At 36.9% G+C, this 283,392-nt stretch overlaps 2 protein-coding genes and 1 pseudogene across 2 annotated transcripts; all 3 read left to right on the top strand.

The window, feature by feature from the left end:
• Positions 1-27,324: 27,324 nt before the first annotated feature.
• LOC112621681 lies at positions 27,325-27,994 on the top strand (annotated as a pseudogene).
• Positions 27,995-57,096: 29,102 nt separating this feature from the next.
• On the top strand, positions 57,097-148,292 carry SLC13A1 (solute carrier family 13 member 1). The gene is made up of 15 exons (XM_025380218.1): positions 57,097-57,238; positions 75,577-75,705; positions 84,734-84,870; positions 87,362-87,549; positions 88,135-88,192; positions 88,274-88,322; positions 110,258-110,409; positions 128,260-128,379; positions 133,311-133,409; positions 133,883-133,984; positions 137,119-137,225; positions 139,559-139,668; positions 143,601-143,762; positions 145,245-145,382; positions 147,167-148,292. Exons 1-15 carry the CDS (start codon positions 57,140-57,142, stop codon positions 147,302-147,304), a joined length of 1,788 nt encoding a protein of 595 aa, XP_025236003.1. The 5' UTR covers positions 57,097-57,139; the 3' UTR covers positions 147,305-148,292.
• A 131,823-nt stretch (positions 148,293-280,115) lies between these two features.
• Positions 280,116-281,092, top strand: TAS2R16 (taste 2 receptor member 16). The gene has a single exon (XM_025380976.1). It carries the CDS (start codon positions 280,174-280,176, stop codon positions 281,041-281,043), a length of 870 nt encoding a protein of 289 aa, XP_025236761.1. The 5' UTR covers positions 280,116-280,173; the 3' UTR covers positions 281,044-281,092.
• The last annotated feature ends 2,300 nt before the right edge of the window (positions 281,093-283,392 follow it).

Here is a 283,392-nt window from a genome sequence, read left to right as displayed (position 1 = left end):
CGGCTCACTGCAAGCTCCGCCTCCCGGGTTCCCACCATTCTCCTGCCTCAGCCTCCCGAGTAGCTGGGACTACAGGCGCCCACCACCTCGCCCGGTTAGTTTTTTCTATTTTTTAGTAGAGACGGGGTTTCACCGTGTTAGCCAGGATGGTCTCTATCTCCTGACCTTGTGATCCGCCCGTCTCGGCCTCCCAAAGTGCTGGGATTACAGGCTTGAGCCACCGCACCCAGCCAAAAGAACTTATTTCTTACAGTTATGGAGACTGAGAAGTCTAACATCAAGGGGTCACATCTTGTGAGAGCCTTCTTGCTGGAGGGGACTCTACAGAGACCCAAAGCCTCACAGGACATTTCATGGTAAGGCAGATAAGTGTGCTAACATTCTAACTCAGGACTCTACCTTTTCTTATAAAGACTCCAGTCCCACTCCAGTCTTTTCTTATAAAGACTCCAGCATTACTCCATCAACCCATTAATTCATTAATTCATGAATGATTTAATCCACTCATAAGGGCAGAGTCCTCATGATCCAACCACCTCTTAAAGGCCCCACCTCTCAATACTGCCATATTGGGGATTAACTTTCAACATGAGTTTTGAGGAGGACATTTAAATCATAGCATCCTGCTCCTAGCCCCCCAAAACTCAAAATTTTCTCATATACAAATACATTCATTCTATTGCCATAGTCATAGAGTTTTAATTCATTCCAGCACCAACTCAAAAGTCCAAAATCCAGAGTCCCATCTATGAGCCCAAACATTACAAAAAAATTATCAACTTTCAAGATACAATGGTGGTATATAGGCAAGAGGTAAGACATACCCATTCAAAAGGAGAGACATAGGACAACAGAAAAGGTAACATACCCAAGCAAGTCCAAACCCCAGCAGGGCAGGCATTACATTTAAAGCTAAAGAATAATCAGTTTTTACTTTATGTGCCACCTCCTGGACACATTGGAGTTGGTGTTGTGCCCCCAGGGCCTCTGGCAGCAGAGCTATTATGGCTTTGCTAAGTGAAGCCCACATGACCGATCCCATGAGCTAGAGTTAAGTACCTGAAATTTTCCTAGGCAGGCATTGCACGCTGCCTATGAGTTCACAGATTTGGGGTCCCAGTGGCAGTACCACTCCTATAGCTGTACTAGGCATTGCCCTAGTGGGGACTCGGCAATGGCCTCATTTCCACAGCTCTGATAGGAACTGCCCAGGTTAGGACTATATGGCAGCTTCAACCCCACATTTCTGCTTGGCATTACTCTAGCAGGGGCTCTCTTCAGTGGCTCTGCTTCTGCAACAAGTCTGCCTGGGACCCCAGGCTTTCCATGATATTTTGAAATCTGGGTGGAGGCTGCCACACCTCCATAGCTCTTGCTTTCTGTTAGCCTGCAGACTTGGGACTACATGTACATTATCGAGGTTCATAATTTGTACTTTCTGGAGCTATACCTGGGGCCCCTTGAACCACAGCTGGGATGGCCACAGAGCGCTGTGCTGGGTTTCAGTGAGAAGGCTCTCAAGATGATCTTGGGCAGTGAGGTCATTGAGAGCACTCCAGGCCTGTTTCTTGAAATCATTCTGCTCCCCCTAGACCTCTGGGCTTAATGATAGGAGGGGCAGCCTCAAAGATTTCTGAAATGCCTTTGTGGTATTTCTTCTGTTGTCTTGAAGGCCATCACCTGGCTCCCTTCTTTCCATGCTAATCTCTTTAGCAAATAGTTACTGGACTACATACACCCTTAGTTTCCTCTCCTGAACATACTTTTTCACTCTTTATGTGGCAAGGCTTAGTTTGCCAAATCTTTCCGCTTTGCTTCCATTTTAAGTATAAGCTCTGCCTTTAAATTATTCCTTTGGACACAGTTCAACCAATTTATTTGCCAGTTTACAACAAGGATAGCCTTTGCTCCAGTTTTCAATATCTTGTTCTTCACTTGCATCTGAAACCTCCTTAGAATGGCTTTTACTGTCCATATTTCTATCAGCATTCTAGTCATGACCACTTAACAAATATCTAAGAAGTTTCAAACTTTCCCCAGTCTTGTCTAAGCCCTCACGATAATCTAGGCCTTTTCTAGCCTGCTTCTCCAAATTCTTTCAGCCTCTGCTCATTACCCAGTTCCAAAGCCACTTCTACATCTTCAGATATTTGTTATCAAAACCCCACTCCTGGTACCAATGTTCTATCTTAATCTGTTTTTCTGTTGCTTATAGCAGAATACATAAAACTGGGTAATTTATAAAGAAAAGGAACTTATTTCTTATAGGTATGGAGGCTGAGAAGTCCAAGATCAAGTGGCCACATCTCATGAGAGCCTTCTTGCTGGTGGGGACTCTACAGAGTCCCAAGGTGGCTCAAGGCATCACACACCAAGGTGGCTGACTGTGCTAGCATGCTAGCTCAGGTCTCTTTACCTTTTCATATAAAGTGTCCAGTTCTACTCCCATAATAATCCATTAATCAATTAATTCCTTAATCCATTAATCCATACATTGATTAATCTATTCATGAGGACAGAGCCCTCATGATCCAACTACTTTTAAAGGCTCCACCTCTCAATACTGCCACAGTGGGGATTAATTTTAAATGAAAAACCATAGTACAATGTCCAATGAGGAGGTAACAGGGGGAGAGAATGAAGATATCTGTAGGTATATAATTCCAGGCAGAGGGAGCAGCAAGTGCAATGTCACAAAGACCAGAACATATTTGGATTGTTTGGTGAACAGGATGAAAGCCCATGAAGAAGATAAAATCTGAATAGTGGAGGCTCTGAGGTGCCAGAACACTAATATAAAGACTTTGGCTTTTATTCTGAGTGACAGTGGGAAGCCAATGGTAGGTTTTTGAGTGGAGGAGTGACAGGTTCTGACAAATGTTTTAAAATTGTCTCTCCAGTCACACTGTAAAGAATAGGCTGAAGGGAGTTGGAGGTCCGGGCAAGAGTAGAAGCAGAGAGCCTCTAAGGAGGTAATTGCAAAACTTCAGTCACAGTTGAAGGTGGCTTGGACCAGCATGAGGACTACACAAGTGGTGAAAAGTGGTCAGATTCTGGATCTGAAGGTAGAGCTGACAGGTTTTACTGATGGATTAGCATATGACAGATTACAAAACATGGTTTTGTACATTAATGCACTGTTTCATTTAACTCTCCCAACAACGGTAAGTAGTGGTTGTAGCACTTACTTCATAAGAGGAAGAACTGGTGATCTAAGATCCTAGTGTGGGTATAGGGTCTAACTGCCTTAACAGGGTAGGCATGGGGCCTTACAGCTGGGTGTCCTTATTCCCAGCTGTCTCCTCCTATTAGGAGCCTCTCTCTCCAAGAGTTCTTTTAAATCCATTTTTATCCCATGCAACAGCTTTCTAAGGTCATGACAAACATCTTAGTTCAACTCACAGTGACTTCATATTATATACACATTCCATTATCATTTGAAGAATTTTCTAGACTTCTTACACAGTAGCTTCACAGTGTCCTGGGGAGACAATTCAAACTGCTTGAGATGGCTCACCAGCCTTTTCCTCATTTAGTGACAGACAATTTCTGCAGTTTCATTTCTGGCTAGACTTCCTAACTTTACCAGATACCTGTAACAAACACACACACTAATTTGTTGTACTCACAAATTTGCCTTAACCTTATTAGGTGTATGTTTCAAGTTAACACAAAAACTCAAGTATGTATCTTCTGATCTGGATAAATAAAAAGAACAAAATATGGCAATGGACCAAAACAGAAATTACCAATTTGTTCTCTCAGAAAATAGCTATTAAAAACTCAGATATTCCAAAAATGTCCTTTTTGATGTTGTCTATGTCTTCTCAATATAAAAGAAATTTTGCTTTGTATATTTAAAGCATCTCTAGAACAGGGGTGGTGGGGAAGAGACATGGAGTCAGATTTTTTTCCTTGAGCATAATTAAACAGTATGATGCTGATTTTTCCCCTCACTCTCATGGTTGAGGAATAATGAAAATTAACAGCATTTTTATTGAGATCAACATAAAATGATTCCAACTTAGTACCTTATAAAGTCAAGTTAATTTCCATCCCTGGGATAAACAGGCCCTCAAAGTCCCGTGAATGAAAACTCAGATATGATCTTTGGCAATTTTGTTCACTTTAGCCCCTACTTCCTCTTTCATAAAAGCAAGCACACTATGGGAGGGGTAATTGTTTTGTCTCCAGACAACCTTTCAGCTCTTTCTGTGATTCCGAAGCTCTAGTGCACCATGAAGGGAGCCCCAGAAAGCTACTCTCAGGCTTGGATTTTGGCATGCAGGAAACCATTCTCCCTGAACTCTCTTGGCACCAATATAAGGCAATTTGGGTGGATTGATTTCATCAGGAATTAGGCTATAATGTATTTTAGTATCTGTACCCCCAGGGAGAGTAGGAGAATGTGTCAGCTCCTGATGATTATTATCTATGTGGATGATTCTCCATTTTTTTCTTTTCCTCTCCTGTAAAATAATGAGTCTGAGTGGTTGGCTTGAAATTACATGGAAGGATTGCACACAGGCTTCTTGATCACTCAGGTGTTGATGTGGTTCCTAAGCAAAATTAAGTAGACTGTTGCTCCAGTACTCTGTTTTTGTTAGTCTATACATATATAAGTCACTTTTGAAAAATGAAGTCTACATTAGAATCAACCAGTGAAAAATGTTTCAATCTCAGTGGTTCTATAATAATGATTCTAAAAGGAAAATACAACTGTGACCTTCTGGGACAAATCCAATAGAGTACTAATTTTAAAATGTATAAAATTAATAGATTATGGAGACATGGTCAGTGAATTATTGAATAAAACAACTATTTCTTACTCTATAGTAATCATTTGCTGTAGACTCCATTTATTTGTTTCTCTGTTAACAGTCTCATGAAAATGTAAACATTCCTGAGTAAGGTAAACATATTAGGTTATTATCAACCACAGTAATTGTGGTAGGTTAAATTATGTTAAAAAATATTTACATACTGGGTTTGGCATGTGATTTGTTTAAGACTCATGGTCGGCAGGATATTATCCCTTGACTTTGGGCTCAGCTTTGTGCCCTTGATTTGGCCAGAGGAACGTTAAAAGATGTGAAATGTGATTGCATGATTGGCCTTGATCTCTTACATTGCCATACTTTCCCAAGGAAGCTGCTGTCCCTTCAGTCTTGAGTCCATAATGACATAAATGCAGAATACCAGAGCTCAAGCAGCATAATGTCTGGTCTAGGCCAGTCTATCTTCAGCTGACCGGTATACACATCAGCATCTGTTTTAAGTCAATATGTTTCTGACTAGTTTTTATATAATAGCTAATAAAATAGGCACTTATTGGTTAAAGGTGCTATATATTCATTTCTCATTTAATTCTTAACTCCCACCTTTGGGCTAGCTATTAATATGCACATTTTAAAGGAAGATATAGCTAATGTCAGAACCTACATGTGAATACTGCCTTTTATGACTCCCAAGCCAACACTCTTAAATCATTTCAAGAGCATGATTTTAGTATAAAAGTATTCATTAAAATTAATAGGAATTTTGAAACTGACTGGCTCCAGTATTCACGGCTGGCCTTTTACCATCCTTTGGATTTCAAGAAGGTTTATCTGACTTCCTTGAAACGCCCTTCTATTATTTTCACTCTTGCCTCCTTGTATGTTCCTTCAGAGCATTACCACAGTTTATAATTATTTTACTTATTTGCTTTCTGTGCATATCCCTTACCAAATGTAATTCCTCTAGAATAGGGGTATGTTTGCTTACTGTTTTATCCTGAACATCTGGCACAGTGTCTGGCACATACTAGGTTCTCAATAAAGATTTGTAGAATGAATACATGAACAAATGAGTGAGAAGGACAGGGATGTAAAGAATAGGCTGGTGAGTGGGGACAGCAAACCTCTGCTGGAATTGGTGAAAGAACTCGAGCAGCTAGAGTTAGAGTCAGGATTTGAGGAGCCCATAGCGTATGAGCGAGGGCTGCAGACATAATGGGAGGAAAGTCAGAGGTAAACTTTGCCCACTTTACAACTATAAATGGAGTTTGTCTAGGGTACTCAAAGGTTTTTATTTTCTTGAGAAACATAAAGCCAAAATATATTCAATAGAAAACACATACTAGTATAGGTATGGAGCCTTTTTGATTTGAAATCTATCTTTTGTGTTTTTTTTTTAGGATTAGAAAAAAATGTTAACAAAAGAAACAAAAAGGCAAAGAAATCTCACAGTAATTCATGCAAAGGGAGCAGAGGGTTACCCTAAACAAGACCTCCAGTGAACTGTTTTCTCTGTCTGCTGCATTCATACAGCATCCTCATGAATCTCAGGAAAGGAGGTCAGGCTGGAGGCTAGAACATTAATGAGCCTTGTTGGTAATTTTCCATGGTGAAGAAATAATAAATGTATCTTACAGGTGAGAAATCCAAAAAGGTCTTAACAAGATGAAGTTGTGACTAGGTTCTGGGAGAGCTGGTTTCATGCTGGAGTAGTGCAATAGCTTTAGGAATTTTTTTTTTTTTTTTTTTTTGGAGACAGAGTTTTGCTCTTGTTGCCCAGGCTGGAGTGCAATGGTGTGATCTTGGCTCATGGCCACCTCCACCTCCCGGATTCAAGTGATTCTCCTGCCTCAGCCTCCCGAGTAGCTGGGATTACAGGCATGTGCCACCATGTCCAGTTAATTTTTTTTGTGTGTGTGTATTTTTAGTAAAGATGGGGTTTCTCCACGTTGGTCAGGTTGGTCTCAAACTCCCAACCTCAGGTGATCTGCCTGCCTCAGCCTCCCAAAGTGCTAGGATTACAGGTGTGAGCCACCATGCCCAGCCTAGGATAGACTTTTAAATCTGACTGTTTAAGGATATAAAAACACGGATACTCAGATATTACGTTTTAAACTAAACCTTGCTTCTTGATATGGTTTGGCTGTGTCCTCACCCACATCTCATCTTGAATTATAGTTCCCATAATCCCCACATGTCATGGGAGGGACCTGGTGGAAGGTAACTGAATCATGGGGACGGTTACCCTCATGCTGTTCTCGTGATAGTGAATTCTCATGAGAGCTGATGGTTTTATAAGGAGCTTTTTCCCCTTTTGCTCAGCACTTCTCTTTCCTGTCATCATGTAAAAGACATATTTGCTTTCCCTTCTGCCATGATTGTATGTTTCCTGACACTTCCCCAGCCATGTGAGTCAACTAAACCTCTTTCCTTTATAATTTACACATAATTTTATAATTGCACATAAACATGCAGCAAACTGAGAAGAAAAAATTCACTGTGGGTCTGACAAGTAGAGGAAAGCTCCAAGTGTGGATTCTTCCACTGGCATGTGCCACCATGGGCAGTCCTTTATAACAGTGTGAGAATGGACTAATACACTTCTATTACCTAGACACATAAGTCATTAATTGTTAAGTCCAATACATTGCAGGTATGCTATGTAAGGATACTAGCTAAGAACAACTGTTTCTTCCTTTTTTCTCCTCCAGATACAAGTTGGTGTTTCTTGAATCAGCTAACTTATTGATTGGTCCAACAGATGTTATTGAGCTCCTACTATCTTAGGCACTAAAATATATGGTGGTGATTAAAGAGGTAAAGATTCCCAACCTTATGCCATGATATGCTGCAATATAAGTTTGGAGTATGATGATTTAAAAAGAAATAAAGAAAAACAAATAATATTTTAGAATGTGCTTGTGACTATTTTTAAGCATAGGTAATTCATGGTATGATATATTCATTTGCCAGTTCCTTATCTTGATTTTCCGATTTCATCATAGCAATGATGTTAGGAGGTTGGTTATTATCCCCATTTCATAGATGAAGAAATAAGACACAGGAGTTTAGGAAACTGCCATTGTCAATAAGCTAATAAATGGAAGCTTCAGGACTCCAACTGTTCCAGGACTGATCCCAGAGTTTATACTATACCAAGTCATGAATTAACTGAATCTGAAGGAACAATACTACTGATATCTGTGAGAGACCTTCCAGTGTTTCTTGAGTGCATCAGGAACCCCCATCCCTTGATCCCTTGTACATGTGAATCTCATGAAACAAGATGTCCTGCCCTCTTTGCCTGAAATGGTCCCTAAGATTCATCCCAAATGCACGCCTCTAGAAAGTCTCCTTGGTCTTCCCTGGTCTGGATTCATACCCTTCATCTATATTTTATTCACTCCTTGTGCTTCTATCATTTACCTTCAACGCAACGTTGTTACTACATATTTCATTGCATCTCTTCTCCAGAATACATACAGCTTGAAGACAGAAATTATGACTTTGTGGTAGTTACAAAGAAGATTCTTAATAAAAGCCAGTTGCGAGGATTACATGAGACATTACCAGATGCGTACCATAAATGATTAATATTTGGAAAGATTTCCTATTTTTGTCTCTCCAACTTGATTTTTCTAACATTCTGTGCACCATCTCCTAAGCTTTATTCAAACTAGTCTTTCCTTCTGGAAGCCCTCAAGGCACTGGTCCACCTGCAGGCCTTTCCACCTAGTAGTTTCCATGCCAGGAGTGCTCCCCAGCCCTGCTCTGTTCATAGGTGGCTTCTTTGCCTTGTTCAGTCTTCAGGTAGGCCTTGTCTGACTTTTATAAGCTCCATCTGGCTATTATATTTCAGTGCAACTATGTTTGTTTCTTGCACACTAAGTCAGGATAATTCATTGAGATATTAATTTGGGTTTTCTTTTTCCTTGCAGAGAAGAATCTAATTTAATGACAGTTAATGTCTTTCATTCTCTTTATTTTTCTCTCCCAGGCTTTTGGAAGGTTTAATTTTAAGGAGGAAATTATGCCAAGTACCCCAGAGGGGAAAGCAGAGAGAATCATACCTCTGAAGTGGGGAAGAGAAGATGGAAGAGAATATTTTCAAATATTGGGGAAGAATAAGAGTATGAGTCCACAGGCAGTGGGCCCTGTTTCAGTTTCCTGGGAGTAATTCAGGGAAGATTCAGAGCTCCAATGGTCAAGGCTCTATACTGTGTTCCTCGGAATGTCGGTCCCTTGGAACTGGACTCATTGCTTTAGCTAGAAGTCCCAAGTGTATGTGTGGGCAGTAGTCTAGAAGACTTGGCTGGGCCTTCATCCAAATCCTCTGGGTACACACCCACCTGAGGGCCAGGATAACATCTTGAAAGATTCCAAACAATCATCCTCCTTCTATAAGTATAATCAAAATGTTTTTTGAAATGACTCAAAATACCCTGATATTAAAATATCAGACATTCGATCACAAGATTCTAGATAGTTAAAAATGGAAGCTGAGTTTCTCTCTCCCTTTCTCCCTCTGCCATGTGACCTTCCATTGCTTGTGCCTTTAGTATATCCTCAATCCTATTAAATATCCCATCTCCCAAACATACATTATATACCAGGACACCTATACATCCAAGGGAGAGAATCTGAAAACCAAGTGAGTGATGGACAAGAAGGGCCATACCTGTACTTTGGAGGCTGTGCACTGAACGAGTCTCAGATAGTCTTGTGTAGTTTAAACTGTAACAGCTCTGGTTCCACAAGTAGTTACAAATGAGGGAGGTAGGCAGTGTTTTAAAGCAAATGGCAGGAGTGCCTAATCTGGTTGGGGGTATAGGAAAGATTTCCCAGAAAAGGAAACATTTTACCTCAAGTCGGAAAAAATGAGCTGGACGTGGTCAGGAATAGAATGAGAATGTAGGAGAAGCTGGATAAAGTTTTGTTTAGGGGCTGACCTAAGAGTATGAGTTCCCATTTCTTTTCATTATACATTTATCTAGACCTTACTATATACCATAATCTATATAAAGAATTGATTGTACACAGGTAAAGAATAAAGATTTTCATTCTTATCAAGAAGTTGTGCACAATAGGGAATTTATAATGCTCAAGACAGAAAGTTAGGGGATGGATGTAGGTAACTATTTGTTTTTTTGTATGTGTTTATTTCTTCTGAATTTGTCAGTTGGTCCCAGTATCACCTGCCTGGATGCTCTATTCTTTACAAATCATTACAGCATTGACATGTTCAAGAGCTGAGATGCTGCCATGAGTACAGTATGTTATGAGCTCTATCTCTAACAATGGGATGACTATGTGTGTAGTGGCCTTAAAACCAGCCATTATCCTTGAAAGCTTTGCAGTTGTCCACAAGGGAAACCCAAAGAAAGGCTGCTGATGGAGGACCATAATTTCAACTGTGCTATAGGTAAAAACAATTCCGGAACATGGCTTTCCATCAGTGGGATCAGTAGATTGATTTACACAGACAGGGAAAACGTTTTGTTACAAATAAAAAAATCTGAAAATCTACATTTTGCTTTTGATGACAATCTTTAACACTGGAGGAAGAAGCTAGATCTATTTCTGCAAGAAGCTAATAGGAAAACACAAGTCATCTATCTCTGATTTCCTTATAATGGGTCAGCAAATATTTTTTCGCTCCATAGAAAGCTTCAACTAGCCCCCAGGACAGGACAATTGTGGGGAGGAAAATTGTTTCCCCTGATGTTTTAGCAATGATGTCGAAGATAAGAATCTGGGAAAGAGACAAAAGCTGCTACTCATTTTCTCTCCTTTTTGTTGTGTTGATGGTGTTGGGATTGTAGTCAGGACAGAATCAAGGTATAGAGAGAGGGAAGGCATTTTTCAAAATTTATAAATTACTAGTTAAAATGAAATGGCCTTTTGGCATTTCACTGAAGTAGGCCATTGTAAAAAAAATCATTTGTTTTCCTTTCATTTCTGGCATTGTAAATGAATAACCCCTTTAGGAAAATTGTATATAGAGACTCAGAGAATTCATTGCTCCATTCATTCAATGTGACAGGAATGAAAATGATTCTACAGAAAACAAGGCGAGTATGAGTAGATTGTATTTTTTAATGCTCATAATAAAAAATATTCCAATGTCAGCTTGATATTATCTCTTGAGAAATATTTATTAAACCCTCGTTGTGTTTTGTGCTTAAAGCAACAGAATGGGAAGATAGGAGAAAGGAGACTGGAATAAAGACAAAACTAATAAGACCCCATTTGGTGTGATCCTATTCTGTTTCTACTCTAACTGGAGAGTTACACGTCAGTGCCTTTTTTTCAGGATCTGGTCTTCATCAGGGAGACATTTTATCTAAAAGAAGACCAGAAAGACAAAAAATATGCAGGAGGTATATAAAAGTAAGATAGACATACCTGGATGCTTCTAGATAATATCATGTAGGAATGCCAGAAATCTGGCAATGCTGACTGTGGAATTCACCACTTGATTTCCCAGATGCTTTGGACAAGGTTTTCACTTATAAACAAACCATGCATAAAAATCTTCCCATGACAATAACACCAACAAATAAGTAGCCGTTAACAATCACTCATTTCAGAGTTAAAAATTTGGTATTGTAGCTTATGCTAAATAATAAAATCATAGGCAATGTTAACTTCTGGCCACCTGTTAAGTGATTATATCTTTAAAACCAGTTTGGAATTAAAGAGCACAGGGCTATTAACTTGTACCATTGGAAAAAGACTCCCTAAACACATTTTTTTATGGTAGGGTGATCATACGTCCTGATTTTTAGTGGGCAAATACAGAATATTTCTGCTGCTGCAGCATAAATATTAAAGGACTCTGTTAAACTCTCAAAAGTATCCCAATTTGGATGAAAAATTGTATCTACTGATGCGTCATGATGACTATCATGAAGCAGTCTTGATTTGAGGAAGGTAGATCATTTTGCTCTCCAACTGAGTTGTATTTATTGAGCAACCCACTATCAACTCAGTAATAATAACAATAGCAGTAATTTCAGCAAATGGTATTTTGTGATTTTTCTGTGTTGGGTAATATACTGGGCACTTTACATGCATTAGATCATTTAATTTTCACAACAACCTTATGGGTAAATAATATTATTGCCATTATATAGTTTTTCTTTTTTTTATTATTATACTTTAAGTTCTAGGGTACATGTGCATAACGTGCAGGTTTGTTACATATGTATACTTGTGCCATGTTGGTGTGCTGCACCCATCAACTCGTCAGCACCCATCAACTCGTCATTTACATCAGTTATAACTCCCAATGCAATCCCTCCCCTCTTCCCCCTCCCCATGATAGGCCCCGGTGTGTGATGTTCCCCTTCCCGAGTCCAAGTGATCTCATTGTTCAGTTCCCACCTATGAGTGAGAACATGCGGTGTTTGGTTTTCTGTTCTACCATTATATAGTTTAAAAAAAAAAAAAGAAATGGAAGCATACAGCACTTAAGTGACTTTCTTATTGTCACACAGATACTATGTACTGAACTCAGTGTTCAAACATTATGGTTCCAGAGTCTAGTTTGTTCTGTGAACAAGAACCTTACATTGTATTAAGGAATGACATAAGCACAGGAAACAGAAAACATGGGATAACTAATAAGAAACCAAATGAATTGTATTGCCTATTTCCTAGTTGTTGTTGTTGTTGTTTTTTTCCATCTATGGAGCACAGTTATTACAAGGAGTTTAAAAATTATACAAAAAGGCATCGTCTATTGGTTGAATAAATAATATGCTTTATATCTCTTCTGTTATTCTTTTGTGATTAACAAATTATATCTTAAATCAAAGGAATATAGAATTCAAAATTGTTTCTTTTCTCAAACCAAAAATATTTTTGCTTGAAAACCCTATGTTTTCAAGTTTATGTGTGGCTAGAGGCAAGGAGGATACCAGCAAATCAATAAAAGCTGGATAAATAAATGACCATAGAGCACCAAGAGTTGAGGTGAGGTTGGCAAGAACTGAGCAAATGTATACATGATTTTTTTTTTTTTTGAGACGGAGTCTCTGTCACCCAGGCTGGAGTATAGTGGCACCATCTCGGCTACTGCAAGCTCTGCCTCGCGGGATCACGCGATTCTCCTGCCTCAGCCTCCTGAGTAGCTGGGACTACAGGCGCCCGCCACCATGCCTGGCTAATTTTTTTTTTTTTGTATTTTTAGTAGAGATGGGGTCTCACCGTATTAGCCAGGATGGTCTCGAGCTCCTGACCTTGTGATCCTCCCGCCTTGGCCTCCCAAAGTGTTGGGATTACAGGCGTGAGCCACTGCACCGGGATTCAGGCCTGCCCAGTTGATATATAATATTACAATAGCACTCAGGGCTGGAACGTAGGAGCAGACAAGGCTGGTGATGCATTATTAGAGATTGGAATGCCAGTATATCAAGAGTGGTGAGTGTGGGACAGTGGCAAGAAAAGGACTGAAGGAGCCAGTCATGGAGTAACATATCTAAATTGAGTAGCTGGAATCAAAAAAGATGAAATGAATGAAGGATGAGAGAGCTGAAAAGCAGACTCACAGAGTATGAATGGATGTTAAGAAAAACCTAGGTAAGGAGTTAATAGTGGTGGCCCCATTTGGGGAAGCCTCAAATTCAGGATTCTGGGGATAAAATTGTGCCTTTCATGGTAGGATCTGATATTTGGCTGGGGTGGCAAACAGCCGATATGAAATGAAGATGAACAACGTCGTGCTACAGAAAGGAAGTAAGAATAGATACTTCAGAGATGTATTAGAAGATTAAGTGAGCTATGTATATGAGTGTTTAACACAATGTCAGACATACAGTAAATGCTTAATAAGTGATTATTCAACAAATGCTACTGAATATGTCACATGTTGATATCAGAGTATCAAATTAGCATGTGTGGTGATTAATTTTATGTATCAACTTGACTGGACTAAGTGATGCCTAAATAGCTGGTAAAACATTATCTCTGGGTATGAAGTGTGTTTCATACCCAGTGAAGTGTCTATGAAGGTATTTCCAGGAGAGATTAGCGTTTGAATCCATAAACTGAGTACAGAATATTCATCCTCACCAATGTAGGCAGGCATTATCCAATCCATTGAAGGCCCACAGCGAATAAAAAGGCAGAAAAAGGGCAAATTATCTTCTCTTCTTGAGAAGCTGGTACATACCAGTCCATTTCTCCAGCCCAGACGTAGAGTTCCTGCTTTTTGAGTTTTTGGACTCCAATACTTATAACAGTGTTTCCCTATCCACCTCATCCACTGCCGCCACATTTGGTCTCCAGCTGACTTAAACCACCAGCTTTACTGATTCTTCAGCTTGCAGGTGGCATATCATGGGATTTCTGACACCTCATAATCATGTGAGACAATTTCCATAATAAATCTCCTCTTAAATATCTGTATGTATCTTGTTGATTCTGATTCACTGGAGGACCAAGACTAATAGAGATTTTGGTTCTGAGAGTGATTCTAGAGGAACAGAAGTTTAAGGATGAGTTTTGTGAACCAGTTTGGGGGCTCCTGGAATTGGCTGTGGTCTGATTAGATTTGAAGATGTTAATGATTCTATTTCCAGTAGTAAAGAGAACACCGATAGTCCATGTCAAGAATTCTTTACAGAGATACACAAAATATCTTCATTGCATACTTCCAATCAACCACTTACAAGAGAAAAGGAGTATTCCAGTATTGATTTTACATCAGTATTTTAGTTACAGTATATCAGGAAAAGAGTAAACATCACTCACAGATTTTACTCCCTTTTCTAGGGAATGAATTAGTGCATTTCAGTTGTATTCAGGATAGTAGCATTATGTTAAGCAGAATTATAACCTTCTTATGGCCTTTATTTGGAGATTAAATGTGATTTAAGGAGATGCATACATGTGCCAAGTTGACAAGGGGTAAACTTAATTAAGTTTGCCACCCCATAACAACCCCATACAAGAGGTGGTTAATTTTATATATCAACTTGACTACACTAGGAGATGCCAAGATAACTGGCAAAAAATTATTCCTGGTGTGTCTGAGGGTGTATATGGAAGAGATTTGCATTTGAATCAATAGACTGAGTAAAGAAGATCTGCCCTTCCCAGTGTAAGCAGTATCATCCAATCTGTTGAAGGCCTACATAGAACAAAATGGCAAAAGGAGGACGAATTCACTCTTCACAGCTAGGACATCCACCTTCTCTGGCCCTTGGATGTCAGAACTTCTGGTTCTTAGGTTTTCAAACTCCAGGATTTACATCAGTGCCCACCCTGACCTTACACCTCAGTGATTCTCAGGACTTTGACTTTGGACTGGGAGTTATGTCATTGGCTCCCTTGATTCTCAGGCCTTCAGACTCAAACTGAATTACACTACTGGATTTTCTGGTTCACCAGCTTGCAGATGGTAGATAGTGGGACTTTTCAGCCTCTATAATCACATGACCAATTCCCATAATAATTCTCTTATCTGTCTACTGCCTCCCTCCTCTGTCTCTCTTTCTCTCTGAAACATTATTATCCTATTGATTATATCTCTCTGGATAACTCTGACTAATACAACATGGAATTTAGAGATGTCAGGATAAGGTTGGAAAGATAAAGAGGAAAAATATAGGTGAGCTGTTGAAGACATGCAGGAAACAAACTGGGTCTAGCAAGAGAGGACAGCCGAGCAGGCAAGATATAGTAACCAGTCATGGTAGTAGTGGTCAGGAAAAAATTTAAACAAGTGGTTGCTTGAAAAGGGAAGTAAAAACCTTCAAAGTACTCGCAAAATTCAGAGGGAAGTTTCCTTCCTTCTTTTCTGCCATTGTTGTAATTTACTCTCCCAGACTGCTTTGAGTAACACATTCAACCTTTTAAAGCCAAATTTTATGTGTTTTGAATTATAGATACTAAAAGGTAAACAGTGAGAACATCTATAATTAGTTTTAAGAACAAATGAAGGAAGTAATTTTTGTTCATTTATATTCTTCATTGTTTTCTGGATGTTTGTGATCATCCTCTGCTCTCTTTGCCATGTTCTTAATTATTGTCGTCAGAATGATGAAAGAGCTTAATATCACAGGTGTTGACAGCAAACAAATCTGTGGCTTCAGAAAAGGAAGCTCCAGTCTGAAGACAAATTAATATTTACAAAAGTAGAATAGATATTGCCTTATAGAGAGAATAGCAGATGTGATGCTCCAGAGCCCAGGTTCAGCACATTTGATATAAGGAATGGCTTCCATTCTGATTCTAACAAGAACATTAATTGTTCTCTTCTTGCTTTGTGTCTGGTGTTATAGCACAAACCTTGCTCCCTTAATTAGATTTTGGAGGATTTAGAAAGGGCCCACTCCTGATCTAAATTCCTTCCCTTGGTGATTTTATTAGGTTTTATTTCAGCAGCCTGGAGGCAAAAAACCATCAACCAGTCAGCAAGTAATACAGCATCCCTACTATGTGACTGGCTTTGTATTAGGTGCTCTCTATAAGCCTACAATTGAACTGAGGAGGCAGAAACTATACATACGAAATAGTAGGAGAATAATAAAGGCCCAACAGTAGAGTTGACTCTCGGTGCCATAGAAATTCAGAGAAAGGAAAGATCAGTGTGGGCTAAATAGCCAAAGGTTTTTATATTATATTATTATCAGTAACTATCATTATAACAGCAACAGTTAGCATTTATAGAGCATTAAGTGCCTACCATATGGAAGGTACTATGCAAAGCACTTTGTGTGCCTTCTCTGATTTAATCCTCAGAACAACCCTTCTATGGTTTGTTTTTACAAAAAGAAAACAGCATTACCATTATTATTCCCATTTTATAAATGAGGATACTGAGTTTTAAAGTGGTTGTGTAATATAACCCTGGTCACAGAGCTAGCAATGCCAGAATACGCATTTGAATGCAAGTTTGGCTGGCCCCAAACTAGTACACATATTGCTAAAATATACATTGGCTTAGCTTTATAGCAGGATGCAGTACATAATGTCAGTCTTTAAAAAATATGTGTAGATTCCAATAGGCAGGGAAGAAGAGGGAGGGCATTTCAACAGAAGAAATGGCACATACACAATCCTACAGACAGGAAAGAGTGTGATATCTGGGAGGAGCTGTGGAAAAGGGCATGTCCGTGTAGGAAGTTTGTGTCCTGAAGAAGTGTAAAGCTTGGGTAGATCCACTTTGCATGGCTGTGCACTGTGAATCAGCACAAATCAAGATGTAGAGCAGAAAGCTGTCAGATATATGACAAGCAGTACTATTCAAGAAATTAGAATAATGTTAGATAGCAAGAACTTTACATCAAATTAGATAGCCAAGACACTCAGATACATAACAGTCAGAGAAATGGAATAAGACTAGTCAGGGTAGGTCGTTTGTTCATTCACACCCTCCCTTCATTCATTCACAATGTTGTTCCTGATTCAAAGCAGCACACTAGGCATTGTGTGAATTATAGAGATGAAAAAGATGGGATGTTTTCCCTCAAGAAGTTTGCAGCCTAGACAGGAGTGACTTGAGTTGGAATTGTTAGAATATAAGAGAGTTAGGAGAAGGTAAAAGAAGAGAAGATTTTTGAAGAAATACTTAAACATTCTGAGTGGCCTGAAGGCTCAAAGTAATAATTTATTCATTTATTGGTTTAATGACTATTTTTGAGCACATACTGTATGCTAGGTGTTAGGTGAAAATGGAGTTTTGTCATAAAACTTACATGTGGGTAAAGGATAGACATGAATAAGATGAGCTCACAGATGAATGTAAAATTACAAGGTCAGGGAAGTCCTCCTGAGGAAATAAATTGAGATTGAGGAATAAACAGGAATTAACCAGACATAGAAGGGAGGGAATATCATTATTGTCACAGGCAAAGGAAAGGGCAGGCGTACTGGAATGCTGTATTTGGGGTGGAAGCATGGTAACTATAAAGAACTAAATAAAGAGCAGAGCCACTGAAGCACAGGGACTGATAGCAAACATAATGTATGAGGAGACTGGGGTGTGAGCTGGGGGAAGATCAAGCAAAGATTTACAGACCATTGGGCAGTTGTGTCTTTACCTTAAGGGCAAAGGAAAGTTAGTGAAGAGGGTGAGAGGGCAGTGGTGGATCAGATTTGCACAATGTGGAGAAAGGATTGGAAGGCAGCAATAGTGAGTTCAGGAAGATCACCTGGGAGACAAAAGGTGATGGTGGTAGTTTAAAAGAGGGTTGTATTGACAGTGTTGATGGGGTGAAGATGGAAAGGTACAACTGGATGAATTATAATGCATTCTCTGAGGGGACTATGTTCTGGTAGAAACACTATGGGTTTAGTTGAGGTATCTTGGATAATCCATGGAAGAATCCCAAGCAGTCACCGAACATATGTTTCTTGATCTGAAGGAGGGTTCTGAGCTGGGCATATATATTTGTGACTCTATTGTGGAAGATCCACAGGATTCCAGCCTAATTCTAAAAGAAGAAAATTATCTTAATGAAGGCCCTTGTCTCAGTGGTCCAGCCACTATCTGCCTGAGGCCAAGATTCTGCCCAATATATATCCTCACTAATCAAGGATAACTGTCTGTGCTATTGATGTTTAGGGGTAGTAGGTAGGAAAGGCATATTAGAAACATTTCTACCATAATTTGATCTAAGAAACATTTAATTAATATCTGTTATGGATGAGGACTTTTACTAAACAACTCAGGAGTTGAAATTTGAGGTTTGGGATCTCTCCTGTTGTTAAATTATGTGAAATCAATGTGTTTGGTTCTCAATCAGTAATCAGTGATGACAAAAGCATGTAGGTATGTTTTTTATTATCTTTATAACCTATCTTCCTCCTAAGTAGAGGAGAGGAATATCAAGGCAATGAAAACTCAGGTCAAAAGGATAACCAATATGCCAAGACCCTGAGAAATCACTCTAAGCAAAGGCAAGGGAGTTAGGAAAAAAGAAAAGAGATGGATAGTTGCTTGTACAAGATTTGCCCAGCCACTATATAGAAGATTATATTTAGAAATGCAGTGCTCATATGCACAGAGATTTCATGACCACTCCGCCTTCTTTATTGGCATTTTTCATTAGAGTACCATTGATTTTAATACTCATGCCAATATACAGTATATTTCCATGTAAGGCAGAATTCCTGTAAGGAATTTGAAATGATAGAACAAGTGTCTTCAATGCCAGTAACAATAGCATATATAGTATTATTTGGAAGAAAACATGTATCTGATAAAAGAATTGTGGTGAGAATATATAAAGAACATTTACAACTCAATAATGAAAGTAACAGGTAAAGTAGAAAGACAAACATCCTAATTTTTAAAACTAGACCAAAGATTTAAACAGAGACTTCAAAGAATTTTTATAAATTACTAATAAGCACATGAAAATATAATTAACATCATTATTCTATAGGGAAATGCAAACTTAAACTGTATCAAAATACAACTACACACCCATGAGAATGATCAAAATTTTTTAAACTGACAGTACCAAGTGCTGACAATAATGTAAAAAGCTGGAGCTCATACTCTACTTGTAGAAATGCAGAATGATTCAACCACATTAGGAGACAGTGTGATTGTTTTTCATTAGGTACTTTCCAGATGACTCAGTAATCCCACTTTTAAGTATTTACTCAAAATAAATGAAAACACATCCACAAGAGAAGTGTATGGAAATGTTCATAATAGTTTTACTCAAAATAACCAAAAACTGGGAACAATCTAAATGTTCATTAGATGATGTCTGGATAAACAAGTTGCATCTGTAAATGTAATACTATTCAGTAATAAAAAGGAAAGAACTACTGTTACATGCAACAGTGTGAATGAATCTCAGAGCCATTATTGCTACATATAAGAAGCCCAGCACAAAAGGCTATTGTATGATTCCATTTGTTATGAAATTCTAGAAAAGGCAAAATTATGGAGACAAAAATCAGGTTAGTAGTTATCAGGAGTTGGAGGATACAGGGAGAGGACTGACTGCAAAAGGGCATAAGAAAACTTCAGGGTGATAGCTGTTCTGCCTTGATTTGGTGCTGGCTATATGTCTGTACATATTTCACAAAGTTTATCAAAACCTATAGTTAAAATGGGTGAATTTAATTGGATTCTAGTTATACTTCAATAAAACTAATTGTTTTTAAAAAATAAAAAAATAAAAGAAGAGTAGTCTTGGTATAAGAATAGACAAATTCATCAATGAAACAAAGTATACACCCAGGTGTATATGAAAATCAGTATATGAATGATTAAGGTAGTATTTCAAGTAATTGAAGATAAAATGGAGTATTTAACAAATGATGTTAGATTAATTACTAGTGAATGAAAACAATATCTAAAATAAAAGCCCTGCCTACTCTTGATATCAAAGTATATTTTTATTTGTATATATTTAAACATTTAAAAAGTAGAATGAAATAAAATTAAAATTTCCTTTCAGGGTATACACATGTGTAACAGAGCATCCCCATAATCCTCAATATTTAAAATAGCATATAGCCAATGACCAGGAATAAAAAATGATCACTCATGCTTGCTGGACTCACACTGGCCAGGTGTCAGAGACCAGTACAAACTCCTCAGCCTGGCCTCCTGGCCCTACACTACCTGTCCCCTTTTGGAAAAGTTATTATTTTCCAAACTTCTGGCTTACTTTATCCTGCAATGTACTACACAATTCCTGGGAAAAAGAAAATGTCTCTAAAGAATGCTTTGTGTTTCCTGACTCTCTTCCCGATTATGCCATTCTTTCCCCCGGAGTTCTGTCCATTTCTCCTTCCTAAATCCTACTCATTCTTCAGAGCTAGCTTTACCTATTGTTTTTGCTAAAATTCTTCCAAAGTAATCTAATCCTCAATCTTATCCTCTGAATTCTGAAAGCATCAACTATCTGTGAATTTTAGCACTGTATTTTTAGTATATATATATAGATATATATGTATATTTGATTTTAACATATGTATATTTGATTTTAACATATGTATACACATGCACATGTTGTAATATGATATAATACCCATATGTAATTATTATAATACTTTGTATAAGTTACTATATAAACAATTCTTGTAATTATTATTATTGCCATTGGTGTTTATATTCTTCCTACTCAACTGCAATTGCTTTGACAGACGTGACTGATACCTTAACCCGGCATGGTTTTTGTGTCCTTAGAAAGCCTCAGTGTGTGTTTGAGCGGAAGGAATGTCAGAATGTGTGGGCTTTGGCCTGAAGAAACCAAGCTTTAGCGGATAACTTGCAAAAATATGGAAATGCCTGAAATGCTTTGTTTATTGCAAACAGGACAAATAGCAGAAATAGCAAGTCAGGCAAACAAGAAGTTAGATTATGGTCCTCAAACCCGGAAGAAAAGAAATATCCAAAAGTTAGGTGCTGGGAAAATAGTATCTGTGTAAGGTGCTTTCCTATAACAAACAATGTCCTATTTAAAAACTATAAAGAAGTGTACTGAAACCCAAACCTCTTGTAGTCTGGTGTTGAGAGGGAAGGGAAGGAACAGAAGAAAGAAAAGGAGGGAACATAGGGAGAGGTGAGGGAGGAAGGAAGGAAATAATAGAGGTTGGCCCAGTCTTCAGAAAATTTGTACCTTACAGAGCAACTGGGAAAATGAGTAGCACTTATGACTAAGATGTCTGAGCCTGCGGGTTTGATCCCTGGAAATCAGTCTTAAGAGGAGAATTTCTGAAACTGGGGGGCAACAAATAATTGAAACATTGCTGAAAATAATGTAAAACTTTGTTATTACCCTTCTGTGCCCACTGACTGTAAAAAAAGGATCAATATGAAGAGTTATGGTTTTTAACTTTTAATGTCCTAAGTTTAAAAATGAAGTGGTAGAATCTACACATTGCAAGAAACTTTTGAGTATAAATATAATAGTTGTATTGTGAGGTTCTCTGAAATATTTCAAAGGTAAATTTTTCTCTTTGAGCATGTTTAATGAGAACAGAATTATGTCTAGCTTATACATCACTGTATTCCTGTACCCAGCCTAGTTCCTTATACTTACTACATATACTCAAGACATATTTGCTGACTGTGAATGAACAAGTCAAAATTGACTCAGGATTAGTATATGGGCCTAATTTACTTGAGCAGTCAACTTACAGAGCAAAGTCTCTGGTAGGCTACCTTCACAGGAGGTGATGGTCCTATTGGGATATGAAGAAAGTGAGAACTACTGATCCAGTGAGGTCCATGTCTGCTGATAGTTTCAACCTCAAAGGCTGTCCTTGTTTGGACTCAAGGATCTGTTAGATAAGTCCAGCTGTCCAGTATGAGAGCTTTATCCACTCAGCATAACCTCTAAGAAGACTTGCACTTCCCCTGGTCATTGTAGTCTCCCTGTTAATAAAAGTTGCTGTCTCCTTGAAAGCCTCTGATTTTCTTCAACAAGCTCTTTCACCTGACAAATTATAATAACCAACATTTATGGAGAACATATTACATGCCAGGGTTGTCTAAGGTGTACAACACTATGGGGTAGATTCTTTCCTAATTACATTTTATGCTAGAAGTGTAAAACCCTTGAATCTGGATTAAAGGATAGAGCAGATCTGGGACTTACAACAAATGCATTTTTGAACATGATTGACATATAGTAAGCAGTTATTTTATTAGTACAAAAATAATACAGTCATTTTTATAAGTCATATGACATTCAGCTTAATATAGACCAGGTGTTATTCTAAGCACTTTAACTTAATTGGTTCTCCCAATAAGCCTATAAGTTAAGAAATAATATTATCTTCATTTTTGACAATAAGAGTGAGTAACCTACCTGGGGCCACATAGGTCTTAAATGGAGAAACTAGAATGTAAACCCAAGAAGCTTGAAGTAAGGGCCTTCACTCACCACTACCATGTACCATAACAATTCTGTGTACCTGTGCTACCCTTCACCTTTGTACCATGAGTCATACAGCTGTGAATACCTGCTCCATGCAAGAGCCAAACTTGGAAACAATAACAATAGAAAACAGAGAAGGGATCCCACAGGGCAAAGCAAGCAGGCTCCAGGGTACAGGAAGTGAGCAGAAAGTGAGACAAAGTGGGCAGAAGGTGTGGATTCTCTTCCTTGTCATTTGCAGGTGAGAGGATAGGCAAAGGCAATTGGTGAGGACAAAGGTTAGATTGCCAGGAGGTGATAAATAAATAGGAACTGAGAAAGAAGAGAGCAAAAATACTTTTATGAAAACTAGAGATAAAAGAGATAATTAGAATGTTAATTTGAAAGTGTAGTGAATAGAAAGTGGGTTTGAAACTCGCAAGGTTCAGGGAATAACAGGGGTGAATTAAACATGTATGTAATCAAACAGATTGAAAATGCTAGAAAGAGGGAATAATGCATAGTATGAAGGCCAGTGGTCAATGTGGTTGTTTTAGAAAGAACATATGTGTCATCTGCCAACATTAAAGCAGGGAAGTGAAGAGGTGAGAATATCGAACCATTTTTGAAGTGAAGAGTAAGAAATCTTTATCTTCTCAATATAACCTTATTATTGAATACCTGGAGCTATGCTTTATGGATACAAGGTTTTACTATATATAGTTCTACTAAGAAAAATAAGCAACTCATCTTCAAAGACACTATACAATGAAATAAACACACCAAAAATAGACCGTTTTTTCCTCATGTTGAGAGATCGTAACATTAAATTTTCCTCTGGCTTCTAAAACATTACTCGCCCCTTGCATTCTTTCCTTCAGGATATACAGGACTTTTTATCCAAGTAAATGATAAACCGAATCTCTTGCTTCCTCCTCTTTCCTTCTTTTCAGAGCTAATCATGTCACCGAATCCATTGGCTCATTACTGACCCTTTGAGACACTGCAGTCTGACGTCCACCCCCATGTCCTCAGTGACCAAATGAGGTCACTCACAACTTCCATCCAAGGACACATCCAAGGAGTATTCCTGTTGTAACTCACCCTGTCCTTGATCTCATCCTCTCTTGATGGTTCTTCTCCCATTTCTCTGATGGACCTGTGTAATTCTCGTATGATTTTCTATTCCATCTGCTCACTAAAAGCCAGTGTTCCCTAGGGTCCTCTTATAGGTCATAATATGCAACTTTCTGTATATATTAGGAACATAACCCAAAAGAAAGAAGCTTGAAGAGGAAACTAAATAAGTTGTCTAGTTTCTGTAAGTAGAAATATATGCTAAACTAGAAGAAGAAGGGACAATGTTGGGATGATGAAAATTCTGGGAACTTTAAATTAAATAAGGTAAATTTAAAATGATTAGAAACCAAAGATAAAACTGTCACATAAAGACACAGAAAGTTAGGACAATTTTTGGCACTTTTGTGTGACTGAACTGGAGATTATGGACAAGGCTGAAGAGTCTAGGTCTGTTCAGTTTGGGTCAGAAGACCTGATCAGGCTTCCTGGTCCACACCAGGCTAATGTTGCCACAGAGGTCAGTAGAGACTCCAAACTCCCTCTAGTAATGACCCTTTCTGAAAACTAGACTTCTTAAAGATGCTGATAAAAGCTATATTCTATATTGCTAGGAAAAAGCATATATTCACATAGATATGAATTCACAAAGTGTACAGAATTTTACCCTAAACTATGGAAAGCTCCAACTTTTGCAGGCAGGCAGAATGCCCCACACGTTAACAAGCTTATTTGTACTTTGTCCAGAAGTCCCTACTGATTAAATCATTGCAGTTCTTGGAAATTGATTTTTGAAAAAACTACACTTTGTTCACTTGTGTTCCTCTAGTTACTATCCTATTCAGCTGCTCTACATTTAGGGCTAAAAAGGAGACAGTGATTGTCCTATTAACATATATCTGCCTGATCTGTGAAACTCTGACATGTGTTTGGCTTCAATTCACAATAGATCTCAATTCAATTACTCTCTCACAACCAAATACTTTTGGAAAGCTTTCTCTATGACTGAAATACTGTTGTATTATCCAAGAGGGAAAAAAGGATGTTTAATTTTGTCAATAATAGATCATTATATGTTTCTCTCACTCAATAGAGAATGCGTTGGTATAATACGTGGAAGTCATTGTCTTTATTAGGGCATTCCCTTCTCACTCATATCTGAGGAAAATATGGTCTGGTGATGACAAGTACTTACTTCAATAACAAATGTTCATCTAACCACTCATTCAAAAAGCCTTTTTTCTGTACTCACCAAAATGCCTGCTATGCTAGATCCACAGGCTACGAGAATGAATAAGAAAAGTTCTTTCTTTCAAAGGGCTGAACCTCCTAGCAGACATAGACATGCATATATTTAATACATGATAAAGACACAGTATAGTAATCAGTGGTTGTTAACCTTGGTTTCATATTAGAAACACCAGGGAGACCTTTTAAGAAATGATGCTGGGAACAGAGGTTCTGGTTTAATTCGTCTGGGGCAGTGTCTGGACATCAGCATTTGTTAATGACACCCAGGTACATCTAGTGTGTAGCTTCTGTCATAGAGGAAAATACAAGGCACTGTGAAAGCATTTAGCATTTACCAAGGACCTATAATAAATGTTTGGGGGATGCAATCCCTGAATTGATTCATTCAATGAAGGAATATCAAACTGGAGAGAAGGCTCTCCCAACCAGATGCATCAGCACATGCAATAACATGAAAATGTGAGGGCATATAGTGGGTTCTTCACTCTTTCACTCAAATACTTACTGACCACCTTCTATATCCAGGTACTATCCAAGGACCTAAGATCTAGGCCCCGTAACCATACAAAAATCACCCTGCTCTCATACAAATTATAGTCTGATGATAAATACTGACATTGTACCATTAATTACAATAATGTTTACATTACAATTTTGAGTATTTCTATAAAAAAGTTCAGGAAATAGGTTCTAGTTGCATCAGAACCCAGTCACTCTGGTGGGCCAGGAAGTTTTATATGAGGAACTGATATTTAGGCTGAAACTTGAAGGATGGGTAGGAGGTGGTCAGTAGAAGTGGAAATGGGACACAGAGAGTTGCTGGCAGAGAATAGTTTTGCAAAACCTTAATGAGGAATGCATGGCCAGTGGGTGCTCAAAGCACAATGAGTCAGGGGAAAGTGGTGGAGGGTGAAGAAGGAGAATGTTTCCTTGGGTGATCAGATTTTCCAGGAACTTGTAGGCTGTGCTGAGTCCTGAGTAGATCACATGCTGCACTAGTGACACATCTGTAAGTGGATCTCTTGGTAGTTAAAACAGTATTTTCACAAATACCTCAATGTCTGAAATATAGTCCTGTCTTTTAGATAATGTTCAAAGATGCTGGTTGACTTGCCCAGGTTTACACAGCTTAAAATCAATCTGCAGAACAAAGATTAGAGCCCACGCCTGGTGACTCCATGTCTGAGCCTCTTGTCATCATATTACAACTAACACTTTTGTTTATTACACTACTTATATGCAACTAAGGAAAGATTGTTTTGGTAAATCTAGACTCACTTGTCTAGGTTTTATGACAGTACAAAGATGTCTGGAGCACTTTGTTGTTTGTTTTTATAAGAATGACAGAATCAAAAGATGAAGGGCAGATTTTTCAGGCCATACAACAGTAGCTAGTCAGAACTGTCTAGATGAAAGGAATCTATGAAGACAGATCTTTGTTCAGAGCTGGAGGGACCTCATTTACTCAAACTGCTTGTGAGAGGATATGAACACTTATGCTCCTTAGGCCCCAATGTGAAGAAAAGAAAGCCTTCTTGTCTAAATTTTTCTGATGAAAAGGAGCTTTGTCAAAGGTCCTAAGGAAGCTATGGGAGCACTCAGGAAGCAGGCAACATATAGGCAGGCCTTTACACTGCTCCAGAGCCTCACCCTGCCTGTGTATCTTGGCCAAGGGCAGGGGTAGGGGCTGGCAAAGCTCAGGGGGTGGGAAGGGAGCTGCACCTGCCAATCAAAAGCTGCTTCCACTTTGCCCAGGATCATGTTCACTGGCTGCCAGATTTCTGATGGGGACAGATCAGAGCCACAAACTCCCCCAAGTGACCCTTCCAGGAAATTTACATAGTGTTTGCCCAAGTGGAAAAGATTCATGGTAGATGTGGGACAAATAGCAATTAATCTTTCTTGTCACTTTCGAACAGTTTGGACTGGATAGACTGTAGCAGCAATCACCTTAAAACAATGCAGAGATAAATGTTCTCTATAGACACTACATAGGGACACAAACCATGCATTTAAATAAGTAAACCACTGAAGAGCCAACCCCTAACTAGATAGAACTAAATACCAGGAAAAGTAACATCTGGTGACATGTTAAAAATGTCAAACTCTTAAATATTTCTATCTATATTCTAAATTTGCAAAATCTTAATGCATATCTATTCCAGAGAATAGAAGCCAAATATTTTACATGTGGGTGAGCATCTCAATTCCTGGAATACAGCCAACGGCTTCTGAAATACATGATGATGGCGCTTGAGCGAGTACCTGGGTGAGGCTGGCTGGACTTCCAGCTCACCGGCCCTTGGCCCACGCCTGCTCCACTTGCACAGTCCATGTAGTGGGTGGATGTGCGGCAATGCATGTCTGCTCTGCTGCCCACCATGGGGTCCGCTGCCCTGAAAGCCACAGCAGTGGTGATTTTTCTTCATGGATGGGGAAATATCAGGCACAGATGGGCAGAGACTTTGCAGGTATCAGAAGTTCATATCAAATGTATCTCCCCACATGTGCCAATTATGCCCATGACATTAAACATGAACATGGCTATGCCTTCTTGGTTTGATGTTATTGGGCTTTCACCAGATTCCTAGGAGGAGGAAACTGGAATTAAACAGGCAGCAGAAAATGTAAAACCTTTGGTAGATCAAGAGATGTAGAATGGCATTCTTTCTGACAGAATTATTTTGGGAGGATTTTCTCAGGGAGGAGTTTTATTTTTATGTACTACTCTTACCACACAGCAGAAACTGGCAGGTGTCACTGCAGGTGACTGCTGGCTTTCACTTTGGGCTTCCTTTCCAAAGGGTCCTATTGGTGGTACTAATAGAGATATTTATATTCTACAGTGCCATGGAGATTGTGACTCATTCGTACCCCAATGTTTGGTTTCCTTATTTTTTTCTTAATGTTTTATATTGGTAAATCTAGCCAATGTAAACTTTAAAACCTGTGAAAGCATAATGCACACTTCATGTCAAGCTTGAAGTGTTGGCACTTCAATGATTAGATGTCAAGCAATTCATTGATAAAATTCTACTTCCAATTGATTGACTTCACTAAGAGTCCTTGTATAGAAGTACACCAGCAGTATTGTAGTGGAGTATACACTTTTTCCAATGTCTGCTCTTCAAACTTCTAAAGTTTTCAGTGTTAAAGTGTTTTGCAAATACATACCAGTGACACCTTATAGGAAATGTATCCTATGTCTCATGAAAAATTAAGGATCTTTTAAGCTTATGTACTTGTATTCTTATAATATAGCTCAGAATATACTCATATTAAAATAGGCGAGGTAGCTAGTTTCTTTTTTTGTAAATATAATTCACCAAAGTAATGAAATACTACAGTCAGCTTTTTCATTACATCGCTTGAAAATTGCTGATATGCTTAATGTAAATTTGTTCAGGTATAAATGAGCAGTTAAGATATAAACAATTTACGCATTCTATGACTTTGTCTATGGATTTATTCCAAAATTGCTTAGTGTCTGTCTTTTTACATATGTATTCATATATATGTAATGATTATCATATATAATAAGAATAAGGTGGTATTACGCTAGTCCTAGTAATAGGGATAATGCTAAGTATCAATAAAGAATAATATTCCTCTCTTCAATTAATGGCCCTTTTATTTTGGGACAAGGCTTTTCTCTTCCCTGATATCATTTCTATTTAATATTGCTTTCTCCTCTCAAGAAAAAAACGTGTTCTTTCTTTATTGTCCTTCATAGCAGACCAAACGTTGCTTCCCTGCCATAGACATTTACTGTCAACCCATGCTATGACTTGACATTCTGAATCACAAACATAAGGTATTTAAAATCTATACTTACTTCATAAAGAAACCAGACATTACTTAAAACTCACACTAGTTATTTCAAATAACTATGCCTTAGTCCAAATTTAGGCCTATTTAGTTATTAGAATCTTTAACCCACGTAACAGGAATAATTCTTTCATTTTATTTTATGTAAGCAACTGAAAAAATAATTAAATCATATTCTAATATTTTCTGAAAAATTTAAGGCTGATCCTGAAAACTAATTTCTAAGATAATTTTATCTCCTCATAGCATAATTTGCTTACTTGTTTTGTACATATGTTTAAAGCCAACTGCTATAGAAAATGAGCAATCCAATCCATTTAAGATTTTGCTTTATATCTCTCCCCTTTTTTTTTTTTTTGAGACAGATTCTCACTCTGTTTCCCAGGCTGAAGTGCAGTGGCGCAATCTCAGCTCACTGTAGCCTTCACTTCCCAGGTTCAACCGATTCTCTTGCCTCAGCCTCCCAAGTAGCTGGGATTACAGGCACCCGCCCCCAAGCCTGGCTAATTTTTGTATTTTTTTTAAGGACAGATGGGGTTTCACCATGTTGGCCAGGCTGGTTTAGTACAGATGGGGTTTCACCATGTTGGCCAAACTCCTGACCTCAAGTGATCCACCCCTTCAGCCTCCCAAAGTGCTAGGATTATAGGTGTGAGCCACCATGCCCGGCCAAAATTTTGCTTTATTTATATCTGCCAATAGACTTACTTGAAATTTTCACCTTAGTAAAATGATTTTTTAATTAATTTTTTGTGCAAACATTAAAAATAGCAATAATTTGATTTTAGATAGTCAAAATATCCAGATTACTTGTAAAAATGATTTTTAAAAATTTATGGGTAATAAAGGTTAGTCAGAACCCGGTATATGTGGTACAATTACCATGCAGTTTTATATGTAGCAAAAATGTGTGCTTAATATTTCTGGCTTGTATTAGTTTTTCTACTGTATTCCAACTGACCAAAACAATGTTAAGAATGAATCTTTACACATGAGTGCTAATTGATAATGGGAATAATTTAGTAATGGACTGTATAGGATGTTAACAATGAATCCATATGTTTATATCTAGACTCAAAAATTTTAAACATTCACTTAGTCATTTTGTTTACTTTAAGGAACAAAAACTTGTTTCAGTTGTAGAAATCAACAAGATCTTATTTACAGCCAGAAATACTCTGTTGAAATGTTATGTTGTTATGTGGAAAAATGTAAATGTTTTTCATGATTTCTATGGATGTAAAACAAAATTTAATTCTGAAATAAATAAATAAAATCTCATTTGGTCAGCATTGTTGAAAAACAAAATATCCAAAAAGTGAATTTCTAGATCACTGAAAGTAAATCTTTTAAATGTCAAAATATATATTCCTCTGTTTCCACTTTTACCATCCTTTAACATAATTGCCCTTCATTTTTCCTAGTTCTAGTTAAGATTAGCATTCTTCCTGTCTCTCGAGTTAGGTTCCATTTGGCTGTATTATCTCTTAGATCCTTTATCCATTTTCTGTTCTATAGAGCTCACCTCCTAAAAGTTCATGTTTGGTTTTGATTTCTCTTTTCCATTCCCACTATCAGCAGAGTTCACATATCACCTGAACTATTGCAGAATGTTTTGAACTCTTCTCAAAGTTGCCTGTTTTCAATTTGTCATTAATACTATTGCCAGATGAGGTGGCTCTCTGCCACAGCAGCCCAATACCTTTGGGCCTTACTTGCAATGCTTGGAGAATCTCTAACACTATGGGTCCAACCTTCCTCAGGTAGAATCAGAAATCTACCTTCTCCAGATGCTCAGTAGTAATGGCAGAGGCATGAGACCTTGGCTCTATTAATTAGATTTATTTATGGCCCACTTGGATTCAGAAGTGAATAGATGGAGGAAGGACATTCCCTGTAGATTGTTTTGCTGGCTAGTGTTGTGGAAAGAGGTTTGGTTCTGGCAAAAGAGTCACGGTAGCATTCAGTGACAGCAGCATCTCAGATGGCCATTTTCTGCAGAGTCAATTCTGAGCATGATTTGGGGTGTCATTCCTCAAAGCAGTCTTGAGCTTAGTCTCAACTCTCCCACAGGTTCCATGAATCACCCAGTATCCATTCAGGAAAGTCAGCTGCATTTTCTTTCCTAGTAAATCCAGATTAACCTTTCTGAACGGTAAGCCTGATTATACCACTTTTCTTCCTAAACTCCTTCAGGACTCCCTAAAGCTTATATAAGAAAATCCAGAATTCTTAACCTGGCATTTATAGGTCCATTGTCATTTAGGTTTCATTGACTTTTGTAGTCTCTTGCCTGTCATTCTCCCATGCAGATCCTGTGATCCGGGCATACCAAACAACATGGAAGACCATGTATGTATCTTTTATCTTTGGTGCTATAACTTTTGCCCGGATTGCCCTTAACTCCACTCCTGTATTCTCAGAAAATGCCCCATTCCTCCTTCATGTCTTAGCTCACCCCGATCTTAATTCCCTAAATCCCCGTGGAAGAGTTGTGTAATTTTTCCCTTTGTGTTCCAACCATGTGTCTTGCAAATCTCTATGTTAATACCTACCACATTGCTGAAATTATTTGCTTAGATTTTGGCCTCATCTACCAGGATGTAAGCATCTCACAGGTAAGAATTATGTATTGTTCATCCTTGTAGGCCCACTCCTAGCACAGTTCCTGATACTCAATTTGAACTTTACACATTGTAAATGAATAGATGATTGAAGGAATTTACCCACTCCTTTTAGTTCATCATGCTTCACTTCTTTCAGAGTATCCCATTTACACCCCACCTAGTCTCTCCAAATCCTTTTTTTAAGATTCCACAAAATCTCAGGGGATCTGACGTTTCTACTTCTTGCCTGCAAAGTCCTTCCTCCAGATGCTCTCCTGGAAACAGCTCCCCAGTTACCAAGGTTGTTTCAATGATCTCTTTTGTCCTAAGCATCTCTGTCCTCCCTCCTCTTCACACAGTATATTTGACCACTACCTCTTCTGTGTCCAAAATCTCCCCTAAAGGGGTTTTGATTAGTCTCGAAAACAGTTTCTTAATCTTGTTCACACATTGTGGTTTCTTTTAACTATACAATAAACTTTTGAGAATAGTAATAATATCTTATTAATCTTCATATTCCCAGCACTAATTAAAACCTGGGAAATAAAAGAAGCTTAATAAAAGCGTGGTAAGTTATTTAAATGTTGCTACTACACATTTTCTGGTAAAAGTGCTATTGTGGAAGGTTTTCTTTTCTTGGTCTTCTATCTTTCTTTCCTTTTGCCCTTTACTCTAAGTACTCTTTTACTAAAAGGGAATAAATCTGAAGTAAGTGGGGTTTGAAATATAGTTTTTAAGGGGATGAATGAATGGAGAGACAAATGGAAAGAATAAAATAATACTAAAAAGATGCTACTTCAAAAATTAGAAAGGGGAATGTAAATTGGTATAGCCACATGGGAAATACCATGAAGGCTCCTTTAAAATTAAAAATAGAATTACTATATGATCCAACAATCTTACAGGCAGGAAATAAAATGAGCATCCTGAAGTGATATCAGCACTCCTGTGTTCATTTTAGCATTATTTACAACAGCCAGGATATGGCAACAACCTGAGTATCCATCAATAGATAGATGCATAAAGAAATTGTGACACATATATACAGTGGAATATTATTCGGCTATAAATAGAAGGAAATCCTGCCATGTGTGACAACATGGATAAAACTGGAGGACATTATGCTAAGTGAAATAAGCCAGACCCAGAAAGACAAATACTGTATGATTGCACTTATATGTGGAATCCTAAAAGGGTTGAGCTTAGAAACACAGAGTAGAACAGTATGCAGGGGCTAGAGGAAGGTGCAAATGGAGAGATGTTGATCAAAGGGGATAAACAATTAGTTATACGATAAAAAAGTTCTGGACCTCTAGTGTAGAGCATAGGTGGTGATGAATGTGTAAGCACTTTGACTGTCGTAATCATTATACAATGTATACATATATTAAATCATTATGCTGTACAGTTTGAATCTATTCAATCTTTATTTGACAACAAATATTTTAAGATAATAATTACAAGGGGCTGAAATTCAAAATCTGAACAGACCAAAAACCAGTAATGAGATTGAAACTGTAATAAAAATTCTTCCATCAAAGAAAAGCCCAGGGCCCGGTAGCTTCCTGCTGAATTTTACCAAACATTTAAAGAGGACGAATACCAATCCTACTTAAACTGATCTATAAAATAGAGGAGCGAATACTTCCAAATTCATTCTATGAGGCCAGAATTAACCTGATATCAAAACCAGACAAAGACACACCAAAAGAAGAAAGCTAATGAGGAACAATGATGCAAAAAATCATCAACAAAACATTAAAAATTCAAATTCAACAACATATTAAAAATAACACTCATCATGACCAAGTACAATTTACTCCAGGGATACAAAATGAATCACTTATGCAAATCATTCAAAGTGCTACATTATATCAACAGAATGAAGGACAAAACCCATACGATCATTTCAATTGATGCTTAAAAAGCATTTGATAAAATTCAACATCCCTTACCGATAAAAATACTAAAAAAAATGGGTGTTGAAGGAACATAGCTTAACAAAATAAAAACCATATATAACAGACCTACAGCTAGTGTCATACTGAATGGAGAAAAACAGAAAGCCTTTTTTTCCAAAACCTGGAAGAAGAGAAGGATTATCACTTTCACCACTCCACTGAACATAGTACTAGAAGTCTTAGCTAGAGTAGTCAAAAAGGAGAAACGAAAATAAAGAGTATCCATGTTGGAAAGGTAGAAGTCAAATTACCCTTGTTTGCAGATACTATGATCTTATATTTGGAAAAACCTAAAGATTCCACCATAAAACTATTAGAACTGATAAACTCAGTAATGTTTCAGAATGCAAAATCAACATAAAAAAATCAGTGACACTTCTATATGCCAACAGAACAATCTGAAAAAGAACTCAAGAAAGAAATCCCATTTACAATAGCTACAAATAAAGCAAAGTACTTAGGAATAAACTTAATCAAAGAAGTGAAAGGTCTCTACAATGAAAACTATAAAACATTGATGCAAGAAATTGAAAAAAAAAAACCAGAAAGATACTCTGTGTTTGTGGATCAGAAGAATCAATATTGGTAAAACATCCACACTACTCAAAGCAATCTATAGATTCAGTGCTATCCCTATCAAAATACCAATGACATTCTTCACAGAAATAGAAAAAAAATCCTAGAACCACAAAAGACCCAGAATAGCCAAAGCCATCTTCAAAAAAAAGGAGAACAAAATTGGAGGAATCACATTACCTGACTTCAAAGTATAGTACAGAGCTATAGTAACGAAAACAGCATGGTATTGGCATAAAAAGAGATACATAGACCAATGGAAAAGAATAGAGAACCTGGAAATAAATCTATACATCTACAGTGAACTCATTTTTGACCAAAGTGTCAATCACATACATTGGGGAAAGGGCAGTCTTTTCTGTAGATGGTATGGGGAAAATTGGATATCTATATACAGAATAAAATTAGACCAGTGTCTCTTGCCATATACAAAAATAAAATCAAAATAAATTACAGAGTTAAATCTAAGAACGTAAACTATAAAATTGCCATACAAAAACAATGGAGAAACTCTCCAGGACAATGGACTAGGCAAGGATTTCTTGAGTAACACTCCCACAAGTGCAGGCAACCAAAACAAAAATGAACAAATGGGATCACATCAAGTTAAAAACCTCTCCATAGAAAAGGAAACAATCAGCAAAGTGACAAACTACAGAATATGGGAAGATATTTGCAAGCTCTTCATCTGACAGGAGATTAATAACCAGAATATTTAAGAAGCTCAAGCAACTAAATAGGAAAACAAATCTAGTAATCTAATTAAAAAATGAGCAAATGATCTGAATAGGCATTTCTCCAAAGAAGATAAACAAATTGCAAACAGGTATGTGAAAAGGTGCTCAACATTATTGATTATCAGAGAAAGGCAAATCAATACTGCCATGAGATATCATCTCACCCTAGTTAGAATGACTTTTATCCAAAAGTCAGGCCATAACAAATGCTGACAAGGATGTAGATAAAAGAAAATCCTCATACACCGTTGGTGAGAATGTAATTTAGTGCAACGCCTATGAAGCATAGTTTGGAGAGTCCTCAAAAAACTACAAATAGAACTACTTTATGATCTAGCAATCCCACTGCCAGGTATATACCCAAAGATAGGAAATCAGTATATTGAAGAGATATCTGCACTCCCATGTTTATTGTAGTGCTATTCACAACAGCCAAGATTTGAAACCAACCTAAGTGTCCATCAACAGATAAATGGATAAAGAAAAGTTGGTATCTATACACAATGGAGTTCTATTTGGCCATAAAAAAGAATGAGATCCTGTTATTTGAAACAAGTGAAATAAGCCAGGCATGGAAAGGCAAAGTTCACATGTCCTCACTTATTTGTGGGAGCTAAAAAATTAAAATAATTGAACTCATGCAGATAGAGAGTAAAATGATGGTTACCAGAGCCTGGAAACGGTGGTTGGGAGAAATAAGAATGGTTATTGGGTACAAAAATATAGTTAGATAGAATGAATAAGATCTTGTTTTTTAGTCCAGGCACAGTGGCTCATGCCTATAATCCCAGGACTTTGGGAGGCTGAGGCAGGCAGATCACTTGAGGCCAGGAGTTCAAGACCAGCTTGGCCAACCTGGCAAAACTCTGTCTTTACAAAAAGTGCAAAAATTAGCTGGAAGTGATGGCGTATGCCTATAATCCCAGCTACTTGGGAGGCTGAGGCAGGAGAATCATCAGAACCCAGGAGGCGGAGGTTGCAGTGAGCCGAGATCATACTACTGCAGTCCAACCTCGGCAACAGAGTAAGACTCTGTCTCAAAATAATAATAATCATCATCATCATCCAGTATTTGATCGCACACAGAGTGACTATACTTAACACTTAACTGTGTAAAGCAGATCACCTTTCCCAATGTCATTGGGCATCATGTAATCCACTGAGGTCCTGAAGAGAACAAAAACGTGGAAGAGGGAAGAATTTTCTCTCTGCCTGACTGTGTGAGCTAGGACATTGGTGCCTTAGTTCAAACTGCTATAATAAAATACTGTAGACTAAATTGCTTAAATAACAGAAATTTATCACATTTCTAGAGGCTAGAAAGTATAAGATTAAGGTGCCAGCAGATCCAGTGTCTGGTGAGGGTTCCCTTCCTGGCTTTTAGATGGCTGTCTTCTCATTGTATCCTCATGTGGTGGAAAGGAAAGAGCACACACTCTAGGGTCTTTTAGTAAGGGCACCAATCCTATTTATGAGACCTCCACGTCATGACCTTATATTACCTCCCAAAGGCCTTACTTCTTAATACCATTACATTGGAGGTGAGGAGCTTAACAAATGAATATTAGCAGGACACAAATATTCAGTCCATAGGAACCAGACTCCTCTTGTCCTCAGACTGGAATTTTACCAGCAGGACTACTGGTTCTAAGGCCTTCAAACTTGGACTAGAATTTACATCAATTCTCCTGGTACTCTGACCTTCAAACTCAGACTGGAACTACATCACTTGCTTTCCTTGGTCTCCAGCCAGCTTGCAGATCATGGGACTTCCCACCCTCCATAATCGTGTGAGCCAATTAATTCCTTGCAATAAATCTCAATCTCTCTCTCTCTCCTCTCCTCCCCCATATCCTATTGTTTCTCTGAAGACCCTTTTCCTAATACAACCCCCTTTAAAGTCATTTTGGAATCCTTAAATACTTATTTGTTTCCATTACTTTTATGCTTAATTTTCCAAAGCCCCAATCTTAACATCACTTGTAGAGTCCAAGGGTAGCAAGGGTTAGCTAGGATGTGGAGAAAGGGCCATATTGTTGGTAGAAATGTAAATTGGTACAATCAGTATGGAAAAAAGTATGGAGTTTCCTCAAAAAATTAAAAATAGAACTACTATATGATTCAGCAATCCCATTTCTGGGTATATATCCAAGGGAGATGAAATCAATATCTTGAAGAGTTATCCGTACTCTTATCTTTATTTTAGCATTATTCACCAGAACCAAGATATAGAAATAACCAAAATGTCTGTTGATAGATAAATGGATAAAGAAATTGTGGTGCATATATATAATAGGATATCATTCATTCTTGAAATGTAGGAAATCCTGCCATTTTTGAGAAAATAGATAAACCTGGAGGACATCATGCTAAGTGAAATAAGCCAGACACACAAAGACAAATACTGCATCTTCTCACTTATATATGGAATCGAAAAATCAAATTCACTGAAGCATAGAGTAGAATGGTAGTGCTACAGGTTGAAGAGAAAAATGAGTAGATGTTTTGATCAAGGGACACAAGATTTATTATGCAAGATGAATAAGTTCTGCACATCTAAGATACAACAATGTGACTATAGTTAATAATATTGCATTGTATACTTGATATTTGCTAAAAGGCTAGATTTTAAGAGAGCTTACTACAAAAAAGCAAAGCAAAGAAAAATGATAACTGCTAGGTGATGAATATGTTAATTAGCTTGTGATTATTTCACAATGTATATTTATATTGAAACATCAACTTAAATACCTTAAATATATACAGCTTTTATTTATTAATTGTACCTCAATAAATCTGGAAGAAAAACTATACCCTATTCTCATAGTACTTTTTTTGGAGAATAAATTTGTGTTTTTAAAAATATGTTATTTATGATAACATGTAATGAAGTTACTACTTTTGGTTTTTAACAAATTGCTGAACTTGTTTTTTCAATTTTGTATTCAAATACAGTGATTATTAGACAATTTTCACGTGAGAGTGTAATGATTCCTAAGAGTAAATGTTTGCGAACTGCTGATAAGGCTTTTGATACTTTGCAAATAATTCCACATTTATTATGTGATTTTGAGTAGTTTTATCTTTTATTAAATCAAGACATGATTCACATACTATAATATTCACCCCTTTAATCCATACAATTCAATTATTTTTAGTATACTCACAAAGATTTACAATCATCACCACTATCAAATTCCAGAACTTTTCATAACCCAATAATAAACCTTGTACTCATCAGCAGTTACTCCCTCCCCCATCCCTCTTTCCCCAGCCCCTGGAAACTGCTCATACACTTTGTCACTGTGGATTGACCTATATTAAATATTTCATATTAAGAGAATCATAATATGTGGCCTTTGTGTCTGGCTTGTCTTAGCACAAGGTTTTTTTTTTTTTTTTGAGACGGAGTCTCGCTCTGTAGCCCAGGCTGGAGTGCAGTGGCCGGATCCCAGCTCACTGCAAGCTCCGCCTCCCGGGTTCCCGCCATTCTCCGGCCTCAGCCTCCCGAGTAGCTGGGACTACAGGCGCCCGCCATCTCGCCCGGCTATTTTTTGTATTTCTTAGTAGAGACGGGGTTTCACTGTGTTCGCCAGGATGGTCTCGATCTCCTGACCTCGTGATCCGCCCATCTCGGCCTCCCAAAGTGCTGGGATTACAGGCTTGAGCCACCGCGCCCGGCCAGCACAAGGTTTTTAAGGTTTATCCATGTTGTAGCATGTATCAGAATTTCATTCCCTTTTATGGCTGAATATTTTATTGTACAACAATACCACATTTGTTTATCCATTCATTAAAGGATATTTGGATTGTTTCCAGTTTTTGATGCTAGTATGAAAAATGCTGCTATGAACATTCATATACAAGTTGTTGTGTATACAGATATGTTTTTATTTCCGTTGGGTATATACCTAAGAGTGAAATCACTAGGTCATAGTATAACTTTATGTTTAACTTTTTGAGGAACTGTCAAACTGTTTTCCAAAGAGGTGAACAATTTTTTGTTCACAAGCAGTGTATGAGAATTCAGTTTCTCCATGTATTAGTCCATCTTCACGCTGCTGATAAAGACATATCTGAGACTGGGCAATTTACAAAAGAAAGAGGTTTATCGGACACAGTTCCATGTGGCTGGAGAGGCCTCATAATCATGGCAGAAGGCAGGGGAAGCAAGTCACATCTTACATAGATGGTAGCAGGCAAAGAGAAAGAGCTTGCACAGGGGCACTTCCATTTTTAAAGCCATCAGATCTCGTGAGACTTATTCACTATCTCAAGAACAGCACGGGAAAGACCCACCCCCATGATTCAACTACCTCCATCCGGATTCTTCCTACGACACATGGGAATTCTAGGAGTTACAATTCAAGATGAGATCTGGGTGGGAACACAGCCAAACCATATCACTCTATATACTTGCAAACACTTGTTATTGTCTGCTTTTTTTCATTTCAGGCATTTCAGTGGGCAAGAAGAAGTATCTCACTGTGGTTTTGATTTGCATCTCCTTTATGGCTAATGAGCTTGAGAATCTTTTCTGGACTTATTGGCCATTTGTGTATCTTCTTTATAGAAATGTCTACTAAGATCTTTTGCCTATTAAAAGTTGTTTTTTTATATTACTGAGCTGTAATTGTTTTTATATGTATTACAAATACCAGACCCTTATCAGATATAAGATTTGCAGATATTTTCTCTCATTCTTCAGGCTCATGTTTCACTTTCTTGATTGTCTTTGAAGCTCAAAAGCTTTTAATTTTAATGAGGTCCAATTTGTCTAGTTTTTCTTTGGTTACTTATGTTTTGGGGTCATATCTGAAAAAGGAATGCCAAATTTAAGGTCACAAAGATTTAAATCTATGTTTCTTCTATGAGTTTTATAGTTTTGTCTCTTACTTAGGCCTTTGTTCCATTGTGAGTTAATTTTTGTATATAGTGTAAGGCAGGAGTTCCACTTCATTGCTTTCATGTGAATATCCAGTTGTCCCAGTCCAATTTGTTGAAAAGACTATTCTTTCCCCCACTGAATTGTCCTGGCCCCCTTATCAGAGTAGTTTTACTTCTGCCTCAATTTTTCTTACTTCCAAGTTAGTCTTGATTAATTATGTCTTTTGCCCAAGTTCAAAGTGCACATTCTCAAACAAAGACGTAACTCCCAGGAAATTAGACAAAATATTTGGCAATGAACTCAATTCTAGGAAATGGTTTAACTCGATGTCTATTAAAACATCTTCCGGGATAATCTGTCATAGCAAGCTACTGGCTTTGTAAGAATATGAATAAGTCTGTGTAAAAATTAACTTAAAGTTTCCCTTATCTTATGTAGACTGGATTTCCTAAGGTCCTATTAGTGGGCTGTGCTAAAAACTGTCTGATGCAGCAAATTTTTCGACTACTTCCTCGGATTGACTTCGGGTAGCTTCTTTTGTATTTTTTTAAGTTTTTTATTTTTTTATTTTTATTTTTTTAAAGAAGTGTAGCCACAAAGATTAGAAATGCATTGCTACAAAGAAATATATGAAGCTGGGTAATTAATAAAGAAAAGAGGTTTATTTGGCTCATTGTCCTGCATTCTGTACAAAAAGCATGGTGTCAGCATTTACTTCTGATAGGGTTCTCAAGAAGCTTCTAATTATGGCAGAAGGCAAAGGGGAGCCAGCTTGTCACGTGGTAAGACAGGGAGCAAGATAGAGAGGAAGGAGGTGCCAGGCCCTCTCAAACAAACATATCTCATGGGAATTCATGGAGTGATAACTCACTCATTACCCTGAAACCAGTGCCAAGCCATTTATGAGGCATCTGCTCTCATAATCCAAACACCTCCTACTGGGTCCACTTCCAACATTGGGGGTCACATTTCAACATGAGATATAAAGGGGACAAAACATCCAAACTATATAATTAATAAACAGCTAAAGAGCATCTCCCAACATGAAAGAGTTTGCCTATTAGCTATTATAAGAATACATTTGCTGAGTTAACGATACTAGGCAGCAAGGAGCAAGCTTAAGATGAAAAGAGGCTTTCAGACTTTCATGAGGCTTTCAGGCTTTCCGACCAAGGGAGCATAACATCACAATGACAGATAAAAATTAAGCAATAGTTTTTTTTTTATTTTATTATATATTTTTTAAGGAACTTGTGGAATAGGGGAATAGCAGATAATTGCCATGAATGTTTTAGGTATGGAGAGAATACTGATGTCAGATTAAATTAAGCTAATAATAAAATAAAGTAACTCTCAAATATGTGCTATCATTTGGGGGAAGAGATATAAACAGGGATTATACTTTTCTTAAAAGGGGGAAATCAATCCAACTAACATTTCTTAACAATGGTTTGGATAGTAAGACTTTTGGTAGAACTGCAGTGTGTCAAGGCAAAGTCCCTCTATTCCCTGCCAACTTGTTTTATCAGAGTCACTTTCAAATGGATTGAGACAGAGTAATGCAGATTATGGAGATAGGGTAAGCACTATGACTGCTTAGCAGCTACACTGTCACATAAAAGAATAGAAAGAAAGATCTGAAAAGTGTTTTTACACACATTCGAGTTTGCTCTGTTTACTGCTGCAATGGTATAGTTAGATGAATTTGAGTTGCTCAATAGATTTCTTCAGAATTGGAATTTAATAAAAAATTATTTGCATATTCTGAAAAAGTTGATTCGGCCTTGGCTTCCAAAGTTGTTTTGAACTGTGTGTTTTTTAAATTTGTCTTTATATATGTCTCAGAGAAGGTAACTGCGAATCAGATTGGTAAGCAGGTGCTTTTTAAATTCCATTTTCTCTAACATTTTACAGTCCTTCTGTCTTAGTCCATTTTCATGCTGCTGATAAAAACTTACCTGAGCCTGGGCAATTTACAAAAAAAAAAAAAAAAAAAAAAAGGTTTAATGAACTTACAGTTCCATGTGTCTAGGGCGGCCTCACCATCATGGCGGAAAGTGAAAGGCACTTCTTACATGATGCTGGCAAGAGAGAAGACTTGTGGAGGGAAACTCCCATTTAAAAAAAAGAACATCAGATCTCATGAGACTTATTTACTATCATGAGAACAGCATGGGAAAGATCTGTTACCATGATTCAATTACCTGCTAGCAGGTCCCTCCCAGAACATGTGGGAATTCAACACGAGCTTTGGGTGGGGAAACAGCCAAACCATATCATTCCACTCCTGGTCCCTCCCAAACCTCATGTCCTCACATTTCAAAACCAATCATATCCTCCTAACAGTATGCCAAAGTCTTAACTCATCTCAACATTAACTCAAAAGTCCACAGTCCAAAGTCTCATCCAAGACAAGGCAAGTCCCTTCTGCCTACGACCCTGTGAAATCAAAAGCAAATTAGTTATTTCTTAGATACAATGGGGATACAGACATTGGGTAAATACAGCTGTTCCAAATAGGAGAAATTGGCCAAAACAAAGGGGCTACAGAGCCCATGCAAGTCTGAAATCCAGCAGGGCAGTCAAATCTTAAAGCTCCAAAATGATTTCCTTTGACTCCATGTCTTACATACATGTCACAATGATGCTAGAGGTAAGTAAGCTACCATGGCCTTGGGCAGCAAGGCTGCTGTGGCCATGCAGGGTGCAGCCCTGCTCCTGAGTTTCACAGGCTGATGTTGAATGTCTGCGGCTTTTCCAGGCATGCGGTGCAAGCTCTTGGTGGATCTACCATTCTGGGGTCTAGAAGATGGTGACTGTCTTCTCACAGCTCCACTAGGTGGTACCCCAGTAGAAACTGTGTGGGGTCCCCAACCCCACATTTCCTTTCCTCGCTTGCCTAGCAGAGGTTCTTCTTGAGGGCCCTGCCCCTGCAGCAAACTTCTGCCTGGGCATCCAGGCATTTTCATACATTCTCTGAAATCTAAGTAGGGGTTCCCAAACCCCAGTTCTTGACTTCTGTTCCCTCACAGGCTCATTACCACCATGTGAAAGCTGCCAAAGCTTGGGGCTTGTACCTTTTGAAACCACAGCCTAAGGTCTACATTGGCCTGGGATGCAGGACACCAAGTCCTTAGGCTGCACACAGCATGGGGACCCTGGCCCCAGTCTGTGAAACCATTGTTTTCCTTCTAGGCCTGTGAAGGGAAGGGCTTCTGTGAAGACCTCTGACATGCTCTGAAGATATTCTCCCCATTGTCTTGGGGATTAACATTCAGCTTCTCATTACTTAATCAAATTTCTGTAGCTGGCTTGAACTCAGAAAATGGGATTTTCTTTTCTATTGCACTGACAGGCTGTAAATTTTTCAAATTTTATGCTGTGCCCTTTTAAAACTGAATGTCTTTAACAGCTTCAAGTCATCTCTTGAATGCTTTGCTGCTTAGAAATTTCTTCTGCCAGATACCCTAATCATCTATCTCAAGTTCAAAGTTCCACAGATCTCTCAGGCAGGGGCAATATCCCACCAGTCTCTGCTAAAACATAACAAGAGTCACCTTTGCTCCACTTTCCAACAAGTTTCTCATCTCCATCTTAGACCACCTCAGCCTGGATTTCATTATCCATATCATTATCAGCGTTTTGGTTAAAATCATTCAACAAGTCTCTAGGGAGCTCCAAACATTCCCACATTTTCCTGTCTTCTTCTGAGCCCTCCAAGCCGTTCCAACCTCTTCCTGTTACCCAGTTCCAAAATCACTTCCATATTTTTGGGTATGTTTTCAGCAGTACCCCACTCCTTGTACCAATTTACTGTATTAGTGCATTTTCACGCTTCTGATAAAGACATACCCAAGACTGGGCAATTTATAAAAGAAAGAGGTTTAATTAACTTACAGTTCCACATGGCTAGGGAGGCCTCACAATCATGGTGGACGGTGAAAGGAGAGAAAACTTGTGTAAGGAAATTCCCCTTTTTAAAGCCATCAGATCTTGTGACTTATTTGCTATCATAAGAATAGCATGGGAAAGACCTGCCCCCATGATTCAATTACCTCCTACCAGGTCCCTTCCACAACATGTAGGGGAATTCAAGATGAGATTTGGATGGGAACACAGCCAAACCATACCACCTTCCATCATAGATATAAACAAAGAAAATGTCCTCTCTTCCTTTTCCCTATGTATGTCAAAGTTGTTAAAGTGAATGTCATACTGAGGGTAACAGTCAAGAAAGGAGGACCTCAGAGCAGGTGTGTCTAGCTGTTGGGAAGGTCACCTGAAAAAGGTTTAAAATCTGTGTCAGGTGTGGAAAAATAGAAGAAACACCAGTTTGGGAATCGGAAAGAAGAGATCTCAGAACACTCCAATAATTTTGGGAGAAGCTTTAAACCTACCCCAAATTCTAAAAGCTAGGCTTCATGGCTTGGAGAAACCACCCATTCCTATGGTTCAAAGAGTCAATGAAGTAATGTCTACAATACAAAATACCCAGTTGTATTCATCAGTTCTGGCACTGCTATAAAGAAATACCTGAGACTGTGTAACTTATTTACAAAAAAAAAAAAAAAAAAAGGCTCATGGTTCTGCAGGCTGTACAGGTAGCATGACTGAGGAGGGCTCAGGAAACTTTCAATCATGGTGGAAGGTGAAGGGGAAGCAGGTATGGCTTAAATGGCTGGAGCAGGAGGGAGAGAGAGAGGGGGATGCGCCACACACTTTTAAACAACCAGATCTTGCAAGAACTCACCCATTATCATGAGAATAGCACCAAAGGCAAAATCCACCCCCATGATCCAATCACCTCCAACCCACATTGAGGATTACAATTTGACGTGAGATTTGGGCAAGGATATGGACCCAAACCATATCACCAAGAATCTATGAAACACCAGTACACATGAGCTATTATCAAAAATGAGCTTTTCAGATTTCCTAATAAGGTCAATATCAATGACCACTTTTATTAGTCAGCGTTCTCTAGAGGGAAAGAACTAATGGAATATATATAATTCTATATATAATAAATAATATAATTCTATATATAATATATTATATAGAGAATATATAATATATATTTATATTATAATATATATAATTATATATTATTATTAACTCACATGATCACAAGATACAACAGGCCATGTGCAGGCTGAGGAGCAACGAGAGCCAGACCAAGTTCCAAAACTGAAGAACTTAGAGTCCGATGTTTGAGGGCAGGAAACATCAAGCATAGGAGAAAGATGTAGGCTAGGAGGCTAGGACAGTCTCTTTTCACATTTTTCTGCCTGCTTTTCATTCTAGCTGTGCTGGCAGCTGATTAGATTGTGCTCACCCAGATTAAGGGTGAGTCTGCCTTTCCCAACCCAATGACTCAAATGTTAATCTCTTTTGGTGACACCTTCACAGACACACCCAAGATCAATACTTTGTGTCCTTCAATCCAGTCAAGTTGACACTCAGTACTATCCATCACACCACTGTAGTAGTCTAGATATCTGATTGAACGCCTAAATAAAATCAATTACATTCTTACCTTATATTCCTAAAAATATCTAAGAGCATTCAAAGGGTACATACAATGGAGAATAAATAAAAATATGTTAGGAGAATAAAGGAAAGGGCAAAAAGGGTAGAAAGAAAGTCAGAAGTGAAATCAGCACTCAGATGCAGGCCACAGGACCCTTCAAATGAACAGAGATGGACAAAATCTTAGCTCTCGGCTTCAGGCAGCCAGTTTGAGAAGGGAATTCACCCATGTCGTGAGTCACAAGGTACCCAGCAAAACCCCCAGGAGCCATATAGGGAATCTTATCTCTGTGGATCTTCAGAGAGGGGACTTTGTAATAGAGTGAACAGAATCCTCAACAACATCCACATAGCAAACCCAGAGTCTTATTCCATATAGCTGTTTTGAAAGTCACCATTCTAAAAACTTTATGTGTATTTTCCCACTCAGATTCAAACAACCTTGTGAACTAGGTCAATTTTTATTTCCATTTGAAGGGAAGAAAACTTGGACACAGTTAATTAATTCATTTTCACACTGCTATAAAGGTACTACCCAAGATAGGATAATTTATAAACAAAAGAGGTTTAATTGACTCACAGTTCTGCATAGCTGGGAGGCCTCAGGAAACTTACAATCATCGCAGAAAGGGAAGCAGGTACCTTCTTCACAAAGTGGCAGGAGAGAAAAGAGTGAATGGCGAAGAGCCCCTTATAAAACCAGCAGCTCTTGCAAGAACTGACTATCACCAAAATAGCAAGGGAGAAAACCACTCCCATGATCCAATCACCTCCCACTGAGTTTCTCCTTCAACACGTGGGGATAATGAGGATTACAATTCAAGATGAGCTCTAGGTGGAGACACAGATGCAAACCATACCAGAGAAGTTAAATGACTTACACCAGCTACCACATTCAGTAAATGATGAAGGTGGAATTCAAACACAGGCATTCCAGTTTCAGAGCTGATCCTTCAAAATTAGTCAAATTATTCAGAAAAAACTATTTCATAAGAGAGTCATGCAAGACCATCTATGGAAGTAGCTCTGTAGTACTGTGGCTTAATTCTTGAATATAACAGAGATTCTCAAACTTCAGCATACACAGGAATCTCTTTCATAGTTAACAAAGCTGCACAGGGGATTTTAATTATGGTAGACCATTTAAAAACCTTAACTAGAGCAGTGATTTTTCTAACATTAGAATGAACTAGAGTCACCTGGAAGGCTTGTTAAACCAGCAATCCCGCCCTCCTGACCCCTCCTCCAAGTTTCTGGTTCAATACACCTCATGGGGCCTGAGAGTTACATTTCTGACAGATCCCCAGGTGATGTTCATGGTGTTGATGTTCATGTTGGTAGGACCACAGCCTTTGGGCAATCATCATTAGTGATATTCTAAACAGGATTATTTGTTGATAAACAGTGAATATAAAATTTTAAATTAAATTAAAATTTTATTTTCTGAGAAATATATGGTTCCGTCTTTTGTTATTGGGATAAATGCTAAAAAATAGACTCAGTCCTGGTGCATAGCACATGGCTTGTAGACACGTAGGCATTTTGCTTTTATAAGATTGGTGCAAAAGTAATTGCATTTTTGCCATTACTTTTAATGGCAAAGACCGCAATTATTTTTGCACCAACCTAATATAAGCTAAAAATAAAACCCTAAGCCCCTCAACCAACTGAATGGATACCTCTCTTGGCCAAGGGGACCCCAGAGAAACCTTAAATACTGAGTTTCTAGCCATGACTGGACAGGAGGTCAGACCTCATTATACCCACTCCCTTTTACAATTTAGACACAACAACTGACTAGCATTAACGTTAAAATAGAGATTATAAGACTGGCAGAATGATTCTTTGTGGCAGTAAGATACCAAATCATAAACATGACCTAAGGTCATGCCATGCAAGGGTTAGGTCATGAACCCCTGCACTTAAAGAATAAACTGTGTTCTAACTGCCACATGGTTTTTCTTTTGCTTTATCAGCTGAACAAGCACTGACCTTGAGATAAGCAATATTGAAAGAATTGTAGCTCACTGCCAGATGATGACTAACCGACCCCTTGTTCCACAGCTCATAACAACAGCTTTAATCGAACAAGGTACTGATTCCTGCAACTTTCCCATGATAAGAGACAGCAAACCAAGGACTGGTTCTGGCCAGTTTACACACTTGAGTGCCTTCAAGTCTCTACTTCGTCTTTTGATCTATAGGGCATACTTTTATACATTTAAATGTTAAGTCTTCTAATGGGTCCTATGTAACGTTTATTCAATATATATGCATTAGGACCACCTTCATGAATATTCATAACTCCTCCTGTAACCTGTTGAATATGTATACTTGGCCAAGATATTCAACATAAATCCCTGTTCCACCCTTCCCTCCCTTGAAGTGCCTGCTAATGGCTTTGACTGGAGGTTATGCTTCTTAGCCTGTAAGAATGGCCAACTTGCAGGCTGTAACCCTTTATAAGAAATAAAGTCTCCTTTCTGAATTTATAAATTGTGTGGTTTTTAAGTTAACACTTTCAAGATAAGGGATTATACTATCTGACATAAAGTCTTATTCAACTGTTACACAGCATGGCCTTTTGGAAGTCACTTCCCACTCCAAGCAGTTTATCAACATATTCTTTCCAGCCACAGAGAAGACTTCCCCTAAAGACATTTTCATTAGTATTTATTTCTAGAAATTGCAAAATATTCTGAATGATGAATAGGAATTTCATACATGGACAAAGCTTGGAAGAATGTCTCAGGCAGAAGACAGAGGCTTGGAGGTGTAAGAGCACATGTTTTATTTAGGATTGGTTTGGTTTTTCTTGGGTAGGGTGTGCTTTATAGACAAGCATGAAGTGTGATGCAGGCTGGTGTAGGGAAAGAGGCTGATGATATAGGCTGGCATTAGAGTCTGTAGGGTCTTTTAAATTATGTAGGAAGACTGGACTCTCTCCTTTCCCAAGTGGAGAGCTCTTGACATGTCTGAACATTCTGTTTCTTTTGGGAAGAGCCCTCTGGTGGATTGTGGAGCATTCAGCATTGTGGAAGTTGTCAGGAATGGATACAGAGACCAGTTAGGAGACCCTGGAAATAGTGAGAGATGATGAGAACCTGAACAAAAACAGTGGTCATGGGGATGAAGGAGATGACAGACATTCAAAGGCAAGTAAAATCGAGAGCCCTTAAGGATGGAAGGAGGGAGGGGTGTGAGCGAGAGGAAAGAACCAATGTAATGTCCACATCTCTGATTGATGGGGGCTGGGTACCTTCTTGGTGCTATGACCAATCATATATTCCAGTTTGCCTAGGACTTTCCTAATTTTAACACTGAAAGTCCGGTGTCCCAGAAAATTCACAGTCCTGGGTAAACTAGCACAGTTTGCCACCCTAGTGATGAAACTGATGTCCTGGTCCTTGAGATCACTACCCGGCCCTTCCATGGCCACTAAACTGCCCTCTACCCCCTTCTCTGCCAAGTTTTCTAAATTAATGCATTTGTACCCTAGACTCCGTTCCTGATCCAAGAACAGAATACCCACTGGTCAGGACAGCTGCTTGACTCTAGTACAATCATCTAGGGAGCAGTACCTCTACATAGCTTCCTTCTCTCAGTGTCTGCACCCTCTGTCTCACATTCTGACCAGAAATATACCACAAGACAAGCTTCTTGGAAGTCTCTCTAGCCCCTCTGACTTTAAATATCCTCACTTCTGGAGTCTTATGCTCTGTGTCCTCCTCATTAGTTGGCAACAAATTATGGTGCATATATGAAGCCAGAAATAGTAGAGTTAGAGAAAGAACACTAGCTTTGGAGTCAAATAGATCTGAATCTGGACTTTGAGTGAGTGAACTCAAGCAAGGTACTTAATCTCTTGAAGCCTCATCTATAAACATGAGAGTGTTGTTGGAAATCAATAATATGACAGATACAGAATGCTAGCCATTCATCATTTGATTTTTTCTTTCTTAGGTCTTTATAATTTTAGATGTTGCCTTTTTCTCAAAGAGTCTGAAATTAATTCATTGTCTCAGCCTTAGTCCTTCCAAATCCACACTCCTTCTTTTCTCAGCAGCCTCTACTGAGACCCCTGGAAGGCTGTTGGTGAGTCTGCCCAAAACATAACATTCCTATAGGAGGAAGAAGAGTGATTGGTAGGAAATATATTAGTAGTTTCCAATACTACTATGGTCACACTAACTCCATATGTGTTTTGTTGAGTGTCTGATTATGGAATCATACATGCATTCACCCATGTTTGGTTCTGATGTCATTTCCTTTCTGGAAAATATAGTTCTAATTTTTGAATAAATTATTGAAGGATAATTCTTCTTTCTTTGGAGAAATCAATAATACAGTAAGTATAATTGCTAATTCTTCTTACTCAGACAAATGCATATTTCAAAGTATAGAGGAGGAATTGGTTGGTGAAGCCAAAAGTAATTTATGCCTTAAAAAACTTTATATCCTTTTTAGTATTTATGCTAGTCAAGGAGTAGAAGGCTTTGTACAATCAGCTGAATAACCCAAACTTCTGGAAGGTTTATTTTATTGGAAATGTGGTTTTGTGCTCCAAGACAGGAGATGGGTAAATAGCATCTTGACAGTCAACAACATAAGCATTATTACTATTAACTCTATATCAGTGAGTTAGATGTCAATCTTGGGGCAGATTCTAGAATGGACTACTGAAAGGAGACAATTGTATAGACTCAAGTGTGAAAGGAAAATATCTTGGGCGCCTAAAATCACTAAGGAGAACTGAAGCTGGAAATTGCTTAGGGCAAACCTGCCTCCCATTCTATTCCAAGTTATCCCTCTGTTTGATGCCTCTACTGAGATAGATGCATATCTGATTGCCTCCTTTGGAAAGGGTAGTCAGAAACTCAAAAGAATGTGAGTTTGTGTCTCACCTATCTGTGACCTGGAAGCTCTGTCCCTGCTTAGTGTCTTCCTGCCTTTGCTTCAAGTTGTCTAGCCTTTCCAGATTGAACCAATGTCCTTCTTACATATATTGATTGATGTCCCATGTCTCCCTAAAATGCATACAACCAAGCTGTGCATTGACCACCTTGGGTACATGTCATCACGACTTCCTGAGGCTGTGTCACAGGCACATCTTCAACCTTGACAAAATAAACTTTCTAAATTAACTGAGACCTGTATCAGACTTTTCTGGGTTCACACAAGTTAATAGTAGTACTCAAAAGCTTTCTAGTAAAAGGATTTCAACTTGAAAGAATATACTTGAAGAAGGGAATCTGTTGAGTATAATATCAATGATTTTAGATTAAAATGTAGAGGACACTATTACTAAATATGTGCATAGCATACATGTGATAAATAAGTCATGGCAATTCAAAGCATATGTACAAACCTAACAAGATGAAAACAAGAAAAATGTGCCATATTTATCATTATGACAATGTAGAGATTACTTAGCTTTAATACATAAAAAAAATATTTTTGAATGTTTATTGGATAATAAGCTCAATATGTTTCTGCAATGTAAAAAAACTCATGCAATTTTGCCTGCATTGCTATGAGAATCATGTCCAGAACCAAGGAGGTGTCAGTGTACTCCTGCTTTTTGCTGCCAAACAGAATCTGAAATAGAACATTCAACTCAGGAACTCAGCCAGAGTCAGAGAGATGAGTGCTCAGGATAGTGAAGAGATTTAACATTTGAGATATGAGGAGTAGTTGAAGCAAATGGAAATGGGAGGACTTCAAGTATATAAAGACACATGGAAGAGAAGTTCAAGTTCTCCCTCTCATGGTCCCAAGAAGCAGAATTAAAACAGTAGATGAAGCCACAAGAAGACAAATTTTGTCTCAATGGCAGACAGAAAGTAAGTCTAACAGAGAGGAAAGGAGGTATTTAAATATGAAATGAGGAGAAATGAGTCGTCCATCAGTAAAGGTATTGAGAAAAAATGGGCTCTTTGACATGGATATTACATGGAGGCCTAGATCAATTTTTCAAACCAAAGTTACTGTGGTTTTCAGAAAGTCACACGAGGCCAAGACTCTTGCCATGAGAACTTGTAATTATTTTAGGGACTATGAAAATGGAGATTGTTATGCAAAATAACAGAGCATTCACAATTAATTGCCTCCAATTGCGTTTGCCTTATGCTCTACTAAGTCACTTGGAGTTATTTGCTGTGAATAGGCTGTCTTTCCCTTGTGGAGGCACAGTATTTTATTCATATCAATTCACTCACTAGAAAAATCTGTATTTGGGTCCATTTTATTAACCTCATTTCTTTTAAAACCTCCTGGAGATCAAATTATTCACTACTATCATTTGTTTATCTGGGACAAAAGTATAAATCAAGCTCTGTCCTCATGGCCTATCTGCCAATTAATGTGGTTTAATGTACAATGATAAAAGTTGAGAAGAAAATATTGTTCTGAAAAATGTATCTTTTAGAATCAACGATAAGGAAAATGGATAAAAATGTAAGTATAAAGGACTCGTCAGAATAAGTGTTGGTATGTTTCTTCGTGAGGTTGTAAGGCACACATTTTCTTTAAATACTGAATTTTCTTCATAAGCAACCAGTTTGAACCAAAAGCCACCAACCGCATATAATAAAAGAAGCCAAGTGGTGAAGAACAGTGAATGCTGTAGCTATGCCAACAGAAAATTACTGTGAGAGGGCAGCCTGGCTAACTTCCTATATTCATGTTAATAACATATTGTCAGCTAGTCTATGCTTAGGTAAAAAAAATTTCCAAAGATGGGTCAGCCTGACAGGAAGCTGGATTGTGTCAATGTCATTTATTACACTTAAAATAAGTTCACCATAAGAATTATGTTAACACTTTATCTCTTCATTGTTATCAGGGACGGGAGATGTTCCAAAGAGACAATATTTTTGGTGGTGAAAATGGCAGGGGAAATATTAGGGTTTTTTTTTTTTTTCTGAAAGAGAAAAATGAACACATTTGGCCATGAGCAACAGTGAATTTGTAGCAGAATGGAGATGACCAGGGGAAAACGTTTCCTTCATTAATTTCTTTAAACTTGTTTTTTTCTAGCTATAGTCAAAAGCAGTTTCTGACTGGCTAGTCTGAGTTCCATGGAAGCCTTCTGATTTGACAGGAGGAGTGGACACTTGGATCAGCTGGGATTATAGGGTATTTCTCCATGATCCATTTCTATGGATTTCCATTTCTAAGAGTCCTAGAATCACAGCAGTCATCACCCAAGTACTGATGTAATAAATGCCATATCCAGGGGTCCTGGATTCATCTCTGAATATGCTAAACATTTTCAAAAGGATTACAATACAGTTGCCTGTGTCAAGACATGACTGTGACACCAGGTGGCTGTGCAGGGGAGGGGGACACAAGCAGGAAGAGGAGTGGAGCAAACAGTGTTCTAGACATTTGAGAGTAGTTTTACTCAACTTCCCTTTTCTAATAGTATGTTAAGTGTCCTGGAATGTCCTTTCTCTTCCCTTCTCTACATTCCTAGCTCCTTGAATTTTCCTCTTTCACTTCCCAGAGAACCCAAGATTAAAATATGGTAAGGCTCGGCCAAGAGAAAATTATTCCTCCCCACCCTGATGGAGGGTGTGGCCAGTGGTGTCTTGGCTTCAGAGCTGACATATTCTGGCAGGTGCTGTTATTGCTAGAAGGAGGTCTTCCTGTTTAGGAATTTGCTTTCCTTTTCAGTTCATGAGCATTCAGGTCTTCACCTTGTAGGACACAGTTCAATCTTCATCTATTCAGTCAGTCATTTATTTCATTACACTGGAATAATAATTATTGAAATTTTGGTTAATAATAAATGATGTTAATTTAAGTTTTAGGGACTTGTGTATAAATATACAGTCTCTAGGGTAGATTATTCTACCCCAGCTAATTATTTTATCCTTTATCTTAGGAAATGAAAGTAAAAACTAATATAGTTAATTGACATCAGCCTGGAAATTTTACTATATACATAATCTACATGCTTTTCTTTCATCAAGAAGACTCAACATCTTAAGGAATAGAGACGTGAGCAGAAAAAGAAATGAAACTCTGAAAAGTGCTAATGTAAATGACTACAGGATGCTACTCAGGAAAAAAGATCATCTTAGTTTTAACAGTATTTAAAATGTTTGAGGATTCAGCTCATATACTCAAAGAGTATACCCTTCACAGCGCAGTGCTTGTAAGTTATGCAATTTATGAAGGTAACCAGAGTATATAATTAAGGGTACACTGTGAGTGGGTTTTTGCATTAAGGGCTAGTCAAAGCTTAAGAACAAATGAATGTTGGGAGAAAATCTGGCTTACATTTTTTGGCCAATAATCTCAACAATAGCAATTGAATAAACCTGGTATGCACTTTGAACTCTAAAAACCCTAAGAGTGAAAATAGAAACACATAATTGAAGCAAACGCACTGTCTTTTTATATACAAATGCACCTGGCTGTTTTCACCAGCATAGTAAAAGTGTATACTGAGTATGTACACCTTTTCATCTAAGTGTTTATATGTATGGGTATATTTGCAATGGGGCAAATATTTTCCATTGAAAAGCCATATCTCAATGCAAATCTATATACTCTACTGACAAACTGCTTGAGTAAACCATACTATATAAACAAGGAAGCTAATTGGTTTCCATTTATCTATACTCATAGGTAAGTTTGGAGAAAGTATTCTTTGAGTATTTACTTGTACCCAACACTTTACTAGGGATATAAGTGATGCAAAGGAAGTAGTCTGTACTTCCTTGTACTCAAATAATTAACAATCTTACAGAAGATGTAAGATTTACATGCATTATTAAAATAGTAAATAACATCAGTCTACTCATAGGCCACAATGTGTCTTACAGATATTATCTATGATTTTCAAACTTTACTGTGCGTTAAAAATTACACAGCGTGACAACAAAACATGGTTTCAAAGTCACATTTAGATCCAAAAGGGCAGAGAATCTGCATTTTTGTCAAGCACCTGATACTATTTGAATACAGTTGACTCAAGGACCACCCTGGGTGTGTGCATGGAAACTCAAGGATCGGGGATTTGGGCAAGCACTGGGATTGTTAGGATGGTTTTGAGATGAATCTACAAGGTCAAACTTCAACAATGGGTAGCATTTAAAACAGAGATGAAACCATATTCTTGGAAGAAGGAAAGGCTTGAAGAACACAAATTTGGGAGTTAACATTATAAACATAAGCCTAAGAAAGAGATAACCAGAAAGTAGGCCTGAGATACGCATGTGAGACAACTGGATAAAAACTAGTTTCCACTCCCCTCAGTTGGTTAGACCACTCAAGCATCTTGGACAATCTAACTTCTTTACTACCAATAAGAAACCCTTCATTTCCTCTGTGCTTGAACCTGAGTTTCACGTAATTTACAACCATCCAGAGGGCTCAGTGGCAAACCTCAGAACTATAGTCCCTAAACTAACCAAACCAGGTATCTCCATACAAATTCTAGACTTGAAGATTTAGTGCTTAGTGCCAAATGATTGTTCATGATGGTAGACCTCAAACGTAGTACAAGAAGCATTGCCTTAGGTGCCAGAAAGAACTGGATTCAGATGAATGGTTTTACCATTTAGTACCTGGGATATTTTACTTTACCTCTTTGAATGTTAGTTTTCAAATCTATAAAATATAAATAATAATAACACTACATATATATAACTTGTATCAAGTTTTGGAGATTAAATGAGGTACTAAATGTAAACTCTCTGGGACATAGGAGGTAACTATAACAATGAATGAATGAACAATATTTGTGATTTTTTTGGTAAACATGTTTTTTAATAAAGGGCTAGTCGAAGCTTAAGAACAAATGAATGTTGGGAGAAAAACATGTTTTTGTGAAAATCATGTTTTAAATGAACTGATTCATGATTCTGTAATGGTGTGATTCAGTTTAGATAAAACGTAACACAATTATGATGTAAGATTTATGATTTTCTGTACAAAGAGGTGAAATTTCACAACTGTGACTAATTTGTTCTAGGCATGGAACTAGTTAAAGCGTGATGTGATTTGAAGGGTACCTTAAGATATGTATCCAAGGGACCCCGAAGTCTCCCTTAGAGTTTCATTCCCCAGTGACTCTTGCAGAGACATTCAGCTCACATAAGTCATTCATGTTTAGTGCAAATTATTTTATTAGATTTTTTCTCTCGGTGACAGTGAAGAGAAAACCACTGAGGAATAAGAGGTTGGCTGAAGGTAAGGAGAAGGTGAGGGCATTTTTTAATAATGAATACCCATAGCAGATTCAGCTGGCTAGAGCCGAGACCATAAGAACAGGGTTCTGGAGCCTTCCTCTGGTGAGAAATGAGGACCTGAAGAAAGAAAATAGGGTACAGAAAGGAGGGACTGACAAATGTCAAGTGCTTTTCCCTTAGCCTCTGTCTGGTTCCAGTTCCCTACACATAGGTTCTCATTTCCTTTAAATGTCACACAAATGCCTTTTCATTTTTCGGTGTCATCTCACAAAGTAAAATCCTCTAAAATGAAAAAGTGAGACTCAAATCATCTCACCAGGTAGCTGAAGGAAATCTGAGAGCAAAAATGGTTTCTTCAAAAAGTAGTAGTTTAAAAAAAAAGCATGCAATGAACTATAGAACTGTACAGGGTGTTAATGGAAAAAAAATAAGTACTACAACTGGTTTGAGTAAATCAGTTCATAAATTAATTTTAACACTATATACTATTGTTACCTATTGTCACTCACCATTTATTACTAACATCATTTGTAATTATCCTTTCATCTAAGAAATTCAAGATATAATAAGACTTTCTGGTTTGGAAACATTTTTTTCTGTTTACTGTTCTGATTTTCCTGAATAATTATCCATAATAGATGTTTAGAAATTTAAATTTTTTACAGGAAAAAATGCTTTCTCATTTACAGTAATATGGTGAGTACTGGTGAGAGAATTGTTTTTCTTGATGGAAAGAGAATGCAGAGTTATATTAGTATGAAATTAGAAATAAGACCTAAAAGCTAACTATAGATTACATAAGAGTAAGGCTATCTATGTCAAGAGAAATTGACTATAAATTCTAGTAGGGCTGGGAATGTGTTTCGTTTATATCTAAAGCTAAGTAGTAGTTGCTAACTTGAGGTTTTCTGGACCATCGATTTACAACGCAATGTGAAACAAACCAGGGTCCTTATCCCTGAGGATTTTCAAAATACATCCTCCATATTACTGTTGGAAGAGTCTCCATCTTCCCACATGCTCATGTGGAGACACCATACACACACACACACATATACACACACACCACTTGAATGTCCCTAATGACTCATCTCTATGCAGATTCTCTGATAATTATGAAGTCTGTATCAGCACAACAGTATCAAGTCAAGCCTTCAAAGGTCTTAAAATAGAGGGTTTATATAAAACACTTTATGGTTATTTTTGTTTCCTGTTGAAAGAGACAATAGGATCCAAGAAATACACAGAACTTTGCTTTTAAACAAAAAGGACATTTGCTATAAATTTTGTAGAAGGCTTTGCAATACATTGTCCAAGAAATCCCTTAAAAATCCATCTCTAAAAAAAGTTTCCCTTTCACTGCCATATACTGAAATTCCAAATTAGTTGTTATTTCAATTTACACACTAAAAACATACTTCCTTAGAAAGGGCCATGGAGGCTGCCTGTGGAGACTCACTCATGGTACCACAACAATGTGGTAACTACTCCAGTTAGGGACTCTGGAAGTCAGAGGACATCAAAAGGGGTGGAGGCGCCTTATTGTGAACAAATGACCAGCTTCATGGTTTTGCCTTCTCCTAGGCTTGTCCAGTCCATATTTCAGTGAATGTGATCAAAGAAAGCAGGGTTTCCTTGAAAAACCAGAGGAGCAAATGGTCTTTGATTTCTCATGAAAACTCTTGGGTTTATCTCTTCGTGTTAATTGTGATAGTAAAACAGTAAAAAATGAGATTTAATTTTAACTTGTGTTGGTCGATATAGGGCAGTGAGTGAAGGTGACGGGCTGGAAAAACATTAATCCAAGTTGGTTATTTAACATCTGCTTTATTTGGAGGAGGACACTATTGAAGCCACCTGCTCAGAACAATGAAATTCTTCAGTTACATTATGGTTTATCGCCGATTTCTCCTCGTGGTTCTCACTGTGTTGGTTTTACTGCCTCTGCCCATCGTCCTCCACACCAAGGTGAGTGAAATTGGAGAACAGACTAGTGGATTTCCTGACTTATTTAATTGTCCTTTATTAAAACTGTTTGCTGTTTAACTGCCTGGCTCAGAGCTGAATGAGTGTTGACGCTTCATGCCTAAAGTCAGGATGTTTGTACATGATGCTTTGTCCATTTTCTCCCTTTTTAATAATTAACATTGGTTGATTCTTAGTATGATTAAACATAATTAAACATAAATAGAGTATTCAACCAGAATTGTTCTCTGCCTACCAGCTAGATGAGAGGAAGAACAAAAGAAGCACAACCTTTGAGATTTTGCAGTTCAAGTTGTCATTCTCCAGGGAGCATGCAGGGCTAGTGCAATCGCTTCCCCTGAGAATAGGCAGCAAAGCAATTGCTGGGGACAGAGGTGGAAGAACAAGGGAAATCCTAGGTCCAGCACAGACTAATTTACTTGTCAGCTCTGTGGCTTGGTCACAGAACTTCCTGGAAATTTAGTTTCCTTGTGGGAAAAGAAGACATTGAAAGCATAGAGTAATTTCCCTTGGTCAATCAGAAAATCTAATAAAGCGTTGTACCATGTTCTGATAATTTCAGGTTTTATTTCATTGTGGTGTACTTGTAAGCATTTTTCTGTTTGATTTTTAAGAGTAGTCAGGGTATTAAGTCCAGAACAATAAGCTCAAGCATGTTTAATTTCTTGGGAAAATGATTTGAATCAGCAAACATTTAACGAGCACCTTCTCGGTGTCAGGCACAAATGTCACTTGGTAGTAAGAGGACAGGCTTTGGAGCCAAATTCTCTGCTTCAGGTCCCAGATTTACCACTTACAAACTGTGTCACCTGGGCATGCTACTTAATGTCTCTGTGCTTCTGTTTTCTCACATGAAAGATGGGGACAGTAGCAGGCTTGTTGTGAGAATGAAATGAAGAAACGCTCATCCAACACTTGGAGCAGTGCCTGACACACAGTAAGAGTGCAGTGCCAGTCTCCCTGGGTGTGTTGACTCCACAGGTGGGGCAATTCCCAGCACTCCATTATACACAGTCCCTCCTCTTAGTGGGAAAGAACACTGCTGATGCTCTCCTCTAACAGGTACTCATCAAGGTTACACCAGTCTGGGTTATAATAGAATCATATTAACTATAATATGGTGGTCCCTCCAGCCTCGGTCAGAAATCTTTGCCAGTGATCTTGCGACCTCTGAAGGGAATTCATGTGAGCTAATAAAGTCCTTTTGGACACTGTCAAGGCCTCCTCTACCTGCAAAGCTGTAGAAGGGACTGGCCCCTGCTGTGGCATCCATGGGTTGTCTCCCACCAGGTGCAATCTTCCAGCTGCAGCATTCTTGGCTGGGTCTCTCCTTGTGCTGAGGTCTCACAGAGCTACATGGAAGGAAGGGAAAAATTCCCCACCCCTTTTGGTCCAAAGTTCTTCTAAGCCCTCAAATTCTTACAGAATTTATAAATAATAATAATAACTAAAAGACCTAGTCAGCTGTTTTTGGCTTTGTTGGTTTTGTTTTTCAAATTCTGTGTGACTAACCCTTTCCTTCCCACCCCTGGCTACTTGTGAGGTCTCCTATATGAATCTCTGGCAGTCCCATCAGATGACAAATTCCAGCACAGAAATAGGGCTCTATTCTGAATTCTCACCCCACTTCCCTGCCAACATTATGATCTTCACTTTGCAACTCTCCTGGTCCCATGAGTCCTCTAGATTTGGCTGAATCCTGTCATGACCATATCCTGGTTCATACCTGGAGCTCTGCTATATTTTAATATTTTTGAGTTAGTCTCAGCATAGGTTCTTACTTATGGCAGAGAAAGTAGGAAATTAAACTAGTCAAGACAAATTTAGGTCATGACTACATACCATCTGTGCTGATCTTTTGACGTATAAATGCATGACAATTTGATTATCCTCCATAATTTTCAGAGAAATGAATATAAACTCTTTGAAAAACAAAATGAGTAAATAAATCAAAAGCAATCATTTCAGTACATGATTCATTAACTGGGAAGTGTATTATTTTTAAGAAATGCGGCCACTGGTTATTTTTTCCAAGGTGCTATGACGAAAGAACATTAGGCTCATGCAGCAACCAGGTGTCTGGCACCAAGTTGCATCTGGTGAGCTGGGTTCCTCTTTCCTTTCCTCCTAATCGACTCATTTGTTAAAACTCAATTAATGTTAATGGAGGATTTATTCCTAGTACAATAACATGATCTTATTTGTTGGCCACTTTAAACATATATTTAGTCATTCAATAAACTGCTAATTAAACTGAAAGAGTATTATTTTAACTGTTGCTTACAATGAAAGGAAATTTTTTTGTTAAAGAATGTAGGCCTTTGGAGGGTATAAAATTTAAGGAGACATTTACTTTAACATAAATGCAAGTCAATTTACTGTTAACTTTTAGGTTACCAAACTGGAGGAGCCTATGCTTCTAAAGATACAATATTAGAGTAACTAAAACATTCAACGGAAACAAAAATCCAAGCTTCTCTTTCAAAACCACAATAAATCTACAGGATATAGAGCCAATAAACAATGAATTATTGACTAATTTCTTTCCTTCATTTTCCTACTGGTTATTGAGTTGTTCAATAGACTGGCCTTAACTTCTGTCTTAATTCCATCTAAAGTCAAAAAAGTGTCATGAATGAAGAAAGACCCTAACTGGTTTTTCAATGTATTATTAACAGGGAAGGAGAATAGACTGATTTGCAGAGTCTGTTTCAGGCATTCTGCCAACTACTTTCCCCAAATTATCTAATTTAACCTCTATCATAAACCAATAAACAAGTACAAATGTGCTTCTCGTTTTACATTTGAGGGAATTGATGCTCAGAGACATGTAACTCACCAAAGGCCACCTACATGCTCCAGAAAGTAAATTTGAGCTTGGGTCCTGTCAGAACTCAGAATTCATGCTTTAAAAGTGATTTTGTTTTAGTCTTTTGTATATTTTTGAAGATTTACTCTCTCATGGCTTGTTAATCATGTATCAACAACACAGGCATTGCTGTTCATGAAAATGCTTTAGACAGGCCAAATGGATGAGTTATGTTTTAACCATTTCTTCAATTGACCTCATGGTACACAACCTCATTAAGGTGGAAAGTTGCAGTGATTCTAACCACTGAAGATAGGCTTATGAGAACTGAAGCTATAAAGGATATCACTTGCTGGGTGTCCCAGAGCCCCAGTTATTTAAGCCAGTCAATCAGTTTGTCAGGATACGGTGCCCCTTTTCTCCATACTTGGGTACAAATTAGAAATAGAGACAAAAACAGGCAAGCAGCTTGCAAAAATCTAGTTACGTAGATTTTTCCAACCAACTTTTGTCTGACTCTAGAGCCAATTATGTTAATCACAACTTAGTATCTGTGTCTTTATAGCTTCCATGGTCATAATAAATATATTCCTAGTACATTGGTGTGAATCTCACTTTGCTAATGAAATTCCATTTTCTTATTGATTTACACTGAGCATCAGAAATTCTTTTTGTCTCCTAAACATAATGGTAATCTCAGTCCTTACCCAATTAGTAGTTACTGATCAGTAAAAAAGTCTGGAGTGTAATTGCTTTTTATTTGAATGAAATAATCACACTGAGTTTTTCTCATTTTGGAGAGAAATTTCTTTAAATATTTGCAGTTAAAATCTTGGTAAAACTGGTCTTGTATACCTGGCATAATTTCAGTAATATTCTCTGTGGAACTTTGTTCTTTTTTGACTATTTTGTTAATTTTTACTCTTTTCAGCAGTCAATACTATTTCCTTACTTATTTTTCCAGTTATTGGATTATCTTTGTATTTTTATTCATGAAACAAAAAGAAGGCCAGATTTGTTAGAAGAGAGGAAAATCAAACAACAATATATTATATTTGTAGAGTGCAATTCTTCCAGGTACACCTACTCCATCTAGCTTACTCATTAATCAGGACCCCTTTTTAAGATCAGGAGACAAGGAAACAACCACACATGTACTGAGCAGCATTTCTTAGTTGATGGGTTGTAAAACCAGTACCAAATTTTAATTCTTTCTTCAGAAAATATTTTTGATTTCTCTAGAAAATATTTTATATTCTAACTTTGAAAGTCATGATATATTCACTTGAAGCATCATGACTTTCAAAGTGAGAATAGAAATAATAATAAATAAACAAAATGATACATAATGAGAGACTTATGTTGCTAGACATAAAAATAAAATAAACAGATGGGAGAAATATTATTGTAAGGAAATATAAACTTTAAAAAGTGAAGCATCCCCTAGAAGGAGGAAGTGGTAGGTTGAGAAGTTTGTCAAAGAAAATGAAAATGAGTGGGAGATAATTTAAAAAGACTATAAGTGAAAGAAGAGGGAGGAGAGAATTCTAAGAAAACAAATAAGTTTTAAAGGGCCAAATAAAATAATTAAATATATTAACGGAAATAAGTGATGCTGTTTTAAATGTTGGCATAAAAATATTGTAGGGATTTAAGATAAAGAAGAAAATTCTATAAAGTGCAAGTAAGTGAATATTTTGGACACCAAAGAGTGAAGAAATGATGAAGAACAAGAAAAAAATAGAAATCATGCTAATAGCAATGTGGTAGCTCAATAAAATCAGAAAATCCAATTTTGATAATATATTTTTATTTCACAAATATTTTACAAGAACTTTCCCAGCCCAAAGTGTTGTGCCAGATTAACTGTGTGATATAAGCAGAAGTTTAAAATGTTTCTGTCTTTAAGTAGCTTGCAGAATTACTGGGAAGTCATTGTATAGTATGACAAACATTAATGGCAAAAGAAGGTTGTATGTAAACGCATGCCAAGTAATTTAAAGAAATCATTTGGGTTATGAAGGTGTAATTAAAAAGTGGATAAACCACTAAGGATTCATCATCCTCCAGCCTCTCTGTTCCCATAACCACATGCAGTCCCACTTGCCCACAACCTGCTGCTCCTTCTGTTTTCTTTATGTCAGAGAACGCCACTACCCTTCACTCCATTCACAGGCTTGAAAGCTGTGTGTCATCTCAGATGCTTCAAATATCCACAAGCCCCCATCGCTAATATGGTGTTTCATCTCCTTAATCTAAATCCTCCTAAATCTGCCCTCTCAATCTCATCTTCTCCTCTCTTTCCTTTCCTGTTGGCACTGCTTTCCTTGAAGCTGTCTTTATCTCTTTATTCCATAGACCATTTGTTTTTTACACACTTTCTCCTACAGTCTCTGGCCAGAGTACGACTTTTTAAATGCCAACTCAGTCCTATTGTGAAAAATCAAAATTCTTCAATGGTTCCCTTTTGCCTATAATGGAAAAATATCTAAACAAAAGATTGGTATGCTGATGGATACTTATGACTTTTCATTTATTTGTCCTAAAAGCCTCCACCACACAGTCCCCAATATCTATCTCCCACATTTGCATTTTCCTCTTTAACAATACTTCACTATTTGCAGTTTCTAGAATACCTGTGATTATTCTTGTCTCTCCGCCTTCACATATGCTGTATCCTCCTCCTAGAATGCCCTCTCCTCTTGCCTTGTGCTTCCTAGGAAGGAAGGCTCAGGCTGTGATATAAATGGAAGATCATCCTCAATGCTCTCATTGCATCATGGATACATTGGCCCCCATTACAGTGTGTCTTCCATTTTGCTTTATCTTTGTCTCTCTCTCCAGACTGTAAATATCTCAGGAACATGGAGTATAGTGTTTAAATTTCTGTCTCCTCCAGCACCAAACCCAGTGCCTGTCACATAGTAGATAGTTAATAACTGTGTTGGGTGAATGGATGATCTTGCATGGCAGAAGGATGTAAGGCTTTGGACCTGGTAGGAAGGAGAAAATGCAGGAGAAAGAGGTTGATGAAAGGAAGGAACTTCAATAGAGTGAAAATAATGATGAAAGGACAGAACAAGAAGAATGTAGGTGTAACCAGAGGCTGTCCCTTCCACAAAGCTCTTTCTTCCTCCCATAGTATGTTTTATACCTTGTTTGGTAACAATAATAAATGTGGATGCCCACTGTGAGCCTCATGGTGACAATTAGAAATAGTCATCCCCATTTTACAGAAGAACAGAAACTTGGAGAGGTCAAGAAATGTGCTCAAAGTCACACAGTCCACAAAGGGAGCAAGAGGATTTAAATACAAATCTGTCTGACTTCCAAGCCCATGATGTCATTGCTTATTTAATGATATTTATATCAGATCTTTAAAAGCTGTGCTCAGATTGCCTTACATCATTGTTCATGCATTTGCAATCACGAAAGCACATGTTGACGTGATGCCTCTCTCAGCCTGGATCACGAAGTAACCTCTACCCATGATGGACAAATAGTATGAGTAAGAAATAATTGGTTGTTTTAGACTGCTGAGATTTTGGAACTTTTGCCACAGCATAGCTTATCCTGTCCTGATTAACATAGCATATTCTGAAACATTCCCCAAGTGACTCAGACATGCTACCCTTGGCTCACTTTTTTTTATTTATAAAATGAGCAAGGCTCTTTTTAAAAAGTTCCAAATGTTCCCCAGATTCACCTGAGATACTTGTGTAAAGTCACAAACTCTTAATGTGAAGTGTAGGATGCTGCACGTTGAACAAACTCCCCAGGTGATTCTGGAGCAGGTAGTTCATGGATTGCATTTTGATCATATCCAAATGTATAGTCAGGTTGGAGAGCTGATTATTTCTGTATCTTTTTCCAGTTCCACTGTGTAAAGAGTACGAAAACAATGTGTCTCAGGTGCCGGTTAGGTGTGGAGGTTGAGTGGAAAGGAGGAACTAAAAATTTCCCAGTAACTGGTATAGTGGGCCATCAATTGGTTTTCTCTGCTATCCATTTTGGCTAAAAAGAAACAAACAAAAAGAAAATTTAAAAAGCTAGTTATTTCTCCTTGACTTTGTAGTTGAGCTTATTTTTACTCTCCATCTTCCAAAATGAAGATATTTTAAAGCACTTTAAACTTTGCAATTAATATAAATTGAGTCTTTTTATCACTGCTGCAGTAGGGGTAGGAATACCAAGAACCATACAAAGCCCTTCACAGGCTCTGTCAAATACTAATGGTGTTTTTCTTGTAGCACAGAGATTTAGAATGCATGATTTTTCTCCTTTTTTAATTGCTTTGTGTTCTCTTTAGAAAATCGATTGCGGTGATTGAGGTCTGTGATTGGCTCTGCTTTTCTCACGCTGTGCTGAGAAGAGATCATACCCACATACGTACTAATTCATCAGCCAAATTACTCCCTAATATCAGTCAGTATGTCATTTAAAGAAGCAGAAGAGATGAAAAAACCATATTTTAAAGCCAACTTATATTCTAATTCCATGTGGGGCTATAATTTAAAAGAGAACCACGGTGATTTTTAAATATAATCAGTCACATTTTCTAAGATAACTTGACAGTCAGAACTTTGTGAGGAGGAAAAAGTCATTATCCAAATTGCCTAGTCATAGCTTTCTTTGCCTTTTTCACCCCTTCAGCAAGTGCCCTAGCTGTGCACTTGAGGTGGTTAAGATGAGATATGACTTTGATATTGTTAATTGGGGCTGGGTAAGTGGGAATGTCTGTGATGGAGGATTTCACCTATGCGGGTAGACATTTTAGTTCCAATGCTGTTTGTTGGCAAGAGAGATGAGGGCTGCAGGAAAACTGTAAACATATTCACCCACTGGGGCAGGAGGCAAAATATCCAGTTCCAGGAAAGGAGGGGAGAACAGAGAAAAGGGAACAAGACAAAGAGAAAGAAGTTTCTATGCTAAGGAACTTTATGCCTAAGATATAGATTTAGTGTTTTATAAGATATATAAATACAAACAATATTAGAAAGAAGAGAAAGAAGAACCTTACTCACTCAGAAATATTACTGACCATATACTGTATGCCAAGTACTGCTTTAAATGTTGGGAACAGGGTAGTAAATTTTAAAAATATATACTATAATAGAGTTTATACGTGGACAAATCTCAACTCTACCACACGCTAGCAATGTGATCGTTGAACCTTAGTTCAGCATGGAATTACACTATGTACCCCAAAGAATCTTGGCGGGGGTTAAATAAAATGTCACATGGAGTGCCAAGTGTTGTATCTGATAATGCTTACATGATAAGCATTCGTAAGTATTACTTGCCCATACTATAGTCATAAGTCAGAGAACAGATTTATCTGTCTACTTACCAAATATTTTCACATCTTAAATAAGTTTTTCTATATATAAAGTCTATGATTAACAGTCTAGAAGAGGTTTTAGACAATTAGGATCCTCCCTTCCCAAGCTCCTTCTCCATTGCAAACACAAAGCAAATAAAGATCTCTGTAGATCAGGATGAGAAGGAAGAGCAAACAAGTGGCATGAAGGTGGAAAACTGTGGTTGAAAACACTCCCATGACATTCAGAGGCCAGAGTCAGGTTAAATGCCAGAAACTAAGGGCTGGAAAATGGTTTTCTCAAACCTGTGAAAGACAGAAAGAGCTGGATTGACCGCTGGCTGTGGTGGCTCACAGGAAGCAAACACTGCCCAGCTTCCCAGCCAAGACATCACCCATACTACCCAACTCAGCTAGATGACTGGATCCATGCTATGCTGGCAAGAAAAGAACTCTAGGGTGTCAAGATAAGACACATATGAACCAGGAACTAGGAACTGACTGGAAGAAACTGTAAAAGTGCTAGATGAGAAAAAAGGAGTGCAGAAAAAGAAAACACAAGAATAAAGCTACCACTCAGAATAAATTTGAAAATAAAATTTCAAAATACAATAAGACACTAGAGAAAGACTGACAAAATCTGCTCAGAAGAAATGAAAATAATAGGGAAATCAACCAGTTAGAAAAGGAAAGACCCAAAAAAAAAGAGAAACAAATTATTTTTCAAAATATAAAGCAAAAACAAGAGAGTATAAAATAAGTCTAGTTAGATATCCTGGAATTTTGACACTGAGATTTAAAAAACAAACAAAACCCTCAATAGATGTGTCATGTTTGAGGCACCTGGGTGGTCCTAGTTAACCAGCTTCCCGAGGGGCAACTTCTCCTTTTTCATTTGATTCATGTCAAAGATGAGTCTTACACACTCTAATGCTCAACAGCTCATTCTCAACAGCTTCTCCTTTTTCGTTTGGTTAATGTCAAATATGAGTCTTAGACAGCTTATTCTAATGCTCAACAACTTATTCTGACTTTCCCAAGAAGAAGATGAAGAGCAGGCCAGTGGCATGGGCCAGATGCAGTCAGATGACTGACGGACCAGGAGGGCCTCCGTCCAGTGACCAGTCTCAGAATTTAAAGGACACTTCCCCTTTACTTAGCTTGTATTCAGCCCAGGTGAGTCACCAGGCATTTCTTTCATAAAGGGAGTTTAAACAATTCTTGAAAGAGTAAGCCTTTTTTGTTTATGAAAGTTGCATCCGAGGTAGCCTTGTCTCCTGGAAATTCCCAGGCCAAGGTTGGAAATCCCCAAGCCAGGTTGCATCACATTGCTAAGTGACACTTAGTGTCAACCCTACTATGTGACATACTGCTAAGTGACATGTAGTTATCAGCAAGATGCCTGAATAAGCCTTATGGCTATCATTAATCTTATAACCAAGGTATGTCTCTTATAGTATACTACAAGATGAAATAAACTTTAAACTGAGTATCCTTGAAGATATATTCAGTGAACTGAGAAAGAATACTAGGAATTTGCCAAAAATATCAGATAGAATATAAAAGGATATTTTAAAGTGAGAGAATCATTTGGAGAATGATTTCAGAGCCCCAACATATGTATAAAAGACATTACTGAAAATGAAACACTAGAAAATAAGTCATATTCAAAGTAAAAATTACTGAATTCTCCAGAATTTTTTTAAAAAGATGAGCTCTCAAATACATTTGTAAGTACAAACAACTTAATTAGATATTAGTCCATATTTAGGCACATCATGAATGAGATTTTAGATTAAAAATAATGTGATTTTTTTTAAAGCTTCCAAATAGAGAAGAAAAAAAGTCTCCAAAAGGATAATAATTAGATAAATTTTCATTTCAACAATAATGAAAACATCTAATAAATATATAACAGACTTTTCTGGAGAAATCTACAAAATATTATAGAAGAAGTTTAATAGACACCTGAAAGAATAGAGAAGTTCATAGATAAAAATACTTAAAGCTGTGTCTTACTCCATAGATTCTGTGTAATTTGAATGAAAATTTGAACAAAATTTTTACAACTTGAGATAGTAATTTTAAAATTCAAAAGAAAGAATGAAAATCTAACACTTTTAAGGCAATTTGAAAAACATATAAGATGAACGAGTTGTTATAAAGATTGTAAACCTTATTGAAAAGTTAGAAATGTTAAAAGAGCATAATTCTGCAAGAACTGATTTTTAGAAGGCAGCAGTGGGAGAGGGAGAGGACAAAATAAAGAGACCAGAAGCTTGTGTGTCTGCATTTGAGAACTTCAGCATAGAAAATATGTAGCAACATGAATTACTAGGCAAAATATGAGCTCATTCAATTTAAAAAGCATGGCACTTTGGCTATTCATTTTGAGGAAAAAAATGTGTTAGATTCCTATACAAAAAATTAAAGCTCTACACTTGAAAAGAACTTAATCTTAGAAAAAATATGGAAATATATAATACAGAAAGATTTTCTTATAAAATATGGTAAAAACATGAAACAACAGAAAAGAGTTTAAAAATCACTGTATTAAAATTAAAATCCTCCTGTCAATTAAAAATACAATAAAGCAAATTTCATAGACAAGCCAGAGACTAAGAAAAAGTGTTTACAAATACATAGTTTATAGAGAAATAATATTAAGAATCTAAAAATAACGCCACAAATTCATGAGATAAAAGAAATAAATAACCCAACAGAAAAGTGAAAAAGAACTATAAATATAGAATTTGCAGAAGAGAAACAATTATGTTCAATAACTGTGAAAATACTTCACTGGTATTCAAGAACATGCAAATTAAATAAGAAGAACTTTTCATACCATCAGATTGTCAAATGAATAAATTAATCCAATATACCAAGGATGGTGAAATGGAACTTCTGAACATTGTTGGTGTTAATAGAAACTAGTATGATCATCTCAGATAGCTTCTTAGTTCATTTTTATACTGCTATAAAGAACTGGGTAATTTATAAAGAAATGAGGTTTAATTAACTCAGCATGGCTAGGAGGCCTCAGGAAACTTACAATAATGGTGGAAGGGGAAGTGAGGCATCTTCTTCACAAGGCAACAGGAAGGAGAAGTGCCAAATTAAAGGGGAAGGGCCCCTTATAAAACCATCAGATCTCATGAGAACTCACTCACTATTATGAGGACAGCATGGGGGAAACTATGCCCATGATTCAATTACCTCCACCTGGTTTCTCCCTTGACACGTGGGTATTATGGAGATTACAATTCAAGATGAGATTCATGTGGGGACACAAAGCCTAACCATGTTAGATAGCAAATGGGCAATATCTAGTAAAGTTCAAATGGAGTCCTTCCCATTTGAAGTTCTGATGCTAGTTTTCTCCACTAGCTAAGACAATCTATTTTCCATAGACATGCATGTGGAGATAGGTACAAAGATGTCCATAGCCTTATAACAGTAAAAAATTGGGGAAAAATCCAAACAAACATCAATAGAAAAACAGATAAATAAATGGTAAAATGTTCATAAAAAGGAATACTATATCTGTTTAAAATGAAGTAACAATAGATCTACATGTATCAACATGAATGTATTTGAAGTACATAAAATATTGAGTGAAAAAAGCAAGTTGCAAAGTGACATATAGGGTAAACCTTAATTTTAAAACCACGTGTTATTAATGTATTGATGTCTGCATGTAGTATAATCACAAAAACATAAATGGAAAGGATACAAACCACATTCTAGACAGTGGTTAACTTTGGGAATGGTGGAGGAGAAGGAAACGAGGGAGTGGTCTTCAACTTTAACATCAGTCTTTAACTGAATATGGAATGCTTTATTTGTTTAAAAATAATTTAAGCAAATGTGGCAAAGTGTCAACATTTGTTAAATATGATAAGCTGTACAAATATGTTTGTTGCATATTTTTACTATGTTCTAAATATTTTATAATTTTGAAAATGCTTTTAAAGAATACATGCCAAAAAACTTCTAATACATATATTTTTTAATGCAAGGGACCAGGAACTGTCCATACTATAATAACTTCATGTCTCTAGTAGTGTGAGGAAATCTTATACTAGGAAAGAAGGAGCTGCTATGAATGAGCCAAAGAGGTGCAGTGTATACACACAGAGCAGGTATCCAGGGTTAAGCAACATGACATTTCATATGATCTAATGGAATTCCACCTGGTTTCTACACAACTGCCTCTGTCTGGCTAGGTGTGGCTTGTTTGCTGAACTTCTTGATGTTAACTGTTGGAAGTGATAAGAAGTACAGAGATTTTTAAGCAGAAAAGTAGTATTTTTGAGGAAGTCCTCTGGACTTTTTTTTCTCTCTTTTCTCTTTATTTTGAGAAGGAATCATGATTTTTTTTAAAAAAAATTGTAAGGTCAATGGTAGTCATAACTATAAATCATTACAGTCACATCCTTCATGATAAATAAGATAAAAGTACACATTATTTTTGTTGCTATTATTCAGTTTAAGAACTCATAATACTAAAATACTTCAGAACAAAATGTGATTAAAACATTTACTTGTTATGGTTTCAGAGTAAGTTTTAATAAAGATATCAGATGTGTCAGCAACTTCCAGCAGAGTTGGGGGGTAGGTTGTGGGGGAGGAAGGATTAACTCATACTCTTAATTGACAACTTGTCTTCTTTTATTGCTGTTTGACTGTTGTTCTCTTGAGGAGGTAGTAGTGGTAGTGATTGTGTGTGATGGTGGTAAACAATTTGTGGTGGTTTTGTTTCTTAGGAGTAGGAGGTCTGTTAAGAAGGTGAAGAAAAAGAGGAAAGAGACAAAATTTGGAAGAAATTTACAAGAGACAAAGATAATATAGCTTGAAATAATGGGTCACTCTATGAATTTCTAGTGATGAAATGAAGCTACTTTATTTTCTGCCTCAAAGCCGGTCCTAAAATCAAATATCTAGGATCTCTTTTTAGTTGCAACACAGTTCCACAATTTCTGAGTAGTTTTCTTCTTCATCAGAAGAAGAAATTACTCACCCTCATATTCTTTGTGTGCGTGTGTGAATAGATGTGAGTAACAGAAAAGAAGAAAATGGTTGTTTTCTTTTCTATCTCTTGTACTTTTCTTCTTCTTAGCAAGACTATTCACAGATCTTTGATTTTAAAGTGAACAAATAACCCTATATACTTTAATAGGATAGTTTTTAAAGAAAATACTTGGTATTGTGTTTGAATTGACCTTCTGCTATTTAATGCCTAAGGACTTTGAAGGGAAAGAATGCTTTCCTGCATTCTTTCACAACACCAAGCATGACCAAGAAAAAAATCACACAATAGAGAAAAGGAATTGTAGGAAGGAAGCATTCCTGGGATGAACCCAATAGGATGCTTGTTTAATTTATCAGCCAAAGAGGGACAATTTTGAAAATAAAAGGAAATACTAATGAGAAAGGAAACTTTACAACAACACTGTCCTGAGAAAATTGGAGCAGATGGCTATCCTGCCCATTAAAAAGCACTCAAACAATCCTAAAATTTGTATTGAAACAAAAGACCCCAAATAGTTAAAGCAATCTTGAACAAAAAGAACAAAGCTGAGGGGCATCACACTACCTGATTTCAAAATATAATGCAAAGCTATAGGAACCAAAGCAGCATGACAGTGGCATAAAAACAGACATGTGGACCAATTAAACCACAGAGAAACCAGAAATAAATCTGTACATTTACAGCCAACTGATTTTCAGCAAAGGTGCCAAGAACACACAATGGGAAAATGAGAGTCTCTTCAATAAATGGTGTTAGTAAAACTAAATATCCACATGCGGAAGAATGAAATCAGACCCATATTTCTCACTATATGCAAAAATCAACTCAAAATGAATTAAATAACTAAATATAAGACCAAAAGCTATGAAACTACTGGAATACAAAACAGGGGAATGGCTCCATGACATTGGCCTAGACAATGATTTTTTGGATATGACCTCAAAAGCACAGGCAACAAAAGCAAAAATAGACAAATGGGATTACATTATACTAATAAAACTTCTTCACTACAGACAAAATCAAGAGTGAAAAGACAACCTAGAGATTAGGATAAAATATTTGCAAACTATTATTCTGATAAGAGATTAATATCAAAAATATATAAGGAATTCAAACAACTCAATAGCAAGAAAGCAAATAACCCAATTGAAAAATGAGCAAAAAAATTTGAATGGACTTTTCAAAAGAAGACATACAAATGGCCAACAGGTACATGAAAAATTGCTCAACCTCACTCTTCTGAGAAATACAAACAAAAACCACAGTGAGATATTATCTCACCCTTGTTAGAATGGCTATTATAACAAGTGTTGGCCAGGATGTGAACACTGTTTGCAGAAATGTAACTTAGTACAGCCATTATGAAAAACAATATGGCATTCCTTCAAAAAATTAAAAATAGAACTACTGTATGATCCAGCAATGTCATTACTGGATACATATCCAAATGTTTATCGAGGAGCTATCTGCACTCCCATGTTTATTGCTGCACCAGTCACAATAGCCAAGATATGGAATCAACCTAAGTGTTTATCAACAGATGAATGGATAAAGAAAATATGATATGTATATATATATACACACACAAAAAAAAAAACAAACACACACACACACACACACACACACACACACAGAGAGAGGATGGAATACTATTCAACCATAAAATGAAAAAAATCCTGTCATTTGTTATAACATGGATGAACCTGAAGCATATGTTAAGTGAAATAAGCCAGGAACAGAAAGACATATAGCACGTGATCTCACTCATGTGGAATCTAAAAAAGTTGATCTCATAGAAGTGGAGAGTGAACTTGTGGTTTCCAGGGTCTGGGAAGATCAGGTGTCGGGGCTGAGGAGATACTGGTCAAAAGATAGCAGGAATAAGCTTGAGAGATTTATTATACAACATGGTGACTGTAGTTAATAACATTTTGTATTCTTGAAAAATGCTAAAAAGAGTGGATATAAAGTGTTCTCAGCACAAAGATAATAATGATGTGAGTGAATGCACATATTAATTAGCTAGACTTCGTCATTCCACTATGCATAGATACTTCAAAGCATCACGTTGTACATGATAAATACAGTACATACAATTTTACACGTCAATAAAAAAATAAGGTTTTAAAAAAAGAGCACTCAGAAGGGAGTAACTCTGTCTTCCTCCTTTTCCAGACCTTTAGTTTTCTTCAGATGTGAAAAAAGGGGACAATTTCCACGAATTATGGGAAGGCAGCTATCAAAGACAATGCAGATATGGTGCTTTAGCTAGCTGCAATTATAATCCACTGGGACTCCTATGAAAAAATACAAAATGTACATATGTGTGCAGGGTAAACTCCATGATGAGACATAAATTTGAACTGCAAATCAAAAGGTGGACAAGTTTTCCAAATGGGTTATACATTCAGGAATTCAGCTTAGGCAAAAGGAAACTACTTGGAAGCAAGTTTCTGGAACCAGATTTAAAGATGAAAGGGAAGGTCTGGAAAAGGGTATAGCCCAGTACTTCTCAAACTTTAGCCTAGATAAGAATAACCTTATGAACTTGAAAATGCTGATTGATTCAGTGTGTCTGGGGAAGGCCTTGATGTCCTACCTTCCTCACAAGTGCCCAGATTATGCTGACACTGCTGGTTCATCAATCTCACAGAGCGGCAGAGGGGAGAAGTCCAAATGCGCGATCTAAGTGTTGATTCTTGAATGACAAAGCAATATTTGAAAGGCAGAGCAAATAGGCAACCTTTTTCCTACCAGATATTTTACTAAAATGCTGACAAAAGCTGAGGATGTAAGAGAATAAGTGAATTAATATAGTAGTACTGTATAGAACTGAAAAAATACAAGTCAATCTCTAAAGGTGACCCTGGAGAGCTGTTGCCATGGAAGAATATGATCCCAATGTTACCAAATATCTCAATTTGTTAATAGAAGGAATTCAGACTTTACTTTTAACACTAAACCTGCTGATTTGTAAATCCTGACTCAAATTAAGCACAAAGACTTATAACATTGTGAATCAAATACAAAGAATTGCCTTGCTAGACTTGTCCATCAGCTTGCGACTGCTTCATCCAAATGATCAAACACGGTCAAAGGATCTAGAATGTGAGCACAGGCAGGCAGAAACTAGCACGTAAAGGATCTGGGGGCTTGCTGGTATACCAACTGACTGAACACTATGAATTAGAGTTCAGAGAAAGGGATGCATTATGAGGAACAAAGATCAGAACTCAAATATCAAGAAAGTGTGTAAAGAAGATTCTTTGGATATAGAAAACTGATGTCGGGAGGTATTGCGATAAGACATTATAGTCAGAGTGAAAGTTGATTTGAATGCAAAATGAGGATTCTTCAATTGTTTTCAATAAACAACTAAAAGTCACTGACTTTTGGTTGATTTAAGTCAGGACTGAGCTACTTAAAATACAGAAGGAGTCTGGGCCAGGTAATAATGTGATTCTTGAAATTTTGCTTTTTATTCTGTCACCAAAGTTGTACCATCTGAGTGGACCGTGACTCTCCACCCAAAGACCCATGTTGACATGGATGTTCAACACTTATGGCAGGGGGTGTATATGGTGAACAGAACCAGCTAGCACCTTGTATTCTATTTTCTTTTTGATGTTTTAGCAGACCCTTATAGATTGGTGCTCCAGATAGTTGTCAGGGTGGCTAGACCTCTACTCTGGCTTTATGCAAGGGAGTGCCAAATGCAAAATGGATTCTTGGAAAGTGACCTGATATTGGAATAGTTTTGCCTACAGTGGAGGAAGTGGGTAGAGGGGCAGATTTGAGAGATATAATGATTGGGGAATAAATAGGATCAAGATAGTGGCTAGTTGTAACTAGAGAGCAAAATAAAAAGTGCTCCATTTTATCTCTGCAACCTAGGTTCTTACAAGTATGATGGAAAACATAAAGTCATAAGAATGAACTTTCAGGCTATCCATGCATTCTCATTAAGAGAAAATGCACAACCTTTCTTCCATACTGGCATTGTTAATTAAGCTAGTATTCACAATTCTTTCTAGAGCTGTTTAGGAAGATCCAGTCAAGGCTCAGCTTTGTTTCGTTGTTTTATTGTTTATCAAGATGGTAGAAGCAGACTCTGTATGAAACTGTCAACATCAAAACACTTTTATTCTTTCTCCTTTAAATAGATAACACAATAAAGGTATTGCCTAATCCTGGCTTATTAAGGGTATGTTAGAAATGCACTGGAAGTGTAGGGATGCTGGTCAAGTAAACCCCAAGACCCAAGGACTCACCTTGAGCCAGGTGAATCAGAAAGCAGCAGTGCTAGACATAAATAAAAGCCTAAATAAATAGCTTAATTCAACCTAAACAGCAGTTCTTGTAAATTTTTCTAATGCAACTCAGAATTTGCAGAGAGTAAGCAGTGTGAGAGCAAAATAGCGCCATTTGATAGCTGCTAACCTTTACTAAATACTTAGAACATTCCAGGTGATTTCATACCAAAGTTATCTATATAAGTTAAATATAATGATAAAAGTTTGACCATCTCTTAACAATGCCCTAAAACAGGAAAATATAGTTTTATACTAAGCAAAGCAACAGATCCTATTAAGAGTAGCATTCAGGCTCATCCATGCCACACAACTTGTCATGTCTTTTCTCTGAGACGCAGTACTGCAAAGGTTACTCCTAGGTTGGTTTTCTCCTTTTAGTTAGGAGAGGAAGGCAGGAGTGCTTGGGTCCCACTCAACCAGACACTAAGGAATGCAGTTAGAAGGTAGGTTCCTGCCCCCAGGGGAAAGGCTGTAACTTGGCTATTTCTGTATTCCAGAAGTATGGGGGAGTGCATTTTACAGGCCAAATGAAGGTGAGTACAAACATCTATATACACTAATCTGAGCAAGAAGATGGACTAGATGACGTTGTCTATTTTGAGGGAAATGTGAAATAAATGTAATGAATGGGGAATTTTTTCTGTCTTTAGTTTTTTATGTTTATTAAATTTTGCTTCTTAGAACTTCTAAGAAATGAATATTTGGGGGCAACTCAAAGATGCAGAGGTCTTCGGATCTTCTTACTTTCTCTGTGACATGGCTCTATTAAGCAAACATGTTTGTGTTTGAATGTTGACTTCTCCAGTCTCATGATATCACCTTTTGCTTTGCATTTGTTCTCACCAGGAAACAGAATGTGCCTACATACTCTTCGTGGTCGCCATATTTTGGCTTACAGAAGCATTGCCTCTGTCGGTAACAGCTTTGCTACCTAGTTTAATGTTTCCCATGTTGGGGATCATGCCTTCTAAGAAGGTAAGTCCTCTTGCCAAAGTCATAAGTTGATTCCCTGTTTTGTACTGAGATTTCCATTGAGAAAAGTTATTTTTAAAGGGAGAAACCATCCCGTTGGTAAGGTTCCATGTAAGTCCCCCAAACTTCCAACTATTTCTCCTCTCTGGCATTCTGCATGTGTGCCCACCTTCAAAGAACAAACACAAGCTGCAACTTCTTGATTCATACATGTCAGTAGGAGAAATGTATGTCCCCTCTTCTCTCACTGACATCTGTGCCTGGTGCCTCCCTCTCAAAAACAGGAAAATTTGTTGACATCCTCCATAAGCTTTTTATATTCAGCAGAATTCAGCCTCACGGTGTTGGAAAAACAATTTTGTTTTTAATGAAGAAAAAGTTTCCCTGTTTTCATTTCCAGAAACCCGCCATTTACAAAGATAAAGCCAAACTAATTTTCATGTATAGCTCCAGGAGTTTATTCATGCTAAGAGGTGTTTATTGGTTCTATACAATCTAAGAGTACCCATCTGAAGAAAGTGGATTTGGTTTCCCAAATGCATTGAAAACAGTCTCCAGCCACCCAGAAAACAACTATCTAAACCACAGCTGAAACAGTCCCAAGAGAGATGTTAAGTTAGAGATGCCAGTCAGTGCAGTTTATTACCTTTGGACTTCCATCTTCTGCCTGGGTCTAACATTGCTCTCTTGCGGCTCACCCGTCTTTCATTTTCTTTTTAACTAACCCTTGATTACATTTCTTTCTGTGAAAGGAATGGTTCCCTTCTTTATTTTCATGTCCTTCTTCCTGATTTTGGAGCCCCAGTCGATCTTTTTGCACTTTTTATCCTCTCCGCTCCTCTTTTCTACCTGGGTTTTCCCCTCCCACATAACTTTGAGTCTTTTCTATCTAATGACCATTGATTTGGAAGAGTGGCCAGGGCTGCACTTCAGTTCCTCTTGCCTCCAGGCTGACATTCTGCTGCCCCAAGGAATTTCAGAGCTATAATCTATTAAGCATCTTAAATGCCTCAACATGCTCTATGGCTTTCAATATCGGGAATTAAAAAAAGAAGGGGTTGATGAGTTGTTAAAAATAGGGTGTCAAATTTTTAACCCCTGTCCTACGGGCTTGGATGGTTCTGTGTCCAGAGATAGGTATGTTTAAGACTTATACATTTGTCTCTTATGGTTTATTAACAATAAAACTGACTAAATTGACTGTTAAAAAGAGGCTGAAGTAGAAGTGAGATTTACTGGACTCATGGGGCATTTCTGTAACAAGCTGTTACAGGAAGAGACATACAAACATTAGAGGGAAGCAGGAGGAAAGAGTACCTGGGAAGGGCTAGCTTTGTAGGAGCTGCCGAGGATATATATGTCTGCCTCTTTCTGGTGTGTAAGGGCCTGACTAAAGGCAGCAAAATTGTAGGTGCCAATGGCAGTTTTGCATCACTCTGACTGCAGACACCAGCCCAGCAGTCCTTTATCCCCAGACTAATTTAACAGTCATAGAATCTTAGATTTGAAAGGGAATTCTTCTTGGTCACTTCTCCCCCAGAACAGGGATCCCATCCAATATCTCTTACAGATGAGATCATTCAGAAAGTGTTTAAAGGCTTTCTGGATTATGGGCCTCTAATATCCCTTAAGGAGAGACACATTATTTTTGAATAATTTTAACTCATAAATAACTCAGCTTTATTGAGCCCACATCTGAAACTCAGTAACAGACTCATTAAACTTATTTCTAACATGTAGAATTTCATAAACAAACCTCACTTTTTTGCATGACAGTGTTGCTTGAATTTGAAAACTAATATCATTTTCTCCTTATTTCTTCCCACCTTGAGTCTTAGTGGTTTCCAGACCTCAACTCCCATCCTCAAATCTGCCATTTCCAACTCCATCAACACCACCATCTTCTTTTTTCTTCCTGAAACTAACTCTAGTTTGTCAATGAGACTTAATAATTAAATGAGTTAATAAATGTAAATTTCATTACATAGTAAGTACTCCATATATGTTAGCCAATGGTATTATTTATATATTCACAAAAGTGAATAGATGATTCTAGAAATATTTGGAGTGTTGCAAAGGTAAATTAGCCTATCGTCTTACCTATGGCATTTCAGCCTAAGTTTGTTTTAAACTTTATGTGATTCTCTTCACCTTGTAAGTTTAACTGGAACTTGCAGCAAATCATAGTCCTCAGAACTTTTAGTGGAGAAAACTGTTCTTCAGAATTGCAATCCTTTTTCTCAACAGAGTAACTTACCTTTTCCTAATAAGTTAGCTGACCAAAGCTACAGTCTATTATGAATCAGCTAGAGATTTAGTCATAAGGCCTGAGCTTAGAATTTGACATTTGTTGCCGATTACTTGGAGGACCCTGATCATGTCCTTTAATAACTCTTTTTTTTAATCATCTGTAAGTAGAATATGATAATGCTACATAACCCATTGTTGTCAAGATCAAATTAAATAATGTATGTTAAACAATGATACAAACTAAGTATCAAGCATTCTTATGAGGTTTAATATTCACAGTTAAAGTTTGTTTTGAGAGTTTTAAACTATAATTCCAGGCCGCTGCAGCATCTTTGAATCTCAGATCTGTCACTGAGTAGGAAACCATGTCATTAATGCCCTCATCTAAGTTTAGAGCCCTAAACACCTCTCTCTTTGGCCATAATAGTTATCACTTTACCTATTTTTTAAGCCAATCCTAAATACTGGCATCTTGCTGAGCCCATTACTATATTTGAAGAATATCAACAAATGTTAAACTTTTCTCATATTTGTGGAACTGAACCTGAAATGCTAAAGTATGTAGAGTATGTTCAATTTGATATTTCAAAACAAGCATTAATATTATTGTCATCAAAAATATTTATATATAAATTTTACATATATGAATGTGAAAATACACATGTACAGATATAGATATATATATATATAATGTCATGTATTTTTCAGTGATTCAATAGATATTCACCTGGTAGTACCCTTCCAGGGATTTGGGAACATACCAATGAATAAAAACAGGCAAAATATTTCCTATCTTTCTAGAGGAAAGGAGGCAATGAATAATATATCTGATAAATAGAAATATTATACAGTATAGTGAGCTAGAAAGGTAATTTTGTGCTATGGAAAAAATGCAACAGGATAATGGGGATCAGAGAGAGTGGTAATTTTAAATAAGGTGGTCACGTTAGACCTCCTTGAGATAGTGATACCTGAACAAAGACAGGAAATGAAGGAGTTAGCCATTTGAATATTTGGAGAATGACTATTGCAGAAGAGGTAACATCCAGTGCAAAGACCTTATTGCAGGTACATCTGCAGTGTAATTGGAAGAGAGTAACTAAAGAGGAGAATGATAGATTAGGTCAGGTAAGTAATGTAATGAGGCAATGGACCAGGCAGGGTCAAACTAGGCCATTGCAAGATTTTAACATTGAATAAAATGGGATCCTCTGAAGAGTTTTGAGCACAAAAGTTACATGATCAATTTAACTTTGATTTTAAAAAGGATAATTTGGGCTACTGTGTTGAGAAACGAGACAGAAAGAAAGAGACAGTAGGTTATTGCAGTAGGTGAGAGACCATGGTAATTCAGACCAAGGGCAGTAATAGAGATATCGAATGTATTGTTGATAAAATGTGAAGATAAAATCAGCAAACTTTCCAGATTGATTAGATATGGCATATGGTTGGAAGAAAAGTGTCAAAGATGCCTCACAGCTTATCTGACAATTGGGAAAATGGAATTGCTATCAACTGAAATGGGAAGATGATGGGAAGTGCAGTCTTACTCTAGGAGAGGGGCTGATACCTAGAGTTCAGTGCTGGACAGATAAGTTTGAAATACTCAAGTGAAGATGTTGAGTAGGCAGTTGAATACAAAAGAGTCCAGAGTTCATGGGAGAGAGCTAATCTGCAGATATAAATCTGAGATTCATCAAAATATAGATGGTATTTAAAGCCCTAAGACTTGATAAGATCACTCGGGGAGTGAATGAAGATAGAAAAGCAAAGAGGAAAAAGAACTGACCTCTGCATAGCTACAAGACTAAGAGGTAAATGAGAAGAGAAAGCACTAGCCAAAGAAACTAAGAAGAAAAGGTTATTGAGGTAGGAGGAGAACCAGGAGAATGTGTGAGCCTGTAATCCAAGTGAAGCAAGTGTTTTGAAGATGAGGCAATGACTCTGTGTGTCAAATCTGCTGATAAGTCAGTTAATGTGAAAACTAGTTATTGACTATTGGATTTAGCAAAACAACCTAATAATTAACAAAGCACCTTTTAAAAAATATTATATCATTTAATTCACAAAGTTGGTGTGAGGTAATATTTAACTTTTAGAACTATTTATTGATTTGTAGAAAGGTTGCTGAACCGGTAAATTACATAACTAAGAGAGAACTCAGGTACTCTGATTGCAAAAGTCCGTGTTTTTTGATGAAATCCTATTCTGAAACAGAAATATAACTATGTTTATCTTGCAAATAGATATCAAATATTATTAGAAATTTTATTTGACATATCAATTTTGCCTTGAGAATAGTTATATTTATCAGTGTAATTTACAAACCAACAGCACCTTCTTCTATTACCTCCTGGACAAGTAGGCCATAACAAACACATCTGCCTGTAGCTAATGTTTCTTCTCAAATATTCTGACTCTGATGAAAACCATAGAATAGGTACTACAATGAAAACAGAGAATGTGAAATTTTTTTCTGAAGTTTAACTAATTTTATTTGGACTGCAGGCTATAGTTTGTTTGCATGGTCTATTGAGAAAACTGGCAAACTGTGGGCCTGAAGGCCAAATCAGCCTGCTGCCTAATTTTTAAAATAAACTTTTTATTAGAACAAATCCATAGTCATTCATTGACATACTGCCTTTGGCTATTTTGTGCCATGACAGAGTTGAATAATTACAGTGAAGACCATATGGCCAACAAAGTCTAGAATATTTACTGCTTGGCCCTCTACAATATGCTTACTCCTCATATAACCCAAATCAGTAACAACAAGAATGTCTCATAGTCCTGGACTTCTTTCTGTGTCTAATCATTTACTAATAATGGCTTGCTTCTATGTGTTTATTTGTATTTTTAAGTCATTCTGCATTTATTCTTTCATTTCATTCTCAGAGTATTGGTGAATAGGGTATCTTAGCCCGTTCAGATTGCTATAACAAAATACATTAAGCTGGGTAAATGAACAACAGATATTTATTGCTCACAGTTCTGGAGGCTGGGAAGTCCAATATCATGGCACTGGCAGATTGGGTGTATGGTAAGGGCTTGCTCTCTGCTGCATCCTCTCTGCTGCTCTCTGCTTGCTCTCTGCTGCATCTTGCTGCTGCATCCTCACATGATGGAAGGGGCAAGAGAGCTCTCTCAGGCCCCTTTTATAAAAGCACCAATTCCATTCATGAGGTTGGAGCGAACATGTTTGGTTCCTTTTAGGTGCCAACATATGAATTTGGGTGGTAGACACCAACATTTAGACCACAGCAGTCAATAGGGCTTATTTCCATGAGCCAAACTGCAAAAGAGATAAGGGAAAATGAAAACTTAAATATTTATTCATTTTTTAATAATAAACTCGAGAATCAGGTCCTGTAAGAAGATTTTCCAAATCCCTCTAGGAAAAAAATTATCACCCCACTTACTTTTAAAATCTGAATTATATTTTGGAGAGGTTTCATTCAAGCATCTATAATACTTTATTGCACTTTTTGTTCACTTGTTTTTTCTCATCTAATAGCTTGTAAGCTCCTTGAGTGTAGGGACTTATTAAATTTAACATCTATTGAGTGTCAATTTGTGCCAGGCATTTGCTAAGTCCATAAAAACAATTATTAATAAGATACATCTGGCCTTCAAAATACATCTAGTGTAATAAAGGGGATAAATAAATGGAAAAATTATCAATATATAAATTAAGAAGTACTATAAAAAGGGAGATATTATCTAATCCAGTTTAGGTTCCTAGGGAAGATATCTTAGAAGAATTGACATCTTCCATGAAGGAAGATTAGAAGTATCCAAGACAAGGGGAGAGGGTCATTCCAGGTTAAATTACAAGCAAGTGTTAAAGCACTTCTGTGTTTGGGGAACTAAATACATAGGAAGAAGTAGGGCGGAGTGGCAAAAAACTAAATTGGAGAGGTGAAATGGGACCAGATAATGAAGGGTCTTTTATGACATGTTGAAAATATTGGATTTGGTCTTTAAAACTATGTGAAGGTCTTAAAAACTATACTGAAGAAGTATAAGAAGGACAATTATGTGACCAGATTTACACTTTAGAAAAGGGGCTATGACAATGGTATGGAGTGGATCAAAAGAGATCAATCATACAGCAGCCAAGTGAGAAATAGCGAGGAGCTTAATCAAGGTTGTCACGTATAAACAGAGAAAAAGGGACACATTTTAAAGATATGAAGGACCTAGGAATAATAAGACTTATATTGGAAGGGAAAAAGGAATCATGGCTGACCTTTAGGTCCCTGTCTTGGGCAACATTTACATTAACCACAAAGGGAGAATGTGTTTGAAGGATGGGGAGTGAGAAGACGTATGTTGAATTGTAGGTGTTTGTGGGAAATTCAAATGGACATGAACAGTTGGACATATCAGTCTGAAACTCAGAACACTTATCTCTGTGGAAATAAAGACCTCGGTGTAGTCAACATTCATTTAACAAATATTCATTGAGTGCCCCCATGTATGTGCCAGGCATTATTTTAGTCCTATAAAGTTGAATCCTTCAAATTCAGTCATTGGATGGATAAAGCAAGAAGACTATAAAGACTATAGACAGAACCCTGTGGAATACCAGCATTTTGGAGGACCGAGATAACTGGATTTTCAAGTCAGAAAAAAAAAAAAAAAATTCAGAGGCAGGTATAGAACCAGCGAGAAAAAACAAAACAAAACAAACAAAGAAAAAAAAAATTCCTGACTCTGGAGGCACTGGTAAATTAATATACTGAAATACTTATACCTAGAGTAAGAGTTGAAAGAGTTAGGAGCCTAGGAGATAGAGGACAGAGTATAGAAAATTGGGATTTTAGAGCTCACAGACCATAGCTTATTCATTGTCCCTCCCTCCCTGATTCTTTCAGTGCTATTTACCAAGCTCTCCTACTGTGTACCAGCATTATGCTAGGTGCAAAATACGTGATGGTTAGCAAAACAGAGTCCTGGTTTGGCTAGCAAAACAGATTCCTGGTCCTCATGGGACTTTATGGTACAATACAGAAAACAATAAGCACATAAACAAACAGTATTTATGTAATATATATACTATGAAAAAACCAAACAGGGCTCTATGATACAGAAAAATAATAGGACCTATTTAGAAAGGCCTGATATTCGAGAATTGAAGAGGTGCAAGGAGGGAAAAATATATGAAGCACTTATTAATGTATTCTCTGTTCCTATAATATTTTTGGTGCATACAGATAATTTTTCAGTGAGTAATAAATGAAATAGTAAGGAAATTGATATAATTATTTTCTATTATCCAATTACTACAAAATGTAAAGAGATAGATATAAACCTTGAAAAACATCATAAATGAACATTTAATACAATATAAAAGTTGTCCACTTGCACACTTTTAATTTCAAGGACAATTATCAATTTTTGCTTTTTATTGAAACTAAGCCAAGCTTAGCAAGTTATGTTAAAAATGCAGATATAATTTAATACAGCAAAATTATCATAAGAATTGATTTTCCTTTTTGTTATTTTGTAACATTAGAATGGTTTTATTCCAACCCTTCCATTCCTTCTATTAGCTATTGTTTGATTTTTTTAGAGGGGTATTTACTCTTATAATCCTCTTTTCAGCACAGCCTTGTGATTCAGTTTAGCCAAGTGTTTCTTAAAGTTCTCTTGAATACCAGTCCCATGAAGTGCTCCACCTAAAAATTAAGTTAAAATGTTTTTAATAATTAAATAAATCTGAAAAATATGCAGGATATGCTATCCCCCTGTTTAAAAATGACATTATACACTGTTGTTTAAAGGTTTTTGCAAAGGCCTATAGGAGAGAAAATTCTGGTATTTCAAAATTCTGTTTTCTCAATTTAGTCAATTACACAATGCTTTAAAAAAAAGATTATGTACCTAACGTATTTCAGAGTATTCTTTAAGAAGTACTGCTGCAAATGGTTGCTTAAAGTTCTAGGTTCTTGACTAATCTCTGAATGGTGTTGACTGAAAATGGCTTAAAATGTTGAGTTTCATTTGAGGGTATTTGTTGAATAATTTTTTTTTTTGAGATGAAGTCTCACTCCATCACCCAGGCTAGAGTGCAAAGGCACGATATCGGCTCGCTGCACCTCTGCCTCCTGGGTTCAAGCAATTCTTCTGTCTCAGTCTCCAAAGTAGCTGGGATTGCAGGCATGCACCATCATGTCTGGCTAATATTTTGTATTTTTAGTAGAGATGGGGTTTCACCATGTTGCCCGGGCTGGCCTCAAACTCCTGATGTCAAGTGATCCACCTGCTTCGGCCTCCCAAAGTGCTGGGATTACAGGTGTCAGCCACCATGCCTGGCCTTATAAAAAGTAATTTCGAAAGTAAAATAATTCAATATATAAAGGCGTGACTGCAGTTACAGCATAATGGGTCATGATGAAGACAGTAGCAAGTTAGAGTTTGATTGAAAACTTTCCCAAATCACAGTCATTGCCATTCCACTATAGATACATAAACAAATTAACCCCAATAGAAAAGCACTTGCCTGATGTGACTCATAGAAGGCACTTACCTGATGTTACTCAGCTATTTAAAAACCCTGAGTACTCTTTTTTCTGTGTACTTTTCCTTAACACCATTTCTGAGTAAGAATATAGAATATGTCTAAATTTGTATTCAAACATGTCTACATTTTTCTCAACAAAATAGAAAGATTATGTGGTTGAAGGTCAAAGTTAACAGCAGCATAATAATGTCTTTCTTGTGCAATGTTATTTTTCCCCACCAAAGTAAATAATCATGGGTTTAATTGTTATTTCAGGTGGCATCTGCCTATTTCAAGGATTTTCACCTACTGCTAATTGGAGTTATCTGTTTAGCAACATCCATAGAAAAATGGAATTTGCACAAGAGAATTGCTCTGAAAATGGTGATGATAGTCGGTGTAAATCCTGCATGGTAAGTACTGCATTTACTGCTTCCAGTTTACCTGATGAACAAACCATTTTTGTGCATAGCAAATAACCAAATAAGTAATTCACGCCCAGGAAATTCTTTGTATCACAGTCAGACTTAGGACATTTTTTTTCCTCTGCAAATATGAAAGTGATACAAAGTGTACTTGAGTTGTAGGAGGGAAAAAAAACAACTTTCACTGCAGGTCTAATTACAGGGTGGTTGGAATACGTGCACACAACTTTCTCACCTTTTATGCATCATAGAAGTCAAAGCTGAGAGAAGCTTTGCACCTCAACAGATAAGATTGATAGACTTCAGAGTAGATTTTCCTCCTATCTCGTTTATTTGGCTGATTACATATTCAGAACTAGTTCAAGAGCGTCCTTTATCATCAGGGAGGATGTTACAAACCAAAGACAAAGACATTACTGACAAAATACAAATGTGTGAAGAAAAATTCCAAGGTGAATATTTTTCTTTTTAAACCAACTGTTGCAAAGTGAAACAATCAATTAAGACATTTCATCTATAGAATATGAAATCACTCATTTGACTGATAAAATTAATTGACTATTTTGGTTTTATTTCAGCTCTTGCTAAGAACATGAATGTAAGCTAAAGAAAATTTCCGTTGTCATAATCATTTGCATAGTGGCATTTTGCATTAAAGCCTTAGGTGTTTCTTCCCTTCTCATCTTTCTTTGAAAATCAGAATATTATATTGACTTATATTGCATAATTCATTCTAGGGCATAGCCACATCTGTGTTTTCATTTATGGTGCAAATTGTTTTGCTAAATACAAAAAAAAAAAAAAAATCAGTGACTCAGATGAGACAAATTTTCAATTTTTTTTGACTTAAAAACTGTATAACACATATGTGTTTAAGACATCATGTTGGCCGGGTGCGGTGGCTCATGCCTGTAATCCCAGCACTTTGGGAGGCCGAGGTGGGCGGATTGCCTGAGGTGGGGCGTTCAAGTTCAGCCTGGCCAGCATGGTGAAACCCCATCTCTACTAAAAATACAAAAATTAGCCAGGTGTGGTGGCAGGCACCTGTAATCCCAGCTACTCCGGAAGCTGAGGCAGGAGAATTGCTTTTACTTGGGAGGCAGAGGTTGCAGTGAGCCAAGACTGCACCATTGCACTCCAGCCTGGGCAACAGAGCAAGATCCTGTCTCAAAACAAACAAACAAACAAAAACAAAAACAAAATGACATCATCTCACTCTTATAATGAAATGGGGCTCCATGCCTTTTAGGGTGCTATAGAAATGTATCTCTTTTTCCTGACCCTCTGCTCGCTGTTCCAGAGGATGATGTGTAATGCACTTCACAGTTGGGCAGAAGTTCTGACCATTATGTCACTAAGCAGCTTTTCAATTTAAGGCATTTTCACCATCCAGAAGCTTTATCTGATCCCAGCATTTTTTATATGAAGATTTATTGTCTTGATAATGCCTTAAGAAGTTAAAAGTTCTTAATTTTCTTTTTTTACAAGAACCATTTCTTGTGTAAGCAGATTCCTAATACATTTTCTTCTTTTTTGTTGTATGCATTGAAAATGTTCACCTTATCTGAGTCTGAAACTTACAGTGTGTGGCATTGTTCTTGTACATCTGTTTTAAAAGGGTGTCAGATTATTTCACAAATGGCTCTATATAGAAAGGTGTGCTTCCGAATGATTTTCTAGGCCCGCCTACTCAAAAGAGATAGTTTTTTCCCCAAGTGTGGCTTTGAAAGTTTATAGATATGGCTTAAAATTTTGTAGTCTTAGGTATATTATTTTTAAGGAGAATAACTACTCTTTTTGTAAAAGAAGACAATGTATGTGCCCAGATCTTGACAATAGGAAAGGATATCAGATTCAGGAGAGCATATATTATAGAATATACAGAAAATTCAGAAACCTTGTTTTAGTAAATGACCTTAACTATTTTCTCCACCCACCTTATATTGAATCAGTATAGTGAACAAGTAAAAAGAGGCTTTATAAATATTAATCTTTCTTCGTCCTTGTACCTCCCTGACACCCCTATGAACAAACAAGAGTTATGGCTAAAAGATAAAAGAAAAAATAAGCGACCTTAAATTCGAAAGTTGATTGCATTTTCATCTTACTAGCATTTGAAGATAAGTGGTCAGCTCTGAAGAGCATTCAGATATTGGTGTAATATTATAAGCTGTTATGTCATATAACCAACTTGCAGTTTGTTTAGGTTGAATCATTTTTCTGTTTCTGAAGAGAAGATTTGCATGGTTCCCTGGCAGACAAATCTCTTAAGAACTCCACTTTTCCATGTGCAGCTTTGATTTCTACCTGGCTGTCACTGTACTCCAAGTTCATCATCTGGGCAGAATCTTAACCTTCCACGTTTTGAAAGACTTAATTTCCCAACTCACAAACCACATCTTAAACATCTTCCAGTTAAATAATACGGTGCTAGTTAAGCTAAGAGCACAGATCCACACTAACGGCTCTCTTGTTTCAGGCTGACTCTGGGGTTCATGAGCAGCACTGCCTTTTTGTCTATGTGGCTCAGCAACACCTCGACCGCTGCCATGGCGATGCCCATTGCAGAGGCTGTAGCACAGCAGATCATCAATGCCGAAGCAGAGGTCGAGGCCACTCAGATGACTTACTTCAATGGATCTACCAATCACGGACTAGAAATTGATGGTATCGCATGTTGATATGGCCAATCTGGGGTTTAGTCATTAGAGCAATAGACATAAACTCAAGAATTCTAAGTTGTATTTTGAATTAACTGTCCATACATGCATGATGTGAATTTAACTTCCTCCCTCTATAGTTCTCAGTATCTACAAAAATAGTTTTCTATAAATATTTTACCTAAATGGTTACATTTCTATTCGCTTGCAAAAAGAAGAATGCCTTTTCTATCCCTCAGCCAGACTGATGGAACACTCTCTCATGTCTTTATCAGTAGACCTCCAGGTTACTCTTTCCTGTCCTGAAATGGCTTTCCTGCATAATACTGGGAATCTTTAATTCCTACATTCTGTTTGGATACAGCATCAAATTTCACTGTGATTATTTCTGGCTCTGACAAACTGATGCAGTGAAAAAGTGTTGGGAGAATATTTGTATTTATAAAATACTTTAAGATGAATGTGATGTTAGTACACGGTGAATTTTTAATTTTCAATTTCTACTAATGCTTCCATCTTTGCATCCACATACAGGCAAACTCAATGATAACCCCTTATTTACATTGTTTTTCTTTTATTTAATGTTTTGCAGAAAGTGTTAATGGGCATGAAACAAATGAGAGGAAAGAGAAAACAAAACCAGTTCCAGGGTAAGGAATGTTGACATTTTGATTAGGATTTTTCCAAATTCTATTTTAATAAAATTATAACTGGATCAATTTGTTTTTCAGATGCAATAATGATACAGGGAAAATTTCAAGCAAGGTGGAGTTGGAAAAGGTACATTAATTTGATTCTTTCTAAATAATTATATACAAAATTATATTAGAGCTATAGTTAGATACATATGCATTTTAAAACCTGTCACTTGCTTCCTTCTCTATAAATTATTTTGCTTGACTAAGTAGTAGCATGGTGTAATGGTCTGATAAGCTTTCATGAACAGACAGGAATCGACATCCAGATAGGAACCATTTTAGGCTCTGAAAATTAGTATCATTATTTTCTCTTTTTATCAGAATTAGGATAATGGCAGTTGGCCAAGGTAGTTTAAAGAAATATAATTCCAGTCTCAGAATATTGCTTCATTTTCTTTTTTTTTTTTTAACTTTTATTTTAGTTACAGGGGTACATGTGCAGGTTTGTTATACAGGTGAATTGTGTCTTTTGGGGGGTTAAGATACAGATTATTTCCTCACCCAGGTAATAAGCATAGTACCTGATAGGTAGGGCTTTTTAAAATCTTTTTCTTATTGAAATCTTGCTGGCCTAATAGCCTGATTTTCATTAGGAGTATCATCATCATTTCTTCCAGGTTATGAACTTGGAGCAACTCCTATTCATGTAATTACAAATCATTATCTTTAGTGCTTCCATTGACACTAAAAAATTCAGTGCAGAATTCATGAGTTGCTTCTGTCAAATACAGGTGGAGGAGTTGTAGCCATTCTAGATATTAAAAGAGGGAAGATGATCTTTGTAAACTATCCCATAGAATTCATTTCCCCAGAATAAATCAATATAAAAATACTACATTAGATTGCACTGGGAGCAATATACCTCAAGACCTGAAAAATAAATCCTGCATAGAAATAGTACTATAGTAACTACGGCATTAGGAATAGGAAAGTGGGACATATATTTCTTCATTCTGGCCATGGAATGCATTAACATGTAGCTCAACAGGAAAAAGAAAACCCTCTTGTTAATTACAGAAATCTTCTAAGAAAGAGCAATTTCTATGTAAAGAGAAAATGAATACAAAGATACGTTTTAAGCCATTAGCTACAGAATATATTATGGGTTTTTAAAGATGGGAATTGCATATATATTTACGAAGATACTATCTTTAGAGATAGAAGTAATTCCTTTAAAACATGAAAAATTAACAGTATGCCAGGTATGCTATAGAATAATACATTAGAAATGGGCTTTAAAAACTTGTGAAAATTGGCACACCTAAACAGAAAGAATATACATGCACTCAGTAACTTTCTCATGGTCATCTTTGAAAACCTAATTTTCTATCATAAGGCCAAAAGTTTCAGTCAAAACCCTTCAAATTGATTTGCTATCCAGATACTGTTCCAGGCATTGTAAGCTCCTTATTGTAAGCAGCTCAGAATCTAGTGGAGAAGATGGACTTATAAAAATAAATCTGACATAAATACCACAACAAAGGCATGCACAGAAGCCAACACTTCTAGACAGGAGCAACCAGTTCCATCTGGGAGTATTGCAGGGAGGACGTACAATGTAAAGACATCTGAGTCTGGGAAGATGAGAGGCGAGCGTGTGCAAGCAGAAGAGCGCGAACTCATGAATGCAGGAACGTGTCTACCTTGTCAGCACTTTAAACTCTGGCACATTCCCATTGCCTGACACAAAGGAGGTATTCAATAAGTAGTTATCTTTATCAATTAATGAATGAGTGAAAGCAAAAGAGTAAAAAGAAGACGCTTTCTAATCAGAGAGTACAACTAATTCAAAGACCCAACTAAGTAAAGAACGGGGTTTTTCAGGAAACCTCTACAATGCAGATGCTAGAGATGAGCTGTTGTGGGGAATAAAATTATGGTATGGCTTTGCGCAGGTTATAAATATCTCTTCATCAAATACAAGGGAGTTTAGAGTTGATTTTATGGAAAACACAAAACCTTAAAGCTGCGGGGAAATATGGTAAGTTCTGCCCTTGGGACAACCGGAAAGTCAGTGGTGAGCTTTTTGATTAACTGAGCAACTGAGCTTTTTTATTAATTAGACATTGGGGATGAGGGAGAAAAATGTAGGAGATGCCTCCACTGCTCTAAACTAGGGAGTGATAGATTGTGATGCCATTGATTAGAATGCAGAACTCAGAGGTAGGAATAACCTTTCAATGGAGAAAAGTAAGATAACAGAGATGCATTTTTGGCAATAAAGATTAATATCTGAGTTTAGGAGAGGAAAGCGAGGCTTTCGAATGTTGATTCTAAGGTCTTTCTGGAATGCAATGCACAAAAATTTAGCTTTATATAAAAACAGGAATAGTTTTTTGCTGCACTATTCTTTATAAGATGTGCATGAGAGCATTATTTTATATATTGTACATTTACGATATGTTTTGATTTTTAACAATTACAGGTATATTTTCATGAATAAATGTATATATAGTTTGTGTGGCAATTATAATAAATGGTAGCTGTTCTTTGATAGATTTACCTTATATAATTTAACACTGATTATATGGAAGAATGTATATCTACTTCATCTAGCCATAAAATGGAAAAATATTTATACTCATGATCTATTGATCTTATGCTTTCTTCTTGAAGTAGGTGGGATATTCTATTGAATTAAAATAAATCCTGTGAGGTTTGACTTTGAATTTGACCTACAAGTCAAAAAAAATACAAACATTACTCCCTTTTTGGGGAGAGTGGTATAAATTAAATTTCAGAGAGGATAAATTTCCTTCAGTTCAGCTCTGATTTTGATCATTTCTTGCTTTTTGCTGGCTTTGGGATTGATTTGTTCTTCCTTCTCTAATTTTTTCAGTTGTGATGTTAGGTTGTTAACTGGAGGTCTTTCTAACATTTTGATGTGGGCATTTAGTGTTATGAATTTCCCTCTTAACACTGCCTAACACTCATGACATGAGTTTACCTATATAACATATTTGCACATGTATCCCCCAAACTTAAAATAAAGTGAAAAAAGGGAAGAGAAAGAAAATAAAAGGCTTAGTTTTTTTTTTTTTTTGGTAATCTGCATAATTTTGCTATGTTCCTGCAATAAAATAAATAAAATTTATTTCTAATGAAATTACTACAATTTTATTCATTTGAAGCACCATTTATTTAGTACAAAGCTAAAGATTTTAAAATTTTAATTGAAATCTCTTTACTAATATAATTAAATTAATCTAAGCTGATCAATAAGCTTACTTCAATTTTTAGAACTATAATATTTCCCCCCAAAGGCAATAACATACACTGATCCATATAAAATTTAGTGTGTAGTAAGTAGAAAGTTCTTAATAAGTAGAAAAAAAAATAGCCCCCAAATAAATTCTGTACTTAGCAATGGCAGTAATATTAGTTAAGAAATATACATTTAACATTTGCTCAATGTCACCTTTTCAACAAGACCTACCCTAACCTCCCTATTTCATTGCAGCCACCATATCCCATATCCTTTCTCCTAATCCTCATGACTCTACCCTACTTTATCCAAAGCATGTATCACCTTCCTACAGAATATGTAATTTGCTTAATTTTTATTTATTTTGTTCATTGTCTTCTTTCTCCACTAAAATGCAAGGTTCACGGGGCAGAGATTTTTGTCCATCTAGTACACATCACAAATATCTTGAATAGTGACTGCTCTGGAGTAAATAGTAAATATTTGCTTATTAAATAAATAAATTCATTAATATTTTTATCAAATGATTACAATTAGAGTAAAATAACTCATGTTGTATGTAAGCTACACTAAGTGTCCAGTGTCTAGTTAACCATCAGGGAAAATTCAGAGAAGTCACTATGGACAACATAACCATTAAATTAAATACTGTTATTTTTGGCTGCTTAAAAAAAACCAAACTACACGAAGCAAAGAAACAAACTGATAAACATTTAAAGTCAGCACTATGATTGCCATTCTAACTGGTGTGAGATGGTATCTCATTGTGGTTTTGATTTGCATTTCTCTGATGGCCAGTGATGATGAGCATTTTTTCATGTGTCTGTTGGCTGTATGAATGTCTTCTTTTGAGAAATGTCTGTTCATATCCTTTGCCCACTTTTTGATGGGGTTGTTTGTTTTTTTCTTGTAAATTTGTTTGAGTTCTTTGTAGGTTCTGGATATTAGCCCTTTGTCAGATGAGTAGATTGCAAAAATTTTCTCCCATTCTGTAGGTTGCCTGTTCACTCTGATGGTAGTTTCTTTTGCTGTGCAGAAGCTTTTTAGTTTAATTAGATCCCATTTGTCAATTTTGGCTTTTGCTGCCGTTGCTTTTGGTGTTTTAGACATGAAGTCTTTGCCCATGCCTATGTCCTGAATGGTACTACCTAGGTTTTCCTCTAGGGTTTTTTATGGTATTAGGTCTAACATTTAAGTCTCTAATGCATCTTGAATTAATTTTCGTATAAGAAGTAAGGAAAGGATCCAGTTTCAGCTTTCTACTTATGGCTAGCCAATTTTCCCAGCACCATTTATTAAATAGGGAATCCTTTCCCCATTTCTTGTTTCTCTCAGGTTTGTCAAAGATCAGATGGCTGTAGATGTGTGGTATTATTTCTGAGGACTCTGTTCTGTTCCATTGGTCTATATCTCTGTTTTGGTACCAGTACCATGCTGTTTTGGTTACTGTAGCCTTGTAATATAGTTTGAAGTCAGGTAGTGTGATGCCTCCAGCTTTGTTCTTTTGACTTAGGATTGTCTTGGAGATGCGGGCTCTTTTTTGGTTCCATATGAACTTTAAAGCAGTTTTTTCCAATTCTGTGAAGAAACTCATTGGTAGAGGAAACAACAGGTGCTGGAGAGGATGTGGAGAAATAGGAACACTTTTACACTGTTGGTGGGATTGTAAACTAGTTCAACCATTATGGAAAACAGTATGGCGATTCCTCAAGGATCTAGAACTAGATGTACCATATGACCCAGCCATCCCATTACTGGGGATATACCCAAAGGATTATAAATCATGCTGCTATAAAGACACATGCACACATATGTTCATTGCGGCACTATTCACAATAGCAAAGACTTGGAATCAACCCAAATGTCCATCAGTGACAGACTGGATTAAGAAAATGTGGCACATATACACCATGGAATACTATGCAGCCATAAAAAAGGATGAGGTTGTGTCCTTTGTAGGGACATGGATGCAGCTGGAAACCATCATTCTTAGCAAACTATCACAAGAACAGAAAACCAAACACCGCATGTTCTTACTCATAGATAGGAACTGAACAATGAGATCACTTGGACTCGGGAAGGGGGACATCACACACTGGGGCCTATCATGGGGAGGGGGGAGAGGGGAGGGATTGCATTGGGAGTTATACCTGATGTAAATGACAAGTGGATGGGTGCTGACGAGTTGATGGGTGCAGCACAGCAACATGGCACAAGTATACATATGTAACAAACCTGCACGTTATGCACATGTATCCTAGAACTTAAAGTATAATAATAATAATAATTTTAAAAAAGAAAAAAAAATAAAGTCAACACTATGGATCAGATTGCTTTCATTTTGGGTAGAAAGACAAAAAAGTAGTTTGTAACTAAAATTTATCAGCTCTAAAATTCTTGTTAAAAAACTGCAAAGTTCTCATACAGGTAATAATGATGATAATTTTGCTGGTGGTGATAAAGACTAGATGTTAGTGTTGAAGATGATGGATATTTAGTAGTCCAGGATCTTATTTTAAAGTATTTGTATCAAAGAGTCACATTCCTATGCTGCATATCTAAAAAAGAGATTTGTCCCATGACTTAACTTTTACGAAGTTCTCTTCTCATGATAGGTCATGGCCCAAATACTAACTGAGCTCTCTATTTGCCCAAAATAAAGTGGTGAATAGTTACCAAGCCAATAAATCCCACAGTATCCCCTAAAAGTAGCTGAAATATTTGTGAGAAGAAAAGATACTGGGAGAAGAAAGGAATACCCTAAAATTACACTGACAGTACCTGAGGGAATATATTTGTCAGGTTCCATTGGGGTAACTGGTAAACCAACCACCACGCATAAAATTTCCATGGGAAATGAGTTCTAGGTATCCAAAAATCCATTTGTAGATACCAAAGGAGGAATAAAGTTCCTAGTTCTTTCCCTCCCCTGCAAGCATTAGTATCATTCAAAGAGACACCCCAGAGTTTTACATCAGCTCAATTTCTAAACCTCCAGGCATCTACAAATGAAAGAGACTGGAAAATCAGTACACTTTTAATGAAAAATCTGAGATAATTGTTTTTCATTAATTTAATTTAACTTGTAATTCCTCAAAGGGATAAGTTCAAAGAAAAAGTATCCTTGAACAAATTGCATCTTGCTTTTAATTAGGTATTGTTTAGTTTGGGGGTGAAAATCCTTATGGTTGAAAATCCAATTGTACAAGACAACACTTTTTAATGTTCTCCAGAAATTCAAAGGAGTCTTGTAAGTACAGTAATAAACATGGTTCATAATATTAGAAACTACAGGCATTAGTTCTGCCAAATAAGGAGATGTTAATTCTGGAATATCTGGCTCATAGATCAGATATGAAAAAGGTATTTTAGCTTAGATCACATAACAAACACCAGTTGGCTCTGCTTCATTATTCTTCCATTTTCCTAAGCTGGGAGAAATTGGATGGCAAAGGCAGTAATTAGTCCTGCTCAACCCTCACCTGACCCAACTTAGGTGTCTCCTTTTATTCATGCAGTGGTTTATACAGAATGTTTATAGAAGAGGTAAGCAAGGAGAGAGAGGGAGATTATCACACACTCTTTAGGAATCACAGCAACAATCTGTGAACATGACCTCACTCCAGATTTCAATCTTTATTAGAGTCAAAGTGCTATCTCCATTGATGGCCATTCTTAGTTGTGTTCTCACAAAACATTTTTCTATTAAAGAAACTATTGATTTTTGACAATATCGTTTCTCCCATATATCTTTATTTTATGAAATACAAAAACTTAGTTCTTCGCATTTTGTGTTATTAAAATATTATCTAGCAAATAACATTGCTCAACCATATTGGCAATATCTGTACTTTAACTCTACAATAAGTCCCCGCACTACATAACTTATTTGAATACTATATTTTGTTTCTTGAAATACTCAACAGTGTTCTCCTATGCATCTTCTAGTGTTATTTTCTACAAAAAGAAATATGTTTATTTTGTCTCCAAATTGATTTTTCTGTATTTTGATTATGAAATATTTCATGCATATATGCATTTATAAAACATGACTAAACATTTTAAAGAATAATAAAATGAATAAGATGATGTATACCACATCCCAGCTTAATAACTAGAACGGGATTTCTAAAATCTACATGAGCCTTTCTCTGATTCTATCTCTTTTCCTTACACAATCACCCCCACCCCCTTGTCGAGTTAGCTATAGTCCAAAATTTTGTGTTAATCATTCTCTTGTTTTCTTTTGGTTTATCACCTGCACTAGTTAAGGTATGGATTGGTCACCATAGCAAAGACCAAAAATAGCAACAATTTCAACAAGATAGAAATAGGCTGGTATGGTGGCTCCTTCGTCACCATGCCCCTGACTCTTTCTATCTCTTCTCTGCCATTTCCAGCACTGGAACCTTGTAATTCAAGATGGGTCCCCCATCTCCCTCCGTCCATTCTGTACCCCAGCTAGCTGCTCAAGGAGAAAGTGGAAGGCATATGTACTTAAAAATTATTCTATTACTCTCTTGGATTTAAGAGTGTTCACATTTTCTATTTCAACATCAAACAGTTGCATTTTTAAAAAGAAATTTATGTGTTCCATGTTAAATTTACTGCTGTGTGGTAGTTTATAATATTTTCTTATATCTATTTAATTTCTACAGTATTTATAGTTATATGTCTTTATTTCTAAAATTTTCCTTGTGCCTTTAAAACATTTTTCAAATAATCTTTCCAAACTATATCTATTTTATTAGTCTTACAAGTCTTGTCAAAGAACCAACTTCTGACTCTTTTCACCCTATTTAATGTATATTTCATACTATTATTAATAGTTTTCTTTCTTTATTACTTTGTTCTGTCTACTTTATTTGTGTATTTATGCTCTTGCTCTTTTGCTAATTTTTAAAATTTGACCTTTACCTTATTAGAGTTTTCCGCTCTTCCAAAGGAAGGATTTAAGGATGTGAATTTGCTTCTATTACTTTAGCTATTTTCCATATTTTTCTGTTTTGTGTTTTCTGATTTCCATTATGCTAGCTTTTTTTACTCAAAAGATGCTTAGAAATGTGTTTTGAAATTTAAAATAAATTAGATTTTTAACTACTTTTAAATTTTTTCTAACAATTTTTCTGGGGTCAGAAAGTGTGGTCTACATAACAGTTTTCCAAAACTTGTTGAAGTAGCTTTTTGAACTAGCACATGATCGGCTGTTATAAATATTTTTCGTTGTGCTTAAAATAAATTGTACATTTTCAACTAATTAGGTTCAATGTTTCCCAAAACTCTGTAAGATCAAGTAGCTAGTTGTGCTTCTCAAATCTCTGTGCCCTGACCAAGTTTTGTCTCTTTTTATTCAGCAATTGATGAGACTGTTTTGTTAAACTCTCCCTCTATCATGTGGATATTCTGTTTCTTCTGATGCTTCTGTCAGTTTTGGTTCCTCTGTATTGTTAGATTATGTTATTTTGAACCCATTTAGAATGTTTCTGTGTGTGTGATTGATTAACCTTTTATTATTTTGTGCATCTCTTCATCTATCTTAATTTTTTTGGTCTTTGAGTTTATTAGTTTATTTGTCTGCTGATAATACAGGACTACCAGCTCCCCTACTCTCCCCTCCCCTCCCCTCCCCTCCCCTCCCCTCCCCTCTCCTCTCCTCTCCTTTCCTTTCCTGAGACTGAGTCTCACACTGCCATCCAGGTTGGAGTGCAGTGGCACGATCTCAGCTCACTGCAACCTCCACCTCCTGAGTTCAAGCGATTCTCCTGCCTCAGTCTACCAAGTAGCTGGGATTACAGGCACCCGCCACTACGCCCAGCTAATTTTTTGTATTTTTAGCAGAGACGGGGTTTCACTATGTTGGCCAGGCTGGTCTCGAACTCCTGACCTCATGATTCACCCACCTCGACCTCCCAAAGTGCTGGGATTGCAGGCATGACACTCCCAGCTTTTATAAGGCTAGTATTTACCTGGCATTTCCTCTATGCTTTCACTTTCAGTATTTCTGTGTCCTTATGTTTTAGGTGTATCTCTTTTATTATGTTTGACAATTTTTACCTTTACCTGACATGTTTTATCCATTTAAATTATTTGTGACATTGTATATTTAGAATAATTTCTACTGCCAGCTTTTAATTTTTTCCAAATACTTCCTGCGTTCCTATGCAGTTATTTTCTTTTTTTATTCCATGCTACACACACACTTGTACAGGTGGTCTATTCTACGCTTTGTGTCTGTTTTAGTTGTCCTAATCATTTTGCTGTATTATTAGGCAGCAAGGGTTGCCATAACAAAATACTACAGAACTGTATCTTAAACAATACAAATCTGTTGTATTTTCTGCCAGTTTTGGAGGCTAGCCAAGTACAAGATCAAGGTGTTATCTGGGTTGGTTTCTAGTGAGACCTCTCTCTCTGCCTTGTACAAGACCACCCTCTCATTCTATCCTCACATGATGTTTTCTCTGTGCACATGCAGTAGAAAGAGATATTTCTGGTCCCCTTTGCTCTTTTTATAAGGACATCAGCCCTATCAGATTAGGCACCCTTCTTTGTTTAAACTGAATTACCTCTGTAGAGGCCCTTTTCCAAACAGAGTCACTTTGAGTGTTAGAGCTTCAACATATGAATATTGAAGGACATCATTTAGTCATTAGTATCATGTCTACTTAATACATAAAAATTTAAAGATAATCCATTTTTTTCTCCCGAATGGTGTAAAGACCCTAGGATATTTTGACTTAGACCATCGCTTTCTATTCACATGCTACTATTTTCCAATTTTTTAGTTCTAGTCTATTATTCCTCCATAAATTACATACTTGTATTATTTTTTAAAATCAGTGCTCTGCAGAGTTATGTGCATATTTATTAATATCTTTGTTCACCATTGTATTTTGCTTCTCAGACCCCCTATCTGGGGTCATGTTCCTTCTTCCTGAAAATACTATTTGAATGTACTTCACAGAGTGATTTTGGTGTTAAATACAGAGTTTTTGTTTGATAGATGATAATTCTTGAATCATGTTTTTATAGTTATAGTGTGCTAAATAGGTTATTATTTTTTATTTTGCACATCGAAATATATTTATATATTTCTACTGCATTTTGGCTTTTTTTTTCTATTTAAAAGTCAGCTAGCTACCAGTCAAATTATTATTCCTTTGTAGGCAATCTTTTCTCTTTGGTTGCTTTAATGATGTGTGTGTGTGTGTGTGTGTGTGTGTGTGTGAGATAGAATTTTACTTTGCTATACCTAAGTGAATATTTCTCCTGAATCTGTGTATTGATCTTTTCCAACAATTCTTGCAAATTATCAGGTGTTATTTTTCAATATTCAATTGCCTCATCCTAGTTCTCTGTATTCTCTCCCTCTGAGTCTCCAATTAAACATGCTACACTTTCTCACGGTGTTTTCTAAGCTGCTTAGCTAACATCTGTTTTTCTTTTATGTGTTTTGCTGAACTTTATTATGAATAGTAACTTCTGATTTATCTTCCAGCTAATTAATTTTCTCTTTAGCTATGTCTATTTTGACCTATTTACTGAGCTTTTAAATTGTTAAATTTAATTATGTAAATTCTATTTGTCTTGTTTTAAGATTTGCCTATAACTATCATAGTCTTTTTCATATTTTCAATTCCTTCTCTAATTTTATTAATCATATGCAAATTTAATTATATTTTGTGTCTGTGTCTAACAGCTCTGAAGTCCTTGTGGGTCTCTTTCTTTGACTTAGTTTTTATTTATTTATTTATTGCTGGTTCTCACTTTGATTATTTTCTTACATGTTCAGTACTTTTAAACAGTGAAATTTTTTTTAGTTACTATGGAAATTCTTTAAGTCCTATGTTGTAGCTGCTTCTAAGAGTTTTCAATTATATTGCTATTTCTCTTTAACACACACAAAACATAAATTAATGCTTTAGGAAAAATGCTCATGGTTAGGAATTTTTAGGGCATATTGTTTTCCCTTAAGTCAGCATGATATTTTCTTTCTACTTCTGCAAAGGATACCAGCTTTATATGTGTTTTCTTATATGATTCCCCACACACATTTGACCTAGGGCAATATCTTTTATACCAAGCTCTCCTTGCAACATTTTAAACTGAAATCTTATTTTAAATCCAGCTTTCAAATTATTGTTGCACTTTAAAAGATTGTTTTAAATATTTTAAATAGCATCTCATTTAGCAGGGAATCTGATTTGTCATGCTGCTGGATAGACAAATATGCTATGTTATTATATTTTGTTTCAGTCATTTTTACAACTAGAAAGAGCAAGGTTTTTCTCAGTGGCACACACACACAAACACACACACACACGCTTTTTCCTAAGAAAGTACAAGGGAAGCTTCTAAATAGTTAACATTTAGGACAATAAAATTTTGTAAGTAAGGCCGGGCGCGGTGGCTCAAGCCTGTAATCCCAGCACTTTGGGAGGCCGAGACGGGCGGATCACGAGGTCAGGAGATCGAGACCATGCTGGCTAACACGGTGAAACCCCGTCTCTACTAAAAAAATACAAAAAATTAGCCGCGCGAGGTGGCGGGCGCCTGTGGTCCCAGCTACTCGGGAGGCTGAGGCGGGAGAATGGCGTGAACCCGGGAGGCGGAGCTTGCCGTGAGCTGAGATCCGGCCACTGCACTCCAGCCTGGGAGACAGAGCGAGACTCCGTCTCAAAAAAAAAAAAAAAAAAAAAAAAATTTTGTAAGTAAATACTGGATTTAATCATGACTTTTAACATTTCTAAAAATAGAGTTTACTTATAAAGAGGACTTATGTCCTTAATGCTACATTTTAAACATTTCTTTATTCATCACACACACAATAAATGTTTATTGCTTTATAAGCATACCCAAATTCACAATATGTAATAGTTCTTTATTAACTATGGTGGATATAAATTCTATTTCAAAGAGTCTTATCGATAACTTCAATTTTACTAACTCCTCTGAATTCTTCAGGTTATTACTGATTATATTTTCACCAGATCTTCATGAAGAGTTCATACCAGCTGTAAGGGGAAGATCCTCTCCTACATTTTTTTGCTATTCACTTATCTAGTACTTTCATTCAATATTTCTTTACAGAAATAATCTTACAGACATTTTAAACCATTAGAACACTATAGGAAGGCTGGTTTAATTAAATAACATAATCTATTATTCACTTAACTGAGGACCTTTAAACTCAATATGCAGACAAAAAGGACAGGTTCCCACTGTCTTAATTCCTCTGTGCACTATGGAACTTCCAGTCTTCTGTTCCCTTTTTAGTTACATCATCTACCAACATAGGGACCACAAAAGCACCAAGGTCAAAAGTGGGCATTAATTATTAGTAAATATTTATTTCTTTATTTTTTAAATGTAAACAGATAAATATTGCATCTTCCATTAAGATGGCAGGTTCAATAGGCTCATTTGTTACTACTGTTCTAAGTCTTCATTAAAACAAGAACAAATAGACTTTCAAATATAATCAAAATTATATAAACATCAAGAGAAGACATGACAGCAAAATCATTTTGGAAGCTGGAAAGTAAAAGGTTGAGTGGAAAATAACCCTGTTATCCCCAGTAATCCCATGGAAGCTGAATCCTAAATCGATAATGAGAAAAGTCAATAAACAATTCAATTTCCATAGCAGCAGGCTTCAACATTTTTAAAATGTTGGAAAGCAGGAGGAAGAAAAAAATTGCTTGTGAAGTGGTTAAATCTTCCACTTTCATCCCCAAATCCACATGGATGCAACAGCTTCTAACCACCAAACAGAAACATAATCTTCAGACATGGTAAAACAGGATAAGGAGAACCAGATCCAGTTCTGGGCTGGGGGAGAGTGTCACAAGGAAAACAGGGGTACTGAGTGATAGTTTATAAGCTAAACGTGGAGGACCCGACCTTCTACCCACACTGGTCCAGGAGCCAGGTCTATGCCTTTCAAGTGTCAGCAGGCAGAAGGCCAGATGATGCTTTCTTGGAGAACACAATCAGAGTAAAAGAGATGAAAACATTGACCTTAGAATTTTCTCAAAAAAAAAAAAAAAAAAAAAAAGCCCAGTCAGATGACATTATAGTGAAGCTTACAGGCAACAACAAATCCAAAAACATGAGTGCAGAGCTTCTACACAGATATTCACTGCTGAAACGTGAGCAGACAACCAAAAATTCCTGGATATCTGATGAAAGCCTCAATTATGAAAGAGAGATTGCCAAATAAACAAAGAAAAAAGAGCAATCTGCAGGAAGCAGAGACTATGCAAGAAGAAGGAACTACAAAAAAGAAAATATCATTAATATAATCAGAGGGGTAAACAAATAAATTACTCATATTTATGAAATACAAATAGTATTCTATAAAAGACAATAAAGAAGGCAAAAATATAAAACATGTAAATATAAAATAAAGTGTAAATATAAAATATAGAGATATAAAAGCATAAATGGAAAATTCAGTAGACACAATAGGAAGAAACAGAATAAACAGGAAATAAGAGGAGTTTCCAAAAAGAACAGGAAAAATGAGAAGAGTATATAAAAAATTCAAGAAAGTTTCTACAATGGAAGAATACAAGTTTTATGATTAAAGGACTCACTAAATGTCATCAAAATGAATGAAGCAGACCCACACAGGGCAGATCTGTTTTAAAATCTTTGAGATTTCAGAATACTATAAGGTGATCCTAAAAGCTCTCAAAAAGGAAGGAACACTAATTCCTTACAAATGATCAAAAATATGAATGGCTGAATACTTCTCCCCAACAGCACTACTCAGAGACAGCAGGAAAACTGCCTTCAAAATTCTAAGTAACATTTATTTCCAATGTAGAGTCAATATCCATTTTGATGAAATAAGAGGGTAGACTTAAGTGTAGCTCTTTGCAGTTCTAGAGAAAAAATGACTAGATTTAGGACAGGAAGGGAGGCCCTGAAAGAGATGTCACCAGGACAATAAAATTGGTAGAATATTGATGTGAATTAGGTATCCTGTCACTTGATTGTTCCAAGAGAATGTTTAAGCAACCAGGGAATATTTGGGAGTGATTCAGTAGCATGTACTTAAAAAAAATAAGCAAGTGAAAGAGGGAAAAGACATATTCTAACTTAGAGAAGAGGCAGGAAAAGTCACGTATATCATATTTCTACCTGTTAATAGAGCTCTAGGCAACATATTGAAAATTGAATTCTGTACTATAAGCAACGTTATGACAGAGCCATAATTGGAAGATGATACAAAGTATACATATTCAGTGAAGGAAGCTGTGAAATAAATCTGCAATTGCTGCCACCAGGTGGCAATAGTGAGTTACCTCTGGACCTGCAGGATTTCTGTTGTGACAGGTCCATTGTGATGATGTCATTGGATTCTGCATTTTGTCATGTCCTCGTAGAAAATTTTTCAGTTACTTGGAAGAAGATGTGGAGGGCATACTCCACATGTTTGGTAGACAGAAGGGATTGAATAAAAACACAATAGGTTACCATTGTGGTAAAAGCAGTATGAAATAGAACTCAAATGTAGTTTTAAAAATTCACATAAGTATTCTGGAAGGCAAGTTGGTACAGGGGAAATTCACTGAGAGGGAACTCACAGACATGGATTCTGCTTTCAAGTCTGCGGTAATCAGCTGGGTCACACTTGAGACTCATTTTGCTCTTCTGAAATATTAGGTCTTTATACCAGATAATCTCTAACTACCTGTCTGCCCTAATAGTCTATCATTCCTTTACATGTTAAAAAAAAATATATATATTTCTGGCTATAAAAGTTACAAAAAGTATCAAGAAGGTGGAGGATACCCCTAATCGCATGATCAAGAAATAACTGTTGTTAGTATTTTGATATATTTCATTTCAGTCACACACACACACACACACACACACACATATATATATGTATGTATGTTTCATTTCAGGCACATGTATGTATGTAGAAATATTTTTGCTTTAAAATTGTACATAATTTTGTACTTTTCATATCACATAAATTTCCTTATATATTATAACACAAGTACTTTTCCATTCACAATATACCTGTGACAATGTCCTGTGGCCACAGGCTGAAAGTACGATCTGGGCAGAAGACTAAAGATTAATCTGCTTGGGCAGAAGACTAAAGATTAATCTGCTGTGATACCTGTGATACCTGCCCGCTTTGTATAATTTCTGTACCACTAGTTGGCTCGATTATTGACTCATTTCAGGCTTTCCTAAGAGCCCTATTTTTTAGCTCAGTGCCCTGTACTACTGTCCCTCTGGTCCTCATGCTTTACCCTTTACTTCAGTATCGTCTCTCCTACGAGTTCAGCCCAGTGAACACAAGCACTCAGTAAAAACAACGATAAATCTGAATGCATGGAGCTCATGTTTACTGGGTAGATAAAAAGTAGGGTGCATTCACCATTCCACTTCAAAAACTCTTCCTCTTAACCTTTAATTTGCATTATGATATATTAGTATTAGCATTTACTGTAGAACTTTTACCCTGAATTTTAATGCCTTTATAAATTGTCGATGATATTTGCATAAACATTAGCTCATGTGCAGTAACAATAATGTATATTTTAAAGGTCCTTATTAATAAAAAATGTATAGTTAATTCATAAATCATAAAGCATGACAAACATTAATCTGTTTCTGTTTTGATTTTTTGTTTTATATCTTCCAATGTCTTTTAATACTTCTATATATATGCATATATTTTTCAGTTAAGCTTTCATATGAAATCCAATTTTTTCTTTATTTATATTTTTGAAAGTTTTAAGGTGGCAAAGAGAAATCATATAAACATTGCATATTTTAAGTTTCCATTCTTATTATCAATTTAATAATATTCAAATTATGCATCACTTTCTGGTTTGTGTTGAAGTCTTTCCTATAGTAAAATAGTTAATGTTAAGCCCCAAATTTCAATTGTCACTTTGTATGATTCATAAGAATTTTTAAACTTATTTCCCTACCTTATTTACATACCACTTATTTTGTGTCAAATTTCAATGGAATTTTTTATCATATGGAAAATACAAATGATTTCCATGTATAAATTATAAGGGAAAGGGAGACTTTTCTAAATTAGTTTATTTTGGGTGAAGCATAGAGTCCTTTGTGGGTTGACCTTAAAGTTAATTAGAAACTAAAAGGTAAATTACAATCCAATGCACCTGACCCTGCCATGCTAAATGCCATTTTCATATCTATGATGACTTTTAGTGAGTAGTAATTTTTTCCTTATCACGACTTTTCAAAAAGATATTTTAATAATGTCTCAAATAGCATGCTCATCTGTATGGAAGATGGCATTTCTTCTGTTCATCTTGGAGAAGAGAGAACGCTTGTACACTGTTAGCAGCAATGTAAATTCGTGCAACCATTATGGAAAACAATATAGAGATTCCTCAAAAAATTAGAAAAACAATAGAAGTACCATGTGATCCAGCAATCTCACTTCTGGATATATGTACCCCCAAAATGAAATCAGTATGTCAAAGATATATCTGCTTCCCCATATTCGTTGCAGCATTATTCACAATAGCCAAGTTAGGGGAACAACTTAAGTGTCCCTCGATAGATGAAGAATGGATAAAGAAAATGTGGTCTGAGTTACTGTAATAATCCCTTTATGGTTGTCCTTGCATCAATTCTTGCCTATTTCAGACCTTTCCTATACACAGCAGCCTAAAAAAATGTACAAATGTATTTAAGAAATACGCAAACACAAGAAGACAAAAGATAGTAAGTGTTTGCATATTCCTTAACTACATTTATATTTTTGTTTAAAGGCTGAAGTCTGTAGAATGAGTCTGTAACAAGTAAGAATTGATGCAAGAAGATCCATAAACACATTATTTTATTAACCTAGGCCGGAGATAATGTTGACTGAGACCAGGGTGAAAACAGTGGAGATGGAGAAAATTGAACAGAGTCCAGGCATATTTCAGTAGATACAATTGACAGAATTTGATGGGATGAGGAAGATAATGTTTTCTTTTTTTTTTTTTTTTTTTTTTTGAGACGGAGTCTTGCTCTGTCGCCCAGGCTGGAGTGCAGTGGCGGGATCTCAGCTCACTGCAAGTTCCGCCTCCCGGGTTTACGCCATTCTCCTGCCTCAGCCTCCCAAGTAGCTGGGACTACAGGCGCCCGCCACCTCGCCCGGCTAGTTTTTTGTATTTTTTAGTAGAGATGGGGTTTCACCGTGTTAGCCAGGATGGTCTCGATCTCCTGACCTCGTGATCCGCCCGTCTCGGCCTCCCAAAGTGCTGGGATTACAGGCTTGAGCGACCGCGCCTGGCCAAAGATAATGTTTTCAAGGAAGACAAGCAATATATTATAGCAAAGTGGCTGAGAGTATGAGCTCTAAAGCAAGACTGTATGGTTTAAAAACCCAAGTCTGTCATTTTCAGGCTCTGGTACCTCGAACAATTCACTTAACTTCTCTATGTCTTTTATTTACAAAATGACGTTATAATAGTACCCACCTCATTATATTGTAAGACTTAAATGAATTAAAACATTTAATTGATTTTAACTTGGACCAGTGCTTATTACATGCTAAGGATGCTATAAGTATTTGTTACAATAGTGATGGTGATGACATTAGTTTATATAAGTGATCCTGATGAACTAGGTTTGACAAAAGAAGTAAAAGGCTTGGTCCTGAACATTTTCAGATTGGAGTTTTATTGCAGACATTCTCTCTCTATATATATATACACACATATATATATTCAAATATATATATATATATACATATATATATAAAGAGAAAGAGAGTTTTGTTTTGTTTTGAGACAGGTCTTGCTCTATTGCTCGGTCTGGAGTGTGGAGTGCAGTGGTGCAATCTCAGCTCACTGCATCCTCCGCCTCCCAGGTTCAAGAAATTCTCCTTCCTCAGTCTCCCAAGTAGCTGGGATTATAGGTGCCCGCAACCACACATGGCTAATTTTTGTATTTTTAGTAGAGACAGGGTTTTACCATGTTGACCAGGCTGGTCTAGAACTCCCTGACTTCAAGTGATCCACCTGCCTCGGCCTCCCAAAGTGCTGAGATTCCAGGCATGATTATGTTGAACAGGCAATTGGATACATGGGTCTAGATGGAGGATCCTGGCTGAAGACAGAAGTTTGGTGATCTGGCATAAAAATAGTCATTAAATCAATAAAAAATAAGATATTTTTAAAGGAGAACCATTAGAGTGAGGAGAGACAAGGGCCTGTGACAGTTTAAAGAAATTCCAGTTTTAAGGAAGGATGGAAGGCAAAAAAAAAAAAAAAAAAAAAAAACCTGGCAAAGGAGACAGAAAGACAGGCAGAAATAGAAAAACCCAAGGAGTGAGATATCACAGAAACTCAAAGCAGAGTTTTTTCAGTAAAAGGAAGAGATAAACTCTTTTAGATGCTTGCAAAGGGAACTACAAAGTTGAGATTGAAAGGTTCCTATTGAACATAGCCCTGAGGAAATTACTGATAATCACAGGAAGTGCATTGTGGGTGGAATGAGGAGACAAGCTAGATGGAAGTGTTTAAGAAAATGGAGTCAGTGAATGTAAACAACTCTTTCGAGTAGTTTGGCTGTGAAAATGGAGATGAGGTAGGACAATAGTTTACTTGAGTGGAGGGTTAAGAAGTCTTTCTTGTTTTTCTTCTGTAAAGATGGCTCAAAAATAATTAAATGTTGATGAAAATTCCAATAGTCTGTAGTGGAAGGTTTCTGAGAAAACCTGAGAGTTCAGAAACGAGAAGTTGGAGGAGAAACATTGACTCTATTAATTATGTAGAGAACAAGAAGATGGGGCAAATGCAAGTAGGTTTCTACATTTCACGGTGATACTATTATATGCTGGCTTCTATTTTCTCTGGGAAGTAGGAGGCAAAGCTACTTGCAAAGACTGAGAAGGAGCATTAAGAGGGATGTATAAAGATGATAAAGGTTTTATATTTCCTTGTGGAAACAGGTAGAGTAATTTGGTTATGCAAACACGCTAGGGTAGAGGAGCAACATCATTACAGCATTGGATGTTTGTGATCATGAATGATCCCATCTGCTTTACTGTGCATGTAATTTTTAGCAACAGTAGTTGGCTACTCAGAAGCAGACATGACATGGAGAGAGAGAATGGTTGGGTTTATAAATCAGTTGGAATTTTCACAAAGAACTACCATTTAAGAAAAGACAAGAAAGAGAGTTCGGAGTTTTGTTAAGACAATTTATTGAAATGAGGTACCATGGAATCTCAACTGAATAAAGATGGAAGTAAAGAAAGGAGAGGACCATAACTAGCCATAACTACATACTTCATTAACCTAGATTTGCCAGTGCAGTTGAAGGACTGTAGAGATAGAATTAATTCAGCAGCAAAGTTGGAAGAAGAAACTGTAATAACTATGCCAATTTATTGATAACTAGGAGGGTTAAATGATACTCTTTCTACCCCTGAGTAAATATAATATCAACCACACACCCTAGGTATTTTTGCATTTCATTTCCACAGGACTTGCAAGTGAGGTGACCAAAAAACAGTTTAACACTCTTAAACTTAGTGTTTAAAATGAGAAGGCTGAGAGATAGTCTGCTTATGGAGAAAGTTGGAGTATTTCCCTAAGGCGCCGCCCCCTGCCACTTGTACCATCACAGTTGAAAGAAGGGAAGAGTCTCCTACTTACCAAGGTGCAATAGATGTTAAGAAACTACTACTTGGAGAACTTATTATCTACCACCCTAGACTTAGAAAAGGTCAATGGATTAGTGTTTGACACATTCTTGAAAAATTAGAAAGTAAAATGTCATGACTGAATTTCCTTACCTAATCAAGTTTCAGTTGCACTGTCACTGACAACACGACAGAGGTGACTGTTTCCCTTGGACCATATGAAGGAAACATGTGGGAGGACTGTCATTTGGGATCATTTGAAAGACAACTTCCTCCAGGAGGGGTTTTTGACAGCATAAGTTGATCTCAATATAAAAAGACCAGGCAGACTATCACATGCAGACACCATGAGTGTGTCATACGCCACCAGGCAGAAGATGTGTGTTACCTACATAGAAAGAACAACAATCTGATGTTCTTATTTGGATAATAGGAGTCTCATAAAATCCCATAAAATTGCCCACCAGAGGGAGTAATTTCAAACATTCACCATGCCTGGAAAGTACTAATGCCATTTTTAAATTAATAAACAGTCAAATAAGACCTCTCCTAATCCTTACCACTCCTCTCCTGATCCTGTTCTTCTCTTGACATTCCAAATGTTGAAGGTTTAGAAACTGAGTGTAGCAAGTGGTGAGAAGAATGGAACTAGGAGAGAAAGAGAAAGTCAAACTCACAAACCTCCTTCCAGCTATGGGCTTTCAAGCAGGCCTGATCTAGGGGACAAGAGAATGCTTAAGTTTAAAATGTGGAATTTTTCTTATTAAATAGGGCACTGTTTATTTTAACTACTCAAATGAAGCTATTCTTCTGACTAAACATAACTGAAAAACTATTCATTAAATGAAATGACCTTGAAAAGTTATTGTTTCTTCTTTGAATTTCACCACAGGAAGAGGAAGAATCAAACCAACAAAGTGTGTTTACAGGGTCATGGATGAGAGAAAGAATGAAGTTGCTTTTGGCTTGCACCCTAGAAAGTCATCTCGTAACTAAAACACTTACATTTGGTCTAGTGATTCCCCAAGTGAAACCATTTCAGGATGTGCCATTGTTCAAGGTGTAACTACGGGGGTGGGGTGACTGAGGTGGAGAACTGAAAATTGTTGGAAGTAAGATCAAAACTGTGTGGGGCCAGGATATTTAAAGGGCTATGCATGAGCATAGTGTAGTCATTATTCAGTCGCTGACAAGATTTGGAGTAAGGAAGATGATTATGTGCTGAGTGCAAATGCTATCTTAAATGACAGCAGTGGGTGACCAGGAGATCAAAATATAATGGTCAAAGGAATGGGGAGAGAAAGAGATATCCAAGTTACATGATTCTTAAAAAAAATGGATTTATTGTTTGTGTGAGTGGAGGATTAATGTTCTGGAAAAGACAGTGGGGAGCAAAGAGGACACTGACTTATCTCTCAATGCTGAGGTATATGGTGTTGAAAACATTCAATTTCAGGAGTGATATCCCCTGGGAACCATCCATTAAGGTGCATCGGTGGGGAAACCTTTCCAAAAGAAGTTTAGGGACTTATTAAGTATGTACCATCAGTATCAACAGAAAAGCTTTGGGAGTAGTGGCGAGAAGGGAAGACATGGGGGAAGAGTTAAGTAAGGGACAAGAAAGAAGGATGAAGAAATGAATGAAATTGGATTTTTAAAATATTTCAGTGGTTTCAGCTTAAATACTGTTATTGCTACATCTGCATTGATGGAAAGATAAATGCTGTATTAGTGAGCTCACATCACCATAACAAAACACCACAAACTAAGTGGTTTAAACCATAAAAATTTATTTCTCACAGTTCTGAAGACTGGATCAGGGTCTGGCAGAGTCAGTGTCTGGTGAGGACTCTGCTGGCATTACAGACAGCCACCTTCTTGTGACTTTCTCCATAGCAGAAACAGAGAGAGAGAGGAATCAAGCTCTCTGATGTGTCCTCTTATAAGGACATAATCCCATCAGACCAGGGCCACATCCTCAAAGGAAGGGCCAGTATCTTCCAAATCTTCCAAATGAGGCCAGTATCTTCCTCATTGCCAAGTACTATCGCGTCAGGAGTTAGGGTATCAACATATGAATTGGTGGGGGTGGTGGGACACCAACATTCAGTCCATAGCAAATATAGAACAGTTCTCATGGTACTTTTTTGTTGTTGTTGAACAGAACTCAGGCATGGGAACCAAATATCGAACAAAGAAGGGCCACATGATATGTAAACTTATGTGTTTGTGCATTGCCTACTCTTCTACTATTGGTGGACTGACAACAATCACTGGTACCTCCACCAACTTGATCTTTGCTGAGTATTTCAATACGTAAGTAACCTTATTGGATTGGTGATTTAACATATGGGCAGCACACAATTGTAAAAATTATTCTTACCTGGGATTCAGAGAATCCAAGTACAGAGATGTTATGTTAACTCTCCTTTGTTCCCCTTCAGGACATCTATAGGTCTACAGACCTTCCTTTGTACCGAGAGTTAAGTATTTAGGAATACTGAGTTAACTTGTGCCAACATATTTCCCAGGTCAGCTCAGAGGAGATAACTCTTGGCTGACCACTCTAAACAAACAGGAAAAACATTTTTCATTGAAAGTAATACCACATATGATAGTTAACTAAAGTGGAAGGGAATTATTTTCTTTGGATAATTTATGTAGGGTTTGGGGACCAACATGTGAACTTAAATAATGAATGGTAAACAGAGGTATTAATTATGGGAGGCTTGACTTTTGGAATTCAAAAAAGATTTGAAAGATTGAACAATTACAGTAAATGTCAGTAATAAAGTATTCTATAAACAGATATATGACTCTTAACATGTTTGGAACTGTGATGACAATCCACTGCAGAAAATGGGAATCTGTGGATTCAACAGGTAGAATACTTGGGTTAAAAAATCCTCAATTTGCAGGTACTTACACTGTGAATTATTTTACTTACTTATTTGTTTTGTTGAGACAGAGTCTCACTCTGTCGCCCAGGCTGGAGGACATTTGGTGCAATCTCAGCCCACTGCAACTTTCGCCAAGTGATTATCGTGCCTCAGCCTCCTGAGTAGCTGGGATTACAGGCATGCACATAATATCCAGCTAATTTTTGTATTTTTAGTAGACATGGGGTTTTGTCATGTTGGCCAGGCTGGTCTCAAACTCCTGATCTCAAGTGATCCACCTGCCTTGCCTCCCAAAGTGCTGGGATTACAGGCATGAGCCACTGCACCTGGCCACATTGTGAATTTAACAACAACAAAAAGGTCCATGATTCTCCCAAGACTTATTTTTTTCATATGTAAAATCGTCATAGTTCATAGGGTTATTGTGAGAATTGCATAAAGTAAACTAAGTAAAAATATTTTGCACTATGTAAGTATCATTGAAACAATAGTATGAAAGTCCATGGTGTCATATAAGCACTCGGACTGGTTCTACTAAAAGAACAGATAATAACCAGAATTTCAAGAAGATAGACAGGATTGAGAAAGCCTAGGAACAGGATTTGGGTTCACAGAAAAATTAGAGTTCAGAGGCAGGAGAACCACGCTCCACGAAGTAGATTCATAGACTCTAGGAATTTTCTGAAATTATTTGCAAAGTGTTGTGGATGCATAGATTCGCTAAGAAATCCAAGACTCAAAAAATGTCAATCTCCATTCTAGAAAGAATGGGTGTTTGTGTTCAAAGGACACTGGTATAGGAGTTTAGGATCAATATTACACAGACCTCCAAGAGTATCGTTTCTATGAATACACATCCATCATGTACACTCCAACTACTGATTTAGAAAACCTTAAAAAGTTTTTGATTTATAAATGAGAGGCTTCAGAAATTCACAGTACCAGTGAAGACTTATCCAATGGATCCCCTAATTCAAGACAGAAAATGCACCTGACATCATTTTTAAAATGACTTATATCCTTTGTCATGAATTCTCCAAGGGAAGAGGTTCCACATCTTAGTTTCTCTCTGTGAATTTCTTTTTCTAATATCTAGACCAAATTCTTATGCTTTATTTTTGTTGATATTAGAGAACTGCTGGTTTCCATCATTCCCATGAAAGCAGTTGATACAGTCAATGTAATTAATATTGAGGTTGTTTTGGTCTTTGTGATCTTGCAGAGTATATCAACCAAATTTTGTTTAACTTTTCCCTTGATTTATTGGATGCACTAATCCATTTGTAATGACAGATTAAGAGCATTATAGCACTTTAAGCAAAAGGTTTTAGTAACTATTTTCACTAGTTATCTAATCTTCTACTTCTCCTAATCATGGGGATTCGGCCAAAAAGTCCTTTAAATTTAGAGAATGCTTAAAATATACTTTGAAACATAATATTGTTTGTCTTCAAAAGGTTGTCTTTATATTAGAAATTATATGCAAACTGGAAAAAATTCAAAGAATTCCTTTATGATACAAAATACCAGAATAGAAGGGAAAATAACCGTATGTGAAAAAAATATAATTGATAGTATTAAACAAGTGAGGTATTTATTAAAATTTTGCTTAAATGTTGGCCCTACAACGTGGTAGCATTTCAAAGCAATAATAAAATGGAATGCATTAAATTTCAACGGAAAATATTATAGAAGCTTAAAATACATAATGCCACCTTTTCCTCCTGATACTACTTGTAAACTTTTAGAGTAATACCAATGATCCTTTTGAACAATTTCATTTTGGAGCCTTGCCAGCTCCAAAGGATGCATGAAACCTCAGAGTTAATGGCTTCATACCATTGACATTTACAGAAAGGTGCCATCTTACAAATAAACTTTTGGAGGAAGAAATTATATAACGTATTTTGAAGCCTTATATTTCTATTCTTTTGATATACATATAATGTTTCATATACAATCTCTTTATATATAATGTATATATAATGATATTTAAAATGTATTTTGTGTTCCTTTTTACATAAAGCAAACAAAAACAATGAATTCTGAGAAAGCTAAAAGTTATTCAATACACATCAAAACAGACCTTCATTCATTCATTCAATTAATAAGCATTTCTTGAGAATTGACAATGTGCAATGCACAGTTTTGACTTATTTTGTACAATGCAAGAAATAAAACCTGCCAGGAAGAATATTTCATCCGATAGTCTAGACAAAACATAAATATGAGAAAAAAATTAAAATGTAAAAATGTAGAAGTATTTTTTTTTTACCTATAGGTGAGAAGATAGAGAGATGTATTGAGTCCATGCCAGATAATTTACATGCATTATAGTGTACCTATATCCTGGATATCCTTGCTATAGAGGTGGTATATAGGCAGTGATTAAAAGCCTACACTCGGGAGTTAAAACATCTGTGTTCAAACCTCAACTCTTTCACTTACCAGCTAGGTGACTTTGGACAATTATTAAACTCTCAAAGCCTGTTGCCTTTCCAAACAAATGAGGAAAATAATATGATCTCTCTCTTAGAGGATTGTTTTGAGTTTTGCATAAAATAATTAGCACTTAGTGCCTAGGACAAAGCATGGGCTGAATAAATGTTGGTTGGCCAGGTGTGTTGGCTCACACTTGTAACCCCAGCACTTTGGGAGGCCAAGTTGGGTAGATGGCTTGATTTCAGGAGTTCAAGATGAGCCTGGGCAACATAGCAAAACCCTGTATTTATAAAAATACAAAAATTAGCTGGTATGGTGGTGCACACCTGTAGTCCTAGCTACTCGGGAGGCTTAGGTGGAAGGAGGCTTGAGCCCAGGAGGCAAAGGATGCAATAAACTGAGATTGCACCACTGCACTCCAGCCCAGGTGACAGAGTGAGACCCGTTTCAAAATAAATAAATAAAATAAAATAAATGTTGGTTATTGTTACTACTAGAGTTGAGAAAGTTGAGGTTCAGTTTAGCAGATTGAAGACCAAAACCAAAGCCAGCCAGACCCTTAAGGCTGCCTCCTTAAAAGTTACCTTCCTAGAAACATCACAGAAGGTGTGTCCTAAAAGAGGGCTGTAGCTATGTCCCACATACCTTGGTTACTACAGAAAATGTGTCCATATGACTTGGAATAATCTTAAAAGAGGCAAACACCACATTTATGGAGAAAACAAATGAAGATAATTCATTAAATCAAAGTACCAAAAAGTCTGTAACTGTTTTTGTTTTGTTTTGCATAGTTTAGAATAGCAGTATTAGATTGCCACTATAGAAGTCTGGAGACAGGAAACCAATTAGGAGTCTGTGATCAAAGTGCCAACAAACGATGAAAGGCAGAACTAGGCTAGTTGTGAAGTGATAGGAGGATTTGGACTCAAGACACTGCAAAGTCAGAAGGTTGTAAGTAATTAGATATGAGAATTTAAGTGTAAGGAGGGGTTAGGGCAACTCTGGGGACTTTTGTCCATAAGGTCAGATAGATAGTGATGCCATGAACTTCTTGAGAAGACATGGGAAGGTGCAGGTTCACTGGAGAAATTAATAAATTTGAATTTGGACACATTGAAATGCCTGCTGAGAACCTATCCACAAAGTGATTTTCAGCAATCATTTGCAAATGCATCATTTGAGTTCGTTATAAATTTGAGTGTCTCTCTATATGGCAAATAGTAATTTTTTGAGCATGAAAATGGTCATGTAGGAAAAAATGTTAAAATAATTGAGACATGGATAGACTCTTAGGAAATATTGACAAGGAAGAGGATGAGCAAAGTTAATCGAGGTAGGAGAAGTATCAGAAGCATATGGTATTTTGAAAGCCAGAAGACCATTTTCAAAATGGAGGATGAGTCAGGGCTTGTACAGTTGTAGAAGAGAGGCATGTAGGATGATGGCTGATATTTATAAAGTATGAAATATTTCTGACATTCTGATTCTTAGAATCTAGTAGTAGCAGTGGCACCTAAATTCTCTTTTTTTTTTTTTTTTTTTTGAGACGGAGTCTCGCTGTGTCGCCCAGGGTGGAGTGCAGTGGCCGGATCTCAGCTCACTGCAAGCTCCGCCTCCCGGGTTTTTACGCCATTCTCCTGCCTCAGCCTCCCGAGTAGCCGGGACTACAGGCGCCCACCATCTTGCCCGGCTAGTTTTTTGTATTTTTTAGTAGAGATGGGGTTTCACTGTGTTAGCCAGGATGGTCTCGAACTCCTGACCTCGTGATCCACCCGTCTCGGCCTCCCAAAGTGCTGGGATTACAGGCTTGAGCCACCGCGCCCGGCCCACCTAAATTCTTAAATTCCTACACTCCCCTATTATTAATTCACCATTAGCTTTAATAAATCCTTGCAACAGGGTATTCTGGAAATAGTCTTTGTTCTACCACCTCTTGTTGTAATTATACAAATTCATTAGGTTTTCATTGGCTCTTCCATAAAGAAAATCCTGTTTGCTTAATGCTCTCTACCTGATTCTTATCCCACTTTGTTCCACTGATACATTCTTCCAGTCATCAACTAACATTTTCTAACACTACTGTCAATAAATACTATCTTGTAATTAAGCTATTACTTCCTACTCTGGTTCTTGAAAAATCAGCCATTTTGTTCCATTGAACCCTTCGCTGGAGTTGCCTCAAAAGCCACAGCTGGGGAATTTCCACAAGGGAATGCCCAAACAGTCCTGAGATGGGGCTAATTGAGATTCCAAAGAAAGAAGAATGAAATACCAGGGTGATTGGTACAAAGCATATATTAGGGGAACTTACAGAGTGCAATCCTCTAGAGGAACAATGAGAGAAAAGGAATGTTCCACCTGGGTGCACCCACTTCAAGGGGATCAGAGCGTAAAGTTTAAGGAATTTGGCTTGGGGCCAGGACCAATTTCTTTTTAGTAAACCTAGATACATTTATTAGTGCCTGGGAATGTTCAAGTCCCCAGTTTGGGTTCAAGCCTGTGGGGGGAAATAATCTGCAGATGGCTGGGTCACACAGAGGTCAAGGCACTCTAATTTTCAGTCAGGACTCAGAAAGGAAGCAGAGGGAACTGGGGGACCCCACACCAGCCAACTCTGTCAACCTCTTTCTCTACTTGTGTGGATTCAATACCATTTGGCCCTCTGTTCTGTTATTTCTTAACCACCATTTTCATTCCTTTTAAAAATCATAACCTATGTTTACTCTTCCATGAGCTTGTCTTATTCACACATGCACATTAAGGATTACACCACCACCCTTGAAAATTACAAGCTTGTAATGGCTGAACGAATCATTGTCCTATTCTTCTATTAGCCCATAAAGGATACAAGTAGGTGATTTCATTAGTCAGTTTTGTGCTACTATAAAGGAACACCTGAGACTGGGTAATTTATAAAGAAAAGAGGTGTATTTTGGCTAATGGTTCTTGAGGCTGCACAAGCATGACACCAACATCTGCTCAGCTTCTGGTAGGTCCTCAGGGAGCTTCCAGTCATACCAAAGACAAAAGGGAATCACATGGCAAGAAAGCAAGAGACACAGGGGAGAGACCCCAGACTCTTTTTAACAAGCAGATCTCCTGTGAACTCTACCACAGGGAGGGCACCAAGCCATTCATGAGGGATCTGCCCTCATGGCCCAAACACCTCTCACTAGGTCCCACTTTCAACGTTAATGAACATAAATTTAACATGAGATTTGAAGTGAACAAACATCCAAACCGTATCAGTGATCAATAAACATCAGTAGAGATGAACTGTATTAAGACATAATGAAGTACTAATTATTCTTGGGAATCATCTAAATAGCTGAATAATCTTTTAGTATCAAAACAAACCTATGAAGGGAAATATTATTAGAGACTATTACGACTTTCATGGTAGAGTGGTTTTGACGCATCAATCTCATCAAATAAATACAACAGCTATTGGTTAAGCATACACACAAAAGATCTACTGGATAAAGAATGGAAGATTATCACAAAAAAATTTCACACCTTGCTGATTACCAAATTACATTTTTTAGTTTATAGATATCAGCTGTGAAATCTATGGGTAGGGAAAGCATGTTGGATGAAAGCTGTATAATCAATGATCAACACAGTCACTGTTGCTAACTGTTTTACATCACTAATTAGAGAGTCAGAAGATAAACTTATTATGGTTGACCCTTGCACAACACAGGTTTGAACTGCATGGGTTTGCTCATATGAAGATTTGTTTCAAAAAATGCTGTTGGCCCTCCATACCCACAGGTTCCACATCTGCAACCAAACACAGATCAAAAATACAGTATTTGAGGGCTGTGGAACCCGTGGACACAGAGGTTCAACTTTTCATGTATATACATGGGGATTATACTGACTTTGGGAGTTGAGTATTTCTAGATTGTGGTGACTGTGGGGGTTGCTGGAACCACTCCCCCTCACATATGAGGAACAACTGCCTAGCAATAACCACTTTCAAAGATTACTATGATTTTTTCCTGCAGAAATGAGCAATATATAATTCTCAGTAATAATTCCTCCGGTAAATACTATGGAAGAAATTTTAACATGGCAGAGTTTGAACTTAGACCTCAATTCAGATTTCAAGCCCACCATATATTAGCTTAACTTCTGTGACTATCAGTTTCCTTTTCTGTAAAATGGGGATGATACTAGAACTCACAACATTATTGAAATAATTAAATGCCATAATACACATGTGGCTCTAGCAGAGGGTCTGGCACATAGTAACTTGTCAATAAGGTTAGCTGTTGTTATTGCCACTGCTCTACTTTTGCCATTGCTGTTAAAAATCTCGGCCTGGATCATGAATGATAAATATTTAATATTTTGAGGAAAATCCTCTGGAAGTACACACATACAAAATGGAAAGGTAGCTTTATCTCAGAGATAATCAAAACTGACTTCAGTCAAAAGGTCTATAGTTTGTGTGGACACTAGCATACTGTGACCCTTAATGCTCAAAATCTGTTCCAAGGTTATAAATTTCCAAGACTACATTCATTCTTTTGAAGCTATGTTCTGGGTATTTCCTAGGTATTAAAGTTATTTGTTTTTCAGTGGGGCATAAGTTGCGTATAACATATAAGTTACATGCAGTGACAATGACTCTTCCTAAGAGTCAACCTTGATGCATAAATGTGCTTTAGGTCAAAGCACATCTCCGTGTTATGGGGCATCATTTCTACAGTTGTTTTAAAATGCCACGAAAACATGAAGCCTGTACTCCAGCCTGTGAATGTTTTGTAATATATATGGTATTTTCTCTTTTTACCTGGGGGCTGAAATTGAGGATATGGTGGTTTAATGGACAGAGGTTGTGTTTTAAACTCCTCCTGGGTTAAAAATACAGTTTGATTACACAATCTGACTTTGAGCAATCCACTTAGCCCCCTAAGACTCAGTTTTTTCCTGTGTAAAATAAAAATTTAATGCTTTCTTCACAGGATTTTTGATAAAATTAAAAGTGCTTAGCTCATCTGCTCATTCCTACTTTCTACCTAACCTCTAAAACTAACAGTGCCCCAAGAGAAGCACTTCGCTTCTAAATCTCCATTACTCCTCAGATTATCAGACTCATTTCTATGTTTGTAATACCACCTATGTGCTGATAACTACCAATTTTATATCACTATCCCTGTCCTTTGCTCTGAATTTCAGACTTATTTATCCAGCTGCATTCCAACATGACCACTTCGAAAACTGAGGGACATATCAAGTCATCACATCCCAAAACAGCATGCTTGATCTGCCACCTCCAGCATGCATGATCTGCCACCTCTCTCCTGCCCTCCTGCCAACCCGACCTCCCCTCAGACTTCACCGTTTCAACGTAATGACATCTTTTCTCTATTTCCTATGTTTTATTCCAAGTATATATAAGATCTATTGCCTTATGTTTATCTTCACATGTAAACTAAAATCTACTCCACTCTACCCTACTTCAGAGGAACTTTCTTTGTCTTCTAATAGGTTTCCCTGTGTATTCCTCTTCTACTGCTACCTTACAAATGGCAATCAACTTAGTGGCTTAAAACAGCACACATTTATTATCTCATTATTTTTGTGGGTCAACAGTTCAGGCAGAAAGGGGCAGAGCAAGATGGTGGAATAGAAGGCTCCGTGGATAGTACCCCATGCAAGGACACCAATTTAACATCTATCTACACACAGAAAAGCTCCTTCATAAGGACCAAAAATCAGGTGAGCACTCACAGTAGCTCTTTTTAATTTCATATCATTGAAAGAGGCACTGAAGAGGTAGAGAAAGCAGTCTAAAATCACAGATGCTGCCCTCCCTCATTCCCTGGCAGTGGCAGCATGTTGCAGAGAACATTCTTGTGCTATGGGGAGGGGTGGGGGAAAGCAATTGTGAGGCGTTGAAATCAGTGCCTTCCTGTAGCAGAAAGAAAAACTGGACCAAACTCAGCAGATGCCCACACACTGAGGGAGCATTTAAACCAGCCCTAGCCAGAGAAGAAGTGCCCATCCCAGCAGTTGGAACTTGACTTCCCACAACCCTCACCACTGCAGGCTAAAGTGTTCTGGGTCCAAAAATAAACATGAAAGGAAGTCTAGGTCACAAAAACTACAACTCCTAGGCATCTCCTAGTGCTGAACTGGGCCTAGAGGCAGAGGACTTGTGTTGGGGGAATGTAGTCTACTGGGACACCAGACAGGGCAGCTAAGGGAGTCCTGACATCATCTCTTCACTAATTCCCGGTTGCACAGATTGCAGCTCCAAGAAAAAGACTCTTTCCTACTGCTCGAGGAGAGGAGAAGGGAGGAGAGGGAAGAGTGGAGAGGACTTTGTCTTGCATCTTGTATACCAGCTCAGTCACAGCAAGTTAGGGCACTGGCCCCCTTTCCAGGCCCTAGTTTTGGGATGACATTTCTAGACACCCAGGGCCAGAATGAAATCTGTTGTCTTGAAGGAAAAGACTCAGTCCTGGGAGGATGCATCACCTGTTAACTAAAGAGCTGTTCGTCAGCCAGGCGTGGTAGTTCACGCCTGTGATCCCAGCACTTTGGGAGGCTGAGGTGGGCGGATCACGAGGTCAGGAGCTCGATACCAGGCTAGCTAACATAGTGAAACCCCATCTCTACTAAAAATATAAAAATTAGTTGGTAATGGTGGCACAGGTCTGTAGTCCCAGCTACTCAGGAGGCTGAGGCAGGAGAATCACTTGAACTTGGGAGGCAGAGGTTGTGGTGAGCCAAGATCACGCCACTGCACTCCAGCTTGGGCAACAGAGTGAGACTTTATCTAAAAAAAAAAAAAAAAAAAAAAAAAAAAGCTCTCTTTAAGAGATGCTGGCTTCAGGTGAGAATCAGTGCATTCTTACCTGTGAGGGCTATGGGATGAGACTCCTGCTGCTTGACAAAAGCAGAGGGAAAAGTAAAGGGGACTTTGGCTTGCACTTTAGGTACCAGCTTGGCCACAGGGGTGGAGCACCAAGCAGGTTCTTAAGGTCTCTGATTCCTTGACTTGGTTCTTGGATGGCATTTATGGACCTGTCCTGGGAAGGAGGGGGAGCCCACTGCCCTGAAAGGTGAGTCCCAGGCCAGACAGTATTCACACAAGCTGACTGAAGAGCCCTTGGACCTTTAGGGAACATCAGTGGTGGTTTGGCAATGCTCCCCATGGATCTGTGGTGGCAGTGGACACAGGGTGAGCTTTCACTGCCTTCAGAAAGAGGAGGGAGAGCGGGAAGGACTATGTCTTGTGATTTGAGTGCTAGCTGAGCCATAGTACATTAGAACATCAAGCCTCACTGTATAAGTACAAAATAAAAAGCAAGAAACTAAACCATATCACTAGAGAAACTCACCTTGACTAAAAGCTTCCTTTTAGTGAACGAAGTAGAGATAAAAGAAAAGACCACAAGACAACTAGAAAACAAATAACAAAATGGCAAGAGTAAGTCCTTACTAATCAGTAGTAACATTGAATATAAATGGATTAAACTCTCCAATCCAAAGACATAGAGTGGTTACATGGATAAAAAGCAAGATCTATTGGACAGTTGCCTACAAGAAACACACTTACCCAATAAAGACACGAGTTGACTGAAAACAAAGAGATAGAAAAAGATATTCCATGCCAATGGAAACCAAAAAAGAGCAGGAGTCACTATACCTATATCAGGCAAAATAGATTTCATGACAAAAAGTATAAGAAGAGTCACTATATAGTGATAAAGGGGTCAATCCAGCAAGAGGATATAATAGTTGTAAATATATATGCAACCAACATGAGAGCTCCCACATATATAAAGCAGATATTATTAGAGCTAAAGAGAGAGAGAGGTAGAGAGAGAGAGATAATAGCTAAAGACTTCAACACCCCACCTTCAGCATTAGATGGACCTTCCAAACAGAAAGTCAACAAAGAAACATTGGACTTAATCTGCACTATAGGCCAAAAGGATCTAACAGATATTTACAGAACATTTCATCAAGTGGCTGCAGTATACACATTCTTTTCCACAGCACATGGACCATTCTGAAGGATAGACCATATGTTAGGTCACAAAAGAAGTCTTAAAACATTCAAAAAATTTAAATAATATCAAACATCTTCTCTAACCACAATAGAGTAAAACTAATAATCAAATACAAGAGGAATTTTGGAAACTATAAAAGCATATGGAAATTAAACAATATGCTCCTGAATGACCAGTGGGTCAATAGAGAAATTCAGAAGGAAATTGAAAATTTTTTTGAAACAAATGTTAATGGAAACACAATATATCAAAATATATGGAATACAGCAAAAAGCAGTACCAAGAGGGAAGTTTATGGCTCTAAGTGCCTACATTAAAGAAAAAAAAAGAAAAAGTTCAAATAACTTAATGATGCATCTTAAAGAACGAGAAAAGCAAGAGCAAACCAAACCCAAAGTTAGTAGAAGAAAAGATCAGAGTAGAATTAAGTTAAATTGAAATAAAGAAAACAATACCAAAAATCAATGAAAACAAAGTTGTTTTTTAAAAAAAAGTTAAACAAAATTGGCAAATCTTTAGCCAGACTAAGAAAGCAAGAGAAAAGATCCAAATATGTAAAATCAGAGATGAAAAAGAAGTAATTGTAGCTGATACTGCAGAAATTCAAAGGATCATCAGTAGCAACTATGAGCAGCTCTATGCCAATAAATTAGAAAACCTAGAAGAAATGGACAAATTCCTAGACATGTACAATCTATCAAGATTGAACCATGAGGAAATCCGAAACCTGAACAAACTAATAGCAAGTAATGAGATTGAAGCCATAATAAAATTCTTCCAGTAAAGAAAAGCCTGGGACCCAATGACTTCACTGCTGAATTCTTCCAAATATTTAAAGAAGAAATAATATCAATCCTACTCAAACTATTCCAAAAATACAGGAGGGAATAATTTCAAATGCTATGAGTCCAGTATTACCTTGGTACCAAAACCAGACAAAGACACATATAAAAGGATACTACAGAGAAATATCCCTTATGAATATTGTTGCAAAAATCCTCAATAAAATACTAACAAACTGAATTCAACAAATACATTAAAAAGTTCATTCATCATGACCAAATGGCATTTATCCCTGGGACACAAAGATGTGTCAACATATGCAAATAAATCAATGTAATAATACATCATAACAACAAAATGAAGGATAAAAACTATATAATCATTTTAATTTATGCTGAAAAGGCATTTCATAAAATTCAACATCCCTTCACAATAAAACCCTCGAAAAATTTGTAAAGAAAGAAACCATAACATTAGAAAAAAAAAAAAGAAGAAGAAGAAGAAGCTGTATATGACAGATGACAGACCCACAGCTAGTATTATACTGAATGGGTAAAAAACTGAAAGATTTTCCTCAAGATCTGCAGCATGAAAAGGATGCCCACTTTCAACACTGTTATTCAACATAGTATTGGAAGTTCTAGCTAGAGAAATCAGAGAAGAGAAAGTTAAAAAGGAACCCAAATTGGAAAGGAAAAAGTCAAAGTATCTTTGTTTGCAGATGATATGATCTTATATTTGGAAAAAAATTAAAGAGTCCACCAAAAAACTATTAGAACTGATAAACAAATTCAGTGAAGTTGCAGGATATAAAATCAACAAACAAAAATCAGTAGCATTTGTATATGCCAACAGTGAATAATCAGAAAAAGAAATTTTAAAAAGTAATTCCATTTATGACAGCCCCAAATAAAACTAAGTACCTAAGAATTAATGAAAGAAGTGATAGATCTCTGTAATAAAAAGTATAAAACAGGGATGAAAGAAATTGAATAGGACACCAAAGAAATGGGAAGATATTCCATGTTCATGGATAAGAATTAAAAGGTTCATACTACCCAAAGCAATCTACAGATTCAAGGCAATCCCTATGAAAATGTCAATGACATTCTACACGGAAATAGAAAAATAATCTAAAAGGTATATGGAACTACAAAAGAACCAGAATAGCCAAAGCTATCTCTAGCAAAAAGATCAAAACTGTAAGAATCACATTACGTGACTTCTAATTATACTGCAGAGCTATAGTAATCAAGACAGCATAGTACTTGTATAAAAACAGACACATAGACCAATGGAACAGAATAGAGAACCCAGAAACAAATCCATACATCTTCAGTGAACTCATTTTTGATAAAGGTGCCAAGAACATATACTGGGGAAAAAGCAGTCTTATCCATAAATGGTGCTGGGAACTCTGGATATCCATATGCAGAAGAATAAAACTAGACCCTTATTTCTTGCCATAAACAAAAATGAAATCAAAATAAATTAAATACTTAAGCCTAAGACCTCAAACTATGAAACTACTACAAGAAAACACTGATTAAACTCTCTACTACATGGGTCTGGGCAAAAATTTCTTGACTAATACCCCACAAGTCCAGGCAACCAAAGCAAAAACGGACAAATAGCATCACATCGAGTTAATAAGCTTCTGCACAGCAAAGGAAACAATCAACAACATGAATAGATAATCCACGGAATGAGAAAAATATTTGCAAGTTTTCCATCTAACAAATTATTAATAACCAGAATATATAAGGAGCTCAAACAACTCCATATGAAAAAATCTAATAATACAATTAAAAATGGGCAAAATATTTGAATATTTCTCAAAAGAAGACATATAAATGGCAAACAGGCATATGAAAAGGCATTCAAAATTGTTGATCATCAGAGAAATGTAAATCAAAACTACAATGAGATATCATCTTACCCCAGATAAAATGGCTTTTATCCAAAAGACAGGCAATAACAAATGCTGGTGGGGATGTAGAGAAAAGGGAACCCTCATACACTGTTGGTAGGAATGTAAATTATTAGTACAACCAGTATGGAGAACAGTTCAGAAGTTCCTCGAAAACTAAAATAAATCCACCATGTGATTCAGCAATCCCACTGCAGGGTATATATCTAAAAGAGAGAAAATCAGTATTTGGAAGGTATATCTGCACTCCCATGTTTGTTGCAATACTGTGTGTATTAATAATAGCCATGATTTGGATGCAACCTAAGTGCCCATCAACAGATGGATAAAGAAGATGTGGTACACATACACAATGGAATACTGTTTAGCCATAAAAAAAGAATGAGATCCTGTCATTTGCAACAACATGAATGGAACTGGAAGTCAGTATGTTAAGTGAAATAAACCAGGCACAGAAAGACATTATATGTTCTCGCTTATCTGTGGGATCTAAAATCAAAACAAATGAACTAATGGTGATAGACAGTAGAAGAATGGTGACCCAAGACTCGGAAGGATAATAGGGTGTGGGCTGAAAGGTGGAGATGGTTAATGGGTACAAAATTAACAGAAAGAATGAATAACACCTAGTATTTGATAGGACAACAGGGTGACTATAGTTAATAATTTAATTGTATATTTAAAAATAACTAAAAGAGTATAAGTGGATTGTTTGTAACATAAAGGATAAATGCTTGAGGGGATGGATAATCCCATTTCCATGGTATGATTATTACAAATTGAATGCCTTTATCAAAATATCTCAGGTACCCCATACATATATACACCAACTATGTACCCACAAAAATTAAAAATTTTAAGAATTTTTTTAAAAAAGACTCCAGGCAAAGGTTAGCTGGGCTCTTGCTCAGGATCTTACCAGGCTGACAGCAGGGTGGCAACTGGGCCTATAACCTAGATAGGGGCTCAGGGTATTCCTCCAAGCTCATTGAGGTTGTCAGGAGAATTTGGTTCCTTGCAGTTTAGTTACTGAGGTGTCCATTTTCTTGCTGGTTGTTGACATGGGGTCACTCTCAGCTTCTAAAGGCTGCCCTCAGGCCCTTGCTACAGGGCCCCGTCCTCTGACAACAGGACGTTTGCTTCTTCAGGCCAGCAGGAAACTCTCTTTTAAGGGCTCACCTGATTAAGTTAGGCCTACCCAGGGTAGTTCGTGCTTTTGATTAACTCTATCAGTTGATAGGGACTCTGATTACCTAAGGAAAATCCGTTCACTCTTTTCACTAAGCAACCTAATCACAGGAGTGATAGCTCATCATATTCCCAGATTCTACCCACACAGAAGAGGAGATTGTACAAGGCATGCACACTAGGCGGCAGGAATTTGGGTCATATTTTGGAACTCTGCCTACCACATCCTGAACATCACACGCTGTTTCCACTCTTGTTGCCTTCAATCCTGAGAATGCATCCAGGAGCCAATCTGTTTTAGGTCAATTACTAAGTAGATCATGTCACGTTACTAACTTACTATGTTCCAATTAGTCCTTATTGCATTTGTAATAAAATCCAAATTCTTTCAGACTGGCTACAAGGTTATATATGATCTGATCCCTATTGACTACTTCTTTCATGTCACACTCACCTTAACTCACTACCCACAGCCACAGTGGTCTCGTCTCTCCACAAGTGCGACAAACTCATTCCTAACTCAAGGACTTTGTAATTGCTATTTCCTCTGTCTGGAATGCTGTTTCCTAGTTATTCACATGACTGGCTCCTTCTTGCTATTTAGGTTTCATCTAAAACGTTACCTTCTCTGACGACATTATGTAAAATTTCCCCCTTCCCCTAATCACGTTTCATTATATCATTCTGCTTTATTTCCTATTTTGTTATATGTTTACCTGTTTATTGCCTGTGTTCTCTACTTGAACATAAACTTCATGAGAGCCCGCACCAGGTCAATTTCATTCACCACTATGTCCTCAGTAGCTTGGAAAGCACCTGGCACTTGGTAGACACCAGTGTTAGGTAAAAGAAAAGGATTTCATCAGAATTAAATCTCTTAGCATAGTTCATGACAGAAGAAATCTGTATTTGCTTTAGACGCATGTTTGAAGTCTCTTCACTTGTAGGATATGAGAAAGAGTGGGAAAAGGAACATCACAGCAAAAGAAAATCCTTAGAGTATGCCATACATTTCTTTATTTGCTCAAAATATTCACTCTAGGTATAAGGGTAAAGGTTATGATTAAAGAGGCATAGTCCCATGTGGTTGTTTATATACTTCCATACTATTAAACTAAACAAAACAACAAAGTTTAACTTTTTCAGGCTTTCATTTTTCTAAATAAACTATTCCTTCAGGCAAAAATTCTGAAAAGCCCGTCTTCAGTCAAATACATTTTGTAGGATTCTCTCCAGTGGGTAGAGAGAACTCTGCATACTGATTTCAAGATATGAGCCACAGATGGTGAAAAGTGAAATTAGGCTTGAGGACATGGGTCTAAACCTAATCCAAGCAGCATTCCTGAGTGTCGTTAGGTTGTATACAGAATAACATAGGTCATCCGGTAATCCAAGTCTAATGTTAATGGGAAATCAGCTTTTCCCCCGTTACTTTATTTTCCAATTGGAGACAACAAACATTTTTCAAAAACGAACAGTTTTCAGTAGAGCCTCATGGATGTGATAAAGCATTTTTCCATTCACCACACTGCCAATTTTCTAACATCTTTAATTATCATTTGTCACTTTCTAATTGCATAAATATGTAAGCTAATATTTGGATCTCTTCAAGGTAGATAAAAATTATCCTCAAGTTGCTAAAGATAATTGTAGGGCCTAGGGAGATTAGTAACTTTTCATAAGCTCAAAGAAAATTATAGAAAACCTTAGAAATCTAGAGTTTTGAGGACCCATTATTATTAAGAACCATCTTAAAGTAGGAAAAGAAACACTCTAAAGTGAATAAATTTGCTACATAGATATAACATGAAATATTTTATTACTTACATGATTTTTAAATGATAAAAGACAAAGTATGATTCAAATAGAAAAAATGCAAATCTATATTTCTATAAAGTTCTACATATTTTATGACTTCAAGAATATTAAAATATGCTAACAATGTTTTCATTCTGTATATCTTTGTTTTTCAGATTTTCAAATTTATCTCTGTGTTACTGCTTTTAGAAAAAAAGTAAAGACAACTATTTCTCAAATTTCCTATTGTTTCTCCATAGTTATAAAATAGATGACTATATAAGAATTTATTTGGTATGAGACATTTTAGAACAATGAATGTGAGGTTACCAAAGAAACTGTGCTAGTGTCTGACCTTTTGTTGTTGTTGTTATTATTTGAGTTTAAAAGTTGAAAAATAACTAGGTAAGATAAAAAGAAAAGTTGTTGATTTCTTCAGAACTTTTAATTATTTTTATCTGGCTCAGAGTTATTCCATTTGACTGTGCCCCAAAGCACCACCTGGTTCTAGGAAGAAAGAGCTACCATATACCTGGTTCGATGGTTGCTGTGCTTTGAGGTAGAAGAAACAGAGGGGAAAACAGCCTTGGGAGATGACTTGGGCTGGATCAGAGTTCTTTCACAGGGCCAAGAATTCTAGTCACCAAGGTGAAATGGGAACAGACATTCAGTCCCATTAATTTTCACCCGTTCCCAATTCTGCTTATATGTGTTTCCTTGTTCATATACTGATGATTTGAGTAGTGACAACAAAACGCACACACCTCATGAACACCTATTTCTTGTGCATTTAATGAGTACCAAGCACTGCGCTGGGTTTTTTCCACAAGCACGTCCTTAGAGATTAAATACAGAGAACAAAAATCAAAACATATCGACTCTTGCTTTTATGGGATGCAGCGATAATTATGCAGTTACAGAATCAAGACAGGAGATAAGGGGTAAAAGTACTCTACTTAATGATGAGTCTATTCCAGGACTTCCTTCTTGGACAGCAACACAGGAAAGGGGTGGACTGCTGCGTTCCTGTTACAATCTGAAATGATTCCACCTGTCTCTCCTTCCCTGAATATGTCTCCATGTTTTCACACAGACGCTATCCTGACTGTCGTTGCCTCAACTTTGGATCATGGTTTACATTTTCCTTCCCGGCTGCTCTTATCATTCTACTCTTATCCTGGATCTGGCTTCAGTGGCTTTTCCTAGGATTCAAGTAAGTAAATATTTCATGGTAATAGGCTAAAAAAAGGTGTCTAGGTTCCTAGTTCTTAGCTTCTTATCCGATGCTCTTTCCCCTATGCCATGCAGGCTACAAAATTAATACACACAAATACATATTTTAAGGATAAGCTTGAATCTCATTTAAATAATACTGACTGTGGAAGAGTTAATTAAAGATTAGAAAGGGACCAGATGCAGTGACTCATGCCTATATTCCCAGCACTTTGAAAGGCCAAGGTGGGAGGATTGCTTGTGCAATCCTCTCTGAGTTCAAGACCAGCCTGGACAACATAGCAAAACCTTGTCTCTACCCAAAACAAACAAACAAAAACCCCCAAAAACAACAACAACAATAACAAAAACCTCCCCCCTAAAAGGACCATCCAGGCATGGTGGTGTGCGCCTCTTATCCCAGCTACTCAAGAGGCTAGGTGGAAGGATTGCTTGAGCTTGCCGGGCGGAGGTTGCAGTGAGTTGAGATCACACCACTGCCCTACAGCCTTGGCGACAGAGAATTGTCTCAAAAAACAAAATAAATAAAAATAAAGATTAAGGCCAGTCACAGTGGCTCACGCCTGTAATCCCAGCACTTTGGGAGTCCAAGGCGGTTGGATCACATTGTCAGGATATCCAAACCATTCTGGTCAACATGGTGAAATCCCATCTCTACTAAAAAAATACAAAAAATAGCCAGGTGTGGTGGCAGGCACCTGTAGTCCCAGCTACTCAGGAGGCTGAGGCAGGAGAATCGCTTGAACCTGGGTGGCAGAGGTTGTAGTGAGTGGAGATCGTGCCACTGTATTCCAGCCTGGGTGACAGAGCAAGACTCTGTCTTAAATAAATAAATAAACACATAAATAAATAAAGATTAGAAAACAAATCATCTAGGTGCCCTTTGAGTCCTAAGATGATAAGATATTGAAGGGCATAAATAACTCAATCTGATGTCCAGCTTGTTACAGGGGAATTTTAAGGCTTGAACCTCCACTTAGTTTAATGTGGGGATTTCCTTGGGTTATCAAGCTACTTACACTGTGACAAATAGGGCTTCCTGCATCATGCTAGCACCAAAATTGACATCCTTTTCAATATACCAAGTACAATAAAGATCTGAGGATGTTCTCCGTGGAAAGAATATTGCTTTAGGAATTACTAGACCAGGAATAAAATTGTGGCTTCTCAGAGGTCAGATAAAGGATCATTACAAGTCCAGACCCATTCTCAGTCTCAGTGTCTTCAATTGTAAGATGATAGAATTTACCCAGAAAATCAGTTAGATCCCTTCCAAGGCTATAACTCTAATACATCTGGGCCTAAATTGAACACATAGATGTCAAAGTAAAAAAAAAAAAAAAAAATGTTAACCAATGGAGACCGACTGATGCCACTAAAATGTCAAATATACGCATTCAAAGACAACTTCAAAATATTATCTTGGCTGGGATCAAAGCTGGTAGTTCGTAAGTACCAATGAGTTACATGACTTAGATGACAACCAGCATTTAAAATTATGAAGGGCTCCAGAGCAAAATCTAAAATGCAGCCTGTAATTTCTACTCATTTAACAATACTCCTAAAAGAAAGTTGAAGTCGCTGTATATCAAATCTTGAGTATTTTTTTTTTCTGAAAAACAAAACAACTCAAATTTATTTTTGTGGGGTTTTATTTAAATAATTTCAAGGACCTATGAATAAAACAGCATGTTATTCATCAAACCAGAGAGACTGAAGCCAACTATGCGTATTTCCTTTGAAAAGCGAAATGCTTTGGGAGGCTGGTAGGGTGTATCTCCTGAGGTCAGCAGTTCGAGACCAGCCTGGCCAACATGGTGAAACCCCTTCTCTACCAAAAATACAAAAATTAGCTGGGGATGGTGGCAGGCCTGTAATCCCAGCTACTCAGGAGGCTGAGGCAGGAGAATCGCTTGAACCTGGGAGGCGGAGGTTGCGGTAAGCCAAGATTGTACCATTGCACTCCAGCCTATGTGACAAGAACAAGAGTGAAAAAAAAAAAAAGAAAAGAAAAGAAAAATGCTGAAATCAGATGAGGTTCCATGCCTGTGGCCATGGTTTCCATTCCTAGTTATATGAGGACTGACATTCTCCCCTCTTGATTCCTCTTTCTGCTTTTTCTCCAGAATTGCCATGGTTTTATTAGTAGTGAGAAGATGGTACTGATGATTTAAAAAATAATTCTATCCAGATTGTGGGAGCAGCATGTGGCAGTCCTCCTGCTGAAGCAAATGTGTAGAATGTCACTGACTTCAGCAGGTGGGCATCAATGGGGAGAGGCCAGCTGCATACTAAGTGCCCCTTTCAGGAAATCCAAGCCTTTGGGGACTATTCAATTGTGCAGGTAGCAATGCAGGATACAGGAGATGAAAATCCCAAGTCAAAAGAGTCTCAGGTTCTTCATTGCTACATTTAATGACTTTATAAAATATATATGCAACCATTGTCATTATTTTAAAATGGCACACCACTTAAAAAGGAGAAATTAAGAACATAAAAGGCAAATATATTGAAATGTGCTCTCAATGAGGAAAAACAAAATCCCATGAAATGCATACACTAGGTAAAGTCCGGAAATCATGATCAGTGATATGTTTAAACAGTCCCCTTGGTGTCCACTATCTGTTAGACACTGCACAGCTTCATGCTCCAGCTAATTTTTCAGTGTCCTTTTCCGTCTGCCAAGGTGTTTACCTCCAGAGATTTTAGATTGACAGATGGAAATTATCAGCCACTCCCCTGGCAGACTAGCATACTAGCCAACACATACATTTGTGTGTTGGCTATTAACACAGTTAACTCACCCATTATAAATGACCCCAACATACCTGAGAAGAGGAACTCATCTGTCAGTGCCATTGAACTTATGTAAATGGAGAGTTTGATGCATTGTCATAGGCTTTGTCAGTTCCTTTGTGAAGGCATTAACCTTCATTTGTAGCAAAGCCAATTTGGCTTTCGACTTAACTATTTATTGTCTGCAACCAAAATGATAAACTACATATGCAAGGTACTAGGTGGAAAATTGTTTCTAAGGAGACTCATCTCTTTCTTTAACTATGATTTTCTCTTCTACAGATTGCTCCCTAGGTGGCCCATAGATTAGTTTCTTACAATAGTAGTATTTATGTCATGACAAGGGGTAAAAGTTTGAGACTGACACTAGTCAGTAATTTAACTGAGATTGCAAAAAAGCAATTATTTCCTAATTGATCATAAATGTTGCACTGTCCATTCACTCACATTCAGGCATTGAGGTGTATGCACGAGGGTGATTATGAATGTATAGGCTTGCCCCAGCTATTTTACAGAAGAAAATGTCCTTTCTGTCTATACTCACACAAAATGTGAACTAACTGAGCTACTCACAAACATTCCAAGAGATAATCCATAAGAATCTAGCCATTTTCTCATTTCATTCTTCCTCTGGAGGAATTTTTTAAAAAGTCTACATCTAGAACAGTATTTCACAAAAACTGTTCCGTTTTGAAGACACTGGTCTTCAGGACAGAAAATTAGTAAGGAAAGAGATCACTAAAACAAGCAGCTGAAAACGATAAAAAGTGGCAGTTACTATTGGAAATAAACAGGAAGATTATGTTGTGGGTGCTTTTAGGACATATGACTAGAGAAACTTAAAGAAAAAATGTAATAGAGTTTTACTTCTTTATTAAATTTTATCTTAAGTTCCGTGATACATGTGCAGGATGTGCAGGTTTGTTATACAGACAAACGTGTGCCATGATGGTTTGTTGCACCTATCAACCCATCACCTAATATTAAGCCCCGCGTGCATTACCCATTTATCTTGATGCTCTCCCTCCCTCCACACCCCTGACAGGCCCCAGTGTGTGTTGTTCTTCTCCCTGGGTCCATGTGTTCTCATTGTTCAGCTCCCACTTATGAGTGAGAACATGCGGTGTTTGGTTTTCTGTTACTGTGTTAGTTTACTGAGGATAATGACTTCCAGCTCCATGCATGTCCCTGCAAAGGACATGATCTCATTCCTTGTTGTGGCTGCATAGTATTCCATAGTGTATATGTACCAATTTTCTTTATCCAGTCTATCACTGATAGGCATTTGGGTTGATTCCATGTCTTTGCTATTGTGAATAGTGCTGCAGTGAACATACGCATGCATGTATTATTATAACAGAATGACTTATATTCCTTTGGGTAAATACCAAGCAATTGGAATGCTGGGTCAAATGGTATTTAAGGTGAGTTTATTTTACTTCTAAGACTTGGCTTAGTCTCTGACCATGATCAGTCCCCGCACTAGTGTAAAACTCAAGTTTAGCATACTTTGTGAAAATTCATGGATCTGACCCCAACTGTCTCATACATTTGCCAAAGGTACTACTGGATTGATGGGTCAAGTATTTACTTTGTATGTTCAGAGGTAGCAGTGTTCAGAGATAGCAGACCAAAGAAAACCTCTATGATCACGTCACTGTCCCTGCCCTCAAATAATTTAACTAGTGGGCTAAAACTTATATGCATGGAACAATTAACAACCAAGATACACAATAAATACATTTTAAATATATAAGATCCAGTACATAATAAAATGTTAGTTAGAGATAAGTAGCACATGGCAAAATTTCAATGGTACAAAATAACTTGGAAAAAGGAAGAGATTGGTAAAGGACGTCATGGAAAATATGCAATGAAAATAGAACATGAAAAAGTGAGCAAACCAGGCAAAAACAGAAAAGACAGAAGACATTCAAAAAGGGAGATGGAGGTAGAGGTGAAAAGCACAGATACCTGTTATTAACAGGTAGATTCATATCGCATGAAGGGAAATTCATATTGCATGAAGATGACGACGTTTTGCAAAAATATCTTCCTTACAGCAAGGTGGTAGTAAAAGAATTTCTTGTTTACGGGCTTAATTATTCTTTGCAGTTTTAAGGAGATGTTCAAATGTGGCAAAACCAAAACAGTCCAACAAAAAGCTTGTGCTGAGGTGATTAAGCAAGAATACCAAAAGCTTGGGCCAATAAGGTAAGACACGCACGCGCACACACACACACACACACACACACACACACACACACAGTGAGAGAGAGAGAGAGAGAGAGAGAGAGAGAGAGAGGGAGAGAGAAGAGAGAAATGCTGTTTATACTGCAAGTAGCTGTTGAAAAGCAAACAAGCACATAATTGCTTGCAAGATATTTATAACACTTGATTAGGGCCCCAAATTTGCTAAGCTATGGAGATCACAGACTATAACTCAACATGATAAAACACATACCCTGCTAACTAAAATTTGCCAGGTAAAATGAAAAGAAGCTGAAAGACCCCAAAGAGGAGTAAGGGCTTTTTCAAACTGCACTGATGCTCTCAAATTATTGACACATCTAGTTCTTACAGTGTTTAGTGTTCTACTGAGCTCACTCCTGACAATAGCCCAAGGAGTTTCTACAAATGTCCTGACTTAGAAAATAAGAAATGATGCCGTTGGAATTTTTCCACAGGTATCAAGAAATTGTGACCTTGGTCCTCTTCATTCTAATGGCTCTGCTATGGTTTAGTAGAGATCCTGGATTTGTTCCTGGTTGGTCTGCACTTTTTTCAGAGTAAGTTTTGCATGCTATGTTTGTCAGCCCTTCCTGTTTTATACTCTGCTTCTCTCCTATGTGGTTCCTGTAATTCTGAAAGATTGGATGAGATATTTTTCTTTCTTTCCCTTGAAAAGATATTTTAAATTCTAATATTTTCAGGAAAAAAATTATAAGGAATGAGATCTAGGATAAGAGCACAGGAAGCATAACCATACTACTTACTCTGTTACTAAAAGGCAAAGTCCATTAGACAAAATTATTCCCATCCCTACAAAATTAGAAATCTAATATGCAGAAATGCTATGTTCTGTGGTGGTAGGGAGCATAGATTTCAGAGCCACACTGCTTGGGTTCCATTCCTGATTCATCCACTTACTTTAGATAAGTCACTTAATTCTCAGTGTCTTCATCTGTAAGATGGAGATAATTATAGCATTTAGAATAGTGCTGGCCTTCTCCCTATAGGAAGTGCTATACTAATGTTATTATGTGAAATAAGTACCACTCAATGCCTCTTAATAATCTGATACAAATTTATATTATGTGATTTTTACCCACTTTGTTTTTTAATTCTATGGAGGACTATTTGTTTGGTTTAATATCTTGTCTTTTTCTTCACTTATTTACATTTTTGCACTGGTTCACTATAAGTTCAGCCCAGCCCCCATTTCATAGATAAGGAATTTCTGAAGAAATAATAAGACTGATTTTAAAAGCTGATGCTAGAAGCTAGGTCAGAGTTAATTTTATATCTCAGTGTCTTATATACCAGTAGTCAATTGCTGAGTCGTGTAAAGTGAGGGGGAAGAGTATAGCATAATTTTCTAAATTAAGGACCATCCTACATGTCAAAATAAATAATTTGGTTGTGAGATTTGTGTTCCCAATCTTTCACTGAACTACTCTAATTTCCAAATTCAGCACATGTCTTACTTGAACTTCCTATCTCACATTCCCCAGCAAAAAATAATTTTTTTTTTGTATTTTGGGATATAAACCAAAATTGTTTAGGTCATATGTATTTTGCCCACATAGAATAAAGAAATTCTTCCCTCCTTGAATCAGAACCTTCTGGTTTTATAGGCATTGCCAATGTTTCTAAAGGGTGCGAAGTCTGAATCCAAATTCCTAATGACCACACAAGGGAAGCAATGCAATATGGTGGTATGTTTTAAAGGATCGGCTTCATTTTTATAAACTGTTTGATACCCTTAGAAATAAAACTTCTCTTTTTGAGAGGTTTAGATATCCAATTATTTAAATCAAATTATTATGTAATATTTAATTAGTACTTTGTGGTTTTATGGTAGGATCTAGATCAATATAAAAAATAATGCTTTCCCCTTTTAAAATCCAACTTCTGTCATCCTAGACGGGGAGAGTCTTTATCTAAACACCAGTGTGTAAGAATTAAATGAAATCAGATGATAGTTAATAAAGCCCAGGCAGAAATCCCAATAGGAAATTCAATATAATCAGCTTCTAATTTCTGTTTCTTATAGGAGGAAACAGGAGATGTTTTGTTTGTAGAAGGAAAGCAGTGTATTGGCTATGAGCAGGCACTCATGCCACCTACAATTCTGAGAGAAAACAATAGGAAAGGAACAAAGGTTTGAGAGAGGATGGGATTTTAAAATATAAATCTAATTGACAAACCCAAAACAAATAAAATTTGCATAAGCTTAATAGTTTCTAATGCTGAGACAAACTAACTGCTTTCCTGACAAACTAAATATAAGTTATAATATGATAAGAATAATTTTTAAAGTACTTTGAAAATAAATTATTTCAGTATTTATGCCTTGATTTAATTTAATGTATATATTTTGTAGGATATATTTGTTATGTAGAGTTTCAGGCATTAAGAATTTCTAAAGCTAACATGATATATCAAGATTTATAGCTACCACCTAATGTTTTCATTCCATCTGTTTGTACCTGGACTGAATTCAATGTGTCTTTTTATATAAAACAAAATCTGGTTACATGATGCCTGGCCCAATTTGCCAAACATTCAACCAAAAATTATACTGAAATAAAAGAAACAAGGTATAATAAAATTATAAGTATCGGTCCAGTTTATAGGATAAATTATGGTAAGGTAGATTTTTAACTAATAATGAAAGAAAATGTGTCTATACTTAAAGAAAGTAGACTGCTTTAAAAATTGCTAGATTGAGAAAGATATAGCATTTGTTTGGCTTTTTGGATTTTTCAAGTAAATTATAGAAGTAGAGAAGCTTCTGTAGTGTGTACACATTACTGAGTTACAAGATAGTAAAAGAATCTTTAGCATGGTACATATTTCTTCTCAGGCTACAGAAATGCACTAGTTAATATTGCTGACTTTTAAAACTAAATTATAATTATTAATACCTGTTTCAGTTACACCTGGTCTCCAGGTTCTTTACCGTTGAGACTTCTGGGAACCTGTCTTATTTGTTACAATGGTCTGGTGATTCTAAGACCCCATCTGTTCCTGAATCAGTCTTAATTTATACGGTGATCATTTGTGAGCATTGGCTAAACCACTCCAACAATTAATATTCTTGATTGAATTTCATGTTGTACAAAGCATTAAGTAGGTTGTTTTCGTTTGTATGATATAGTTAGAGCCTATAACCACAGAAGCAGGTGTGATATCTCAGAAAACAGATCAATTCCTTTTCACAATTTATAGAAGAGTTTTAGGGGATCACAGAAACATCATGCCTTGCCACAATTTAATAGAAGGATGCTATAAATCAATTACATGGGGCTTTCTCTGCTCTAGCAATGTTTCAACTTCAAATCTTGATCAATATAATTAAATTAAATAATTCAAAGAAGAAATTGTTTAACAAATTGTAAGCTTATCTAAAAGGGAAATTTGCCACTTTGGCCTAGTATATCAGTATGTGTATACGTGGTATTGAAAATAAGAAGAGACATATGGGAACAATAGGACAACGGTCTGAGATTATTGTTTTTAGTGTTATGTCATTTAATTGGGAATCCATATATTTTAGGGCAGATTATCGAGAATAAATAACCTACACCACCTAATACTGATAATAACCTACTACTGATATGTTATTAGCAAAATTGGTGTTTTAGCTCATTTAAATTCTTGATGCTATTTTTAATATACGTATTTGTCCCTTTTACAGGTACCCTGGTTTTGCTACAGATTCAACTGTTGCTTTACTTATAGGGCTGCTATTCTTTCTCATTCCAGCTAAGAGATTGACAAAAACTACACCTACAGGAGAAATTGGTTGAGTATCATTTATAATTCTGCATAAATTTAACAGAAGAGCAAAAATTATAAAATTCCATTGGTTTCACTTGGCACCTAGAGCAGAAAGAAAGTCTATGCTGGCACAACCCCTGGCCTAGCATGCCCTATTTGCAAACTGCAATGCTATCTTCAAGCCAGCACGTCTTCCACCTGCAAGACAGATCATCTTACTTTGCAAAAGTGAGAAGTAGATTTCCTTTTGTATCATGGCTAGGGCTCTGCTACAAGTGACACTATTTGACCCATGGTAAACCCATTTCAAAATTAATCTTACTATTGGCAAACATAGGAAAAAGAAATTGGAAGACACTGCTTCATACCTTGGTAATGAATGCACAGGTTCTAAAAAGGTGATGAATTTCAAGAGAAAGATTATTTACATTCTCAAAGTAGTTCTGGAACAAAAGCTAAATCAACCTCATACAGCCATATCCTAGGATCACAGCTGAAATAAAAGGGCCTCGTGTGGTGGCTCACACCTGCAATCACAGCACTTTGGGAGACTGAGGCAGGAGGATCACTTGAGGCCAGTAGTTTGAAACAAGCCTCGGCAGCATGGTGAGACCCCAGCTCTTTCAAAAAATTTAAAAAATTAGCCAGGTGTGGTGGCACACACCTATAGTCCTAGCTACTCTGGAGGCCAATGCAGGAGGATCACTTGAGCCCAGGAGTTGGAGGCTGTAGTGAGCTATGGTTGTGCCACTGCTCTGGGCAACAGAGGGAGACTCGGTCTCTAAAAATAATGATAGTAATAAAAATAAAGAAAAGGTATTCCGCAACAGCATTCATTGTATTTACAACACATGAACAAAGAAGTGTGCACATCTGCCTGAGCATACCATCCTCTCAACACACACACACACACACACACACACTTTTTAAACACAGGATTCATCCATGTCTTTGCTTTACAACACAGCATGTTTTGAGTAGTCAGATTCCTATCTTGTCAAGGTGGGACAACTAATTTGTAATTGTCTGGAAATAAACTAGTAGACTTGTGGTTTTGTTTGTTCTTATGGGGATGGAACTGGGATTTATGTAGTTGTGTTGACCCACCTGACTCTTGTCAGAATCCATAAATGACTAATGTATCAGATTTCCAGGACATATGTGACCAGCACAGCAAAGAAACAAATGTATTTTGTTTTTCACTTGAGATTAGAATATCTCAATGTGTGTTAAGGAGGTGATGCAATATGGAGCATTGATTCCTATGAGACCCCAAGGACTCTGACCATTGCAGTTAAAGCCCTGAGGTCCGGTGGTGGCAAGTCTGAGGAATCCATGTTTGGCTTTAGCTTCCCTGGTTTCCACATCTGAATTCCCTCCCTTAGAAAGAGACTTGCTGCTACCCACCTTTCTCTCTCCTCTCATTCTTCAAAACCTCTTCTCCCTGCTAAACTCATTCATACAAGACTTAAAAATGACAAATAATACATAATATGTTAAATTTTAAATAAGAGGTACATTTCAGAGATGTTTACATTTTAACAAGATATATGACCTTAAAGTAAGAAACCTGGTGACATAATTTCAGTCATCAGTGAGGATGGGTTAGGTTTGGAATTGGGGGAAGGTGATAGGAAAGAAGCTGATTAGTAAACTTAAAATCTTAACATGTAGAAGGCTGCCTGTTATACACATGTTAAATGGGCAGAATATGTCCTCAAATGAACTTATTTATCAACAAAGCAATGGAGAGGTCAGAAGCCAAAAGAGAAATCTTTATGATAATCCTTTTGTAAGCACTTTAAGGACCTCACAAATAATACTTTATTTAATCTGAATCCTGAATTATTTTTAAACTGAAATCTTGGTGAATCTATCATGATCCTCCTTATGACTAAAAATCTAATAAAATGTTCAAATATTAATGGATATAATTAAAATGCTACAAGATGCTCTTAGAACCAATGGAATATTATGGACATTTTGCATAGCAAAGAATACTATAGTCTAATACACTGTGCTATTCACAGTTGGCAAAGATGTTAGTGGAATGAATAAATGAATGAGTGAGTGAATGAATGAGTACAATGATAAGTGACAATGTTATAATTTATTGAAATATATTCTATAATATTACGAGAAGGATTTTTCTACGTTATAGAGTTTTTTTCTTTTTTATAGTAGAATGTTCCATCTAGTCCAGGTGGAAATTACTCAAACTCCAGATTAATTCCCCTCTTTAAAAACAATATAGGAATATTACAAACTTCCTGTAAGATGGCTACTTAGGATGCTGAAGTAAATGTCATATTGTAATATTTTAAGCAATGTGTAACTGTAGGATTTTTGTTTTGCAGTTGCTTTTGATTACTCTCCACTGATTACTTGGAAAGAATTCCAGTCATTCATGCCCTGGGATATAGCCATTCTTGTTGGTGGAGGGTTTGCCCTGGCAGATGGCTGTGAGGTAATACTCTGTGTGTAAGATATTTAACAATTAACTAGACTGTTCAAAAGAAGAGCACAGAGACATTCAATCTTTGGGCATATTCAATTTCACTCTGTCATTTTAATGTTGCAAATTTTGCTAGCTATGCCGTGAATATACCACACAAATGAGGTGAGTTCAGAGTTCAAGAAATGTTACAGGCTGCAAGCAAAAAACATAGTTTTTATGGTGCTCAAGAATGTCAAAAGAAATAATAAAAAAAGATTAAAATTTTAAATTCATGAAATAGTATTAGAAGACTAGTAAGGAAAAATGGATATGAAAATATGTAAAGTGACTCCTAGTGAAATATACTTTTTGTTTGCTTATGCCTTTACCTTATTTCATGATGAATTTGAGTAGCTCTTGGACTTCAGTATATCATGATGCTATTTGCTGTTAAATAAAAAAGAGAATAAGAAATAATATTAGCATTAAAGATACTTAGTAAATGTTTATTGAATAAAGTCTGGAGAAAAATTCACATAACCCTTTCTAACATTATATTACATCTAATCTTAGGAAGAAATAAAAACACCATGAGATGTTGGTTGACTTTATTTGACCTATCTATCCAGTTGATACAAAGCAACAGTTTGAGAAGGCCCTCATCCCTTGTAATTGCCCTGGTCTTTGTAGAGTTGTTGGAAGAAAATTATCTTCTCCCAAAATTCCATGAAAATTGATTACTCCTAGATTAATTAAAAACCACTCATTCTGGTTTCCATAGACTTATTTGAAATATTGAAAGCTTATGGCTCTTCCATTTCCTTCCTCAGTCATCAAATTGAACAGAATGGTGAGAGAGGTTCCATGTTCAGCCCTTTGACTTCCAGGAGGTTAAATTTCTATGCTTCTCAAGACAAATCACTGTCTCTCCTCTTCTTCCTGAAGAAGAGCAGTAACTTACTGGAAAATACTCCTTTGCTTCTAACTTTATTGACAATTTTTCAGCACAGAATTATGTGTCTGGATTGGATCCTAGACACTCAAAGTGATTTTGAAAGCATCAGCCAGACCCTAGCATACAAATCTGAGGAAATGAAAAGGTGTGGACTCAGTCTGATGCACAAGGTTCTCTCAGTAGAAGAATTTGAGAACCCAGAGAGGGAGGTCTAGTTTGCTATAAAAATCTCCGTATACAGAGCCAAATGTCTACAGGATACCCAGTATAACTCTACCTCTAAGTGGCCAGATTGAAGCCATGAGCTTCAAGGGTATGGCTGTGGACAAATATCCCCCTAAAAACTGGACTGTAAAAAATTTGGAGGCAATTATTTTTCAAAACTTTTATTCCAAATTGTAATTAGTCTGGCAAGTGTCCAGAACCAGACAACCTTTCTAGTTGGGAACAGAACAGTGAAACAGCAACTACTGTGGAATTCACCTCATTGAAATTACTTTTCTGTTAAATGCCCCTTGGTTTTTGTTTTAACATGATTTCTTTCTCAAGAGCAGATAGACAATTTCAAATTTTTATCAGTGAATATCTTCTCTTCAATTTTCATACATTCCTAAAATTTTCTCTCCTAGGTTAAACATGAAGGATTTATTTTTTATTTCAGATCTCTGCTAAAATTGCAATAACAACAAAAACATGTCAATCCATAAAGACTATATGACAGGGACAAGAAAAGGCAAGAAATGTTGATCATATTTAGAACATGGAAAGAGGACATTTGAGAGGAACTGACTTTGTACAAATAGAAAAATAGTGAAATATGAAACATATAGGCTGGCAAAACGAAGAGCCAACAAGAAACATGCTGGTTATCTGTAGCATCCTGGCAGACCTCAGGAATTGGAGGCAGCAGATAACTCTGAAAGCTAGAGTAAAAGCCAGAGCTGAATTTGGAGGATGGTTTAAAAAGTGTATAAGAATCTATGGGCCTCCCAGATACTTTCCCCAGCCCTGCTGTTGTTCTCTATCCTCCCTGATAGAAAATTGAGATTTACTTTGTAGCAAAATTGAGTCAATGAGACACTGGCTCACAAAGAGATATGAACATTAGAACATCAATCCAAAATGTTCAACAGTCAACTAACAGGCATTTCAGAAAAAAGAGAAAAAAATAGAAAGGAAGAACATTTCCACAAAATAACAAAAGAAATTTCTTAGAGCTAGAGACTTTGAGATTCTGGACTGAGAGAGCTACTAAGTACTCAACACCAAAGCACTTTATGTAGAATTTTGGAACCGTGGGGATGAAGATACGATTTCAGTGGCCTACAGGTAGGGGAAACAATATGTAGTATAATCATTTCCACATCTCATTAGACATAGATAAAACCTATTCTTAAAGTATACCTATTCTAGGATTAATTTTTGTCAATGTGACTAAAATGGTGGATAATCTTTTTCTACCTAAAAGTCATAGGCAAAAACAAGCAGATAAACAAAAATACAAGCCAAAACCATGCATGATATCTGGTACTCATATCTGGGAATTTCTGTGCCAGCTTTTGATCTGAGAATATACTGCTTGTAATTAGAGTATTTCTCATGCCACTTCTAGTTGTCAAAAAGATTCATACATGCAATAGCTCATTGAAATTTCACAAAAGGAGGATTTTCCCTTCTATGTAGGGAAAAACACAGACCAACATACTTGCTAATCTGAGTATAGCCAGTTTTTCTGCACTATGTATAATGAATCAAAGAGTAGAATATGATCAGGCTTCTAAAGAATCCAACTGGAAACCACGGGAAATGGAGTAATGGCTTAAAAGTGTGGAGTTATAATTATTTTGAACCTAGAATTCTACAAATGCAAAACAACAAGAACAGTGGGAAAAGAAAAGCAAAAGGTTTTCAGGCATGCAAAGACTCTTATACCAATTCTCAGGAAGTTATAAAAGGAAGTGCTTCCCCAATGCAAAAGAGTAGATTAAAAAATGATTCCCACAAAGTGGGGAGGAGAAGGAAAGTCATAATATGATAATAAAGAGGGGTCCCAGAACAACAACGGTTGAATAGATTTAAAGGGATTTGAAGAATAGATTTAAAGGGATTTAAAGAATAGATTTAAAGATTAAACTAAGCCAAATGGAGCAGGAGGAGGAAATATTCCAGAATAGATATTGCTATGAGGGAACATGAAAAGACACCAATTACCTGATATGTTTATCTATTTGTGGGGAGTTTTTTGTTTTAATTTCAGATGAATTAGTGATAAGTACTTGGAAAACTAAGCAAACAGAATGATGAGATAGTTATTTCTTGTGGGGAAGGAAGAGTAGAGTAAATGTACTGATAGTATGCTAAGTGGTATAGCTATGAACAATATTTATTTAATCATAGTGGTAAACATTAAATATTGATTTAACCAAAAATGTTAATATGTGAGTGTGGAGGAATGAAGAAACAAAAAATATGTGTTTGCTGGATGGTGTAAGAGAGCTGAATTATCACATATTAGAAAGTCAGTAAATAATGTCTAAATTTTAAAAGTAAGCAAAAAATCATAATTAAAATATTATTTTAAAAGGTAACTATGAATACCTAAATATAGCTAGTTATAAACGGCTAATAAGGGTTGAAAGTTGTCGCCTCTGCAGAATATAACTTAGGAATAGAGAGAGGTAAATCAGAAGGCCTGCTCTTCTCTTAAAGCCCTCTATATGATCTATTAAAATATCCACATATATAAATTAGATAAAATTAAAATGTAATTGAAAAGAGTGGGAATACATTTCAAACCTAAACCATGTTCATAGTGTTAAAATAAGACTAAGCAATAGCTCCTTCCTACCAAAGCCACCCAGACCTATCAAACCACAGAAAAATGAGAGATTAAAATTATATTTTAGAAAGTGAGTTTTCAAAGCAAATAATGCTTTTTATGGATTTTATTGTGTCTGATTACAAAGAATTATTCATGAATAACAAATATTGCAAATTTGTTTTTTAGGAGTCCGGATTATCTAATTGGATAGGAAATAAATTATCTCCTCTGGGTTCATTACCAGTATGGCTAATAATTCTGATATCTTCTTTGATGGTCACATCTTTAACTGAGGTAGCCAGCAATCCAGCTACCATTACACTCCTTCTCCCAATATTATCTCCATTGGTGAGTATCTCATTTATCCCCATTTTTACTCTTCATTAAGAGCAATGTTCTGCTTTGGAATGCTGGTTCTCATGCTGTGATATGGAATCTTTTTTTTTAATCTAAATGGGCCTCCTGTAAGTAACTTATAGGGTGATCTTTATTTGTATTAATGTTTTCAGAGGACCTTCACTCTAGGTAACTGTTTTTAAGTTTTCATGTTCAAGCAGCATGATGTTACTTTTTCTCAGTCCAGCTTTTTCCTTTATAAATAAGAGAGAGGGTCAGACGAGATCCATTTCAGATATAAGACGTGGAATTCAGTGTTTGCTGGTAACTTAAGTATTTAGATCTCTACCACTGACACTTTTGCCTCTCAAACATTGTTCCTAAATTTCTGAGAAGTGGTTAATATAAGTGATTTGCAAATGAATGAAAAACTAGGCTCACACTTCAGGCTTCAGGCTTAAATATCTTTAGACACAGTTTTCTACTGCCCAGGGAATAATTTTTTAAAAAGTAAGGGGTTTGCTGAGAGAGAGAGAGGGAAAGAATGTCTTTTCTTCTTTTCTCCGTTTAGTTAGCAATTACAAGAAACAGCTTTAAGTAAAATGTTTTTCTTATTGGGATGGATGGGTTTGGTGAAAGGAAAGCACTTTAAATTAAGAAGGATTGTCTTTCTGGAATTGTGCCACTACAAGTTCAAAGGGCATATGTTGGTGTTCTTAAGCTGCAGATTGAAAGTAGAAAACATGTAGGCTGTGAATATTGGTACAATATCATTTTGTATTTTTTTTCTGTTGTTTTTTCTAATTGTTCTTAACATGGAAGAATTAGAAAATTATGTGCTGGTTTAAGAATGGTAGTAACCTTCCTATGTGATGATCCCTAAGCAAATCTTGAACTGCATATATCACAGAGGCAGTAAAGTTAGTAGTGTAATGAGAAGTGCTAGAGCCACAGGGACTTGAGAACCTATTTGAGCTCTGTTGCTCACCAGCTGCATGCTCGGACAAGTTACTTTAGCCTCTCTGGGCCTCCATTTCTTTATGTTATTTGAGGTTATAGTAACCATCTCATAAGATCATTGTAAAAATTGAATATATATGACATTTATTATATTTTGTATTATATATGAACTATATTATGTGTAACTATATGAATATATACATGTATGTAAACATTTAGCACAGCACCTAGCAGTAGATAAGTAACAAATGATTGCTCTTTTTATTTAGTTTCTGGAATAAATAATATTTTATTTTCTAAATGAACTGGACTATAATGTTTAAGTGGGCATCCATAACTATACAAACAATAAGAGGATGAGGTATTTTCTTAAAAATATTCTTCAAGTTATAACTGTAATAATGTGTATAATTTTATGTCATTATGTTTCAACCTGCTTCTGGGAAGGCTTATTGTAATACATTTGTTCATTTTTTAATGTTTGGTGTCTACCTTCAAAATTTTACTTAGACTCCTTTTTATCTCTTACAACAGGCTGAAGCCATTCACGTGAACCCTCTTTATATTCTGATACCTTCTACTCTATGTACTTCGTTTGCATTCCTCCTACCAGTGGCAAATCCACCCAATGCTATTGTCTTTTCATATGGTCATCTGAAAGTCATTGACATGGTGAGTTAGCTGAAAAAATACTATCAGAACCAACACACATCTTGGTGTGTGCCATGTCTTGAGTGATCTTCCCTTTTAAACACCAGTCAACCACCAGGAAAAGCATGGTCCGAGTTCTGTTTATGAAGGGGTGTGCATGACTAATCATAGAATTATTTTCAAGAGTGATAATCAGAAGTGAACATACCATTAAAATTTATGGTCACAAACAGAGAGATGTTGAATGCATCAGTAATGCTTTGGAAGAAGGAAAAGAGCACTGAACATGCTCCACACGACAGCGTAAACTTACAAGTCAACACTAGGATCCAAACTGATCTAGGCAAAAGGAAGAAACAGGGTTAAAGAAATCCAGCAACCAAAACAACACTGTAGTTTGCTATCACAAACATTTATGCGACCAACATTTCCTCTGAATGAGACACGGGGTCAGTGCCTGACTGATGAAAAAGTATCTTTCTTGTTTTGATTTCAATACCAGGACCTAACATGAAAACACAAGCAAATAATAATGAAGAATTTCACTGATAAAGCATGCACATTTTTGCCAAATACAAAAATACTTGCAGAATATTCAGTACTTTATAAGAACTGGCTTGAGAATATTCTAGTAGTTTCTACATCTTCATCACCTATTTCCAAACCAACCCAAACGATAATATAGCCAAAGTAAATTCAGTGAGCTTCCTATGCAAAATACAGTCTCAAGGCAAATCCCAGCTCCCTTTCTTTCACACAGACTGCTGTTCCTAAGCCCCTGCAACATAAACATTCTAGAACTGCCTGTACACAAAAATAACATAACATCCATTTGGTAAGGAAAATGTGCACAATACAATATAAGTAATGCCTGATGTATGTGTATTAAACAGGATAAAACTAGGATTCTGAGATAAACAAGTGGCTGGCTTGCATGGACAGGGAAGAGGGCATCTGTTATCATCCTTGCTCGGTATTCCTCTTTTGCTTCAGAGTTCCATGTTTTAATGCAGAGAATGCAGGAGTAAGCACATTCTCTCTGTAAAAGGGCAGATGATATTTGAGGCTCTGTGGGGCCATCTCTGTCACAACTACTCAACTCTGCCATTGTATCATGAAAGCAAAGAAAATATGTAAACAAATAAGCATAGTTGTGGTCCAATAAAACTTTATTTACCAAAACAAATCAAGGGCAGTAGTTTGCCAATTTTTATTTTAATAGATACAAAGCAACTCTGAGATTGTTTAATGGACTGTAGAATAATGATATAAGAGCTAAAACCATGAGAATGCTAAGAAAGATATCAAGGTTAAATTAATAATCATGTTGAGCAAATATAAAAGATACAGTTGTCATATGGTGTCCTGAATCTTATTCATTGAAATATAAAACCACAGAACTGAAATTCTGATTTAACAAGAAATGGCAGATTTCTAAGCGATTTTCCTCTAATCAGAATTACTTAGGTATATTCCTAAGAGGAACTTCTCTGAGAGTCTTCAACTCAGTGATGTTTAGTTAGGGACAGATTTTTCTCTTGCTATGAATGGGGAAGAACCCCTGGATTTAAGAAATGATGAGTTAATGGGTGCAACACACCAACAAGGCACATGTATACCTATGTAACAAACCTGCACGTTGTGCACATGTACCCTAGAACTTAAAGTACAATTTTAAAAAAATGGCAATTTTTACTAATCATTTAGGATGCATGTAAATCCAGCATATACTTCCTAAAACAGGATTCTAATCTCCTGTAGGCTTTCTTTTGGGACACTGACATTTATGCTTTTTCCTGTTCAAGGTTAAAGCTGGACTTGGTGTCAACATTGTTGGTGTTGCTGTGGTTATGCTTGGCATATGTACCTGGATTGTACCCATGTTTGACCTCTACACTTACCCTTCGTGGGCTCCTGCTATGAATAATGAGACCATGCCATAATAAGCACAAAAGTTCTGACTATCTTGTGGTAGTTTCTGGAAGGCATTAATAATTGACTGTAAAATGTGGCTGTAAATAACTAATGACACAAATTTAAATCAGTTATGGTATAGCTGCTGCAATTCCCATGAATACCGGAAACCTGCTGTTATAACTCAGAGTCAATATTTGTTATTGCGGTGCAACTAAAGACCATCTATGTGCCTTCATCAAGAAGCCCACGTTTGAGATTTTGCTCATGAACCATCTGCAACTTGCTTCATCATAAGAATAATTTATAACTTGACCTTTAAAGAGATTAGAGCATTTGTTTCATCTTACAGCTGGAATTCAATGTAACATTTTAAATGCAATTTATTATTTCAGAAACTTCCTATGAAACTAAAAATAGAAAATAAGATATACAAGTTAATTCGGTACTTGGATAAATCATTTCTGCAGTGTTGTTCAAGAGAATTTGCTGAGAAATCAAAGTCATGGTCATCTGGTGACACAGAGAAAAGTTTAATCTAAATGATATGTGCACTTCCTCATTTAAAAAATCCAATTGGATTATTCTTAATATATACATGTAATATGAAAGTTGAGATTGAAGCAGTAATTCCAAAATTATGGCTGAATATACTAAATAACAGAAAACTTATAGATAAGATTTATTTCTACTGAACTCTACAGTTAGAGTAATATAATTCATACTTTTATGATATTGGCACACTGAGAAATTCATTTTGTAGAGCTATGGATAAGTCTTGCTATGATTTGCACTATTAATACAGTATTGTTAGAAAGGAAAACTAAACACTATAAAACTATTAACACAGTTTTGTATATGAGTAACAACTTTGCTTAAGTGTTTATCTTAGTTCAGAAATGCATAATATCATATGTTAAAAATAAAGAGATGTAGAAATCTAAATAAATTATCACTGTGTATACAGACATAGAAAAATCACATAACTCCATTATGTAAACAGTGCAATGAAAAAAGGAAAAAAATAAGGAAAAAAAGAATAAGAATGAAAACTGCTGACATATTACAAAAGAGAAAAATAAATCATTTAAGAGCAAATCAAAAAGAAAAAATCTAAACATTTAAACAAAAGTAGGATAAGAATAGTCTTCTAGAAGTCAGAATGTGAAAAAGAGTGAGTTTCCAATTACCCTGATGTGACCATTACACATTGTATACAGGTATCAAAATATCATATACACCCCCAAAATATGTACAAATATTCTATATCAATAAATAAATTTTTAAAATAGTAAGTGCTATTGGCATTCCAAAATTCACCTAAAGGAAAAATGATCAAAAACAGAGTAATGTGCACAGTTAGCAAAAGATGCAGATGTTATATCATAGCAATTCTCACACTAAAAATACAACGAAAGACAAAGCAAAAAATAAACCTTTGCTATTTTTAATCTTCATTGGCACTTTCTAGATGTTACTGACCTTGTCATTTTTTATTCAAATAAGATTATTTACAAACTTATTCTTGAAACTAAATATAGTAAAGAGGGTTTTTAAAATAATATTTCTTTTTAACATATACATCATTAATTGTCCATGTTCATTATGTATCTATATTTATTAATGGGCCAATGCAAAAAATTAATCATTTTTTCAAAGAAAAATTTGTCCATGTAAAGCTTAAATTATAATATTGCTGCTTTGTATAACTCTTCTATGTTTATTCTATTCACTTGTTCCTTTATCATATTTTACACATGTATTTATAATCTTTAGTATTTATTACATTTCTGCTTTTTTCTAGTCATTCAATTTATCACTGCTGAATTGTGTCAGATCATGGATGCATTTTTATTATGAAAAAATAAAATGACTTTTCAAATTATAATGAGTAAGTTTTGGTCTCAATAAAATAATGTAAACATTTCAGCTTGGATAACTTTAATGAATTACTTCCAACAGCTGCCAGCTGAGTATATGAAAAATAATACTTAGTGAAAATTTGTTCAGTTGAGTGGTATAGTTCTCTTACCACAGCTTTATGTTTGACATATCAAAAATAACTTAAATGACCCATTTCACATTTGTTCCATTTACATTAAAGTTGTCAAGTTCTTTTATTTTGAGAGTTGCATACTGTCTTTGAAAGTTTCCAGAAGCAATTCTAAACAGATGATCAAAAATCCTTTGTCCTGCCACTCTATGGTAGATAGTGTTTTTGTCATTATCTTAATCATTACTTAGAGGTTAACTAGAAATCTTTGTCACTTTGAATTTCAACATCTTCCTTACGATTGGATCTTGTCTAGATAATAGCAGCAATTGTACTAAGTGCCTACTTACTGTCTGTTCATACAGGCATTTGGAAGGCTGCACTGGCATATGTGTATCTTCACTCACCTCAACTGCTGCTGTACAAGTCAGCATCTCTACAGTTCAGACTTCTTTTCTCTCAGATGTGTGCAATATTTTCACCATGGTGTCCAAAGCTTTCTTTTTCCAGCCCGGGAGGTACATAATTTTAGACAGTAGTACTAATGAATATTATTAGCAAATACTGACAAAACGATATCATGGCACATTGATTGTATCTTGACATGTGTACCATGTATTATTATGTGTCAAAGAGTATTAGATATATTACTGTATCTCTATCATGGCTAAATATAAGAGTCTTTGTGATGGCATTTCTGTTCTAAAATTTTATTGGTTTAGTTAATGAATTTTATTTTTGCTTGAGTATGTGGATTTTACCAAATGAAATGCTTTTAAAAAATTTTAGTAGGGGAAGGATTGGATTAGGAATGCTAGAGTAAAGCTGAACAAACTGTGTCAGTTTTATTATTCTAGCATAATCTGAAAAATGAAATAGTTAAAATTATTACTCCAGGGCAGTATTAATCATGTTATTTCTAGATGAATCAAATTGTTCAGTAAAACTTACTAGGTAAGTTTTGGAAATGCAATACCAAAATCCCAGGCCCCCATTATAGAGGCAAGACCATATTAATCAAGAAGTAAACAGTAAAAATAACATATAAGGGAGGCAGAAATTAAAAGGTTTTTCCAAATATGGGAATCTATATTTGTCTGGAAAGAAAAAAACAGGGTTTTAAAAAAGAAATAAAGGGAAGTTTCTTACTGATAGTATAGTGGTACAGATACAGGGTGGGATCTTTCTGAAGCTAAATAATAAGAAATACTGGATAACACAATTGTGTCTACAAGAAGAATTGGAAGTCCTCAGAAGAGAAAGATGAAGCACAAACAAGAATCCAGAGATTTAAGCAAGAACTGAAGGTGGTAACTGCTGATCCCTAGAGATCGCTTAATGGGTTCATAGGCATAGAAGACAAAGCTAGGGTCTAACCAAGTTAAGGGTGGATGGAAACCAATGTAGGGTTAGGATCCCAAAGGACTATATTCTTAGTGAGAGTGTGAGTTAGGGAAAAATCTCACCACATAGAGGAAAATATCAGGAGAACTTTCATATTTTGGTTTACACACTAGGTGGAGGAAGCCTAAAGTCTCAATACCAATGTGTGTGTTGGGGGCAGGGCAGGTAACAGAGCAGGGGAAAGAGTTGGACTTAATCTGAAACCCTATTTTAAAACAATTTTGAGTTGGTAGTATTCTCAAGTACCTGAGAAAAGAAGGATGACCTTTTTCAACCAGGGGCTTAGAAAACTACTAAGGCTAAACTTCATGTGAAATTTTAATCAAAACTTACAAATTATATCAGAACATAATGCACAATGTGCAGGAGCCAAGATAACCAAAAGAAAGAGATCCAAGTTACAAGGGCAACAGATACTAAAATTATCAAATATAGAATATAAAATGAGGATGTATAATGTTTGGAAACATACATATGGTAAACAGAATTCTAAAAATGTACCCCTAAGATTTTTGTCTAGTGGTTATTCAATCAAACACTAACATACGTACTGCTGTAAAGGGACTTTACCGATGTGATTAAGGTTACTAATCAGCTAACATTAAAATAGAGAGATTATCCTAAATTATACAGGTGTGCACAATGTGACCAAATGAGCACTTAAAAGCAAATGAAGATGACAGAAGAGTCAGATGGGCAAGATGAAACACAATGAGAAGTCAGAGAGATGTGATGCATAAGAAGGCTCAAACCACAATTGCTGGCTTTGAAGATAAAAGGGACTGCAAGCCAGGGTGTGCAGGAAGCCTCTAGAAGTTGAGAATGACCCCTAGCTGAAACCCAGCAAGGAGACAGGGACCTCACTCCTACAGTTGCATGTGACTGAATTCTGCCAACAACCTTCATGAGCCTGGGAGCAGATTCAACCTAAGAGTCTCCAATAAGAAATGAAGCCCTGAAGACACTATAATTTTAGTCCCATGAAACTTGTTCTGAACTTCAAATCTACAGAACTTTAAGATAATATTGAGTTTTATTTTCAGCCTATATATTTGTAGAATTTGTTAAAGCAACAATACAAAACAAATACAAACAACAAACTGTGAAAAGTAACCAAAGAGAACTAAAAAGGTATCAGAAATTTTAGCAGTGAAAAGTATACTAATTTAAATTAAAACCATAATAGATTAAATAGTACATTATGCAAACCAAAAAATAAAGTGTGTGAACTGGAAGACACATTCCAACACATTAATGAGAATACAGCACAGAGAGAGACAAAAGGTGGAACTCTGAGAGGGAGGTTAAGAAAAATAAATTGAGAATGGGAAATGTAACAAATATTTAATCAGAATTCCAGGAATATACAATAAAAAGGATAAAGGAGGCATAATCAAAAATACAGTGACTGAGAATTTTTAAAATATTAATAGGAGAGTCAGTTTTTCCAAGACTGTGGATTAGAGGCTTTCAGCATGCCTCAGCCACTTGGAAATATCAAAATAGTACATAAAGATCAACTCTATGAGCTTTGATTCAGGAAAGAAAATGGGAATTCACTGAAATAGCAAAGAACACCCAAGACCCTGGGTAGGATAAAGTGGGCAAGCAACCCCATGATAACATTTGGCTGATAAAAATGAGTGAAGCCCCGGTATGTGAGAGGAACTGTCAGTTACCCTCTGTGACTCACCTTTTCACTAAGGTTCTATACAACCCAGGCCAAGGGAGAGCACCCTGTTTCTCCCAATTTCTGGAGCTAACTTGGGGAAAGGCTGAGAGATGAAGAGAGGGAAAGACATCAGGAAAAGCAGCAGGCATTCTCCAAGACCTGAGACTGAGAAAAGGATGCCATTTTTAATCCAGGTTCATATACAGACAGTCATCACTTGGAGACCTGGCAGTGGCAGTCATGCAGGCATTTTCATCTAAGGTCAGAGATTGGAGAACTTGCCCTGGAGTAGGGGAAGGGCTCCCATGTCCAGAATTGAGTGGCAAGTATGGAGAGTGCCCTAGCAGTAGGCACTGAAATTAGGTTCTCTCCCATCGCAGGACTGGAGCAGGAGGTGAATTGCTGAAGACAAGGTTTCTCCTGGTCAGTGAGGCTTGCAGCCAGACTCAGCTTTATGACTTGGAAATGGTCTCCGTGTGCCATTGCTGGGTGCCCAGCCTGTTCTCTTGGTCAGCTGGGGGACAGTGCTCCACCAGCTCTAAGGAGTGCGAAGAAGGTGTCCCCTCTTTCCTGGGGATCTAACCCTCAATGCAGATTACCCTTAAGAAGGGGGTGGAGTGCAGCCCACTGAAGCACTGGGTCAGAGAAAACATGAGCACAGCACCAGCTGCTGAAAGTGGGCACCACCAATGCCCAGGAATGAACTTGGAGAGGTGGGGTCATCCCTTGCTGCTTGTCCCTGCACCCCAGTGCACTGCAGCAGATAGGACAGCAGCTCTTCAAATTGAAACCAGAAGGAGTGTGGGCTGAAAGAGGCTGCTTCTTGGGCTTCTCCAATGACTCCACCCATACTCAAAATTAGAAAAAAGTATTTAAAATTAATATGGAACCAAAAAGGAGCCTAAATAGCTAAAGTATTCTTAAACAAAAAGAACAAAGCTGAAGATACCACATTACCCAACTGCAAACTATATTACAAGGCTACAGTAATCAAAACAGCATGGTACTGGCACAAAACAGACACATAGACCAATGGAACAGAATATAAATAATGCTGGACACCTACAACCATCTGATCTTTGACAAAGTTGACAAAAATAAACAACGGGGAAATAACTCCCCATTTAAGAAGCGGTGCTGGGATAACTGATTAGCCATAGGCAGAAGATTGAAACTGGACCTCTTCCTTATACCATATACAAAAATCAACTCAAGATGGATTAAAGACTTAAATGTAATTATGAAAACCATAAAACTCCTGGGAGACAACCTAGGCAATACCATTCTTGACACAGGATCTAGCAAAGATGATGAAGATGCCAAAAGCAATTGCAACAAAAATAAGAATTGACAATTGGTACCTAATTCAACTAAAGACCTCTGCACAGCAAAAGAAACTACCAACAGAGTGAACAGCAACCCACAGAATGGGAGAAAATACTTGCGAACTATGCATCTGACAATGATCTAATATCCAGCATGTATAAGGAACTTAAATCAACAACAAAAAGTGAACAACCCCGTTAAAAAGTGGGCAAGGGACATCAGACACTTCTCAAAAGAAGACATACACACAGCCAAACTAAGAAGAATATGAAAAAGTGCTCAACATCACTAATCATTAGAGAAATGCAAAATAAAACCAGAATGAGATAACAATCTAACACCAGTCAGAATGGCTTTTATTAAAAAGTCAATAAATAACAGATGCTAGCAAGGTTGCGAAGAAAGAGATCATTTATATACTGCTGGTGGGAATGTAATGAGCTCAGCCATTGTGCAAAACAGTTTGGCGATTTCTCAAAGAACTCAAAGCAGAATTACCATTCAACACAGCAATCCCATTACTGAGTATACACCCAAAGAAATATACATCATTCTACCGTAAAGACACAGGCACAGATATGTTCATGGCAGCATCATTCACAACAGCAAAGACATAGAATCAACCTAAATGCTCATCAACAGTAGACTGGATAAAGAGAATGTGGTACATATACACCATGGAATACTATACAGCCATTAAAAAGAATGGGATCATGTCTTTTGCAGCAACATTGATGGAGCTAGAGCCCATTATTCTAAGCATACTAATGCAGGAAGTGAAAACCAAATACTGCATGTTCTCACTTATGAGTGGGAGCTAAACACTGAGTACATATGGACATAAAGAAGTGAACAACAGACACAGGGCGCTACTTAAGGTGAGAGGGAAATGGTGTGAGGATCAGAAATCTACCATTCAGGTACTATGCTTATTACCTGGGTGGCAAAATAATCTGTACACCAAACCCCTATGACATGCAATTTGCCTATATAAAAAAACCTGCACATACACGCTTGAACCTAAAATGAAAGTTAAAAAACTAAAAAATAAAATAAACTCCTTAAGAAAAATAAAGTGTCAGCAAAAGACCTAGAATAGACATTAAACTTAATAGTGTTCAATATCTAGTTCAGTATCCAGTATCCAGTCTGAAATAAGATTAATAATTATAATTAGGGTTAAGGTTAAAGCTTTCCTTTTTGATTAAGATTAAAACCAAAATGCCCAATAACACTGCTTTTATTAAACATTTAACCAGAAACCCTAGATAATGGAGTAAAACAGAGAAATAGAAAGCAATAATACACAATTCTTACTGAAATGGAAACAAGAAACTATCATTTTTATATGATGTGATTTTCTACATAGATAATCAAAATTATTATTTTAATGATGTTTCTACATACAATATACAGAAATTAATTGCATTTCTATACAATGGAAACAAACTATTAGAAAATGCAATTTAAAAAAAATGTACTATAGTGCCTAATAATAAATTTAACATAATGTGAACAAAAGCTTTATGAAGAAAATTATAAAACTTTAGAAAGACACTAAAGAAGGCCTAAGTAAATGGAGAGACCTATAATCTCTAGACTTTTAGCTTATGTGCCTCCTCCACATTCTTTTGGGAAGGGAAAATAAAAATAGAGTATTATATCTGTAGGCATGGTTATTTGTCAGTTTGTCTTTTAGGTCTTCCAAAATAAAAAATCTTTAGACAATCTTTACATCATGACTAAGAAATATACAGTCTTCAAGAAAATACACAAGGGACTAACTCATAAGCACATCAATTACTTTTTAAAAAATTTCTCCAAGGCCTGCTCAAGTCTTAACATCCTTACATTAGAGTTCTTAAAAAGAAACTGTAGCTGATTGATATATACAATAACCCCATGATAAAAACACATTGTCATCTGCTTTTCTGAAACAGATAGTTTTTGTTATTTCTTCGATGATGGTTCTGTTCAAATACTTATGCCACCAGCTTCTATATATAGTACACAATATTTTTTAAATTGTTTCCTTCATTTTAGCTTTTAGGCAGGAAGACTTTCAGTTCACCTTCTTCTGGTCCATTCTTTTCTTCTTCTTTATTCTTACATTGCAGAAAGTAAAAAAAAAAAAAAAAAAAAAAAAAAAGCTCAAGAATAATTTTGAGGTCCTGTTTTCTTTTAAACTAGTTATAACTAGATGAGATACTATTTTCTCCTCCAATCATACTTAAAATTACTAAAGAAAAAAGGGAAATTGAATCAGGGTGTAGTTGAAGTGAGTTACTTTCTCAGTCTTAAACAGTAATTGCTCCATAAATTGTGTATCTGTGTATCTTCATTAACTGTATTTGCATTGGAACCAAGATTTTGATGAATTGTATCAACATAGACCCACAAATCCTTCCTTCAGCCTGCCCCAGATAAAACCAAACAGACTTGCTGGCTTCATCCCTCAAAACTAATTGGCTTGAATTAGAAGATCTCCAAAGTAATAACCATGAAATGAAGACCTGACTTACTTAATAGTCTGGGATTATGAGAAAATCTTAGGGCTTTATAAACCTACTCAGCTTTTGGCTGTATTAACATGTTGTTCATTTAGTAGTTCCTCTTTCACATTTAGAGCAGAAATTTCCCTTCTTTAGTTGTTTTGCTAGTAATCAACATTATATAAAGGAAATCAATGTGGTTCCACTGAAAGAGTGCAGGCTTTGAACTCAGAAGACATTAACTCAAGTTTCAATTCCACCATTTATTGGCAGTGAAGCATTGAGTTAGTCAGATAACTGCTCCAAGCCTCATTTATCTAATTTGTGATATTGAATAATACAATTATTTTGCCCTACTCAGTATTCTTCCCTATCTCTTCCCACCATAGACAGGAAAGTCACTGTTAGGGGATCATATTCTTGTGCATTAAAACTTGAGTGTATACAGCAATTTTACAGCCTTGCATTTGAGTGTCCAAAAATGAAACTGCCTTTTTTTCCATATCTTCATATAATTTCACTCTCAAGCTGCAATTTGGCTTGGTAGCAGAACACTTAATCTAATGAAATCAAAGTCAGTTTAGTCATTTCAGTATAACTGAACTTACTCAACTTAGTTTTTGTTTTTTAGGTCCCCTCTCTTGCTCTTTTCTCCTTGCAATGTTCATCCAAGTGCTGTAGACCTTATGTATGAAGCTCCCAGTGAGTGAGACGCATCTGGTTTTGTGATTAGCAATTGTCCATGGTGGATTCCACTGAGATGTACAATTCCACGAAGATTATCTGAAATATAATATTCCCATGTTTTATCATCCACTTCTGATTCCAAGATCTACTCATGCTTCTTTGCTCATAAAACTCATAGCATCCTTGAGATCAACATGTCTTCATCGCTTCCATAAGCCCTATTGATCCACCACTTCAAGGGCCTCTGGGACTTTGGATGCTCTGCACCTCTTTGAGGACTCAGGTGTCTTGGGAAGAAAGGTGCTTCCTGTTCTCATCTGTGCCTAGATGCTCATTGCCACTACCCTACTCTACTGCAAGGCTCCATGCCAAGTGAAAGGGAGAGGGAGTCTAAAGCTTGCATCTTAAACTCAGAGGAGTCAACTTATTAATAAGTTCATGGCAAAAATATTAGAAGTAACCATATAGCCAGAGAACAGAGCAAAATAGCCTAGCTCAAATGGGGACCAAAACCATTGTCTGTCTATAGTGGTGCCTATAAACACAGGATCTGGGGGCTGATTACCAGGACCAAAACTCTGCTTCACCACTCACCTCCTGTGTACCCTTAGATGCGTTATTTGACCTCTATATGTTACAGTTTTCCTCATTCTTAAAATAGGCTACTAATAGCATAAGAATATCTTCATACTGTTATGAGGGTTAAATAAGTTAATACACATAAAACATGAGCAGTGTTGCCTATAATAAAATTCAATATTAGATAGCAGTCTTACAACTGCTGTAATATTCTTATTCCTGAGTGAATCACACAGAAGTAATTGACTATATATCCACTAGGTTTGCTAAAACTCTTTCTTCAGAAGGTTGTTTAGCCAAAATCTCCTTAAAACTCCAGATAAGTGAATTTTATTTAAGTTAGAAAGGTTACCTCTAGTTCATAACACCTAAGCAGAGATTTCCAGAGGATCATTTAATTTTAATTCATTTCTCCTTGGTTGAGAGAGAACACTGAAAGTAAGAGTGAACATCGTGTGTATTTAAAAAACGAGTCTCCATTTACAAAATTCAGCATGAAAAGAAAATATAGGAAAATTTAAACTCTGTACACAACACTAAACACAAATTCAATATCTTATTGAAATAATGTGGCATGTCGGTATAGACTGAGCCTCTCACTTCATTAAGTCATCCTTGTCATTAGTTCTCACTTCAGGGATTTTTAGATAGTTCAAAATTCCCCATCTTGCCAGAGCTCCCTGGAGCATTGTCTGCAAGGTTGTTGATTTATTCCAGCAGCTGTAGTTCCTTACACCTGCTGAGCTGAACCTACCCTTTGACCCCCTCTCAGCGGCAAGTCTATGGTGGAGCCACTGAGTCAGACTCCATGCCTTTGTGGTTATTTTTCTGTAAAAAGAAAAATATGTATTGAAGATTACCAAAAGATTGGAAACGTCACGTAGCCTCTCCTTTATTCAAAGAAGATCAATTTGCTCTCATATTCATGCACAATAGCCAGCATTTTCATTATTCCTAACTTAGTTATTCTAATTGCTTCATTCTGCCCTTTTTTAAAACTTAGCTCATATTTCTTTCCTGACACATTCCCTCTCTTTTTTTAAGCTGTAAATATTCTTGGACTCTTCAGAAGAGTCAGATGCTGTTTATCAGAGTCTCTAAGAATAGTGGCCTCTTATAATACTCCTACATAAAGAAATCACAAATAGACACCTTTCTACATCTCCATATTCTATAACCTATGAATAAATTTTCAAATGAAGCTTGAAAATGAAATAAAAACCTTACATTTATTGCAATGATTTTTAAACTCCAAGTCATCCTGAAAGAGAATGGGGAGAATTTTGGTGGAAGAAACTTCGGATAAAAGGAAAGAGATGTTTTGAAAACAGTACTTCTGATCAACCCAGATATGGCTGCCATGAAATCTGCTTCTGATTTGAAGAAAGATCCCAGCTCTGCAAAAAATTTTGTATGTATAAGATGTTGGGCTTTCAGACTAGTTTCTGGAGTCCTTTCTTATCTTACACTTCCTGAAAGAGTTTGTGGGCTTTTAGCACCTTAGACAATCTAAAACAAACTGTATACTAGAGTGAAAATTTTTGAGACTAGAACAAGAATCTAGTCTGTTCATGAACTCTAGTCATAATCAATAAATAAAAACTGGGATAGAAATGACATCTTAAACATTTGAGTCTCCAGATCCATGAACACACTATAGCTCTCTATTTAGATAGTGTTTAATTTTGCCGAGCAGCATTATATAGTTTTCAGCATACGGTTTTGCTCATCTTTAAAAATATTTTATATTTTTGGTGCTATTGTATTTTACTTTTCATACTACTATAAATTGTATTTGTTTTTAACTTTGATTTCTCATTTTTGCTAGAATCTAGGAATACATTTTCATAAATTTATTTTGTATCCTGGACACTTGCTGAACTTTCTTATTAGATCTAGTTGCTTTCTTGTAAGTTCATAGGATTTTTCTACATAAACAATGATGTTTCTTTGAATAAAGCCAGTGATACTTCTTCCCTTCCAACCTCACTCTTTCATTTCTCATTCTTGCCTTAAGACATCCATGCCTTTTTCTTTATTTTAGTAGCAAAGCACTTTTTACCATTAATTATGAATGCTACCAGTAAAATTTTCATAAAGACTGTATAAAATTGAAGCAACTCTCTTCTATTGCTAGCTAGCTGAGACTATTTTTTTTTTATCAGAAATGAATGTTAGTATTTGTCAAATGCTTTTTCTGCATCTTTTGAAATGATCTTATGGCTTTATTTTTCAGTTTGTTACTGTACTGAATTATATTGAATTAAACCAACTTTGAACATGATACTTTATGAATACAATTTATATAGTGTTAGGTTTTATTTACTAACATTTTGTGAAGAATTTTACATTAATTTTCAGGAGGGACATTGGTCTATAGCTTTCTTTTCTTGTTTTTCTTTTTTTGATCAGTTTTTGGTATTAAAGTAATGCTGGCCTCAGAGAATGAGTTAGGAAGCATTCTCTTCTTTTATCTTGAAAGGTCTGTATAAAATTTAAATCCTTTGACTTTTATTGAAATTTGCTTATAAAATAATATGGTTTATCTTGGTAAATACTCTGTGTGTCATTGAAAAGAACACATATTCTGCTATTGGTGGTGAAATATTGTAAAATGTCAATTGGTCAAAATAGTTGAGAGTGGTGTTCAATTATTCTATGTCCTTACTGATTTTCTGTCTATTTGTTCTGTCAATTATTGAGAAAGGTGTGTTGAAATCTTTGCGTATAATTATGTATTTTTCTCTTCTCCTGGCATTTTTATCGGGTTTGACTTATGATTTTTGAAACTGTTATTCAGTGTATAAACACTGAAGTTTGCTATGTACTTTTTATAAGTTTATGCCATTCTCATAATGAATTTCCCATTTCATTGCTAATATTCTTCACTTAACATACTTCACCTACATATATTGATATTAGTGTAACTATTTCAAGTTTTTAATTAGTTTTGGCATGAGTTTTCTTTTCATCTTTTTGTTTTTAACCTATTTGTGTTTTTTTAAGTGAGTTTCTTGCAGGCAAATGTCTTGCTTTCTCATTTTCCAATTAATTCTACCAGGCTCTACCTTTTAATTTGTGTGCTTAGGTCATCTATGTTTAATGTGATTTTTGATATGATTGCATCTAAACCTACCATTATGCTAGCTGTTTTATTTGTTCCAGGCTTTATTTTCCTCTTGTACTGCCTTCTTTTGGATTAATTGACTTTTTAAATAATTTTATTTTATTTTGTTTGTTGACTGACTTGCTGAATTTTTTTTAGTTGCTTGAGAGTTTATAGTCTGCAACTTTAACTTGTGACAGTTTAATTTAAGTAATATATCACTTCATGTATGATCTAGTTGGATATTTTTTCCCTCAAATCTCATGTTGAAATGTGATCCTCGGTGCTGGAGGTGGACCCTAGTGGGAGGTGTTTGAATAATGGTGGTGGATCCCTCATGAATGGCTTGGTGCCCTCCCTGAAGTAATGAGTGAGTTATTGCTCTATTAGTTCATGCAAGAGCTGGTTGCTACAAACAGCCTGGCATCTCCTCCCCATTCTCTCTTACTCCCTCTCTTACCATGTGACATGCCTGCTCTCCCTTCAATTTCCACCATGATTGTAAGCTTCCTGAGACCTCACCAGAAGTAGATGACAGAACTAAGTTTCTTGTACAGTCTGCAGAACCATGAGCCAAAATAAATCTCTTGTCAACATAAATTACCCCATTTCAGGTATTCCTTTATAGCAATATAAAATGAACTAACACAATGTATAAGAGACTTACAAGACTCCGTTTTCTCCCTCACAATTTTACTCCATCATCACATACCATGTTTGTATCATAAACCCCAGGATACTTTGCTATTGTTTTTTGTTTAAACACACAATTATCTTTTACAAAGATTTTAAAATACAAAAATACCAAAAATCAAAATGTTTTGTCTATTTCTCCTCATTCTTTTTTCTCGTTGGGTAGGCTTGTTATTTCTATTTCCATCTTATCTAATTCACGTTCTTTTAGCTTTTGTAAGTTTGAAAAAGTTCTCCATTTTGTCTTCCTTTTTGAAAGATATTTTCACTGGACATAAAATTCTAGATTGACAGTGTTTTTCCTTAGAGATTTAAAGATGTTCTTTCATAATCTTCTGGTTTATATGCTTGCTGATAAGAAATGTGTTTTCATTCCTTGCTTTGTTTTTCGTTATTTCTCTGGATACATTTAAGATTTTTCTTTTTACTAGCAATTTTAAGCAATTCAACTGTGAGGTTTCTTGATGTAGTTTTATTTGTGTTTCTATGTGTTCAGGGTTCCTTAAGTTTTAAGGTATTTATAGATTTTTAAAAATCAAATTTGGAAAAACCTTATTCCACTATTCCTAAAAATGTCCCCTCCCCATCTCCTTTCCTTCAGGGACAACTACAATTACACATATATTTGACATTTGAAATTATTCCAGTGTACACTGAATCTCTGTTTGTTTGTGTGTTTGCTAGTCAATTTTGTCTCTGTGTTTCATTTTGGACAGTTCCTACAGCTTTAGTTTCAATAGTTAATTCTTCAGCAATGTGTAATCTGCTATTAATTCCATTAAGCATTTTTCACCTCAAATATTTTCAACTCAAGAAATTTGATTTGGGGTTTTAATGTTTGAATTTAGCAAACTTCCTTTTCACTTTACCTTCTTGAACATATGTAATATAATTTTAATAATTGTTTTGATGTTCTTGTCTAGTAATTCTGTCACCTGCGCCATTTCTGCCTCTATTTCTATTGCTTGATTTTTTTATTTTTGAGTCCTTTTTTTCTACTTTTTCTTCTTGGTAATTTTTTAAATTAGGGGTCAGATATTTCTAATTTTAGATTTAGTATTACATTTATTTTATCCCTATAAATATTTTTGAGTGTTATTCTAAAAGTACCAAGTTATTTGGAAACAGTTTAATCCTTTCAATGCTTGCTCTTAAGATTTGTTTATTACATAATAGTAAATGGTTTAGTTCAACAAGAAGTTCTAACTATTTATTGACCCAACACAAGAGCACACAGATTTATAAAGCAATTTCTTAGAGACCTTCAAAGAGACTTAGAATCCCACACAATAATAATGGAATTATTATTAATCCTATTAATAATTCAACACCCCACTGACAGTATTATGCATATTATTGAGGCAGAAAATCAACAAGGTCCTGAACTCAATATTGAACCAAATAGATCTCATAAACACCTACAGAACTTTCCACCCAAAAACAACAGAATATACATTCTTCTCATCACCACATGGCACATAATCTAAAATGTACCACAAAATCAAACATAAAACAATCCTCACCAAATGAAAAAAAAAAATCATACCAATCACTCTCTTGAACACAATAAAAATACAATGAAACATGAAGAAAATTTCTCAAAACCATACATTTACAAAGAACAAACAACCTGCTCCTGAATGACTTTTGGATAAAAAATGAAATTAAGACAGCAATCAAGAAGTTCTTTGAAACTAGTGAGAAAATATACAACATACCAGAATCTCTGAGACACAGCTACGGCAGTAGTAAGAGGGAAATTTATAATACTTAATGCCCGTATCAAAAAGTTACAAAGATCTCAAATTAACAATCTAACATCACAGTAAAAGAACTAGAGAAGCAAGAGCAAATCAATCCCAAAGCTAGCAGAAGACAAGAAATAACCAAAATCAGAGCTGAGCTGAAGGAGACTGAGACACCAAAAACCATTCAAAAGAACAGCCAATCCAGGAGCTGACTTTTTGGAAAAAAAAAAAATAATAAGATAGATAGCCTACTAGCTAGACTAATCAAGAAGGAAAGGGAATATTCAAATAAACACAATCAGAAATGACAAGGGGGATATTACCACTGACTTCACAGAAATACAAATAAGTATCACTATGAACACTTATATGCACACAAACTAGAAAATCTAGAAGAAATGGATGAATTCCTGTACACATACAGCCTCCCAAGAGTGAACCAGGAAGAAATTGATTCCCGGAACAGACCAATAATGAGCTCCAAAATTGAATCAGTAATATATAACCTACCATGTAGCCTATTAACCATAAAAGGCCCAGGACCAGACCGAGTCATAGCCAAATTATATCAGATGTACAAAGAAGAGCTGGTACCATTCCTACTGAAACTATTACAAAAAATTAAGTAGGAGGAATTCATGCCCAACTCATTCTACAAGGCCAGCATCATCCTCATAACAAAACCTGGCAGAGACAATGAAAAAATAAAACTTTAGGCCAGTATCTTTGATGAACATAGATGCAAAAATCCTCAACAAAGTACTACCAAATCAAATCCATCAGGACATCGAAAGGCTAATACACTATGATCAAGTAGGCTTTATTTCTGGGATGCAAAGTTGGTTCAACATATTCAATTAATAAATGTGATTCATCACATAAACAGAACTAAAGACAAAAACCACATGATTATTTCAAAAGATGCAGAAAATGCTTCCAATAAAATTCAGCATTTCTTTATGTTTATAACTCTCAATAAAGTGGGTATTGAAGGAACATATCTCAAAATAATAAAGGTTATCTATGACAAACTCACAGCCAACATCATACTGAACAGGCAAGAGCTGGTAGAATTTCCCTTAAAAACAAAAAAGACAAGGAGGCTCACTCTTAGCACTCCTATTTAACATAGTACCAAAGTCCTAGCCAGAGCAATCAGACAAGAGAAATAAATAAAAGGCATCCAAATAGGAAGAGAGGAAGTCAGACTATACTTGTTTGCAGATGATATGATTATCTAGATACCCAGTAGTCTCACCCCAAAACTCCTTCAGCTGATAAACAACTTCAGCAAAGTTTCAGGATGCCAAATCAATGGACAAAAATTACTAGCCTTTCTGTACACCAATAACAGCCAAGCCAAGAGCCAAATCAGCAATGCAATCCCATTCACAATTGACACAAAAAGAATAAAATGCCTAGGAATACAGCTAACCAGAGAAGTGAAAGATCCTTACAATGAGAAGTACAAAAACAATGCTCAAAGAAATCAGAGATATCACAAACAAATGGAAAAATACTCCATGCTTATAGATAGGAAGAATCAATACTATTCAAATGACCATATTGCCCAAAACAATTTAGATTCAATGCTATTCCTATTAAACTATCATTGACATTCTTTGCAGAACTAGTTAAAACTATCTTGAAATTCATATGGAACCAAAAAAAAAAAAAAAAAAAAAGTCTGAATAACCAAGGCAAACCTGAGCAAAAAGAACAAAGCTAGAAGTATCATACTATTTGACTCCAAACTATGCTACAGGGTTACAGTAACCAAAACAGCATGGCACTGGTACAAAAACAGACACATAGACCAATGGAACAGAATGGAGAGTCCAGAAATGACACACACATACAACCATCTGATTTTCAACAAAGCTAATAAAAACAAGCAATGGGGAAAGGACTCCCCATTTAATAAATGGTGCTGGGATAACAAGTTTGCCATATGCAAAAGATTGAGGCTGGACCCTTTCCTTATACAATATTCAAAAATCAACTGAAGATGGAATGAAGACTTCAATGTAAGTCCCAAAACTATAAAAAAAACTGGAAGACAACCTAGGCAATACCATTCTCGACATAGGAACGAGTAATGATTTCATCACAAAGATGCCAAAAGCAATTGCAGCAAAAGCAAAAATTGACAAATGGGATCTAATTAAACATAAGAGTCTTTCCAAGCAAAAGAAGCTATCAACAGAGTAAAGAGACAACCTACAGAATTGGAGAAAATATTTGCAAACTATCCATTGAAGAAAGGTCTAGTATCCAGCATCTATAAGGAACTTAAACTAAGTTTACAAGCAAAAAGCAAACAACTCCATTAAAAAGTGGGCAAAAGACATAAACATACATTTTTCAGAAGAAGACATACATGCAGCGAACAAGCATGTGGATAAAAAGCTCAATATCACTGATTATTAGAGAAATGCAAAACAAAACCAAAATGAGATACCATTTCACACCCATCAGAATGGCTACTAATAAAAAGTCAAAAAATAACAGATTCTGGCAAGATTGTGGAGTAAAGGGGATGCTTATCCACCACTGACAGAGTGTAAACTAGTTCAACCATTGTTTAAAGCAGTAACTCTACTCTAAGAGCTAAAAACAGAACTATCATTTAACCCAGCAATGTCATTACTAGGTATATAACCAAAGGATTATATATCATTTTATCATAAAGACACATGCATGCCTATGTTCATTGCAGCACTATTCACAATAGCAAAGACATGAAACATGGAATCAACCTAAATACCCAGCAATGAGAGACAAGATAAAGAAAATACAATACATACACAGCATGGAATACTATACAGCCCCCAAAAAGAGCACAAGATCACATCCTTTCCAAGAACATGAATAGAGCTGGAGGCCATTATCCTCAGCAAACTAACGTGAGAACAGAAAACCAAATACAACATGTCCTGCACGTGAGAGCTAAATGATGAGAACACATGGACACAAAAAGAAGAACAATAGATACTGGGGGCTACTTGACCATAGAGGGTGGAAGGAGGGAGAGGATTCAAAAAAAATAACTAATGGGCACTAGTGGTGACAAAATAATCTGTACAACAAACTCCCATGACACAAATTTACCTATATAACAAACCTGCACGTGTAACTCTGAACCCAAAATAAAAGTTAGAAAAATTACGTAAAGCATCAATAAAATAGTAATTTTTTTAAGAAAAGGAAAATCAGATGTCATCTCATGATCAGAGAGAGAATTGCATGACTGAACACCACCTAGGAGGTTTGCCAAGGGGTAGAAAGTTTGGGGTGGTAATATAATTTGAATGTCCCCTCCAAATCTCATGTTGAGTTGTAATCCCCAGTGTTGGAGGTATGGCATGATGGAAGGTGTTTGGGCTATGAGTGTGGACCCCTCATGGTTTGGTTCTGTCCTTGAGAAAGTGATCTGGTTGTTTAAGTGTGGTACCTCCCCTTGCCCTCTCTTGCTCCTGCTTTGGCTATGTAATGTGCCTGCTCTCTCTTCACCTTCTGCCATGAGTAAACGCTCCCTGAGGCCTCCTGAGAAGCCAAGCAAATGCCAATGTCATGCTTGTATAGACTGCAGAACTATCAGCCAATTAAACTTCTTTCTTTTATTTAAAGAAAAAATAAAAGATTAGTTGGGTAGGTCCAAAACTGTCAGCAAATTAGACATAAAGGGAACATACCTCCAAATACTAAAAGCCATGTATGACAGACCCTGACCCACAGGCAACATTACACTAAATGGGCAAAAGTTGACAGCATTCCTCCTAAGAACTGGAACAAAACAAGTATTCCAATTTTTACCGCTTCTATTCAACATAGTACAGTAGTTCTAGCTAAAGCAAGCAGGCAAGAGAACGAAATAAAGAACATACAGCTTGGAACGGAGGAAGTTAAACTACCTCTGTTTGCCAATAATATGATTGCATACCTAGAAAACCCTAAGGACTCCTCCAAAAGACTCACAGATTTGATAAATGAATTCAGTGAAGTATCAGGTTATAAAATTAATGTACACAAATTAGTAGCACTGCTATACACCAAAAATGACCAAGCTGAGAATCAACTCAAGAACTTTATTCCTTTTACAATAGCTACAAAGAAAATGAAATATCTCGGAATACAGCTAATTGAGCAAGTAAAAGATCTCTACAAGGAGAACTACAAAAAAACTGCTGGAAGAAATCATAGATGACACCAACAAATGAAAATACATCCTATGCTCAAAGATTGGAATAATCGACATTGTGAAAAAATGACCATACTATCCAAAGCAGTCTACAGATTCAGTGCAATTCCTATCAAAATTGCAAGATCACTTTTTACAGAATTAGAAAAAAAATCCTAAACTTAAATGAAAGCAAAAACAACTTCGAATAGCCAAAGCAATCTTAAGCAAAAGGAGCAAAGCCAGGGGCATCACACTATCCAATTTCAAATTGTACTAAAAGGCTATAGCAGCCAAAACAGCATGGAACTGATATAAAAATAGATACACAGATCAATGGAACAGAATAGGGAACCCAGAAATAAAGCTAAATACTTCTAATTAACTGATCTTGACAAAGCATGCAAAAAAGTAAGTTGAGGAAAGGACACCCTATCCAATACATGGTGCTGGGAAAACTGGATAGCCAAATGTAAACAAATGAAACCAGATTCCTACCTGTCATTATATACAAAGATAAACTCAAGATGAATTAAAGAGGCCACACGCAGTGGCTCACACCTGTAATCCGATCACTTTGGGAGGCTGAGGCAGGTGGATCACTTGAGGTTAGGAATTCAAGACCAGCCTGGTCATCGTGGCAAAACCCCGTCTCTACTAAAAATGCAAAAATTAGCTGGGTATGGTAGCACACACCTGTAATCCCAGATACTAGAGAGGCTGAGGCAGGCTAGTTGCTTGAACCCAGGGGGTGGAGGTTTCGGTGATCCGAGATTGTGCCACCACACTCTAGCCTGGACAACAGAGCGAGACTCTGTCTCAAAAAAAAAAAAAATTAAATTAAATTTTTTAAAAAGATGGATTATATTTAAATCTAAGACCTGAAACCAGTAAAAAATCTAGAAGAAAACCTAGGAAAAGCTCTTCTGGGCATTGGCCTAGACAAAGAATTTATGATTAAAATCCCGAAGCAAATGCAACAAAAACAAATATAAATAAATGGGACTTAATTAAACTAAAAAGCTTCTACCTAGCAAATAATAATAATAAACAGAATAAGTAGACAACTCACAGAATGGGAGGAAATATTTGCAAACTATGTATCCAACAAACAACTAACGCAGGATCTATAAGGAATTCAAACAATTCAGCAAGAAAAAAAATCTCATCGAAAAGTAGGCAAATGACATGAATAGACAGTTCTTGAAGGTATACAAGTGGCCAAAAAATATATGAAAAATACTCAACATCACTGATCATCAGGTAAATGCAAATTAAAGCCACAATGAGATACCATGTTATCCCAGCCAGAATGGTCATTATTAAAAGGTCTAAAAATAATAGACTTTGGTGTGGATGTGGTAAAAAGAGAAGGTTTATACACTGCTGGTAGAAAGGTAAATTAGTACAAATTCTATGGAAAATAGTAGGACATTTCACAAAGAACTAAAAGTAGGTCTACCATTTGATCCAACAATCTGACTACTGGATATCTACCCAAAGGAAATGAAGTCATTACTTCAAAAGCACATCTGCACACATATTTATCACAGCACAATTTACAATTGCAAAGATATAGAATCAACCTAAGTGCCCATCGACCAAAGAGGAGATAAAGAAAATGTGGTATATATACACCATGGAATACTACTCAGCCATAAAAAATAATGAAATAATGTCTTTTTCAGTAACTTGGACAGAGCTGGAGGCCATTATTCTAAATGAAGTAACACAGGAATGGGAAGTCAAATGCCATATATTCTCACTTATAAGTGGGAGCTAAGATATGGGTATGCAAAGGCATATAGAGTAGTATAAAAGACATTGGAGCCTCAAAAGTGGGGAGGGTGGGAGGAGGATGAGGGACAAAAAACTACATATTGGGTACAACGTACACTACTCAGGTGAAAGTTGCACTTAAATCCCAGTCTTCACCACTATACAATTTAATTCTGTAACCAAAAGCACTTATACCCCTAAAGCTACTGAAATTAAAACACACACACACACACACACACACACACACACACATATACACACACACGTAACAACAACCTTCAGTCTGAGCTATGTTTTCCTGACTCAGTAGTCAGGAAAATGAGGCAATACCTGAGGCAATACCTTTCTGAGTATTGTGCCTGATTTCCATAAATTTTGAGATTTTTCACTGTGGCTGATGGGAACACGAATTATCCCCAGCCTTGTCTGAGCCCTTAGAATTGTCTCATCTGAAAATTCTAAGTGGTTGTTTTTCTGCTGTTAGATAGTTCCCTTGCATGTGTTGATCAGTATTCGGCAAAATAGAGGATAGGAGGGGAGCAGGGGACTCTGCAGATTTCTGGGGCTCTCTGTGTATTTCTTTCCTCTCTGGTTCTCTGCCCTGCAAACTTCAGTCACTTTGTCCTCCTCCGTCTCCCATCTCCATCAGTTCAACTCAAGATGATCACCAGGATCACGAGGATGGGGAAGAAGTTGCTTCTGGTCAGAGTTGGGGTCCACTGGGAGTGATCAGTCCTACCTTTGGGGAATCTGGTAAGTTGCTCAGGGACGCTCTCATCTTCCTTCAGACTGAACCTCATAAAAGTTTCCCTTTATGAGCTGCTACCTGGAAGTTCTCCCCATGCTATAAGCTGCAGCCATCACAGAACTCATTTATTTCCTCTCTTTCAGAAATCACTGTCTAGCATTACCTGATACTCAATGTCTGAAAGCCACTCTTTCACATTGTCTTATTTTAAGTTGTTTCAGGCAGAAGAGTAAATCCTAATGCTCATCTTGCCAAAAGTGAAAGTCTCTAGAAGAGTTTAATTTAATTGTGATTCTTTTTCTTTTCCCCGGTACAAATTGAATTAATAGGATGGTTATGAAATCTCCAATTTTAACTGCTGATGTGTAATGAAACTCTTAAATGAGAGAATACTTGATGAGGAGCCGCTATGATGGTATTGGGATGTGTAGAGAGTTACTTCATGAGTACAATTTAAAATTTGTAGAGTTTGAAATATATTCATCACCTACACAAAAAATCTAAAGGAAATAATGAATGGGCATTTGAATAATTCAAATATGAAGCTGAAGACAATGGTCAGACCTACATTTCTAGTTTAAAATATACTGCTTATACAGGATGAAGTAAATCGAGAACATTCCAAAATGCTTAAGAATACTCTATTTTCTCTTCAACTTCAATACTATTATAGCTAGCTAATAGTTATGTCCTAAATTACTTTGTTTATTAGTTTTTTTCCAGATTTTGGAGGTATAATTGCTATACAAAAAGCTACATATACTAAATGTATACAATTTTGTTTGGATGTACATATGCAATGTGTTACCATCAGCATGATCTACATAGTAAACATACTCATCTAGATGAATAGATACCTCTATTCACAGAAAAACAAAAACAAAACAAAGGGACATAAGAACACACCTCTCAGAGTGTCCTTGTGTCCCTTTGTTTTGGTTTTGTTTTTCTGTTCTCTATCTCAGATGGGGACATAATTGCTTGTGGTCAGATTTGGGGCCCACAGGGAGTAATCAGTCCTCCCCCAGGGAATCTGGTAGGTTATTCAGGGACGTCTGCCTCCTCTTTCAGCCTGAACCGACTCATGGGTTCTCTTTAGACTTCAAGTAGGATCAAAATTGATCATCAAATCTAGGACTTGATATTCTCCTACTATTGCAACTGTTTGCAGAACTATATGAGGGATTTCATGTGCTAGATAATTTATACTTTGGGTTAAAGCCACTTAACAAGTTAATATAATTTCTTTTTAAATTAACATATAATAATTATATATATTTATTGGGTACTTAGTAATGTTTCAATACATATTATGTGTAGTGATAATGTGTAGTGATCATATTGGTATAATTAGCATAGCCATCATCTTGAACATTTATCATTTATTTGTGTTGGAAACATTCAAAATTCTCCTCTTGGCTAATCAAAACTATATATTATAATTATAGTCATCCTAAAATTCTGTAGATCATTAGAACTTATCCCTCCTATCTAGCTGTAATTTTTCATCCTATAACAAATCTCTCCAGTGGGATTCTTAAAGTGTTTCTGGATACACACATTGGTCAGGCATGTCTTGAGCACCTCTTCAGAGTCAGAGATGTTTTGTATTATTGAAATGGCAAGAGTTTTGTGGCAGTAGCCATAAATATTCATTCCTTGTATTATTCTAAGGTCTCACATTACATATTGTAAATTATAGTTTAAAAATATGCAGATAAAGTTTGGGACAGAAAATGTCAAAGGGGTAGCGCTGCTGATAAATGGACTCTTAGAGGTACAGTACAACATCCCAGCTACACCTGAACTTTAATGAGCCAAGAAGAGAAATGCAACACTTTCTGCAGGTGAAAGAGTGACATTGAACCTCATTTTCCTGTCCCTATTTTTATTCTTCACAATCCATCTGTTTTTAATTCCTATTATCTAAATGGCTGATGGAGTACCTTTTTAAAACACTGGGAATGTCAGCATGTGAACTGAAAGATGCATCATACCATAATCGCATTTTCTCTAGGAATTTTCACATTGTTCATTTTTATTCAAGCCTGATAAAGAGCCTCCAAGGAGACAAAGCGACATTATCTGAATTAAGAAAGTAGTCTTTGCCAGCATTACTTCTAACTCATTTCCATGAAGAAATGTCAGCTTATGAATTAGGCGACTTCACACAAATCACTTGTTGACATTTTCTAATCTCTCTTTCTATTCTATTAGAAAAAAATATATAACAAATGATTTAATAGTGCTTGCTCCCAATTATTACTCCAAATTTCTGTGAATATGTATAGCAATTATCAGGAGAGTTGGAAAATCAGCTATTTCCCCTCATTCAAAAGTTAGAATTAGTCATGGGCTGATTGAAACAACTGTGCAAAGCATTATTTAACAGCAAGGTTCTGATGGGTTCTAGTTCTTCATGAAAATGCACCATTGTAATAAGTATTCCAGCCACTCTAAGGAAAAAGAAAATCAAAATTGACAGTGGTCTTTTAAAGAAGACCATTTATTCTACATTTTCACTTTATGAGTGAAATAAAGATAATTGATTATGAAAAGCTTATTGATCAGCTGATTCTAACAGAGTTGTGAACAAGTTGTTTTGAAGGTTTGAGTGGAATTGTGAAAGCTTGGGCTGGGGATGGAAAGGTAAGATGAAGAGAGATTTCTTAAAAGGGTACAGTAGAAAGATTTTTATATAACATTATCTGACCTTGTATTACATTTAAGTTATTTGCTAGAGTACTATTGTCCAGTATAAGATTAGGAAATTCAAAAGTAAATGCCAAGAGCCTTGCTCTGGAGTTAAAAATACTAGGGCTTGAATATTGCCATTTTCTGGTTGCATAACTTCAGCCCAATATTTAATTTAATTCTTAAAGCCCCAGTTGCACTGTCTTTAAGATGTCATAATAATAGTGCCTACCTCATTAGAATTACAAGATATAATACATGTATTTAGTTTTAGGACTCACTTTAAAATAGTTCTATCTTGTTATTGTTTATAGGATATGTTTTTGCCTACATGGATCACTGATTTTATGTTAGAGAAGGATTGAGGATTCAACTCCTTTTTAAAATCCTGTTGATAATTTCTGTCTTTAATTTTTTATTTTTAATGTTTAATTGACAAATAAAGATTATACATATTCAAGATGTACAATGTTACAGTTTTAAATACATATGCATTGAGTAATTATTACCACCATCAAATTAATTAACACATCCATCACTGCCCATGCTGTACACTAGATCACCAGAACTTGATCATTTTGCATCTGAAAGTTTGTGCCCTTTGACAAACATCTCCCTATTTCCCTCACCCCCACCCCCCAGCTTCTGGTAACCATTGTTCTACTCACAGTAGTTATGAATTCAATATATTTTTAGATTCCACATATAAGTGAGATCTTCCAGTTGTTAGCTTTCTGTGCCTGGCTTATTTTACTTAGCATAATATATTCCAGGTTCATTCATATGTTGCAAATGATAAAACTGCCATTAGTTTTATGGCTGAATAGTATTCATCCATTAGTAGAATTTAGGTTGTTTCCTACTTTGGGTATGGTAAATAATGCTGTAACAAACAAGGGGATACAAGTATCTCTGAGATACTGATTTCATTTCCTTTGGATGTAAACTTAGTAGGACTGCTGAATTAGGAGGTGGTTCTAGTTTTAATTTTTGAGGCACCTCCATACTGTTTTCCATAATGGCTATACCAATTTACATTCCAATCAACAGTGTATGTGAGTTCCCTTTTCTCTATCCTCAACATTTGTTCTTTTTTTTGTTTTTTTTTTTTTTTTTTGATAATAGCCATCTTGACAGGTGTGAGATAACATCTCATTGTAGTTTGCTTTGCCTTCCTCTGATGATTAGAGATGCCGAGCACCTTTTTATATATCTGTTGGTCATTGTATGTCTTCTTTGAAAAAAGTGAATATTCAGGTATTTTTGTCCATTTTAATTGGGTTATTTGTTTTTTATGTGATTTTTGTGATGGAGTGAGCTCCTTATATATTTTGAATATTACCACTTATCAGATATATGAATACATCACATTAATAGACTGCAGGATAAAAATAGTATGATCATCCTAACAGATTCAGAAAAAGCATTTGAAAAAAATTCAGTATCTTTTCATAATAAAAACTCTCAACAAAATAGACATAGAAGAAATGTATCTCAACATAATAAAGGTCATTAATTACAAGTCCACAGATAACTTCATACTCAATGGTGAAAAGCTAAAAGTTTTTCCCCTAAGGTTAAGAACAAGACAAGGATGTCCACTCTTGCCAGTTCTGTTTAACATGGTGCTGGAAGTCCTAGCCAGAGCAATCAGGCAAGAGAAAGAAATAGAAGGCATCCATCCAAATAGAAAAATAAGTTCAATTATCCCTATTTACAGACAACGTAATTTCATAGATAGAAAACCCTAAAGATTTCACCAAAAAATGTTAGAACTAATAATCAAATTTAGTAAGGTTACAGGATACAAAATCAATGTACAAATTGTTGTAGCTTTATATACTAACAAACTATCTGAAAAAGAAAGTAAGAAAATGATCTCATTTATAATAGCATCATGATTAAAATGTTTAGAAATAAATTTAAGAAGGTGAAGGATTTGTACAATAAAAAGTATAAGATACAGATGAAAGAAATTAAAGATATGAATACATTAAATGGAAAGATATTCCAAGTACATAGATTGGAAGAATTTATATTTTTAAAATGTTCCTAGTACCCAAAGAAATCCACAGATTAAATGCAGTTCCTAACAAAACTTCAAAGACATTTTTCACAGAAATAAAAAATACAGGCCGGGCACGGTGGCTCACGCCTATAATCCCAGCACTTTGAGAGGCCAAAGCGGGCGGATCACAATGTCAAGAGATTGAGACCATCCTGACCAACATGGTGAAACCCTGTCTCTACTAAAAATACAAAAACTTGCTGACTGTGGTGGTGCAGGCCTATAGTCCCAGCTACTCAGGAGGCTGAGGCAGGAGAATAGCTTGAAGCCGGGAGGCAGAGGTTGCAGTGAGCTGAGATTGTGCCACTGTACTCCAGCCTGGTGACAGAGCAAGACTCCATCTCAAAAAATAAATAAATAAACTTTAAAAAGTACAATCCTAAAATTCATTCCACAAAAGACATTGAATAGCCAAAACAATCGTGAGAGATTTATGCTTATTTGAGATTAATCTTGAGATTTCTATGCTTATTGTGCTGTGGTCTGAAAGTGTGGTTAGTATGATTTTGATTTTTTAAAAAATTCATTAAGATTTGCCTTATGGCTAAGCATGTGGTTGATCTCAGAGTATGTTCCATGTGCACATGAGAAGAATGTATATTTTGCGTTTATTGGGTGAACTATTCTGTAGATGTCTGTTAGGTCCAATGGATCAAGTGTTGAGTTTAAGTCCAGAGTATCTTTGTTAGTTTTTTGCCTCAATGATCTGCCAGTGGGTGTTTATATCTCTAGTATTGTGTGGCTGTCTAGGTCTCTTCATAGGTCTACATGAACTTGTTTTACGGTGTTCCAACGTTGGGTGCATTTATTTTTTTAGCATAGTTTTCTTGCTGAATTTAACACTTTATCATTATGTGAAGGGTTTAAAGTTATTTTTATTTTCTAAAGCTTGTTTTATCTGATATGAGAATATCATTTTTTTTGTTCCTTTTTGTTTTCCATTTGCAGGATAAATTATTCTCCATCCCTTTGAACGTATAGGTGTTATTACATGTGAGCTGAATTTCTTGAAGACAGCAGATGATTGGATCTTGTTTCTTTATCCAACCTACCACTCTATGGATTAGGAGGAATACCTAATGCAAATGACGAGTTGATGGGTGCAGCAAACCAACATGACACATGTATACCTATGTAACAAACCTGCACATTGTTCACATGTACCCTAGAACTTAAAGTATAATAAAAAATAAAAATAAAATTAAGGAAAAGATGAGTGCTTAGTTCATTTACATTCAAAATCAATGTTGATATGTGAGGTTTTTATCCTGTCATTCTGTTGTTAACTGGTTGTTATTTGGACTTAATTGTGAGTTGCTTTATGGTGTCTGTGGGCTATGTACTTAAGTGTATTTTTGTACTGACAATTATTATTCTTTCATTTCCATGTTTAGCACTCCCTTAAGAATCTCGAGTTAGGCAGGTCTACTCATAATGAATTCCCTTAGTGTTTGCTTATCTGAAAAGGATTTTATTACTCCTTTGCTTATGAAGCTTATAGTGGGATACAGAATTCTTGGCTTTTCTTTAAGGATGATGAAAATAAGCCCCAAATCTCTTCTACTTGTAAGGTGTCTGCTGATAGGTCTGCTATTAGCCTGATGAGGTTCCCTTTGTAAGTGATCTGTTACTTCTCTCTAGCTGCCTTTAAGACTTTTTTCTTTTGCATTGACCTTGGAGAAACTGATGACTCTGTATCATGGGGAATAGTAATCTTTTATAGTATCTTGCAGGAGTTTTCTAAATTTCTTGAATATCCATGTCAACATCTCTAGCAAGATTGGGAAAATTATTATGGACTAAATCCTCAAATATGTTTCCAAGTTGCTTACTCTTTCTCCTTCTCTCTCAGGAATGCCAGTGAATTGCAGGTTTGGTCTCTTTTCTCAATCCCATATTTCTCAGAGTTTCATTAATTTTTTCATATTCCTTTTTCTTTATTTTTGTCAACCTGAGTTAATTCAAAGGAGCAGTCTTCAAGCTCTTAGATTCTTTCCTCAGCTTGGTCTATTCTGTTGTTAATGCTTCCAATTATATTATGAAATTTCCATATAAAATTTTTCAATTCCTAAAGTTCAGTTATTTTTTTGTCTTTAAATGGCTATGTCATGTTTCAACTCTTGGATTGTTTTACTGTTTTTCTTTTTCTTGGATTTGGTTTCAACTTCCTCCTGTTTCTTGTTCAGCTTCCTTGCCATACATGGCCTGGGGTTTTTTGCCCAGCAGACAGCTGTGGGAGCCACCCACCTTGCAGTCCCTCAACTAGGTCTTCTTCCAGTGATTTCTCCAGAATTTAGTCCCGTCAGGTAGTTTTGTCCCAAGCCTTCTTCACCCAGATTGCTGGGGTGTTAGGTGTTCCAGACTGTGGGGCTCCCTCTGAGAGGGGGTATAGCTGGCAGGCAGGTGACATCTCTCCCAGACTGATCTTGCAGACAGAGGAATGCCCAACTGCTATGCCAGCCCACAAACCTCAGCCTCATTCTTCCCAGTGCTGCAAGAGTGAGGGCTCTTCCTCCAATAGAATTCTGACAACAGATCCAGCTCAGTACTGCTGGACTGTGTGTTCTACTCCTTGCGGACTGGGACTGGGCCCATGTCTCTGTTCTCTGGCCCCTCTAGGTCAGGCCCCAGCTGTGCTGGGGTAGTCAAGGTACTCCCAGGCTGCCAGCAAAAGCCTGCTAGCAGGGCAATGGAGCTTGCATGTGCTGTGCACCTGCTTATATGGGAGCAACCAGGCAGGGATCCTGGGTGAGGTGGGGGGTGAGCAGGGTAGCACAGATCAGACACACCCTAGTCCTGTGGGAAAGACAGCCCTTCTCTCTCCAGGGCCAGCAGTCAACAAAAGTTAGAGCCTTTCAGAGCAACGGTCTTCAACCGGTTTCTAGCACCAGGGACCAGTTTGGTGGAAGACAATTTTTCCACTGATGGGGGATAGGAGGGATGAAACTGTTCCACCTCGGATCAACCAGTATTAAATTCTCATAAGAAGCACGCAACCTAGGACCCTTACATGCATAGTTAACTATAGGTTTCATGGCCACCACTTATCTGACAGGAGGTGGAGCTCTGGTAATGCTCGCTTGCCTGCCACTCCTGCTGTGCAGCCTGGTTCCTAACAGCCCACGGACCTGTACCAGTCTGCAGCCTGGTGGTTGAGGACCCCTGTGTTAGAGGAAGATGAAGAACAATGAGGCATGGGCACGTATGGCCATGTTTTGTTGTAGCTGTCCCTGCACAAAGTCACTTGGGCTCCAATCTCAGCCAACTCTCTGGGCTGTTCCCCTTGTCAGCTCAAATGTACATGAGGGTGATGGGGTTTCCTGGAGCTAGGACGCTGGTGGTTTATAGTGAGAGTAGGCTCCTCCATGGTTATTTTATTCAACTCTTCCTCAGAAGTCGATTAGGGCCAGGGATAAGTCCTGGTGCTCAGTAACCCCGTGCAGTGTTCCCAGCTACCTTCCTCTTCAGTCCTAGTGTCTGCATCATCTCTCCATTTACTTTCAGTGTTTTCTCTCAACAGATCTATTGGAAATATGTCAGTTTACTCGGTATTTTGGTCTCTCTCACTGGGAGAGGCTCTTGCTGACTGTGTCTAGTCAGCCACCTTGTCTCTCTTACACATTAATTTTAGATAATGTCTTCTGACCACAATGTGAAGAAATTAGTGCTTAATGGCAAAAAGATCATTCAAAACAGCCCCCATATGCTTTGAGACTGAAAAAAAATTCTAATAAGTTTTAACACAATGTGACTTGTATATTATAGTTTTTGTGTATGTTACAAATGTTGTATATATTATTCATTAAAATCAACTGTGATCAAAGGATTTATTGCTACCAACTATTTGTGGTTATATTCAATATGTATTTTTCTTTTGTACTACATCTGTTCAGGTCTCATTTTATATCCTTTAATAAGATGCTGAAGTTTTATTTTTATAGTTATCATGCTTATTTTATGTTATTAATGTTATCACTGGAAAAATAAATACTTTCGAACTGCGTGAATTACGCTTTCTGTGGGATTCCATACAGAGTTCAACGAATTTACTATACTTAGTACATGCCTCCTTTCACTTGTCTTAACATGACTAAGCCCTGTCATCCCATCTGTTCTTGTGGTGAGGAGCATGTGTCACTTATTTTTATTATTCATATTTCTGTTCCTGTTCTGATTACTTATTCTTTCTCTGACTCTGAAAAGGGGTTGCTTGAAGAACATTTACAGGACACATAGAATAAAAATTGTGCATTGCTGTAACTGGTATTGTATTTTAGAAAAATATATTCCTCTCATCATTGAATGAGTTTTTTTCCCTGATGTTCCCAATCAGCAATATAAAGTCTTCTGGACTGAGAAGAATGTACTTATGCTTTCTTCACTTGGTTAGTCACAAGATACTTATTAGATTTAAAGCAATATTGGAATATAGCCTTAATAAAAATAGTAGCTCATACTTATTGAGTGCTTATTGTGTAGCAGGTATGGTTCTAGGGAATTTATATAGATTTACTAATATAGTTTGGATGTGGATATTTTATTTCAAAGTAATCATAAATAGCATTTTACACTTCTTCCTACAGTGAGACAAGCTTGCTGTTTGTCTCACTAATTTGTTTAAGGTGGAAAAATCGGTTTAGTTCAGATTGTTAGGAGAGTTAGTGATAAACAAGTTTTCAGCGTTTTCCTCTTGCCCTCATTATCGTGATTAAGATTGCCACAACACATTAGAATAGCATAATTTCAGTTATTATTTCCATAGGCTATGGAAAAACACGCAAAGTCAGCCAAACGTAATTTATTATTTGGCCTTTAATATACTTAAACTCTTGTCATTGACTATAAGAGATTATAAATGATTCTTCCATTTTTAAAAATCTCCCTTCTCTGTTCGATGGTATTTATGAAAGCTATATCCACTGCCTTTGCATGCTTACTTTTCACTATTGCTTAGACAAATGAGGGGAAAATACATATACAGTTCTCATATACTCTATGGAGACAGGATCTGGCCTTATTATGTTTTCATAAAAACTTACGTCTCCTATAGGCAATTATTTCCAAATGTCAGTAACTATTCACTTGCACTTCATGTTTTAGCTCCATAATGTATCTACAGGTCACAGAAACAGGAAATTCAGATTTTAACTCTCTTTTGACTCAGACTCCTTGGGCTTGCCTTTAATCTTCACCTATTCTAGGCAAAAACTCCATCTTTCTAATCACTAGATAGATAAGTGTTTGCCCTCGGGCAGGATTCTACCCCACTTCTGTTCCTTTGAAGTTTAGTGAATAGAACAGGGATACTGCTACCAACTCTTACTGAGGGAGATAAGCAAATCAAATAAACAAAACATACAAGCTTTTAATATGCACTGAAATAGTTTATTTCAGGAAATTCTAATTTCTGTTATATATTTGCTCGCTTTGAAGAACTAGCTTGCTACTTAGTCTTTGAATGTTCATGTTTCATTTTTCCTCTCCCTTCAGTACAAATCAGGGTTATTTGGCATTTTAGCATTATTGGCGTTTTAGTCCAGATAAGTCTTTTTGTGTGTGTGAGGAATCTATCCTAGGCATTGCAGGATATTTAGCAGCAGCAGCAGCACTGACCTCTACCCACTAGATGCCAATAGCAGCCTCCCTTCAGTCGTGACAACCAAACATAGCTATGGACCTTGCCAAATGTCCCATTAGAGGCAAAAGTACCTGCAATTGAGGACTACTGTTTTATGTTATATTTAATTGCATATATTTAATTATAATCATAGATATTAATCTAATATGTAGAAATAATTACAGAAAGCAAAGGTAGTCATTCTAACAAAATGTTTTAGAACTTTGTATTTAAAAGCAAGTACAGTTTACCTTAGAACAACAGAGGTTTGAACTGCAAAGGTCCAGTTACACTTTGATGTTCTTCTGCCTCTGCTACCCCTGAGACAGCAAGACCAATCCCCTCTCTTCCTCCTCTCCCTCAGGCTATGAAACATCAAGACAAGAAGGATGAAGATCTTTATCCTGATCTATTAACACATCCTCTTAATGAATGCAAAATATATTTTTTCTTTCTTACGATTTTCTTAATAACATTTTCTTTTTTCTAGATTACTTTTATTGTAGACTATGGTATGTAATACATATAGAAACTATGTGTTAATTAACTCTTTATGTTATTGGTAAGGTTTCTGGTCAACAGTCATCTATTCGTGGTTAAGTTTAAGAGAAATCAAAAGTTATATGTGGCTTGACTACCCAGAGGGTTGGCGCATTTAACACTCGTGTTGTTTAAGGTTTAACTGTAGAATATTTTTTAAAACTTATCTGATTGGCAAAAAAAGTTAAACAATTCAGAATATTGGAATAATGTTACTATGTTCAAGAACATTACGTGATAGCTACCAGGGCAGAGCAGCTGGCTGTTAGGCCTTTTGTATGATAGTGACTGAGATGCACTACTCATTCTTTCATTCAGTAATTTTGAAATTATTACTCTGCCTTAGAAACTGAGCAAAGAACAGGAGATACAGAAATGGAAAAACAGCATCATTGCCTTCAGGTAAAATGTTGTATGACAAATAATTTTTCAGAAGATATAACCTTCATAAATTTAAGAAATAGCATGGGATAGACATTAAATAAAAGTTTAATTCTACATTTTATCAGTTTTTGTCAAACTAATCTATTGCATACTTTTGTAGGTTTCCATAAAAAGTAAAATTTTACTAATTTTAGTTAGTGAAAGAAAGATTGTTATAGGTTATCCAAAATCATCTAATAAACCTTTTTTGCTTTTTCCATATTTAGTCAAACAACATTAACAAGAACTTTGCCAATTAAAAATTTTAAGTATCTATTGTCATGACTAGATAAAAATAATTTGAAATTGATTTGTCATTTGTTTATGTTCATATACTTGTTCCAACTTGTATATTTCTCTTAACATTATATATTCAAGATACATCATGAAAAATACATGTATTTCATTCATATATAAAAAATGTAGAAAATGTCTTTGTAAGAGTATGCTATGCAGTATTTGCATTTACCCCACTGTTTTAGTCCGTTCTGTGCTGCTATAACAGAGTACTTGAAATTGGGTAATTTATTACTTAATTTTGTGCTGCTATAACAGAATACCTAAGATTGGTAACTTATAACAGAAACTTATTAGCTCATGGTTCAGAAGTCTGGGAAGTCCAAGATTGAGGGCCTGGCATCTAGGGAGGGTCTTCTTCCTGAATCATCTCATAGCAGAAGACAAGAGGGTGAGAGAGAGAACAAAAGCGGAGACACACTCACCTTTTTATAAGAAACTCACTCCCACAAAAATAGCAGTAAGCCATTCACAAGGGCAGAGCTGTCGTGGCCCAATCACCTCTAATTAGATCCCACCACCCGACACCATTGCTTAGGGGATTAAATTCCCAACACATGCTTTTTGGGGGATGCTTTCAAAACCTTAGAACTGACTAATAGACATTGAAATCATTTCCAGTGGTTCCTTATTGCAAATGATACTATCATGAAAAGTCTTATTTGTGATTTCTTGTGCACCTGTGTGAGAATTTCTGTACAGCAGATATCTAGTGTTATGTGTACAACTTTACTATACATGGCCAAGTAGCCCTCTAAAGTAGTTATGGCAATTTCCATTCCCACAAAAATTCCTGATAACTTCTATATACCTTCATTCTTTGCAACAGTTGATATTCTTTTCTTATAATCTGGGGCAACTTGATGGATGGATAATTATCACTTCATGGTTTAAGTTTGCATTTTCCTGATGATTAATAAGAATGAATGTTTTTTATTTCTTTTTCCATAAACTGCCTGTTCATATATTTTTCTGATTTATTTTTCTATTGAGTTGTTTGGCTTCTACTTACTACTCTGAAGAATTTCTTTATGTATTCTTATTTGTATCCTTTGTCACTTGTCTGAGTGGCATATATTTCTTTCTGGTGAATTACTGTCTTGTGCATTTGTTTATTTGTTTTTTATCAAATTGAAGGTTTTAGCTTTATACCTTCATTAAAATAACTTTAAATTCTTATTAATTTCATCAAATTAACCCATTTCCTTAAGTTTTATTCTATGTGTATCTTATTTAAGAAAAGCTTTCCCTATTCCACTATTGTAATTTTTCTCTGTGATCTCTTTTAAAATGTTTAATTTTTGCTTTTCACATTTGTTTTTAACCAATTTAAAATATATTTTTTGTAGATACTGACAATAGGAATATATTTTTACTTTATTAGTATGAATAAATCTATTCCCTCAGTAATATTATTTGAGAAATTTAGTATTTTCTCATTGGTTTGTAAAACTACATTTCTCACACACCAAATTTCCTTATAAGAATAATGCTTGTGAGCGAATTGCATCCTCTTTCTTGGACCCATTGGTCCTAGTTTTCTAAAATAAAGTTTTAATAAAGTTAAAGTTTTTAAAATAAACTTTATTTTTTTAGAACAGTTTTAGATTTTGCAAAAATCTAAATTGCAAAGATAGTACAGAGTTCCCACATATTTCTTTCCTTCTTCTTTTTTTCTTTTTGAGACAGAGTCTTACTCTGTCACCCAGGCTGGAATGCAGTGTCACAATCTCAGCTCACTGCAACCTCCACCTCCCAGGTTCAAGCCATTCTCCTGCCTCAGTCTCCCGAGCAGCTGGGACTACAGGCATGCACCACCACATCCGGCTATTTGTTGTTGTTGTTGTTGTATTTTTAGTAGAGATAGGGTTTTACCATGGTGGTCAGGCTGGTCTTGTATTCCTGATCTCAAATGTTCTGCCCATCTTGGCCTCCCAAATCCTGGAATTACAGGTGTGAGCCACCATGCCTGGCCCAGAGTTCCCACACATTTTCCACATAATTTTCTTTATCGTTAATATATTAGTATAGTCATTTGTTACAGTTTATGAAATAAATTAGTACATTATTAACTCCAGTCCATTCTTCAGTCATATTTTCTTAGTTTTCCCTAATGTCTTATGTCTGTCCCAGGATCTCATCCAGAAGACCACATTATAATTAGTTGTCCTATCTTCTTAGGCTCCCCTAGGTTGACAGCTTCTCAGAGTTTTCTAGTTTCTGATGACTTTAACTATTTTTAGGAGTGTTTATCAGATATTTTGTAGAATGTCGCTCCATTGGTTTTTGTCTGATGTTTTTCTCATGATTAGACTGGGGTTTTAGGTTTTCAAACCCACTTATATTCCTGACATGCTCTCTTCAGAAAGCTTTAATAAGTGAGTAATAAAACTTTACATACATTTTTGGTGCATGAGACTAACATCTGAACCAAATTTTGGGAGGTGGGGGCAGTCAATCCTGCCTCAGTAGGGTAATGTCTTCACCCATTTGCATTGCTATAAAGGGATACCTGGGACTAGGTATTTACCAAGAAAAGAGGTTCATTTGGCTTGTATTTCTGCAGGTTGTACAGGAAGCATGGCACCAGCATCTCCTTCTGGTGAGGGCCTCAGGAAACTTTTAATCATGGCAGAAGGCAGAGAGGAGCTGGTATCACATGGCAAGAGAGAATGAAAGAAAGAAGAGGAGGCACCAGGCTTTTTTCCAGCAGCCAGATCTCATGGCAACTGAGAGTGAGAAATTCACTGATGCTAGGATGACACTAAGCCATTCATGAGGGATTTGCTCCTATGACCCACACACCTCTTACCAGACCCCATCATGAACACAGAAATCAAATTTCAGCATGAGATGTGGAGGGGACAAATATCCAAACAATACCACGTAGCTACAACAGTTGCATTTGTGGTGACAACAGTGACTCCATTTTGGATGCTCTCTGCCACGTAGATTTTTGATTAGCCCCAGTCCCATGAATGCCTCCTGGTTCTTACATTATTTGCTGTACCTAGTGTAAGAACATGTCAACTTTGATGTTATTGCACAACTTATAGGCTACATTCCACATAGTGTTCTTGCCTGTCCTGGAAGGTTGCCTTTAATTGTCTTTATACCACATATATCCTTTCTCTATGGTATGTAAGCCCTGAGTCTGGGGAGTAACAATGTCAAAGTCTACCTGTCTTGCTGTCACCCAAGACCACGCTTCTGTCTGCAAGTTCTTCCCCAGTAAAATACCCTTTGCCAACAAACTGGATTTGTCTTCCTTGTTCTTTGGTTTCTTAGCTCCTTGGTATTTGGGGGTTATTTTGCAGACATGGCCCCTTCACAGAACACATTGTTCATTGAAACAAATTTAAAACTCTTTGAATTAAGTTCTAAACTATAACCTAGTGCATGCAAAATAACAGATTCTTCTTATAAATTTCTCCACAGGATGTCAATTATGAATCTGTGGTGATAGTCTTTGTGACATATCTGATTTTCTCCTATAGTCTAACATGTTATGCTTCCTGAGATCAGTTATTGTCTTATATTTTTTCAAAAAAGCTTTTCACCCTTGCTTTTAATATTTTAATATTCAGTATAGCTTGAATGTATTTTGTGCTGCTGTCAGAAAAAGGTATAATTTTATTTTTTCTTTACGGACAATCAATTATACCAATACTGTTTGTTGAATGCTCTGGTTTTCCCCCACTGATTTGAAAGACTCTGTCATAGAAAAGGGTCTTCATATATTTTGTACAATTCCACCCATAGGTTCCAGAAGAGGAACCTCTGGCTTAGGATGCATACTTCAAAGGCTCTAATCAGCCCTTCCTCCTGCCATATCCCTTCATATGGTGAAAAGAGACTGCAAGACTAGGGACATTTCCATTCAGAATCCATGCCTCAATTTTAAACCTACCTGATGATACCCCAGATGTTAGAATTTCCTACCCAAATAACTCTGAGCTTACTTATAGGACCTGCACAATCTGTTTCCACCAAGGAGGGAAGACAATGTCACTAATAGGCATACTTCTAAGCATGAGGGTTGGTCAAGTGAAGGCTGTTTTGGAGTGTGTGTGTGTGTGTGTGTGTGTGTGTGTGAGAGAGAGAGAGAGAGAGAGAGAAAACTTAGCTATATAGGCTAGAGCTCTGGTGTCCACACATATGTGTGCATGAAACACTTGTGAATAAGAAGATAACAAGGGTGGGTGAAGTCTCAAGAGTGGTAGTCAGAGACCTGCTTTTCCTGCACCACCACATACTTTTGCACACTTGCCCCAGATTTCACAAATTTTAGGGGTTTCTTGTATTTGGGTCTCTAGGTTCTCTATCATATTTCATTGTTTTATTTGTCTATTTCTATACCGATATTATAGTGTTAATATAACAACTAATCAAAAGAGAAAAATTTCTGATTTTGTTCAAAATTATCTGTAATTCTTGTTTTTTTACACTCTATTATAAATTTTTGAGTCAGCCTATCAAGGTCTAAAAGAAATGTCTCCCTTAAACTATCAATTTTTTTCATTTTATAAAAGAGAGAGCTTTAATTGACTCACAGTTCCACATGGCTGGGGAGGCCGCAGGAAACTTACAATCATAGCAAAAGGTGAAGGGGAAGCAAGGACCTTCTTCACATGGCTGCAGGAGAGAGAGGAGTGAAGAGAAAAGCGGGGAGAGACCCTAATAAACCATTAGATCTCATGAGAACTCACTCACTATCACAAGAACAGCATGGGGAAAACCACCCTCATGATCCAATCACCTCCCATCAGGTATCTCCCTAGACATGTGGGGATTATGGGGATTACAATTCAATGTAAGATTTGGGTAGGGACACAATGAAACCACATCAACTATTGTCAGTGTTGTTTTGAAATCCTTGGTTACCATAGCTTGAGTACAGGTCTCAAAAAAGGAAAAAGAAAACCTCATATCTATAGTTTTAAAATATGGTCTTTTAGTACTATAGGCATTACAAGCAAATGAGAAGTTCACTAAATTATTGGTTTGGAAGGAATGCATTCATACGGACTCAGATGTGATTCCCATATTTCATTTCTATACATATTAACACATGCACAGTGCTATCTCCTGAGTCTGAAGGTGACTTGGGGGCTTCATACAAATATTCTCCAAGTTGTAGACAAATGGAAAGAACAAAAGGAGATGTGTCTCTTTTCTCGTTTTCCTTTGGAGCTACCATTTTATTGGGTACTTATTATGGACTGAATGACTTGCAAAGTGCTTTATATATATTATCTCATTTCACCTTTGCATGAAACACATGTACTAAAACTAATTGTCTTCACCCTGCCCATGAGAAATGGAGGCTCTGGGAGGTGAAAATCATTTGTCTAGGGTCACACAGTTAATGAGGATAAACTATCACTTTTAAAAATCATCATTTTTTCTCTTTTCAGTTTAAAGGCTTTCTTTTAGCCTAATCAATGAATTTTCTTTCTTATATTTTTACTTCATCAAATTGGTGCTTGCTGTCTTTGCCTCTAAATCAGTGGTTCTAGATAGGGATAACTTTTCTCTCTAGGGGATATTTGGCAATGTCTAAAGATATTTTTTATTGTCACAGCTGGAGGAAGGGTCGCCACTAGCATCTAGTGGGTAGAGACCAAGGATGCTGCTAAACATCCTTCAGTTCACAGGACAATAACCACAACAAAGAATTGTCTAGACCAAAATGTCAATAGTGTTGATGTTGAGAAACCCATTTCCAGATAACACAGGGACATGTAAAACTCATTATAAACATATGCACACATAAGTATATGTGTGTATACATTGCATGTGTGTGAGTAGATTGTAATCACTATTTAGCTAACTTGATGCCCTTCATCTGAGATTCTCAAAGCAACTTACCAATGTTACCTTGCTAATCTTGGTCCAATGCTCTAGAATAGAGGACAACATGATTACCCTTGTTTTATTAATTCGGAGACACAGATGGATTATATTCTTTGTGAGAGAAAAACTATTGAAAAACACATTTCATTGTCTTTGTATCAACCATTATGTGAATAATTGATAGTTTCTTCCTTTCTTCCGCTTATAAAAGGTGGGTGACTTTTTTCAGTTAACAATACATTTTCTACTTTTCAAGATGCTAATGAATTCTGAGTACTTAATTCTTAGCACAGAAAGGAATCTATTTTTTTTTTTTTTTTGTCCCAAACTGGAAAATACCCAACAGCCTATCAAAAGTAGAACAGATAATTAAATTCTGGTATATTTATATAATAGAACAGCAATAAGTGAATGAATTACAGTTACAGCAATATGAATTACACATACACAATGTTGAGCAAAAGAAGCAACATACACACACATTTAAACCTTGTGTGTGTATCAACAGTTTGTTTCTTTTTATTTTTTATTTTTCTAATTATACTTTAAGTTCTGGGATATATGTACAGAACATGCAGGTTTGTTACATAGGTATACATGGGCCATGGTGGTTTGCTGCACCCATCAATCCATCACCTACTTTAGGTATTTCTCCTAATGCTATTCCTCTCCTAGCCCCCGACCCCTCAACGCAGCCCAGTGTGCGATGTTCCCCTTTCTGTCCAGGTGATCTCATTATTCAACTCCCACTTATAAGTGAGAACATGCTGTGTTGGTTTTCTGTTCCTGTGTTAGTTTGCCGAGAATGATGGTTTTCCAGCTTCATCCATGTCCATGCAAAGAACATGAACTCATCCTTTTTTATGGCTGCATAGTATTCCATGGTGTATATGTGCCACATTTTGTTTATCCAGTCTATCATTGATGGGCATTTTGGTTGGTTCCAAGTCATTGCTATTGTGAATACGGCCAACATAAACATACGTGGTGCAATAAACATATGTGTGCATGTATCTTTGTAGTAGAGTGATTTATAATCCTTTGGGTATATACCCAGTAATGGGATTGCTGGGTCAAATGGTATTTCTGGTTCTAGAGCCTTGAGGAATCGTCACACTGTCTTCCGGCTGTGGCTCAAGCCTGTAATCCCAGCACTTTGGGACGCCGAGACGGGCGGATCACGAGGTCAGGAGATCAAGACCATCCTGGCTAACATGGCGAAACCCCGTCTCTACTAAAAAATACAAAAAACTAGCCGGTCGAGGTGGCGGGCGCCTGTAGTCCCAGCTACTGGGGAGGCTGAGGCAGGAGAATGGCATAAACCCGGGAAGCGGAGCTTGCAGTGAGTTGAGATCTGGCCACTGCACTCCAGCCTGGGCGACAGAGCGAGACTCCATCTCAAAAAAAAAAAAAACTTTATTTGGGTAGGTATAATTATTTTCCAACTTGAAGTAAAATCTAAGGAAAAGTTTTATAAAAGACTAAAATAGTTTAGGGATGTAGAATCCCCGCAAAAACTAACTGAAGAAATTGACTAATCAGGACAAAACACCGCCATTAGGTCTTAGACTTAATATTTGAAAGCAAATCATTTTACAGTCATTCTGAAAAGATTATTACTAAAATCATTGACTTTTAATGAATCATAAATTAGATGTGGCTGTTAAAGAATATTTCATGCTGGGGGCATCAATTACAAGGGCAAGTCTGTCTTCCTTGTTCTCAGAGCTAGTGGAATTATTATATTTAAGTATGTAATGAAATGATTTCTCAATTATGTATCAACAAGGTAAAGAAAGATGAATTGATAAGCACAAATCTTTATCTAAGTGGGATTATATAGAGAATTGAGTAGTCAGTTCCATTCTCTTTTATCCAGATAATTGGCTTATACACTTTTCCATCTTCTGTACTCTCAGATCCCATACAAGTGATACATGTATCACAAAAGCGTGAGTAAAAATAACATGTAACTTCCAGAGTGAGGTCAGGAAAAACAGAAACAAAAACAAAAAACCCTGTGCAATTCTCCAGTCTCCTTTTTCTGATACTGCAGCAAACCCTGAATCTCATGTTGAGATGTCAGTTCCTCCCTTAACCAGGACCCTTGACAACTGTGAAGCAGGGCTTCTTCTGTGCTTCTTTGACCATGTAATAAAGTTTTATTGTATTAAACCACTGAAATTCATGAATAATGTGTTACTACAGCATTACCTCCTTTATCCTGACATGTATATGGCAACAGTTCTTTGGTACATAAATACTACAATAAAAGCTGGTTGCAACTATACATTTATGAAGCACGATTGTCTTCTCTAAAAGAATAATAACAAGTAGATACAGAATTAATGTAAGTTCTAATATTAGCACTACCACTATTGCCTAATGCTATGGCTGAATTTAAATCTAAGCCTGTTCATGTGTATAGACATTGTCCGAATCATTTAAATTTCCTGTGCCACTAATTTTTTTTAAATGACAATAAAGTTATAAAAGATAGGAAAAGGGGCCAAGTGCGGTGGCTCACACTTGTAATCCCAGCACTTTGGGAGGCTGAGGCGGGTGGATCACCTGAGGTAAGGAGTTTGAGACCAGCCTGGCCTACATGGTAAACCCGTCTCTACTAAAAATACAAAGATTAGCCGGGCATGGTGGTGAGCACCTGTAATCCCAGCTACTTGGAAGGTTGAGGTGGGAGAATCGCTTGAACCTGGGAGGTAAAGGTTGCAGTTGGCTAAGATTGCACCACTGCACTCCCGCTTGGGCAACAGAGTGAGACTATGTCTCCAAAAAATATTTAAAAATGGTTAGAGAATGGAATTGTTTTAGAACACGGTGAGTGAGCTTCTTAGAGAATGTCCTTAAATAACAGCACAAAGTTTATTTTATGCTAATCTTCCAAGACATATATCAATCAAAAAGTGATGATTATATAGTTTTAGATCCACAAACATGTCATTAGATGATATAAATTGACATTATGTAGAGCCTAACAGTTCTTTTATTCTACTTCCTGCCATTCTAGAAATGATGAAACACAGATATATCACAATATTTCTCTAGTTCCTGAGCTAGCCTTCCCACTTACATGGAAGATTTAATTCTCAAGAAACAAGAACAACAACAACAAACTTCAAAGCTCAAACTTAACTTAGCAGCAACAGGCACTGCATCTTGGTCATTTGCACAGGCAAATGATGGGCGGATCATTTTGTAAACCCCTCTTCAAAATCTGAAAGTTTTTTTAACGAGAAGAGTACCAAATTTGTCTTACTTTCTGGGTGCAAACTCTGAATCTAAAAATTATTAGCTTTGTGATCCTAAACAAGTAATTTAATCTCCATTACCTTCAGTTTCCTCGATCCAAAAACAAATTCACAAATATGTAACTCATGTGGTTGTGTCTGGCACTTAATAATTATTTAAAACTATTTGTTGACAGAATAAATACAAGAACGAATGGGTGGGTGGTAGCTAACAAGTTAGATTAAAATAATGTTTGTGAAAATATTTCAAAAGGATTAAGTGTTGTAAAGAAATAAGGTATTATCAATAAATAAAGTGTTTAAAAACATAATTTTTAAATGTTTGTTAGATATGAGTTTAATAACTGACTTGGGTTAACAATGCAGAAGAATTCGTATGGACCTCATAAACATTGAGTTAACTACTCAGAAATTGGGGAAATCCCTGTCATTACAAGTGAGCAGAAGACAGCTCCTGTGTCCTACCTTCACCTATCTCTGGAGATGCTTGTTCACTAAGCTTGGACTCCCTAGTGGGGTGGAGTTTCTGTGCTAGAAAGATTTCTGTCCTTAAAACAAAGACCTTTGTTTTTAAAATTGACTCAGAAGTAGTTTGTGAGGGACCAGATGAAGAATGTCTTTAAACCTTAACCTTTAATATTCACTTATCAGACAAAAGGGACTATCAGGAAAATATCCACTTCTGTGGGTTCCAGAAGCAGGTCTTTTTCCCAAGCAGTGAATATATATGAAAAACTTTTGACTCTGAAATGTTGCAGTGACTAGTATTGCAGTAATCTACAATATAATTTAGGACCTTGATATGATGGGAGCCTCCAAAACTTGAAGCAACTGCTTCAACCCAGATCTTCAAAGAAAGCCTCTAGTGAGCTCTACCTAAAATGCCTCAAAACAGTTGCAGACTCTGACATGTACAAGTTCTGGAAAAGATCAATTTGCATCTAGTTCTGCTTTGCCATTGAGTTAGAGAAAATGCTTTATTTTTCCTCAGGCATCAAAACTTACTTTCACCATAACCAGGAGTTTCCCATCTCTCACCACACAGACCCCAATCCCAACCTTATAGCCTCCTTCATTCTTTCCAGAATTCTGAAAGTATTTCATCATCAAGAAAGACTAACTTTCACTTTCACTTTACTTACAACTTTAGAGGCATTAAGTAATTTACTGTTATATGTGAAATTGAGCTTCAGCTATTAAATTATGCTATTAATATTTCTAGGAGAGTGGGGCAGTCCAATAATAGCTGTTGATTACGATGTTACCACTTTTTTTTGTTCCAAACTCTACTCCACTCCTCTCCTAACTCCGCCTGCCTCCACAACACACACAAAACCAACCTCTTGGGTTTAATTATGTCCTATGGGAATGGTTTGTAAGACAAACAGCAACAAAAAGTACTCTCAAGAGAAATAATTTAATTAATGATGTAGCTAACATTTCCACAGCTCTTTTAGTTTTTAATAAATTTTTAAAAGTTCAATTTATACTAGACAGCCACTGGAGGCCTCCAGATGAGTAAGTACAATCTTCTCTAAGTCCAAAGATGCTTCCAAAAAATAGCACTCCTAATGTCACTATATTAAGTCAGAAGCAATTAGGGTGAGACTAGGAAGTTCCTCCTGGTTTATACCACCACTCTCCAACAACCAGTATGATGTGGAATGTGGGAGACACAAATATTTCTCCCTCACCCCAGCTAGTAAGTTTCCTGAAAGAAGACAAAACAGAATGTGTTATTAACAGCAGAAGTTGTCAAACTACTTGTAACAAAATAGTTACACGAATAATAAAATGTAATTCATGGTTTTATTGTGCTAGCTTCATTAAGATTGAATATATGAAGTGATGAAGACCTACCACTACCTCCAAATAGATTTTTCTCCTGCCCCAACCTATCCTTCTCCTCTACCAAATGTCTTCCTAGTCACCTAATCCTATAAGGCACTATAGAACTGTAGAATTTATAATGTTCCATAAGAGGCTTTCATGCCAAACCACAGACATTTGCATTTGGGTGCCTAAGTCAGGTTCTTGTCAGGTCCCTCTTCCCTGTTATCACATGGCCTTCCTTGGCGTATGCACTGGGGTTGAGGGGTAGGGCAGAGAGTGTTTTCTAGTCTCTTTCCCTTCATATAAGAACACTAATTTGATCATGGCGACTCTACTATGATGACTGCATCTAAACCTAATTACCTCCCAAAGATTCTGCCTTCTAATACTGTCCCATTGGAGGCTAAAGTCTCAACATATGAATTTGGGATTGGGGTGGTGTGGGCACAAACATGCAGTCCGTAAGTGTCAAAGCAAAATTCCACCAAAGTTAAACAGATAAGGAGGACTTTATTCAAGGCTATTGCAACAGGTAAGAGATGCTAGGGCTGAGTTTGAACTCAACTTCATTGAAACAAAAGGTGGGAAGATTTTTAAGTACTGCTGTGAGCTAACAGAAGACTACTGGAGGGTATTAGGGAAGAGGGTGATTGATGCAGTGTGTGGAGCACATTGAGTTATTCCTGAGTGTGTGTTTTTCTCTGTAATAAGACCACCCGTGTTTGCTAATAGGTACCCATTGAAGTTAGACTCCTACCCTTTCCTTAGAGCCTAGGTTGATAGAAGCTTTAACTTTCTTGATGATTACATTTCAAAAGGATAGCTTCGGGGTCCTGGAGAAAGACACTCTTGGCTTGTAAAACTGGCAGGAGACTTTCTAAAATATTTACATCTCAAAGGAGCAGAAAGAGAATTTACATGTCTTCTAAAGTAAATGTTTTACGAAAAGGGAAGTCAAGAGTCTAGAGTCAGAAAGAAACTTGTCTTAAGTTAGGCAAGCTTAGAGGAATGTCTTGGGTAATGAATCTTTTTCAGTTTCTGCTGAACCAGAGCCTCTCTGCAGTATGATTTGCTACAAAACAAAATGTTGTGAAAAATAAATTTAACTTCATACAAGAAGGTTTAGCAACAGAATGGCCTCACTGGGAGAAGTTTCCCCTCAAAGGCAGAACTCTGCCCAAGCTTGCATTGAGAACTGCATGATATCAGTACAGTTTTCCAGAGCCTGACTGTTGTGATTAAAGTTTAAATCTTATTTCCAAATGAAAACAAGTCACCATACGGTTCAGGTGACCTGAAGGAAGAGTAATTCATTTCTGAGCACTTGCTTTACCCTCAAACACAGAAGAGAAATCCATAGATTTATTTTTTATGAAATGCAAAAATGGAGTTGCTAGTTTTTCCCTGCCTCCCATACATCACAGAATATATTTTATCATCAAGAATATGAGACTTTAGTTTTCATTCCTATCTCAAACCCTCCTTCACTTCCACCCCTGTCACCTAAATTTTGGGATGACCAGGGGAAGTTGAGAGGCTTATTTAACATTTTACTCTTAAATCAACACCTAGAAGCCAGAAGCCTCACATAAATAAAATTAACTGCAGTTTGAACCACACTCTACGCTGGTTAATGGAAACTGAGATGAATTGCTTCTGAATGGAAATTAACTCTCATCCTTGCAATTGTAACACTTGTCCCAATAAATAAAAGGACTGTTGTTTAAAGAACAATTTTCTGTGTATAAATTTCTCTGTATGTTTCTGATTCTACTTATTGTCATGCAAGCAAATAATAAATTAGAAGGAAGCTCACTTTGCAGTAATATGATCTTCATTTCCTAACACCATAGTTGGAATTAATCACCCATACCTGCACAAATTGTTTCTCATTACATTTTTGCTTCTACCAACTGTCACCAAAAATTACCCAAACTCTGGGCTAGAATGTTGCCCTCATTGCAATTTTTTTTTTTTTTTTTTTTTTTTCAGACGGAGTCACCCAGGCTGGAGTGCAGTGGCCGGATCTCAGCTCACTGCAATCATTGCAATTTTTTAAATACAAATTGCTCAATGCCAACCACCCACGGAACAGCTTTTTTTTTTTTTTTTTTTTTTTTTTAATAAGACATGTGGTTTCTTAGTATTCTCATGTGTTTTCTTCAGAAGAAATTCTGTTCCTTTAGTGTACGTTTGGCTACTAAGTCGAGTTAGAGGACACATGTTGCATCTTTTTAAAAACACTGACCGCCCACATTTACTCTTAACTCAGGTCTTAACATTTCTATAGTAATTATGGTAATGGCCACCTAACCAAAAGAAAATAATTCAGCTTCACCTCTGCAACGTATATGTTTGAGGCTGTTTTGCTTCGCACTTGCAGGGTGCAGGGTTTCTGTTTTTACTTGCCTCTCACCCCCTCATGTTTTCTTATCAATGTGTTGTCTTATCATCACTTCTTTTATCTGCTGCTTTTTAAAGTTTATGAAGGTTTGGTTTTATTTTATGTTGAGAACACAAAACAAATCTTTTCTAAAGTTTCTTTCTGCTTCTTCTATATAGGTACTTTTTCCTCCCTCAAAACATGTATTTTCTACATGAATGTAATGTTTTCCTCACTCTTATTTCATTAGGGTAAATAAGTTGTTTTGTTTTTTTTTTTTTCAGTTATTTATCCAGCCATTATCTCATACTAACTTTCCACTTGGTATAACTAACACTGAAACTTCCTGCTTGATGTAACTAAACTTGGATCTTTGGTTGAATATTTATGTTGAATACAGGCTGCATTAGTGTTGAATGGTGGCTAATTAAGGTTTAAATGGTGTTGAATCCTCAGGAAGTGTGGGTGACTTTCTGGAGGTCCCCTTGATTTTGTTACCATTGATGCTGCTGTTTCTCAGAATAACCAAGCAGATTTAGCAGTTCCATCCACCAGGCTTTCTTTGATGTTTCTGACTCATGGATGGTAACTCTTCCTACTTTCTAACACAGTTACAGGTTTAAACACTATTTAAACTTCCTTGGTTGTTTCACTAATAAGCTGAGAATATAAAAGGACAGTGCCTTTGCTTCTCCCATTCAAGTTTACATGGAAGTTTCATGGTTTACTTTTCTATTTTTGTTTTCTAGAATATTAAAGGTCACAACAAAAGCACCTTTCATTGATTTGTGAGAGTAAATTATATGTGTTTGTGTGTGTGTGTATATATACATATATGTATATATAGAGAGAAATCATGTATCTATGATTCCTACAGCAACTCAGATTCTCATTGTACTTACATGCTCTTGTTATAGATTTTTTTCTGCCTTTGTACACCTTGCTGGAACACCTTATAGACTCCTAAGTACAGCAGCAGAAGTGCAATGTCATTTATAAGTATGTGTGTTGCTGGAAATAGACATTGCCCAGGTCAAGGAATCTTATGATGATGGAAACAGAAAATATGTTTGAATAAAATATACCTAGAAAAATTATTCATACAGAGTTTATCCTAGTAAAAGCATGATTTTTGTCATCTTGACAGGGACAGCAAGACCTGCAATGGTTATTTCTTGAATGTTTTACAGCTTGTCAAACTACTAACTCTAGGAAACTTATTCATTATGCAAACTGTCAGCATGAACCTTTTGGCCTCATCATTTCTAATAGATTTTAAGACCCAATTTCTCTGAGCCATCTCAAACCCCTTTGCTTTTTGGGCACCCTAACTTGCAAACCCACAGCTACCTCTGAATAATAAGAGTGGAATTTGAGAGTGGCAAAAGAGAATGCTTATAAAGAGAGAACTTCATGCTATTTGCTTTTTAAAAGTTGAAATCTATAAAACCAAAGACAAAACTTGAACTGAACATCGAGGGGTACTGGGTGGACACAATCTGCAAGGAAATTACCATACACAAGACTATTAGATCCTTGAATGGAAGAATCATATACATAGTGCCAACTGCTGTGTTAGAGCTCAAGAAAATGAATAAATCACTTCAATTCTCATTCTTTTCATTTTTTTTGTTTTTGTTTTTGTTTTTGTTTTGTTATTATACTTTATGTTCTGGGGTACATGTACACAACGTGCAGGTTTGTTACATATGTATACATGTGCCATGTTGGTGTGCTAAACCCATTAACTCCTCATTGATATTAGGTATATCTCCTAATGCTATCCCTCCCCACTCCCCCCACCCCACAACAGGCCCTGGTGTGTGATGTTCCCCTTCCTGTGTCCAAGTGTTCTCGTTGTTCAGTTCCCACCTATGAGTGAGAACATGCGGTATTTGGTTTTCTGTTCTTGCAATAGTTTGCTGAGAATTATGGTTTCCAGCTTCATCCATGTCCCTACAAAGGACATGAACTCATCCTCTGTTATGGCTGCATAGTATTCCATGGTGTATATGTGCCACATTTTCTTAATCCAGTCTCTCATTGATGGACATTTGGGTTGATTCCAAGTCTTTGCTATTGTGAATAGTGCTGCAATAAACATACGTGTGCATGTGTCTATATAGCAGCATGATTTATAATCCTTTGGGTATATCCCCAGTAATAGGATGGCTGGGTCAAATGGTATCTCTACTTCTAGATCCTTGAGGAATCACCACACTGTCTTCCACAATGGTTGAATTAGTTTACAGTCCCACCAACAGTCTAAAAGTGTTCCTATTTCTCCACATCCTCTCCAGCACCTGTTGTTTCCTGACTTTTTAATGATCGCCATTCTAACTGGTGTGAGATGGTATCTCATTGTGGTTTTGATTTGCATTTCTCTGATGGCCAGTGATGATGAACATTTTTCCATGTGTCTGTTGGCTGTATGAATGTCTTCTTTTGAGAAGTGTCTGTTCATATCCTTTGCCCACTTTTTGATGAGGTTGTTTGTTTTTTTCTTGTAAATTTGTTTGAGTTCTTTGTAGGCTCTGGATATTAGCCCTTTGTCAGATGAATAGATTGCAAAAATTTTCTCCCATTCTGTAGGTTACCTGTTCACTCTGATGGTAGTTTCTTTTGCTGTGCAGAAGCTCTTTAGTTTAATTAGATCCCATATTTCAATTTTGGCTTTTGTTGCCATTGCTTTTGGTGTTTTAGACATGAAGTCCTTGCCCATGCCTATGTCCTGAATGGTATTGCCTAGGTTTTCTTCTAGGGTTTTTATGGTTTTAGGTCTAACATTTAAGTCTCTAGTCTATCTTGAATTAATTTTTGTATAAGGTGTAATGAAGGGATCCAGTTTCAGCTATCTATTTATGTCTAGCCAGTCTTCTCAGCACGATTTATTAAATAGGGAATCCTTTCCCCATTTCTTGTTTTTGTCAGGTTTGTCAAAGATCAGATGGCTGTAGATGTGTGGTATTATTTCTGAGGGCTCTCTTCTGTTCCATTGGTCTATATATCTGTTTTGGTACCAGTACCATGCTGTTTTGGTTACTGTAGCCTTGTAGTATAGTTTGAAGTCAGGTAGTGTGATGTCTCCAAGTTTGGTCTTTTGGTTTAGGATTGCCTTAGCAATGTGAGCTCTTTTTTGGCTCCATATGAAATTTAGAGTAGTTTTTTCCAATTTTGTGAAGAAAGTCATTGGTAGCTGGGGATGGCACTGAATCTATAAATTACCTTGGGCAGTATGGTCATTTTCATGATACTGATTTTTCCTATCCATGAGCATGGAATGTTCTTCCATTTGTTTGTGTCCTCTTTTATTTCATTGAGCAGTGGTTGGCAGTTCTCCTTGAAGAGGTCCTTCACATCCCTTGTAAGTTGGATTCCTAGGTATTTTATTCTCTTTGAAGCATTTGTGAATGGGAGTTCACTCATGATTTGGCTCTCTGTTTGACTGTTATTTGTGTATAAGAATGCTTGTGATTTTTGCACATTGATTTTGTTTCCTGAGACTTTGCCAAAGTTGCTTATCAGCTTAAGGAGATTTTGGGCTGAGATGATGGGGTTTTCTAAATATAAAATCATGTCACCTGCACACAGGGAAAATTTGACTTCCTCTTTTCCTAGTCGAATACCCTTTATTTCTTTCTCTTGCCTGATTGCCCTGGCCAGAACTTCCAAAACTATGTTGAAAGGAGTGTTGAGAGAGGACATCCCTATCTTGTTTCAGTTTTCAAGGGGAATGCTCCCAGATTTTGCCCATTCAGTATGATATTGGCTGTGGGTTTGTCATAAATAGCTCTTATTGTTTTGAGATATGTTCCATCAATACCAAATTTATTGAGAGTTTTTAGCATGAAGTGCTGTTGAATTTTGTCAAAGGCCTTTTCTGCATCTATTGAGATAATCATGTGGTTTTTGTCTTTGGTTCTGTTTATATGCTGGATTATGCTTATTGATTTGTGAATGTTGAACCAGCCTTACATCCCAGGGATGAAGTCCACTTGATCATGGTGGATAAGCTTTTTCATGTGCTGCTGCATTCTCTTTGTCATATTTTATTGAAGATTTTTGCATCGATGTTCATCAGGGATATTGGTCTAAAATTATCTTTTTTTCTTGTGACTCTGCCAGGCTTTGGTATCAGGATGATGTTGGCCTAATAAATGAGTTAGGGAGGATTCCCTCTTTTTCTGTTGATTGGAATAGTTTCAGAAGGAATGGTACCAGTTCCTCCTTGTACCTCTGGTAGAATTCAGCTGTAAATTCGTCTGGTCCTGGACTTTTTTTGGTTGGTAGGCTATTAATTATTGCCTCAATTTCAGAGCCTGTTATTGGTCTATTCAGGGATTCAACTTCTTCCTGGTTTAGTCTTGGGAGAGTGTATATGTCTAGGAATTTATCCATTTCTTCTAGGTTTTCTAGTTTATTTGTGTACAGGTGCTTATAGTATTCTCTGATGGTAGTTTGTATTTCTGTGGGGTCGGTGGTGATATCCCCTTTATCATTTTTTCTTGCATCTATTTGATTCTTCTCTCATTTCTTCTTTATTAGTCTTGCTAGTGGTCTACCTATTTTGTTGATAATTTCAAAAAACCAGCTCCTGGATTCATTGATTCTCTGAAGGGTTTTTTCCATCTCTATCTCCTTCAGTTCTGCTCTGATCTTAGTTATTTCTTGCCTTCTGCTAGCTTTTGAATGTGTTTGCTCTTGCTTTTCTAGTTCTTTTAATTGTGATGTTAGGTTGTCAATTTTAGATCTTTCCTGCTTTCTCTTGTGGGCATTTAGTGCTATAAATTTCCCTCTACACACTGCTTTAAATGTGTCCCAGAGATTCTGGTATGTTGTATCTTTGTTCTCATTGGTTTCAAAGAACATCTTTATTTCTGCCTTCATTTCGTTATGTACCCAGTAGTCATTCAGGAGCAGGTTGTTCAGTTTCCATGTAGTTGAGCGGTTTTGATTGAGTTTCTTAGTCCTGAGTTCTAGTTTGATTGCACTGTGGTCTGAGAGACAGTTTGTTATAATTTCTGTTCTTGTACATTTGCTGAGGAGTGCTTTACTTCCAATTACGTGGTCAATTTTGGAATAAGTACGATGTGGTGCTGAGAAGAATGTATATTCTGTTGATTTGGGGTGGAGAGTTCTATAGATGTCTATTAGGTCTGCTTGCTGCAGAGATGAGTTCAATTCCTGGATATCCTTGTTAACTTTCTGTCTCGTTGATCTGTCTAATGTTGACAATGGAGTGTTGAAGTCTCCCATTATTATTGTATGGGAGTCTAAGTCTCTTTGTAAGTCTCTAAGGACTTGCTTTATGAATCTGGGTGCTCCTGTATTGGGTGCATATATATTTAGGAGAGTTAGCTCTTCCTGTTGAATTGATCCCTTTACCATTATGTAATGGCCTTCTTTGTCTCTTTTGATCTTTGATGGTTTAAAGTCTGTTTTATCAGAGACTAGGATTGCAACCCCTGCTTTTTTTTGTTCTCCATTTGCTTGGTAAATCTTCCTCCATCCCTTTATTTTGAGCCTATGTATGTCTCTGCGTGTGAGATGGGTCTCCTGAATACAGCAGACTGATGGGTCTTGACTCTTTATCCAGTTTGCCAGTCTGTGTCTCTTAATTGGAGCATTTAGTCCATTTACATTTAAGGTTAAGATTGTTATGTGTGAACTTGATCCTGCCATTATGATATTAACTGGTTATTTTGCTCATTAGTTGATGCAGTTTCTTCCTAGCCTCGATGGTCTTTACATTTTGGCATGTTTTTGAGATGGCTGGTACCGGTTGTTCCTTTCCATGTTGAGTGCTTCCTTCAGGGTCTCTTGTAAGGCAGGCCTAGTGGTGACAAAATCTCTAAGCATTTGCTTATCTGTAAAGGATTTTATTTCTCCTTCACTTATGAAACTTAGTTTGGCTGGATATGAAATTCTGGGTTNGTCTCTTCGTAAGTGTCTAAGGACTTGCTTTATGAATCTGGGTGCTCTTGTATTGGGTGCATATATATTTAGGATAGTTCTTCTTGTCGAATTGATCCCTTTACCATTATGTAATGGCCTTCTTTGTCTCTTTTGATCTTTGATGGTTTAAAGTCTGTTTTATCAGAGACTATGATTGCAACCCCTGCCTTTTTTTGTTTTCCATTTTCATGGTAGATCTTCCTCCATCCCTTTATTTTGAGCCTATGTGTGTCTCTGCATGTGAGATGGGTCTCCTGAGCACAGCAAACTGATGAGTCTTGACTCTTTATCCAATTTGCCAGTCTCTGTCTTTTAATTGGAGCATTTAGTCCATTTACATTTAAGGTTAATAATGTTATGTGTGAACTTGATCCTGTCATTATGATGTTAGCTGGTTATTTTGCTCATTAGTTGATGCAGTTTCTTCATAGCATCGATGGTCTTTACATTTTGGTATGTTTTTGCAGTGGCTGCTTCTGGTTGTTCCTTTCCATGTTTTTTGCTTCCTTCAGGAGCTCTTGGAAGGCAGGCCTGGTGGTGACAAAATCTCTCAGCATTTGCTTGCCTGTAAAGTATTTTATTTCTCCTTCACTTACGAAACTTAGTTTGGCTGTATACAAAATTCTGGGTTGAAAATTCTTTTCTTTAAGAATGTTGACTATTGGCCCCCTTTCTCTTCTGGCTTGTAGAGTGTCTGCCAAGAGATCCACTGTTAGTCTTATGGGCTTCCCTTTGTAGGTAACCCGACCTTTCTCTCTGGCTGCCCTTAACATTTTTTCCTTCATTTCAACTGTGGTGAATCTGACAATTATACGTCTTGGAGTTGCTCTTCTCGAGGAGTATCTTTGTGGCATTCTCTGTATTTCCTGAATTTGAATGTTGACTGCCTTGCTAGATAGGGGAAGTTCTCCTGGATAATATCCTGCAGACTGTTTTCCAACTGGGTTCCATTCTCCCCGACACTTTCAGATACACCAATCAGACGTAGATTTGGTCTTTTCACATAGTCCCATATTTCTTGGAGGCTTTGTTCATTTCTTTTTGCTCTTTTTACTCTAAACTTCTCTTCTCGCTTCATTTCATTAATTTGATCTTCAATCACTGATAACCTTTCTTCCAGTTGATCGTGTCAGTTACTGACGCTTGTGCATTTGTCACATAGTTCTTGTGTCATGGTTTTCATCTCAATCAGGTCATTTAAGGACTTCTCTATATTGGTTATTCTAGTTAGCCATTCGTCAAATCTTTTTTCAAGGTTTTTAGCTTCTTTGCGACGGGTTCGAACTTCCTCCTTTAGCTCAGAGAAGTTTGATCGTCTGAAGTCTTCTTCTCTCATCTCGTCAAAGTCATTCTCCGTCTAGTTTTGTTCCGTTGCTGGCGAGGAGCTGTGTTCCTTTGGAGGGGGAGAGGCACTCTGATTTTTAGAATTTTCAGCTTTTCTACACTGCTTTTTCCCTATCTTTGTGGTTTTATTTACCTTTGGTCTTTGATGATGGTGACGTACAGATGGGGTTTTGGTATGGATGTTCTTTCTGCTTGTTAGTTTTCCTTCTAACAGTCAGGACCCTCAGCTGCAGGTCTGTTGGAGTTTGCTCGAGGTCCACTCCAGATCCTGTTTGCCTGGATATCAGCAGTGGAGGCTATGGAAGAGTGAATAATGCCAAACAGCAAATGTTGCTGCTTGATCATTACTCTGGAAGTTCCGTCTCAGAGGTGTATCCAGCCGTGTGAGATGTGAGGTGTCAGTCTGCCCCTAGTTAGGCTATTTGGGGGTCAGGGACCCACTTGAGCAGGCTGTCTGTCTGTTCTCAGATCTCAAACTCCATGCTGGGAAAACCACTACTCTCTTCAAAGCTGTCAGACAGGGACATTTAAATCTGCAGAGGTTTCTGTTGCCTTTTGTTTGGCTATGATCTGTCCCCAGAGGTGGAGTCTACAGAGGCAGGCAGGCCTCCTTGAGCTGTGGTGGGCTCCACCGAGTTCGAGCTTCCCGGCCACTTTGTTTACCTACTCAAGCCTCAGCAATGGTGGGCGCCCCTCCCCCAGCCTTGCTGCCACCTTGCAGTTAGATCTCAGACTGCTGTGCTAGCAATGACGGAGGCTCCATGGGCATGGGATCCCCTAAGCCAGGCACAGGATATAATGTCCTGGTGTGCCGTTTGCTAAGACCCTTGGAAAAGCACAGTATTAGGGTGGGAGTGACCTGATTTTCCAGGTGCTGTGTGTCAAGGCTTCCCTTGGCTAGGAAAGGGAATTCCCTTCCCCGTTGTGCTTCCCGGGTGAGGCGATGCCTTGCCCTGCTTTGGTTCTCGCTTGGTGGGCTGCACCCACTGTCCTGCACCCACTGTCTGACATGCCCCAGTGAGAAGAACCCGGTAGCTCAGTTGGAAATGCAGAAATCACACGTCTTCTGTGTCACTCACGCTGGGAGCTGGAGGCTGGAGCTGTTCCTATTCGGCCATCTTGGAGCCCAAGAACTCAATTCTCATTCTTTAATAATTCACATTAAATGTACAAATAAACTTAACTCAATAAAAATGTTTTATTGGACAGTTTTTAATGGCAACTGCTAAAATTTTTGTTTGCTTAATGCCTACCAAATACATGTGTACAAAGAGTAATAAATAAAAATAAAAATTTCCACTCTGTTGCAAGTGGGATATTAGGTGAATTCCATTGTAGACAACACTTGAGTTTTTAAAACATTTTAAATGTTCTTCATTATATGTTTAAAACAACCATATAAAAAACAGATAAACTCATGCCCTCTTCACCACTGTGGATTGTGAGATAGTCAAATTATGCAAACTGATAACTTTAAAACCCCAAGCATCTTATGATATCAAAATAATCTGTTGCTAATTATCAGTGATAGACCTTTTCTGATACCCACTATGTTTCTGGTTCCTCTCCAGAAACACAAACTAAAACAAGTTCAAAAGAAACAAAACAAACCAAAAAAACTAAAGTGGTAAGTACTGGCAAAATTTTAAATACTAATAAAAAGTATCTAGCTCCAATTTATCTGATTTGAGAGCTAGCTACTTGATCATCGTTTTATTTTTATATGTGGATGCTATGTTACAAACTAGATTATTATCTCCTAATCAGTGCTGTCTAACAGAAATGTAGTGCAAGCCACAAGTGTAATACTAAATTTTCTACTGTATAAAGAAATAAAAAGAAAGGTAAAATTAATTTCAATAATATATTTTATTTAATCCAAAATGTTATCATTTAATCATGTTGTATTAGCCACATTTCAAGTGCTCAATATTCAGATGTGGTTGCCATATTTGATAGTACAGATCTAGATTGTGAAATATGGTAAATATTGTGTCATATTCAGATACATATTTCTCCATGCCCAGCACAGCTCTTTGCACAGAGTAAGCCCTTAATAAATGTTAAATGCATTGTTAAATTTGTAGCTGAGAGAATATCCCGCTTGAGGTCACAGGGTTTCTTGGAGATTTAGGTTTCCATTAAGTTTGAGAAATATTTGGTCCTTGTTTTCAAACAGTTTTTTCTATCCATTCTCATTTTTTTCTTATCCTGGGACTTAAGTAATACATATGTTACACTATTTGATATTGCCACACATATTTCTGAAGAAAAGTTCATTTTTTTCTCCAACCAACCTTCCTTCCTTCCTTCCTTCCTTCCTTCCTTCCTTCCTTCCTTCCTTCCTTCCTTCCTTCCTTCCTTCCTTCCTTCCTTCTTTCTTTCTTTCCTTCCTTCTTTCTTTCTTTCTTGATGGAGTCTTGCTCTATTGCCCAGGCTGGAGTGCAGTGGCGCTATCTCTGCTCACTGCAAGCTCTGCCTCCTGGGTTCACACCATTCTCCTGCCTCAGCCTCCCGATTAGCTGCGACTACAGGTGCCTGCCACCATGCCCGGCTATTTTTTTGTATTTTTGATAGAGATGGGGTTTCACTGTGTTAGCCAGGATGGTCTCAATCTCCTGACCTTGTGATCCACCCATCTCGGCCTCCCAAAGTGCTGGGATTACAGGCGTGATCCACCACGCCTGGCCTCTCTGCATTCTTCTGACTAGAATATGCCTGATATATCTTTAAGATCACTGACTCAATTTTCCACCACCTCCAATCTTCTGTTCAGCCTACATAGTAAATGGTTTATCTTAGTTACTGTACTTTTCAGTTCTAGAATTTACATTTAAAAAATATTTTCCATTTCCTTGTTACGATTTCTTATTTGTTCCCTTCATTAAAAAATTTTTTTCCTTAGTTATTTGAACATATTTTCCATAAATTTAAAAGTATTTTTGTAGTGTGTCTTTAAAATGTCTGTCTACTAGTTTAACATGTGGGCTGTTTTGTCAGGGGCTAGACCAGGGGTGTTGATGGCTTTTCTTCTTGACTTTGAGTCATGGGTTCCTGTTTCTTTGCATGCCTAGTAAGTTTTTGCTGTACTTGGGCTTTAGGGATGATTCATTATAAAGACTCTGGATTCTGTTATCTTCCTGTGAACAGTACCACATTTTTTATAGCAGACAGTTTAGTTACAGGCCAATTGCCTTGAACCTGACTAGCATTGCTTTTAAATGTTGTTTGGCATGTATGTAGGATGCCCAAAGTGTTTCCCAGGCCCCTCTAATCTCATGGGTCTGAAACTCCAAAGGCTGTTTTCCTGATGCCACTCTTTCTCCCCTATGGAACATTTCTGTGCAACAACTAGAAGGACTTACACATTAAAACACAAAAAAGACAACAACACTTTCCTGCTTAAAACTCTCCAGTGTCTTCTAGTGGCTGTGAGAATAGAATCCACCTACTAATGGTCTATAAGCTTTGTATGATTTCATTTCCTCTACCTCTTCAACTTCATCTCCTCAATTCTCTCATTCATTTTCTACTCTCTAGGGTTTCTCTTAGTTCTTTAAAAAGTTGAACCTCACTGCTGCTTCAAATGTTTTTCACATACATTTCCTCCAGTCACTTGCATGGTTGGAGTCTTAGCATTCAGATTTCAACAACAACATTGTCTGCAAGATACTGTCTAATATGCCAAAGCTCACTTCTAATTTTTTCATAGCGATTACTGTTACCTGGAATTAATTTGTTAAATTATGTGTTTGTTTATTTTGTGTCTCCCTGAACTTGAGTATAGATGCCATGAGAGGAGGGACCTTGTCTGTTTTATATTTCTAGCATCCAAAACAGTGTCTGAATCACTGTCAGTGTATAGCAAATATTCGTTGAACAAAAGAAATGAATAAATAAATCTTCTTTTCTTACCTTGAAAATTACTCATACTTCAGGTATATATGTTAGATAATATTATATGCAGTAAAGTATACATTTATTGCAGTGTATATGTACAACATAAATAAGCATATGTACATATAGTTTGTATTTGAGTGTCAGGAAGGGTGTGCATGTGTGACTTTAGAACTAGCATGAAAATGAGCCTGCCTCGAAACTGTAAAACTCGTAACTATCCAAAAAAATCAACACAGCAACATCAGAATTGAATTTTCTCTCCCTGCTGTCTCACAGGTCTTGTCTCCTTCCAAAGGAGAATAAAGGGTATTTACATTTTTTAATCCTTGTGTTGCACTCTGACATCAGGTGTCCTTGCTCACTGAAGCTCAAACAAAATGTTATTCCTTTTTCTGGAGTTTGGGTACTTCTGGATTTATTTCTGAATATCTCAAACCTGCTGATCTCTTCAAAGTGCGAGAGGACTTTTGCTAAAGTGCTATCAACAATCTTATTTGAGAAACATTCTACTAATGGGAAAGCAAATTTGGGGGTGCATGGTAACCAGATGCCTAGATAGTTGGACAGTGCTGACTCAGGGTAAACAGCTACCTTTCTCTGCTCACCCAGAATTTTCTGACTGTGGATCTGACTTCAGGTGCCTGGCTTGCGCCTGCCTCACCTCTGGGCCTCCAAGTATACCCTAAAGTTCTGGTCACAATTTAGTCCATGGCACTGTTTTATTTTTACTCTTCATGAGTAACTTCATTAATAGCAATAATTCAAGGATTCTGGGGAAAATCTAAGTTTGGAAGAAACCATTAGTCATCTTTCAGAGCTGCATTGAATAATACAGGTGTTTCTGTTTCACTAAACTGCACTTCAGGCTTCTTGGGATCCCTCGTGGGAAACTCTCTCTCTCTTTTTTTTTTTTTTCAGATTAACTTGAAGTACTACACTGCTACACATTTCTGAAACTGGAGTACAGTTTCAGCTCTGTGCAGGGAGGGTGCACGAGAGCAGAATATCTGTGGGACATCTCTCTGGAGCATCAATATTACTACAGGATTTGGAAGAAAAAAAATTAAATAATTTCCAAGGGTGAAAAGGGGACTCTCCAACTGTACCACCTGTCATTGGAGCATACTCCAGGCCATGACTATCAGCCACAGCACCTCCTGATTGGCAAGGCATCAGAACTGATCCCAACACCTTCACAGCACCAACCTCACCCAAACAGCCTTTACAGAGAAAAAGGCCACCCAGACCATCCTGCTACTATGATTTTTTTTCTTTAATTTTGAAAAGTTGGAGGAAGCCAAGATGGCCAACTGGATGCAGCCAGGAGGAACATCTCCCACCAAGGGACCAGGACATCAGGAAGACTTGCACACTGAGCAGACCTTTGGAGAGAAGGCATCGAAAGTGGATGGAGGGAAGACGCAGACACTGGACTGAAGGGAGAGAAAGCTGGGAACCCTGTGCAGGGCTGCTGAACATCAGGACCTGCTCCTGGCTCCCAGTGACTCCCAGGAAAGGGCTGAGTTGAACAGGTGAGGAGTGGCCTGCTCTCGCCACTCACCTCTGGAACCCTACCTGCAGGAGAACCCAAGACACCCATGAACACTTGAGCTAGAAGAGAGGGCCACTTAGAAAGGTGGCAGGGGCAGGACTCCAGCATGTATGGAGCTTAAAGATTTTGTCATGAGAACAGCTGCAGTGGAGCATTGCTAGGGACACCTATACCTGAAGGCTCACCATACTCCTCTAGGAGACTTTAGCCTTAGGGTTAACATTAGAGCTTGACAGAACAGGGCAGTCTTGCCTGTTGGACGAAGTCAGTCCAATCTGAGCACCCCCACTAATGGCCTCTCCTGGGGCCCCATCCTGGCTGTGCCTACTTGCCTTGCGACATTGGATACCCGACTAGAGTGCTTCCCTCATGGTTACTCGTTCACTGGCAAGCTGTGCATAATCATGGGAGAGCTCCTACAGACCAGCCCAAGCTCATGCAACCAGGCCACTTGCAGCCTCCACCCACTGCAGCATACTCCCCCAACTTTGCCGACAGGCACTTACCCATAGCTCCCCACCAACCACTTCACCAGTGCAAATATGTCACTGGACCTCACTCCCCTTCCCCAGTGCTATGCGTGTCTGCAACACCCTGCTGTCACATTGGTCATGGGTATGCAAGCACAACTTACAGCCTCACTCACCCCAACTGGGGCCACTACCACTTCCAGTACAAGTGTGTGCATATGCTGAAACATCCATCTCTGCCTTGCTTCCCCTGCCATCTCTGGCACAAAGGTGTACGCAGACACCCAGCATCCCCACTGGTGCCCTACCCCGACTGTGTTGCTGCCACCTCCAATGTGAGTGCCTGTACAGACACCAGCAGACCTATCACGACTCCACCACCAATGGCGCCCCCAGTTCCGCAGCTAACCTACCCGGCCAATGCATGTGTACAATGCTGCACCACCACAGCTGCTGGCATGTGTGAGCAAGCATGGATTCCACTGCCACCACCCTAACTGCTTTGGTCGGCACCCCCCATCGGAATTTTGGGGTCAGTGGAACAGGAGCATCTTAGCCCTTTCAGGGAAGCAAGTTCCTAACCTTAAGAGGCCAGAAAACAAAGTAGGGCTCTCAGTACCAGACCTCTAAAGTTAAAACATGCAGCCCAGGAGTGCTGAGCTGAGCCTCGGCCTCCTGAGATCTTCTACAATCAAAGCCAATTGACTGAACCCACCTTATACCACAATCAAACCCCCAAGACATCAAAGAAGATAAAAGCAAAAAAACTCATCCAAATTCCATCAGCTTCAAAGATTAAAGGAACATCAGTCCACACAGATGATAAAGAACCAGTGCATTAACTCTGGCCACTCCCAAAGCCAGAGTGTCTTCTTACTTCCAAAGGACCAAACTATTTCCCTAGCAGTGGTTTTTAACCTGGCTGAAATGACAGACATAAAATTCAGAATATGAATAGGAATGAAGATCATTGAGATTTGGGAGAAAGTTGAAACCCAATCCAAGGAATCAAAGGAATACGATAAACTGATACAGGAGCTGAAAGGATGAAATGGTCATGTTAAGAAGGAACAAAACTGATCTGATAAAGCCAAAAAACACAATACAACAATATCATAATATGATTGTAAATATTAACAGCAGAATAGACTAAGACGAAGAAAGAATCTCAGAGCTCCAAAAACAGTTCTTCAAATTTACTCAGACAAAAATAAAGAAAAAGAATAACAAAACCTCTGAGAAAAATGGGATCATGTAAAGAGACCAATTCTGCAACTCAATGACATCCCTGAAAGAAAGAGAAAGAAAGCAAGCAACTTGGAAAACATACTTGAAGATATTATCCATGAAAATTTTCCCAACCTTGCTAAAGAGGTCAACAGTCAAATCTAGGAAATGCAGAGAACCCCTGTGAGACACTATAGAAGACAACCATCCCCAAGACAAATAGTCATCAGGTTATCCAAGGTTGACATGAAATAAAAAACATTAACAGCAGCTAGAGAAAAGAGGCAAGTCACCAACAAAAAGAATCCTACCAGGATAACAGTGTACCTTTCAGCAGAAACCCTACAATCCAGAGGAGACTGTATACAGCATTCTTAAGAAAAGAAATTCCAACCAAGACTTTCTTATCCAGCCAAACTACATTTCATAAGTGAAGGAGAAATAAGATCTTTTTCAAACAAGCAAATGCTAAGGGAATTCATTACCACCAAACCTGCCTTAGAAGAAATCCTTAAGGGAGTACTAAATATGGAAATTAAAGACTGTTACCAGCTACCACAAAAACACATGTAAGTATACAGACCATAAAGCAACTACACAATTAAGTCTTCCTAATAACTGGCTAACAAGACAATGACCAGATCAAACGCACACATATCAATATTAACCTGGAAGATAAATAGTCAAAATGCCACAATTAAAAGGCACAGGGTAGCAAGTTGGATAAAGAAGCAAGACGCAATGGTATACTGTCTTTAAGAGACCCATCTCACATGTAGTAACACCTGTAGGCTCAAAGTAAAGGGATGGAGAAAAATCTACCAAGCACATGGAAAACAGAAAACAAACAGAAGTTATGATTTTAACTTCAAATAAAACAAACTTTAAAGCAACGATGATCAAAAAAAGGTTGAATAAGGGCATTATGTAATGGTAAATATTTCAATTCAACAAGAAATAACTATCATAAATATATATGCACCCAACACAGGAGCACCCAGATTTATAAAACGGTTTTTAGAAACCTACAAAGAGACTTAGATAACCACTTAATAACAGTGGGAGACTTCAACACACCACTGACAGTCATAGACAGATCATTGAGGCAGAAAACTAACAAAGATATTCAGGACCTGAACTTGACACTTGGCCAAATGGACGTAACAGACATCTGCAGAACTCTCTACCCCAAAACAACAGAATATACATTCTTCTCATCTGCACATGGCACATACTCTAAAATCAACCTTATGATTGGTCATAAAACAGTTCTCAGCAAATTCAAAAGGAAAGAAATCATACCAACTACACTCCTCATTTTTTTTTTTTATTATACTTCAAGATATAGGGTATAGGAGGACAACGAGCAGGTTTGTTACATATGTATACATGTGCCATGTTGGTGTGTTGTACCCATTAACTCATCATTTACATTAGGTATATCTCCTAATGCTATCCCTCCCCCTCCCCCCACCCCACAACAGGCCCTGGTGTGTAATGTTCCCCTTCCTGTGTCCAAGTGTTCTCATTGTTCAATTCCCACCTATGAGTAAGAACATGCAGTGTTTGGTTTTCTGTTCTTGTGATAGTTTGCTCAGAATGATGGTTTCCAGCTTCATACCTGTCCCTACAAAGGACATGAACTCATCCTTTGTTATGGCTGCATAGTATTCCATGGTGTATATGTGCCACATTTTCTTAATCCAGTCTATTATTGATGGATATTTGGGTTGGTTCCAAGTCTTTGCTATTGTGAATAGGGCTACAATAAACATACATGTGCATGTGTCTTTATAGCAGCATGATTTATAATCCTTTGGGTATATACCCAGTAATGGGATGGCTGGGTCAAATGGTATTTCTAGTTCTAGATCCTTGAGGAATCGCCACACTGTCTTCCACAATGGTTGAATTAGTTTACAGTCCCACCAACAGTGTAAAAATGTTCCTATCTCTCCACATCCTCTCCCTCTCCTGTTGTTTCCTGAATTTTTAATGATCGCCATTCTAAGTGGTATAAGATGATATCTCATTGTGATTTTGATTTGCATTTCTCTGATGGCCAGTGCTGATGAGCATTTTTTCATGTGTCTGTTGGCTGCATAAATGTCTTCTTTTGAGAAGTGTCTGTTCATATCCTTCGCCCACTTTTTGATGGGGTTGTTTGTTTTTTTGCTCGTAAATTTGTTTGAGTTCTTTGTAGATTCGGGATATTAGCCCTTTGTCAGATGAGTAGATTCTTAAACCACAGCACAATAAAAATGGAAATAAACACTAAGAAGATCATTTAAAACCGTACATTCTGGAAATTAAACAACCTGCTCCCGAATGACTTCTGGGTAAATAATTACATTAAGAAAGAAATAAAAAAAGTTTGAAACTAATGAGAACAAAGATACAACATACCAGAATATCTGGGACATAGCTAAAGCAGTGCTAAATGAAAGGTTAGAGAATTAAACACCTACATCAAAAAGATACAAAGATCTCAAAGTAAAAACCTAACATCACCCTTTAAGAAACTAGTAAAACAAGAGCAAACCAACCAAACCTAGCAGAAGGCAGGAAATAAACAGAATCAGAGATCAACTGAAGGATATTCATATGTGAAAAACCATACAAAAGGTCAGTGAATCCAGAAATGAGTTATTTGAAAGAATTAATAAAATTGAGAGACTGCTAGCTAGAATAAAGAAAAAAAGAAAGACGATCCAAATAAACACCATTAGAACTGACAAAGTGACATTATCACAATCCCCACAGTAATATAAAACTTCCAAAAAAAATCCCTCAGAGACTATTACAAACACCTCTATGCACACAAACTGGAAAACTTGGAAGAAATTAATAAGTTCCTGGACACATAACGCCCTCTCAAGACTGAACCAAGAATAAATGGGAACTCTGAACAGACCAATAATTATTTCTAAAATTGAATTGGTAATAAAAAGCCTACCAACCAGAAAAAGCTCAGGACTACATAGATTCACAACCAAATTCTACCAGATGTATAAAGAAGAGCTGATAACATTCCTACTGAAACTATTGCAAAATATTAAGGAGGAGGTACTAATCCCCAACTCATTCTATGAGGCCAGCATCATCCTAATACTAAAACCTAGCTGACACATAACAAAAAAGAAAATTTCAGGCCAATATCCTTGATGAATACAGTTGCAAAAATCCTCAACAAAAAACTAGCAAACTGAGCACAAAACCTGCAGCACATCAAAAAGCTAATCTGCCAAGATCAAGTAGACTGTATGCAATCTACCTGATGCAAAATTGGTACAACAGATGCAAACCGTGATCCATTACATAAACAACATTAAAAACAAAAACCTTATGATTATCTTAGTAGATAGAATAGGCTTTTGATTATGTACACTTCATGTTAAACATCAGTTCATGTTAAAAACCCTCAACAAACTAGGCATTGAAAGAACATACCACAAAATAGTAAGAGTTGTCTATGACAAAACCACAGCCAACATCATACTAAATGGGCAAGAGCTGGAAGCATTCCCCTTGAAAACTTGCACAAGACAAGGATGCCCCCTCTCACGTTTCCTATTCAACACAGTACTGGAAGTCCTAGCCGGAGCAATCAGGCGAGAGAAAGAAATAAAAGGCATCCAAATAGGAAGAGAGGAAGTCAAAATATCTCTGTTTGTAGATTACAGATATAGAGAGACAGTTTTCTGCCTCTGTAGATTATATATATATATGTGTGTGTGTGTGTGTATACACACACATATATATGTATACACACACACACACAGAGAGAGAGAGAGAGAGAGAGAGAGAGAGAGACAGAGAGAGAGAGAGACATGGAACCTCACTCTGTAGCCCAGGCTGGAGTGCAGTAGCATGATCCCAGCTCATGGCAACCTCTGTCTCCCAGGTTCGAGAGATTCTCCTGCTCTCAGTCTCCCAAGTAGCTGAGATTACAGGTGCCCACCAGCACACCCAGCTAATTTTTGTATTTTTAGTGGAGACAGGGTTTCACCATTTTGGTCAGGCTGGTTTTGAACTCCTGACCTCAAGTGATCCACCCGCTTTTGGCCTCCCAAAGTGCTGGGATTATAGGCGTGAGCCACCATGCTGGCCTGATACAATTTTATACCTAGAAAACCTGATAGTCTCTGCCCAAGAGCTCCCAGATCTAATAAACAACTTCAACAAAATTTCAGGATGCAAAATCAATTTTAAATTATAAGTAGCTTTTCCATACACCAACAACATCCAAGGTGACAGCCAAATCAAGAATGCAATTCCATTCACAATAGCCACCAAAAGAAACAAATACCTAGGAATATACTAAGCAGGGAGGTGAAAGATCTCCATAACAAGAATAACAAAACACTTCTAAAATAAATCAGAGATGACACAAACAAATGGAAAAACTTTGCATGCTCATTGATAGGAAGAATCAATGTTATTAAAATAGCCACACTTTCCAAAGCAATGTACAGATTCAATGCTATTCCTACGAAACTACTAATGGCAGTCTTCACAGAATTAGAAAAAAACTATTCCAAAATACATATGGAACAAAAACAAAGCCTAAATAGCCAAAGCAATACTAAGTGAAAAGAACAAAGCTGGAGGCGTCACATTATCTGACTTCACACTATACTGCAGGGCTACAGGAAAAAACAAAACAAAACAAATAAAACCAGAATATCCATCAAAACCTCTTCATAGACCTTCAATGTCAATCTCATCTGACATCATGGTCCAACCAGCTCCTATCAGACCTACTTCCAACATTGGGGATTACAATTTGATAGGAGATTTGGGTGGGAATGCAGATGCAAACTATATCGATGCCCATCAATGATAGACTGGATAAAGAAAATGTGGGTATATATATATCACGGAATTCTATGCAGCCATAAAAAAGAATGAGATCATGTCCTTTGCAGCAATATGGATGGAGCTGGAGGCCACTATAATAGGTCAACTAACCCAGGAACAGAAAACCAAATATCTGAATACTGCATGTTCTCATGTATAAATGAGAACTAAACATTGAGTACACATGGATACAAAGAAGGGAACAATAGACACCAGGGTCTACTTGAGGGTAGAGGTTAGAGAATAAGAGGAGATTGAGATTGAAAAACTACTTATTGGGTAGTTACATGGGTGACTAAATAATCTGTATACCAAACCCTTACGACATACAGTTTACCTGTATAAGAAACCTGCACATGTACACCTGAAACTAAAATAAAAATCAAAAAATAAATAAATTGCACTTCATACCATCTGTCTAATTGGAACCTTGTCCATGTCCCCTAAGCAGATAAGTAGGGCATGGGTCAACTTTTCCCTCTATATATACATATGATTTCAGTGTGTGAACCCAGCAACCATATCCTTTGTTTTATGCTCTATGATTGATGATCTTTCTTTTATACAACTCAAGGTGGATATAAATATTTCCTAATGCTGAACCCTGGTAACTATCCTGTTAACTCTCTGCCTATTCCCCAAGATCTATAAGCCCTGATGTAATTCAATGCATTTTCCCACCGTTAAACAATGTCTTCTTCCCTCATCTCTGACATGATGATACCTGTGAAATTTCTGGGGGCAAACAACTTATAGCAGTGGTGCCCAAACCTACTTGATCTTGGTAGCCCCATCTCCATGAGACCTAGTCTCAGCCATTAAAACGGTCCCATCTATTTATGAGTTTTAGAGATTTTGGCTCTTTTTCCAGGAAGGATTCTAATTCTTAAATGCAATGGTTCTAAGGAGGCAAGATAAAAATTTATTTCTAGCCTACAAATTTGAAATAGAGTTTCTTATACTATTTCATTCTGGATATCTCACATAACGTTTCCTAAATCTAATTATGCTATGTGGGAAAAAATGATAAAAATATAATAGACTAGGAAGTTTGAAGTATGGCTTTTGTGTGTATTCTGGAAAACAATGAGAGCACCTGTCAGAGACTAGGGACTACCAAAGATTTTTTGACATGAGTGTGCAGTTCAACCTCAGGTTCCCCCACATACACACCTAGGAATTGCTTTTAGATTCCACAATGGAGGGCGAACCTTTAACCAAAAGAGAACAAACCTCATAAGGCTACTACATTTCAAAAGGGATTCAAGAGTATGCATTTTAAAAGCAAGGGAGTTAGATAATCAGAAGAACAAAGATGAGATTGACACTGAAGGTCTATGAAAAGGTTTTGATGGATATTCAAGGAGTAACCATTAAGGATATTTTAAAATTGAGTTTTTAACTTTTAGAAAGTGTGACAAAAGTTCTATTGATCACAGGAAGCTTAATTTTCTCTTCCTTTCTTTAACACATCAATTTCCAGGTTGCATTCTCATAGTAGTTGTAATTCCTATTTCAGACTAGGTTATAATCTTCTTATTCTAAAGTGGTTGCCTTCTATTATTTTAAAACCATAAATCAAGCATCCTGGAAAATGTGATGTCAGAGGATACCAACTTATTCAAAGTTGCAGGTAGGCAATTCAAATCATAGACCTTTTTTTCTATTAATATATTATTATTATTTTTAGATTCAGAGGATACATGTGCAGTTTATATTGCATAGTGGTGAATTCTGGGCTTTTAGCATAACCATCACCTGAATAACGAAAATTGTACCCAGTAGGTAATTTTGAAGCCCTCCCCCTTCTCTCATCCTCCCACCTTTTCTGGTCCCCAGTGTCTATTATTCCCCTCTGCGTGTCCATATGTACCTCTTGTCTCGCTCCCACTTGTAAGTAAGGATACGCAGCATTTTATTTTCTGTTTCTGAGTTATTTAACTTAGGAAAGTAGCCTTCAGCTCCATCTATGTTTCCGCAAAAGACATGATTTTATTCTTTAAAAAAATCATAGATCTTAAATTTTAATATGGCCATAATAAAACTGGGTCACTTGGGGACTCAAAATGATAATGCATCAGAAAAACACACTTACACACCCCAGAGATCTGTTGAGATGTTTCTCTTTCTCCTTAAATTTCTACTCTTGGACACAGCTGGTCAAAAATTGGGCTGGTTTTTTCAAAAACAAAACAACAAAAACAGCCTCCTTGGAATTCCTCAACTTGAATGTACAAACAGAAGTTTGGATTTAGACTCTGCCATCCAGAGTTGACTGCCAAGGCTCTTCTTACTGACATCTCAGGATATGTGGAGACACCCATTCACTTCTGCCTCCAGGCCACTCTGGTTCTAACTGGGAATATTTTCTTCTCACTCAACTGTGCTTTGTAACAGTATATTTGTAATGTAACCACTTCCTTTTTTTTTTTTTTTTTTTTTTTGCAGTGAATAATTTCAGGGAAAATAAATAAGATAGGGTATTATTAGATAGGGTAAATAAATGAGTTCAAAGACACAAAATTAAATCTAAAGTGTCATAGTTTGGCATCCCTTACTCCTAAGTGAATTACAAAGTTCAATTTCTGACTTGGGCTTTCTAGGCTGCCTGTATCCTGTTATCTGATTATGTTTCTCAGAGAAGCAGTGAAGTTCAGTGGTTATGAGGGCAGGCCATGAAACTCCTTACTCCACACTTATTGGCAGGTTATTTAACCAATCTGTGCGCCATTTCTGTATGACAGATGATGATCAGTGGGAGGTGCTGGCAGCAGGACAGTTACTCAGCTGGCTGTGATGTGTCCTGAGATTCCCCCTTTCCCATTTGTCTGTAAGATAGAGCCTCCATTACCAAGTTCACCTGAGCACATCTTTTCCTTGCAATCTTGAAGATTCTAAGGCTAACTACTGTTCACATAAGAAAATCTGAGATGCTCTCAGTCTCTATTTTCTTAATGTTGGTAGTCACTTTAATTTTACATAGAACAGTTCCAAAAAATTGATCAAAAAGTAAATGAACTATACCCAGGATAATTCTAATGTTTCACAAAGTGATTTTAAATATATATATAAGTACAAATTTCTCCTTTTAAAAAAGCTAGTAAGTGATTTTTTCCTCAATTCCAATAGTTTTGAAATTTTATTATTTGAGAAATTCTAGGTATCTTAAAGGAGATAGTTATAAGACTTTCATTTAAAGTTTCTATGTTAGTCAAAAGGAACTAATGTAACTCTTTCCTGAAATTTTAAAAATAAATTATCCTTTTTATGATATGAAGACTTTGTAAAGAAAAAAAGTCAAAATAGATAGAAAGTAGCTCACCAACTTTCCTCTTCAGAGCACATACTTTTAGTGCCTTGCACAATGTCTTTTCTGTTCTATATTACTTTTAGCAAAGGTTTTTCAATTTGATGTGTAATTCAAGATAGGCTTATGAACTTTTTTCACTCTTAGATTACATATGAATAGACTTCCAAAGATATTATAATTAACAAATGGTATTTAAATGGCATTTTTCCATAGTAAAATAGAAGGCTATGATTAATAGCCATTACTGAAATGTCAAAATATGAAACACTGTTTCAAATTCTGTAGTCTATCATTATCCCATTTGGAGGAAAAAATGTATTACTGATATGTTGCCTTTGTTATACCCATTTTCCAAAGATTATTTGAAATTGTATTAGTTTCAACTTTCTGTTTCAATGAACTTACCTCAGAGATTAGATGAAGTAAGATATCAGATGGCTGTTTGAAATGGGCTTTTGCCAAAACAGTGTTTATCGTCCCTTTTAAATCAATCTAACTCACTTGTGTCAACCGCAGGTATAAATTAGAGTCACCTGGGAGGTTTAATTTTTTTTAATATTAATAGAGGAGGACCCTTGAAATTTTAACTTAATTGTGCTACAGTAGGACTTCTAAAAGGAGCCAAGGTTTGAACCGCTGATTCTTCCTAAAAGGGAAAATGGAAGAGTCAGGGGGAACTGTAGGATCAGGGGTATCTGTTTGTATATTAGTTGATACTGCTTTGTTCCATGAAAGATTTAAGACTAACCAATTGTGCAAAAGTTCCTTATCTGCTTTCATGTATTTGCTATTCATATATATTTTCCTAAATGTGATCTACCTAAGTTTTTGTAGGACCTTTATTTTTTAGTAGGACCTTTATTTTTTTAGTAGGAGATAAACTTCACAGAAAAACTAAGACTGAGCCACCTAACTTTAGATGTGAAGCTCACAGACAAGCTTCCTTACATATAGATACGAGGAAGCTCTTTAGACAATCAGCTCAAGACTTTGCCTTGGAGGGTGTAAGGGCTTGTAAAAGGCGACACACCTCAGAAAACACTATGATTCTAAAATTTCAAGTCTGGAGAGGTTATACATAATCTTCTGCTGATGCAGAAAACAATAGAAAATCTTCGAAAATAAGAGTTCTTGACTGTGCCCAGGGATGTGGAAAGCCTGGGGAGAAACAGCAAAACCCGTACTCCCTACTTCCCAAAGTATTGAGTTCAGTAGCATTTTGCTCATCCGATTGACACATCTTTGGCAGTGTCCTTCACTCCTGGCATATAACAGGTGCTCTGCGAATATTTTGGGATTTGATTAGAAAAATGGCAATCATAAAATGCTGAGTCCATGAGGACAGGAAGTCGTCTTTTGAGCCTCATATAAAAGCCCACTGATTTAAAATAATGAGGAAATAATTGATTTACTCTAATAAACTCGGTCATCTTTGTACCTAGATTTCATAAAACAGCCTTTTAGAAACACCAGCATGACTGTTGTGCTAAATGTTAGTGTTGAGAAAGAATGGTTGATGTAAGATGCAGAGCTAGAAAAACTAGAGTTTCACTGTAATCACAATAAAACCTCAAAAATTCAACTTTATCACTGGGACTTAGCAGAGTAAGAGAAGTTTATATTTTGATTGAAATACTCTGTGTAAAAGGTAGGGAAATACCAATATACATTTAAAAGATGTGGCTTAGATATCTAAATGGCTTAAATATCCCAGGGAATAAATTCTAGGCCTCAATTATTATAAAATTTTAATTACAGAAAACAACCCATTTTCTGATAAAGCTAAATAGATAAAACAATAGCCTTTTTTTTCTATATGAAATTAAGACTCATGGTCCTAGAACAGATACATACACTGCATGCCCTCACTAAAACCCACACTTAATTGCCACACTTTTTCCTATTACAGTTCTTGCAATGAATTGCACACAAGTCAATGTTAGCTGCTAACTCCTGGGGGCTTCTGAAGCTTGCATGCTGACTCTGTAATTAAAAGTCTGTACGAGGAAGCAACTGTCAGCTCAAGGCTTACCTCCTACTGTTGGATGTCTGTCAACTCAAGGATTTGTTTTTTTTTAATATGAGAAAATGTCAGTTGCCATCTGAAATAATTTTTTGATGATTCAAGTAAACATTGAATTTCTGATGATTAAATAAGGAAAATACAAAAAATACACCAATGCTTGGAAAGCAACTCATTTTACATTTGGAAAATGATTTTACTTAGGAACTCAACATATATTATAAATGTTACATATTCCCATTTTATAGATAAAAGAATACACACACATACACACACACATAAATATATGCACATATGTATATTCTAGGTTTAGAATTTTTTAATTGAAAAACTTAGAAAAACTTGGGATTCTTTTATCACTACATCTGTTCCTGTAAGTACAAAAACATTCTTAGTAAGAAAATACCATGCAGCTTAGTTGCAAAGATGATATTTATTCATTGTGAACTCTAACACTTAATCAAACAACAGTATGCCTATCCTGGCTACATGCCAAAATAGCAAGATAATATTTTTTGATTGTGAAAAAATGCTAGTTGACATAATATGAATATATGCACATGGTTGTATTTCTTTACTGAATTCATTCATGTAAGTTTTTAATATGCCTTATCTACATTTATAACAACCAACCCTATGATTTTGATGAGAACAGAGTAATGATAATAGCTCGTTTCAGTTCTGTTCCACCTGTTAACTAAAACTTCAGCTCCTGTAGATTTACATCAATGGTTTCTGGGAGTCCTATGAATCTCCATTATACTCACAAACAATTCCAACTCTGCAAGACATCACCACTGCTCCACCACATTTCTTGCCATTGAGGTCTTCCCTAGAAAGGACCACTGGGACCACAGAACACTAACATTTTCACAGAAGTGTGGCTGCACCATTTCATGTGTTCATTCTTCTTTTCTACACATCCCTTCTCACATAGAAGGTTTGGCTACAGCTATATATCACATCATCCCCTGCACTTTCTCCTTTTCTCTTCCTTCCTTCCTGAGCCCTTTTGGCACTCTTCCCCTCTTCTATTGTCATAAAAGGCCTCATGCAAAACAATTCATAAAAATCAATCACTTTAAGGTATATCCTAAAGTGCTTACTGGAACCTTAAGTCATAAGGCAGGATAGACCCTACACATTATTTTATTCAATAAGCATTTACTGAGACCTTTCAAGATTTCCAGAGCATCATTAGAAGTACTTATACAGGATAAAGAGTAATGAGAGGGTGTTAAGGAAGATAAGCACACCAAGGTGAGAGAAACATGAAGTTCATTCCTCTTTCTAAACTAAATGAGTCCCTAAATTAGATGTAGGTGTACATGTGTGGTTATGTACAATACTTGCTTTTATGAATTGCCTCTAGATGACTTTCATTATAAACCTTAACACCAACACTTCCATCTTTATTTCATAGTTTTATGAATATATCTAGAGGCCTATTTGAGGAGTACACTCAATAAATCCTGTTAATAGCTAATAACTCTCTAAGATCACTCAATTGTTTAAAGAAGTTTTATTCACAGGCACTGAAATAAATGACTACATTTTTATTCCACACAGCTAGAAGTAGAGATTACTAAAGACACTAAACCTGATTACTAATTTCTTGCACAATCAATAAGTACATTTTGACCTCCCACTGTATCTGAGAATAGCAGATATTTTTGATGCATTAAAAAATAAAAATAACCAATGACCTGAAGGTAGATACGATCTAGTTTAGGGATACATTATATTCCAAAATAGTAGAATTGATAAAGTTATGGAAATTTAGAGTTTTCTTATACAACAACATGAACTTCTGACTAGTAACTGTTCGGAGATCAATTTTCTGGGATTAATCTTCTGTCACATAATTTGTATGCAGCCCTAGCAAAACTGACTAGTTGAGACTTTGTCATGGACATATGAATTTTATTCTTTTTACATAAAAACATGGTTTCTTTGAAATTCTTTTTTTGTTGTTATTTAATTGATAATGCATGCATTTGGTAGAAGATTCACAAGGTAAAGTGTATCAACAGTGAAAGGTAAATCCCAATCTCTTTTCTCTTCTCTGGTTACCAGTCCCTTTCCTCTGAGCCAAGACTCTTCCATATGTTTCTGGAGAAATACTATGCCTTTGCAAACTATATATGCATATTCTAATTTTTAATATAAATGGCAGCATAATATAAACCCCCTTTTGTACTTTTTTCTCCACTAATATATATTAAAAGTCTTTCCAGATCAGTCTATATAAAAGTGGATATATCATAATATATTTAATCACTCCCCTATTGAAGGACATTTAGTTATTTTTCAAGTCTGCTTGTATAAGCAATGCTTTAGTGAATTTCCTTGTACATATGTTACTTTGCACATGAAGTGTAATTCCTGGGTTAAAGGAGATACATTTTAAATTTTGATATTGCCAATTGTTCTTCAGCAATACATTCTTTAATAGCAAATTACTTGAGACTAGCTAATCCATGGAAGATACATCTACCTTGTGTAATAAACCTTCTTGTTTTTCAGGGATATGAAGATCCTTGTCTTAATGAGAAGAAGCAGTTAGGATGAAATAGTTTCCTTGGAAATTATAAAAAGAATTTAAAAAGGAGAGAAAAGAAAGTCACTGTTCTCATCTATTTTATAAGTTAATTAACTAAACATGCAGATGTTTTTGTGACTTATCAAATTCTTCCTACTTTCACTCTAATTCCAGAGTCATTGTAGTTACTGGGACGGATGAAGATTTTAAAGCACTGCCAAATGATTTTACAAAGTGTCAATAGTAAAGCTTATGGTATTCAAAAAATACCAAATACTATGGATGTGTAGATCTTCAAGTCAAATATTTGTCTTCTCAAATAAGAGTCAAGTGGTTTAAAGCCTTATATTATACTGTAAGACTACAGCTATATTCAGAGTGGTAAAACTAAAATTATTTAAGAATATCAAAAATTTAAATTTCATATTAAAAATTAGCCACAGAGATTGGACTGGAGGTGGACCAAGATGGCCACATAGAATCTTCCACCAATCATCCTCCCCACACAACACTAAACTGAAAAACTATTCACACAAAAAAATGCATCTTCGTAAGAACCAAAAATCAGATGAGTGATCACAGTACCTGGTTTTAACTCGATATGACTGAAAGAGGAACTGAAGATGGTAGGAAAGACAGTCTTGAATTGCCAACATCATCCCGTCTCTGTTTCCTAGCAGTAATCACATGGCACAGAGAGAAAATCTATGTGCTTGGAAGAGGGTCGCACAGTGATTGTGGAACTTCTCATTGGAACTCAGTGCTGCCCTGTCTCAGTGGAAAGCAACACCAAGCAGAACTCAGCTGGCACCTGCAGAGGGAGAATTTAGATAAGCCCTAGCCAAAGGGGAGTCAGCTGTCAGAGCCTGAGTTCCAGCAAGCCTTGCTACTGAGGACTAAGTGCTCTGGGGTCCTAAATAAACTTGAAAGGCAGTATAGGCCACAAGGACTGCAATTCCTGGGCAAGTCCTGGTGCTGTGCTTGCCTCAGAGCCAGTAGATTTAGACTTGGGGGGACACAACCTAGTGAGACATCAGCTGGGCAGCCAAGGAAGTGCTTGTATTAGTCTGTTCTCATGCTGCTAATAAAGACATACCTGGGACCGGGTAATTTATAAAGGAAAGAGGTTTAATTGACTCACAGTTTCACATGACTGGGGAGGCCTCATAATCACGGTGGAAAGCAAAGGGGAAATGAGACACATCTTACATGGCAGCAGGCAAGAGAGAGTTGGTGCAGGGGAGCTCCCATTTATGAAATCACCAGATTTCTTGAGACTTATTCACCACCATGAGAACAGTAGGGGGAACCACACCCATGATTCAATTATCTCCACCTGGGTCCCTCTCATGACACGTGGGACTTATGGGAGCTACAATTCAAGATGAGATTTAGGTGGGCACACAGCCAAACCATATCAGTGCTTGTGCACTGCCCCCGCAACCCCAAGCAGCATAACTTGGAGCTCTGGGAGACATTCTTTCTTTCCACTTGAGGAGAGGAGAAAAGAGAGTAAAGGGGATTTTGTCTTGCAACTTGTATACCATTCAGACACACTAGGATAAGGCACCAGGAAGAGTCCTGAGGCCCCCATTCTAAGTCCTAGCTCCTAAAATCATTTCTAAGCACACGTTGGGCCAGAAGGAAACCTGCTGCTTTGAAGGGAAGGACCCAGTCTGGCAGGATTAATCACCTGCTGACTGAAGAGCCCTTGGACATTGAATAATCAACAATGATAAATAGGCAGTACTCCTCCAGGGCCTTGGATGAGACTCAGAGATGTGCTTGCTTCACGTGTGACCCAGTACATGCCCAGCTTGGTGGCTATAGGGAGATCCCTTCTGCTTGAGAAAAGGAGAGGGAAGAGTAAAGGAGACTTTATATTGCAGCTTAGATACCAGCTTGGCAACAGTCGGGTAGAGTAGCAGTCCCAAACCTTTTTGGCACCAGTGACTAGTTTCGTGGAAGACGGGTTTTCCACTGACTGGGGTGGTAGGGGGATGGTTTCTGGATGAAACTGTTCCAACACAGATCATCAGGCATTAGGTTCTCACAAAGAGTGCACAACCTAGATCCCTCACACATACAGTTGGCAATAGGGTTCACACTACTATGAGAATCTAATGCTGCTACTGATTTGACAGGAGGCACAGCTCAGACTGTAATGTGCACTCACCTGCTGCTCACCTCCTGCTGTATGGCCCAGTTCCTAACAGTCCATGGACCAGTACCAGTCCATGACTCAGGGGTTGGGGACCCCTGAGGTAGAGCACCAAGTGAGATCTTGGGATCTCCAATTCCAGGCCTCGGCTCTTGGATGGCATTTCTGGACCTGTCCTGTGTCAGAGGATAGCCGACTGCCCTGAAGGGAGAGACTCAGTACTGTCAGCATTCACCACAAACTGACTGAAGAGTCCTTAGGCATTGAGAGAACATTGGCAGTAGCCAGGCAGTACTCGCTACAAGCCTGGGATGGTGGTGGCCACAGGGAGAGATTTCTTTGTTTGCGGAAAGAGCTGAAAAGAGTGGGAAGGGCTTTGTCTTGTGGTTTGGTGCCAATTCAGCAAAGGTAGAATAGAGAATCAGGTAGACTCCTAAATGTTTCAACTCCAGGCCCTGGCTCCTGAACAGCATCTCTGGACCTGCCCTGGGACGGGAGGATCTTGCCACCCTGAAGAGGGCATAAGCCTGGCTGGCCTCACCACCTGCTAATTACAGAGCCCTGGGGCCTTGAGTGAACGTAGGCAGTAGCCAGACAGTGGTTACCACAGGCCTTGAGTGAGACCCAGTACTATGCTGGCTTCAGGTTTGACCCAGTGCAATCCCAGTGGTGATAGCCACAAAAGTGCTTATGTCACCCCTCCCCTAGCTCCAGGCAGCTCAGCAGAAAGAGATTCCATTTGTTTGGGAGAAACGAAAGTGAATAAGAATCTCTCCTGGAGATTCTTAATCGAGGAAATTCTTCTGGATCTTACCCAAGACCACCAAGGTGGTACATTACAAGTGTACAACAGCCACAGCATTACTGGGCTTGGGGTACACCCTAATGCAGATATGGCTATAGTAATAATAATTTTTAAAAAACTTAGATCACAACACCAAAGCCTCTTTGAAGATCTGGATATGCTTTCTCAAAAAGGAAAGGTACAAACAAATCTCAGACTATAAAGACCACAGTAAAAACCTAACTCTTCAATACCCAGACACTGACAAACATCCACAAGCATCAAGACCATCCAGGAAAACATGACATCACCAATGAAATAAATAAGACACCAGGAACCAATCCTGCAGAGACAAAGATATATGACTTTTTGGACAGAATTCAAAAAAACTGTTTTGAGGAAACTCGATGAAATTCAAAAAAACATAGATAATTAATCCGGAATTCTAGCAGATAACAAACAGATTTAAATAATTAAGCAGAATCAGGCAGAAATTCTGGAGTTGAAAAATGCAATTGACATAGTAAAGAACACACCGGAGTCTCTTAACAGCAGAACTAATCAGGCAGAAGAAAGAATTAGTGAGCTTGAAGTCAGGCTGTTTGAAAATACACAGTCATAGGAGACCAAAAAAAAAAAAAAAAAAAAAAAAAAGAATAAAAAACAATGAAGCATGTCCAGAAGATCTAGAAAATAGCCTTAAAATAGCAAATCTAAGAATTCTTGGCCTTGGCCAGGTGTGGTGGCTCATGTCTGTAACTTCAGTACTTTGGGAGGCCAAGGGGGGGCTGATCACTTGAGGTCAGGAGTTCAAGACCAGCCTGGCCAACATGGTGAAACCCTGTATCTACTAAAAATACAAGAATTAGCTGGGTGTGGTGGCACATGCCTGTAGTCCCAGCTACTCAGGAGACTGAGGCAGAAGAATTGCTTGAACCTGGGAGGCGAATGCTGCAGTAAGCTGAGATCATGCCACTGAACTGCAGCTTGGGTGAGAGAGCAAGACTCTGTCTCAAAAAAAAAAAAAAAAAAAAAAAAAAAAAAAAAAAAAAAAAAAAAAAACAACAGCAAAATAATAATAATAATAATAAACCTTAAAAGAGGTAGAGAAAGAGGAAGTTTATTTAAAGGGATAATAACAAAGAACTTCCCAAACCTAGAGAAAGATATCGATATTCAATTATAAGAAGGTTATAGAACACCAAGCAGATTTAACCGAAAGAAGACTACCTCAACACATATGATAATCACATTCCCGAATGTCAAAGATAACGATCCTAAAGGCAGCAAGAGAAAATAAACAAATAACATACAATGGAGCTCCAATATGTCTGGTAGCAGACTTCTCAGTAGAAACCTTTACAGGCAAGGAGAGATTGGCATGACATATTTAAAGTACTGAAGAAAATAAATCCTTTGTCCTAGAATAGTGTATCTGGCAAAAATATCCTTCATACACAAAGAAATAAAGACTTTCTCAGTGATATGGCTTGACTGCGTCCCCACCCAAATGTCATTTTGAATTGTAGCTCCCGTAATTCCCATGTGTTGTGGAAAGGACCTGGTGGAGAGATAACTGAATCATAGGGGTGGTTTCCCCCATACTGTTCTCATGGTAGTGAATAAGTCAAATGAAATTTGATGATTTTATAAGGGGAAACCCCTTTCCTGTCTGCTGTCATGTAGACTCTCTCTCTCTTGCCTTCTGCCATGATTCTGAGGCCTCCCAGCCACGTGGAACTGTGAGTCCATTAAACCTCTTTTTCTTTATAAATTACCCAGTCTCAGGTATGCCTTTATCAGCAGCATGAAAATGGGCTAATATAGTAAATTGGTACCAGTAGAGTGGGATGCTGCTGTAAAGATACTTAAAAATGTGGAAGCAACTTTAGAACTGGGTAACACACAAAGATTGGAACAGTTTGTAGAGCTCAGAAGAAGATAGAAAAATATGGGAAAGTTTAGAACTTCATAGACACTTGTTGAATGGCTTTGATCAAAATGCTGATAGCAATATGGACAATAAAGTCCAGGTTGACATGGTCTCAGATGGAGATGAGGAACTTGTTGACAACTGGAGTAAATGTGACTCTTGTTATGTTTTAGCAAAGAGACTGGTGGCATTTTGCCCCTGCCCTAGAGATTTGTGGAACTGTGAACTCAAGGGAGATGATTAACAGCATCTGGCAGAAGAAATTTCTAAGCAGCAAAGCATTCAAGAGTGGACTTGGGTGCTGTTAAAATCATTCAGTTTTTAAAAGGAAACAGAACATAAAAGTTTAGAAAATTTGCAGCCTGATGATACAATAGGAAAGAAGAAACAATTTTCTGCAAAGAAATTCAAGCTGGCTGCAGAAATTTGCATAAGTAACAAGGAGCCAAATGTTAATCACCAAGACAATGGGCACAATGTCTCCAGAGCATGTCAGAGAACTTTGAAGTAGTCCCTCCCCATCACTGGCTGAGAGGACTAGGAGGAAAAAAATGGTTTCCTGAGCCAGGCCCAGGGCCCTCTGCTGTCTGTAGTCTAGGGACTTGGTGCCCTGTATCCCAGCCACTCTAGCCATGGCTAAAAGGGGCCACGGTATAGCTCAGGCCATGACTTCAGAGTGTACAAGCCCCAAGCCTTGGCAGCTTCCACATGGTGTTGCACCTGCAGGTGCACAGAAGAATTGAGGTTTGGGAACCTCTACCTAGATTTCAGAGGATATAGCAAACACCTGAATGTGCAGTCAGAAGTTTGCTGCAGGGGTGGGGCCCTCATTTAGAACCTCTGCTAGAGAAAAGTGTGGAAGGAAAATGTGGGGATAAAGCCCCCACACAGAGTCCTCAATGGGGCACTGCCTAGTGGAGCTGTGAGAAGAGGGCCACTGTCCTTCAGACCCCAGAATGGTAGATCCACTGACAGCTTGCACTATGCAACTAGAAAAGCCATTGACACTCAATGTCAACCTGTGAAAGCAGTCAGGAGGAAGGTTGTATCCTGCAAAGCCACAAGTGTGGAGTTCCCCAAAGCTGTGGGAGCCTACCTTTTTCATCAGCATGAGATAGATGTGAGACATGGAGTCAAAGGAGATCATTTTAGAACTTTAAGATTTGACTGCCCCACTGGATTTCAAACTTGCATGAAGCGTTTAGCCCCTTTGTTTTGGCCAGTTTCTCCTATTTGGAATGGCTGTATTTTACCCAATGCCTGTACCCCCACTGTATCTAGGAAGTAACTAACTTATCGATTTTACAGACTCATAGGTGGAAGAGACTTGCCTTGTCTCAGACGATACTTTGGACTGTGGACATTTCAATTAATGCTGAAATGAGTTAAGACTTAGGGGACTGTTGGGAAGGCATGACTGGTTCTGAAATGTGAGGACATAAGATTTGGGAGGGGCCAAGGGCAAAATTATATGGTTTGGTTATGTCCCTACCCAAATCTCATCTTGAGTTGTAGCTTCCATAATTCCCACATGTTGTAGGAGGGACCCAGTAGGAGTTAATTAAATCATAAGGGCAGTTTCCCTCATGCTGTTCTCATGGTAGTGAATAAATCACATGAAATCTGATGATTTTATAAGGGGAAACCTCTTTCACTTGGCTCTCATTCTCTTCTGTCTGCCGCCATATATGATGTGCCTTTTGCCTTCTGCCATGATTGTGAGGCCTCCCAGGCCATGTAGAACTGTGACTCTGTTAAACCTCCTTTTCTTTACAAATTACCCACTCTCAGGTATGTTTTTATAAGCAGCATGAAAATGGACTAATACACAAAGACAAACAAAAGCTGAGGATTTCATCAACACCAGACCCATTTTACAAGAAATGCTAAAGGGAGTTCCTTAATCTCAAAGAAAAGAATGTTACTGAGAAACAAGAAATCATTTGAAGGTTCAAAACTCATTGGTAATAGTAAGTACATGGAAAAACACAGAATATTATAACACCGTAATTGTGGTGTGTAAACTACTCATATCTTGAGTAGAAAGACTAAAAGATAAACCCATGAAAAATAATAACTAGAACAACTTTTCAATACATAGTACAAAAATATATAAATAGAAACAAAAACAGTACAAAAATATGTAAATAGAAACAAAAAAGTTAAAAAGTAGGAAGAAGTTAAGGTGCAGAGGTTTTATTGTTTTCTCTTTGCTTGTCTGTCTATGCATTCAGTGTTAATTTGTTGTCAGTTCAAAATAATGGGTTACAAGATATTATTTGCCAGCCTCATGGTAAAATAAAATAAAATAAAATAAATCAGCCTACTGGATACAGCAAAGGCAGTACTAAGAGGAAAGTTTGTAGCTCTAAGTGCCTACATCAAAAATGTAGAAAAACTTCAAGTAAACAATCTAATGATGTATCTTAAAACACTAGAAAAGGAAGAGTAAACCAAACCAAAGATTAGTACAAGAAAGGAAATAATAAAGATCAGAGCAGAAATAAATGAAATTAAAAAGAAGAAAACAATACAAAAGATTAGCAAAACCAAAGGTTGGTTTTTTGAAAAGACAAACAAAACTGATACACCTTTAGCCAGACTAAGAAAGAAAAAAAGCGAGAAGACCCAAATAAATAAAATCAGAGATGAAAAAGGAGATATTACAATAATATCATAGAAATTCAAATGATATCAGAGGGTATCATTAACAACCTATACTAAAAAATTTGAAAACCTAGAAGAAATGAACAAATTCCTAGACACATACAACCTACAAAAATTGAAACATGAAGAATCCAAACCTGAACAGACCAATAATAAAAGTAATAAAATTGAAGCCATAATAAAAAAGTATCTCAGCAAAGAAAAGCCTGGGACTTGATAGTTTCACTGCTGAATTTTACCAAACATTTAAAGAACTAATACCAATCCTCAAATCATTCCAAAAAATAGAGGAAGAGGGAATACTTCCAAACTCATTCTATGAGGCCAGTATTACCCTGATACCAACGCCAGACAAAGCCACATTAAATAAAACTACAGACCAACCTCCCTGATGAACATTGATGCAAAAATCCTCAACACCATACTAGCAAACTGAATTTAACAACACATTAAAAAGATATTCATTATAATCAAGTGGGATTTATCCTGGGGATGCAAGGGTGGTTTAAAAGTTTAACACCCAATGAAGCAAAAATTGCTTTATTGACTGAGAAACAGTGATGCCTTTCATTGAGTTTAATAATAAAAGATAAGGAAAAAAAAAAAACTGTGACAAGAATGAGTTGAATTGTAGAGTCCCTGCATATGAAATGCCAGTGGGACATATAAGATTATATGAAATGCCAGTAGAACTATCAAATATTATCATTGGATATATGAGTACTTAAAATTCATTGGTAGAAAGTATAGATCCTATAATTATAGTGGTTTAGTTAGAAACACCCTGACTGTAAATAACAAATATGTGAAATGTAGATTTTAAAAGATAGGGATTTTTTGTTTTCCATGTAACATGACTAATTTGGATTTGGATATTTCAGGGCTTGATGCTTCAGCTCCAGGATGTCATCAATGACACAAGCACCCTAGGCCTTTCCAGCCTTCTATCCTTTCTGGCAGTTTGTAATTTTAAGGTCACCACAAGGTAATAAAGTAGTTGTTTTAGTTCTAACCAAAGCATCCACCTCCCATGAAGGAAGAAGGAGGAAGAGAGCAGGAAAAAGGTTACATGACAGTAGAGTTTAGTCCTTCTTTTAAAGAGATTTTCCAGAGATCTTATACAATAACTTCTATCCATACCTTTCTGGTCAAAACTATGAAATGTGGCTGCTTTTACCTGCAGAGGAGTCTTATGTTAGGCACATTGCTATTCCAACTAAATCAAAGTTCTTTTAGAACAGAAAAGCAAGAAATCAAATGCTAGTTGCATTACTGGTAGTGCCTGCATCGTCCCCTATGTTCAACCTACATATATTAAAAAAAGAAAAATTCATTTGAAGGCTTATTTTAAGGACATGTTTTTCACCATTATATAATTTTTTGGCACTTTCCAAAGAAATTTTACCTATATTTTTCTCATTTGGTCTTCACAACAACCTCATGAAATCAGTGGACAGTAATGTTTTCCCAGTTATCTTAAAGAAACGACAGAAAAACCTGGATAGTAAGCAGCTAAAACAAAACTGGAAGCCCAATTTTATAAGATCAGAGCTTTTGATAGTAAAAAGAAACAATTCCAATTTTTAACTGAATTGACAGGATGTTGTTAATATTACATAAGCACAGTTTTTTCACTCTTCAGAAAGTACAGAAATTATAGCAGCTTATTTCCAAATTGATATCAAAAAGGAATCTACAATTTGCCTGTCACTCAAAAGTCAGTATTAGAAAGACATCCAAAGTCTCTTCAAGCAGATGCCAATCAAATATGATTTGGAGTAAGGGGATAGCAAGAGAATGGATAATCAGTTTCTCTGTTCCCCCTTACTCCTTTATTTCCATATATTCCTTACTGTGATGAGGAGGATCTTTGGTAAGACAGAGACTTCATTTGCTTCATCACATGTTGCCATGAGATGAAATTGAACATCTAAGGCCATGCGTGGTGGCTTATGCCTGTAATCCCAGCACTTTGGGAAGGAGAGGGGATGGATCACCTGAGGTCAGGAGTTCGAGACCAACCCGACCAACATGGTGAAACACTGTGTCTACTAAAAATACAAAAATTAGCTGGGTGTGGTGGCGGGTGTCTGAAATCCAAGCCTCCTGGGAGGCTGAGACAGGAGAATCACTTGAACCTGTGAGGCAGACCTGACAGTGAGCCGATATCGCACGACTGCATTGCAGCCTGGGCAACAGAGTGAGACTTTGTCTCAAAAAAAGAAAGAAGGAAGGAAGGAAGGAAGGAAGGAGAAGGGGAAGGAAGAAGGAAGGAAGGAAGGAAGGAAGGAAGGAAGGAAGGAGGGAGGGAGGGAAGGAGAGAGAGAGGGAGGGAGGGAGAGAGAGAAGGAAGGAAGGAATTGAACATGTATATTGTACATGGCCCATTCTGAAGAGACTAGAAAAAAGAAGCCTCTTTCTTTGAGGAATGATAAGAACCTATCAGTCTCTGACATGGCAATTGTCAGTAACCCTGACCTCAGAGAACCTGAAACTGCCTCCAGAATGAAGCTGGACCCTATAAGAGTATCAGAAGGCTAGAGGAGAGAGATGACAATCTGGAGGAAAAGGAGGGCAGAAACTAGAGAAAGAGGATATCCTTATAGGAGACTGACTAACAGTAAGGCAACTTGATGTAAAGTAATTTTACCCACCTATGCGGCTCCATTTGCATCTGTATCAGCTAGTCAAAAATTTGTTCTCTTTCTCATAATGGACTGTGCTCAAATTCATTTCTGGATGTTGTGAACAGGAACAAATTTATTTGTGACAATAAAATATTATTATTTTTGAAAAATATTTATGAAAATAGTTTTCATGTATTATTTGAATTATAAATTGCACTGTGGTCATACCTATCTAGTTATGCCTCCTTTTCATAGTTCTGCACACCAAAAGAAAATACAGGTATTGATGCAACCAATCCATATATATATATATATATACACACATATATATGGAGAGAGAGAGCGCGAGAGAGAGAGCGAGCATACACATTTCAGTTGAAGAAGGAAATAGAAAAATGGAGTATTTCACCCTCTTTGCAGACCATAGGACCTGGATTCTTTTTGGTTTGTTACATGTTAGCAACATTAACCTCCAGGTCTAAGGTTATAGCCACCTTGTCATGCTACTTGCAGATCAGAGGTCCTTTCCAGCTGATGACTAATTTAAACATCTTAATACAACTTGGAGAGTTCTTTAAACAAATCAAGACACGAACTTATGACAACATAAGGAGACACAAGATGAGAAATAGAACTGGAATATTCTCCACTGTCTTTGTCAAATTAGAGCTCCAAAATTTTCTCCAAAATTTTTTCAGAAGTTCACCAGTATCCACAGAGGTGAGGTCAGAGAAAGTTAAAACGAAATATAAAATAGAGAAGTATTGATTGGAGGCCTTTTGGTTCTAGAAAAAAAAAGACGTAGGCCGGGCACGGTGGCTCAAGCCTGTAATCCCAGCACTTTGGGAGGCCGAAATGGGCGGATCACAACGTCAGGAGATTGAGACCATCCTGGCTAACCCGGTGAAACCCCGCCTCTACTAAAAAATACAAAAAACTAGCCGGGCGAGGTGGCGGGCGCCTATAGTCCCAGCTACTCAGGAGTCTGAGGCAGGAGAATAGCGTGAACCCGGGAGGCGAAGCTTGCACTGAGCTGAGATCCGGCCACTGCACTCCAGCCTGGGCGACACAGCGAGACTCCGTCTCAAAAAAAGAAAAAAAAAGACGTGACTATGGATGCAACCTCCTTTCCTAGTGATCCTTCTTTACTTTTATCCATTCCTTGAGTTTGCTGATACATATGCTTTGTATAAGTCAATTATCTTGGTTTATAGTTTTGTCATTCTCATGACCAAATGTTAGTACAATGACAAAATTTGCTACATATTGCATTTCCATCCAGAAAACATTTTGATATTCCTGGCCAAAGCAATTGCCCATTATATAAAAGTCATTTATTACAATAATGATTATTATATAAACTGATTAACTTTTGAAATTTCTGCTTTAAAAACATCATTCCCACCAATCACAATACTCCTTTCAACATTCTTCCTTTTGTGACTCATACATTTCCTTTTCAATTAACATTCAATTTACATTTTCAATTAATACTTACTGAAAAACATAAGTGCTATGACAATGTTATGAGAATAATCCCACACAAAACCTTTAAGAATCATATTTTCCATTAACCTCAATCATGAGAGTTGTTTTCGTTTTTTTGAGAAAGGCAAATTCATCAACCATGAATCACAGTGGTTTAGGAAATGGAACAATTTCTTGTATTTGTGTGTGTTATCCCACCTCAGGAACAACACAACCCAGACTTCTCTGAACTGACCACATCTCAGTGGTCAGTTGAGTGCATCATACCCTTTGACTTTCTATAATCCTTTAATAATGATGATTGCATTTTTCAAGTGGCAAATAGTCTTGGCAACTCAGGTAATGTTTCATTCATTTATATATATGTACACACATATATACGCACACACATACACACACACACACATATATATATTTGCTTCTTTTGGCAGGAATTGGATCATCTCTTTTGAGTTTATCTGTTCCTTCTGCCTTCTATTTTCTTCTCCTACTTCCTACAGCCAGGAATAATAGAATGTGTCTTTTACTTTCATTCCGTAAGTTTCAGTCTTTCACAAAAAGTAAAGAGAAAAATGTCTGAAGTTAATGAAAGGCAATTTTTTCCTTTACTCACTGTGAAAATTGAAAATATGACCTTTCCAAGACACATACTGAGAGACAACTTAAAGTCTGATAAAAAATCTATGTCAAATTAAGTGATTCTCCATCCCATTATTGTTCACCAAGTAAGTTAGTGTGCTCGGTCAAGATTACTCAGGAGCTAGACTATCTTGTACAATTTACAAATACTCTCTCCCTTGTCTCTGTGAAGTATACCTTAGTTTCAGCCCCATTACTACTTCTGTCATTTTTCAGCTTTCATCCATTAGCTGATCAAATTCCACATCAGACACTGGTAACCACGAACACCAATTTCAAGCACAGCAAGTTGAAATGAAGAAGCTCTTAGCAATGTATCCTTTACCTGAAAAGAGTATCTTCATTTCTATGCTAAGAAGAAAATTTGTGCCCTATTCTGAGTTTAGCTATGACTAATAATTTAACTTGCAGTTAGTCTAATTTTTATATTGTAAAGTAGGGATGAATAATACTTTTAGAGTAAATATGAGAATGGAGAAGTTTCCTATTATCTTATCAATAAAACAGGTTAAAATAGAGATAATAATAACAGCAAGTAAATAATTGTCTAGGACTTTAAGTGATACAAAAGGGTTTCACATGCAGGTTTTTTATGCTTATTTTTTAATTTGACATTGCAACACACTGAAAAATGTGACAAGTAATAAATAGTACAGTTAAGGAAACTTAGAGACTTTAAGTGACATAATCAAGGTCACATATTTAGGAGTAATCAAAACCTTTATTAAAATAAGGTCATCCAACACTACTCACCAAATGTCATTCCATAAATTAAAAATAATAGCTAAATACAATTATCTAAATCTTTTTATCTTCATTCATATAATACCGTTTCTTTAATCATTGAAAAATAGACTATTTAAACCTGAAATGTCTTATAGCCCAGTCTCTCACCCTAACTAAAGATCTTTTCTACAATGTATCAAATGGAGGGTTCTTTGACTTCCTCTTAAACTCCAATGTCAGGTAGCATTCCACTTCATATATGACAACCTGTTCCACTGTTAGTTTGAGTTACCCTAGTGTCTGTGGAAACAATATTTTCTTCTCTTTAGCTTCAAAGCACCTATAGCATTTGCACTCTCTGTACGGCACCCAGCCTGGTGTTATGTTTTCCAGACTTACTCTGGCCCACTGGAAAACACAGATCAATGATGGCTCTGCATATATTTTAAAACAGGTTTCCCTTTGGTTTTCTCTTCTCTTAGATAGATTTCTCCAAATCCTCTTTTGAGAGAGTTACTTCGTTTCACTCTAGACTCAGCATCTCTTTATTTCCTAATTGTAGAAAGAACTTCAGGTTGAAATTTCAGCTCTCTTCTCTGTGAGACACTTGAAGACTCCCGTAGACATCTGAAACCTTCACAACCCTCTTCTGCTCTCCTTCCGGGATGAGAAAATTGAAGCCCAGAACTGTAAGTGACTTGTCTAAGAACACAAAATTGTGGTGCATGACTCCTGGATGAATTTCAGTGAATATCATCCTATTGTTATCATGTTAAAGATTATTCTTAAAGATTATTTCTTAAACTTGCAAATATGAAATGCTAAAAAGTCTGTAGAATGTTAACAATCACTGAAGGAATGTGCTCAGTTGATTCTGTAGTTAAATTGTCATTTGGGGTACCTATTTCTTGGGGCTATACCATGAAATTCTTGCCCTCTGTGGAAAATCACTACAAAGATGATTACCACTGTAACATCCTACAAGTTCATATTATTAGTCAAATGATATGCATTCTACTTCTGGGGAAAATAACTTGAAAGACCATTGTTGGAGCTCTGCTGCTGATCTATGGAATGAATTTAAGGAAACGCCTTGGATGTCTCCCGATTACTAAAATTAGGCTGTCTGGGAGTACTGTGAGAAACAGTATTATGTATTTACAGTGTACTTCTAGGGTTTTGGTACAAAGAAGTATTAAATACACAAATATTTATTTAACTGGTATAACAGAGGAATAGGGTGTTTTGATTAATCCTCAAACTTTCTGGCAAATTAGGCATTCATTAGCTTATGTAATAAAATTGCTGGAGTAATGCAAATATTTGACGCAGAAAACTTCTTTTATGTGTGTGTAATTGCATGGTTTATTTTTAAACAATGTGTTTTTAGAAATATGGTAATTACACAAACTAAAAGCTGGCAGCATGATAGCTGATAAAATCAACATAGGTGAAAAGAGTTTAATTAAGTAGGTATACAAAACAATTAATCCTCCAGTTTTTCCATAAGTAAAAAGCTTAAGTAATTAGTAATAATAATACAAAAATAAAGGAATAAGAAGTCAGACATTTCTGAGTCATAACAGAGGTTTGAAAAGTATTTTTAATGGTTGCAATTAAAATGCTATTGTCCATCCATTCCTGCTTTATAATCTTAGAAGCTCTGATTAGTATACTTAATTAACATAATCAAAGCACCCCTCTAAAAAATTCTTATCCTTCAAGCATGAAGATCATTAAAATATCTAAGAACATTTTTTATTAGAACAATACATGTTCAACTTAGAAAATGAGAAATATAGGGAAGCATATCCACAAAAATTAAAATTACCCAAATTCCATTACTCAAATGTGAAGAGTTAGCATTTTGCTTTATATCCATTCTGTCTTTACCTGTGTCTATATATAAATGTAGTATGTTAATTTGAAAAACTGGGGTCATATTGACAAACTGGGGTATATAATGAAGTATAACTTTTTTTCTCACTTAGGAAAATACTATAAAGACTTTTCAATTTCCATATTATTGAATATAATTCTAAAATAATTTTACTAAAAATGCTGAAAGATATCATTGGTACATTTATGCTCTAACAAGTCAAATGTGGTGTGCCTGGAATTTTTTTTACTTGTTGTTTTACTTTCCATCTGTTGTTAATACTAAGACTATTATGGTAGATAGGACAATAGTCCCCCAAAAATGTCCTTGTCCCAATTCCCAAGAACTGTAAATATGTTACCTTGTAGGGCAAAAGAGACTTTGCAAATGTGGTTAAATTAAGGATCTTGAGATGAGAAAATCATCCTGGGTTATCCAGGTTTCCCCAATATAATCACAAGTGCTATTTTAAGAGGGAGCTCTTGGCCTTGCAGATGGAGATGGGGTTATAGGCCAAGAAATGCAGGCAGCTTCTAAGATGCTCAAAAGGCCAGGAAATGGATTCTCCCATAAAGTCGCAGAAAGAATACAGCCCTGCAGACACTTTATAGCCTTCTAACCTCCAGAACTGTAAGATAATACATTTGTGTGGCTTTAAACCACTAAGTTAGTTGTACTCTGTTAAAGCAGCAACAGAAAACTAATACAGCTACTTTGTGCTGTTGTTATTGCTAAATTATCATCATTTGTTTATATTTTCTGTTTTATGACTCGCCCAAAGCAAGAAATAGGTAACCTAAATCTGTTAGACTATAAATGCATTTGCTTTTTTACTTCTACATTCATGAACGTATAACAGTCTTGACGGTAGTCAGAGACCATCTGTGGTTATTACCCAAGCTAATAAAATCATAAGCCTTACATCAATAGAAGAAATAGATTTAAATACACATTTTGAGACACAGAGACTCAAAGATCTTTAGCTAAGGGAATTCAGAGACTATAGAATATAGATACAACTAAGTTTTTTCATAAGAAATACTTTACATTTTTGAAGAACTGATGCACATTTAGGTGAAAGTTTCATTTCACTGAACTTTAATTCGGTTTTATGGAGAAGTTAAAAAAGGGCTTAACTAGCGGTATCACAGGTATGAAACAGAAAAGTTTAGTCATAGTATTTCCACTAGGACAGGTAGAAAAGCTGTCCATTACCTGGAGAAAAAAATGTCCCACAGAATAACTGATTAGAGGAAGGCACTCACCAGTTTTCCTCAAGTAGACTTTACAGGCTTGCTTCACGAAACAAATAACACGTGCGAAGAAAATGCCATACCTCACACAATGTATTAAGCCTGTATTTTACAGACTCCCAGTGCAGCATTCAGGGACTGAATCAATCCCTCTGCACAGCAGATGCTGCTTTGGAATCAATCAGTACAATGCCCTGCACCAATTTCTTTTAGGACCTTGTTAAAGTGAGAGTGACACCCTTCTTTGAAAGGGCCCCCAATGTAACTGATTTCTTTAATAAACAATGAAATGGAAGATTCTGGATACCAAGAAACAGAATTCTGTTAAATAGATTGTCTACTTACACCTTCAATACTTACTGAGACAATTCAAAATAACATTCAACCCAACTCTACTGGTGAGTCTTCTTTTCTCAAAATTTTGAACAAACATAGAGTGTTATGTTAGTGCAGGTTCTCTGAGATGCAGACATAAAGATAGGATTAAACGTACAAGAATTGTAATGGGGGACATGCCTACGTAAAAGAAACAAGCAGGGGAGCTGAAAAAGGCTGGGAGAAGCTAAGAGTCTGACCTTAAGTGAAAGAAAGAGTGAGAAAAGGCTGCGCGCGGTGGCTCATGCCTGTAATCCCAGCACTTTGGGAGGCCAAGGCGGGCGGATCACGAGGTCAGGAGATCGAGACCATCCTGGCTAACACGGTGAAACCCCGTCTCTACTAAAAAATACAAAATATTCGCCGGGCGTGATGGCGGGCGCCTGTAGTCCCAGCTACTCGGGAGGCTGAGGCAGGAGAATGGCGTGAACCCGGGAGGCGGAGCTTGCAGTGAGCCGAGATGGCGCCACTGCACTCCAGCCTGGGCGACAGACTGAGACTCCATCTCAAAACAAAACAAAACAAACAGTGAGAAGAGGTTTTGTGCAGGTATATCCCAGACTACAGTGCAGTTGAAGGCAGGTTTGACAAAGCTATAGGCACTCCTGGAACCAAAGTCAGCAAATAAAGGAGTCCTTTGTATCCCAAGAATGGGTCTACCTTAGCATTCCACTGCACTTAGTCATTAGCTAGGAAGAGCATCAGCGTAAATGGGGTGATAGGTTCCTAATCACAACTTTTGGGGTGCTGGGTCAATCGTGCTCCCTGGAGTAGGAGTTCTGGAGGTACATGCTTGGGGCTGTCATAATCTATACCTCACACTGTACAAAGTACACTTCTCACAAGTTTGGGGAACAGTTCACCAGTTTTCCAAGAGCCATTCATCCCGAAGAAAAACTCAGAAGAAGAAAAGTGAGATGAACTAAAGCCACTGTCACTGCAAACTATCTTGGAACTCCTCCTCACCCTCCTGCACTTTCCACTCTAAATTCCTTTAGCTTTGCCTAAGATCTTAAAGGATTACCTGGTGGGGGGATACAAGTCTTCACACCTGAAGATTCTGAATATTTGAATATTTGGCAGTAATATCTTTCTCAGTTCAGGGTTGCTGCCCACATCTATTCACAGTTACAGTGGGACAGGGTATAGCAGGAAGCATCCCAGGGAATCATTTGGGTTCCATGTGCATGCCTCCATGCCCACATTCAGTGCCTCCTCATGATGATTGGGGTCAATTGACCCAGGAATATGGTGACTCTTTCTTTCGCCTGATGGTCCCTGGGCACCAAGAGTCCAAAGCATCCTCAAAGAGGACATAACTTTTTTTTCTTTTTCTTTTTCTTTTTTTTTTTGAGACAGAGCTTTGCTCTGTCGCCGGGGCTGGAGTGCAGTGATGCAATCTCGGCTCACTGCAGCCTCCACCTCCCGGGTTCACGCCATTCTCCTGCCTCAGCCTCCCGAGTAGCTGGGACTACAGGCGCCCGCCATCACGCCCGGCTGCTTTTTTTCTTTTTGTATTTTTAGTAGAGACGGGGTTTCACCGTGTTAGCCAGGATGGTCTCGATCTCCTGACCTCGTGATCCGCCCGCCTTGGCCTCCCAAAGTGCTGGAATTACAGGCGTGAGCCACTGCACCCGGCCAAGAGGACATAACTTTTAATTCCATTGAGCCCTTGCTGTGAATCACTTTGTAAGAATGTGTCCTGTTTGGGGACTAAAATGTGCAATCCTGCAGAACCCAGAATTGCAGGAACAAGAGCCACAAAGTACCCCAAGTAAGTGATTTGGGAAGATGAAGAGTAGGACCATTCCTCCTTCTACTCCTCAGTTCCCAGACACATGTATCTTTCCTTTTAGGGAAATATTGCCCTATAGAGGTCCTTGATTTAATAAACTGCATTCTGAAGGGTAACATGCCATCTTCTCACAGTGTTGCCTCCAAACTTGCATTCCAATTGTGCCTTGGAAGACTGTCCCGGCATCTATGTAGTAGGTGATATGGCCAGTGGATTCCATGGTCATGAACTCACTAACATATCTTTTTCATTTTAAAGTAGGAGCACAAACGCTATACTGTATGGGATTTCATGCTTGTGGATCAGGAAGTCCATAAGTCCCTACATCACAGTGCTGGCTGAGGTGCTGCAAACAGAAAAGGCAAACCTATATCAAGAATAAATATCTATGTCTGTGAGAATAAATCACTAACACTTCTAGGATTGAAGGGGGGCAATTTAGTCAACTTACCGCCAAATGCTAGTTGGTCTTCTCAAGAGACAGTGCTGTATCATGGGCTCAGTGGTTGTTTCTGTTTCTGACCAATTAGACATTCAGAGGCAACAGCAGCTGAAGCAGCCATGATAAGTGTGAATACATGCCTGTAGGTCTACTCCTAGCATCTGTCTCTGCCTCCATGGTCATTCCATTCATGTTCCCATCACAGACATTTTGAGCTGGCCAATGGTGAAGACTGGCTAACCTCAAATGGTAGAGTTATTCTGCATAATTGGTTATTCAGAACTTCTTCCATGGCAGATAATTTCTGGAGGGCATGAACATGTGATATGAAAATCTTCACATTTGCTATCTACATGCCTCTACCCTGAACTCCTTGTCTCCTACTTTTCAGTCATTTTCCTTTAGGGACCCCCTTCCAGATGGTCAGGCCATTGGCTACTTCCTAGGAATGTATCCATCTTCTCATCTTGAACCATTTCTCTTTTTTTCTGATGTTTTTGTTAAATTCAAGGGGTACATATGCAGGTTTTTTACATGGGTAAATTTCTTATCACTGAGGTTTGGTGTATGAATGATCCTGTCACCTAGGTAGTGAGCACAGTTAGTTTTTCAACTTTCTTTCCACTCCTACTCTTTTCTGTCTAGTAGTCCCCAGTGTCTATTGTTCCCATCTTTGAGTCTGTGTGTACTCAATGTTTACCTCCCACTTCTAAGTGAAAACATATGGTATTTTGTTTTCTATTCTTTTATTAATTTGCTTAAGATTATGGATTTCAGCTGCATCGATGTTGCTGCAAATAACATGATTTCATTCTTTCTCGTGGCTGCATAGTATTCCATGGTACATATGTACCACATTATCTTCATCCAGTCCACTGTTGATGGGCATTTTGGTTGAACCGTTTTTCCTTCCACACAAAGTGGATAATCAAGTGCACTCCTCACAGCTTCACCTATTGGGAAGATTTTTTTTCTCCCCTGTCTCTCAGGTCCAGCTCTAAATATGACTATAATGCAGATACTATCTATTTTTGTTTAGTACCCATATAATAAGTCAACACATTTATAACCCAAACGTGGGATTTTTTGACCCTTTTCGGTTGGTAAGAGGAGACCCCACTAATGGCCATATGAACAAGCTGTGGAAAGGTCATTTGTGTCACAGGGCTGGGTGATGTGAAGATCTAGGCTGCCTCCTCATGAAGATTACTCATGCCCTCTGGATATCACCAGGCTTGATCTAAGATGTATAATTTCCAGCTTGCCTACCACTGGGATCATCCAGGCATATGGTCACATGATAGGTTAAGCATTTCATATCTAGCAGGGTCTAGTAAACTGCTGTATTAGTCCATTTTCATACTGCCATGAAGAAGTATCCAAGGCTGGATTTATAAAGAAAAGGAGGTTTAATGAACTCACAGTTCCAAATGGCTGGGGAGGCCTCACAATCATGGTGGAAGGTGAAGGAGAAGCAAAGACATGTCTTACATGGTGGCAGGCAGGAGAGCACATGCAGGGGAACTGCCCTCTGTTAAACCATTAAATGTCATGATACTTATTCACTATCAAGAGAATAGCATGGGAAAAACCCACCCCTGTGATTCAATTACCTCCCACTGGGTCCCTCCAACATGTGGGGATTGTGGGAGCTACAATTCAAGGTGAAATTTGGGTGTGGACATGACCAAACCATATCAAATGCCTAGAGCTCTTTTGCAAAGGACATACAACTCTTTGTCGGTGGAATGCATGACCTGAAGTCTAGAATCCCAGGGGTCTTTAATGTGATTTTCACACTAGATCATTCTATTTAGCTCCATACTGCATTTTTTTCTCACCACTGATACTTCCATCAACATAGATGTGCTGTATTGTTTGGGCCAAGTAGTGGGGCTGATTGCACTGCAAAGTGGATATGCTACAGTACCTTTACTTCTCTTGGCCCCAATCAAAGATAGCAACCCTCTATGTCACCAGGTATATGTGCCAGAGCAATATTTGTAAGCATAGAAAGTGTTTTCTCCATAGCACTCTTGCTGGCCTTCTGTTTACTTGCTTCTAGGAATACCAGGCTATATTCACCATCTCCACAATGACTTTACCGATCATAGTGATTATTCTAGCTTTCTGGCTTGTGATAATTAAGCAACACCACCTGGCCTGTATTACTGTGGAGCCTGACCATTCCCATAGATGCTAATAAGCCCAGCTCTGTGGCTGCCCCTCCTACTGTCATCACTGGCCTATATACACTTCTTGGTGATGCTGATGCCTGTCTCACCAGCATATTCCTGATGACCTTAGTAAATGGTGTATTATCTGGGATCTCTCTTGGAGCCCAGACCTCTGGTGGGTCTTCTGGCCATACAAAATATATCCATACCATTATGCCCATTTCCCTCAATCTTTTTATTCTCTCACCTGCCATCTGCCATGCAGCATGTTAAATTTCATGTCCTAAGAAATGAACACTTGCTTATCTTGCTTTAGAATCCAGTCATCTAATCAAGTACCATCAAAATCCCAAAATACTCCCTTTATCTATTGCTCTATGCCAATGTCAGGGCTGATAAAAATGACCTCAACCAGTTCTTGTTATTCTTTAGGTTAATTATTCTCAACTGCAGACATCTTTTCCCTCGAGCAACATTTGGAAATATCTGGAGACATTTTTGTTTGTCACAACCAAGGATGTCACAACCGGCATCTCATGGGTAGAGACCAAGGATCATGCTAAACATCCTATAATACACAGGAAACCCCCCACAAGGAAAACAAAATATTCAATCTAAATTGTCACTAGTGCCATGTTTGAGAAGACCTGTTTTACATGTATAGTCTTTTACTTCCCTTTTCAGAGCCAGCATGTCCCAGCCAGGTGATGCTGGGATTTAACCCTAATTATCAGCCCAGCAGTCAAGAAAGGAAGTGACTGAAGATTCTGAGAGGACACCTGTTTCCTTGTGTCAGAGGAAAAGGAGGCTTCTGCAGCATCTTTCAGCAAAGTAGAATTCCTAACCCTTCCTTACTAAAGGATGTTTGGTCAACTCTGCAAACATAGAAGGCACAAGGAGGTTTGTGGAGTCAACAACCTCAGCAGCATCTATCTGGCTCCTGTCCTAGTTTTCAAATCCCAGGGTCTTCCCTATCAGGTTCCTGAGTTTCACATAACAGAAATGCTTTGGCTGAGAGTTCAAACATCTCTGGAGCTCTGCTACTCTCACAATTAGGTCTTCACCCTGCCATTCGATTATGTCTGCCCTTCCACCACAGGTAATGACTTTCTGTTTAGACATTACTATCAAGGCTCTCTGGTTCTCACATTCAGATATTTAATTGCTTGTTAACAGCCTCTTGTGCCAATGTTAATACAACATAGTAGTAATCACCCAGCTCTGCTGTCTTTGTAAGCATTATTCTCCCCATGTTTTCAAAATGCCTGCATTCCATCAGTACCATTATCTAGTCATCACCAGTGAAAATTTAGAAACTGAACTACCCCCTCGTATCAAGGACTATTCATTCCCCACCTACCAAAACAAATCCCAATCTTCATCCAGGCATCATCTTCTTCACCTGTTTGGTGGTGGGTGTGATCCCCAATCCCCATCTTACTGTATATTTTATCAGACCTTGCTTGGTTCCACTAGTCTGGCTTCCCCAAAAAGCAGACATCAAGACGGGATTAAACATGAAATGGATTTCTTAGAGAAAATAACCACATAAAGGCAAATAGAAAGGGAGAAAAAGAATGGGAGAGCCCCTAGACCATGATGTGAATCTGCCTCCGTATGTGGAAGAGAGGGAGGGGAGGCTGCAGTTTTCACAACGTTTGTGAATTTTTTTCAGGCCAAACTTGGCCAATAAAAGATTCACCTGTCTCCCAAAAAGAGGTCTCTGCCTTAGTATCCCTACCTCACTTGGTCATTGGTGTGAAGTCGTCCATGGGAGGCAGGCCTCTGCACAAATGCAATATTAGATTTTAATTTGCAGCTGCATCTAGGGCACTCAGCCAATTATACTTCCTGTGGTAGGATATCCATGAGGCCATTCTTGTGGGCTCCACAGTGGCCAAAACAAAGTTAGCATATGCGGACACAATCATGCAACTACGTCAAAGAAGGAAATGTTACACCCAATAAGAGAGAAATGACAGGCAGTGATTATAGCCAATCAGAACTTCGTTTCCTCATCTGATGTACTCAGGGGCTATTTCAATGGGCAGCACCCTGTGTGCCTTTGTCCTTTTGCTCTCTTGAATTGCAACTAAGTATCAGTAATTGAGGATAATTTCCAGAAAATGTGAAGGTTCCCAAAGGAATTCAGCAAAGATTACATAGTCCCTTTATGCATTGTGTTGCAATTTATAACTCTCAGACACAAGCACATAGACCTTGATATAACTAATTTAGTTAACATTATTTGTTAATCGTTAACTTTATTTTTCCAAGGGTAAGGAAAAAAGCTATTAATTATATTATAAATATCAAAGATTCTTTTTAGTTTATTAAATGGAATTTGTCCAAGAATCTTCAAAAACAAATCCCAATCTTCATCCAGCTAGACATACCAGGTATTAGAAACATGTGTTCTAAATTCCAACTCTACTCCACCATTTAGAAGTTGTGTGACTGAAGATGAGTGAAACTTCTCTAAGACTTAGTTTCTTCAGCAGTTGAATAGGAATACTAGTAGTATTCCCCTGCTATAGCTGAGGTGGAAAATGAAATAATGCATATAAGTCTAGCTAAGTGTTTGGCATATGCTTACCTCTCAATAAATCTAGCTATTGTAAATGTAACTTGATTAGCTCACTTCTCTTCTAGCTCAAAAGAAAATGGTTGAGAAATATTTCTTTTTTGAGATGCAGTATAAAATAGTGAAGAATGGTACAAAGATATTTAAAAAGCATGGGCTTTACAATTCTAAAGACCAGAATTTGAATCACATTTCAACCCCCTGAAGTTCACATAGCAAATTAGTTAAACTATCTGATATTTTCCTCATCTGTAAAATAAAAGTAATAATAATATCTGTATGGCATGGTTGTTTCAATAATTAACTGAGATAATAAATGTATTTAAAATTCCTACCTCCAGTACTTAGCACATAGCAAACACTTAATACATATTAGTTATTATCATTTGCTATTCTTGATTGTATAATATGATATCTTCATGGTCAATGAGATGAGCAGGACCATCTATTCCTCAAGTGAATAGGTGTAAATTATTATACTCAAAGCTTTTATCGTTAAAAAACATACGTGGTTCAGCCTCTTCCCTTGTTGCTACTTGTAACTCAAGTATAGAGTAGTCACAGCTGTCATTCTCACCAGAGTCAATGTGCCTTTTGCTGTGGCTTCATTCCTTTCTTCTTAAATTTGACTTCTAATCTGCTAGGTGCTTGGTAACCAGATATTCAAATTTAATCCAACTGTACATACAATAAGAAGAAATACATTGTGAATGAGGATCTGAGAGACATTCCCTACACAGATGGATGAGCTGGAGTATCAAGATCATTTCACTCTCCAAAGGGCCTCTTTACCTACTTCCTGACTCTGCAATATTTCCCCATCAGAGAGTTGAGCCTCAGCTGGGATGTAGTTGCTAACTGCGGTCATGTGTATGTAGAAGATGCCAATAAAGTTAATTGAACACAGTGAAAAAGTTGAATTTAATTAACAATATGGTCCCTTCCCTTTCAGCATAACATAGGCCAAAACGTTTAGAAATGTCAACATTAGGCCGGGCGCGGTGGCTCATGCCTGTAATTCCACACTGTGGGAGGCCGAAGTGGGTGGATTGCCTGAGATTAGGAGTTCCAGACCAGCCTGGCCAACGTGGTGAAACCTCATCTCTACTAAAGATACAGAAAAAATTAATTAATAATTAATTTTTTAAAAATTAGCTGGGTGTGGTGGCAGGTGCCTGTAATTCCAGCTACTTGGGAGGCTGAGGCAGGAAAATCGCTTGAACCCGGGAGGCAGAGGTTGCAGTGAGCCGAGATCGCATCATTGCACTCCAACCTGTGCGACAAGAGCAAAACTCCATCTCAAAAAAACAAAAAGAAAAGAAAAGAAAAGAAAAAGTCAACATCATTTTATTTCCATCAGTCACTTCACATATCTGGTCATGTGTCTTTAGTAACTTTGATTTTCTGTACCAACAGAAAAATGAAAAGGTTTGCTAGTCCTGTTGCTTCCTTTATGAGGACACATTTCTGCGTCTGCTTTGACAAGTATTGGCATATGAACCTGCCTTTAGTCAGGGCAAACATTCAATATCTCCATGCTTGTTTGGCTTTAAAAAGATTTGTGAAGTGCAAGTCTGGGTATTGTCTGCACTTCATTTTCCTTCTTTCTAAGTGGCATATAATACTAAACAAAAACTGATCAGAGGTTTAGAATTATCCTTGGCCTATTGTGTTTCCATGGTTACAGGTCTGTGTTGTTCATCTTCCAAATTCAGCCTCAATGACTTAACCTGCCTTTGTGACCCATGCTTATTAGTTCTTGATTACCATGTTCCATCTGCATTGGCTGCTTAGTCACACACCACAATCATCTCTGAAGAAGGCAGTCTTCTTATATTGTGATTGAAGCACCTGAACACAGACATCATTTTTTCAATATTTCTCCCCTCACATGACAAAATCCACCCAAAAATAACTGACCCCTTTTCAAGCTACTCTTGCAACATTTCTTAGCTTTTTTTACCAATGTTATTACTTTACACTTCTCTGCAATGTATGATCCACTTTTCTACCTTCTTATGTAACCAAAGTATGACTTGTTTGTTTGTCTTGCTACTGGGATGATGAATGGATTAATACAATAAGTAAAACAATGAGGTTGTGCTGCCAACTAAGTAGAATATTATAACACTAATTAATAGCAAATATTTTGAAAATAAAAATGTAATTCAACTCATTTGGAGTGCTTACTGACCTTTGTGCATAAAACTTGGAAAATATTTAATAAGTATGTACATAAAGTAGATAAAATCGAATTCTCAAAGGAAGTTAACTGAAAAGCATTCAATGTCAGATAAGATTTGGCACCTTGCATGTAACTCTAGCAACAACAATAACAAGAAGGCTAGGCTCAGTGGCTCATGCCTGTAACGCTATCACTTTGGGAGGCAGAGGCAGGAGGATTGCTCGAGCCCTGGGAAAGGAGTCCCTCCTGGGCAATATAATGTGACCCCCATCTCTACAAAAAGTTTAAAAATTAGCCTAGCATAGCGGCATGTGCCTGTAGTCCCAGCTACTCAGGAGGCTGAGGCAGAAGGGTTGCTTGAGTCTAGAAGATTGAGGCTGCAGTGAGTTGTGATTATACCACTGCACTCCAGCCTAGGCAACAGAGTGAGATCCTGTCTAAAAAAAATTAATTAAAACAATAACAAGAAAAATAACAATATCTTAAGTAAAATAGCTTATTTCTCTCATTAAAGAAAACTAAAATTAGGCAGTCCACGAAGGGATGGCAACTCCATTGTCCTCAGGCTTTTGGTACCTTGCTGCCACCAAATCCTTAGCAGACAAGTTCAAGATCCAGTATGGCTGCTGGAGCTCCAACTCTCATATCCACATTCCAGGCAACAAGAGAAAAAGGGTCTCCTTGTAACTTCATTCATTATGTGTGCTTACATATTGGCCAGAACTCAGTTGTATGATCACAAGTAATTGCAAAGCAGGCTGGAAAATGTCTCTTAAATGGGCTACAAGTGACTGATATAGTTTGGCTATGTCCCCACCCAAATGTCATCTCGAACTGTAGTCCCTATAATTCCCATGTGTCATGGGAGGGAAGTGGTGAGAGGTCATTGAATCATGGGGGTGGCTCCGTCCATGCTGTTCTCATGATAGTGAGTGAGTTCTCATGAGATCTGGTGGTTTTATAAGAGACTTTTCCCCCCACTTCACTCTGCACTTCTCCTTGATGCCACCATTTGAAGAAGGGCGTGTTTGCTTCCCCTTCCGCCATGCTTGTAAGTTTCCTGAGGCCTCCTAACCCTGTGGAACTGTGCATCAATTAAATCTCTCTCCTTCATAAATTACCCAGTCTCCGGTATGTCTTTATTAGCAGTGTGAGAATGGACTAATACAGTAAATTGGTACCTGTATAGTGGGGTGCTACTACACGGATACCAAAAAATGTGAAAGCAACTTTGGAACTGGGCAACAGGCAGAGGTTTGGAACAGTCTGGAGGGGTCAGAAGAAGACAGGAAAATGTGGGAAAACTTGGAACTTCCTAGAGACTTGGGGGGCTCAGAAGACAAGAAAATGTGGGAAAGTTTGGAACTTCCTAGAGACTTGTTGAATGGCTTTGACCAAAATGCTGGTAGTGATATGGACTACAAAGTCCAGGTTGGGGTTATCTCAGATGGAGATTGGGAACTTAAGTAAAGGTCACTCTTGCTATACAAGCTAACCTTTTGAAATAGTTATAATTATATTCCCATTTTACAGAAAACTAATTTAATGAGGCAGATAACTTCACCAAAATCATAGAACTATTAAGTTGTGAAGCCAGGATTCTAATTCTCACTCTGACCAGGAAGTTTCTGTTCTCACTATATCATTTAACTGCTTTACTTACTGTACTTGTTTTTTTTGTGCTATTTTTATATAAAATGCTTACCCCGTGCCTTATGCTTTTCTATCCAATTACATTTTTTTCTACCCATTTTCCAACCAACATTAAATAAATAACATAGCCTTTCTACTTAGAAGCAATCTAGGGTTAGTTGGTGTGTTTATTGTCTTATTCTCCCTCTTCACTGCCTAATTTCCTTGCATAAAGTAGGTTTTCATGAAATAATTAAGAGAAGACTAAAGGAATGCTAGAAGAAGGTAATTGGTGATACACTGGCAAGTGGTTTCCTATGAGTGGTTTCAGGCACATGGGGAGAAATAATTTATAAAGTGTAAGCATAAATAAAAAGTATAAATGTTGAGCGAGTCTACACCCTTGAGTTCTACATTAAAAGATTAGCAGTTAAATAAAGACCATAAGGATTCTCAAGGCTTTGTGCAATTTTGGTTCTGATTGTTTGGTTTTGTTTTGATATGATCATTTGGGCCTACTGAACATACTTGAGGGTAGAAAAATCCTAAGGAGATAGAGAGAGAAATAATGTTTGCAAGGAAGAGGACAAAACGTGAAAGTAATCCCAAAAGAAGTGGGACAGCATAAGATGAGAGTGGCAAATGTTGAACAGAATCTCAGCAAAAAAAAAAAAAAAAAAAAATCCATTTTCCTGAACTATATGGAAAGAGAGATGCAGGAAGAATGATTAACCTTCTTCACAAAGACTTAGTTAGGCACTATTGTTAGTTGAGGCATTGAAGATCGGAGAGGAAATATAAATGAAAGTGAATGAAAGAGGAAAAAATGTTGGTGTCCAACCAAGATGTGACTCATGGCTGTGGACTAGACATGAGAAGCTAAGGTATAGAAAAAACATCAAGCATATTGTTGAAGGTGGGAAAGTCAGTATGGTAGCAAGAATAATATTGAAGTAGCTGATCAAGAAGTGACAAGGGTAAAGTGAGGCTACTAATGTGAAAGGGAGCAAAGAAAATGGATGAAGATAAAGAGTTACTGGAAGCAGAGTTAGGGTATCTGGAGAAGGAAAATGGGGTGAGTGGGAGAGACGAGAGGTAAGTAGACTTTTTTTCTGATAAACGGTCTTTAGTTAGGTCATTGGATTCCAAGGTAATTTTTTTAAATGTGCTATTTTAGTGATGACAACAGAAAAGAGAAAGAAGAACATCCTGTACAGATTTAATCTTTGAAGTTATTCAAAGCAACAGCATATCTTTATTATCATATTTCATAATCACAGAGTCATTATACCCAACTGACATTTTTCTCAAGTACTCCTTCTATTTTCCTCATCAGTACTACATTTACTTCCATGATGCTGTTTACAAACTTACCTCTTTGGTTAAATTAAATCTAGAAGTATTGCTTCAAAAAATAATGAATTAGTCAGTATATACTCCAGACACAAAGCTAAACTGCCACCAGTGGCAACATTTAGTTGTGTTAATGCAGACGCTAGATTTTTCCATGAAGACATTCTTATATTTTCAGTATAATTATAGCATTTCTGTTGAATCATTTCCCCAAGACGGATGGATTTTCAATCATCTGTTCACATTCCCTTGTCTGGTCCTCTTTGTAGTAATGAGCACACATTTTTAAGAACTTAGAAATATCCCTAGGAAAGCCTAAGATAACATTATAAAACTTCGATAGATAATTCAATAAAATGTTCCCTAGGCTCTCATTATGATCTAGACACTTGAGGGCAGTGGAGATACAATAGTGCACAAAACAAGGTTTCTGTTCTTGTGACACTTCTATTCTGATATAGAGAACAGACACACTAAATAAATAAGTTAGTATATGGTATTTCAGATGATAATAGGTGTCATGAGCAAAGAGTAAGAAGAGGAAGATAGGTCCAGTGAGGTGGGAATGAGGACGGAGAAAATTATATATTTTTTTCTAGACAATGTGAAGGCCTCCTTGTGAAGGTGATATTTGAACAAAGATTAGGAATCAAGACAATAAAGTAGATATCTGAAGGCGCAACTTAAGTGGAACTGGGAATAACAAATTAGACTCTAAGAGACCCTGAAGTTGGACTCCGCATAGTCAAAGAAATGATAGGATGCAAGAAAGGAAGCTCTTAAGATGGGAAGCTATTGGAGGATTTTGTGCAGAGAAGTAACATGTTTGAACTACATTGTAAAATGATTTCTCTGGACATTGTGTTGAGAAAATACAGCGGATGGGAAAGAGTGAAATCAGAGAGACAGTAGAAAGGCTACTGCAATACCCTTGAAGTGAGAAAGGATGGCAGCTTGTTCCAGAATAGTAGCAACAAAAGAGGTAGGAAGTGACAGATTTCTGGGTATAGTTTGAACATTCATATTTGCCAATAGGTGTAATGTGGAATATAAAAGAAACAAGAAGTCAGAAATTATGCCAATATTTTGGCATGAGCAACTGGAAAGTTGGAGTTGCCATTTGCAGCAATGAAGATGACTGCAGGAGAAGCAAGTTGATGCTTTTCTATTGATAGAAAATTACACTTTAAAAAAATCAATTTGAAACTCAAGGACAGTTTATCCTAGTCCAGTTAAATACACAGCAAAATTGAATACTCATCAAGCCCAAACTCTTGAAACAAAGGCCAATTCTTTGTTTTGTTGTTGTTGTTGTTGTTGTTTGAGTCGGAGTCTTGGTCTCTCACCCAGGATGGAGTGCAGTGGCACCACCTTGGCTCACTGCAACCTCCACCTCCCAGGTTCAAGAGATTCTCCTGCCTCACCTTAGCCACCCAAGTAACTGGGATTACAGGTGCACACCACCATGCCCAGCTAATTATTGTATTTTCAGTAGAGACAGAGTTTCACCATGTTGGCTAGGCTGGTCTTGAACTCCTAACTACAAGTGATCTGACCACCTCGTCTCCCAAATTGCTGGGATTCCAGGCATGAGTCACTACTGCAAAGGCCAATTCTTTTTGTTCCAAAGAACAAAGTAGAAGAGAAAAGTCCCACCCCCCACTTCCTCTATCTGTCACTTGTGGTTTTCTGAGAGGTTTCTCTCTCAGCTAGGGTGTCTTCCCTCAGGCTGGGGGACAGAGGCAGTGGATATAAGGCTCATTGTTCCTCTTGGAGTAGGGTTTTATTATGATGCAGTCCAGTAACATTTTCATAGCAAGAGTAGATGGTGAGTAACCAAAAACTGGAGATGACTCTCAAATTTTTATTGAAACAAGGATTTTAGAATCTTTTTTCCTCCTGTTCAGCATCATAAATAAGGATGTGAACCTTGTTTGTCCCATCTACCATCACCTCCCATCCCAGGTTGTTCATTAGTAGCAGGAGTTCACTTCCAATTTGCATATTCATGTCTAAGAAAAATTAAATTCTGATAGAGAATTCTGAGAACATGGCAGAGTAGGAAGCATTAGAAATCTGTCTCCTTACTGAGACAACAATTTTCCTGGAAGAACCTCTCTGACATAACTATTTTGAAATTCTGGAGTCTATTAAAAGTTTGCAACTTCCAGGGGAAGACTGGGATGGTAAATTGTGGCTAATTTCAGTCCATTTTGACTCTAAATACCATAGCAGCTACTCATTCTGCACCCTTCATTCACATGGCAGGCAGCTGTGTGTTCCTGGAGCAGCTTGCAAACAGCTTGCTGGAGCCAGAATGGGCAGAAAAAAAAAAAAAGGTACCCTTTTCTCCAAATATTTGGGATCTGTGCTCTGATTCCTAATTGCTGCTTCTGATCACAGAGGTGCAAAAAGGTAAGTGGCCATTGTTGCTGCACCTCCCCTCATTATTACAAGCTCTTTTCCCTTTCACTGAAGTGACTTCCAGGAGATTTACAAGGCTAGTGCTCTTTACGCCCCATCTATTTTTTATTCTTTATTGTCTTTTGAAAGCCTAAAGACTAGGGAATTTTTAAAACACAACTGCATCTAGGGAAAATTAGAAAGTGACCATGCATGCCCAGTGAAAGACTAAGGAAAGATCCAAGAGGACCTTAAGTTTATACCTCAGGACAATCCCTAACACAGAGATCACCAAAAAACAATTAAAAAATAAAAATAATCAATAAAACCATAACAAAGCCCAGCAAACTTTAGGAAACCTGATTTCTGGAGTTGCCACATTATTAGATTCAGACATTCAGTTTTGACTAAAAAATTTTAAGGAACACAAAGAAATAGAAAAATATGGCCCAGGCAAAGGAGAAATAAAAAAGTAAGAAACAGAAGTAATCTCTGGAAAAGACCTGATAGTAGATATACCAGACAAAGAATTTAAAACAATTGCATTAAAGATACTCAAACAACTGAAGGAAGACATGAAGAAAGAAAAAAAAAAGAGAGAAAAAACTCAACAATTTATAAACAAAAAATGGAAGTATCAAAGAGAAAGAAAACTTAAAAAGAAATAAAAAAGAAATTCTGGAGCTGAAAAGTACAATAACTAAAATGAAAACTTCACTAGAGGGATTCAAAGGCAGATTTAATCAGGCAGAACAAAAACAGAATTAGTGAACCTGAAGATAAGACAATAAGAATTTTTTAGTCTGAGGAACAGAAAGAAAACAAATTGAATAAAAGTAAACAAAGCCTAAAGGACTTGTGGAACACCATCAAGTGAACCAATACACATTGGGGGAATACCAAAAGGCAAAAAGAGAGAAAGAGACAGAGAGAATTTTGAAGAATAATGACTGAAAACTTCCCAAAATTGATGAATTACACGAATTGATTAATTACATGAATGTAAACATCAAGAAGCTCAACAAACCTCAAGTAAGATGAACTCAAAGACAATCTTAAAAGCAGCAAAATAGAAGCACCTCATCACGTATAAGAGATCCTTAATAAGATTATCAACAGATTTCTCATCAGAAACTTTGGAGGCTAGAAAGCAGTAGCCAATATATTCAAAGTGCTAAAAGAAAAAATAAACTTGCAAAACAAGAGTCCTACATCTGGCAAAATTGTCCTTCAGAATGAGGGAGAAAGTAAGACATTTCCAGATGGAAAAAGGCTGAGGGAGTTTGTAACCATTAGACCTGCCCTGCAGGAAATGCTCAAGGGAGTCCTGCACAGCAAAAGGAAAAGACGCTGTATAGTCACGGAAAACTGTATGAAGAAAAAAAGTTCTTAATAAAGGTAAATACACTAGCAATTACAAAAGCTAATTTTATTGTAAAAATGCTTTGTAACTCTGCTTTTTGTTTTCTAGGTAATTTCAGAAACTGGGGTATTTAAAATAATTATTAGCTTAAGTTTTTGAGTACACAGTGTGTAAATATATAATTTTGTGACATCAATAACAAAAAGCAGCGGTGAGGAAGCTATGAAGAAACAGAGTTTCTGTATGTTACTGAAGTTAACCTGGTAGAAATTCAAGTTAGAGTGGGAAAACTTTAGGATTTTAAATGTAATTCTCATGGTAACCAAAAATAAAATAGTTACAAAATATACACAAAAGGAAATTTAAAACAACATATTATACCAAAAGAAAATCAATTAACTAAACACAAAAGGAAATGAGGGACAAAACAGCTATCTGGCATATAGAGGACAAACAGTAAAATAACCAAATCCCTTCTTATCAGTAGTTACTTGAAATGTAAATGGTTTAAACTCTGCATTCAAAAGACAGAGATTGGAAGAATTAATAGAGATACATGATTCAACTATATGCTCTCTATAAGAGACTAACTTTAGATCCAAAGACACAAATAGACTGAAAATGAAAGGATGGGTAAAGATATTCCATGCAAATAGTAATCAAAACAGAGCAGCGAGGGCCATAATATTAGTCAACACACACTTTCAAACAAAAAAGTTTACAAGGGAGAAGGAACATTATATGCCAAGGTAAGTTTTAACATAGAAAGATGCTTATAAAAATTAATAGAAATGCATAGAAAATGCTTATAAAAATTATAAGCATTTACACACCCAATAACAGACCATCGAAATATATGAAGAGAAAACTGACAGAATTGAAAAGAGAAAAAAACAATTCTATAATAATAGTTGGAGACTTTATAGATCCATTCTCAATAATGGGTGGAACAGCCAGACAGAAGATAAAGGAAGTAGAGAACTTAAATAACACAATAAATCAACTAGATCTAACATAGAGATGCAGAACACTCCACCCAACAACAATGGTATACACATTCCTCTCAAATGCTCATGGAACATTTTTCAGAATAGACCATATGTTAGGCCACAATTTGTTCTCAACAAATTTAAAAAGAGAGAAATAATACAAAGCATGTTTTTCTTATCAAAATAGGATAAAGTTACAAATCAAAAATAGAAGAAAAACTGAAAAATTCCTAAATATTTGGAAACTCAACAGCACACTATTAAATAGCAAAGGGATCAGAGAAAATATCAGAAGAGAAGTGGAAAAATGCTTAGAGATCAATGACAATGAAAACACAACAAACCCAAAAGTATGGGGCAGAGCAAATGCTAAGAAAAGAGCATTTGACAAAATTCAACACCCTTTTATGATAAAAAGTACTCAGCTCAACAAACTAGGAATAGGAGAAAACATTTCTAAAAGGGAAATTTGAAAATATTTACATTAGAAAACAAGAAAGATATCAAATCAACAACCTAACTTTACAGCTTAATAAACTATAAAAATCAGAACAAACGAAACCCAAAGCTAACATAAGGAAGGAAATAACAAAGATTACTGCAGAGATAAATAAAATAATGAATGGCAAAAAAAAAAAAAAAAAAAAGGAGAAAATCAATGAAACCAGAAGTTGGTTCTTTGAAAAGATGAACAAATTTGACAAACCTTTAGCTAGATGAAGTAAGAAGAGAGAAGGTTCAAATTGGTAAAATTAGAAATAAAAATAGGGACTTTACTACCCATTCCATAGAAACTGAAAGAATTACAAGTGACTACTATAAACAATTGTATCCCAAGAAGTTGGATAATCTAAATAAAATGGACAAATTCCTAGAAATATAAAATGTAAATCACAAATAAATAAATCTCTGAATAGACTTAAAATAGTAAGGAGATTGAATCAGGAACAAAAAAAATCTCCTAACAAAGAAAAGCACTGGATGGCCTCATAGGGAATTCTACCAAACCTTTAAGGAATATCTAATACCAACCATTCTCAATCTTTTCTCAAAAATTAAAGAGGAGGGTAGAGTTCCTGGCAAATTCTATGAGGCCAGCATTACTTTATAGAATACCAAAGCCACACAAAGACACCATAAGAAAACTACAGACCAATGTCTCTTATGAGCACTGATGCAAAAGTCCTCAATAAAATATTACTAAAGCAAATTTGGCAGCATGTTAAAATGATAATACACAATGATCAAGTGGTATATTTTGTCTTAAATGCAAGGATAGCTCAACGTTTGAAAATCAGCCAATGTAATACACCAAATTAACAGAAAGAGGGGGAGAAGATAACCACATGATCTAAGAAAAAAGTATTTAACAAAATTCAACACCCACTATGATGAAAAATACTAAATAAACTAGGAATAGAAGGAAACAATCTCAATATAATAAAATCCATGTTTTGGCTGAAAGTGGTGGCTCAGCCTGTAATCCCAGCAATTTGGGAGGCCAAGGAGGGTGGATCACCTGAGGTCAGGAGCTCGAGACCAGCCTGGCCAAAATAGCAAAACCTCGTCTCTACTAAAGATACAAAATTAGCCGGGTGTGGTGGCAGGCACCTGTAATCCCATCTACTCGGGAGACAGAAGCACGAGAATTACTTGAACTGGGAGGTGGAGGTTGCAGTGAGCTGAGATCGTGCCACTGTACTCCAACCTGGGTGACAGAGTCAGACTCTGTCTCAAAGATAAATAAATAAATATAAAAGCCACGTTTGAAAAATTCACAAGAAATATCACACTCAATGGTGAAAGACTGAAAGCTTTTATTCTAAAATCAGGAAGAAAACAAGGATGCCCTCTTTCACCACTTCTATTCAACAAAGCCCTGGAAATTTTAAACAGAGGATTAGACTAGAAAAAGAAATAAAAAGACATCCAAATTGTAAAGAAAGAAGTAATATAATCTCTGTTCACAAATATTATGATCTTATAAATAGAAAGCCCTAAATATTCCACACAAAAATGTTAGTGTTAATAAATGAATTTAGCCAAGGAACAAGAAACAAAGCCAACACACAAAATCAGTTTTATTTCTATACACAATGAACAATCTGAAAAGGAAGTTATGAAAGCAATTCCACTTGCAATAGCATCCAAAAAATAAAATAGTAAGAGTAACCAAGCCGATAAAACATATGTGTAATGAAAGCTGCAAAACATTCTGAAAGTCATTAAAGAAGGCATAAATAAATGAAAACACATTTTATGTTCATGGATTGGAAGACTTAATATTGTTAAGCTGTCAATACTACTCCAAATGACCTACAGATCCAATGCAATCCCTATAAAATCCCAATGATGTTTTTTGCAGAAATAGAAAAGCCTATCCTAAAATTTATATCAAATCTCAAGTGACTTCAAATAACCAAAATAATGTTGAAAGAGAATATATAGCTGGAGGACGTATACTTCCTGATTTTAAACTTACTACAAATATGGAGTAATCAGAACAGTGTGGTACTAGCATAAAGACAGACATACAGACCACACACACACAGAGCCTAGAAATAAACCATCACATATACAGTCAAATGATTTTTTTGGAAAAGTGCCAAGAGGAAAGGACAAAGGGCAATCTTTTCAATAGATGCTGCTGGGAAAACTGGAAATCTGCTTGTAAAAGACTACAGTTGGACCTTCACCTAACATCATAAACTAACTCAAAATGGGTAAATGACCTAAGTGGAAGACCTAAAACTATACAACTCTTAAAAGAAAACATAGTACAAAAGCTATTTTGGACAAATTAGACAAACTGGACGTCATAACAAATTTCAAAATAACAACAAAAGACAATTTTAACAGAATAAAAAGGCATCCCAGAGAATAGGAGAAAATATTTGCAAATCGTATATCTGATAAGATATTAATATCCAGAAAGTGTAAAGAACTCCTGACTCAATAACAGCAAAACAAAACAAAACAAACAAAAAAAAAACATGAATAAAAATGGGCAAATCCATATAGCCAAGACAATCCTCAGCAAAAACAACAAAGCTGGAGGCATCATGCTACCTGACTTCAAACTATACTACAAGGCTACAGTAACCAAAACAGCATGGTACTGGTAACAAAACAGATATATAGACCAATGGAACAGAACAGAGCCCTCAGAAATAACACCACACATCTACAACCATTTGATCTTTGACAAACCTGACAAAAACAAGAAATGGGGAAAGGATTCCCTATTTAATAAGTGGTGCTGAAAAACTGGCTAGCCATATGTAGAAAGCTGAAACTGGATCCCTTCCTTATACCCTATACAAAAATTAATTCAAGAGGGATTAAAGACTTAAATGTTAGACCTAAAACCATAAAAACCCTAGAAGAAAACCTAGGCAATACCATTCAGGACATAGGCATGGGCAAGGACTTCATGACTAAAACACTAAAAGCAATGGCAACAAAAGCCAAAATAGACAAATGGGATCTAATTAAACTAAAGAGGTTCTGCACAGCAAAATAAACTACCATCAGAGTGAACATGCAACTTACAGACTAGGAGAAAATTTTTGCAATCTACCCATTTAACAAAGGGCTAACATCCAGAATCTACAAAGAACTGAAACAAATTTAGAAGAAAAAATGAAACAACCCCATCAAAAGTTGGGTAAAGGATATGAACAGACACTTCTCAAAAGAAGACATTTATGCAGCCAACAGACACATGAAAAAATGCTCATCAATACTGGTCATCAGAGAAACGCAAATCAAAACCACAATGAGATACCATCTCACACTAGTTAGAATGGCAATCATTAAAAAGTCAGGAAACAATAGGTGCCAAAGAGGATATGGAGAAACTGGAACACTTTTACACTGTTGATAGGAGTGTAAACGAGTTTAACCATTGTAGAAGACAGTGTAGCAATTCTTCAACTAGAAACTAGAAATACCGTTTGACCCAGCAATCCCAAAGGATTATAAATCATGCAACTATAAAGACACATGCACACGTATGTCTATTGCGGCACTGTTCACAATAGCAAAGACTTGGAACCAACCCAAATGTCCATCAATAATAGACTGATTAAGAAAATGTGGCACATATACACCATGGAATACTATGCAGCCATAAAAAAGGATGGATTCATGTCCTTTGTAGGGACATGGATGAAGCTGGAAACCATCATTCTGAGCAAACTATCACAAGGACAGAAAACCAAACATTGCATGTTCTCACTCATAGGTGGGAATTGAACAACAAGAACACTTGGACACAGTGCGGGGAACATCACACACCAGGGCTTGTTGTGGGGTAGGGGGATGGGGGAGGGATAGCATTAGGAGAAATATCTAATGTAAATAACGAGTTAATGGGTGCAGCAAAACAACATGGCACATGTATACATATGTAACAAATCTGCACATTGTGCACATGTACCCTAGAACTTAAAGTATAATTTTAAAAAATGGGCAAAGAACCTAAATAGACATTTCTGTAAAGAAGATATTCGAATGACCAAGAAGTACATGAAAATGTGCTCAATACCACTAATCATTAGGAAAATGCAAATCAAAACTATAATGAGATACCACCTTACACCAATTAGTATTGCTATTATTTTTTAAAACTGACAAAATAACAAGTGTTGGAAAGGATGTGGAAAAACTGAAACCCTTGTGCACTGTTGGTGGGAATTTAACATACGCCACTGTGAAAAACAGTATGGCAGTTTCTTAAAAAATTACAAATAGAATTACCATATAATCCAACAATTCCACTTCTGGGTATATAACCAAAAGATCTGAAAGCAGGATTGCAGAGATATTGTATACCAGTTTGATAGAAGGTTTATTTACAATAGCTAAAACATGAAAGTAACCTAAGTATCCACTGACTGAGGAACAAAGAAGCAAAATATATATAAACAATGAGATATTTTTCAGTTTTAAAATAGGAAGTAAATTCTGACATATGCTACAACATAAATGAACCTTGAGGACATTATGCTAAGGGAAATAAGCCAGTCACAAAAACACAAATATTACTCTCACTTCCATGAGATAGAGTATTTAAAATTGTAGAGATAGAAAATGGAAAGGTGACTGTCAGGGGGCTGGGGGAGAAAGGAATGGGGAGTTATTGTTTAATGGGTACAAAGTTTCAGTTTTACAAGCTGGAAAGAGTTACAGAGAGATGGATGGTGGTGATGATTGCACAACATTATAAATTTACTTAATACCACTGAACTGTACACTTTAAATGGATAATGTGGCAAATTTTATGTTATGTATAGTTTACCATAATAAGAAACTTTGAAAAACTCCAATACTAATGGATAACTTTTTCTTATTATCTCAACTGGCTTACCTAATAAAGCAAAGTTAAGTGATTCAGAAAGTAAAACTGCCGCTACATAAAAGGTGTACATGCTTTTCTTCACATCAAATACTGTATTACTAACCTAAAGAACTTTCATTCCTCCTGTTCTATTTCCCTCTTTTCCAAGAAAGACCGTCTTTAAAATATTTAATCAAAAAAAAAAAAAAATCCCCAAGTTAGAAATGCTCAGTCTTAGCTCAACTAGTCAAGGTAATATTAAGCAAAAAGAACAAATCTGGAGGCATCAGGTTACTAGGCTTCAAACTGTACTAAAAGCCTACCGGAACTAGAACAGCATGGTACTGATACAAAAACAGACATATAGACAAACAGAACAGAATAGAGAGCTGAGAAACAATACCACATACCTACAACCATCTGATCTTTGACATAATCGGCAAAAACAAGCAATGGGGAAAGGCCTCCCCATTTAATAAATGGTACTGGGATAACTGGCTAGCCATATGCAAAAGATTGAAACTGGACCCCTTCTTTATATCATATACAAAAATCAACTCAAAATGGATTAAAAGTGAAACCTAAAACTATAAAAAATCCTGGAAGATAACCTAGGCAATATCATTCTGGACAAAGGACCTGGAAAAAATTTCATGACAAAGATGCCAAAAGCAATTGCAACAAAAACAAATATTGACCAAATGGGACCAAATTAAACTAAAGAGCTTCTGCACAGCAAAACAAATTATCAGCCGAGTAAACAGACAACCCACAGAATGGGAGAAAAAATCTGCATCCAACAAAGGTCTAATAACCAGAATCTATAAGGAACTTAAATCAACCAGCAAACAAACAAACAAAAAAATTAAAAATGGGTAAAGGACATGAACAGATACTTTTTAAAAGAGAAGACACATAGACATATACATGGCCAAGAAGCATATGAAAAAATGCTCAACATCACTAATCATTAGAGAAATGCAAATCAAAACCACAATGAGATACCCTTTCACACCAGTCAGTATGGCTATTATTAAAAAGTCTAAAAATGGGTCGGGTGCGGTGGCTCACGCCTGTAATCCCAGCACTTTGGGAGGCCGAGGCAGGCGGATCACAAGGTCAGGAGATCGAGACCATCCTGGCTAACATGGTGAAACCCCATCTCTACTAAAAATACAAAATATTAGCCAGGCATGGTGGCAGGCGCCTGTAGTTCCAGCTACTCACGAGGCTGAGGTAGGAGAATGGCGTGAACCCGGGAGGCAGAGCTTGTAGTGAGCTGAGATGGCGCCACTGCACTCCAGCCTGGGCGACAGACGGAGACTCCGTCTCAAACAAAAAAATAAAAGGAAAAAAATAACACATGCTGGCAAGGTTGTGGAGAAAAGGGTATGCTTGTATGCTGCTGGTGGGATATAAATTAGTTCAGTCATTGTGGAAAGCAGTTTGGCGATTTCTGAGAACTCAAAGTAGAATTACCATTCCGCCCAAAAATCCCATTTAGGGGTATATAGCCGAAAGAATATAAGTTGTTCTACCATAAAGACACGTGCATGTGTATGTTTATCACAGCACTATTCACAATAGCAAAGACATGGAATCAATCTAAACGTCCATCAACTGAATAAAGAAAATGTGGAACATACACCTCTTGGAATACTATGCAGTCATAAAAAAGAATGAGATCATGTCCTTTGCAGTAACATGGACAGAGCTGGAGGCCATTATTCTAAGTGAACTAACACAGGAACAGAAAATCAAATACAGCATGTTCTCACTTATAAGTGGGAGCTAAACATCAAGTACATATGGACACAAAGAAGGGAACAACAGACACTAGGGCCTACCTGTGAGTGAAGAGAGGGAAAAAGGTGAGGATTGAAAAACTGCCTATCAGGTACTATGCGTGTTACCTGGGTGGTGAAGTAATCTGTACAACAAACCCCCATGACATGCAATTTACCTATACACCAAACCTGCACATGCAACCCTGAACCTAAAATAAAAGTTTAGTAAAAAAATAAATAAATAAAAGCTCAGCCTTCACAGTCACTCTCTGTTTCCTTTTTTTCTCACTTTGACTTGAGTTGTGGAGCATCTTAAAGGAGGACAGTGTGGGTCAGGCAGAAACCTGGAGATCCTGGTCTGGATAGTGATTCCTCAGAAACCCTGTTCATGCTGCCGTGGGAATAAAATTTAATTTATAAACTATTAAGTGACCAGCTATTTCATCTAAGCTATGCATCCTTACTCCTCATTTGGTAGGAGGGTACTTTCTCCTGTTTACCTAGATGCAAATAAAAAAAATGAGCTGATGAATCATACCCAAAATAACAGATCAGTCATGAAAACCCGGAAAGGGATATTGAAACTGTCATGCTGTAGTTTTAACATAATTTGATTGAATCACATACATATGATAATATTTAAATTAATTTGTATCTTTTTGCACCCAATATCTTTCTCCAGGAGGAGATTAAAGGTAAGTATAAGAGATTAAATTTCAACTATCCATATATATATATGAAAAAAAGGAGAGAATACAAAACAAGTGAAAGTTTATGCTAACTGATAGTCAAAATATGTTACTAGTTTGATATAGTCTCCAAGGACTATATGATCTGTTAATAGAAATATTGTAGTATTTAAAAGCAAATGAAAGATTGCAAATTACAAGTGGGAAATCTTTTCTTCAGAATTTTATTAGATGTTATACAAAGTCTTTGCTTTTACTAACATAATAAAAAGCATTTTTTTTTTCACCATGTATATTTTCTAACAAAACTATACCGAAACTCTTAGATTTACAGTCTAAAATCAATAAAAAATATTTCACATTTTAGAGACTTATTTTTATGCTTCTTTTTGTTACACCTCATACTTACTTTTGAAGAGGATTTTTGGCAGAAGAATGGGTATTTCAATAATTTCAATAACTTGCATCATATTCTTAATACTTGTGGGTCATAGGCTACAATAGGAAAGAGCAGAGGCTCTGAGCCCGAATCCCCTCACCTCTACTAGCTGTGCAGCAGGTTCCTCACTGGTAATATAGAGTTAATGACATTACCTATCTCATAAGATGATTTGCAAGTTAAGTGAAAATACTTATAAAGTAATTAAAAGAGTCGCTGGCACATAGTAAAGCATTCCTTTTGTTAGATTTTATTTTTGATGTGATATTTACACAGAGTAATAAAGATTTCTGTCTCTTCCAGGCAAGTCAAATGGACAATGACTAATCATGACTGGATAGGCTGAATAATGGTTCTGCCCTGAGTGTATAAAATATTAAATGTGTGCTTTGTTCTTAAATCTTTAAGTTGTGATAATGAGGTAGGCAACCACTTATATAAAAATAGCCTAGAGAAAATGACCATAAAGAAAACCTAATATGGCAAGATTTTTCCACAAAATAGGAAATACCTTAATCCATCAAATGATCATATCTAAGCTGGGGAGAAAACTGAGAAAATATATTTTTTCCTCAAGGTGGGCAAATATCAAAACTCACATGACATCTTAATCATTATTTCTCGTTAATATTAAAAAAGAATTATTAAATATTCAGAGAATCCCAGAAAAAAACCATAAAGTCTTCCATATCTTAAGCTCATTCCACTCAAGGCTACAACAAGGGGAAAGAAGAGCATGTCTAAAAACATAAAAAAACCAAAGCTCATCTGTCAGAAATAGATCTCATTTCATACAACAGTTATTAGTGGTATGTCAACAAACAAGTATTCTCTAGACAAGTAGAACTAAGTGATAATTAATAGGAAGTTATTCCCTTATTCTTCCTTTGATTGATATAAGACTTAAGACTATGGTTAACTGAACATTTTATTTTTGCTGACAGTGTCTTTCCCTAGTAAGTTGACTAAATAATCTCCTGTTCCTCCCCTAAATCACTCAAAAAAGATTTAGGTAACCATATGTATTTGACGTATTTTCTTATTTCTATTATGCTAGCATCTATACACATTTTAGACTTTTAATTACAGTTGTAATCTCTAACCTGCAACTGAGATTCTCTATGTATTCCCTCCTGCCACATAGCGTAAATTCAGCCTTACAGCCTCCTGATTATCAGAGTCAATTACTCTGGCCATGATGATGATGCCTCAGCTGCTGGTTCTCAACACAAGCAGTATAAAGTGCCCTAGTGGTAGCTATATATTATAGTTCAATGGGACCCTGATCAGTCCCTTTGCAAAAACATGCCCTTATTGGGATTCGGCCCTCCAACCCTGAAGAACCCAGAGTTGCAGGTATATGAAGCAAATAATCTCCGGTAGATTTTTGGGAATAATACTGAGATCATTCCTACTTTGGCTCCCAGATCCATATATTCTTCCTATTTGTGCAATTATGCCATAGATAAGTCTCTAACTTCATGTATATACTACATCCCAAAGGATGGCATTCCATCCTTTTAAATTCTTGCCTCTGAGCTGACTCTGTCACTCTATCTTTAGAAGTATATTTTTTTCTAGATGTTGTGATATGTGATCAGTGGATCCCATGGTCATGGGTCGATTTCTATACCACCTTTGCTGTGATGTGCAACCTCCCAATTGATTTAAATCTGTGCTCTACAAGATTCTGTACATGTGGATCAGGCATTCCATTGTTTCCTACCAGAAAACTTTATCATTCCTTTCTTTTTCTGGTCTATACTTAATGTACCCTTTTTCTCTGGCTAGTTTTAAGAGTTTCCCTTTATCACTGATGTTAAGAAATTTCATTATACTTTGGTATAATTATCTTCATGTTTCTTGTGTTTAAGATTCATTGTGCTTCTTAGACCCATGAGTTGATAATTTTCACAAAATTTGTAAATTTTTTCTACTATTATTTTTAAGTGGATTTTATGTTTTAGAGTAGTTTTAGTTTCACAGGAAAATTTAACAGAAATTAGAGTTCTCTTATACCTCCTGTCACCAAACGTGCACAGCCTTCCCCATTGTCAACATCCTCCACCAGAGCAATACATTTGTTACAATTCATTAATTTACATTAAAACATGATTATTACCCCAAATCCATAGGTTACATTAGATTCGCTCTTGACATTGCACGTCCTATGGGTTTTAACCAAATGCATAATAACATATATCTAGCCTTATAGTATCATACATAACAGTTTCACTGCCCTAAAAATCTTGCCCCTGGTACCCACTGATCTCTTCATTGTCTCTATAGTTTTCCTTTTCCAAAAGGTCATATAGTTGGAATCACAGTGTATAGCCTTTTCAGATTGGTTTCCTTCACATAGAAATATGCATTTAGGGCTTCTTCATGTCTTTTTTGGCTTGATAGCTCATTTCTTTTTAGTACTGAATAATATTTCATTGTATGGATGTACCACAATTTATTTATTCATTTACCAACTGAATACATAATTATTTTTTAAAATATCTTAAATTTATTTTCTGTTCCTTCCCCTCATCTTATCTCCTTCAAGTACTCCAATAATACATATATTACACTACTTGAATTTGCTCTACAGTTTTGTTCTCTTTTTTCTCAGCTCTTATTTACTCTGAGTCTTATTTTGGACAGTTTCCATTGTTAATTCCTCAAGTTTATTAATCTTTTCATCCATAGATCTAATCTGCTATTAATCCATCTAACTAATTTATGTAGTTTCTTTCATGATTGATCCCTTTTCTTTTTTATCAGGCCTGTCATGTCTGCATCTAGATCTTGCTGGGATTTAACCTTTGTTATCAGCCTGCCACCCAGGGAAGGAGATGGGGCAGCTGCTGTGGGCTGCATTTGTTGCTTTTTAGGGAGAGTATTCTGTAGCATCTTTTAGCATGGAAGATGAGCTAGCTCTTACCGGTGGAATACCTTTGAAATTTCTGAGTGTTCAGTCGTGTTTGTATAACCAAAATTTTCAGGAGCAGACATTCAGATATCTTCTATCCCATGTTTAAGTATCCCAGGTTTTTCAACAAGGGCCCTGACTTTATACTAATAGACCTGCCTTGGTCAGATATTTAAATGGCTCAGAGTCTCAGCAACACCACTAGCTATCAAAATTTCTTTTCATTGCTCAGTTATGTCTACTCTTTGTTCTTTCACTATAAGAGATAAGGGCCTCATTGTAAGCTGCCAAACATGCCTCTTACACTTAGCCTTCAACTGCTTATCAATGGCCCTCAGTATGTTTTTATTTATCTACAACTTAGTAGTAACTAACCAACTCTTTGTAGGTATTGTTCCTTCTGTATCTTTGAAATGACTGAATCATTCTAACTGTACGGACAGTTCATTCAACTGGGATGTTTTCCCGGGCCACCACTTGTAGTATCTTTAGTGACTAGGCCACAAAATTGTGTAAGAGACTATTTCTGCACCAAATAGTACTCACATTGAGGTCTTCTTTGCCTGATAGGATGAGTAAGTCCTAAACCCTAAATCCCATCTTATCATCTGTTTTTTAGACCACTCCTGGTACTACCTGGAAGTACAGACTTCCAAGAAGCAGACATCAGAACAGTATTAGATGTGCAAGAGGTTTATTAGGGAAAGTCATGCAAAACAAAATGGGGAAGAAGCTATAAAAGGCAGAGATAGAATTCAGACTAAGGTGCAAACCTGACATCTACAAAGGAGAAGTGGAGGAAAAAGAGTAGGTAGAAAAATTCTTAAACTACAGTTTTAAGAAAGTTTCGCCAGGGCTTGATAAGATTGTCCTACAGCCAAACTCACACAATCGAGGAGTCCCCCATCTCCCAGGAATGGACCTGCATTAATTCTCCTTCTACTCTTTGTGCTTAGTCGCTAAGTGAGAGCAGTCCATGGGGAGCATGGCTTTTGGTGCAAATGTGTTTGTGAATCTAGGATGGCAGAAGCTGAGGGCACTAGTCAATCAAGTTTCCAACAGCAGGGAATCTGACCAGCACATGTTCATATGCAGAGCTGCCACCACTTCCTTGCTGACTAGTCTATGTAAATGCCTCCCTCTAGAGTTCTGCAAGACACAACCCTCTAGGCATCCCTGACCCCTGAATATCTATGACACAAATTAATCTCTTTTCACCACTTCAAGTTTCATCCCTTCCTCAATCTCAGTGGGATCTCGCTTCCTATGGTAGAGAGAAAATAGGCACAATAAGAAAAGAACTTCTACATGCTATCACCATGTGTATACATCTTTTTCTTGCTATTAGGGGAAGAACAGGATTTTATACAACAAAAGCCAACTCCTTCTCTTGCCTACTCAAGGTCAAAGTCTCTCTCTCTCTCTCCCCTTGTCCCCCTTGCATCATCAATCCCCCCACACACACTAGATCTAGATCACTTCCATCATATACAAATATGCTGTTGTTAGTCTTCAAAAAAGTTTACCCCCTTTCCCTTCCAGGAAAAAATCAATATATCTGTTTCCCTATACTTTTTTCCATTTCCTATCCTTATATTCTCTCTTGAACCAATCAGACTATTATTCCAATCAGACTACTATTCCCACAATTCTTTCAAGACAGCTTTTCACATGACGTATTAGTTATCTAGGGCTGCCTTATAAAGTACCACAGACTGGGTAGCTCAAAAACAGAAACTTATTTTCTCATCACCCTGGAGGCTAAAAAAGTCCAAAATCAACACATCATCAGGATAGGTTTCTTCTAAGGCCTCTCTCCTAGGCTTACAGATGGCCATCTTTTTTGATAGGTTTCTTAAATATGGGTGCATGTTTGTGTCCCAATTTCCTCTTTTTATAAGGATACTAGTCATATTGGATTGGGGCCACCCTAATGAACCTATTTTAAGTTAGTTACCTCTTCAAAGACCATATCTATAATACAATGCAGTTACATTCTGAGGTACTGGGTGGTTAGAGCCTCAGCACATGAATTTTGGGAAGCTCTAATTCAGTCCATAACACATGGTTACCAATAACTTTCATGTTGCTAAAATCCAATGGTCAATTCTCAGGGGTCACCTTACTTCATCAATCAACTACATTTCATATAGCTGACAACTCAGAGCCCTGTGACACACTCTTTTCTTCTGCCTTACTGGGCATGCCTTATTGGTCTCCTTTGTTGGTTCTTCATCAGCTTGATCACTAAAGATTGAAGTATGCATGGGCTCAGTTCTCAGAATGCTTATTTATCTACAGTCATTCACTAGGTGATACCATGCAATCCCACAATTTTAAAGAACATCTAGATGTGTAGAGGAGTCCCAAATTCATATCTTCAACCCAAATCTTATCCTTGAACTCTGGATCTATATACTCAACTGCCCACTCATTATTTCCAAAATAATATCTAAAATAGGTATCTCTAATTTAACATCCACAAACTCCTTCTCCTTTCCCTTCCCCAGAGCCCAGAAGAGAGCCAGAATCATGATATTAATCAGATGCTTGATAAATATTTGCTGAATGAATAAATGAACACAATTATAACTCACATAGATTTCTCTTTCCGGAGGAAATTATCAGACTTGTGAAGTATATTAAGACCAGCTAAATGGTGTTTTCTTCCTTTTCTAGTTTGTGAAATTGAAATAGCAAGAAGAAACAGGATGCTCTTTGTTCCCAGCAACATTGCCTGTATGGATCCCATTGTTATATTTAGAATTTGTCTTTTATTTAAGAATAACTTTTTGAAAATTGTGCCTCATGTTTGCATTTTAGAATTTTCTCATTGTTTTCATGAAAAGGCTTACATGAGTATGTTCTAATTCTTTCTAAACCTATTCACAAGCTTCTACCTAATGCACATTCCCTTGTCAAATTGTTGGAGTGTTTTTTTGTGTTTTTTTTTTTTTTTTTTTGGAGGGGAGTGTTGATTGTTTTTTATTATTGGCTTAAGTTATGTCATGGGTGGGGTGACTTGACTTAAAAACATTGGGTTAGACGAGATGTTCACCTGATAATTTTCAGCCTTTGAATTTTTGAGAAAAGAAGTGACACATATTTATCAGGTATGTTTTGATTAAAGGCAGTTTACACTATTATACCCTCTTTTCCTGCTGTGAAATTATTAGCAGCTTCTATTCTTCTGTTCTTTGGGTGTTTGGGTACTAAGGTTTGGGGAGTGGGGGATGGGTCTAGCAGGAAAATGGCAGGTGCATGGCATTTTTACCCTAGAGAAATGATCATTTTCAAACTCCATTTTTCCAGAAGCATCATCCCAACAGAGCCTTCCTTGCCTCTGCAAAGAGGTTGAGGCAGCCTGTGAAGGACTCTGAATAACTAGGGTGGCATAAAGGTGAGGAGGCTTGGGGACTCTTGTCCTTTCTCTTTTTAATTCTTACTCTTTCCCTTTTCTTCATTTTTCTTTCTCTCCTTCTTGCTATTCTCATTTCCCCATTCCTTTTTACCCATGCATATCTTTTGGGTCACACCAGGGTTCCAATGCATCCAAGGTATCCGTGAGGGCTGGCATCCAGGGTTGACGAGACATCAACCTGTAATTGAGGAAGAGCCCGAAGATGACCAGGGGAAGATTTCTCACCGCTCCTCAGCAGCCCACGCTCCCTCTCATTCTTCTTTACCGTGTATTACTAGGTAGGTATTTATTCAAAAGCCTCTCTCTAAGGCAGTTGAGTTCTGAGAATGTCATATTTCCTCAAAATAAGAACGAGGATATTTTCACAGTGGGGAATCATTTTTTAAAAAATAACTCACTTCAGCCAGGCATAGTGGCTCATACCTGTAATCCCAGCACTTTGGGAGGCCAAGGCAGGCAGATCACTTGAGGTCAGGAGTTGGAGACCAGTCTGGACAACATAATAAAACCCCGTCTCTACTAAAAATACAAAAAATTGCTGGGCACATGACTGTAATCCCAGCTTGATAGGAGTCTGAGGCAAGAGAATCGCTTGAACCTGGTAGTTGGAGGTTGCTGTGAGCTGAGATGATGAGACAGCATTCCAGCCTGGGCAACAGAGCCAGACTCCTGAAAAAAACAAAACAAGCAAACAAAAACAAAAAAACAAAAAAACACCTCACTTCACTTCTTTTATGTTTGGGCCCCTTTTATCTTCCACTGGAGACAGACAAATCTATTTATAACAAGAACCTCCTGAGGAATAGCCTGAATGTGCAAGAACTGAGTCATCCCAAGTCTAGAAGGAACTAAATGGTGTGTTTATATCCATGATTCTCAAACTTTATCAAGCATAAAAATCACCTGGAAGGTTGTTAAAGTTCAGATTGTTGGGTCCAATCCCCAGAACTTCTAATTCAGTACATCTGAGATAGGACCCAGGAATTTGCACTTCTATCCATTTTTTTTAGGTGATACTAATGCTGTTAATCCACGGAAAGCACTGCTTTAGACCTTAAACAAGAGAGATGTTTCTGAGGTTATCATTCTGCCCTAACCTCTCCCAGCCTCACAGATTTGTGGTATATCCCTGGAGAGAGAGGCAAAGTAAGTAAAACCTCTCTGAAGCTTGGGAGTGTGTGCTGAGCATTGGTAACCCTCTAATAGAATATAACCAGGAGAGGAAGGAGAGTTATTCTCTGCCACCTTCCTACAGATCACCAAAAGCTCTGCACTTTAAGTGTTCAGAGGTTCCAGGCAATCATGGATAGTGCTTGGTAAGAATTATAAAAGCAGGGGTAATGCCCATTGGGGTTACATACATCACCTGAATCTAAGATGCTTAGTTGGCAGTGGTGGTGGTTTTTAGCTCCTTTTGGTCAGAATTTACCTAAGGCCTGTGGATGGCTTCATTTAGTATTAAGTTACAGTTCTTGTATTTTCTATAATTTGCAATCTGCCATTTGACTAGGTACCTGCTCCCAGGGTTTCGGTAATGCGTACATTCAATAAATTGGAGACTAAACAAATTAGTGCCATGATGCTTATTTAAAGAATGAGATAAAAGGCAAAGAAAAAAATGACTTGCTTCAGGCCACACAGGTTGGTGGTAAAATCAGAAATATAAGTAAGGATGTTCTTTAACCTCATACTTGGACAACCTTGCCTTTTAGTTACTATTAGATATTCTTATAAAATGCAGATCATTTGGGAGCCATTGCCACATGAAAAAAATATCAATTCTGATTGTTATTGAATGTTAGTAACACAGGAAAAAAATGTGTTTGGCTAATTGGAAAATATCTGAATCTACTGTTTTGTTTTATAAATCTGTGATCGCTTTAACAAGGGTCAAAAGCACAAAACTGCATGACAGGCCTGTGGGGTAAGGAGTTCCAATTTTCAGGAAGGGGGTGTAAAAAGGGGAAGGCGGATAAACAAAATGTGCTGTTCCTTCTGAGGTGAGGATGAAATAGTTTTTTCCACAGTCTTGAAGGATGGTTGCAATTTTCTTCCACAGAACAGAAATATGTACTGGGAAAAATGAGTCTGAGTCACAGGCTGAAAAGAAGCTTCTCATACTATATGTAGAAGCAAGAGTAGATTTAATTACCTCTAAAGCTGAATTATCTCTGGATTTATGTAACATGGGGTGGTTAAAAGAGACATACAGAGTGTAAATTTTCATAGGATCTTTAGAGAAGGCTTTGTTTAGAAACCATGGTCCTTCATTTGCATAATGTGCAGGCTCTAATGCTCAGATAATTAAAGCACACATGGAGTTCATGAATGCTTTGAAAAGATTGAAGTACAGTATAGAGCATTAAACATTTCATTCGAAGTCATAGAAAAAGTGTAGCTTTTCTAGAATAATTAAGATATGCGATTTGGAGATGACATCAGAAGATTCTGATGTATCTTCAAAAAATTGGAGTGAGATTCACATTGAATGTATGAACTTAGGGACAAAATTGTATTTAAAGAGGGTCATCTTCAGAGTATGGATCAACAACAACAAAAAAACATTTTACAGAGAATTTGACACCCCTGTATTTCTTCCAACTGCTGAAGTTACAAAATTAAGAACTCACTCTTCCCTACAGATTATTTTCAAGGTAAAAGCACATGTAGCAGGGTTTTTTTTTTATTTTCACCACCCATGTAGGATATTTTTTTCCACAAAGGTAGCTCTAAAGCAGTGGATCTGAAACTGAGCCACCCTTTAGAATCAAGTAGAGAGAAAAAGGAACACTTAATACACTGTTGGTGGGAGTATAAATTAGTTCAGCCATTATGGAAGACAGTGTGGTGATTACGCAAAGACCTAAGACAGAAATACCATTTGACCCAGCAATCCTATTACTGAGCATATTCCCAAAGGAATATAAATAATTCTATTATGAAGACAGATGTACATGTGTATTCACTGTAGCAGTATTCACAATAGCAAAGACATGGAATCTAAGTTCATCAATGATAGACTGGATAAAGAAAATGTGATACATATACATCATGTAATACTATGCATCCATAAAAAAGAACAAGATCGTGTCCTTTGCAGGGACATGGATGGAGCTAGAGGCCATTATCATTAGCAAACTAACACAGGAACAGAAAACTAAATACCATATGTTCTCATTTATATGTGGGAGCTAAATGATGAGAATATATGAACACATATAGGGGAACAACAAAACAACACACACTGAGGTCTTTCAGAGAGTAGAGGGTGAGAGTAGAAAAAGGATAAGGAAAAATAACTAATGGGTACTAGGTTTAATACCTGGGTGATGAATAATCTGTACAACAAACCCCATGACAGAAGTTTACCTATGTAACAAACCTGCAATTGTACCCTTGAACTTAGAATAAAAGTTAAAAAAAGAAAAATTTAAAAAAAGAATCAGGTGAGGTGATTTTTTAAATCCTGATACCTACTTATACCCCCAGACAAATCAGAATATAGAGATTGGACCCATGCCTTAGCTATTGCTTTTGAAACTTCCCAGTTGACTTCAAAGTGCAACTCTGACACTTATAGGCCTTTCCGGTGAAACTCAAGTATACAATAAATAGTTCCTAAATGACCTATCTTTTTGTATAACCCAATTTATCTCAGTAGTCTCAATCTCTTCTGTCTGTTGTCTTTTCCCTTGTGTATAAACTCATTATTTTCCTAGTTACTAAGTATAGGTGCCTTTACATTACAAGTAAAGTAACACCAGTGTTTGGTTACCTGGCTCTTATAGTTGCTGTGTGTATTACTTTCCTATTGCCACTACAACAAATTACCACCAACTTAATGGCTGAAAACAATATAAATGTATTATTTTACAGTTTACATCTGCAAAGTCCCACTTGTCATATATGCTAATGTATTCACAGATTTGGGGGATTAGGATATAAACATTTAGAGGAACCATTATTTTGTCTATATAACAATATAAGGAAACTAACATGTAATGGGGGCAAGACCAGAAAGAATGCATTCAGGTTGTGTTGACTTGTCACATCCACTTTACCAATCTCATTGGTCAAGACACTGCTTACCAATATACATTTCACAGTAGATCATGAGAACGACTCTTATCATAATGTTCATGATTATATATGATGTAGAAGAACTTATAATCACCATTTGCCTTATTTAGTTTTAATGTATTGTTTTCAGGTGAAAAGGCCCAAGACATAAGTTTCTCTCTAAAAAGTAGCCAATTTGGGCACACTTATGTTTTGGCATCTTTGCCAATTCCAGTTATTTGAATGAGTTAGGAATGTAATAACAGATAATAACAGTGTGTATTTCTCTACTATGTTAGGAAATTTGTTATATGATTTTATAGGCCCTTGCACTTGTAATATAGTAGAAAATAGAGTTGTCTAGTCTATTCTCCTTGTACTCATCACTCATTCAACAGATAATCTCTAAGTACCTACTCCGTGCTACCATGTCCTAGTTGCTGAATCAAGGGACCTATGAACACCCATTTTATGTAGCATTTTACCTTCAAACCAAAAATTAAACCCGATTGTCAGTGTTCCCACTAAAAGCCATTGGTCTCTTATCATTGATTGACCTAAGTAAATATTTTAATTTCTATATAAGTAATACATAATTTCTAATTATATATTATAATTATATAATTTATATATAAGTAATAAAGGTAAATTTATATAGCTAACAGTTAAATGTAAGAATATGTGTGTGCACATGCACATACATCTTGTTTTGTTTTGTTTTTCGCTGATCTCAAGAGGTTTTTCTGCCCTCATATACCTAAAAAGACTATATGGACTTAAATATGGGGATAGTATCTCATCTTCTCCTGTGAAGTCATAGTTCTCTGTATTGGGCCTTATTTTCCCTAGTGCAATCATTCAGGGATGCCCTTGGGTTACCATGTTAATATAGAGTCTGGGGGCTAAATACTGTATAACACTAGGAATTTAAAGATTGTTGAAGAAATGAGTGGAATTTCCAACCTAGGCTTTTTCTAAGACATTCTCCACTTCTGAATCAGTACTCCTCCCTCAGGAATCTCATGCCTACCCATGAGGAAGCAGCATTTTCAGGAAAATAGGCCACTCATTTCACCCCCTCCTCCCGGGTTCTTAGCTCCTGAAAGGAAGGAAAGTTGAATTAGTGGGTCCACTGACCTTATTGCTTATGGATATGAAAGTATTTATCACTCCAGTTTATCACTAATTTCTCTACCAAGTCTCTGGACTTTCTGAATCTGGGGGGATTCAGAAAGAAATAATAAGCAATAATCATTACTTATTATAAATAATAAGCAATTTTATAATTACTTATTAAAACAATAAGTATTTGAAGTAATAAGTAGCTCTTTCCCGAGATAAATAATAAGTATTTGAAATAATACTTATTTCAAAGTATTATTGAAATAAGTATTTGAAATATACAAGTAAGTATTTGAAATATACAAAATAAGCATTTGAAGTGATGGATATTTTAATTAGTTTTATTTGATCATCCCACAAAGTAAATATGTATTAAAACATCCCATTGTACCTTACAGATATATCCAATTATTTTTAATCAATTAAAAATAAAATGGGACATGAAAAAAATCTTAAATTCTTCTAGCTTTGTCTGAAATACCCTAAAAATCCAAACCAATGCCTCTCTCATCCTGTAACGTTGTCTCAGCATGTCTGTTCATGTTGTATGACTCTGGAATAGAATTCTAAGAAACATTCTGGCATGGTTCAGCTTGGCTTCCACTCCTTTGCATGAGTTTGTCAGAAATCAGAAATGCTTAATGCTGCACTTTGGGTCATCCATCCTAGGATAATTTAATCCCGGATATTGTTGGTTACCCTTGTAAAGAAACCAAAAATATAGCTCAATCATCATGTGAGCCTTTGAGATCCAGGTAAAGTTTGACTGAAATTCCAATTCTAGACTTGGGGCAGTCTGAGCTTTTCCAACAAGACCCGCACCTCACTTTCTCAGCTTTTCAAGACTGTACTCCTGAGTCCACAGGCATTTCTCAATCACTTCTCTCCTCAGAACCAGATTCAGAGTCCCTTCCCTATGCAACCCAAAAGTACTCATATTTGTGTTAGGCTCTTTCCTGTAAGTCTCTTGAGTTGAGCAGAAGAATCACATGACGTAAGGCACATTTCTATTTCTTGCTGGCAAAACTTTCTCTGGCCTCTCTACTCAGTAGCTGGTGCTCCCTCTGTGATGTCCTCCGTCCACCTAGTGCAGGAGGGTAAAGTGTGGTCCTGTTCCTTGCTCTGGCTGCTTCACTTCCTGGGAATAACCAGACACATTGATCTGCTTTCCCCCACATAAGTTAGAATGCTGGTGAATAAATTTCTCTTTATACTATTTTCAATTTATATTTTTATGGAACACATGATTTATGTATGAACATAGGAACACACTTACTGCCTTATCTGCATATTATAATCTATGTTTTTATTGGATCTTGGTGCTCATTTTTATCATTCCTTATGTTTTACTTGTGGAACTGAGGTACACGGAAATAAGTTTATTCAATTAATTATACTCCTGTCTGAGGGGAAAATATTATCAAATAAAGCACTTTCTCTTTCTTCCTCTCAGTGTGATCCCACCTGCTCAGTCCCACATGCTAGTTGTAAGTGGTTTAATCTATCAGAGTATATTCTGCTCACATAACAGCATATCAGAGGTACTTCGGCCCAGTACTAATAAGCATTACACAAAATCAGGCCCTGTGTTAGTTTCTTTGCAGTTTCCCCTGTTTTCCCTTCAGGGCCACAAAATGTCTACAACAGCTCCTAGCGTCATGCACAATACAGAATAACACCTAACACAGGATGAAGAGGGAACAACCTCTCTTCATGAATCTCTCTGTTCTTATCAGAGAGGAGGTCTCAGCAGGCTTCTCCTCTATTCCCAGTGCCCAGAATCGATTCGTGTGCCCAAACTTAACAGGCAAAGAAGACATTAAACGAAGAGTCTGGCATTTAAAACCTCTCCAGAAAGAGATAGGTTCTGCCTATAAGGGAAAAATATAGCAAATTAGCTTGTGGGGAGGCAAACATCTACATGTGTTTAAGGCATCATATGATTACACTACATTTTATCTATTATTTAACTGATGGTCAGGTACATAGTTTTCGGTCTTTTGGTATTACCACAATTCTGAAATAAATAGACTAGAAAATTTCTTCTTTTGTTATATATGTGTAAGGATTTCTCTGTAATATACAATATATACCTAGAAGTAGAATGCCTGCAAAGTCTGTACATTTTCTATTAAATATGACCAAACTGTTTTCCAATGTAACTATCTTAATTCATATTCCTTCTAGTGGTTCATAAAGACTCTGATTTTTTCATATCTTCTTTTAGAGTTGATATTCAAATTTTATTTTGTTTTTGCAATGAGAAAAATGAAAAGTATCTACTCAGTATTATTTGTATTTTTCTTATTACTAGTGAGGTTAAGCATCTTTTTATGAACTTATTGGTATTATTGTCTACTCTTTGGTGAATTGCCTGCTCTTTTATTTTCCTGTTTTTAAAGTTTTTTAATGAAACACACAAACACACACATCAAGAAAGATTAATATCTAGAAACACCCTTAATTTATTATATATGTGTGTATATATACATATACACATATATACTGCATATTATCATCTATGTTTTTATTGGATCTTGGTGATCATATTTATCGTTATCATTTATCATTAATATATATGTGTATATATACACACATATATACACATATATAATAAATTAAGGGTGTTTCTAGATATTAATCTTTTATATATAAATATGTGTACATATGTGTATATATATGTGTGTGTGTATATATCTAAAATGTTTGCTTAACAATAGTAAAATCTAGAATCGAGCAAGTTATTCCTACCAAATTTGCAAATAAGATACAACAGTCTCCCTCCATCAGGCAGAAGTAAATAAAGTATTAGAGGAAACTAGGAGTATGCTCAGGGATAAGAAAAAGACAAAATCTCTAACAGTGAAGATTGTAGATGCCTATAAACATAAACTGGCATTCCTTTTCCCAGTGGGACATTAAGAAAAAAACTGGTGGGCCTTCCCTCATGTCTGTCTGAGAAGGGCGAAAGAGAACTGTAGAAATGACAGAGTAGAGAGGGGAAACAGCATGGGCCAGCCTGCCATTGATCATTTTTACTGAAAAGAATGCCTGAGTTTGCCATAGATCAAGTGTACACTGCAGAAGGCAGCTGAGCTTCAGTCACTTTGCCAGCACCTGACCAACCAGGACTAGTTAATGAGCAACAATCCCCTGTCTGATAAGGGAAAGGGTATGAGCTAAAGGAGAGTGGAAGAAGGCAAATCAGAATTGGGATCACTGCAATGAGGAGACCCCAGAGGTGGCCCCAGAAGGTTCACATGCGCACATGGTAAAAAAGCCAGACTCTCAACTCTGAACCCCAGGGAAGATCAATCACCAGTCTAAGGACACTCTGTATGTCTCACCTTCAAACTTTCCCAAAAAGAGTATCTGGGTTATTTAATCAGCCACTATCACATAGAAAACACTACAGTGGAATAGAGTAGTGCCAGGCCATCTCTCACACTGCAGGCCAGTCTATGAGGGGCTGCTTTGGACAGAAACTCATTCCTGTTCATACTGTTGTGGCTGGAATCCAGTCATGAGGGGTGTAGTATGGTTGCCACACTTTCAGAACCCCTCAGACAGTGATTGAGAGCATCACAGTCCTTCCAAGTTTACTCAGAATGGGGCAGTGTATACAGCTGGCAACATGCTCAGTGTATTCAGGACATAAGGCAGAGGTTAATGCTATTATTGCATGTTTCACATACCAACATTTAATATCTCATCTTTCTCTCTTCTTATGTCTGGATACATCTCAACCAATTCACCTTTTAATAATATTGTTTTGTCATCTCAGTTTTTTATTTCCTGTTTCTTGCATTTTATTGAGAATGCAAAGCAGATGCTTCTTACACTTAATTCTGTTTTCTGGTGTAATTTTTAAAGCTATTGCTTACCTTTGCATCATGAGTTCAGTAGTGTCTTGTTTTGTGTTCAAGAATTCTAAGCTTCATGTTTGCTTGCTTCTGTGTTATCTTCCTTGAATAACTAAAAGTCCATACAGACTCCAAATTTATTATACATAAGGTCAATGACTTTCACTTTGTCTCTGTCACCAACTAGCAATTATTAGAATAACCTCTCATTTCTGAAGTCACTTATTACATATTTGGTGTCTATTTGGAAGAGTTGTCCTGAACTGAAGGAAAATATATTCCTTTTATAGCCTTCTTGTAGAGCTATGAAATGATTCCTGCACATTTGGAAGTAATATGCTTTACTAGTGGTAAGAGGGTCCTCTTTCAATTCTTCCTGAGCAATGAGAGCAGTGACAAAAAGAACCTAGCCATGTAAGAGAGAAAAAAAAAAACAAAAAAAAAAAACCCACAAAAAACCACTGATGTTAATGGGACAAGAACAATTCCTGAAAATACATAAGGTATATGCTCAAAGCATTGGAACTGGCAGAAGAACAATAGCTAAGAGGGGCTATGTGCGGTGTTTTATCTGCAGTTTGATTTCTCTGAGTGGGGGAATTCAATGGGCAGTTATGCGAGTGGCCTGCATTGGATGGAAATACTTGAAGGTCTGGAGTTCAGCAATTTTGTGGAATTTCAGAGGAAATTCCCTCTGAATTTTTATTTACCCTCACACTTTGGTTGTAGCATCCACCACTAGCTGCCATGAGAACTGGGAAGATAGGGCTTCTGAGGTTCGCTTTGGTACTGCACTCAACAGAGCAAAAACATCATGCAGGACATGAACGAACAGGGAAGGATTCATCTTTCCTGTGGCTCAAATTTTAGGTTAAAAAAGTAAAGATATCATTTAACAATGATAAGGAAGTAAGCTAAGTGCACCTCAGAAAAAAAGGAAATAAACATGGTTAGGAAATACGTATGCCTTTTTGGAATAATCAAATCATCTCAGGAGCAGGAATCCACATTTAAACAATATTTCCCTACATTCAGATGTGATAGCAACCAGCAAGCAAAGCATAAACAAATTCTATGGATAGGAAAATGACAAAATTAAAAATGAGCTTGGGAAAATTTGCTTCCAGAGGGAGGGGTTTTCTTGCACCAGACAGTGGTGGAATCGGGAACCCATTCTCTACCTGGAAATTGGTACAGAGATTCAGTCTTTGTCCAGGAAGACACTTTGGCGTAGAAGAATGATACCCATCCAACTCAGTGTCTTCTTCATGATCATCTACGTGCTTGAGTCCTTGACAATTATTGTGCAGAGCAGCTTAATTGTTGCAGTGCTGGGCAGAGAATGGCTGCAAGTCAGAAGGCTGATGCCTGTGGACATGATTCTCATCAGCCTGGGCATCTCTCGTTTCTGTCTACAGTGGACATCAATGCTGAACGATTTTTGCTTCTATTTTAATTTTAATCATGTACTTCGCAACTTAACAATCACCTGGACATTTTTTAATGTCCTTACATTCTGGTTAAACAGCTTGCTTACCGTCTTCTACTGCATCAAGGTCTCTTCTTTCACCCATCCCATCGTTCTCTGGCTGAGGTGGAGAATTTTGAGGTGGCTTCCCTTACTGGGTTGTCTGATGATTACTTGTGTGACAATCATCCCTTCAGCTATTGGGAATTACATTCAAATTCAGTTTCTCACCATGGAGCATCCACCCAGAAACAGCACTGTAATTGACAGACTTCAAAAGTTTCATCAGTATCTGCACCAGGCTCATACAGTCGCGTTGGTTATTCCTTTCATCCTGTTCCTGGCCTCCACCATCTTGCTCATGGCATCATTGACCAAGCAGATACAACATCATGGCACTGGTCACTGCAATACAAGCATGAAAGCGCACTTCACTGCCCTTAGGTCCCTTGCCATCTTGTTTATCGTGTTTACCTCTTACTTTCTAACCATACTTATCACCATGATAGGTACTCTATTTGATAAGAGATGTTGGTTATGGGTCTGGGAAGCTTTTGTCTATGCTTTCATCTTTATGCATTCCACTTCACTGATGCTGAGCAGCCCTACATTGAAAAGGATTCTAAATGGAAAATGCTAGGCCTAGAGGTTGCCTGAGGCACAAGGTACAAGACTCCCGGGCAATTGATATAATTAATACCAGTAAAGAGTATTGCTCTTATCAATCAATTCATTGTGAATCACCATGAATGCAAGCCTCATTCTCTTCCATCTTCACAGCCATCTATTTCTAAATAATCAACCCTTTCTCCATCCTTTTCCACTGGTTTCCTTTCCCTTTCACAATCCTCAGGTTGGTTCCAACTTGCTCAAGACTGCCCCATCTCTCCTTAGTCCTTGCCAACTCTGGAATCGTACACCTGGTATATTCTACACAAGACAGTCAAAATCATGGTGTCCACACATTAATTTAACTTTCCCATGACTGCCAGTTATTTCACACATGAATATGAATACCATCCCACAAAAACGTATTGCTTGTACCCTGAATGCTTCCCATACTAAGCCTTCAATTCACTTTCTTTAGTCAAGGGGTCTCTTTCTCTCTCTCTCTCTCTCTCTCTCTATCTGTCTCTCTCTCTCTCCCCCTCTCCATCTCTCTCTCTTTCTCTATCCCCTGGCTGTTTCTGGACTTTTATCTAATGATACAAATTTTCTTATTTGCTTCTCTTCCAAATATCATGTCTTTATCTCTTCAAAACTCAAGTCAAAATTTAACTCTTTCTTCATTTCCATTAACCAAAACATTATACTCTTCCCCAGAATAGCAGACAATTTGCCCAATCCAGATTCATCCTTAATACCGCCCCAAATATTGACAATTTAATTGTGTCAACTATAAAACTATAAATGGTTTCCATTGGCTCAATTCTTGCCTCTCTATTGCATTATAAGTTGGAGTTAACTTGATGGAACATCTCTATATTGAGACATAGTTGATTTTTTCCCATATACAACCCAGATGTCAGCTAAGAACCACTCTTAGCTCATAACATCTGAATGGCATTGGCTTACATTTTCTACACTTTTTTATTCTGTGCAAAGCCCTCCCAAAATGAATAAGAATATAGAAATCACACAGTAATCAGTGAAAAATCACCTATAAGACATACTCATTCTTTAGATGTTCTTTCTGCCTCCCTAACAGCTCTCTCTCATACCTTCTTCCCTTGCAGGACCCCATGTTGCCTTATCTCGAAGGCATCTCACTCCTCATTTATGTCCTCTTCACCCTTACCTACCAGCAGCTATGTGTCTTGGTAATGTCCAACCACTAGGCCTTTGGGTCTCAGCCTCTGTCCACCCCAGATAGTTATTAAGGTATTCTTAAAGTCAGTTGCATCTCTTACACCATTCTGGTATCAAGTGTTAATAATATGATATTTTCTACACTTTGTATATATTGGTCATGTCTGGTGAACTTCTAGCTCTGCCATTAAAAGATTGAAACACCTCCTGAAAGCAAATTATCCTATGGGGAAAAGGATGCAAGTATCTCAGGCTTGACTGAAAGAATGGCTTAGTCCTGGAAAGGAATGGAAATTCTGATCTGCTTGTGGGTTTATCACTCTGATTTGTCTCTGAGTCAAATTCATATTTGAAACTGAGGGTGTGAAACATAAGTGAAAACTGAAAGACCACTTTTACCAAAGACTCTGTGCCATTTGGCATATCTCAGCAGTATTCCTACTGTTGTTCAGAGAAGGGAGTGAAGCATGCTGTCCCACTCCACAGAAGCACCCTGTCAGCCTTGGCATCTTCTTAGGGCCAATGGTTTCACTGCAGTAGAAGGTGGAACAAAACCTGGTGGATGCAGTAATGGCTGGGGAGCAGAGTCCTAACCATGGGTCTGAGAAGAAAAAAGGAAAAAAAAAAAAAAAAAAAAGGTAGATATTGGCATTGAGTTGACTCCCAGGAATGCTTAGGAGGCTGGTGGGGAGGTGGGTTATAGGGTTTGGGATCCTGCTGGAATAGATTGAACAAGAGCCAGTGAAATTAGGATTCTGTTGCTATTTGTCACTTGTATCCACAGCCAGATGAGGTCTTGCATGTTCAAAAACCTCAGATAGCTGAAATAAATAGAAACTGTTCTTCTCATATGTGTATAAATAGAGAACAGGAAAAAAAGAACACCCCCTCTCCCCACAATCACACACACAGACACTATTCCAGAAGCTGTTAAATATTTTTAGTACTCTCACTGTCTTCTTTTGAGTAAAGTGCAATGGAAAACTTATCCAGGATATGCATAATGTGGGAGTGTTAGAAGCAGTTGAAGGGATCCAGAAATCAGAAAAACATAAAATACAAACAGAAATAATAACTAACCTTTATATTAATGGCACCTAATAGTTCACAAAAAGATTTTACTTACATTTTCCTATTTTGGACTAAAAGACAAATCAAGGTCACTTAATCCAAACTAGTT

The sequence above is a fragment of the Theropithecus gelada genome, chromosome 3, assembly GCF_003255815.1.
Source record: "Theropithecus gelada isolate Dixy chromosome 3, Tgel_1.0, whole genome shotgun sequence".
NCBI lineage: Eukaryota > Metazoa > Chordata > Mammalia > Primates > Cercopithecidae > Theropithecus > Theropithecus gelada.
This window is presented reverse-complemented; position numbering and strand designations above follow the sequence as displayed.

Bases quoted from the DNA above. Each gene is read 5' to 3' on its own strand.
- TAS2R16 (XM_025380976.1), top strand. From the start codon at position 280,174: ATGATACCCATCCAACTCAGTGTCTTCTTCATGATCATCTACGTGCTT.
- SLC13A1 (XM_025380218.1), top strand. From the start codon at position 57,140: ATGAAATTCTTCAGTTACATTATGGTTTATCGCCGATTTCTCCTCGTG. The intron at 128,380-133,310 runs GTAAGTAAATAT...TATTCTTTGCAG, and splicing joins TGGCTTTTCCTAGGATTCAA to TTTTAAGGAGATGTTCAAAT. The intron at 143,763-145,244 runs GTGAGTATCTCA...CTCTTACAACAG, and splicing joins TCCCAATATTATCTCCATTG to GCTGAAGCCATTCACGTGAA.